The 275,769-nt window shown below is 56.9% G+C and overlaps 12 protein-coding genes and 1 long non-coding RNA gene across 21 annotated transcripts; 6 read left to right on the top strand and 7 right to left on the bottom strand.

Moving 5' to 3' along the window:
• Positions 1-13,041: 13,041 nt before the first annotated feature.
• LMF2 (lipase maturation factor 2) lies at positions 13,042-23,332 on the bottom strand. The gene is given in 15 exon segments (XM_029079372.2): positions 13,042-13,722; positions 13,930-14,026; positions 14,137-14,248; positions 14,436-14,568; positions 14,570-14,605; positions 14,887-15,069; positions 15,180-15,276; positions 16,094-16,199; positions 16,305-16,439; positions 16,646-16,787; positions 16,915-17,093; positions 17,382-17,608; positions 18,684-18,712; positions 19,387-19,640; positions 23,185-23,332. Coding segments are annotated over 15 exon segments (2,136 nt in total). The 5' UTR covers positions 23,282-23,332; the 3' UTR covers positions 13,042-13,413.
• A 211-nt stretch (positions 23,333-23,543) lies between these two features.
• On the top strand, positions 23,544-32,819 carry NCAPH2 (non-SMC condensin II complex subunit H2). 2 transcript variants are annotated; one of them, XM_029078886.1, is made up of 20 exons: positions 23,544-23,691; positions 25,729-25,830; positions 27,088-27,143; positions 27,295-27,385; positions 27,510-27,578; positions 27,662-27,741; positions 27,944-28,089; positions 28,327-28,425; positions 28,935-29,071; positions 29,543-29,614; positions 30,192-30,258; positions 30,576-30,683; positions 30,966-31,016; positions 31,207-31,298; positions 31,525-31,618; positions 31,787-31,852; positions 32,030-32,085; positions 32,178-32,279; positions 32,361-32,510; positions 32,604-32,819. In XM_029078886.1, exons 1-20 carry the CDS (start codon positions 23,584-23,586, stop codon positions 32,742-32,744), a joined length of 1,887 nt encoding a protein of 628 aa, XP_028934719.1. In that variant the 5' UTR covers positions 23,544-23,583; the 3' UTR covers positions 32,745-32,819. The 2 variants fall into 2 exon arrangements, with proteins under 2 accessions (XP_028934719.1, XP_028934720.1); XM_029078887.1 differs by having other exon boundaries at positions 31,528-31,618.
• Positions 32,820-33,171: 352 nt separating this feature from the next.
• LOC100091288 (protein SCO2 homolog, mitochondrial) lies at positions 33,172-34,090 on the bottom strand. The gene has a single exon (XM_001520149.5). It carries the CDS (start codon positions 34,066-34,068, stop codon positions 33,274-33,276), a length of 795 nt encoding a protein of 264 aa, XP_001520199.3. The 5' UTR covers positions 34,069-34,090; the 3' UTR covers positions 33,172-33,273.
• Positions 34,091-36,110: 2,020 nt separating this feature from the next.
• LOC103164808 (thymidine phosphorylase) lies at positions 36,111-47,505 on the bottom strand. Of its 3 annotated transcripts, XM_039914054.1 has the most exons (12): positions 47,393-47,504; positions 46,774-46,987; positions 45,590-45,724; positions 45,163-45,365; positions 44,966-45,064; positions 43,470-43,599; positions 42,970-43,088; positions 38,385-38,547; positions 37,977-38,207; positions 37,695-37,835; positions 37,163-37,370; positions 36,111-36,126 (listed from the first exon to the last, which is right to left on the bottom strand). In XM_039914054.1, exons 2-11 carry the CDS (start codon positions 46,802-46,804, stop codon positions 37,207-37,209), a joined length of 1,416 nt encoding a protein of 471 aa, XP_039769988.1. In that variant the 5' UTR covers positions 46,805-46,987; positions 47,393-47,504; the 3' UTR covers positions 36,111-36,126; positions 37,163-37,206. The 3 variants fall into 3 exon arrangements, with proteins under 3 accessions (XP_039769988.1, XP_028934724.1, XP_028934721.1); XM_029078891.2 differs by lacking the exon at positions 36,111-36,126 and having other exon boundaries at positions 37,118-37,370; positions 46,777-46,987; positions 47,393-47,505; XM_029078888.2 differs by lacking the exon at positions 36,111-36,126 and having other exon boundaries at positions 37,118-37,370.
• A 3,009-nt stretch (positions 47,506-50,514) lies between these two features.
• Positions 50,515-53,979, top strand: ODF3B (outer dense fiber of sperm tails 3B). Of its 2 annotated transcripts, XR_003764321.2 has the most exons (7): positions 50,515-51,376; positions 51,894-52,097; positions 52,254-52,355; positions 52,728-52,849; positions 52,959-53,099; positions 53,219-53,373; positions 53,941-53,979. XR_003764321.2 is itself a non-coding variant. In XM_029078892.2 (6 exons), the coding sequence occupies exons 1-6, from the start codon at positions 51,268-51,270 to the stop codon at positions 53,297-53,299; spliced, it is 759 nt and encodes a 252-aa protein (XP_028934725.1). In that variant the 5' UTR covers positions 50,515-51,267; the 3' UTR covers positions 53,300-53,570. The 2 variants fall into 2 exon arrangements, 1 of the variants encoding a protein (XP_028934725.1); XM_029078892.2 differs by lacking the exon at positions 53,941-53,979 and having other exon boundaries at positions 53,219-53,570.
• A 1,565-nt stretch (positions 53,980-55,544) lies between these two features.
• KLHDC7B (kelch domain containing 7B) lies at positions 55,545-59,208 on the top strand. Its single transcript, XM_029078692.2, has 2 exons — positions 55,545-56,338; positions 57,938-59,208. Exons 1-2 carry the CDS (start codon positions 55,545-55,547, stop codon positions 59,166-59,168), a joined length of 2,025 nt encoding a protein of 674 aa, XP_028934525.1. The 3' UTR covers positions 59,169-59,208.
• A 209-nt stretch (positions 59,209-59,417) lies between these two features.
• SYCE3 (synaptonemal complex central element protein 3) lies at positions 59,418-63,344 on the bottom strand. Its single transcript, XM_029079567.1, has 3 exons — positions 63,271-63,344; positions 62,820-62,925; positions 59,418-59,728 (listed from the first exon to the last, which is right to left on the bottom strand). The coding sequence occupies exons 2-3, from the start codon at positions 62,923-62,925 to the stop codon at positions 59,565-59,567; spliced, it is 270 nt and encodes an 89-aa protein (XP_028935400.1). The 5' UTR covers positions 63,271-63,344; the 3' UTR covers positions 59,418-59,564.
• Positions 63,345-67,077: 3,733 nt separating this feature from the next.
• On the bottom strand, positions 67,078-88,208 carry CPT1B (carnitine palmitoyltransferase 1B). The gene is made up of 19 exons (XM_029079369.2): positions 88,128-88,208; positions 86,147-86,449; positions 82,804-82,943; positions 82,348-82,525; positions 81,752-81,853; positions 81,325-81,462; positions 81,055-81,132; positions 80,470-80,577; positions 80,310-80,394; positions 79,470-79,665; positions 78,290-78,475; positions 76,777-76,882; positions 76,492-76,608; positions 75,915-76,079; positions 74,997-75,131; positions 73,404-73,556; positions 72,518-72,631; positions 72,051-72,143; positions 67,078-67,675 (listed from the first exon to the last, which is right to left on the bottom strand). Exons 2-19 carry the CDS (start codon positions 86,285-86,287, stop codon positions 67,565-67,567), a joined length of 2,346 nt encoding a protein of 781 aa, XP_028935202.1. The 5' UTR covers positions 86,288-86,449; positions 88,128-88,208; the 3' UTR covers positions 67,078-67,564.
• A 751-nt stretch (positions 88,209-88,959) lies between these two features.
• On the bottom strand, positions 88,960-94,784 carry CHKB (choline kinase beta). The gene is made up of 13 exons (XM_029079563.2): positions 94,440-94,784; positions 94,013-94,242; positions 92,409-92,600; positions 92,136-92,244; positions 91,890-92,003; positions 91,591-91,724; positions 91,162-91,266; positions 90,801-90,859; positions 90,568-90,655; positions 90,368-90,476; positions 90,111-90,214; positions 89,769-89,850; positions 88,960-89,385 (listed from the first exon to the last, which is right to left on the bottom strand). Exons 1-13 carry the CDS (start codon positions 94,782-94,784, stop codon positions 89,329-89,331), a joined length of 1,728 nt encoding a protein of 575 aa, XP_028935396.2. The 3' UTR covers positions 88,960-89,328.
• Positions 94,785-102,092: 7,308 nt separating this feature from the next.
• On the top strand, positions 102,093-114,925 carry MAPK8IP2 (mitogen-activated protein kinase 8 interacting protein 2). The gene is made up of 15 exons (XM_029078693.2): positions 102,093-102,327; positions 105,185-105,290; positions 108,126-108,398; positions 108,739-108,856; positions 108,958-109,130; positions 109,173-110,198; positions 110,277-110,625; positions 110,761-111,087; positions 111,498-111,573; positions 111,822-111,994; positions 112,254-112,363; positions 112,511-112,624; positions 112,776-112,846; positions 113,242-113,340; positions 113,576-114,925. Exons 1-15 carry the CDS (start codon positions 102,263-102,265, stop codon positions 113,646-113,648), a joined length of 3,153 nt encoding a protein of 1,050 aa, XP_028934526.1. The 5' UTR covers positions 102,093-102,262; the 3' UTR covers positions 113,649-114,925.
• A 5,236-nt stretch (positions 114,926-120,161) lies between these two features.
• On the bottom strand, positions 120,162-224,784 carry SHANK3 (SH3 and multiple ankyrin repeat domains 3). Of its 4 annotated transcripts, none has more exons than XM_029078620.2 (23): positions 224,127-224,784; positions 222,304-222,507; positions 221,413-221,484; positions 218,634-218,742; positions 217,327-217,478; positions 215,605-215,772; positions 215,382-215,498; positions 215,070-215,147; positions 212,811-212,877; positions 207,725-208,064; positions 185,532-185,779; positions 175,258-175,371; positions 162,188-162,263; positions 159,118-159,200; positions 156,792-156,916; positions 151,205-151,340; positions 149,204-149,284; positions 142,894-142,917; positions 140,858-140,985; positions 140,388-140,496; positions 137,408-139,718; positions 126,495-126,529; positions 120,624-120,740 (listed from the first exon to the last, which is right to left on the bottom strand). In XM_029078620.2, the coding sequence occupies exons 1-23, from the start codon at positions 224,424-224,426 to the stop codon at positions 120,724-120,726; spliced, it is 5,094 nt and encodes a 1,697-aa protein (XP_028934453.1). In that variant the 5' UTR covers positions 224,427-224,784; the 3' UTR covers positions 120,624-120,723. The 4 variants fall into 4 exon arrangements, with proteins under 4 accessions (XP_028934451.1, XP_028934453.1, XP_028934455.1 ...); XM_029078622.2 differs by lacking the exon at positions 126,495-126,529 and adding an exon at positions 136,296-136,349 and having other exon boundaries at positions 120,682-120,740; XM_029078618.2 differs by lacking the exon at positions 126,495-126,529 and having other exon boundaries at positions 120,162-120,740.
• Positions 224,785-251,052: 26,268 nt separating this feature from the next.
• LOC114816542 lies at positions 251,053-252,753 on the top strand. The gene is made up of 3 exons (XR_003764330.1): positions 251,053-251,095; positions 252,458-252,504; positions 252,719-252,753. It is a non-coding gene; the product is annotated as an uncharacterized LOC114816542 (long non-coding RNA).
• A 10,655-nt stretch (positions 252,754-263,408) lies between these two features.
• Positions 263,409-272,812, top strand: LOC114816379 (ubiquitin-like-conjugating enzyme ATG3). Of its 2 annotated transcripts, none has more exons than XM_029078493.2 (8): positions 263,409-263,479; positions 264,669-264,776; positions 265,865-265,914; positions 268,349-268,445; positions 270,074-270,108; positions 270,589-270,744; positions 271,516-271,643; positions 272,550-272,812. In XM_029078493.2, the coding sequence occupies exons 2-8, from the start codon at positions 264,695-264,697 to the stop codon at positions 272,638-272,640; spliced, it is 639 nt and encodes a 212-aa protein (XP_028934326.1). In that variant the 5' UTR covers positions 263,409-263,479; positions 264,669-264,694; the 3' UTR covers positions 272,641-272,812. The 2 variants fall into 2 exon arrangements, with proteins under 2 accessions (XP_028934326.1, XP_028934327.1); XM_029078494.2 differs by lacking the exon at positions 272,550-272,812 and adding an exon at positions 272,084-272,267.
• Positions 272,813-275,769: the final 2,957 nt, after the last annotated feature.

Below are 275,769 nucleotides of genomic sequence, written 5' to 3' on the forward strand. Positions count from 1 at the left end.
GAAGTTAAATGACTTGCCCAAAGTCACAGAGCTGACAAGTGGTAGAGCTGGGATTAGAAGCCATGACCTTTCACTCCCAAGTCCGTGCTCTTTCCACTAAGCCACGCTGCTTCTTCTATGATGATGATGTTGTGACCTGGGACTATTATTAATTTATTAATTAATTAGGGGCCTGGACAGGGTCCCTAGAAGCTGAGGGACCAAAGCAGCATCACAAGCGGCCAGTTCGTGGCGGGAAACCTGGGGATTGGCTCAGTCCGGGAAGACATGGCCGTGGCAGTGGCGGCCACACTGGAGCCAGAGGGACAGAGGTCGGTGGGGACAGATGCCTGCAGGTCCCCGAGCCCCCCTGTCCGCAGGGACAGGAGCCCAAGGCTGATGGAGAGCGAGAGCTCCGTGCGGACCTGGGGAGAGCCGGGGTGATGGAGCCGCCCACGAACCGTGCGGCCAATCTGTCAGGCCCACCCAGCCCAAGATGAGTCGGGCCGGGCCTCGCCCCTGGATAATAATAATAATAATGGTATTTTTTAAGCCCTTACCATGTGCCAAGCACTGCTCTAAGCGCTGGATTAGGATAAAACTACGGCCCCGCCCCTGGCCCGTCCCTGCCCCGGTCCACCCACCTCTACCCTCGCTCCACCCAGGTGACCAGGTGACCTTTCCTAGACCCGAACAGGGCTCCGGGGTCCGGGACCGAGCGGACAACTCCCTTCTACCAGCAGATTGCAGGAAAGGGACTGGAGAGGGGGAGAGGTGTAAGATCTTCTTGATCTTCTAGACTAAATGCAAGTCTTCTAGACTCCCAACCCGGTGTGGGAAGGGATTGTCTCTCTATTGCTGAATTGCACTTTCCAAGCGGTTAATACAGTGTTCTGCACACAGTAAACTCTCAGTAGATACGATTGGATGAATAAGATTCCATCCTAATCCTCCTCGACCTCTCAGCTACCTTTGACCCTGTAGATCATCCCCTTCTCCTGGCAACGTTATTCAACCTTGGCTTCACTGACTCTGTCCTCTCCTGGTTCTCCTCTTGTCTCTCTGGCCATTCATTCTCAGTCTCTTTTGCGGACTCCTCCTCTCCCTCCCATCCCCTAACTGTGGGGGTTCCTCAAGGTTCAGTTCTCGGCCCCCTTCTATTAGCCATCTACACTCATTTCCTTGGAGAACTCATTTGTTCTCATGGCTTCAACTACCATCTCTACGCAGATGTTACCCAAATCTACATCTCCTCTCCTGATCTCTCTCCCTCTCTCCAGGCTCGCATCTCCTCCTGTCTTCAAGACATCTCTACTTGGATGTTCTCCTGCCACCTCAAACTCAACAGGTCCAAGACTGAGCTCCTTATCTTCCTTCCTAAACCCTGTCCTCTCCCGGACTTTCCCATCACTGTAGATGGCACGACCATCATTCCTTTCTCACAAGCCCATAACTTTGGCATCTTCCTTGACGCCACTCTCTCATTCAACCCACGTATCCAATCTGTCACCAATTCTTGCCGGTCACACCTTCTTGACATCGCTAAAATCCTCCCTTTCCTCTCCATCCAAATCGCCACCACGTTAGTACAGTCACTCATCCTCTCCCGCCTAGATTCTGACCTCCCAACCTCCTGCTTCACCCCACTCCAGTCTATACTTCACTCCACTGACCAGATTATCTTTCTACGGAAACTTTCAGGGCATATCACCCCCGTCCTCAAAAATCTCCAGCTCTGCCTATCCACCTCCGTATCAAACAAAAACTCTTCACCACTGGCTTTATAGCTGTCCATCACCTTGCCCCTTCCTTACACACCTCCCTTCTCTCCTCTACAACCCGTCCTGCATACTTGGCTCCTCCGGTGCTAACCTTCTCACTGAGTCTCCATCTCACCTGTCTCACCGCCCACCCCTAGCCCACGTCTGGCCTCTGGCCTGGAACACACTGCCTCTCCTCAAATACACCAGATAATTACTCTTCCCACCTTCAAAGCCTTACTGAAGGCACATCTCCTCCAAGAGGCCTTCCCAGACTATGCCCACTTTTCCTCATCTTCCACTCCCTTCCGCATCATCTGATTCGCTCCCTTTGCTCTTCCCCCCTCCCCGCCCTACAACACTTTGTATGAATCTGTAATTTTATTTATAATGATGTCTGTTTACTTGTATTGATCTCTGTCTCTACCCCCCCCGCCACCCCCGCCAGACTGTGAGCTGTTTGTGGGCAGGGATTGTCTCTCTTTATTGCTGTACTGTACTTTTCCAAGTGCTTAGTACAGCGCTCTGCACACAGTAAGAGCTCAATAAATACGATTGAATGAATGAACGAATGAATGAATGAATGAGATTCGCAAGGATTGTAAACACCTTGAAGACTGGGGTCTTGTCTTTTACTTTTATTGTATGTTTCTTAGTTCCTTAGATTGGGAGCTCCCCGAGGGCTAATTCCCAACTGTGTATTCTTTCCCGGACCTCACTACAGTGTTCCGCACGCAGGAAGCTCTTAGTAAACTATTCCCAGGGGAACCGGAGGCCCAGTTCTGGAAACAACCCTGGGGTCAGGAGCTTCCCGGTGTCCGGCTGTCCCCGGCTCCGAGTACCTTCAGTGTTTGCAGGGAGGTCAGTGCTGCCCACTAGTCCAACAGTGCACCTGTCACCTGCTCCCCTTCCCCCCCACCTCCTCCCCCGCCTTCGTCACCAGGCTCTGGACACAGCTGCTCCGTGGAGGAAAGTTTATTTATAAACCATGAAGGGGTGGGGGGATGTTGTGCCCAAAATCGGCAACGTCTTTGTTATCCCCTGGGCCCTGGCAGGGTGATGGGGTGGGGGAAGAAAAAGAGAGTGGAAACACAGACAAGACCCTCCACCCCCACCCTGCCATTAACCCAGGGTGGCCTTGTGGAAAGAGTTCTGTCCTGAGAGTCAGAGGACCTGTGTTTTAATCCCAGATTTGCCAGTTGATTGCTGTGTGACCTTGGGTACGTCATTTAACTTCTCTGTGTTTCAGTTTCTTCAACAGCAAAATGGGGTTTATTTCCTACTCCCTCCTACTTAAACTGTGAGCTCCATATGGAATAGGCACTGATAAACTTGTATCACCCCAGCTCTTAGAGAAAGTGCTCAACAAACCCCATGGTTCATGCGGGGGGGGGGGGAGACAACTTCTCCGCACCCCACCAGGAGCAGCTGCAGATGTCCTCCTAACCATCAATCAACGGTATTTATTGAGTGCTTACTGTGCTTGGAAGAGGACAACACAATTCAGCAGGTAGGTACGATCCCTGCCCACGAGGATCTTGGAAGAGCAGATGAGGAGATGGACATTCAAATAAATTACAAATGGATATGTACAGAAGTGCCGTGGGGCGGAGGAAGAGGAAAATGTCAAATTGTATAGTCACAAGGGAAGGAAGTGGGCTTAGGCAGGGAAGTGAGGATTTAGTCGACGGCTTCTTGGAGGAAATATAATCGTAGTAGGGCTTTGAAGGTGGAGATATTCACCTACAAGAGAAGTAGCATGGCCTAATGTATAGAGCACGGGTCTGGGAGTCAGAACATCATGGGTTCGAATCCTGCTCTGCTACTTGTCTGTTGTGTGACCTTAGGCAAGTCACTTAACTTCTCTGTGCCTCAGTTCCCTCAACTGTAAAATGGGGATTAAGACTGTGCATCCTATTGGGGACAGGGACTGTGTCTAGCCCCATTACCTTGTATCTTCCCCAGCCCTTAGAACAGTGCCTGGCACTTAGTAAGCATCTAACAAGTACCATAATAATAATAATAATAATAATAATTCACCCCAGCCCCATAACACTTAGGTCAATATTCATATACTCTAGTGTTTTCCCTAGCTGTAATAATAATAAACTTGTGATATTAGTTCAGCACTTGGTTGCAGGCACTATACTAAGTGGTGGGATGGATATAAGCAAATCGGGTTGGACACTGTCCCTATCCCCACATGGGGTTCACAGTCTAAATCCCCACTTTACAGATGAGGTAATTGAGGCACAGAGAAGTGAAGTGACTCGTCCAAGGTCACACAGCAGACAAGTGGCAGAGCCAGGATGAGAACCCCTTCGAAATCCCAGGCCCATGGCCTAGCCATTACACCACGCTGCTTCTCTATTAATCTATTTCAATGTCTAGCTCTATTAATCTATTTCAATATCTGTCTTCCCCCGTAGGCTGTAAGCTTCAAGTGGGCAGGAATCCTGTCTACCAAGTCTGTTTTATTATACTTTCCACAGCACTCAGCATGGTATTCTGCACACAGTAAACACTCAACGAGGACCACTGATGGGTTGATTGATTGGGAAGAGTGGTGATCTGTCGATTATGAAAAGGGTGGGAGTACCGGAGGGAGGACATGGACAAGGGGGTCGGCGGCGAGATAGGTTATATGGAGGTGCGGCGAATAGGTACGGCGAGAGGTTCTTGAGGAGAGGAGGAGAAGTCGACTGAACCGGGGGACCGAGGGAGTCAAGGGGGGCAGGAGGAGGGGGTGTCTTTCTTGTCCGGCACCCTGGAGCCCCGGCCGGGTCTAGGGAGGTTCACCTAGTAATAACAATAATAATAATTGTGATATTTGTTAAACGCTTACTATGTTAATTCAGTCGTTTTTATTGAGCGCTTACCGTGTGCAGAGCACTGTCCTAAGCACTTGGAGAGTACAATTCAGCAATAGAGACAATCCCCGCCCACAGAGGGCTTACAGTCTAGAAGATAATTAGGGTATTTGTTAAACGTTTACTATGTGCCAAGCACTGTTCTAAGCGCTGGGGTAGATACGAAGTAATCGGCTTGTCCCACGTGGGGCTCCCAGTCTTCATCCCCATTTGACCGATGAGGTGACCGAGTCACCGAGAAGTGAAGGGGCCCGCCCACGGTCACAAAGCAGACAAGTGGCGAGGCCGGGGTTAGAGCCCCTGACTTCTGACTCCCAAGCCCGGCCTCTTCCCACTAAGCCACGTTGCCTAGAGTGCAGAGGGGCGGGCCGGGGGCAGGGGCAGGGGCAGGGGCAGGGGCAGGGGCAGGGGCAGGGGCAGTGACCCAACGGCCCCGTTCCCTTGCTCCTGACCCCTGACCCCCACCCCTCGGGGCGGGGCCGCCCTCTTTATTCATGGGCCGGCTGGGCCTGGCAGTCAGACTGGTCGCAGGGTTCGCCGGACGGCTCCTTCGCCCCGGCTCTTCTCAGCTCCCCGCCAGCCTTGGGGTCCTCCTGTCCCCGCGGGCAGGGGAGGCTCGGGGGCCTGCGGGCGTCTGTCCCCACCGACCTCCGGCCCTCCGGCCCCGAAGCGGCCGCCGCCCCCTCCACGTCTTCCCGGAGCCAGCCCACCCCGGGGCTTCCCGCCAGGGACTGGCCCGTGGCGATGCTGCTCTGCTCCCTCGGCTTCCAGGGGCTGCCCTCGTTCGGGTGGAGCCCCTCTCCCCGCCTTGGAGCCCCTCTCCCCGCCCCAGACACCGGGGAGTGGGTCGGAGGGGACCCGGCCGGCCGGGGACACGGGAAAGGGAAACCGGGCAGGGCAAACGCGACGGGAGGCGGTGTCGGGGGGGGGGGGGGTGGGGGGCAGGCGGGGCCGGGCAGGCCCGGGGAGGGAGGGAGTGGGTGAGTTGGTGGATGGGTGGTGCCTGCAGCTGAAGGGACCGTGTCTCCTGCAAGCCTCGGGGCTCCCCAGCTAGCTGCCCCTACTGCCCCGGCCGGTCCTGCTGCCCCTACTGCCCTGGCTGCCCCGGACGCGGAGGGCCGTTCCCGGTTAGCGGGCCCAGCGGGACACCAACAATTCTCCGGTAACGTGGGACAGCGAAGTCGCCCAAATTCTGACCCATCCCTTTCATGACCCCGACCACCCCGACCGCGACCCCTCCCCACCCAAGGACGCTAACGCCTCCTAGGTCCTCGGCTGAGCTGCCGGGCCCTGGCCGAGAAGCCCCGGCCGAGAAGCCCCGACCGTAGGAGGCCCCCTTCCCTGCCCGCTCACAGTCCCCGCGGCCGTCGCGGTCACGGTCGGGGATGCTAATAAATCCCGTGAAATCGGCGGCCGTGTGTGCGTCCGGACGGCTCCCCCGCCTTCCCCGGGGCCCCAGCGGGGGGGTCCCGGGGTCCAGGACCCGAGCCTGGGGCGCCCTTTCGCGGATCGACGCATTTTGGGAGAGCGGGGCGGGGCGAGGAAGCCTGGAGGGCGGCCGGGAGGAGGCGGCGACGGCGGGGTCGTCGCGCTGAGAACGGCGCCGCCGTGCGGCCGGGGCAGGGACGGCGCCGGCTCCTTCGCTCCGAGGGCGGGCCCGGCGTGGTGACGTCATCGGACCCGGGGCGGGGGGCGGGGAGGGGGCAGCCGCCGCTCAAAGTCGGCGCTCTCCGCCCCCTCCCCTTCCGCCCCTCCCTGCCCCCTCCTGCCCCTCCCTCCCTGCCCCCTCCTGCCCCTCCCTCCCTGCCCCTTCCCCTCCCACCCGCCGGGCCGTAGGGCGGCCGGCGGGCTCCGCCCTGACGGCGCAGCCGCCCCGGGGCCGGGGCCGGGGCCGGGGGGCGTCCAGGGCGGGCTGGCAGACCCCACGAGGGCTGCGACCTCGGCTCTGCACGGGGAGTCCGGGCTCCGGCCCCGACCCGGGGAAGGCAACAGAGGCCTTGTCTTACCGGCTATGGCCCAAGGCTTTCGTGAAAAACGGCTCAGCAGCGCAGAGTGCCTTTAGAGGCTCTTGGAAATCAACCTTGCCCCTTCCTCTCCGCCCTCCGGCCCTCCCCTCGCAGCCCAGCTTGCCCTGGGCCTCCCCCGGGAGCCGCTCCTGGCCTGGCCGTCGGACCCCCTGCGAGGAGGGAACAGGGATTTGAGGGCTCCCGGCTTGACGTTCCTTTCCCTCCCTCCGACCCTCAATGCCCCCACTTTCTCTCTCTCTCTCTTCCTCTTTCCCTCTCTCCCTCCCGCTGTCTCCCTCCATCTCTCCGTCTCTGTGATTCTCTCCATCTTCCTCTTCCTCTCTAGTTGACGGAGGGGGACAGGTCGCAGGAGCTTCACCGCCTCCATCCGCCTCCATCCCCCTCCCTCACCCCTGTGCTAACCCCGCTGGGGCCGGTGGAGAGCCAGAGAACACTGGGGGGGGGGGCCCGCAGGGTACCTCTGGCTGAGACCCTCCCCCAGCTGCTCTGTCTCCAAGGCCGGCCGCACGATTGGCCCAGCCAGAAATTTTCTGCTGGGTGAGGTCCGGGGGAAAGGAAGCGAGGCACGGGGAAGGAGGCTCCGGAGCTGGGGGGAGAGGAGGAGGAGAGGAGAGGCAAGAGGACTTTTCCAGAACACCAGTCATCCCAGCTGCCAGGCCGGCCTAGAGAACAGAAACCCGTGCATTATCCTCCCTCTGTGCGCTGTGTCCCAGAATTTTACATCGTTGTCGGGGTTGGTGCAGGGAGCAGGGAGCGAGAGGAGCCTGAAAACAGAAAGGCCTTAAGCTGCCACCAGGCTAGCCGTGTCCCCTAGTTCCCCCCACCCAGGACTTGTGCCGTCCACGAACTCGTGTGTGTAAACTCGGCCCATGCATGTGGCAGAGAACTTGCCCAGTTTGGAGGCATTCATTCATTCGATAGTATTTATTGAGCGCTCACTATGTGCAGAGCACTGTACTAAGCGCTTGGAATGTACGATTTGGCAACAGATAGAGACAATCCCTGCCCAGTGACGGGCTCACAGTCTAAACCCTCTTCTCCACAGCTAAACCCTCTTTTCTCCCCATTTCCCTCTGCTCCTCCCCTCTCCCTTCCCATCCCCTCAGCACTGTACTCGTCTGCTCAACTGTATATGTTTTCATTACCCTATTTATTTTGTTAATGAAATGTACATCGCCTTGGTTCTATTTATTTGCTATTGTTTAAATGAGATGTTCATCCCCTTGATTCTATTTACTGCTATTGTTCTTGTCTGTCCGTCTCCCCCGATTAGACTAAAAGCCCGTCAAAGGGCAGGGACCGTCTCTATCTGTTGCCGATTTGTACATTCCAGGCGCTTAGTACAGTGCTCTGCACATAGTAAGCGCTCAATAAATACTATTGAATGAATGAATGAATAAATGGGGGATACAGCAAAGCAAAACAGAACAAGACAAAAACAAGGCAACATCATCAAGATAAATAGAATCAAGGAGATCTACACCTCATTAACAAAATAAATAGGGTAATAAATATATACAAATGAGCACAGTGCTGAGAAGGGAAGGGGGAGAAGCAGAGGGAAAGGGGGGCTCAGTCTGGGAAGGCCTCTGGAGGAGGTGAGCTCTCAGTAGGGCTTTGAGGAGGGGAAGGGAGTTAGTTTGGCGGATGTATAGGTGAGGAGGAAGGGCATTCCAGAACAGCGGTGGGTCGTGGGCCAGGGGTCGACCGTGGGTTAGGCGTGAACGGGGAACCGTGAGGAGGTGAGCGGCAAAGGAGCGGAGTGTACGGGGTGTGCAGTAGAAAGAAGGGAGGTGAGATAGGAGGAGGCAAGGTGATGGAGAGCTTTGAAGCCAAGAGTGAGGAGTTTTTGTTTCGTGCGAAGGTTGATAGGCAATCGCTGGAGGTTTTTGAATAGGGGAGTGACATGCCCAGAGCGTTTCTGTACGAAGATGATCCTGGCAGTGGAATGAAGAATAGACTGGAGTGGGAAGAGACGGGAGGAAGGAAGATCCCAGAGGAGGCTGACCCAATAATCCAGTCGGGATATTTTGAGAGCTTGTACCAGCACGATAGCAGTTTGGAGGAGAGGAAAGGGCGGATCTTGGCGATATTGTGCAGGTGAGACCGGCAGGTGTTGGTGATGGATTGGATGTGTGGGGTGAATGAGGTGGGGAGGGTAGAACTCAGGGCACGTTGGCTTGGGGGACCCTCGGGACTTGGAAGACGGGGCTGCGGCCGGGGCCACAAGATAGATTTCCATCCTGCCTCCCGGAGTTCTCTTTCAACCCTGGGAACGGGAGCTCCAAGGGCTAAGGATGGCCGCCACCCCTAGATCAGCAGTCAGGCCCGGGACTCGTCTCTGAAGGGGCAGGGTTGAGGGGCCTGGATCGGCTCCCTCCAGAGGGATCGGGGGAGTGTCTGCCATGTCCCAGGGGTTCCCATCTCCCCTTCCTCCCTCAGTGCCCTGCCCATTGACAGCGAAGCCAGAGTGAGTCTGGGGTTGCTGCCGTTCCTCCCTTCACACCCTGGCCCAGCTGGGGATAGGCCCCAGCAGTTTCTTAGGGGCCTGTGGGAACTGGGGTTGAATGAACGGGGGAGATGGCCAACTCCTGGCCCTCTCCCTGTGTCCCCAGCTTTGCCCTAACCCCTGAGCTGAGAGGACCCGCTCTGGGACCGCAATGCATTTCCGAGGTAGACCTGAGGGGGCTGGCGGGAGGCACAAGGGGGCTGGGGCACAGAGAATTGTGAATGCAGATGTGAGAGGATGCAGACACTTCCATTGCAGTGCTTACCACAGTAAGTGGTTGAACCAACCCAGCCCCATCTCTCCCTTCGCTTCCCCACCCGAGCGCCCTCTCCCGTTGTCCTAATTGAAGCCTGGGGCCTGGGCTGGTCCCGCTCCGGAGGCCGCAGGGAGGTGGGTGGGGATGGGATGGAGGTAGCCTGGCTGAATGACCGGGGGCGGGGGGAGGGGGAAGGTGAAGATCCAGGAGCTGAGAGAGGGAGGTGAATGCAGACTCTGCCCACCTCACTCCTCCCGAGGGATCCGACCTCAGGGAATCACCTAGGCTGGACCTGACCAGCAGGGCTTCTTCAGGAGGGGTACAGATGGAGTCGCGGAAGGCCCAGGAGCAAGAAACAGGCCCCCTGCTCCTGTGCCACGGCCTCCCTCCCCTGCCTGGCCACGCCGAGACCCTCGGAGTTGCCCTGGGGCAGAGCAGGTTGGGCAGGGAAGGGGCAGATCTCCAGTGCTGTCGCCCTTCGGGGAACCAGGAGCAAGGAGGGGGCCTGCAGGAGGTAAGGAGAGCAGAGGGCACCCCCTTGCTTGGTACGAGGGGGAGGAGGGCTGGGAAGCAGCAGGGCCTCGAGGATAGAACACAAGCCTGGGAGTCAGAAGGACCCGGGTTCTCATCCTGGTCCCGCCACATGTCTGCTGTGTGGCGTCGGGCAAGTCGCTTCACTTCTCTAGGCCTCGGTTACCTCATCTGTAAAATGTGGATTAAGACTGGGAGCCCCTCATGGTACAGGGACTGTGTCTGACCTGATTACCTTGTATCTACCCTAGTGCTTAGAACAGTGCTTGGTGCATAGTAAGTGCTTAAAAAATACCACAATTATCATTATTATTATTGTTAGGAAATGTCCATTTTATTGGTGAGCCTTGGGCTTCCAGGTGCCTTTCCCGGCATAGTACCGTGAACGGCAGTTCCTGCCTCTTCACTGTTTGTCCGGTGCCTCCACCTTCATGGTGACCCTGACTCCTAGGTGGTCTTTGCCGGCCATGACACATCTTTCTGTTTCCTAGCAATCAGCCAGTTGACTAATTAGGGGATTTATTAGGCGGTTACTATGTGCCAAGCGGAAAAAGAGTCAGATCAGACACAGTCCCTGGTTCACTAACCCCAACCTACTCACTGTATCTCGATCTCATCCATCCTGCTGCTGCCCCCTTGCTCACGCCCTCCCTCTAGTCTGGAACTCCCACCCCCTTCATATCTGGCAGTCGTTCACTCGCCCCCACCTTTGAAGTCTTATTAAAATCACACCTCCTCCAAGAAGCCTTCCCCGACCAAGCCCTCATTTCCCCTACTCCCTCTCCCTTCTGTCTCACCCATGCACCTGGATTTGCACCCTTCATTCAGCAGCCCCACAGCATTTAGGTACATATCTGCAATTTATTTTAATGCCCATCTCCCCCTCTAGACTGTAACTTCTTTGTGGGCAGGGAATGGGTCAACTGACTCTGTTATATTGTACTCTCCCAAGCGCTTAGTAGAGTTCTCTGCACCCAGTGAGTGCTCAATAAATACCGTTGATTGATCGAAGCAACAACCGTTAAGCAGACTTTTAAAACAAAATTCTAGTTTAGCCGCAGAGAAAACATGGTCTGATACTGGTCCTTAATTTGCTCCGACAACATAAAGATGGCAATACCCCCTTGTGTTTTCTCCTCGGTGGAAGGCCCACAGCTTGGGAGTTTTTTCTGCGGTCAAATCCACACTCCACTTCTCCAGTTTTGGAACCGGAGGCTCGCTCTAGCCCTCTTTCTATTCCTGCCTTCCAAATTCCCCTATATCGTCTTATTCCCCTCCACCTGAGCCTATTCCCGCAGGTAATATCTTGTCCCCTGTACAAGAAGCTTTCCTATTTTTTGACAGGTTCTTCCGATCTCTGTCCTGTTCACCAATGCTCCCGAGGGCGGGGGAGGTTGGGCCACCAGCTCCAGCCTCGTTACCTGCTAAGCCATGAACTCCATAAGTGCTGGGCTGTGTTTACTAATTCTATGATTCTCTCCCAAGCGCTTAGTACAGTGCTCTGCATAGCATAGGTGCTCAGAAAATGATTGAGTCAACATTGCTGTTTATTTTTGCTTCTGAAGCCCTCATATTCTCCTCCTGCTCCCGGAAGCAAGGCTTTGCCTAACTTTGGAATTCCATTCCCCACCTAATCCACCATCGAAGCAGCGTGGCCTAGGGGAAAGGGCCCTGGCCTAGGAGTAGAGGACCTGGGTTCTAATCCCAGCTCAGCTACTTGTCTGCTGAGTGACCTGGGACAAGTCACTCTGTGCCTCAGTTTCCTTATCTGCCAAATGGGGCTTAAATGCTTGTTCGCCCTCCTACTTAGACTGTAAATCCCATGTGCCTCCTGATTATCTTGCCTCTACCCCAGTGCTTAGAACAGGTACTTGGCACACAATAATACCACAATTATAATTATTACTTATCGCATGCAGAGCACTGTACTAACTACCCAGGGAGCCAGCGTGGCCTAGTGGATAGAGCACAGGGCTGGGAGTCAGAAGGACCAGGGCTGTAATTCTGGCTTGGTGCTTGTCTGCAGTGTGAACTTGGGTAAGTCACTTCACTTCCTCTGTCCTTCCGTTACCTCATCTGTAAAACAGGGATTAAGGCTGTGATCCCCACATGGGACAGACTGTGTCCAACCTGATTAGCTTGTATCTACCTCAGCGCTTAGAATGGTGCTTGACACATAGTAAGTGCTTAAATACCTTCATTATTATTACTTAGCTCAGCCCTCACCTTCGGAGCCCCCCCCCCGTAAAATTCTACCTTCTCCTGCTAATTATCGAGACCCCCAAATCTTACCAACCCTTTTGCTACCTATAGCACTCGTATTCATTCATTTATGTCCACTGCCTGTATGTTATACATCTGATGCCTCTCTTGTTAGATCAGGGAATATGTCCTGTACTTCTGTCATATCTCCCAGGCCCTTAGTAGTGCCTAGCACCCATTAGGTGTTCAATAAATAGCATTAGTTGATATACCACCAAGGTGCGCAAAAGGGAGCTGCAGAAGAGTTCCCCCGTCACCAATGCTCCTATTCACTTTTGGGGTTTGCTGTGGGTGTCTCTGGCCACTGAGGACCCGGTGAGGAGAAATGGGCTTGTGGCAGCAGGAGAAAGTGTGGTTGGACATGAAGGAGTTCCTGCCTGTCAAGTGGCGGTAAGTGGAGAGGACTCTTCCTGCTCTTTGTACCAGACACTGCAGAGAAATCTGACACTCTCTTGGGCCCGGCTCTGATTTGCTTCATTCACTCAGGGGTCTCGGGGTTGAGCTGGGTCAGGGACCGGAAATTCACCAACCCTATCAAGAACCTCCTGCCCCCAGGTACGTATGTTTACCTGCGTGTATGCACCCGTCTATGTGTTCCCCAAAGCTCCCGTGGAGCACCTGTATGTGCCCGTGGGTACAGCAGGGTTGCAGAAGGGGACAGCTGGGAACTGGGGGGGTTTCTGCTCTGTGCCGGCGCCGCCCCTCTCCTGTGGATGCGGATCCCCCCAGATGGTCAGTTCTGGACGCGGCCTTGGGGCCAGGAGCTTTCGGCTTTCAGCTCCGAGTGCCGCCCGCCGCCCCAAGTCGCCTACTCCCCGTGCCCCCAGCCCCGTGCTCCGGACACAGCTGCTCCGTGGAAAGTTTATTTAGAAAACGTGAAGGGGGGCAGGCGTTGTGCCGAGGCCTAGTGTGGCGCTGCTGTCCTTGGGCCTGTGCGCAATCATGGGGCAGAAGGAAGAGGGCACACAGACATTAAGGCATTCGGGGGAGTGAGGGGGAAGGCCACGACCCCCTCCTGCCGTTAAACCCCATGGCTGGGGGCCGTCCTGGACGGAGCAATTCTCCCCACCACCGCCCCCACAGGAACAACTGGAGTTGTCCCCCGTCCCTCCACTGAAGGTGCCAGGCCACTTTCTGCCCCGGGCGGCCTAGGGTGGGGAGTGGGGGTGGGGAGAGTCAAGGGAGGCAGGGGGAGGCCACGCTCCCCCAGCGAGAGAGGCTACTGTTTCCGGCGGGCGTGGCGGGAGCCTGTGGGGGCCTGAGGAGGCTGGGCCCGGGGCCGTTCGACCCCATCTCTCCTGGGGGCTGCCCCGTTCTTCTCTCCCGTGGACCCCTCTGGCCGCCGCGGGGGCCGGGAGGGGCGGGGGTTGCGGGAGAGCAGGACGTGCAGCAGCCGGACGGCCGCGGCCGTGCAGACCAGCGTCCAGAGCACGGCCAGGGGCCCCAGCGCCGACAGCTGCTCCCGCACTAGCCGCAGGGCCTGGGGCAGGGGGGCGGCTGAGGCGCGGAGCCGAGGGGGGGTCTTGTCCTGGGGGACGGAAGGGAGAGGCAAAGTCAGACAATGGCACGGGGCTGGTGGGGGTGGGGAGATAGGAGGGAACGGAAAGGGGGGGATGCAAAAGAAGGGGAAAAGCCTCCCCTCTTCTGCCCAGCAGCCCGGCCCCACCCCCACTTCTCCGTCCCCTCCCGCCCCCACCCTGCCTTCTCGTCCCACCGTGGTTGCCCACGCTCCCACCTTCAGTCCAAACTGGTTGAGTAGCGAGTCCAACACGGGGTCCCCGAGACTCACTGTGGGGTAAAACTCCTCCACCCACTGTCGCCGCCACCAGCGCCTAGACCGGGGGAGTAGGGCATGAGGCAGGGCTCCCGCCGCTGTCCCCCTTCGTGGTCTCCTGTCCCCAGACTGCCCACTTCCCTCCCCCCAGTGCCCAGCGCCACTCACCCCTGCTCTCCGGGCTGGGAGAACCAGTACTTGTAAAGCTGAGCCCGGATGTAGATGGGCGGTTGTTCCCGGAATGGGTATCTGGACTCATCGCTCTGGATCAGGCGGATCACTGCCCGGGACAGGAGCCTGAGGGTCCCGCAGAGGGTCCCGGAGAGGGTCCCGGCGAGACCCCCCCCTTTCCCCACTCCAGCCAGTGCTCTCCCTCCCTTCCCGCAGCTCTCCCTCTCTCTCTTCCCCACCCCCATTTCTCCCCGCTGGCCCACCCGCCCCAACATTGTTCCTTCCTTCGGACTCACCCTCCCTCTGGCCCTGCAGCAGGCGGTAGACGAAGCTGGTGAACCACGGGCTGTGGCTGTGAGGCCCAAGTGCGGCAAACCACATCTGCCAGTCCAGACGGGGCTGGTGGGGGGCCACCACGGGGGGGTGCCGCGCTCAAGTTCCCAGGCTTGAACATGAACTCGATCTCCTGAAGGCCGGACGAAGGCGGTGAGCCTCCGGTCCGATGGCGGCCCCGGACACCTCCACACCTCCACGTGACGGGAGACCGACCCTCTCCCTGCCGCCGGCCCCAGTCCCTCTCGGTGAGCCTCAGCTGACCCGCGAGACTTCCCCCGGAGGGCCAGCCCCCAGAGGGAAGGGCGTGGAGGGCAGCCAGCGGGACTGATGGCATGTACGCCGGGGCTAGACTGACCTGAAATCCCGGGCTATGGCCTAACCCTTGAGGGACGGGCCCCGGCTCCCCCTTACCGTCCAGTGCTCCCGGTCATAGCTGCCTTCCAGCACCACCTCCGGCCGCCCCCCGAGGCCAGTCATGCGACGGAAGAGCCCGTAGGAGTTGGCCAGCTGCAGGTGCTCCACAGCCCGGAACATCTGGTGGGCCCCGGGCCACAACCGCCCGTTAGCCCCGGGCTCCAAGTAGGTGTACGGTACCTGTGCGGGATAGAGTTGGGGCAGGGATGGGACTCTTGTCCCTCCCTGCCGGCACCCTTCTCTCTCGCGCCTCCCCCGTCCCGCCCACCTGCCCCACCCCAGATACTCACCAGGCTGATGATGAACATGGCCACGGTGGCTGCGCCGAAGATGGACAACTGGGCCATGGCCCAGAGCTTCCCTAGGCAGCCCCGGACCTGGCCACACCTGAGGAGGGAAAGGGGGACACAGAACTGTCCCTGATCCAACCCACCTCCACCCGTTCCTCTTTGGGGGTCCACCCTAAAGCCTCCCCCAGGAGGCCTAATCCCCCTCTCCCCGGCCATGACCCCCTTCCCTGCCTCTTCTCCTGAGACTCCTTACAGGTGGGGACTGGGGACCTGCAGACGCCTGCCTCCCATGACTGGCTCCGCACCCCCCACCCACGGCCACAGGGGTAGAACTGCTGCAAACTGCTGGAAAGGTGGGAACACGGGAAGGCCAGTTTGGGAAACTGGCAGTTAGTTCTGGTTCCGAGCAGGGTTCTCCACCTGCCGTCCCGTAAGGGCCCGTGGGCAGGTAGGAGCGTAGGCCACTGTAGGCCGGGATGATTCCCAGGCATCCAGCCCAGCCCAGTCCCGGTGCCCACAAGGTGCTCAGCCCACGGTAGTCCCAAAGATGGAAAAATCAATATCCTGGGTCACTTGCTTTTGTTTTTCCCAGCTGTCCTCTATTTTTGTATCTACTGTCTGCCTGGAAACTGGGTCCATTTGTCTCTTCTGACAGAACGGACAGGGGTCGGATCTTCTATTTCTATTATTCTTTCCTGGGTCCAACAGCCCAGCACCCTGCTCGTGGCCTGGTGCCCGGCCCCAGGGCTCTGGTCCCCGTGGGCGCCCGTCACTCAGCGTCAGTCATAAATACTAACGGATGAAGGCGGGAGCAGCCAGCATGGGAACCCCAAGCCCAAGCAGAGCCTTCTTGACTCCTACCTGCCGAGGGGCACCTCCCCCCGTTGCGGGGGCTCCCCGAGGCTCCCCCCTACCTGTACAGGGCTGTCAGCAGTTCCCAGGCCAGAGCCACCACTCCCAGGCCCACGGTCGGCAGTATCACAGCCCGCAGCCACTGCGAGAACTCGTGGAAGGTGAAAGCTGGGGAGGGGTTGGGGAGGGAGGGCAGAAAGGTCAGGGGCACTGCTCACCCCACCCAAGCCCAGCCCAACCCACAGGCGCCAACTGGCCCCGGGCCACACTTACCCGTCTTGGAATGGACGAGACGCTGCTCCTTATCCAACTCCAGCCCAAAGCAGGACACGGTGCCATAGCCCAGGAGCCCAAAGACGGCCACTTCCACCAGCAGGGTCAGCAGGGCCAGCAGGGAGCGGAGCCAGGCTGCACGGGGGGACGAGGGGGACGAGGAGGAGGAGCAAGAGGGAATCAGTGCCGCCCTGGGCCGAGCCTGGGAGAGGGGTCGAGGAGGAGAGGGGCCTGGGGCAGGGGAGGGGGTGGCCCCCGCAGGGAGACGGAGGCTCTCGGGGGGTGGCGGGCGGAGGAAGGATCCCCAGAAGCTCCCGGCTCAGGGGCGGCCCCCGACTCACAGCGGGGAGGGGCCTTCCGGCGGGTCCGGCCGAGCCACGGGGCCAGGTGCTGCTCGTCCAGCAGGGAGGTGGTCAGCACGAGGGTCAGCAGGTTGAAGAAACTGTAGTTGCCCGTGATGATGATCAGCACTTGGAGCAGCACCTGGTGGCCGAGCAGGCAGAGAGACGAGGGAGACCCGGGCGCTGAGGGATGGGGAAGGGGGCTCCCCCCATTGCCGCCCCACCTCCCCACTCCCCCCCCACCCCTGACTACCCCCGCAAGCCCTCACCTGGGCGTAGAAGGCAGCCAGGCGCAGGCGGCGGGTAGGGGCGAAGAAGAGGGGAGGCAGCGCGATCTCGATGACGAAGGTGGCCACCACGCTGAGCTTGTGCAGCCAGACCGGGAGCTGGTGGGCCAGCCAGGCCGCCGGCGTGGGCAGGCACTGCGTCTCATAGTGGTAGGTCAGCGCTGCGAAGGGGAGGCGGGGGGCAGGGGTTAGGACGGGGGGCGGGGCGGAGGGGGCACGTCGACACTGCACTGGGGAGGTGGGGGTCGGGTTAGGAACGGGGACGTGGGGGTGTCAATGCCGGGTTGGGGAGGCGGGGGCAAAGGGTTAGGATAGGGAGGGGAGGCAGTGGTAGGCCAGAGAGGCAGAGGTCAGGGGTTAGGATGGACGGGGGGAGGGCCAGGAGCCCGCTGAGTGTGGCAGTGCGGTGGACGGGTGAGGGGCAGGGGAGGTCAGCGCTCTCCTCCTACCTGTGAGCCCCCACCACGTGGGGCAGCGGCTGCTCAGCTTGACCACGCCGGAGGCGAACATGAGGCGGAAGAGCAGCCAGCGCACCAACCAGAAGGGCAGCGGCTCATGGGGCCAGCCGCCCGGCGCCTTGCCCCCGGTCCGCCCCCCGGCCCGGCCCCCCGGTCCGCTCAGCCCCAGGGGAGCCACCAGCACAGCCAGGAAGCCCGTCTCCAGCAGCAGGGAGTCCCTGTGGGGCGGAAGCGTCAGGAGCCCGTCCTCATCCGTGGGGACGGCCCAGCGTGCCGGGGCCGGCTGTAGGGGCGGCAGGGGCTCCCCGAGGCCTCCACCGGTCCCCTCGCTCTGGGGACCCGGCCCGGCCCCCAGCCCACCCCGGCCCCCTTGCCGTGGAGATACGGCCCGGCCCTCAGTCCCCTTCCAGGCTCGGTCTCCACTGGTTCCCTCGGGTCCTGAGCCAGTTGGACAAAACAGGACTCCTCCGGCCCAGCACAGAGTCCTCCCATCCTAACCCCCTGGCCCCGCTTCTCTAGCCCAGCACAAACCCACTGCGCGGACACACACACATACCCCTAGGCTTCAAGGATCTCCATCACCTTGCCTCTTCCTACCTCTCCTCCCTTCTCTTTCCACTGCCTACCCCGCACGCTCCGCTCCTCTGCCGCCCACCTCCTCACCGTCCCCCGTTCTCACCCATCCCGCCGTCGACCCCCGGGCCACGTCCTCCCGCGGTCCCGGAACGCCCTCCCTCCTCACCTCAGCCAAACTCATTCTCTTCCCCTCTTTGAAACCCTACTTAAAGCTCACTTCCTCCAAGAGGCCTTCCCAGACTGAGCTCCCCTTTTCCCTCTGCTCCCTCTACCCCCCCTTCATCTCTCCGCAGCTAAACCCTCTTCTCCCCCCTTTCCCTCTCCTCCTCCCCCTCTCCCATCCCATCCCCTCGGCACTGTACGCGTCCCCTCAACTGTATATATCTTCATCACCCTATTTATTTTGTTAATGAGATGTACATCACCTTGATTCTATTTATTTGCTATTGTTTTAATGAGACGTTCTTCCCCTCGATTCTATTTATCGCCATCGTTCTTGTCTGTCGTCTCCCCCGATTAGACTGTACGCCCGTCAAAGGGCAGGGACCGTCTCTATCTGTTACCGATTTGTACATTCCAAGCGCTTAGTACAGTGCTCTGCACATAGTAAGTGCTCAATAAATACTATTGAATGAATGAACTCCAAGAAAGGCCCTTTCAGCTTTTCTCCCCCATGTCAGAGAGAAGGCTCAGCCTTGGGTTCTCCTGACCACTCACCACTGGAAGTACAGGAACACCTGGCCCACCTGCAAGATCAGGAGAGGAGAGTCAGGACTGTGAGGGGAAAGAGAGGGGGAGATGACGGGTGAAGCAGGAAGCAGCATGGCCTAATGGACAGAGCCCAGGACTGGGAGTCGGAAGGATCTGGGCTCTAATCCCAGCTCAACCACTTTTTGCTCTGTGACCTTGGGCAGGTCACTTAACTTCTCTGGGGCCTCAGATGGCTCATGTGTAAAATGAGGTTGAAGACTGTGAGCCCCTTATAGGACATAGACTGAGACCAACCTGATTAGCGTGTATTGACCCCAGTGCTTAATACAGGCCCACACACATAGTAAGTGTTTAATAAAAACAATTTTTTTAAAAGCAGGGAGCTATCCCGGTTCAAAGCCTGCCACTCTCAGTCCCACCCATTGTTGCAAGGGGCGGGGAGGTGTGGAGGTCAATGGGTCAGCAGCCCTCATCCCAGGGGGTGGGGTGTGTATGTGTTGGGGGGGGATGACGAGGGGGAGGGAAGCAGCTGGGTTTCCTGTGCTTCCTGGCCAGCTGGGGGAGGGGGAAAAAGGAGGCTGGCATGCACCTCTGCCTCCACAGCAGCCGGGCCGAGGGGGGCTGTCCTCGAGGATGGGGACCGTGTGTGTGTGTTGTGCGGTCAGGGGGAGGCCCTGAGCCAGGCTGGAGTCCCCGGGGCCCGACGCACCTGGTAGAGGGAGAGGTAGAGACCCCACAGGAGGAGGTAGAGGAGGCCGTGGCGCAGCGGCTTCAGCAGTAGAGCTCCCAGGCTGCCCAGAGTCCCCAGGAGGCACAGCAGCTCCATGGCCTGCTCCGTGTCCAGCCCCAGGCGCGGGCCCAGCCATAGCAGCGTCGGCGACTCCCACAGCAGCTCCCAGGGCCCCTTCCCCAGGGGCCTCAGCATCCGGCGTGCGGGCAGGATCCCCTCTCTCCCATACAGGCCTGCGGGCAGACCAGGCTGGTGGAGGTCCGGGAACGCACAGCGCCCTCCGCCCGGCCTCCATCCCTTAACCCATCCCTCTGCCCGGCCCCCATCCCTCCGCCCGGCCTTCATCTCTTCGCTCACCCCACCTCCCAGCCCTCATCTCTCTGCCCAGCCCCCATCCCCCCCCCCTCGGTCTGACCCCAATATCTCTACCCACCCCTCCATCCAGCCCCCATTTCTATACCCACTTCATCCGACACCGACCTCTCTACCCGCAGGTCCTTCCGGCCCCCATCTCTCTACCCGCCCCTCCATCTGGCCCGCATCTCCCTACCCACGCTGCTGCTCGAGAAGCAGCGTGGCTTAGTGGAAAGAGCACGGGCTTGGGAGTCGGGGGTCGGGGGGGTTCTAATCCCGGCTCTGCCACTTATCAGCCGTGTGACTTCGGGCAAGTCACTGAACCTCTCGGTGCCTGTTACCTCATCTGTAAAATGGGGATTAAGACTGTGATCCCCACGAGAGACAACTTAATTACTCTGTATCTGCCCCAGCGCTTAGAACAGTGCTTGGCACAGACTAAGCACTTAAATACCATCATCACCATCATTATTATTATTATTACCCACCCCTCCGTCCAGTCCCCAGCAATCCAAGCAGGAAGGGAGCAGCCCCCATCCCTTCAGCCCAAATGAGGTGGTGAGTCAGGGGAACGCGCAGCTCCCTCCCTCAATCCAACAATCAATGGTATTTATTGAGTGCTTACTGTACGCAGAACACTTTTTGAATCACTTGGGAGAGTACAATATCATCATCAATGGTGCTTACTGTGGGCAAAACACTGCGCTAGGTGCCTGGGAGAGTAACAATAGGGCAGAGTTGGTACACATATTCCCTGACTACATGGAGTTTGCAGTCTGGAGGCGGGCAAGAGACAGTAAAATAAATCACAAATACGTATATAAGTATTGTTGGGCTGAGGGTGGGGTGAATAAGGGGTACAAATCCAAGTAAAAGGATGACAGTAGGGAGAGGGCACAGGGAAAATGAGGGCTTAGTGGGGGAAGGCCTCCTGGATACCACTGATTGACAGAGGTGTTGTGAAGGAGGAACCCACAGGGTTTGGTAATTGAATCTGTGGGTTGAATGAGAGAGAGGATAGATCTGTAATTTATTTGTTTACATTACTGGGTCCCTCCTGCCCCCCCAGCCAGACCGTAAACTACCATAAGCTCCTTGTGGGCAGGGACTGGATCTTCCAAATCTATTATATTGTACTGTCCCAAGCACTCTAGATGGTGAGCTCGTTGTGGGGGAGGGAATGTGTCTGTTGTACCCTCCCAAGCGCCTAGTGCAGTGCTTTGCACACAGTAAGCATTCAATAAATACTACTCTATGAACTTAGTACAGTGCCCTGCACCCACTAAGTGCTCAGTAAGAACCACTGATTGATGATGCCAAGACTATTGCCTTGTGAGACACGGAGAATGGTGGTGTAGCCTACGGTGATCGGAAAGTCAGGTGGAGGGCAGGGTTTGGGTGGAGAGAGAGGGAGTCCTGTTTTGGAAATGCTAAGCAGCATGGCTCAGTGGAAAGAGCCCGGGCTTGGGAGTCAGAGGTCATGGGTTCTAATCCCAGCTCTGCCACTTGTCAGCTGTGTGACTGTGGGCAAGTCACTTAACTTCTCTGTGCCTCAGTTACCTCATCTGTAAAATGGGGATTAACTGTGAGCCTCATGTGGGACGACCTGATTACCGTGTATCTCCCCCAGCGCTTAGAACAGTGCTCTGCACATAGTAAGCGCTTAACAAATACCAACATTAACAACATTATTATCCCGGCTCCGCCGCTTGCCAGCTGTGTGACTTTGGGCAAGTCACTTTACTTCTCTGTGCCTCAGTTACCTCATCTGTAAAATGGGGATTAAAACTGTGAGCCCCACAAGGGACAACCTGATCACCTTATATCCCCCCAGTGCTTGGAACAGTGCTTTGCACATAGTAAGTGCTCAACAAATACCAACATTATTATTAAGTTTGAGATGTCGGTGCGACATTTAGGTTTGAGATGGGGGAACGACAGCTGGGACGTCTGTAGAGATGCCCCCAAGGCAGGGCGAGGAGGAGGAGCGAGGTCAGAGCTGTAAGTGGAGCTGTGGGAGTGGGCCAATGAGGTCCCTGAGAGAGTGGGTGCAGACGGAGACTAGAAGGGGACCCAGAACTGAGCCCTGAGGGACTTCCAGAAATGGGGGGTTGGGGGCAGAAGCAGCGTGGCTCAGTGGAAAGAGCACGGGCTTGGGAGTCAGAGGTCATGAGTTCTAATCCCAGCTCCGCCACTTGCCAGCTGTGTGACTTTGGGCAAGTCACAACTTCTCTGTGCCTCAGTCACCTCATCTGTAAAATGGGGATTAAAACCATGAGCTCCAGGTGGGACAAACTGACTACTTCCCCAGCGCTCAGAACAGTGTTTGGCACATAGCACTTAACAGATGCCGTCATTATTTTTCTCCCGATTAGACTGTGAGCCCGTCACTGGGCAGGGATCGTCTCTGTTGCCGAACTGTACATTCCAAGCGCTTAGTACAGTGCTCTGCACAGAGTAAGCGCTCAATACATACCATTGAATGAATGAGGAGCCCACGAAAGAGACCGAGAAGGCACAGCCAAGAGATGGGAGAACGAGGAGAGGACAGTGAGAGGGAAGCTGAGGTCGGGCAACGTTTCCGGGAGAAGGGGGTGGTCCGTGCTGCCCAAGGCAGCTGAGATGAGTAATAATTAATAATGATTATGCTATTTGTTAAGCGTTTAACTATGTGCCAGGCACCGTACTAAGGGCTGGGGGAGATACAAGCGGATCGGGTTGGACACAGTCCCTGTCCCACGTGGGGCTCAATCCCCCTTTGCCAGATGAGGGAACTGAGGCCCAGAGAAGTGAAGTGACTTGCCCACAGGGCCACAGCTGACAAGTGGCAGAGTGGGATTCGAACCCACGCCCTCTGACTCCCAAGCCCGGGCTCCTTCCCCGGAGCCACGCTGCTTCTCTATCATTGAGTGTACTCTATTGAGCACTCGATGGGCAGAGCGCTTAGTAGGTGCAGAGCGCTGTCCTGCGCGCTTGGAGTGTACACCCGGGCAACAGAGAGAGACCATCCCCGCCCCCAAACGGGCCGGGCAGAGTGGAGTAGAGGCCGTCGGATTTGGCGAGGAGGAGACGGACGGTGGAGCGGCGTGGACGGCGTGGACCGCTGCGTGGCCTCGCGGGCCCCGGGTTCTAATCCCGCTCTTCCTCTCGACCGCTGCGCGCCCCAGGGCAAACGGCTTCACCTGTCCGGGCCTCCGGCGGGGAGGCACACCGTGCGCCCCGCCGCGCCCCCCCCCCCCGCCCGCCCCCCCCCCAGCGGAGCGCCCGACACGTTCCGTCCTTGGGCGGAGAGGAAGGAGCAGGGATGGCGCGGGGGTGGAGGGGGCAACCGAAGGGGAAGCGCGGACCCGTCGTTCGACTCCCGGCCCCTGGGGGGGAAAGCGAGCGGCTCCCCCGGGCCGCCCCCCGCCCGGCCGCACGCACCTGGGATCTGCGTGTAGAGGGAGGCGAAGGCGAACAGGAAGGCCACGGCCACACCCTGCAGGAAGAGCTGGCGGGGCAGCCGCGTGGCGTCCCCCATGGCCCCAGCCGAGCCGAGCCGAGCCGAGCCCAGCCGAGCCGAGCCGAGCGGGCCGAGGCTGGGCAGCCGAAGGGACACGTCCGCGCGCCGCCGCCCGGGGCCCCGCCCCCCCCCCCTTTCCTTCCCTCCCTCCTCGGGAGCGGCCGGCGAGTCGGGCCGGGCCGCGGCCAGCGGGGGGCGCTGCGTCATCGGCGCGCGCCGCCCCGCCCCGCCCCGCCCCGCCCCACCCGGCGCCTCACGTGACCGCCGCGCGGGAAAAGCCCCCTCCCGCCCGCTCCCCGCCCGTTCCCCCGCCGGGAGCCATGGAGGACGCGGAGTCGCGCTTCGCCCACCTCCTGCAGCCCATCCGCGATCTCACCAAGAACTGGGAGGTGGACGTGGCGGCGCAGCTCGGGGAGTATCTCGAAGAGGTAGAAGCCGGGCCAGGCCGGGCCGGGCCCATCCCATGCGATCGAGAGGGTTTTACCCCCACCGCCCCGCCCACGGACCCCGCTGCTCGGCTGCGCCACTTGGGCCCAGTCACTTCCCCGGGCCTCGGTGACCTCGTCTGGAAGATGGGGATGAAGACCGGGAGCCCCCCGGGGGGGGGGCAGCCTCATCGCCTTGTCACCCCCCCCCCCCCCCGGCGCTTAGAACGGCGTTTGGCACCTAGTGAGCGCTTCACCGATGCCATCGTCGTTGTCGTTATTATTACTAATAATGATAACCGCGGTTAAGTTATCTGTGAAGCGCTTCCTAGGTGCCGGCCTCTGTGCTAAGCGTTGGGCACTGTCCCAAGAGAGTCGGTCGACACCGGTCGTCTCCCGAGGATGCTTCCGGTCCAGCTGGGGACAGGGCATCGTACTGAGTGCCTCGGAGAGGACGGCGGAGTTAGTAGTTACTGTGCTCAGAGCACTGTACAAGAACGTTCGGGAGGGTACGGTGAAGTTACGAGGCACGATGACGGTTGCAGTATTTGTTAAGCGCTTATTATACTCCAAGGGCTATACTAAACGCCGGGGTAGATACAAGGTGGTCAGGGCTCACGGGTATTAAATCCCCGCTTTCCCTTTGAGAAGACTGAGGCACCGAGAGGTCAAGTGACTTATCCGAGTTCACGCAGCAGGCAAGTGGCGGAGCTGGGATTAGAACCCGGATCCTCTCCCTCCCAAGTTTACAGTCTACTGTGAGCGGAGCGCTGTACTAAGTACCTGGGCGAGCACCATAGAGCGGATAGACGTTATCTCTGCCCCCGAGGAGTTTACGGTCTAGCGGGAAGACGGACGCGAAAATAAGTTGCAGTCAAGGAGGAGGAGGAGGACAGGGTTGTCCGTGCACACGAGTTACTGGGAAGTAAATGGTGTGTGTTAGGGGTGTTCAGGACAGCTCCGGGAGGGTGTGAGTTCACAGGCGCTCAGATGTTGGAGTGGCAGTAATGGAGCCTGATCAGCTGGATCGGCAGCTGCCCAAAAAGGCCCACCTGCCTGGAGGCCCCCCCCCCCGGCGGGTGCCCCGGGTATCCCAGACCGGAAAGCGGGCCAGCCCCGGACCGCCGCTTTGAAGCCTGGCTGCGGGACCTGGACGCAAGGGATGGTTTCCGGCTCCCCCTGTAGCCTGTGAGCTCTTTGGGAGCCGGGGTCGCCCCGACCGACTCTATCATGTTGAATTCTCCCAAGCGCTCAGTATGGTGCTCTGCAAACAGTGAGTGCTCAATAAACACGATTGATTGATTGATGGGAGCGGTGGGAGGCAAGCTGTTCGGCCTGCAGTCTGGCTCTGGGTTGTATCATCCACAACGGGTTGTCCGTGCAGCTCCTCCTGGATCTGTAGGGCTGGGGACAACCGGGCCGCGCCTGTCCCACCCTGCCGTGGTTTGCCTCGGGGCCTGCCCCGCTCCCTCGGCAGATGTCCCTTGCCCGGTGCCCTCGGACTGGTACCCGACACTGTGATTGAGGAGCTGAACCAGCTTAGGCCTAGCTGAGTTTCTAGGGGAAATCCTCCTGGAAGCGAGAAGCCTAGACGTGAGCTCTGGCTCGTTCTGGCCTGCCCATTTCTGCGGAACTTCCGAGTCGCTGACCTCTGCCGCCGCCTGCTGCTGTTGGTCCTTTGGGGGCAGAGGCCTGAGCCGGGGCTGGCAACCCAAGGGGATGGAGACGGAGGGGCTGCCGTCCTGGGGCCACAGGGACGTGACCTGGGTGGCCCGCTTGGTGCCTGCGCTTCTGGTCCTGGTTCAGGAGATTGGGCGGGGGGCGACTGGAGGGTCTCGGGGCCGTGCCTGGCACAAAGGCTGTGCTCTGTCTGGCAGCATCTCCGTCCTTTAAGGGGAGACTCCACAGCCCCCCGTCCGCTGCCCCAGCAGGAAGAAGTCCCAAGAGCCTGTGGTGGGGGTGGTCCACAGTGCTGGGGGGAGATGCCCAGACAGACAGAGGCTGATCCTGTTACCTCTGTCCTCTCCACCGTGCCCGCAGCTGGACCAGATCTGCATCTCCTTCGACAATGGCAAAACCACGATGAACTTCATCGAGGCCGCACTGCTCATCCAGGGCTCCGCCTGCGTCTACAGCAAGAAGGTGGGGCTGCGTGCCGGGCCCGCCCCGCCTCGCCGACAGACAGAGGGGGAGGAAGGAGGGCGGGAGGGAGGTTAGGCCCCCACGGCCCACATCCAGGTTTGGCTGAAGGAGCTGGTGGGGCGGGCTTGGGGGGAGGGCAACAGAAGGGAGGGCCCCGAGGTGCGGCTCCCGCCCCCTGCCCTCCACCCCCCACCCTCGCCTCGCATTAGTTATCGCCATCTAATGGGACAGACCGGAGGGAGGCCCCCTGAGTGCACACAGGAGGTGCGAGAGGAGAAGACGTCTGTTCCGTGAACCCACAAATGAAAATTCCAATCAGAATAGCTAGAGGCCTTTAGGAGTGACCAAAGTGCTGAACGAGGCTTTGGGGTGGTTGTGGTGAAGGTGTCTCGGGAATCACTTGGGGAAGTCTTCCTAAAGGAGGTGGGATTTAGGGAGGGCTCGGGTTGATTCGTCTGAGAGAGGGAGTTGCGGACCAGGGAAATGCCACGAATGAGAGGGAACAGAGAAGGGAGGGTCAAGTGGGAAGTTACATGAGCTTGAATGGAGGAGAAAGGGTGAAGACTTGAGATTTGTGAAGGTGGAACTGATGGGATTTAAGTGCTTAGTACTGTGCTCTGCACACAGTAAGTGCTCAGTAAATTCGATCGAATAAATGATTTGGAGGAATAAGCAGGCCTTCCCCAACTAAGCCCTGATTTCCCCTATTCTCTCTCCCTCCTGTGTCACCCCTGCATTTGGCTCTGTCCCCTTTGTTCACCCCACCCTCGGCCCCATAGCACTTGTGTACACATCCGCAATTTGTTCTACTGTCTGTCTCCTCAAGGCTGTAAGCCCCTGGTGGGCAAGGAATGTGTCTAGCAACTCTGGTATATTATCCTCTCCCAGATACTAAGTACGGGGCTCTCTCTGCACACAGTAGGCACTCAAGTACCAGCGATCGATTGGTTGGTAGAGTGAGAGAGATGAGTCGACGATGATGCCAAGGGTACAACGATGGTTGTGTTGTCTTCGATAACGAGGACGTATGATGGGGAGATGAGGGTATGGATGGGGAGATGAGACGTTGAGTTTTGGACATGTTTGGTTTAAAGCGTCAGCGGGAGCAGCTCGAGTAGTCCCCTGGGAGGGAGGCAGGGAGAGAGGGAAGGAGAGGGAAGGACGGAGGGAGAGAGAAGAGGGAGGGATGGAAGGGCTTAGTGACAGCACTGCTTTGCTCTGTCCCCTGCCCTTCACACACTGGTTTCCCGTGGACAGGTGGAATATCTCTACTCCCTGGTCTTCCAGGCTCTGGACTTCATCTCCGGAAAGAAGTAAGGCTAGCCGGGGAAACGGGAGGGTCGGGGGGAGCTGGCGCCAGGGGTCTCTGTGCCGGTAACAGCTTGTCTGGGGCTCGCAGCTGGTGGGGTGGTCTCTGGGCTCCACCCTCCGTCCACCCTCCACAGTCTGGACTGTCTCCCCCAGGCGAGACCGGAACAAGCAGCTCCCATCCCTGCAGGAGGACGGCACTGACCCGGATGGCCACAGCGCGTCCTGCCCGGAGGACGAGGAGGAGGTGGGGTGGTCGTGGGAGCGGCGGGAGGAGGTGGCGGAGGGGCCGGGTTGGACCCGGGTGTCCGTCCGGCTCTTCCCTTCCCCAGCCCGGCCCCCTGCCACACACGCCCTCTGTCTTTGTGCAGTTCCTGTCACTGGATGACTTACCGGAGTCCAGGGCCAACGTGAACTTGAGGAATGACCACTCCTCCAATGTGAGAGACGCCACCACCTGGGTGGGTGGGTGGGAACAACGGGGGCCTCAGCCCCCGCACAGAGCACACTCCCTCTCCGGCAGGTCGTGCCCGTTGTCCCGTTGGTCCCGATGTCCCTGGTGCCCCCGAACGAAGAGGAGAAAAAGAACAGTCCTCTCTACAGGTGCGAGCCTGGGAGCCCTCTCGGCACCCACCCCCCAAACCCTCCCCGGCCCCCCACGACTCACATCTGCCCCTCTCTGGGGTCCTTCCCCTCCCCTGTCCCACGGAGCCTCCGGGCAGGGCATCAGTGCAGTTTTCTTAGAGTGTCGCGTGTCTGCATGTGTGTGTGTCCGTGTGTCGGTGGGTGCGTGCCCGTGTCTCAGCCGACAGGGCGAGGTCCTGGCCAGCCGGAAGGATTTCTGGATGAACACCAGCCTGCCCCACGCCAGCGGCGCCTTCATGCTGGAGCCGGCCACGGGGCCGGCCCCCGAGGAGTATCTGCCCCCGGCCAGCCAGGCGGGGCATACCGGTGCGGGGACTTGGGGGCCCGGGGCCTTTGGGGGTCGCCAGTCCGGCCCGAGCAGCAGAGCTGCAACCGAGGAATCCCTGGATTGTGGGGGCGGTGGGGAGGTCGGTCGGGGTCCCCGCACTGGCCCCTTTCCTCTCCTGCCGGACCATGGAGGTGCGCCTGGTGGGATCCCCTGCCGGCCCGGGGGGTGGGTGAGGTTCGTGGGCCGCAGTCCCCTTTTCCCCTCTGCTCCCCCAGATCTCCCCGCTACGAAGGGGCAGGAGGCCGAGAAGGAGATGCCAGATATCAGCGGGTGCGGGACTCCCGTTCCCGTGCTGAACTTCTCCAGGGAGGAAAGTGAGTCAGGAGGCCACGGCCGGGCCAAGAGGGCAGGGCGGGTGAGCTGGGTGGGGGCCGGGAGAATCCAGTGGGGTAGGGAGGTGGGTGGGTCCTGGCCGCCAGAGCCCGATGGGATGGGACTTTGGGGTTGTCCCCGCCTCACTTTTTTCGTTGCCCAGAGCCAGATTGCTTTTTAGCACCCTGGTGGTAGCCGCTGCCCAGGGCACCGCCCAGGGCCCCGCGGGAACAGAGGGGGCCTGGGCCCCGGTTTGCCCATGTCTGGAGCCGCCCGCGGTGGGGGGGTCTCCGTGATGGCAGGACACTGGGGTGGGGGCGGGTCCCACCGGCCTCACAGGCACCACGCGGGCCACACCTCTCGTTGGCTCCCCGGCCCTTAGAGCCCACCGCCCCGGCTCTCCCGCTGCGGCCCCTGCTCCCGCCTGCCCCCCCGCCCGGGCCCGGCACCGGAAGTGGTGTGGGCTCAGTGGGGGTCCCTCTGGAACCATGTGGTCTCCTGGCTTTGGCAGGAGCTGTGGAGGCCGTGGGGGGCAGCGAGGACGAGGACGGGGAGGTGGGTGGCCTGCCCGACGAGGACCTCTCTGTGGGGGACCCCGGGCCGGGAGGGCCCCTGAAGAGCCCCCGTGAGCACCGGAACTGGCAGAAGGTAATCAGTCCGTCAATCGATGGTATTTATTGAACGTGTATTGGATGCGGTCCCCCGTATTAAGCGCCTGGAAGATTCCAATGCAACAGAGTTGGGAGGGATGGACTCTTATTTGCAGCGCTCTGCACGTAGTAAGCGCTCAATAAATACGATTGATTGAATGAAGGGAAGGTAGGAGTTGGGCCCTGGGCCATGCAAGAGGGTAGCGCAGCAGTCACCGGCCGCTGGAATGAGTCCTCTGTTCCCGCCCGGCCCCGAACTCTCTGGCCGAAGGGGAGGAACGGTGACCCCCGCTGCTGTCTGGTCTCTGCGGCGCTGACACTGAGCTCTGACGGGGGTCAGGAGTGGCGACTCGCGGCGGAGATCGGACCCCGAGCTCTGTAGCCGGCGGGGGCGGGAGGGGGGCAGCAGCGGTGACCCCTGGCACTGCCCGGTCTCTGCGGTAGTGACACCGCTGCACTCTTCCCCCAGGGCGCTTCAGAACAGCAGCAGGGCAGGTTGCGAAATCGAGTCGCCATCTCTGACCCCGAAGTCCAGAGAAAGGTGAAGAGATGGGGGCTTTGCGGCGTTGGCGCAGAAGGTGCCCCTAGTTTCCTGTGCCCGAGTCCATCGCCGCCCTGGTCAGGCTCGTAGAAGAGGCTTCTGCTCTCTTCCTCCGCTTGGGTCTTCCTCTCTCTGGCCCCAGCCCTGGGACCCGCCCTTTCCCTGCTCTGCTTGGCCACCTCCCTTCCCTCCTTCCAGCACTGCTTCAAAGCCCATCTGGTCCAGAAAGGCTTCCCGGACCTCTGCCCCTTCCTGGTGCTATGAGTCCCCCGACCAGGCACCTCCCCGTCTCTGCCGCCCAGCTGCCGGGACCGGGCCTGGGCCCAGAGCGGAGCCAACGGCAACTCTCCGGAGCAGGCTCTGGGGGCCCACTGGGCCCGGAAGTTGTAGGCTGAAGCTGACGACTGCCCATAACTGCCGTCCCTCTCCCCCGCCACCAACCCTCATCTCAATATTGGCATCCTGCACACCCAAGGGTGGGCGCGCGCACACATGCACAGACACCCACATACACCCCCCCCCAACCCCAGTATTGTTCTGTTTCTTTTTCTCTCCCCATCTGTCCTCTCCACTCCAGGAGGCCATGGATCCCTGGCAGAGCCTGGACCCCTTTGACTCCCCTGAGGACAAACCCTTCAAGAAAGGTACCCAGACCGTAAGCTTGTTGTGGGAAGGGAATGTGTCTGTTGATTGTTGCACTGGACTTTCCCAAACACTTATACAGTGCTCTGCACACAGTAAGCCCTCAAGCAATACGATTGTTTTTTTCCTGCCCAGCTGCTTCCCTCCGGCCATCCTCAAGTCACAAAGCTTGTGGCCCGGAGCCATCCCAGGCTGGCGTGGTCAGCGAGGCCCCTACTGCTCGGCCTGCCCGACGCACCCCCCCCCCCCCCCAGGTCCCGCTGGCTGGGGACGCGGGGGCTTTTTGCTACTCTGGGCCCTGAGACCCTCTCCTTCCCAGGGAAACCCTACTCTGTCCCACATCACGTGGCAGAGTCACCAGGGAACAAGCGCAAGAGGAGAGGCCCCTCCAAGCTGCAGGACTTCCACCAGTGGTACATGACCACCTGTGAGTCAGGGGCCCTGCCCACATCCCCACCCTCACCCCCACCTCCTCCCAGGTCGGACCCTCCCTGAGGGCAGCGGCCAGACCAGAGCCCAGGGCTGGGGAGGAGGGGGAAATGACTCAGGTGCCCTTCTCATTGATCTCCATCGTGGTCCGGGGCCACCTCCTCCCCCTTGCTCAGTCTCCTTCCCGGTCCGCCCCTGGGCTAAGATGGGCCGCAACACCCTGGGTCGGGACCCCGGTTGCTGCTGCCCTCCTGACCCCGGGGTCCTTCCTCTCCCTCAGACGCCGACCACAGCCATGGGAAGGCCAGGCGCAAAGGTCCCACGTTTGCAGGTGTGATTGGGTGTGTGTAATGCTGAGGAGGAGGTGAGGGTGCAGCACAAGCTGGAGGTGGGCACGCTGAGGGAGCTGGACAGAAGTGGGCACAGCTGCCCCCCCACCGGCTGTCACTGCTACCTGGGCAGGGAACCCCTCCTGCCCCTGTGACCCAGTCCCGGCCCCTGACCCTCGGCTCTGCCCGCAGACATGGAGGTCCTGTACTGGCAGCACGTGAAGGAGCGGCTGGAGGTCCTGCGCAAGCTGCAGCGGAGAGGAGGAGAGGGGTCGGGGAAGAAGGTAACCTTTCCTAGACCCGGCAGCGGGGGCCGAGCTTCCCCAAGTAGTTTGGAGAAGGGCTTGGTCTTTCTTCTTCCTGCTGGCGGGGGAGGGTGGGTGTGAGGGTGTGGCGTGCATGTGCGCGATGCTGATTCCTGGGCCAAAGCTGCCCCGCCAGGCTTTTGGCCAGTAGGCCTTCTGCCCCGGCCTTGCGGGGGCGGTGACCCCCAGCCCCCTCTGCCCCCAGCAGCTGGCAGAGCAGTGGCTGCAGCAGACCCAGGCAGAAATGTGCCCCCCGGAAGAGGATCGGGCTGAAGACTTCTTGGAGCAGCCCGAAGCAGGTAGCCGCCCCTGCCCTCTATGGCTCCCATCACCATTCTCGGGGTGGGGGGATGGCCCGGGGGTTTCGTGACTGGACACGGCAGGTTTGGGGCACGGGTGAGGGGGGAGGAGGAAGCATTCCACATACGCCCAGAGCTCCCCTCACCCCCCAACTTCCTGCCCTATAGATGACGGGTTGGAACCCGAGGACATCCTCACAGAAGAGCCAGAGCTGCTGGCTGATCAAGCGTTAGGTAAGGGCCAGGTTCAGGCCAGCGATGGGAGGGCGTGCCTGGACTCCAAAATGCGAGCGGGTGCACCGGGATGTGTGCGGACGGGCATGTGTGTATCCTGCGGGAGGGGAGGAGAGGGGAAGTGTCCCCATCTGGGGCCCAAACCCTCCCACCCCCACACATCTTTCTCCTCTGCAGAACCCGGAATGGTCGTGGAGTCACTGACCTACGAGGACTTGGTTCGCAGGAACGTGGTGGGTGCCGGGGCCCTGGGGAGGAGAGGAAAGGAGAGGAGGGGTGGTGCGTGCCCGGCTCGCTCAGTCCCCTGTGCCCCTTCCCGTGGCAGGATCTGTTCATCGCCAACTCTCATAAGTACGTGCAGGAGACAGAGCTGTCCCAGCGCATCCAGGCCTGGGACGATAAGATCCGGCCCCTGTTACAGGAGCAGGTGTGAAGCCGGAGAAGGGCGGAGGGGAAGAGAGGGGCTGGGGCAGGGGGCTCGGGGCCAGGCTAACCCAGTCTCTCCCAGGAGCGGCACGGCCCGTTCGATATCCACGACTACGGGGACCGGGTGGTGTCTGGCTTCGGCCAGCTGAACACATGGTATCCCTTCGCCCGCCTGGCCGCAGGGAAACCGCCCTTCGAAGTCTGCCGCCTCTTGCTGGCCTCGCTGCAACTGGTGAGGGGGCGGGTCCCCGGGGCTAGGGCGGGGGCTGGCTGCCTGGACCGGGGCAGGGGGCCGGGCGATCTGACCAGCTGTCCGCGTCCCCAGGCGAACGACCACACAGTGGAGATCACGCAGCAGGCCGGGCTCCAGGAAGGCGTGGACACGATGGCCCTGCGCCTGCTGAGCCGGCAGCGTGCCCACGAGCGGTTCCAGACCTACGTGGCCCCCTCCATGGCACTGCGCTGACCCCTTCCCCCGCCTCCACCCCCCTCGTACAGGTGTCCCCGAGCGGGGTGGCAATAAATCGAATCTCCCACTCCCCGCAAGCGTCGACTGGAGCCGGCAGGCCTCAACGCGGTAGCTCGGGAACCCCGTCGGGGGCGGGGAGCGCCGGCGGGAGCCGAGATGAAGACCGCCGTCCCTTCCTCGGCCGAGCCTTCGGTCGGGGCCGGTCCTTCCCGGCGCCAGTTGCCCCGCCCCGGCCCGCCCCGCCCCACCGGGCTACGGCAGCTGCCGCCGGGCTGGCCTTCCACCCCCCAGCCCTACCCTCCACGGACACCCCCGGACCCGTCGGACGCCAGCCGTGGGGAGCCCGGCTTCGGGGAGGCGGGTCGGGCCCGGCCCGGGGTTCCGCCTCCGCGGCCGGCAGGCGAACGAGCAGAGCGGGACGGCGTCACCGGCGGTCCGGCGGCGCGGCCCGACCCCGGGCCGCGTCGCCCGTTTAATTAGCGAGAAGGAGCGGTCCCGGGGGTCCGGCCCCGCGGCCCCGTTGGGCTCAGGCGAGGACGCTGCGGAAGCCGGCCATGTGGCGCCGGACGCTGTCGGCGATCTGCTCGTCCGTTTTGCCGCGGCCGTAGTAGTCGACGAAGAGCCCGTCCGGGTCGAGCAGGTAGATGACCACCGTGTGGTCGACGATGTAGTCCCGGTCCTCGTCCTTGGGGCCGGCGCTGTAGTAGACGCGGTAGCTCCGGGCCACCCGGCGCACCTGTTCGGGGGTCCCCGTCAGGCCGAGCAGGCGCGGGTGGAAGTCCCGCACGTAGCGGCCCAGGGCGGCGGGGTCGTCGCGCTCGGGGTCCACGGTGACGAAGACGGGCTGCACGGGGGGCAGGCTCGGGTCGGCCTCCAGCCGGCGCACGGCGGCCGCCAGCTTGGCCAGCTCCTCGGGGCACACGTCCGGGCAGTGCGTGAAGCCGAAGTAGAGCAGCACCCAGCCGCCGCGCAGGTCCCGCTTGCCGCGCGGCCGCCCGCTCTGGTCCACCAGGCTGAAGTCGTCCCGGCCCACGGCCACCCGGCGCAGCGCCCGCCGCCGCTCCTCCTCCCGCCGCCGCCGCTTCTCGGCCCGCGCCGCCAGCCAGCCCGCCCCCAGCCCCAAGCCCAGCAGCGCCACCGCCAGCAGCCGCGTCCGCAGCCCCGGGGCCCGCCGCGGAGCCGGCGGCGGAGGAGGAGCCGGCGGCGGAGGAGGAGGCGCGGCGGCGCCCCCCAGGAGCCGGGCTCCTCCGCGGGGCCGCGGACCGCTCAGGGCCGCCGCCACACGGGCCAAGCAGCCCCGGGCCGGCCCTGCCGCCAGCATGGCGCCCGCACCGCCTCCGCCGGCCCGCCGAGCAGGGCGCATGCGCGGGGGCCCGGCGCCGGGCGGAGGGAGAGGGAGGGCTGGGCGCGGCACGGCGCAGGCGCAGGCGCCCTCCGCCCGCCGCCTTCGGGGAAAGCGCCTGACCTGGGGGGGGGGGCGGGCGGAGGGCGGGCACTTCCGGTCCCCCCGCCCGCTTCGGGCTGCGGTGACCGGCCCCTTCTCTGATTGGTTGACCGAACGATCGCTCCGGCGTTTGCTGCGACGATTGGCCTTCGGCCGCTCGCGGGGGCCAGTGCCCTTCCTTTTTTTTTTTAAATAGTATCTCTCAGGCGCTTACTTGGTGACAGCGATAGGCTGGATCCCCGCTCTGCCACTTGTCAGCCGGGTGACTGTGGGCAAGTCACTTCGCTTCTCTGGGCCTCAGTTACCTCATCTGGAAAAGGGGGTGAAGACGTGAACGCCCTCCAACGTCATATCCGACAAACAATTACTCTCCCTGCCTTCAAAGCCCTACTGAGGAACATCTCCCCCGAGAGGCCTATCCTGACCAAGCCCTCATTTCCTCTTCTTCTACTGAAGCGGCGTGGCTCAGTGGAAAAGAGCCCGGGCTGGGGAGTCAGAGGTCATGGGTTCAAAACCCGGCCCTGCCCCTTGTCAGCTGTGTGACTGTGGGCGAGTCGCTTCACTTCTCTGGGCCTCAGTTACCTCATCTGGAAAATGGGGATGAAGACTGTGACCCTCACGTGGGACAACCCGATGACCCCGTATGTACCCCAGCGCTTAGAAGCAGCGTGGCTCAGGGGAAAGAGCCTGGGCTTCGGAGTCAGAGGTCATGGGTTCGACTCCCGGCTCTGCCACTTGTCAGCTGGGTGACTGTGGGCAAGTCGCTTAGCTTCTCTGGGCCTCGGTTTCCTCATCTGGAAAATGGGGATTAAAAATGTGAGCCCCGCGTGGGACAATCTGATCACCCTGTATCCCCCCAGCGCTTAGAACAGTGCTTTGCACCTAGTAAGCGCTTAACAAATACCAACATTATTATTATTATACAAGGTAAAGATGTTGGACCCAGTCCACGGCCCGCGTGGGGCTCCCAACCGTAATCCCCAATTTACAGGTGAGGTAACTGAGAGGCGGAGAAGTGAAGCGACTCACCCAAGGTCCCACAGCAGGCAAGCAGCCGACGCGGGATTAGAATACAGGTCCTTCCGGGCTCCCAGCTCTGTGCACTACCCACTAACCCGTGCTGCTTCCTAATGTCCCTCACCGATTTCTTACCGCACCCCAGCGAGCTTCGCTACTTCAACCCCAATTTACACGCCGTATCTCCATCTCGTCTACCTTGCCACCGACCCCCTACCCGTGTCCTCCCCCCGCCCCCTTCCTGTGCGACAGCCGGTCTGTCCGGATTCTGATCTAGACTCCGCCACTTGTCTGCTGCGTGACCTTGGGCAAGTCACTTCACTTCTCTCTGCCTCACTTACCTCATCTGTAAAATGGGGATTAAGATTGTGAGCCCTCTGTGGGAGAGGGACTGTGTCCAACCTGAGTAGCTTTAATCTCTCCCAGCGCTTAGTACAGTGCCTGGCACATAGTAAGCACCTACTAAATTCCATTAGAAAAAGTCCTTCCCTGTCTAAGCAATTTATTTTAACGTCCGCCTCCCCCGCTAGACGGTCAGCACTCGATGGCAGGGAGCATATCCACCAACTCTGTTGACTGTTCCCAAGCGCTCAGTACGGTGCTGTGCCACAGTGCTCGGCGGATACCGTTGATCGATTGACGGGATAAGGCGGCAGGGGCTGGCCGATGGGCTAGGGGAAAGGCGTTGTGACACGAGAGGGGAACAGCGGCCGGATCCGAAGAGGAGAGTCTGCAATACCAGGGTGAACACAGAGAGTCCGAGAAAGCAGAGTCCTTTTGGCCGACCACCTCTGACCTCCGGCTCACATCTTTCCTCCGGCTGGAACTCACTCCCCCTTCAAGTCACCTCACCCCAGCCTTCCTTGCTGTGTGACTGTGGGCAAGTCACTTAACTTCTCTGTGCTTCAGTTACCTCATCTGTAAAATGGGGATTAAGAGTGTGAGCCCCGCGTGGGACATCCTGATTCCCCTGTGTCTACCCCAGCGCTTAGAACAGTGCTCGGCACATAGTAAGCGCTTAACAAATACCAACATTATTATTATTATTGCCTTCACAACCCCTCCGAAATCACGCCTCCAGGAGGTCTTTCCTGATGAATCGCCACCTAAGTGGGTCCATCCGGCAGCCTCCCTCAGCACTCACGCGCATTCTCTACCTTTGTTAACGGACATCCGTCTCTTTGTCATTCTGTATATTTCCTATCAAGAGATGCTGTGTTTTGCGATGACTTATGTTTGCAACTATGACATGCGGGGACCATGTCTCCTAATTCTGTTCTCCACAGAAGGTAGTCTAGGTTAGAGAAGCAGCGTGGCTCAGTGGAAAGAGCACGGGCTTTAGAGTCAGAGGTCATGAGTTCGAATCCCACTCTGCCACTTGTCAGCTGTGTGACTGTGGGCAAGTCACTTAACTTCTCTGGGCCTCAGTTACCTCATCTGTAAAATGGGGATTAAGACTGTGAGCCCCACGTGGGACATCCTGATTCCCCTGTGTCTACCCCAGCGCTTAGAACAGTGCTCGGCACATAGTAAGCGCTTAACAAATACCAACATTATTATTATTATTATTATTAGGTTTCAATAAACACTACTGATTGACTGACTGATTGATTGACCTCTTCCCGCCCCAGAACCAGAGGGGGGATAGAGGAGCTGAAAACAGGATGAGTGACTGCCCCAGGCCCCACGCCCCAGCCCCCAGGTGATGAGGGTGGCTCCACGGATCTCTTCCGTAGACCAGGAGGCCGGAGAGATACCGAGGGGGACGGAAAACCACTGTGGTGCCCGCTGTCTATGCCACTGTAGTGGTGATATCCCCTTGGCCAGCCCAGTGCCTCCCCAGCTCGGGAGACAGGTTCTGCTGGCTGCCCCTCAGGTTGTTGGGTCATTTGCATTGCTGAATCTGCCAGCCAGTTAGAGTATTTATTTATTAAGATCTTATTCTATACCAAACCTTTACTGAACACTTGTGATGCCCAAGGTTAAGTCACCAGTGGGTCAGTCCTGTGGGCAGGCGGTGATCGGTGGCAGAACCAGCTCGAACACGGGGCGGGGGGTGGGGAAGGGCGGCCCGGCGGACAACCTCAATGCCGACTGCAGAGTGTGGCGGTGGCGATCGCTCAGGACAGGGGCCGCGTGGTGGAGCCTCAGCCAGGGAGTCCCTGAGGGGAGAGAGGTGGAGCACCGGGAGTCACAGAGAGGAGGGGGAGGGGATGGGAGAGTCACAGAGAGGAGTGGACAGGGGAAGGATCGGGGGTGTCTCCGAGGGAAGCTGGGGGGAAGGGGATAGAGGAGTCACGGAGAAGAGTGAGAAGGATGGCGAGAGACACAAAGGAATGAGGAGGGGATGGGGAGAATCACAGAGAGAAGCAGGAGGGGATAGGGGAGTCAGAGAAGAGGGGAGAGCGGACAGGGGAAGTCACAGAGAGGGCTGCCCTCAATCCCAGGGCCCAGTCTGTCTCTCCTCGCATCCTCCGGTCACTCACCTGCATCCAGCCGCTGTCCCACACTGACCAGCACCTCGGCCCCAACGCTGAGGTCCAGGGCCTGCCCAGCCCTGCTCCGTCCCGCTCCCAACTCCTGCAGGACCTGGGCCAGGGGCAGTGCCCTGATCTGCTCCACTGTGCCTGGGGAAGGAAGGGAAGGGCAGGGGAGGAGAGGAGAGGGGGTGGATGGGCCTTTGAGAGGAGGAACCTCTTGGGCTCCTTCCAAGCCCGCCCCTCTCACCAGCCTTGGCTTCGGGCCCCGTCAGCAGCTGCCAGTCTCACCGTCAGAAGGGGCGCACAGCTCCTCCTGGGTCGGGGCGCTAGGCAGCAGCCGTCTCCGAGCCGCCCCGGGCCCGGAGCACAGAGCCCGGGCCACCGAGGCCGTGACTCCCTGGGCCTGCAGCATGGCTTGGAACCGGTCCAGGGCCGAGCCATCGTCCAGAGTCGTGGCCACCCGGGCTGCTCCCAGAGCCGCGGTTGGTTCCGCTCCACACAGCCATAGCAAGGTGCCACCTGAGGGAGAGACGGCGGGGGGGAGGGGGATGGCTGGGGGCCCTGTCCACTGGAAACGACTCCCCCTTAAAAGAGGCGTGCCAAGAGGGCAGGAGGGTGCTTAGGGGACCCCCTTCCTGTTAGGGGCCTGGAAGGGCCTTCTTCCCTCTTCTCCCAGAGAAGTTACCCTCTTCATACCGATCTGGGTGACGAGGTCCCGCAAGTCGGGGGGGCCTGCCCCTTCCAGACACTCCAGCGCCTCCTCCACTTCCAGAGCGTGGCCCACCCGGCGCCCCACGGGCCCGTCCATGGCAGTCAGCACGGCGGCCACACGCAGGCCCAGCTGGGACCCCACGCCCACCTGGAGAGAGAGGTAAGGGAGTTCATCCTTCTGCTCTATCCGTTGAGACGCTCCCCCCCAAACCCCAAACACATTTGGAGAGAGAAGAGGGGGTCCACCCTGCTGCCCCACCTGCTGAGACCACCCTCCCAACTTGTGCCCCCCCCCCAACTCCCACCCAGAGTGTAAGCTCACTGTGGGCAGGGAATGTGACTGTTTATTGTCAGAGTGTACTCGCCCAAGCATTTAGTACAGTTCTCTGCCACAGTAAGCGCTCAGTAAATATGATTGACTAATGAATGAATGAACCTGGTGAGAGAAGGGGGAGGGGGTTCACTCTGCTGTCCCACCTGCTAAGAACCCCCTCAACACACCCAAAGAGAGAGGGGATCATCATGACATTCAACCTTCTGGGACCGCCCCCCTACACCTAGATCGAGGAGGTCACCCTTCTGCCCTTCTCTGTCTGCTAGTGGTCTTGACCCATGTCCTCTCCCACATGTACAGGTTGGGCTGTTCTTCCTATTGCACGGTGGTGCCGAGAATGGGGACCAAACAATCAATCAATCAATCAATCGTCCGTCCCCCGTCTGAAAAGACTGACATGAATTTGACTCTGCTCCACACTGGGCTGGACCAGCAGCTTTTCTCCCACCGCCGTAGACCGGGCTAGTCTGTCCGTCTGCTTCTACTGCCGCTGCTGCCGCCTCCTTACCTGATCAGTCTTTTTTTTTTTTTTTTAACATAGCATTTGTTAAGTGCTTACTATATGCCAGTCACTGTTCTAAGCACTGGGGTAATTACAAAGTAGTCAGTTTGGACACAGTCCACGTCCCAGATGGGGCTCGGTCTTAAAGTCCACTTTAAAGATGAGATAACAGAGGCGTGGAGAAGTGAGGTGACTTGCCCAAGGTCACACGGCAGACAAGTGGTGGAGATGGGACTAGAATCCAGGTCCTTCTGGCTCCCTGTCCGCTGTTGCTGCTCTCCTCGGAGCAGGTCGATTGGTCTGCCTGTCCATCTGCAGCTGTTACTCTCCCCCTACCTGGTCCATCTTATCCGTCTGCTGCCGTTTCTCTGCCCCTAGTTAGTCTGTCTATCTGCTGTTGCTGTTGCCCTAGCTGGTCCTTCTGTTGGCTGTTGCTGTCTCCCTAGCTGTTAGGTCCTTCTGACTGCTGTTTCTGCTGTGTCCCTAGCCCGTCAGTCAGTCTGTCTGCTGCTGCTGTGACTGTCTCCCTAGCTGGTCTGCCTATCTGTCTGCTGCTGTTTCCATTGCCCTAGCAGGTCAGTCTTTCTGCTGCTGTCTCTCTACCTCCCTGCCCCTTCCCCTCCTGACGGGCGGTCACTCTTTCCACCTCCAAAACTTCATTAAAATTACAGCTCCTCCAAGAGGCCTTCCTTGACTAAACCCTCATGTCCTCTTCTTCCTCTCCCTCCTGCGTCACTGTTGCACTTAGATTTGCACCCTTTATTCACCCTACCTTCAGTCCCACAGCACTTATCTACCCATCTGTAATTATTTATACTAACAGTAGTATTTATACTACTGTCTGTCTCCCCCTCCAGACTGTAAGCTCCTTGTGGGCAGGGAACATGTCCACCAGCTCTCTTGTACTGTACTCTCCCGAGGGTTCGGTAAGTACCACCGATCGATTGATCGGTCGGTCTGCCTGTCCGCTGCCCCTGCCCCCATCTCTCAAACTGCCCCAGCTGGCTCCAGGGGTCCAGACTGGGCTTCTCTGGCTTCCAGTCTGCCGGCGCCCTCCCAGCTCACCACCCAGCAGCTGCTTGGGTGTCCTGCTGCTCCCTACTCCCCGCACCCATCCCACCCAACAGGACCTTTTAGCCATGAGCAGGGCATGGCGTCGGCGCTGGTGAGGTGATGGCATTCTGGGCCCAGGGGGTGGGGTGGGGGGGCAGGGGTGGCATCGGGGAGGGGATCCCGCTCCAGGAGCTGGTTGTGTCTTCTGTAGCAGGTCCTGGCCTCCCAGCCCTAGGGGAGGCCCCGTTGCCACCACCTTCTGCCCGTCGGTCTGCCAGACCCCTTCCTGGCCTTTCGGATGCTGTTTTCCCCTTCTCTGCTTCTCAGTGCACGGCTGGAGAGGCAGCAGAATCCACTAGCAGGATCAGACTGTGCGTTGTCAATGAAAGTCTCCCTTGAGCAGAAAGTTCCCTGAGCGCACCCTGGCTCACCACATGCTTCCTTCGGTCTAACCACCCATCTCTGGTATGGAGGTTGAGGCAATGTGCCCACCTGCGCGCCTGCTGGTATTTCTGTCACCAAAATACAGTCCTGGGCACTTTGGAAGTGAGCGATAAAAGGAAGCACAGTTTGTGTGTGTGTGTCCAGAGCACAGACTGCAGCCCCAGCAGCAGCAGCAGTAGCTGCCTCTCCAGACTAATGGTCTCTAAGACTTGCCATGTTGCTCACGGCCTGTGGAGGTGGAAGTTTCCCCAGGAAACTGGGAGCTCTGTTGTATAAGATCTTTGAGGGCGGGAATCTTGCCTACCAGCTGCACCACCTGCAGGGGCTCAATAAAGACTATTTATTGGCCAACCGATTAATCTAAAAGCAGCACGGCCTGTGGAAAGAGCACAGGGCTGTGTCTCCCCCTCTAGACTGTAAACTCGTTGTGGACAAGGAACATATCTACCAACTCTGTTATACTGTACTCTCTCAAGTGCTTAGTACAGTGCTCTGCACACTGTAAGCACTTAGTAAATACCATTGATTGACTGATTGATTGAGTCAGGGGATCTAGATTCTCATCCTAGCTCTGCCACTTGCCTTCTGTATGACCTTGGGCAAGAGACTTAACTTCTCTGGGCCTCAAGTTTCCGCATCTGTAAAATGAGGATTCAATACCTGTTCTCCCTCCCTTTCCGTCTGTGAGCCCTATCTGGGATAGGATTTGTGTTCAATCAATCAATCATGCTTAGTGAGCACTTACTGTGGCAAGAACACTGGACCAAGTGCTTGGGAGTATACAATAGAACAGAGTTGATAGACATGTTTCCTGCCCAAAGAAGTTTACAGTCTAGAGGAGCAGATAGACATTAATATAAATAAATTATGGATATGTATATAATAATCCCAGCTCTGCCACTTATCAGCTGTGTGACTGTGGGCAAGTCACTTAACTTCTCTGGGCCTCAGTTACCTCATCTGTAAAATGGGGATGAAGACTGTGAGCCTCATGTGGGGCAAGCTGATTATCCTGTATCTACCCCAGCACTTAGAACAGTGCTCTGCACATAGTAAGCGCTTAACAAATACCAATATTTATTTATTTTTATTTAATGGTATTTGTTTAGCGCTTACTATGTGCCAAGCACTGTTCTAAGTGCTGGGGGGAATACAGGGTCATCAGGCCGTCCCACGTGGGGCTCACAGTCTTAATCCCCAATTTACAGATGAGGTAACTGAGGCACACAGAAGTTGTGTGGCTTGCCCAGGGTCACACAGCAGACAAGTGGCAGAGCCGGGATTAGAACCCACACCCTCTGAGTCCCAAGCCCGGGATCTTTCCACTGAGCCTGTGCTTAGGGGCTGAGAGAGTAGTGAATAAAGGGTGGGTGCAAGTTCAAGTGCAAGGGTGACTGAGAAGGGAGTGGGAGAAGAGGAAATGTGGGCTTAGTCTGGCCTGAGTCAGTGTCTCATCTGATGATCCTGTATCTACCCCAGCTTTTAGTTCAGAGCTTGGTAAAGAGTAAGTGCTTCACAACCACTATAATTATCAATTACTATTATTCCACTCTACCTCCAGGCCCTGTGGTAACAAATCAGCTCCAATTTCCTGATTCGTTCCGACTTCCAGCAATTATGTCCCACAGTGACCAGCTGCACCAGGGAGCCGATGCCTGGCAGAACGGCCTGTACACACACACACACGCACACACACGCACTCATGTCAGTCATTCAATCAATCAATCACTATTATTTATTGAGTACTTACTGAGTGCACTACTGTACTAAGAGCTTGGGAAAGTGCCCTCTTTTTTGAAGACATGATCCCTGCCCTCAAGGGCACTTCAGTCTAGCAGGGAGGGAATGGGGAGGGGATACAAATACTTAAATTAACTATAAATAGGGGAAGACATAGAGTCAAAATCTGGACGTTGTTATTGCTACACAAGTGCTATGAGGCGGGTGGTGGAGGACACCCAGGATCGGGACTAGGGAGATAGACACGTGCACACCTCTTCCCTCGTCTCCACATCCATCCACACATCCACCCCGAGATAAGGTCACCTTTATCCACTGGGGCTTGCGTGCCTGCCCAAAGTGGCAGTCGTCCTTCCGACAATCCATCCAGCCAGCTGACCAGCCATCCATCTATCCAACCAGCCAGCCAGCCAGCCATCATCCAGCCCATCCGTCTCAACCCATCTATTCATCCATCCATTTATCTAGCCAGCCAGCCAGCCAGCCAACCCACTCACCAGGGTCTCTGCAAGTTCTCGGGCCTGTTCCAGGCTGGGGAACAGAGCGGCCTCTCCGAACTTCACGTCCAGGATGAGGGCGGACAGGCCTTCCACCACCTTCTTGCTGAGGATAGATGCTGACGGGGGGGAAGGGGGGGGGGTGAGGCCCTATAGGAGGTGCCCACACTGGGGAGCAGGGGAGGGGTAATAATGTTAATAATGTTTGTATTTGTTAAGCGCTTACTATGTGCCGAGCACTGTTCTAAGCGCTGGGGTAGACATAGGGGAATCAGGTTGTCCCACGTGGGGCTCACAGTCTTAATCCTCATTTTACAGATGAGGGAACTGAGGCACGGAGAAGTTAAGTGACTTGCCCACAGTCACACAGCCAACAAGTGGCAGAGCTGGGATTCGAACTCATGAGCCCTGACTCCAAAGCCCATGCTCTTTCCACTGAGCCACGCTGCTTCCCCATTGGGGGTCTGGGGCCAGGGGAGGCCGGAGGTGGCGGGGCTTACCAGTGATGAGAGAGCGGCTGTCCACAGTGGCGGTCACGTCACGTGCTGCGTATAGGATTCTGTCCGCGGGGACCAACTCTTGGCTCTGGCCCACGATGCAGCAGCCCACGTGCTCCAACAGCTCCCGCATCTGGGACCGCCACGGTACCGTGACCCTCCTGGTCCCGGGGTCCCAGCCCAGCCCAGCCCAGCCTGCCCCACCCCTCCCTCCAGGTCGCCCAGGGCCGGGGCCAGGGCCGGATGCTCCAGTTCTCGGCCCCCAACCGGGCACCACGTGTTTCTGCAGGGGGAGGGGAGGGCCGGGGGGGAGGCAGAGAGATCTGCAACCTTTGAGCATTTGGTATTCACCCCACCCTCAGCCCCACTATGCACTATGAACTCCTCTATGAATTATATGTTATAAATTACTTATTTATATTACTGTCTTCTCCCTCTCTAGACTGTAAGTTCATTGTGGGTTGGGAATGTGTTCACCAACTCTGTCTTACTGTACTCTCCTAAGTACTTAGTACACTGCTCTGCACACAGAGAGCACTCAATAAATACCATTGATTGATTGATTGATTGACTGAGGGGTCAGCCCATCATCCAGAGCAATGGCCCTCCACACTGGCTTGTGTCCAACCTCTGTGACCCAGGCTGGGATCCTCACATGGGAGCAGGGCCCCCAAGGATTAAATCAATCAGTCATATTTATTGAGCACCTACTCTGTGCAGAGCACTGTACTAAGCACTTGGGAGATTATTCTCTACAAATACCATAACTATGATTAATTATTATTACAGTCTAGAAGGGGAGACAGACATTAATAGAAATCAATGATTTATTTAAAGGGTAAAAAGTTGGAGACCTCCCTGGAGGGGGCCAAGGAAAAGAGAGATCTCATGGGGTGAGTGAAAGGGAGGGAAGGAGAGAGGGATTGGGCCTTTCTCGGGGGCTTTAAGCCCAGGGACAGGGAGAGCTGCAAACAGGGTGAGTTTGGTCTGGACCCTGCTCGTCCCCAAATGGCCTGGCACCGGGCCCAAGACAACAGGAAACTGGGCCCAGCTGATTCAGGCCTGATCGGCTGCCGCCTTGTTATTTGGTGAAATTGCTTCCTACTTGGACAGGCGCCCGCCCCACCCTCGGCCCCCACTCAGCATGTTCACCCCCAGAGAGAACCAGGCCCTGGGGCAGTGAGGGGGGCGGGGGAGAAGGGGAGATGAGCCCAGCAGGGGGCCTCTGAGTGTGCTCCTGAGGAAACAGGTTTCTAGGGCTCTGTGTGTGTATGTGTTGCGGGGGAGGCAAGGGGCTGGCAGGAGCTTGATGTGGTGGAAGCTTGGAAGCTCCTGGACCCCCACCCCAGCCGCCTCGCCCCTTTGTGCCCCCAAGGACCCTTCCTGATCTCTCCCCAGAGGTCCAGACAGCCCACGCTGCCCCAGGTCAGGCCCAAGATCCCCCTCGGTGCACCGCCTCTCCACCTGCCCCCATCAGTGTCCCCCTACCCTCCACTCACCTGCTCCGGGCTCTGGGAGACACAGAAGCCTGGCACCGCCTCCATCTTGTCCAGGGTACCTCCTGTGTGGCCCAGGCCTCGCCCACTGATCATCGGCACCTGGGGGGGAAGAGGAAGTGTGAAAGCCCACCCCCACTCCACCCCCCAACCTCCCACGGCCGGGAAAGCTAGCCCCATACCCCAGACCCAGTTCTGACCTTGCAGCCGCAGGCAGCCAGCGCAGGGGCCAGTGGCAGGCTGACCTTGTCCCCTACACCACCAGTCGAGTGCTTGTCCACCAGACGCCCTGCCCACTCCCTTGGCCATGCAAGCTGCTTCCCGGACCCCGCCATTGCCCTTGTCAGAGCCTCCGTCTCTGCCCGGTCCATGCCCTGCAGCCGGATGGCCATCAGCATAGCACCTGCAGACAAAGGGACCCAAGGCAGCTTCAGGCCCCAGTCTAGGGGTCTGGTACCACCGACCAGTGCTGAGGCTCAGGACCAGTCCCCAGTGCCACTGCTCAGTGCTGGGGCTCAGTGCCGAGGAATAGCTGGACCCCACTCCCACGCCCACCCCCCGCGTTGCCTCCTGGAGGGATTATCTGGAGGGCTACTGTAGGGGGGTGGGAGGAGGTCTCGGGGATACCGATCTGCGTATCCTGGATGGTCCCATCAGTCACGGCCTGCACGAAGCTGAAGATCTCGTCCTCTGCAAGATGCTCCCCATCTCGCTTCCTCCGGATCAGCTCGGGCACCGGGGGTCCGGGTCTGTGGGCTGGGCCTGGGGGTGAGGTGAACAGTGTGGGGAGCGGACTCCTGCCCAGGATGCCAGCCAGGGACAGGCTGAAGCCACGGCCTCTGGTCTCTTTGGAGTCAGGGTCTCTTGGGGAGGGGGCTCTCTGGGTGGAGTGCCATCAAGCCCCGTTCCTCAGACTAACCTTAGCCCTCCCCCGACATCATCATTATCATCAGTGGTATTTACTGAGCGCATAGTATATGCAGAACACTGTACCAAGAGCGCGGGAGAGTGCAATACAACCGAGTCGGTAGACATGTTCCCTGCCCACAATGAGCTTACAATCTAGAGGCCAAGGAGCTCTATATCCAGTGCCCCGGTCTCCCAAGGCCGGGCAAGCCGGGCACTGGAAGCGAGGGAATCCATATCCCACTCCAGTTCACCTTCATCGGGATAGTCCGGGAAACTACCTGTCTCTCTCCATGTCAAACCAAGTCCGTTACTCAGGGGCTGGTATAGGCCATAGGAAATTTGGATAATCTGCTTTGCCCCAGGAAGGGAAGTAGGGGTGGACGACTCACTGGGAAGAAAAGAGTCACTTCCAAAGCCCTACTTTTCCTCATCTCCCACTCCCTTCTGTGTTGCCCCTGACCTGCTCCCTTTGCCCTCCCCCTCCCAGCCCCACAGCACTTATGTACATATCCGTAATTCTAATATTTTTATTGGTCTGGCCTCCGCCCCCCCGCCCCCCCAGACTGTACTCTCGTTGTGGACAGGAAAGTCACTGTTTATTGTTGTATTGTACTTTCTCAAGCGCTTAGTACACAGTGCTCTGCGCACAGTAAGTGCTCAATAAATTCGATTGAATGAATGAAATACGATCGATTGAATGAATGAAAGAGTTCAGGAGAAGTAGGAATCCTCAAGCTGGGAAAAGGCAACTCCGTGGCAGAAAAGAAAGGTAAGCAGAGGAGTAGATAAGAGGTGAGCCAGGAGAGGAGGGGGCATGAGAACAGTCAATGGTCAGTCAGGTTCAACCCCAGAACAGAAAGAGTCCTTGACGTCGGACCCGAGAGGACCCGGACTCTTCTTACCACCTGCACTCTGCAGACCGGGGGCTGACATCCTCTAGGTGCTTCTGCCTGACCCGAAGAGGTGACTGCGGTGGAGACGACAGTGGAGGCGGCGGAGGAGACGATGGAGGAGACGGTGGTAGAGAAAGCGGTGGAGACGGCCGGGGCTCGGACTCCGGCCTGACCGCCGTTCAGAGTCCGAGACTCAGAGGCGGCCCACTCCGGACCAGGGTGGCTGATGGTGGAGAGGATTCAGACAGGCGAACTGCCCGCTTCTACTTTCCGCATCTCTGCTCGTCGTCCCCTCCCCACTACTTTCTGAATCTCTGCTTGTCTTCTCCTCCCGACTACTTTCTGACTCTCTGCTCGTCTTCCTCTCCCCACTCCCCTCCCACCCCCACCCCCACCTCACCAGCCTTCCGGGGCTTCTTTCCTCCCTTTCCCTGGATCTTTGATTTCTTTGCTCCAGTCACCTCGGTCGACCCGTCAGTCAGTCACTATATTAGGCTAACAGCCAGTCCCCCAGCCCCAGCCCCGAGCTCCCCACCCCATTCCCAGCTCCCAGCTCCTAGGTCCCACGGCTGCTCAGTCCAGCCGCCTGCCCCGAGCCCCGAGCTCGGAGCCGTGAGGTCCGGCTCACCTCCTAGAGCCGGGACGGAGCTGGCTGGAGAGACCGTCGGGGTCGGGGTCGGGGTCGGGGTCGGGCGGGGCCGGAGAAGCGCGTTGAGCCGGAGCGGCGTTCACACTGGGCGGCGGCGGGGCGGAGGTCCGGGGATGTGGCGGGGCGGAGGTCCGGGGATGTGGGGGGGCGGGGGGGGGGGGAGGTCCTGAGAGGGGGGTGTAGGGGGAGGGGGGTCACCGGGAAGGGGTGTAGGGGGGGAGAGCTCCAACGGGCCAATGGCTGAGGCCGAGCAGGGCGGGGGTGGGCATGGCAAGGAGTGGGGCGGGACGATTCCTCCCGCCCGGCCCCTGGCCAGCCCGGTCCCAGCTCCGGCCCAGCCCGGTCCCGGCCCCAGCCCCGGCCCGGCCCCGTTAAATCCCGCCAGGGGCTTCCCGCGAGGTGGGGACTCGGCTCGGCCCCGCCTCCGGCCGGGCATCGCTCCAGTAGCTCAGAGTCCGACTCGCCGCGGACCAAGACCTCGGCAGTTAATAATAATAATAATAATGTTGGTATTTGTTAAGCGCTTACTATGTGCCGAGCACTGTTCTAAGCGCTGGGGTAGACATAGGGGAATCAGGTTGTCCCACGTGGGGCTCACAGTCTTAATCCCCATTTTACAGATGAGGGAACTGAGGCACAGAGAAGTTAAGTGACTTGCCCACAGTCACACAGCCGACAAGTGGCAGAGCTGGGATTCGAACTCATGAGCCCTGACTCCAAAGCCCGTGCTCTTTCCACTGAGCCACGCTGCTTCTGCGTGCTGGACGGGGGCAGGGGCCGGGGCCGGGGCCGGGGCCGGGGCCGGGGCCGGGGCCGGGGCCCGGGTGGGGCCGGTCACAAGCTCCGTGGTTGCCGAGCATAGAGCACTCCGTGGGTGCTCAATAAATCGTAATAGTAATTATGGTACTCGTTCGGCGCTTACTATGTGCCAAGCACTATTCTAAGCCCTGGGGTAGATACGAGTTAATCAGGTTGGACACGGTCCCCGGCCCATAAGGGACACCCACTCTTAATCCCCATTTTACAGTTGAGTTAACTGAGGCACAGAGAAATGTAGTGACTTGCCCAAGGTCACACAGCAGACATGTGGAGGAGCCGGGATTCGAACCCAGGTCCTTCTGACTCTCAGGCCGGCGCTCTAACCCCTAACCCATGCTGCGATCGACTGACTGTGGCTTGGGACAGGGGCGGTTCCCTTAATGGTATTTATTGTGCGTTTACAACACTTAGAGAGGCAGCGTGGTTCAGTGGAAAGAGCCCGGGCTTGGAAGTCAGAGGTCGTAGCTTCTAATCCTAGCTCCCCCACTTGGCAGCTCTGTGACTTTGGGCAAGTCACTTCACTTCTCTGGGCCCCAGTTACCTCATCTGTAAAATGGGGATGAAGCCTGTGAGCCCTACGTGGGACAACCTGATTCCCTTGTGTCTACCCCAGTGCTTAGAACAGTGCTCAGCACATAGTAAGCGCTTAACAAATACCGGCATTAGGTACATTTCCATAATTTACTTATTCCTCTTTATGTCTGTCCCCCCCTCTAGACTGTAAGCTCCTTGTAGTCGGGTAACATATCTACCAGCTCTGTTGTGTACTCTCCCAAGTGCTTAGCGCAGTGCTTTGCACACAATCGAGTGCTCAATAAATACTAATCAATCATCAATCGATCATATTTATTGAGCATTTACTATGTGCAGTAATTGGTTGGTTTCCTAAGGGCAGGCAATTCTGGCAGGGCCTCCTGACTTCTAAATCTATCCCCCTTCTTCCTAAACACACTTTTGGCCGGTTTTTCTTCCCCCTCTGATGGCCATCTTTATCCCTCGCTCTCCAATTGCTCTTTCCCCTTTGCCTTCATGCCACTCCCATCCCCCTCATCCTCCTCATCCCCAGAAAACCTTCTCTTAGCCCACAGGGACCTCCAGCTATTACGCCATCTCCTCCTTCCCGGCCCTGTCCCAACTTCTCTAATGAGTTGTCTTCACTTCCCCTTCTCCAACTCCCTACTTGACTCTCCACCATCTGGTTTCAACCCTCCAACGGCCTCCTTCCTGCACAACCCAACGGCCCATCCTCCATCCTAATCCTCCTCGACCTCTCGGCTGCCTTTGGCCCTGTGGACCACCTCTTCCCCCCGGCCGAGCTGGGGATGCCTGAAATTAAGGATGCATTTCTTGCCCTGCAGACCCTAGGGTCTTAGGACAGGACGCCCAGAGTAAGAAGTGGAGTTGAGGGCGGGGTTGGCACACATGTCCTGTCCCCATTCTCTCATCTCGCAGGCTCCCCTTCATGGGCCAGCAAGCTGGCAGGGCCTGGGGTCTCTTCAGACCAGTTCCCGGTGGGGAGGAGCCCCTGGTCTGGCTACACCCCCCTCCCGAGGTGAGCCCACTGCAGCATGGCCTAGTGATAGAGTACCGGCCTGGGGCTCAGAAGAACCTGGGTTCTAATCCCAGCTCCCGTGTGACCTTGGGCAAGTCATTTCACTTCCTCTGTGCCACAGTTACCTCATCTGTAAAATGGAGATTAAGACTGTGACCATCATGGACTGCGTCCAACATGATTTGCTTGTATCTACCCCAGCGCTTAGAATAACGCCACAGTACAAATGCCACAATTATTATCATTATTAAGAAGAAGAATCAGATTTAGCCTCCCTCGCCCCAGTTTGGGGAGAGTGGTCTGCCCTGAGGGGCCGGGGAGCTGGTCCCCCCCAATCCCACCCCCCGAGGCCCAAGGTTAACTTGTGGAGGATGATCAGGAAGTCCTATTATCAATCCGCCACAGGTATTCATTGAGTGCTTGCTATGTGCAGGGCACTGTACTGAGTGCTTGGGACCCCAGAGAAGCCCCAGTGGTGAGACAGGGACCCCCGGCCCAGGGGTCGGGGCTGGGACCCCCTGGGCCCCTGCTGGGCCGGGCTGTCTCTCTCCGAAACTCTGGGCCTGGCCTCTGCGGCCCGTCCTCTGTGGCCCGCAGACGGGGCCGGCCGGGGGCGGAGTTGGGGTGGACACACCCGCCCCGTTGCCGGGCGGCGGGACGCGGAGGGGGGCCGGGGGGGCGGGTCAGGGAATCGGGCTCAGCCGCCGCCGCCCCCGGCCGGCTCTTCCGCTCCACTCTGCTGGTGGCCACAGCAGGTTAGTGTCCAGCCCAGCCCGCTCCCTGGGGGAATATACCCTCTGTGCCCAGCTCTGACCCTCTCCACCTAGTCATCTCTCTCAGTCTCTCTCGTTGGCTTTGACCATCTCGCTCCCTGGATGGGTCTCCGATTATCTCTGTCTACCTTTCACAGTCCCTGACCGTCTCCCTCGCTGTATCCGAACATCTCTCTCCGCCTCTCCTGCTGTCTCTGACCGTCTCCAGTCATCTCTAGCCATCTCTCACTTGTTCGGGCTGGTTCTCTCATCGTCTCTAGCTCTCACTGTCTCTCTCGCAATCTCTGACCGGCTATCTCTATCTCTAGACGTGTCTCTGGCTACATTCCACTATTTTGATCCGCTCCTCACTGTCTCTGGGCTTCTCTCTCCCTGACTTCCACCATCTCTGTCCACCTCTCACTGTCTCTGGCTGTCTCTGTCGCTGCCCCTGAAGCTCCGCTCGCTCACCGATGGTCCCTTTCAGGGCGGGTGGGTGAGTAGGAGCGGGGCAGTTTTGTCCCTTCTCTGCCCCCAAACGAGCTGTTTGTTGTCCCGACGCCAGGGAAACCGGGTGGGGGCGGGTCTGGGCCCGCCGCCTCTCCCCCTCCCCTTCCTCGGCCGGCGCTGCCCGCTGGAGGGAAGCGGGGCGGGGGAAGGAGCCAGGGGAGAGTGAGGCCCGCGGGGGGGAGGGTCCTTGCCATCCCTTCCCCAGGTGCCCCCGCCTCGCCATGGGCACGGATATCTGGATCGGGACGTGGCGGCCCCACCGACCCCGGGGCCCCATCGCCGCCCTGTACGGCAGCCCCGGACCCAAGTACCTGCTGCCGCCCAGTACAGGTACCGGGGACAAGTCCGGAGGGGGGACGGGCGGGAGGACGGACCGAGGAGGGACTCCTGTCTCGCCGTCGACCCCTGGCCCACATCTGGCCCACCTCTGGCCTGGAACGCCCTCCCCGCTCAAATCCCACAATCACCGTCCCCTCCTTCAAAGCCTTACTGAAGGCCCACCTCCTCCAGGAGGCCTTCCCAGACCGTGCCGCTTCGCCTCATCTCCCACTCCCTTCTGCGACGTCCTGACTAGCTCCCTTTGCTCTCCTCCCCCCTCCCCGCCCTAAAACACTTACGTACCTATCTGCCATTTTCTTTATTTATATTGACATCTGTTCATTTGCACTGACGCCTGTCTCCCCCGCTCCACCCCCGCCGGACTGTGAGCTGGTTGTGGGCCGGGGGAGGGGAGCGGTAGGGAGGACGGAGAAGAGGGAGGAGGGGACCGGGAGAGAGGCCGGGGGTGAGGGAGGGGAGGAAAGAGGGGTGGCGAGGGCGATCCGGCCCTCCTCGCCTTTCCCCACAGGACACCCCCTGCACGACCCCACCCGCGCCCGCGCTCCCGCCTTCAGCTTCGGCTGGCGGCTGCCGCCTCGGGAGCAGCCCCGCAGCCCGGGCCCCGCCTACCTGATCCCCGCGCGCCTCACCGTGCGGGGCCGCGACGGCGCCGCCGCCTTCTCCATCCACGGGCGGCCCCGTGCCCCGCCGACCTTCCGGACCCCGGGCCCGGGTCAGCCCCGGATCTCCGCCTCCCCCTCACCGCGCCCCCCTCCCTCCCTCCCTCCCTCCTTCCCTCCCTCCCGCCCGCCCCCCCTCTCCCCCACCATTGTCTGCCCCGGCCGGACCCTGACCGCCTCCCCCGCCCCCCGCCCCTGCCGCCCCTCAGGCTCCTACTCCCCAGAGCGGGCCGCCCCCCTCGCCTACCCTCGCCCCCCAGGACACTCCATGGCCGCGAGGACCCGCGACTTTCAGACCGACCAGACCCCCGGTGAGATTCCAGCTGGCGCCACCGGCTCCGAACAGTCCTTCGGACCCGTCCCCTCGGCAGACCCCGGCCCACGACACACCCGTCCCTCCCCTCGGCAGACCCCGGCCCACAGTAGAGCCCTCCCCTCGGCAGATCCCGGCTCACGGCAGACTGCTCCGCTAGCGGACTTCTCCCCAGACCCCGGCCCGCGGCAGACCCCTCCCCTCGGCAGATCCCGGCCCGGGCCAGACCCCACCCCTCGACAGACTTCTTCCCAGACCCCGGCCCACGGCAGACCCCCTCCCCTCGGCGGCAGCCCCGCGTCCCGCGTCCCCTCTCCCCCCTTCGGGCCCCCGTCCCCGCCTTCCGGGACCGGTTCCCTGGCGCCCGCAGGCCCCGCGGCCTACACGCCCCCTGCCATGCTGGGTCCCCGCTTGGTCAGCAAGTTGTCGGCTCCCAACTACTCCCTCTACGGCCGCAGTCCGGTGGGCAGCTTTTGCGAAGACTTCAGCAAGGTGAGGCAAAGGAACTTACTCGGAGGAGCGCCTGGGGAGGGTCGGGGTGGGGAACGAGGGTGGGGCCCCCGGGGCCCCGCGCCTACCGCGTGTCCATCCGGCCCCGCAGACCCCGGGCCCCTGCGCCTACCGCCCGGTGGACTCCGGCGTGTACAAGCCGCGCGCCCCGCGCTTCACCATGCTCGCTCGGACCGCGCTGCCCGCGGACACCACCCAGAATCCGGGACCCGCCGCCTACGACCCCGATAAGGTGGGCCTCCCCCTCCCCCCGCCCCCTGGGGTCAGTCGGGGGCCGGGCGAGGTCACCGGCCGGCCGGGCTCGAGAGGCGGCGGCCGGCGGGCACCCAGCCGGGGCTGTCTCCCCCACAGCGCCGCCGGTCCCGGGGCCAGACCTTCGGGATCCGCCACTCGGAGTACGTGACGCCGCTCTTCGTGGACGCGAAGGGCTAACCTGCCCCGGCCCGGTTCGGCCCGGTCCGGCTCGGCCTCCTGCAGAGGGGCCGGGAAGGCCTGCCCGCCGCCAGGTAGGCAGGCGCTGGGCCTAGGGACAGCGGAGGAGGGGGCCGGGGAGGAGGGCGCTCCGCACGGCGGCCAGATCCCCGGCCCCCCCAAGTGCCCGGCTCTGCGGGTCCTCGCCCCCCGGCCCCCGGCCCTCTGACCCCGTTGCCCCCCAACCCCGCCTCGGTGGCCTCCTGGAAATAAAGCCTCCGATGGCGCTCTGTCCGGGGCCTTCTTCTTCTCCTCCTCGGCTAGAGGCCGGTCTCAGGCTCAGGGCCCGGGGGGAAACAGCGTGGCTTTGTGGATGGCTCATGGGCCTGGGAGTCAGGAGCTCTTGGCTTCTAATCCCGACTCCGCCACGTGTCTGCTATGTGACCTTGAGCAAGTCACTTTTAACTTCTCTGGGCCTCAGCTGCCTCATCTGTAAAATGGGGGTCATTTAACAATAATAATGATGATGATGATGATGGTACCTGTTAAGCGTTTACTAGGTGCCGAGCACTGTTCAAAGCGCCGGGATGGATATAAGGTGATCAGGTTGGACACGGTCCCTGCCCCACGTGGGGCTCACCCTCTTCATCTCCATTTTACAGATGAGGTAACTGAGGCCCAGAAAAGAGAAGTGTCTTGCCCAAGGTCACACCCCAGACAAGTGGAAAAGCTGGAATTAGATCCCACGACCTTCTGACTCCCGGGCCCTCGCTCTATCCACTAAGCCAAGCTGCTTCTCAAAGAGCGTGAGCCCCACGTGGGACAGAGGCTGTGTCCGTCTACCCCAGCGCTTAGAACAGTGCTTGGAGCATCGTAAGCGCTTGACAAGTACTATAATGATCACTTTAATTAAGTCAGGGGACTCTAGAACTAGACACCAGTCGCCGAGTCCGGGCTGCTCCACCTTAAGAAGCGGGGTTGGACGCCCCGGTACCCAAAGCCAGGGCTCTGTCAGCCGGGTGCCACTCCATCGGCCCCTGGGGAAGAGGGAGACGTGCCAAACGGGATTCAGTGACCCTTGCCCGCCAGCATGGGTCTGGGCGCTAGAATTCCTGGGTCCTGTCCCGGTCCGCCAGTTAGGGACCCCGGGGATTGGGGTCTCCAGCTGCTCCCTCTGACCCCGCCCAGAGGAAGAGATCAGGGAGGGGGGCGGAGGAGGGCGGAGGAGGTGGAGGGGAAGGTAAGGGGGCAGGGGGCCATCGAGGAGCGCAAAACTTCTCCATCCTGGTCCGGCACATTTCCCTCGGGGCCGGACCTCCCCAAAGCTGGGCCTGCCCACGGCTCCCCGCTGCCCGGCGCTCCCATCACCCCAAGACCGTTCCCCAACTCCCGATAGCGGCTGCCACTTTCTCTGGTTTCTGGAAACTGCATCGCATTTCAACACGGCGCGATCCGTCGCCCGCTCCAGGTGCCTTTAACCATTTCCTTGCTGGGGCCTAGGAACAGACTTCCTGCTCCGCCCTGCTCCGGGATCCCCTCTGTGCCCTGCCCTGCCCTGCCCTGCCCTCCCCTCCCTACTTTCCCTTTCCTGTCCTGCCCTCTTCTCTCCTCAGTGCCCTGCCCTCTTCTCTCCTCTCCTTCCATGCCCTTCCATCTGCCCCCGTCCAGCTTTCTCCTCCCCTCCGTGCCCTCCCTCTCTGTCCAGCTTTCTCCTCCCGTCCGTGCCCTGCCCACTCCTCCCTGACCCGCCCTCTCCTTCCCCGCCGGGGGCCAGACCAGGCCTGGCTGGCTTGGCCCTGCGAGGCTCTTGAGGTTCCCGCTCCCGCCTAGGGATGGTTCAGACGGAGGAGCGAAAGCAGGAGGACGGGAGACTGAGGCTTAGTTCCGCATCCCGGAACCCCTCCGAGTGCGGCCTCCAGCTCCTTCCGTCCACCCTCGCCCCCTGCCCGGCACCACTGCCTCGGGGTGGCCGGGGCGGGCAGGGTTAGCGGGTAACCCTCAACCCGGCCCCGACGCCACCTTAACAAGCTGGAAGCGGGTGGGCACTGAGCCACTGCCCCTCCACCCAGAGCGGCCGCACAGCGCAGCGCAGAGCGGTCCGACGGGCATCTGGGGCAGATCTCCTGTCGCGTCTGCAGCCTCGGGGAGCGGGTGGGTTAGACTTCCCGGGAGCCCGGTCGGTTTAGGGGTGGGAACCACCTCGTGTGGCCCGCTCTCCCCCTAGCCCTCCGCCAGGACCCCTCGGCCATCGCCCCCCTCGCCCACCATGACGTCCAACGTGTCGGACGCCGACGGCCCCGGGGACGGCGGGAGCGCGGTGGTGACCGCGGCGCAGACCCTGCTGGCACTGGCCATCCTAGCGGCCACCGCCCTGGCCTTCCGCTGGCTGGGCCTCGGCCAGGCCCCGGGGGCGGCGGCGGCGGCGGCGGCGGCGAGGACGGCGGGAGAACGAGGTCCGGAGGCCGGTCGGGCTAAGGCGGCTCAGGAAAGGCGTCCGGCGGGTGAGGTCGCGGGCCGGGGCCGAGGGCGGCCGGCCGAGGTCACAGCGGGCACCAGGACCGACCGCGCAGGGCGGGGACGGAGCCCCGAACGCCCCGGGAGCGGCGTCGGGGATTCGCCGCCCAAGGCGTCGGCCAAGGTGGCCAGGCGGGAGGGGGCTAACGAGCAGGCCTTTCCGAGGCGAGGGGACGGGGGAGTCCAGGGGAGCCCGCCGGCGGATCCTTGCCTCCAGACCGTGGGGGACGGGAAAGGCCCGCCCCCGCTGCCTCTTTCCCCTCCTCCCTCCAGCCTGGACGACAGTGGCCCCGGGAACCGGATTTGGGACGCCAGGCGGGAGGCGGAGAGTGAGGATGGGGGCCGGGGCCGGGACCGGGACCGGGGCCGGGTCGTCTGTGCCAAGACGCAAGCCGATCCGGGAAGAGAAGGCGCCGGGGAACCCGATCCGGGCTCGGGCACTGGCCGCCCCGGGGAGGAGGGGGCTGGGGTCCGCCGGCCCCCGAGCGGCCCGGGCCCGCTGCCCCCGCTGAGCTCCGAGCCGCTGTCGATCCCCGCTGGGGGAAGGTCTCTCCTCCGGCTCCCCCGGAACCGCCCGCCGGGGACCGGAGGCCTAGGGCTCAGCCCCGGGGCTGTGGGGTCCGACACCTCCAAGGGAGACCCGCCCCCTCCCCTCCCAAGGCCTCCGCCCCCCGCCAGGGGTTCGGACGGGGCGGCTGGAAGCGGCGCTGGGGAGCGGCGGGGAGCCCAGGCCGGGGGAGGCGGGATCCCGGAGAGGGCCCCCCCAGGCCGAGCGGCCCGGCTCGCAGAGGGCAGGGAATCGGGCCCGCAGAGCCACGATGGAGTCCAGGCTTGGCCCTGGGGGGGTTGGAGCCTCCCCTCCAGCAGCAGCTTCAGCCACGCGTCCGCCGCCCCCCGCCCCGCCCCGGAGCAGCCGCCCGGGGGCCTCGGAGGCGCCCTCGGGGGGCCGAGGGCCCTGGAGTCGGCCCCTCCCTCCCCGCGCGGCCCCCCCGGAGCCCCCTCGGCCCCCCTGCGGGCCGGAGGGGGCGAGGACGGGGTCGGGCTGGACCTCCGGGCGAGGAAGCCGGGGCCGCCCGCGCCTTGCCCACACGGTGCCGGCCACCGCCCCCAGCTGGCCCAGGGGCCCCCGACGGGAGGCTCTGGGCAGAGCCCCGGCCCAGGCGCAAGGCGGGACCCCTGCCCCGTGCCCCCGCCCGGCGGGGAGGGCCCCGGCGGAGCGCGCAGGGGAGAGGAAGGAGACGGAGCCGGCGTGGGGACCGGGAAGGGCCGGGGCCGGGGTCACGGCCAGGGCCGGGGTCACGGCCAGGACCAGGGTCACGGCCAGGACCAGGGTCACGGCCAGGACCAGGGTCACGGCCAGGACCAGGGTCACGGCCAGGGCCAGGGCCAGGGCCAGGGACGGGGAGGTGGAGAGAGAAAGAGGGACGGGGAGATGGAGAGGCGGGGGGCGGGCGAGGATGGGGCCGGGCCCCCGGCCGGCCCCGTGGGAAGGGACGCCGCCAACCGGGAACAAGGGGCTCCTCCCGGCGCCCCCGGCGCCGCCGCCCGGAGCCTCCCCCGGAGCGAGGCCCCCCCGGCGGGCGGCGGGGCGGGGCGGCCCCCGGCAGCCTGGGCTGGTCTGATGGCGATGGTGCTGCGCTGTCACCCCTTCCCGGCTCCCTCGGTTCCGCCCTCCCCGGCGGGCCCGGCCGCCCCCAGCCGCTCGGAGGGCCGCCGTCCGGGCCGCCCCCACGAGGGGACCCCAGCGCCGGCCCCGGCCGCACCGCCTCGCTCCCAGCTCGGCCCCGCCGGCCCGGGACCCGCGGACCGAGCGGCGCCCCAGCTGGGGCCCGGGGGGCCGCCCACCGCCGGGCCGGGCGGGAGCCGAGAAGCGGGGCCGGCTCCGCCTCAGCCGGTCACCTCGCCCCCGGCGACGCCCAGCTGGCCGAGGCCCCCGCTGGAGGGCCGGCCCCGGCCGTCCTCGCAGCCCCCGGCCCGGGGCCCCCGGGGCAGCCCGGGCCCGGCTCCCCGATCCAGCCCCGGCGCCCAGCTGGCCCCGGGCCGGGCCGGGGCCGGGCGGGGGGCGGAACGAGGGGGCGGCGGCGGCGGGGCCGGGCAGGGGAGCGGGGCCCCGGACGGGGCGGGCGCCGCGGCGGGTCGGCCCAGGAAGCTGAGCATGTGCGCGATCGCGGAGAACCCGGAGCTCAGGGTCCGCCAGGCCGCGGCGGGGCCCGCGCCTCCGGCCGCCCCTGCCCCCGCCCCCGCCCCGGCCCGCCTGGACCTCGGGGGCTGCCTGGAGGCGCTGGCCCGGGCCCGGAAGCAGCGGCGGCCCGAGCTGGCCGCCGAGGCCTACGCGGTGATGAGCGACAACCTCCTCCGCGTGCTGAGCGACGCCCCGCTGTACCGCCGGCTGGGCGGCGCCGAGCGAGAGCGCATCCTGGCCCTGCGGACGGCCCGAGGCAGGCCGGTCCTGGGCGTCCTGCCGCTGCCCGGGGGGCCCGGGCCCGGGCCCCGGCCGGAGCCGCCCGCCCAGCTCCACGTCCTGGACCCGGACGCGGCCGCCTGGCGCCCGCTGACCCCGGTGCCGGCCGAGGCGCCCCTGCGCGGCTGCGGCCTGTGCACGCTGCACAATTACCTGTTCCTGGCCGGGGGCGTCCGGGGCTCCGGCCCCGGCGCCGTCTGCTCCGACCGGGTCTTCTGCTACAACCCGCTCACCGGCATCTGGAGCCAGCTGCGGCCCATGCGGCAGGCCCGGGCCCAGCTGAAGCTGGTGGGGCTGGACGGGCTGCTCTACGCCATCGGCGGCGAGTGCCTCTACACCGTGGAGCGCTACGACCCGCGCACCGACAGCTGGGCCTTCCGCGCCCCTCTGCCCGCCGGCACCTTCCCCGTGGCCCACGAGGCCGTGGCCTGCCGCGGGGACATCTACGTCACCGGGGGCCACCTCTTCTACCGCCTGCTCCGGTACCGGCCGGGCCCGGACGCCTGGGAGGAGTGCCCCTACAGCGCCAGCCACCGGCGCTCCAGCGCCATCGTGGCCCTGGGCGGCTTCCTCTACCGCTTCGACCCGCTGCGCGGCGTCGGGGCCGCCGTGCTGCGCTTCAACACGGTCACGCGCAGCTGGAGCCAGGCGACGCCGCTGCCCCTGCCCCCGGCCCCGGCCCCGCGGGACCCGCCCCCGCCCCCGCGGGACCCGGCCCCGCTGCGCTGCGCCGTGCTCGGCGGGGCCATCTACTGCCTCAACGCGCAGCTCACCGCCCGCCTCTCCCTGGCCGACGGCGCGGCCCGCTTCCAGGAGGACGAGCGGCTGCCGGCCTTCTCGCCGGCCGCCAGGGCCTCGCTCAACCCCTTCGTCTTGACCTTGCCCTCCCCGACCCCGCTGCAGACCCCGCTGTGAGCGGCGGCGGGACGGAGCCGGGGGGCGTGGGGGGCCCGGCGCGGACCCCCGGGGCTACGCTCCCCCCACCTCCCTCTCCTCCTCCTGCGCCCCCGTCCCTCCCCCACTAACGAGGCTGCAGCCGGGGGGGGGGCTGAAACCAGCCGGGCCCCTGCTCCGGCTCCCACTGCCGCCGGTCTACCCGCGTCTTCTAGTTCCTCTAAAGGGACGGGTGATCCGGTTGACACGGGAGAAAGCGAGAAGCCACCATTTTAAGCTTGAAAAGATATTTTTATAGGCGACAGCTCTTGTTTTCAGCTGCCTTCCGTCTAGGTGCGGGGCCCCGCTTTCCAGGCCGGCGCTCTCCCGGTGACTCTCTCCCGGGGACCTCCGTGGCCGTGACGAGGCGTGGCGGGCTCAGCGGGAGGGCGCCGACTGGGTCTCCTGCAGCAGCGCCTGCCAGTTCTTCTCCATCTCCTCCTTGCAGTCCAGGAAGGAGCCCTCCAGGCGTCGCAGGGTGTCAGCCAGGGTCGGGTTGGTGCGGATCACCACCATGTCGTAGGCCATCCAGGTTGCCTGAACTGCAACAACCAAAGGCTGGTTAGGGAACGGGAGCTGCTGCGGTGATGGTGGCGGCCTTGCCTCTGGTGGGGGCTGCCTGGCGTGGGGTGGAGAAGACAGGGGGCCCTTCACCTCAGTCACTGAGTCAGCCGGTCGCTCAAACTGGGATGTTGCTTGTTCTTCCCAAATGCCACCGGCAAAGGCCAGGTGCTGCCGAACGGGGAAAACGACCACCCACCCTGGGAGGCCTGGAGAGCTCTGGTAGACTCTCACCAATCACCAGAGGCCTCTGGCCGACTCCTCAGGCACCGTTAGGGGTGCTCGCCGGGGCCGTATGAGGTTGGAGGCCACAAGCATAGAACCACCAACAGAAACACGGAATGATCGCATCTATGAAGAGCCCTACTCTGTTGAGGGCACCGTATTAAGCACTGGTAAAGGGTCCACGAGTAAGAGCTAGGGAGGTCCTCAGCCCTCAAGGAGTTCGCAGACTATGAACATTGAAGTGGATAGACTGGCACAATCAGATGCCACCCGGTTGTTCATCAGCTGACATTTACTGATCGCTATGAGGAACATGAGGTGTGAGAATCATCGAGAGCCACGAGCCACAAGCCGGCCACTCTGGAACTGGACTGCCTGCCCAGGCAGCTCCACTCCCCAGGGACTGGACCTGCAGAGGCTGACGAGTCGCTCCGCAGGGTCAGCATGTCGCCAGGGGCTGCCAAGTCAGCCCGAGGATCCCTGAGATTCTGGCCAATCTGCAGCACAGAAACCCTTCCCACTCAGCCCAGTGGCCAGCGGGGCCCCTGGGAACCCAGTCGCTCCCGACATCGTGGTGTCCTCGTCGGAGGCCGTGTCCGGGGCGGGGAGGGCCTCAGGCCTTCGCCAGCGTTTCCACCGATGTCAGCTGCAAGCCTCACTTGGCATCCAATGGCTGGGCAGGGTCACCAGCCATGAGTTCTGGAAGGCAGAGAGCTCAGCGACATCGCAGCATACTTGCTCAGAGCAATTCAGCTTGGCCAGGTGGGGCATGTGAGGCAACACCAGCAGGACATACAAGGAGTTGCTGTGTGGTGAGCCAAAGTCAGGGGACGTAGGCAGAGAGGACAGAAGATTCACGTTAAGAACTCAGTGAGGCAAAAGTCCACACAGAGCAGCTGGGTCACGGCCTGCCAGGAGTCACTGTGGCAGACAGACCTGCCTTGCTGCCTACAATCAGGGTTGGGAGCCTCAGGTAGAGTGGAAGTTTCGGGAAGAATGAAGGCGGGAGGTAGAAAAGAAAGCAGTGCCAGGCAATGAAGATAGCAGATGCAACCTTCACAGGGCCCGGGAGGAACAGACACTCAATAAATACTCTTGATTGGCTGATTGATTGAAGGGGGTATCCCATCTGTAGGCACGAATAAACTCTCACCCACAGCAATGTCGCTTCAAACCCAAAGAAAAGTGCTTTAGATACCCGGCCCTAGCTGCTAGGGGAAATTTATAACTCAGGCCTTCAGGGAACTTGCAGTTTAAAGAGAGCCTCAAGCAAATTTGAGGAGGCTCTCCTGAGTAGGTAGAAGGGAGGCAACATGGCCTAGCAGAAAGAATTTGGGGCTAAGAGTCAAGAGGAACTGATTCTAATCCTGCTCACGGCTGGCTTACTTTGAGCTCACTGTGGGAAGAGAATGTGTCTGTTTATTGTTATATTGTACTCTCCCAGGCACTTAGTAGAGTGCTTTGCACACAGTAAGTGGTCAATAAATACAGTTGAATGAATGACCTTGGGCAAGTCATTTAATTTCTCTATGCAAATTTCCTCACCATCAAATAGGGAAAATAGGGATTAAAACAGAATTTTCTCTTTTCCTCAGACTATGAGCTCCAGCAGGAATGGGAACTGACCTACCTGATTGTCTTGCATTTATCCCAGCGCCCGTCAGTCACAGTGCTTGGCACGCAAAAAACCCCAAATAAATATATTAGGGAAGGGAAGAAGAACAATGGGGGAAGGGGTCCTTTTAGGCGCAACCCAATTGGAGGGACAGAAAATAAGAGGCTCCACGCCAATCTGTAAAACGGAGGAAGAGCAGCAGGAAGAGGCTGCGAGCAGGCAAAGCCATGGCCAAAACAAAGTCCATTTCAGAGGCTACAACCCCCCAAAGATGGAGGAGAGAGAGGAGCCCCAGTGTTCACAGGCAGCTGGAAGCCCCGGCCAATAGACCACAGAACTGAACCTGGAAGCCCAGGGGGATGGGATCTTGCCTTCTTCAGTTGGTCCATCAGATGAAGGTTAAAAGTGGCCCCGTTCCAGCTGCAGGACTCGGGGACAATTGAGGGACAACACTGACAGAAATGGATGTCCCTCAAGACGGCCTCCAGGCCGGGGCCGGGGGGAGATGGGGGAGGACGCCACGGATCAAAATCTTGGTTGTAGCCCCACCGATGGAGCCAATATTCACAAGGCAAGGCCTGGCACATCAGCGAACTGCCCCGGGGTAGCCCCCTACACCAGCCTCGGTGGAAAACACAGCACCAAAGAATATTTGACACACAGCAAGGGCTTAACAAATACGGTGATAATCGTAGCAGTGATGATGATAAAAGAGCCCCACCTCAGAGGATCCACAGCTGGGATCCGGGGGACCCTGGCTCCATCACCCCCACAGCTGGGCCCCAAGGGACCCCTGCCCTCCACCCACATCTGGGGCCAGGAGGCGGTGGCCCCCCCGCCCTCACATCGAGACCTGGGGGGCCCCCACCCCTCACATTCAGCGTGGCTCAGTGGAAAGAGCCCGGGCTTGGGAGTCAGGGGTCGTGGGTTCGATTCCCGGCTCTGCCGCTTGTCAGCTGTCTGAGTGTGGGCGAGTCACTTCCCTTCTCTGTGCCTCAGTTCCCTCATCTGTAAAATGGGGATTAACTGTGAGCCCCACGTGGGACAACCTGCTGACCCTGTCTCTCCCCCAGCGCTTAGAACAGTGCTCTGCACCTAGTAAACGCTTCACCAATACCAACATTATCATGACATCCATTTGGGATCCAGGAGGCAACGACCCTCACGGTCTGCACAGCCGGGACCCCCCCCCTCCCGCCCGCCCCGACGGCCGGCCGACAGCTCTGCCCCACCTGAAATCTTTTCCATCTCTTCCAGCAGGTTTTCCAGGTCTCGGTTCAGGTCGGACAGGGATTTCGGCATGTCGTAGCTCCGTTCCCCGGGGTCGGTCTCGGCCATCTGCACGGGGACAGGCGGGGGGCGGGGGGTAAGGGGGCCTGGCTCTGCGGACCCAGACCCATCACCCCGCGGCCACCGCACGGTCGGTGAGGGGGATCGCCCGCGTGGGCTCCCGGGCGGGCTGTGGGGGCCGGGCGGCCTCGCTGATGGCGGGGGGAAGGACGGGGTCGGATGACAGGAGGGGGGCGGGGAGGGAGGCGGCGGGGGGCCGAGACTCAGCCCCGCTTCTGGTCGGGCAGAAGGGGGGCGGAGGCGGCGACCAGGCGGCGGCGACCAGGCGGCCTCGCCCTCGGCCTCCCCCACGGCTCCTCCTCATCAACCAACCGCCGCCCCGCCCCCCTGTACCTTCTTCTTCCCGCCCCCTGCGGGCCGCGCGCCGGGACCGTTAGGCTCGCGCCTCTGGGCCGGCGGGGCGGGGGGGGGGGAGGGAGGGGGCGGGGCCCAAGGAGTTGGCGGGCGCGGGGGGTCACGTGACCTCGCCTCGCGCCCGCCCGTCGCCCCCTCCCCCCCCCCGCTCTCCCTGAAGGCCTGCGCGCGCGCGCCAGCGACTGAGCTGCTCTAAGATTGCGGCTGCGCCGCATCCATTCGTTCCGTGGTATTTACTGAGCGCTTACTATGTGTGGGGCACTGGACTGAGCGCTTGCAATGGACCAGTCCATTCTTGATTCTATTCGATTCTATTGATTCTGTTTAGTTGCCATCGTTTTTACGAGATGTTCTTCCCCTCGACTCTATTTATCGCCATCGTTCTCGTCTGTCCGTCTCCCCCGATTAGACCGTAAGCCCGTCAAACGGCAGGGACCGTCTCTATCTGTTGCCGACTTGTTCATTCCAAGCGCTTAGTGCAGTGCTCTGCACATAGTAAGCGCTCAATAAATACTATTGAATGAATGAATGAATGAATGAATGAATGAACAAGTCGGCAACAGATAGAGGCGGTCCCTGCCCTTTGACGGGCTTACGGGCTAATCGGGGGAGACGGGCAGGCGAGAACGATGGCGATAAATAGAGTCGAGGGGAAGAACATCGCATTAAAACGATGGCGACTAAATAGAATCAGGGTGATGTACATCTCATTAAACAAAATGAACAGGGTGATAAAGATATGTACAGTCGAGCGGACGAGTTCAGCGCTGTACAGTACAGTACTGGACGGTACGGGATCGTCTGCTTCGATTGAATTGGACCCGTCGGAGAATAATAATGTGGGTATTTGTTAAGCGCTTACTATGTGCGGAGCACTGTTCTCAGCGCTGGGGGAGATACGGGGTCATCGGGTTGTCCCACGTGAGGCTCACGGTCTTCATCCCCATTTGACAGAGGAGGTCACTGAGGCACCGAGAAGTGAAGTGACTTGCCCACGGTCACACAGCTGACAAGGGGCAGAGCCGGGATTCGAACCCGTGACCTCTGACTCCCAAGCCCGGGCTCTTTCCACTGAGCCACGCCGCATCCCTACGTGGACGTCCCTCGGGCACCTCAAACTCAACATGCTCCAATCTGAACTCTTCGTTTTCCCGGACATCCTCTCCTCCTTCTCACCTTCCCAACAGAATTGTCCATACCACCAGTTTGGGTTTTTTTTTTTTATTCGATGGTACTAAGTGCCAAACACTGTATTAAGCACCGGGGAAGATACAAACTAATCGGTCCATGTCCCCCATGGGGCTCACCGTCTTAATCCACATTTTACTGATGAGGTAACCTGAGGCTCAGAGAAGCTAAGTGACTCGCCCGAGGCCACACAGCAGGCATGTGGCAGAGAGGGATTAGAACCCAGGTCCCTCTGTTTCCCAGGCCTCTTGCTCTTTCTTCTAAGCCACGATGCTTCTCTGGTCTCAAAGAAAACTGTCGCCGTTCCAGATAAAGACAGCAGACAAGAAGTCAGTTCCTGACCTCTACACTGTATTGGCTGACATTTTTGAAGTGAGGGACACCATCAGCAGGCCTGGACTCTGGCAGCTGTTAAATGAATTTGGCTGCCCAAAGAGGTTCACCAAGATGCGTAGACAGCTTCACCCCGTGGATGTGGTTCTGGGTACCTGGCAAGACAGTGTGCGACCTATCTTTAGAAATGGCCAATAGAGGAGACGGCTGACATCGATAAGGACCTACATGGAGCTCCAAGTCCTTCTCGGTGGTGAAATGCCGTACAGGGAAAGATAAAATGCAGGAAAACCTCTGGCCTAGCGGAAAGAACATGGGAATGGAAATTAGGCGATTCATGTTCTGGTCCCAGTTTTGCCACTGGATGAAGTCACCTAAATCTCTGTGGGCCTGGAAAACTTCCCATTTAAAGCGGGGATAAAAGGAACTGCTTTCTCTAAACGGTTAGATTGTAATCCTGTTTGGGGCAGGGCCTGTATTAGACCTGATCTGATATCTTCTACCTATCTCAGCATTTAGCTCCTAGTAAACACTAAATAAATACCATCATTAATAAAAGCGTGATTATTCTAAAGGCCTTCCCAGAGCAGGCATCCTTAGAGAGAGAAGGGCAGGGGCAAAGCAGGAGGGAAAGGAATAAGAGCTTAATAAATACCACTAAGGGATAACAAGCCTGGAGGCAGCCCCACACCATACCCCATTTCTTTTACAGTATTTGTTAAGTGCTTACTATGGGCCAGGCATCGTACTAAACATGGGATAGAAACGAGCAAATCATGTTAGACCCTGCCCCTGACCCACATGGGGCTCACAGCCTTAATTCCCATTTTACAGAGGAGGTAACTGAGCCATAGAGAAGTGAAGTGACTGGCTCAAGGTCACATGGCAAACAAGTGTCAGAGCAAGAATTAGAACCCAGATCCTTCTGTCTCTCAGGCCTGTGCTCTATCTGCTAGGCCATGCTGCTTCACAGTGTGTAGGAGAAGCAGCGTGGCTCAGTGGAAAGAGCACGGGCTTTGGAGTCAGGGCTCATGAGTTCGAATCCCAGCTCTGCCACTTGTCGGCTGTGTGACTGTGGGCAAGTCACTTAACTTCTCCGTGCCTCAGTTCCCTCATCTGTAAAATGGGGATTAAGACTGTGAGCCCCACGTGGGACAACCTGATCCCCCTATGTCTACCCCAGCGCTTAGAACAGTGCTCGGCACATAGTAAGCGCTTAACAAATACCAACATTATTATTAGTGTGTTAGCCCATTCCACTACCAGCCCTGGATCCAATTGGCCTTCCACCCCAAGCTGCTTCCTGCCCGCCCCCAAGCTGAGCCCTGTTGCCACGGAGGTTACTAGGGCCAGCTAGTGTCCTTGAGAGAAGCAGCATGGCCTAGTGGATAGAACATGGGCCTGTGTTACCTATCCAGTCAGCCAGTCAGCCAGTCCAAGGAGTAAATTGTTCATTGGCCAGGAAGCCTACTCCGGGCCCCTGCCTTCAGGCTGCAGTCCTGATGGCTCCAGCAGGCTGTCCATGACTCTGGGCTATAGGCAGCTCATATGAACTCTGGTTGCTTCTGGGGGCTGGGGAAGTAGGGGAATGGCCAAATGGGAGGGGCTGGGGTGAAGCAAGATGGGTGGGTTGGGAACCCTTCTGGAAAACCATCCCCCAGAGGCAGCCCTTGGAGCTCCCTGAAGCCCCAGAAAAAGCAAATTCCTCAGGAGTTGCCTGGACTCCCATTTCCTGAACTCCTGGGAGGGGCCGTACTCACTGGCCCTTCCGGAGCAAGAATGAGCCAGCTTGGGGGTGGCTGTGGCCCAGGGAGAGGCATAAAGCACACCCACACCTACTGTTGCTGCTGTTGGCACCACATTCTTCAAGGCTGCAAGTAGCCAGGACGGGGGCCAGTGATACTGTAGCCCACCAGCCCCTTCTTTCTGCCCCCCGGGCTCGCCTGGTTGGCTCCTCAACCGCAGGGTCCCATCCTCTTCTTTGGCTGTTTGCTCCCTCCAATGTTCTGCCCTCAGTAAAGCTCCATCAATAGTGATGATGGTTGCTTGTGGAATGGGGCAGGGGGAGGAAGCAAAGACAGAGGGACTGTGAGAGAGAGAACGGAAGAAAGTGTGTGGGTCAGAGAGAGAGAGCCCACCTCTCCTGTTTCACAGTCACTGGGACCGCGCAGGAGGACATCATAACCCCAGCCCAGAGATGGGCAGCCCCTGGCATGTGAGCACCGTGGCACATGGTTGGACAGTTGGTACACAGAAAATTCAATGTCTGTTTTGAAACACAAATTTATTTAGTGAACTGTGAAGAAGGTCTGTCACACCTCAGACAAACTATACTTATACCCTGCCCTGAGCTCCTGGCTTTGCCCTGTGAGCCCCCCGCCCAGTCCCTCAACCCTCAAAGACTCCCTGATTCAGAGAAAGACTCTCGTGTGGGGCTTTTCTCCCTCTCAGTCAGCACCCGGGCTCCCATTAACTACACAAACCAAGCCTGCTACCTAGTGGGTGGGGCAGAGCTGCCCAAGGATCCATATTGTTTTAATCGACATCTACTGAAAAAGATATAAATGTGTCCTGCCCTTCTCTCTGTGCTCCGGGACAAGCCCAGTGGGGCAAGGGCAGGGGTGGGGGTGGGGGCGGCCCCCAGGCCTCCTTCCCTAATGCTGGCTCCCCTGGGGGCAGAGGTGTGCTCACGGACGGATGGCCTCCCGGGGGACGATTCCCCTCCCTGACTCCATGCAGGGGTGGTTGGAGGTCAGCTGGCCTCCTCTGGCCGTGAACTGGCTCCTTTGGAGATGGGAATTTCAAAGAGGGCAGCGATGTCCAGTAGGGCTTGGCGGATATTCTTCCCAAACCGCTGTGCATTCTGTGGGGAGGGAAGTCAAAGACGAGGAAGTAGGAAGAGGAAGGCAAAGGGAGCAGGGAGAGAGGGGAGGATGGAGAAGAAGGGATAAGGAGGAGGGAGAAGACAGGTCAAGGGAGGAGTTGGGCAGAAAGCCACACTATCAGGAGACCAGCGTCCATCCGGCTCCACTCCTCGGGTGGCCGAAAGGACACGGGAAGGAACTGGTCCCTTGCCCAGGGGCCTCCCCACCAGGGGCCAGCTCTGTGCTTAGGTTACCAACCGTCCCCTGGGCCGCGGTACTGGACAGGACCCAGGTGCAGGGCACCTCTGCCCCTCATGTGGGGCTAGGAGGAACCCCTCTTCACCCTCAACCCCAGTGCTCAAGTCCTAAACTCTGGGAGCTTCAGGCCTCAGGGAGATTGAGGCAGTGGCCCTGTTGCTCAGTTGCTTTGCTCTGCCTCTTTCTTGAAGCATCCGTGCCCCCTGGCCTGAGGTTCCCTGGGGTCCAAGCAGCAGTGGGGCAGGGTCCAGCTGTAGGTCAATCTGACACCCCGTGGTCCGAGTCCAGATCCTCCCGAGTAGCACAGGGCCAACGGGCAGGGGGATGCGGCCCCATCACCGGTCAGCCTCCAGGAGGTCAGTGGGGGCCACGACTCTGACCTGATCTCTAACTACATTCTTCCAAGTGCCAAGTACACTGTAAGCCCGTCAAACGGCAGGGACTGTCTCTATCTGTTGCCGACTTGTTCATTCCAAGCGCTTAGTACAGTGCTCTACACATAGTAAGCGCTCAATAAATACTATTGAATGAATGAATGAATTGTTCTGCACACAGTAGGCATCAAGGGCAGCCTCCTGCACACCATAAGCTCCCACTACAGTGTTCTGGATACAGTAGGTGCCCAGCACAGCACCCTAAACACAGGAGGCATCCAGTACAAAGTTCTGCACATAGTAATAATAATAATTATTGGCATTTGTTAAGCGCTTACTGCGTGCCAAGCACCGTTCTAAGCAGTGGGGTAGATACAGGGTAATCAGGTTGTCCCATGTGGGACTCACACTCTAAATTCCCATTTTACAGATGAGGTAACTGAGGCACAGAGAAGTTAAGTGACTTGCCCAAGGTCATGCAGCAGACAGGTCACGGAGCCGGGATTAGAAACCAAAACATCCTCTGACTCTTAAACCCGTGCTCCTTCCACTAAGGATGGTCACTGAATGCCTACCGAAAGCAAAGCACTGAACTAACAAGCACTTGGAAAATATAACACAAGGTTATATTGTGTTAACACAGAGTTAACACAAGGTTATATAACAAGAAGCACAATTATTATTATTATTAATCCCTGCCCACAAAGAGTTTACCTTCTAACAGAAGAAGCACACATAGAAATATTCACAAACAGTGGAATCAGAATAAATAAATTTGAATGCTTAAGCAAATATATAGACAAGGGCTGAGGATGGGGATAGATAAATAAATAAGTGCTAGAGGTGGCTGAAGACTTGATAAGATTTGGGGTCCTGACAATCAAGGAAGGCTTGTTGGAAGCAGTGGAATTTTAGGAGGGTTTGGAAGATGGGGAAGGCTGCCTTGGAGAATATGGACGGGAAGAGAGTTTCCGTGGTAGCCTCCTAGACATATATTATATATGTGTGTGTATACATATATATATTCATTTATTTATTCAATTAAATGTTCAATTATTTATTTATTTGGACTACTGCAGTTGTAAATATTTTGACATCTGTCTCCACCGTTAGAGTTAAGCTCCTTGTGGGCAGGAAATGTGTTACTTCTTCATTCTGTACTTCCCAAATGCCTAGTGCAGGAACCTGGACCCAAGTAAGTGCTCAATAAATACAAATATTACCAGTACTTCACCTGAGGCTAACAGCAAGTTGTCTTCACTTTATGTGGAGAGAGATGGGCAACTATTGGAGGGTGTTGGGGAGAGGGGAGATGTGTGCCGAACGACTTTTCAGGAAGACGATTTGGGCAGCAGCACGGAGGAGGAACCGAAGGGGAAGAAGCTGTTAGCAGGCTGACCAGTGAGGAGGCCGATACAATCGTGCAATCATGACATGATGAGAGCTCAAGCCAGGGATATTTGGGATTGGAACAGGGGGGAGAGGTCAGGGCTAGAGAGGTTGACTTTGCAGTTATCTGCTGAGAGCTGGTAGCTGAAGCCATGTGGATGAATGAGATCCCCAAAAGAGAGAGTGTAGTAGGAAAAGAGCAAGGGACCCAGTAGAGAACGTCGAGGGGCACCCACAGTGACGGGAATGAGAGGGAAGAGCAGCCAGAGAAGGAAACAGAGAAAGAGTGGCCAGAGAGGAAGGAAAAAAAACAGAACACCAGGTAGGTGAAGTCACGATCTGGGAAGATTCTATGGAGAAAAGGTGGTTGGCGGTGTTAAAGGTGGCCGAGAAGTTGAGGAGGGTTAGCAAAGTGTAGAGCCCATTGTACTTGGCTACAGGGAGATCAACAACGACTTTAGAGAGTGTGGTCTCTGTGGAACAAAGTGCTTAGTACAGAGCTCTGCACACAGGAAGCGCTAAATGCGGGGAAGCAGCATGGTGAAATGGCAGAGAGCCAGACTAGGAGGCAGAGGACCCGGGTTCAAGTCCAAACTGTACTGCTAACCTGCCATGTGCCTTTGAGTGAGTCACTTGACTTCTCTGTACCTCAGTTTCCTCAACTTTAAAATGGGGATAATAATACCTGCTTTTTCTTCCTACCTCACAGGACTATTGTGAGAGCTGAAATGAACTAATTAATGTAAGAGCGATTTGGCAATAAAAGTGCTTTAGAAAACCAAGGCATTAGTACAATTGATTGATTGATTGAATAAAGGGGACAAACAAAAACCTGACTGATGAATCAATCATTAAGAAGAGAGTCAGTGGAGAGGAAGTGAAGGCAGAGGATGTGTGTACAACCCTTGGAGCGATAGGTGGAGGGGGCTGAGGGATCCAGTTTTTTTTCAGACTAGGGGATACTTGAGCCTTTTTGAAGAGAAGGGAAGGAGCCATCTGAGAGAGAGGTTGATGATGGAAGTGAGGGAGGGGACTGGGGAAAGGGAGGGAGGAATTGTTTTAAAGAGATGAGAGGGACAGGTAGAGTGAGTGGAGTTAGACAAAAAGCAGGAAATCTCCTTTGGAGAGACAATACAGGAGAGGGGAATGGGAGAGAGGAGGTGTGGGTAATAATGATAATAATAGTAGTAATAACTGTGGTATTTGTTAAATGCTTACTACGTGCCAAGCATTGTACTAAGCGCTGGGGTGGAAATATGCAAATCGGGTTGGACACAGTCCCTATCTTACATGGGGCTCAGATAAAGTAACTGAGGCGTAGAGAAGTGAAGTGACTTGTCCAAGGTCACTCAGCAGACATGTAGCAGAGTTGGGAAGAGAACGCATGACCTTCTGACTCCCGGGGCCCGAGTTCTATTCACTACGCCATGCTACTAGGTGCAGGAGTGATCTTGGGAAGCTAAGTCTCTTATGTGAAAAGGATAATGCCCACTAACTCCTCTGTGCTCTCCCAAGCATTTAGTGCAGTGCTCTGCACACAGCAGATGCCCAGCAAATAATATTGGTCGGCAGATGGTTTTCATTTTTACTGACAAAGTGATTGGCCAGGTCTTTGGGGGCTAGGGAAAGCACTGATGGGTGCAGTGGGGACTTCAGAAAGCCGTGGGCGTTCTAGGTGTGGGTCACCAGGGGAGAATTGGAAGAATCGGCAAACAGAAAAGAGAGCAGGATTATAAAAGAGAACGAATCTGAAGTGGCCAAGGTCAGCCCAGATGCCTGTATTTCTGCCAGCTGCTTTCGGTTGGGAACGAGGGCGGAAGTGGAGGAAGCAGATCACATGGGTGATCCACGGTGGGGGAGGTGATGGTGCAGGAGTGACGCAGAGTCAGGGAGGGAGAGAGTGCGAGAGAGAGAAGGAAGAGACAGAGAGAGCAGAGTTTGGTGGCAAGGGCAGAGTTGAAGGTCCGGACCTTAGCATCAAGGAAAGGGAGGGTTGGAAGGGAAGGGTGTGGATAGCTTAGGATAGCGTGACTGGGTGCAAAGTTTGGAGGCCATGGAGGGGCAATGAGGGCAAAGTTTGAAGGTTAGGCAGTTTGACGAGGTGGCAGGTAAGACAGTTAAGAGCCAGAGAGCGGCAGCTCAGAGCTGGAGAGGCCTGAGATACAAGGCCCTGGGCACACAGTCAGCCACAGGAGCAACTCCCTATCCACATTAGGCATCTAGCATAGTGCCCCACATACAGTAGGCTTTTGGTAAACCCTGGTGATGAGAGAAACCACACCCTGCTGCTCAAGGGGCTTGGGCCCAAGGCCCGAGTCTCTCCCCGGGCTATGGTCTGGGCACACACTCTCACCGTTTCGGGACTGGAGAACTTGCTGGACACGTGGAAGAAAATGGTTTTCTCCCCAGCAATCATGTACGAAACCCCATAGCCATCATCAGCCACCTGAGGGATAGAGAAGGGAAAGGGTTGGTGCGTGCAAATTGGCCCAGACTAAACTCCTGCCCCAGACTGAACACCATGCCTTGGTCCCAAATGATATCACTCATTAGACCCCTTGATGGGGGGCAGGGGAGGCGAGTGGAGGGGAGCGGCAGGGCGGGGGCCTCTCCAGCCAGCAGGGACAGGAGACCCTGAAAAGAGTCCAAGGCTCTGTGCACTGACCCTCAAGACCCATTGAGGCTCCCCAGTGTCAGGGATTTGGAAGCAGGCAGGGCACATCCAGCCAGATCTGGACACGCCCTTCCCCCAAGCCTCCATTCGTTTTCTCCCCGCCTGGGCTGGACTGGGCTCTTGTGCTGCGATCGAGGCTCACTCACTGGGCCAAAGCCCCCTCCGGCAGCCAGGTGGTTGGGGTACTTCTCCTGGTCGAACATGCGGATTTGTGACTGGGCGATTTGGCTGGTGGAGAGGCGCCAGGGTTCTGACAGCACCTGGAAAACAGAGACCTCAGCGGTGACACCGTCCCCGGGTCCAAACCCCTGGGAGAGACCTCAGTGGTCACACTGTCCCCCAGTCCAAACCCTTAGTAGAGGGAGGCCTCAACAGTCACTCTATCCCCTTGTCTGAACCCCTGGAAAGAGTGAAGCCTCAACAGGTTCACCATCCCCAGGACCGATCCGCTGGGAGATATCTCAGCAGTCACACTGTTCCCCACTGGTCACATTGTTCTCCAGTCTAAAATCTTTTGCAGAGACTTCAGCGGTCATACTGTCCCTCAGTCCACACCAGTGGGAGAGATGGCAGCGGTCATACTGTCCCCCAGTCTTAATCCTTTAGAGAGGCCTCAGAGGTCACACAGTCCCCCCCGGTCTGAACCCTTTGGAGAGAGAGGTCTCGGCAGTCACAGCGTCCCCGGGCCCAAATCCCTGGAAAAGACCACAGGGGTCACGCTGCCTCCCAGTCTGACCCCTAGAACTCTCTCTGCTGGGTGGGGCAGGGCTTCTAAGCCCCAAATAAGTAGGGGAAAGGCAAGGAGATGGGATTGCTGTTGACCTGTGCCCCTGGGAGCCATAAGCTCACCTCAGCTTTTCCATCCAGAGGACAGCACCTCTGACTTTAAATTGGAAGTGCTCTTCACATCCTCAGAGGAGAGATGTTAAGGAACACTTCAAGGGAGGAGGCTCAGGACTAGGGAAGAGGAGAGGGGAGCAGAAAGATCTAGTGCACTGGTTTCCACTGCAGTTTCTCAACCATCTTGCTCACCTGGGCTAAGAATGGAGAATCCACGCCCAGGTATCTGGAGACCACATAGAGACAGAAGAGGTGGCGGTCAATCCCAGATCCAGTCATTGCCAAACGGTACATGTTCTGGTGTTTCTCCGCAGCTTTCCGGAAGAGTTCCTGTCGTTTTGGTTTCTGCAGAGGCCAGGAAGTAGGGGCAGAGAAGAGGTTAGACTGTAAACCTGTCAAAGGGAAGGGCCTGTCTCTATCTGTTGCCGATTTGCACATTCCAAGCGCTTAGTACAGTCCTCTGCACATAGTAAGTGCTCAATAAATACTATTGAATGAATGAAAGGTTGCATTAGTTGCCCATTCATCACCTCATCAATCAGAAATTTCTCACCTTCAGCTTTAAGGCACTTGATTAGATTTTCCCTACCACCAAACCTTGCTCATCTCCTTCTTCAACCCAGCCCAGTTCTCTGACACCAATCTACTCACTGGGCCGCACTGTCATCTGTCTCACCACCGGCCTTTACTCAAGTTCTCCATCCTGTCTGGAACATCCTTCCACTTCACATTTGACAGAACACCACCTCTCCCGGTCTTCAAAGCCCTACTAAAATCAAATCTCCTCCAGGAAGTCTTCTCTGACTAGTCTCTCATCTCCTCACCCTAAACTGCCTCCTTTCTGTGTTATGTATTAATTCCTAATATTAATAATAACAACAACAATAATAATAGTATTTGTTAAGAATTCACTCCATGCCATGCCCTATTTAAGCACTGGAGAAGATAAAGGATAATCAGGTGAGAGACAATCCCTGACTCATATGGGGCTCATGTCCTAAGAAACAGGTATTTAATCCCCATTTTACAGATGAGGAAACTGGGGCACAGAGAAGCTAAGTGGTTTGCCCAAGATCACACAGCAGAAAAGTGGCAGAGTCAGGATTAGAACCCAGGCCCTCTGACTCCCACGTTGTGCTCTTTACCCTAGGCCACATTGATTATTAGGAGTACCAACCCTCCAAACTCTTAGGCCCTCATTTCCTCTCACATCAGACCCCAACAGTACATATCCTGATACTCTGTTGCTTCCCTTACCTATAATTTATTTTAGCATCTGTCTCCCCCTCTAGACTGTAAGCTCCTTGAAGGCCAGAGATCATGTCTACAAATTCTCTTGTACCCTCTCAAGCGCTTAGTACTGTTCTCTGCACACTGTAAGTGCTCAATAAATACTATTGATTGGTTGATAGAAAGCGACAGGAATGGCCTGTGCCTCTTTTCCCTCTTGAAAGTCAGGGCCTGGCCTGCTGGGGCAAGTGTGTGCCCTGCTGTGAGAGCCCCTGGAGGTGGTCCTGGGGGATCCAAGAGGCTCGGGAGGATTTCTGTAGGGTGTCCATTCCACTGGGCCGCCCTCCTGGTTGGCCACACCATGGCTGTCAGCAAGGGAGCCCAGTCAGAGTGGAGATGGGGGCTTGGGTAAGGGTTGGGGGTGTCAAAAGGGTCAAGAGACACAGTACCACTGTTTTTGTTGGGGACTGGTATGGGAAGGGGTGGTGCCCAGTCTGATGCCCACTGAGGAGTGGGTAAGAAGAAAGGAAGGAGGCAGGATCTGGGGTGACTCACGTCAGATGTTGGGTCCATCATGGCCCGCACAAATGCAGTTGACTCACTGGTGCAAGATCGCACAGTCTCGGTCCTGCCATCTCGAAACATGCGAGTCATGGAGGCTTCATATGTCAGGCAGAGCTTACCCTTGTCCTGAAGGGAGAATAATAATAATAATAATAATGACAATGGTATTTGTTAAGCGCTTACTATGTGCCGAGCATTGTTCTAAGTGCTGGGGTAGATACAAGGTAATCAGGTTGTCTCAGGTAAGGCTCACAGTCTTAATCCCCATTTTGCAGATGAGGTGACTGAGGCATAGAGAAGTTACGTGGCTTGCCCAAGGTCACACAGCAGACTAGTGGCAGAGCCGGGGTTAGAACACATGTCCTCTGACTCCCAAGCCCGTCCTCTTTCCACTGAGCCACGCCAGTCAAAGGGGGAAAGAGTTGGGGAAGGGGCAGAACTGGGGAAGGAGAGAAGAGGCAGAGTTGGGAAAGAGAGGAGGGGCAGAGTTGGGGAGGAGAGGAAGGGCAGAGTTGGGAATGAGTGGAGGAGGAAGAATAGAGTGAGGGTGTTGAGGAGATGGGCAGACCCTGGCTTTGCCCTCTGCTGAGTACCAAAGACCCAAGCTTTAGGATGCTGGGTGTATTAGATCTTTCCCCCAGAGTCTCGGGGGATAGATGGGAGGAGAGTAGAGGTCAGTGGAGGAAAGGGGACGGGAGGAGGGAAAGGAGAAGGAGGAAGTGGAAGGAAAGAGGGCTCTAACCCTGTGTGTAGACTGGAGGAGGGGAGAGGATGGCCAGGGAAAAACGGGAAGAGGAGGGGAGGGAAGGGATAGAAAGAGCAGGGGAGGGAAAGGTTGGCATGGAATGGGGGCGGGGAGGAGACGGAAGGAGAGGGGAAGAAAGGAAGGGAAGAAAGGAGGGCTCTAACGCGGAAGTGGGCCAGTTGCAGCGCAATCTGCACGAAGGCGTCAGGACTGGTCCGGCATTTCTTGATGAGGCCTTTCCCGAAGGCCATGAACTGGAAGCAGTACAACTCCACGTCGTCCGCCAGGGCCTTAGCCACCTGATAGGAGCTGTCGATGACCTTTTGGCACTGTGGGGGGTGGGTGGGAGAAGGTGGGGGTGAGGAAGAGCAGTGTCAGTAGAGAGGGGGTAGGATGGTACCCTTTGCCACCTGCCCGGAAGGTCGTGCTGGTGGAGGGAGGAGAGGGGGCGGTGGTGTCTTTCCCACCCAGGCCCATCTTCCTTCAGCTCCCTGATGGGAATGACCCTTGCTCTGCCCCCCAGGGTCCCAAATCCACCGTGGTCGCCGGCCTGGCCCTCCATGCGCTCCCCCCTCAGTTTGTGTTCCTCCCCCTCTCTCTTCTCCAGCCTGCCCTGAACCACCCCTCCCTCTCCCACTCTGGCTGGCTCCTTTGGGAGACAATTAAAATTGCCCTAAGCTGGGGTTACTCTGACTCGGCTCCCCATCTCTACCCCTTTCCTGCCCTTGGGCTCCCTCTTACCTCCTCAGGGATGTCCCACTGCAACCTCTGGGGTGGTGCCAGGCCGTAGTTGGGCTTGCCCTGGCAGTGCCCGGTCTCGGTGTAGCCCAGATGGAAAGCATCCGTTGCCAGTGTGAACTGAGTTGGGGAAAATAGGGGCTGGTCTGCAAGTGACTGCAGAAACTGCTCAGGGGCACAGAACCCCAACTGGGGCAGGCTTCCCCTGCCTCCTTGCACCCCTTGCTATGGGCACTCCAAACCCTCCCTCCCCCTCCACAGATCCCAGAGGGCCTGGACCCCAGGTACCTCCCAGAGGTGCCCCATGATGGGGGCATCAGCCCACGCGTGCTCAGTGTTGAGACCCAGCTTGCCATTTTGGAAGGCGATCAAAGTGAAGGATTTATCAAACCACCTGCGAGAGTGGGAGACAGAGAGGGGCCGAGTGAGTGGTGGGAGGGGCAGGGGGCCAGGCTATGGGACACAGGCACCCCCAGCTGAAGTCTGGGAAGGGAGGGAGGGAGGGAGGAAGGAAGAGAGGGCCCTGGTAGGGTCAGGGCTGGGCAATTCGGGGACGGGAGAGAAAAGGTAGGAGAGGGGCTGGGCAGGTTGAAGAGAGTGGGCAAAGGCCTGTAGGTGGAGCCATGTTGGGACTGGGATCCAGTTACAATAATAATAATACTAATAATGATGATGGTATTTCTTAAGTGCTTACTATGTGCTAAGCACCGTTCTAAGCACTGGGGTAGAAACAGGGTAATCAGATTGTCCCACGTGGGGCTCACAGTTTTAACCCCCATTTTACAGATGAGGTAACTGAGGCACAGAGAATTTAAGTGACTTGACTCCAAGTGACCCAGCTGATAAGGGGCGGAGTCGGGATTAGAACCCACGACCTCTGACTCCCAAGCCGGTGCTCTTTCCACTAAGCCACGCTGCTTCTCTATGTCAGGGTCAGGTGGAATGTGAGGCAGACTGGGTCGATGAGGGTCAGGTTAAGGGTCGGGTTGGGTCAGGGCCAGGCTGCGTTCTGATGCGGGTCGGGCCGGGGAGGGATGCGAGTCAGGATCGGGGTGTGTTGGGGTCGGGTCGGATGTGAGTCAGGGTTCGGTCGTGTCGGGCTCAGGTCTGAGTCAGATGTAAGTCGAGTGGGGGTTGAGTGTGGTTCAAAGATGGGCCAGCATCAGTTCGGGTTCAGATATGGTTGGGGGGTTGGGTCTGATTCAGAAGTGTCACTGGGTTAGAATCCAATATGGGCCGGAGGTGGGGTGAGGCTGAATGTGGACGGGGGGGGGGGGTCTCATATATGTACATATCCTTATACTCTGCCATTTCCTTTATATGTAATTTATGTTAATGTCTGTCATCCTCCACTAGATTGTGCATTCCTGAAGGGCAGGGATTGTGTCTACCCTCCCAAGCGCTTAGTACAGTCTTTACACACAGTAAGCGGTCAGTAAGTACCACTGATTGACTGAGATTGATTGAGATGGTTTGGGGCCAGGTGAGGGTCTGGGTCGGGTTGTGTCAGGGTCAGGTCCGAGTCAGATATGAGACGGAGGGTGGTAGGTATGGGTCGGGGATGGGTCAAGGTCGGGTCGGGGTCAGATATGAATTGGGGTCAGGCCAGGGTCGCGTGTGGGTCGGCAATAGGTTGGGGTCAGACGTGGGCCTGTTCGGAGTCAAATACGGGTTGGATTGGGGTTGGGTGTGGGACAGGGTCAGGTCATGGCAGGGTAAGACGGGGGGCTGATGTGGGTTATGTTGAGGTTGGACGAGTCAGTCAGGATCGGGTTGGGGTTGGGAGGGAGAGAGGAGGCACCTGTTGTAGCAGTTGCCGTGCAGCAGGGCTTTGCCATAAAGGCTAAGGCTGGCCTCGTCGTCAGGATCGTAGTGGTGTGTCTCCTCGTCCAGAGCCACGAAGAAGGCGGCGCGCTCGATAGCCTCCAAGGAGGCCTTGTTCCTTCCCGAGCCGAAGAAGGTCTGGCGAGCCTCGGCCCACTGCACCCTGGGGACACGGGGTCACTGGCTAGAGGGGAGAGGGGCTCTCTGGGGTCGGCCACTGGGCGGGGAGCCTAGGTGGGGTAGGGGGTTCCCCGGGGTCATTGGATCCACAGAAGGGGGCAGTCTCCCCACCCCCAGTCTGAGCTGAGGACCCAGTGGGTGCAGGGGGACGGCAGGTGGGGGAAATGGCAGCCAGCCACCTGCCACTTCCAAGCAGCCAGACTTAGACCCTGGGACACTTAACTCTCCACGGCAGGTTGGGCATCTCCAGGGTTTCTGAAAGGATGGGTTCCGGGCTACCCCACTCCTTCCCCAACTGGGGTCCCTCAGGCCGGGCTCAGGGAGAGCCTCGCCTGGGGCTGGGGACTTGGAGGGGAAGGGGCACTGGCATCAGGTTGGGCCAGTTCCTGGAATGGGACAGACACTCTCGTCGATTCAGGACTTTCAAACAGCAGCTGCCGAGCGGAGTGTGGCTGTTGTGGGCGGACGGTTCAGCCTACCACGGGCAGGGGTTGGGGTGGGAGGTGTCCACAGTTGGGATGGGATAGGCTTTCCCCAACTGTGCTGGGGAATGAATGTCACCGACTGACTGCTTGATTGATTGAGTGTGGGGGCCCAGGCTGGGGGAGGCACAGGTTGAGCGGAGGTTGATTTGGGGGTCTGGATTTTGATGCTGTGTAGGGCTGTAGACTGGGATCCCATAAGAGGCACGATGGGGAGCGAGAGGAGCCATGCTCTCTGGACTCTCGTAGGCCCATCTGTCCCCCAGAAGGCCCCAGAACGGAGGGAGCAGAGCCTCCCTTGGCTGGGCCTGAGATAAGCACCCGTCACGTAGCCTCCCCCAGACCCTTCCGGCAAGGCCAGGGAGCCCAGATCATCGAGGCATCGGACGTTCCTTTGCATGCATATGTGCTCTCTCTCTCTCCTCCCCGCTACCCAGCAGGCCGATGCAGGGGTCCCTCTCAGTGGCCTGGGGCAGCTCTCGCCCAGCACTGTACCTGCCCCCAGCCGTCAGGGCGGCTAGCTTCTCCTCGCCCGGCTGGGGTGAGGAGGAGTCATCCAGAATCCTCTGGAACTGCAGCTCCAGGTCCCGTGGCTTGAGCAGCTGGGAGCCCTGGTACAGCCAGACCTTGTAGAAGCGACCCTTGTGGTAGGCTGCCACGTGCCTGCTCTCCAGGAGGTGCTGTAGCACATCTGAGGGGGAAGGGGGATGGGGCCGGGGGGCAGGAGGGGCGGTCACCACCAGAGGAGTGGGGGTCAGGACCCGGAAGTTGGGACCAGCGGAGGAGGGGGTCGCTGCCCGGGAGGAAGGAGGGCCCACTATGCGGGGACTGGAGGAGAGCCGGCTATTGGCGGCCGTTGCTGCCTTGGGAGAAGACGGTGCGTGTGGGTGACAGTGGGGTAGACTGGAATGGGAGGGGCGATGATGGCGCCAGAGAGTGGAGCCCAGCCAGGAGCTCAGGACAATGAAGCCTCCTGGAGGCTTCTCTCCATCCACTCAACCTCTATGTCTCTTTCTTCCTCTACGCACCTCGTTGCTCCCTAACTCTCCCATCCTTCCACATCCCTCCTCGCTCCCTCCACTCCCCACACTTCAACCCCTCCCTGGACCCATGTCCTCCCATTCTGTCCTTCCCCGCTCTGCTCTGCTTTGCTCCATGCCACCTCAGCAGCTTTCTTTAGTCATCTCCAGCTAGACTCATTCATTCATTCATTCATTCCCGGATGAGGGCGTCAGGGCAGAGCAGGGGTCTCAGAGATCTACGGAGAGAAGGCTTGTGAAGGCTGGCCCTCGCCCCCGAAGGTCTGGGGGCCAGTGCCTCGGACCCAGGTGGTACCTGTCTCCTTGCCCGGGATGCGGGTGGTGTTGAACATCCTCTCCATCTGATAGGAGCACATGGGCACGATGCCGAGGGCCATTATCTGTGGAGGCGGCCCCGATCAGAGAGAGCGTGGGCTGCCCCCCGCCGCCCTGCCCCTGGGTCGGCCCACACTCACGGGTCTGATCTCCTCACGATCGAGTTTGCGGCGATACATGATCATGGCATGCACGATGTTTCCCAGCCGGGCTGCCTGCACGTTGCTGTGGTTGGTCAGAACCAAGTCCTACAGCACAGACGGATAGGCACAAGAAAGGAGGCCGGCATGATGGCGGAGAGAGTTAGGGGCACAGGAAACGAGGTTGGTGGGGCGGGGGCGTGGGAAAGGGGCCGGCATGGCAGAGGGGAGGGACAGAGGCATAAGGAATAGGGTCAGTATGGGGCGGGGGGGAGGGGCTCATGGAAAGGGGCTGGTGTGGTGTGGGGAGGGTTAAGAGCCCAGGGAACAGGGTTGACGTGGCAGAAATCTGCCCATGATCCTGATAAAGGGGATCCCACCTCTGACTTCCCCTGTTGGGGTCCCGTCCCTCCACCCCCATTTTCCACTACTTCAGGTTTTCGAGGAACTCCAAGCCTCCTGTAGATTCTAGGACTCCTCTGCCCTCCCCTCCCCCATCCCCTTCCGTGGCAGGCCTACCTCTCCCCATGGCCTCTGGCCCCCCAAGGCCTCCCCTCTCCCCCCTCCCATGCCGTTGCCTCTCACCATGGCGTAATAGTTGCTGTTGACCATGATGGGGTTCCGACTGCGCAGGTAGATGTACTCCTCCCACCAGTCGCTCACCTGGGGACCGGGAGACTTTCAGTGGGCGGGCGGAGGACGGGGTGCGCGGGAGATGGGGTTCCCCGGATAGGAACGCAGCGAGAGGCATCGGGGGAGCGGGAGGGCGGCGGGAGTCCCCCCTGCAGGGACGGGGCTGGGGGGAGTGGGCTCGGGGAGGGATGGGGAGGAGAAAGTAGGGGATCTGTCGCTCACATAGTTGGTGGCCCACCAGGACTTGAGCACGAGGTACTTCTGCAGCCGCGGGGCCGTCTTCTCCTGGAAGTCCTTGGCCAGCTTTTCCATGCGCTTGTACTGCTCGTTGTCCAGCAGGGGCCGCACCGACTCCAAGTACTGCCCGGCAGGTCAGTGGTCAAGGCCGGACAGGGGAGAGGTCACCCCCCCCCCCACACACACCCCCCCGACCTCCTGCCCCCTGCTCACACCCAGCTCTGGACAGAGCTCTCTGTCTCCCCCGCTAGTCTGGAAGCTCCTCGTGAGCGGGGAATGTCCCCGCCAACTCTCCTGTATCGTACTCTCCCAAGCGCTTAGAACAGCGCTCTGCACCCAGTAAGCGCTCAGTAAATGCCACTGATCGAGAGGGAAAACGGTCCCCTCAGTCAGTCCTGCTTGCACCCCTCACCCGCTGGATGGTAGCCCCCACTCTGGGCACGGGCAGCTTGGGCAGAGATGTCTGGAAGCTGTAGAGCATGGGCCGGCGGCTGGACAGGAGCTTGACGCAGATCTGTGGGCGGGGGCGGAAGGAGAGTGAGGATGAGGAGCTCCGGCGGCGTGGGGGTCAGAGGGGAGGGGTCGGAGGAGGCCCAGGACAGGAGAGGGCACCCCGCAGTGGGCTGAAGTCAACTGGGCGGGCAGCCTCCTTCGGGTCTCTCTTCTCCCACCCCGGGCCAGTTCTGGGACGAGAAGGGGCAAGGAGGGAGAGAAGGGCAAAGAGGGAGAGAAGGGCAAAGAGGGGGAGGGGGAGGAGGGAAATCCAGCTGGAGGGGAGGGGAGGGGAGAACCCGAGTGCTCAAATCTCCTCCCAGTTCATCTCCCCCCAGGATTCGCGGAGTCCCCGGAGGGTGGGGTGGGGGAAGGGGACGCCCTTCCACTCTCCTGTTCCCCCGGAGGTGGAGGTCGTAGGGAAGGCCAGCCTCGGGGGGCCGGACGCCTGGAGCGCGTCTGTCGCCCTCGCCCCCTCCTTCCTTCCCTCCCTCCATCTCCCTGACCCCCACTCACGGCCCAAATCTTGGTGACCCGGCTCGTGCAGCCGTGCATTTCAAATATCCAGCCGTGGTAGGACAGCAGCAGCTTGAGCGTCTGGCGGAAGAAGAAGATGCCTGCCATCCAGACGCCCGTGGAGAAGATGCCCACGCTGATCAGCGTCCGGGTCTGCGGGGTCAGGTAGCGGCTGCACCTGCCTCCAGGAGAGAGGGGAGGAGGTGGCCATCAGCCGTTTGGAAAATGATCTGCCCGCCCTCAGCCTCCTGAGCTCTCAGTCTCCATCTGCCTTGGGACTTCTAGCCCACACCTTCCCATGCCCTGATCACCCAAGCCCCTGCCCTCCCATGCCCACATCCTCTCGTGGTCCGGGTTTCCTGTGCCCCTGCCCTCCCACGCCCACATCCCCCCACGCCCCGGGCTTCTCGAGCCCCTGACCTCCCAAGCCTGTGGATGGGGTCCATTCCCACTCACCCCTCCGGGATGTAGTTACGGATGCAGCAGACCATCCCCATGGAGATGTCCACGTTGCAGTAGGAAGATCCCATTGTTGTCATGACTACAACAAGCCAGCTGGTGGGGCTGCCGGGGTACACACCCCTCAGGATGCCATTCTGAGGGGACAGGAGTAGGTCAGACTCTAGTACCAGAAAGAAATAACCAGGTCCAGACTAGGGGGGTTTGTTAAGTGCTTACTATGTGCCACATGGGCTCGCAGTCTTAATCCCCATTTTACAGATCCCCATTTTACAGAGAAGTTAAGCGACTTGCCCAAGGTCACGCAGCAGACGCGAGTCAAAGCCAGGATTAGCACTCAGGACGGTTCTTACTCCCAGGTCTGTATTCTATCTATTAGGCCATGCTGCTTCTCCTTTTTCTTACAGGGTAAAGGCGTCCATCTGCCCTCTGACAGCTCCCTCTTTTCAAACCCCACATTCTGCCTGTTGCCAACTCTGCTGATTTTTCCTTCACAGTTCCTAGATCCACCCCTTCCACTTTTCCCAAGCAGCCAGTGTGCTGGCCCAGGCTCCGATCATATCCCTCTCCAATCCATTCTTCACTCTCCGGTCCAGATCACGTCTCTAAAACACCATTCTGCGTACGTCTCTCCATTCACCAGAAACTCATCTTTCTCTTCCACTCCATCCCGGTTCGCACTTTCCGCTCCTACTCGCTCTATCTCATTCTTGCCTCTCTCACCACGGACCTATTGTTCAAGTCCTCACTCTTGCCTGGAACTTCCTCCCCAAATCCATCAAACCAGAGCCTTTGCAGCGCGGCTCAGTGGAAAGAGCACGGGCTTTGGAGTCAGAGGTCATGAGTTCGAATGTCAGCTCTACCACTTGTCAGCTGTGTGACTGTGGGCAAGTCACTTAACTTCTCTGTGCCTCAGTTACCTCATCTGTAAAATGGGGATTAAGATTGTGAGCCTCACATGGGACAACCTGATGACCCTCCATTCAATATATCTACCCCAGCGCTTAGAACAGTGCTCGGCACATAGTAAGCGCTTAACAAATACCAACATTATTATCTTCCAAGCCTCTTAAAAAGCTAACTCCTCCAGAAAGCTTTCCCTGAGGCATTTCCACCTTTTTTTTAAAAAGCCGATCACTGTACTCAAAGGTTGGGAGAGTCCGATACAATACAGTTAGTAGACATGATCCCAGCCCGAAGGAGCTTGTCTAGGCAGGGAGACAGACATTAAAATCCATTTCAGAGAGGGGAAATGGTAGGGTAAAAGATGCACATGAGTGCTATGGGGCTGAGGGTGGGGTGAACATCAAGTGCTTAAGAGAGACAGGTACAGGTGAATAGGTGAAACAGAAAGGAGAGGGGTTAGGGGAGATGAGGGCTAAGGGGAAGGCCTTATGGAGGAGATGTGACTTTAGGAGAGCTTTGAAGGTGGAGAGAGAAGAGGTCTGTCATATAGCAAGGGGAGGGAGTTCCAGGCCAGAGGGAGGATGGTGCAAGGGGTCAGCTGTGAGATAGAGGAGATCGAGGTATGGTGAGCAGGTTGGCTTTAGAGGAGTGAAGTGTGGGGCCTTGGTTGTAATAAAAGATAAGCGAGGTAAGGTAGCTAACAGTGTATCGACTCACAGCAACCTTTAGCATTTATGTAAAAATTAGATCACATTAAATTTCAGTTATTCATCCATTTATCTCCCTCTACCCCAGCTATAACACACTAGTATCTTTGTTCCTTCTCATGCTCCCGCTATTTGTAAATACCGGGGTCAGCTCTCCCCTTCTCTGATCTCCTACTCCAATCTGGCCCACATACTTTGCTCCTCTAGTGCCAACCTACTCACTGTACCTTGATCTCATTCTATCTCACCGCAGAGCCCTTGCCTAAATCCTTCTTTTGGCCTGGAACGCCCTCCCCTTTCATATATGAAAAGCCACTACTTTCCACCTCCAAAGCCCTTTTTAACATCACAACTCCCGCAAGAGGCCTTCCCCAACTAAGCCCTCATTGCCCCTACTCCCTCTCTCTTCTGTATCACTTATGCACTTGGATCTGTACTCTTTAACCACTTGATATTCACCCTACCCTCAGCTCCACAGCACTCACGTCCTTATCCGTAAGTTATTTTAATGTCTATCTCCCTCTCTACGCGGTAAGCTTCTTTTTTCTGGTATCTCTCAAGCACTTACTATGTCCCAGGGACTGTATTAAGCACTGGGGTAAATACAAGTTGGACTGGAGACAGTCCCTGTTCCATATGGGGCTCACAGTCATAATCCACATTTTACAGATAAGGTAACTGAAGCACAGAATAGCCAAGTGATCTTCCCAAGGTCACACAGCAGACAAGTGGTGCTGGCATTAGAAACCAGGTCCTCTGATTCCCAGGCCTGTGCTCTTGCCCCAAGGCCACACTGCTTCTCTGACAGCAACTTGCGGACAAGGAATGTGTCTACCTACTCTGTTGTAGTGTACTTTCCCAAGTGCTTAGTACAGTGCTCTGCACACCATAAACACTCAGTACCACTGAATGCCTCTTCCCCACAGGTGGGGGCTGGCATCAATGGACCGACCAACTGGGCGAGAGGAAGTGGCCCCTTTCCCCAGTTGACTCTAAGACCACCCATCATGGTCTTGGAGCCACCACGATGGACAGTCAGACAGAGAGGCAGGTGTGGATTTTGAGGAAGAAGTTAGGGAGTGAGAAGCAGTGTGGTCTAGTGGATAGGGCAGAGGTCTGAAGGAGTCAGAAGGACCTGGGTTCTAATCCTGGCTCCGCTACTTGCCCGCTGTGTGACCTTGGGCAAGTCATTTAGCTTCTCTGTGCCTCAGTTACCTCATCTTTAAATGGGGATTGAGATCGTAAGATTGTGACCTTGGGCAAGTCACTTCCTTCTCTGTGCCTCAGTTACCTCATCTGTAAAACGGGGATTGAGACTGTGAGCCCCACAAGGAACGGGGAGTTCGTCTAACTCGATTTGCTTGTACCCACCCCAGCACTTAGTACAGTCCCTGGCACCGTAACAAGCGCTTAACAAATACCACCATTACTATTATTATTGTGACCGATGGGGGACACGGTCCGTGTCCAGCATAATTACCTTGCATTAATGCTTAGTTCGGTGTCTGGCACGTTACAAGTACCATTTATTTTTAAAAGGGGTATGAGACGGTTACCGGGGGAGTTCCTATCTTCAGCTTCTCCGGCAGGGATCGGCAGTGCCACTGGGGTTGAGAGAGCAGAGGGTAGAGGAGGGGAGAACGAGAGACCAGAGAGGTCTGCATCCCCAGTGAAGGCTCGTTGGGGCGACAGCCGGCCGAGTCTGGACTCCCCAACCGGACCCCTACCTTCAGGCGGATGAGGCGCTTCTTCCAGGAGTTGAGGCCTGACTGGTAGATGTGCTTCAAGGCCTCGCGGCTGAGGTGAAAGTCCACTCCATCCGGGGTCACCGTGAACTGGAAGGCCACGGCCTGGTGTGCTTCCGCCATCTTGAGCGGCAGCGCCGGCCTCGGAGAAGGCGGGACTAGGAGTCACTTTCTGTTCGGCGCCCACTCCCGCACGTCCCCGGTCAGGCCGCAGGTCCCGGCGGGGTTCAGAAGGGTTCCTGACGGGGCCGGCGACGGGCCGGCGACGGGCCGGGGCCGGGGGCCCTGCACCAAGAACCAGGCGTCAGGCTGGGGGCTGCTTAAAGGGGAGGGGCGGAATGCTGCACTGCCCCCCCCCCCCCCCCCCCGCCCCACCCCCGGCCCCAGTCTTCCCTCCAGCTCACTGTCCCCGGGCAGCGGGTGATGAGGGGTGAGAAAGGAGGGGATCCCGTCCAGCGGCGCCCATGCCCATCGGGTCGAAGGTGGACGAGCCGGGGGAGGGGCGGCTCATTCCGCCCAGAGGGGCAGGCGCTGGCCCAAGTGAAAGGAGACGGGGCAGATCGTCGCCGGCTCCTCCCCGGCCGGACCGGGGGTTCCCTCCTCCGGACCCGGTTCGGCCCTTGGCCAGCCCCTGGGACCTACAGGGGACAGTTTATCCCCCCTGAGGTCCAGCGCCCGGCTCTGGCCAACCCCCGCGCCGCCCGGGAGGTTCCCCTTGTCTCCACACTCTGCCCCCCCTCGCCCCCGGCCGGTCTCCCCACGTCCTGGGCAGCCCCCCGGAGCCCCCCCCCCCCGCACCCCTCCCCCCGTCGCGGTCACCGGCGGGCGAGGACGGAGCGGTGGCCGTTATGGGCGGGGGGCGCCTCGTGGGTCCCGCTGGGAGCCCGGGGGGGGGGGGGGGGGACGGCCGGGGGTCGCCCCGCCTGGGTTGGGCTCTCCGGGCCCTCAACCCCCCCGCCCCATGGCCGCGGGACTGTCCGCCGGCCCCGCTCTCCGACAACCGCCGCCCAACCCTCGCGACCCCCGACCTCAACCGCCAAATTCCGGGGGCCCCGGGGCTGCTAGGGGGCTGGGGGGGGGTGGGGCTGGGGGAGCACCCTGTTCGGCTGGAGGGGGCCGAATCCGGGGTCCGGGGTCCGGGGCCGGCTGACCCCGGGGGCGGAGCCGGCCCGGCCACCTGTTCTCACAGCGCCGGATCGCCGGGCTCCAGGGGGTTGATTTGCATCTGCTTTGCATACCAACTGTCACCCCCCGCCACCCCCGACCCCGAAGCTCAAGCGGTGAAGCGGCGGGGCGGGGGGCGGGGCCGGGCGGGGGTCTCTTCCCCGCCTCACCCGACGCGTCAGGCCGAAGGGCTCCAGCGGCTGAGGGAGGGGCCGGGCGCCCCGCGGGTCGGGGGCGGGGACGAGGACGGGGCACGGCGGGGGAGGGGGGCGGGTGGACAAGACAGGGGTGCTGGGGTGCTCGGGGAGGGGACGGTCCTGGGGGTGCTCGGCGCGGGGGCGCGGGGCGGGAGCACGGGAGGAGAATGGGGGGGGGGGGAGGGAGCGAGCACGGGAGGGGAGTTGGGGGTGGGAGGCGGTGGGGCCGGGAGCCCGCGGCGGTGGATGGACGTGGGGGGTAGGAGGCGGCGGCGGACGGCGGGAAGCTGGGGAGGAAAGTCGCCCCGATCCCAAGTGGGGTGGGAGCGAGGGAGGAGGGCTGGGGGCCCGCGGGCTGGGAGGCCCCGGGGGGGACGGGGAAAGCTGAAGTGGAGGCGCATGGACGGGCGCGGAGAGCAGAGTTGGGGGGTGCGGGACCGGCGACCCGGCTGGGGAGACAGGTGGGGGGGGGGGCGGAGCTGGGGAGGAGAGTTTGGGGGGCGCGGGGAGCGTGAGCGGGGGGGGGGGAGTGATCTGGGGGAGCTCACGAGCCCGGGGGTGGTAAGGGGCGGGCCGATCGGGGGCGCGGACCCCTCACTCACGGCTGGAGGCGGCTTCGGGTCCAGGGAGGAGGGGGCGGCTGTGGCCGGTGCCCCGCGTCCTTCAGGCCCAGCGGCCCGGCCCGGGATGTCTCGGCGGATTCCCAAATTGGGAGTGAGAAACCAGAGGCGGGGGCGGGGCCCGAGCCCCCTCCCCCTGCCCTCCTCATCGCCCCCGCCCCGTCCCGCCGGCTCTCCGGCCTGCCCCGCCGAGGGCTGGGGCCTGAAGGTTGCCCGAAGGTCCCGGTGGTCTCACGTGGGGCGGGGGGCGGTGTTGCGGGAGGAAGAGCTAAAAATACCAGATCTGGGGGAAAGGGCAGTAGAAGGAGGAGGGGCGGTAAAGTGAGGCAGTGCCAACGGCAGATCCCCCCCCCCCCCACAAAAAAGAGGGCGAGACCTTCGGGGACTCGGCTGGGGACCAAGCTTTGCCTAAGAGTAAGTGGGTCTGGGGGGCAGGCCCCGCCCGGCCGGCCGGTTCAGAGGCGCGGCTGCCCTTTTTCCCTCCTCTCACTCCTAACCCCTAGCTCGCTGGCATCGGGGACCCGGGAAAGAATGACGGTCCAAGAGCGGGCAGGGCTCGGGGCAGCGTGGGATTCGAGCGGACGACGGAGAGGAGGGAGGGGATGTGGGAGGAGCGGGAGACGGGGCGCGGAGGGACGCACACAGCTCAGGAAACATTCAGATTTATTGGTCGAAAGGTTCGGCTCCAGAGCAGGGCGGGAGGGTGGCGGGGGCGGGGGGAGAAAGATCACACAGAGGAGGGGTCCACAGGGTGAACAGCTGCACCCTGCTTATCCCCCTCCGCCCTTCCCTCCTGTTCACGTTCTGGCCACTGGCTGAAGAGGTCACAGAAGCCCCGGTAAAGATTCAGGAATTTCCAGCAGTTGGTCTGGTCCTACTGGACCTTGGTCCGGCCCTACTGGACCTTGGTCCCCTGTCGGAGGCCCCGCCCCACCAGGCTCGTACCCATCCCAGCCCTCTCTTTGCCCTCTCTGCCCCTCTTCCCACCTCCCATTCTCAGACCTTCCCCAGTCCCGGCCTGAAGGGATACGGAGCTCCGGCCTCGGCCCGCTCCGGGAGGGGGAGGGGGGAAGGTAAAGAGGGGGGGAGGCCGGTGCCGGGGGGCCATCCCCCGTCCCTTGCCTGGGAGGGGGCGCGGGCGCTGTGGCTGGCAGGGACGCAACGACCCTCCGGTTGGGCAGGCTCAGGTCAACTGCGCCTTCTGCTGGAAGTAAGCCTGGAAACGGGATTGGGCATACTCCTGGGGAGAGAGACAGAAGGTCACCACCATGCCATAGACGGGAGGAGATGCCAGCTCCTCCGGACCCCTCTGGAAGGGCAGACCCTTGCCCAGACTGGCCCTTGCTCCAGATTCCCAGTCTATTCCCAGTCTACCGTACCATACTGGGGTTGGTTTCTGAGGCAGGGGCAGGCTGGCTCAGCTATGAGGAAGTGGGAAGATGTGGGCTCTGGGCCCCACCGAGGCAGCAATAGCTGAAAGAAATGTCCAGCCCTCCACCTCCTCTCTCTCTCTCTGCCCCTCCAAATGCAGCCCAGTCCCCACCCCCTTACCTTCCCCCAAAGCGGCCCAACCCTCCACGTCTTCGCCCTCACAAACTGCCGTCCAAGCCCCGCCCCACTCACCAGGTACCCAAACTCGATGGTAGACATGGTGGCCTGCAGGATGGACCAGAGTCCCCAGAAGAAGTGTGAGGCTAAAGCAAATCTGAAAAGGAGGAGGATGAGAGGTTGGAAAGCAGAGAATGGGTACTGTGGATGGCACTGAGCAAGACTCGCCGAACAGCCTGGGTCCCCGCTGCATCTCTTCAGGGACCGGGAATTCTGAGGATGGGGAGCAAGTGGGTTCACAACCCAACCTGCTCTGTTCACCGAAAGCAGCTCCTAGCCCCATCCCCCCGGCTCCCAAACCGGTGCGCCCAAGGCGCCCCCCACCCCCCAACAACATCCTTAATCTGCCCCTCTCACCGGTTGATCTCCAAGATCATCTCCTCCTCCAAGCGCTCTTGTTCCTCAGGGGAGGGGGTCGCGCCACCCAACGCCTCTGACAGATAATGACGGATAAAGTGCAACTGCGGGATGGACAGGGACCTCGGATGGGGGGAATCCCGGGGCATCTTCCCTCGGCCCTAATCGTCACCATGGACCCGGAGGCCCTTCTAACCCCAGGGTCAGGGTCAGAGACACAGTCCCACGAGGGTTCCCGACGCGGCCCGGCCCTATACCTGCTGGCTCCGGGTCGGGTAGTCAGAGAGCCGGGCGCGGTAGAACGGCCACTGGTCGTGACTGTAGTCGTAAACCCACTCGCAGAAATGGTTCCCAATGTCGAAGCCCCTGGAGCGAGGAGTCGGGAGAAGAGATCAGCTCCTCCCCCCAGCTCCACCCCCATCCCCCAGTCCCTGTCCCCACGACCCCCCTGCCTCACCTGTAATTGTAGCTGCTGTACTCGAAGTCGATGAGCATGAGCCGGTCGGAGGAGTTAGCGTCGCGCCCCGAGAGCAGCAAGATGTTTCCTGGGGACGGGGGCTTCCTAATCAGCCCCAGGGAGCCCACCCCCTCCCCCAGTCACCCAGCCTCTTTTGGCCCCAGGCCTTTCCTGCCCCCCTCCCCTGGACCCCTCCTGCCCCCCAACCCCCCTTTCCCTCTGCCCCTTCCCACCTTCTTGCACGTCATTGTGACAGAAGACCACAGGCGATGGGGTTGACTCCAACAGCTGCCTGGACAGGAGTGACCAGGGGCGGACCGGGACCGTCGGCTCGTCATCCCTGACTCACCAGCTCTGAACCCGATCCGAGCCCTAGGCGGCCCCTCCGGCAGCCAGGCAGGGGGCTGGGGGGAGGGCGGGGGGGGGGGGTCTACTCTACCCTCTGGGCTCCCGAGGTTGATGCTCCCCTCCAGCCTCTGGGGCCCGTCCTCCAGTTACCGGCCCAGAGCCTTCTCCTCCCTAACCCGAGACGGTCACTATTCCCGCGGCAGGGAGCCGGGTCCCCTCGCACCCCTCCGGCCAGCACACCCCCACCTGAGGCTGAGCATCTCATCTGCCAGATGGTAGGCTTCCAGCAGGTCGAGGCTGGGCCGCCGGGCGGGGGGTCCTCGGGTCAGATCCTGGATCCGCTTCAGGTACCTGGACCCGGGGGGGGGAAAACGAGGGGTCCGGGTGGGATCGACCGAGACGGCCGTCCCCGCCCCGGGAGGTCCTCCCCGGAGCCGGCTCCCCCCACTTCCTCCCTTTCTCACGGGGCGGCAACGGCGGCACAACCCTAACCTAACCTAACGGTTAGGTTAACCCAACGGCGGCACGGTCGGGTCCGGGGATGGGAATGGGCATTCTCCAGAGGTCCTCCCCTCGGTCTCCCTCGCGAGAGAGGGGACGGGACGGGACGGGGGGAAGGGGGGGGGGCGGGCGAAGACATCACGGAGCGTCACCTCCCCCGCGGCCCCCACTGACCGTTCCATGGTCCCAAACAGCCACAGGGGCTCCTTGTTGAACGGCATCTCCATTCCGTGGAAACGAGCCATCTTCTCCGCAATCTCCCTGGACACCCCCGGCTCCCGCAGCTCCCGGGTCTGCAGTCTCCGGCTCTACTCGGGTCAGTCGGCGGTCAGAGACGTCGGCCCGCGCCCCATCGCCGAGGAGGCGGGGCTCGGGGGGGGGGGGGGGGGAGAAGGGCAGAAGGGGTGTCCGGAAGGAGGGGTTGAGGCCGGGAGCCGGGGCGAGGGGGCAGGGGAGGCTCTGGGGGTCCGTACCGGGATGTACTGCTCCAGCCGACCCTCGGGGAACACGCCGTACAACCGCGGGCCCAGCTCCCGTTCTGCCAGGATGGCGAACATCACGCTTTCCAGGACCAGGGAATCCACACCCTGCGGGAGGAGCTCGGCCCGGTCGGGGGAAAGAAGAGCCCCCCCTCCGGCAGGCCTCGCCTCCAGACCCCCCACCTCCCGCCCGGCCGCGGGCCCTTCTCCAGCCCCCGCCCCCCCCCCCTCCCCCCTCACCTGCAGAATGGCCCCGTAGACCCTGAGCAGCACCTGGCGCGGTTCATCCCCGACGCTGGGGATGTGCTCGGGGAGGGAGCAGCGGAACAGCAGGTTACTGAGGCCACCGCTGCGAACAAGGACAAGCTCGTCCTCGCTCCCGACGGGCCCCGGCCCCCCTAGAGCCCGCGGCCCTCCACGGGGCGCCCCCCGCCCCAAGCGTCGGCGTCCCTCTTCCTTCTCCGGCTCCCCGAATCCCGGGCCCGGGGCTCTACTCCCCTCGCCCCCGCCCACCTGACGGGGCTGACGCCCAGCTCCTCGGGCCGCACTCGCCGCCAGGCCCCCCCCAGGAACTCCCGGCACCAGCGGAAGGCCCGGAGCTCGGCCTCTCGGCTCAGGGACGAAGCTCGGCGCCGCCCCTCTTGGCCGCCGTCGGGACCGGCCGCCGCCGCCGCCGCCGCCGCCCCTGGCTCCTCCGCCGCCCCTGGCTCCTCCGCCGCCCCTGGCTCCGCCGCCGCCGCCGCCTCCATGACCCGGCTCTGGTCCGTTCGGGTCGGCCGCGGTGGTTTTCTCTGGGCTCCCCCGTCCCCCGCAGCCAATCCCCGGGACAGACCCAGCCAGCTTGGCCAATGGCGGCGGCCGAGGGCGGAGCCCAGGCCGGGGCTCGTCACGGTCCCGCCGCGGCGGGCGGGAGGGAGGGAGGGAGGACGAGCGAGCTCCGCGGGCCCGGCCTCGGGCCCCCGTTCCTGCCGCTGGGCCGGACTCGCCTCCACGTGGGCCGCTCCCGGGCCTCGGAGCCGCCCGCCGCCCTCTCCCAGGAGCCCGCACGGAGCCGGGGGCGGCCGCGGGGCCTCCCCCCAACAGCCCGGTCCCCGTCCCTCGGGACCCGACCCCGCTTTCGTCCCAAACCATCCCCCCGGCGGAGCCGAAGGGGCGGCCGGGAGGTCCCGGAGCGGGCAGCCCAGCGGCTCCTCGGGGACCGACCGACCCAACCCGCCCCGACGGCTGCTCCTCCGCAGCCGGGGGTCGCCTTACACGGCGGCACTCGGGCGTGAGAGGAGGCCGGCGGCGGGCTTTATGAGGCTCCTCGACCCGGCGCGGCCCCGTCGAGCCCCGGCCCGGACCAAACCGTCTTGCCAGACCGGCCGCGGGGAGATGATTTCCAACTCCCGGGCTGACGGCGCCGGGGTTTCCGCATCTCCCCCCCCCCCCCCAACCCAACCCCGCCGACCCTTTGGGGCTGGAGCTGAGGCCGGTCCCCGGCGCCCCTCGACCTCTCCCCCTCGCTTTTCCTCAGCTCCTCCCCCCTCCCGCGTCACACCCACTCGCTCCCCTTGCCCTTTCCCTTTCCCTCCTCTCCCCGCCCCACACCACCTGCGCATATCTAGAAATCCATCTATTTATATCGATGTCCGTCTTCCCCCTTCTAGACTGTCGATCCGGTGGGGGGGCCGGACCGTCTCGCCTTATGGCCGAATTGTCCTTTCCGAGCGCTTAGTTCAGCGCTCCGCACACAGTAAGCGCTTCATGAAAACGATGGGACGAATCGGTTCGTGTGCTCACCCGGGCGGTGTTGACCTAACGATAATAATAAGGATGATGGTATCTAAGCGGCGCGTGCCACGGGCCAAGCGCTGTGCTAAGCGCCGGGGTGGAGACCCGGCGATCAGGTTGTCCCGCGTGGGGCTGGCGATCTTCTAATCCCCATTTTACAGACGAGGGAACCGAGGTACCGAGAAGTGAAGCGGGTCGCCCAAGCGGAGCCGGCATTATTAGAAGCCACATCCTCCGACTCCCGAGCCCGGGCTCTCGCCGCTAGGCCACGTGGCGACGCCTCTCCCCGGCGGGAGAGACTCGCGTCCACGTGGCCCGAGTGCAGGGGCCGGGCCGGGCCGGGCCGCTCCGTGGAGCTGGAGGTGGGCCAGGTGGCGGGGTAGAAGGGGATGGGGGACCGGCCGTGGACGTTACTTCCAACACCCCCTCCTTGGCGTCTTTTCCGCCGGCGCCGGCTTTCCTCCTCCCACTTCCCCTTCCGGGTGTTGCCGCCCGAAGGCCGGGACCTAGAGGAGGGCGTAGCCACCGCCCGGGACCCGTCGGCCGCCGGCTCGGCGGAGCCGCTCAGCGGGGCCTACGTGGAACCGGCGGCGTCCGCGCTGCCGCCTCCTCCCCCCGGCGGGCCCCAGTGGCGGGGTCCGCCACCCTCCGCCAGCCAATGAGCGACGCCGCCGCACGCCGAGACCGACTATTCCGAGGCGGGCGCGGGGGGGAGGAGGGGGGGAGGATACTCGGGGAGCGGGGAATCCAGGGAGAACTAGTTGGCATTACGAACAAATGTCCTAAAGACTCTGGGGACGCCCGGATTTGATTCTTCTCGTGCGGCGCCTCGGAGGGTGGAGCTGAAGCGCGGCTTGAGATCCCGGCCCTCCGCAGTCCCGCCCCTCCCGGCGTGCTTCGCGCGGTCGGGGGTGGGGGGCGGGGGCGGGCGGGGGCGGCCCTGAGCCGCGCAGCATGTTGGGAGTTGTAGTCGGTGGGCAGCGCGTCACCCCGCCGGGGAACCAAGGTGGCGCGGCGCGACGGGGCCCGTAGCCCCGAGTTACGGGGCAAGCCGTCGAGCCGCGGCCGCTGCGGGGCCCGGACCTTCCCGAGAAGCGGCCCTGGGCTGCCCGGCATCGCGCTTCTAGCGCGACATTTTTTTTTTTTCCTTTTTACTGGTGTTTGTTAAGCATTTCCCATCGTCACTCGTATTTACCGCGCACTTACTGCGGGCAGAGCCCCGTGCTAAGCGCTTGGGAGAGTTACGGTATAGCAGTAAAGCAGACCTATGTCCTAATCGCGACGGCCTTACGGTCTAAAGGGGACTGGGCCGGGCCCTGCCTTAAGCGGTGGGGTAATTCAATAGTATTTATTTATTGAGCGCTTACTATGTGCAGAGCACTGTACTAGGCGCTTGGGATGAACAAGTCGGCAACAGATAGAGACGGTCCCTGCCGTCTGACGGGCTTATAGTCTAATCGGGGGAGACGGACAGACGAGAACAATGGCAATAGATAGAGTCGAGGGGAAGAACGTCTCGTAAAAACAATGGCAACTAAATAGAATCGAGGCGATGTACAATTCATTAACAAGCTCATTAACAAGTATATCCAAGCTCATCGGCCTGGACAATGTCCGTGAACCACGTGGCTCTTAATCCCCATTTTACGGAGGAGGAAAACCGAGACGCAGAGAATTTAAGGGACTCGCCAAAGGTCACACCGCAGACGAGTGGCGGAGCCGGTATCAGAAGCCAGGTTCGCTGAGTCCCAGGCGTGCGCTGGGGTCACTGGACCGCACCGCTTCACCTGCGTACGGATGCTCGCGCTGTGCCGTTTCCCCCATCCGTACTTCTGTGACGCTATTTATTAAGTCCTTGCAGTGTGCCGAGCTTGGTACCAAGCACTGGGGTAGCTACGATAAAATCAGAATGGACGCAGAATGACAAGTCTCAGTCACGAGCGGCGGCGTGGCCTGGTAGAGGAAGCACCGGCCTGGGAGTCGGAGGACCTGGGTTCTACCCCGACCTCTGCCACTTGCCTGTTGTGTGACTTTGGGCAAGTCGCTTCACTTCATTTGTGTCTCGGTTCTCTCATCTGCAGAGTGGGGATTTAATACCTCTTCCCCCTCCTACTTACAGCTCTCTAGACTGTAAACTCGTCCTCTAGACTGAAAACTCGTTATGGGCAGGGAACGTATCTGCTAACGCTCTTGTACTCTCTCAAGTGTTTAGTACGGCGCTCTGCACATAGTAAGCACTCAATAAATACCGTTGATTGACTGGTTGATACTTAGACTGTGAACCCCATATGGGGCATGATTATCTTGCCTCTACCCCAGCACTTACTACAGTGCTTTACACATAGTATGCACTTAACAGATACCACAAGTCATTATTATCTCCATTTTACAGAGGAGTTAATTTAGACGGAGAAATTAAGTGACTTGCCCAAGGTCTCCCGGCAGACGATTGGCAGAGCCAGGATTAGAACCCGGGTCCTCTGACTCCCAGGCCCATGCTCTTTCCACTGAGGCCAGCCTGCTTCTCGGGACCTTAGTATAGTGTTCTGCGCGTGGCGAAGTACTCAGTAAATTCCATGGATAGATTATTCGATTGCTCTCCCCCTCACCTCAGGACTGGGCTGTACCTCGGCTTCCCCCTGCCCAGGCCTGCGGTCCCTACCCCTTCTCCAAGCTCTCCCTCTCTGGGATTTATTCCCCCCAGACCCTCCTCCTGTCCCCGTCTGTCTGTCCCATCCTTGCGGTGTCCCCTTAGTCCCCAGATCTGTCTCAATTTTCTACCAGCTCTCTCTGCTGGTATCTTTTCTCCCTCCAGTTCAGTGTCTGGCGTATGAGAAAAAGGTCCTGACTCAATCCCAATCTCGAAAGGGCGAGGAAGGGTGAGGAACAGTGACCTGCTGAACACAGACCCAGGCTGGGCTTGGGCGGGGGGACGGATCGACTCGGAGACCCCCTGTAAGTGAATTGGGACTTAGCCTCCGGCAGGGCCCATCCAGAGAACTTTCCTGAGGTGGGGCTAAGATGTCCATTTGTTTTATTATTATTACTTTTACTAATACTATTATTTCTAATAATTATGATAATTGTGGTGCTTGTTAAGCGATTACTGTGTGCCAGACACTGTATTGAGCTCTGAGGTAGATACATGGTAATCGGGTCGGATACGTTCCCTGTCCCACGTAGGGCTCACGGTCTCAATTCCCATTTTACAAATGAGGTAACTGAGGCGCAGGGAAGTGAAGTGACTTGCCTAAGATCACACGGCAGACGAGTGGCAGAGCCGGGTTGAGAACCCTATGTCCTTCTGACTCCCCGGCCTGTGCTCTTTTCGCTAGGCCCTGCTGCTTCTTTAGCTTTTGAGTAATCTGTCCTTTGTTCAGTCCTGGCATGGAACCAGATGCTTTTAAGTCTGGTATTTTTTATTTTAAATGTCCTTACACCTTGGATCCTACCGTCCATCCTCCCCCCTGCCACTTATTCATGGGGACTTGGGAGGGATGTCAACGTGTCTGAGACTGAGCTCCTTATCTTCCCTCCCGAACCCTGTCCTCTCCCTGACTTTCCCCTCATTGTGGATGGCACTACCATACTTCCTGTCTCACAAGCCCGCAAGCTTTGTGTCATCCTTGCCTCCTCTCTCTCATTCACCCCACACATCCAATCTGTCACCCAAACCTGCCGGTCTCACCCTCACAACGTCGCCAAGATCCGCCCTTTCCTCTCCATCCAAACCGTTACTTTGTTGGTACAATCCCTCATCCTATCCCGACTGGATTACTGCATCAGCCTCCTTCCTCACCTCCCAACCTCCTGTCTCTCCCTGCTTCGGTCTATGCTTCACTCTGCTGTCCGGATTATCTTTCTAAAGAAACTCTCTGGGCGTGTCACCCCCCTCCTCAAAAATCTCCAGCGGTGGCCTGTCAATCTCTGTATGAAGCAAAAACTCCTCACTATTGGCTTCAAAGCTCTCCATCACATGGCCCCCTTCTACCTCACCTCCCTTCTCTCCTTCTCGACTCCCGGCTCTGCCACTTGTCAGCTCTGTGACGGTGGGCGAGTCACTTAACTTCTCTGTGCCTCAGTTCCCTCATCTGTAAAATGGGGATTAACTGTGAGCCTCACGTGGGACGACCTGATTACCCTGTATCCACCCCAGCGCTTAGAACAGTGCTCTGCACATAGTAAGCGCTTAACAAATACCAACATTATTATTACTGTTCTCCAGCACAGCCCACGCACTCTGCTCCTCTGCTGCTAACCTCCTCACTGTTGTCGACTGTACTGCCGTCGACCCCTGGCCCACCTCCTACCTCTGGCCCGGAAAGCCCTCCCTCCTTACCTCCGCCAAACTAGCTCATCTCCCCCCTTCAAAGCTCTATTGAAAGCTCACCTCCTCCAGGAGGCCTTCCCAGACTAAGGTCCCTTTTCCTCCGCTGCTCCTCCCCTCCCCATCGCCACCACTCCCTCTGCTCTACCCCCCCCCCCCACTCGTATATATATAGGCACATATTCATTAGGCTATTTGTTTTACGAATGATGTGTATATAGCTATACCTCTTTATTTTGATGCTATTGATGCCTGTCTGTTTGTTTTGTTTTGTTGTCCGCCTCCCCGCTTCTAGACTGGGAACCCGTTTTGGGTAGGGACCGTCTCTATCTGTTGCCGAACTGTACCTGCCAACCGCTATGTACAGTGCTCAGCACGCAGTAAGCGCTCAATAAATACGATTGAATGAAGTGAAGTGTAATGATTCTGGAGTCCGGGAGAGGGTCAGAGGTTGCCTCACGTGCCACTTTCACCAATTCTAAAGGTTCTACAAACCTGTATAAAGTATGTTTCTGGGTGTGTCCTTATGACGTTTAAAGTTAATAATGATAACTGTGGTATCGGTTCTCACTATGTGCCAAGCACTACACTAACCGCTGGGGTAGGTACAAGGTAAATCAGGTTCCACATGGAGCCCAAGTAGGAGAACAGTGTTGAATCCCCATTTTGCAGATGAGGAAACTGAGGCACAGAGAAGTTAAGTGAGTTGCCCACGGTCACAGAGCTGGTATGTGGCAAAGCCGGGATTAGAATCCAGGTCCTCTGACTCCTAGGCCCATTCTCTCTCCACTAGGCCAGGCTGCTGCCAAGTAATGTAACGTTAAATTGATGGTGTCTACAAAGGGCCGACCGGAATTCTTCAGTGCCAGCCGGGGCCACCCTCTGAGGGAGCTAGAGGGGCTCAGGACTGTGGTACTGCGTGAAGCCCAAGAGATTAGGCCCCAGGCTCTTCCTTCCCCTGGGCTCCATGGCCCACGAGAACAGTGGCTAGAGGCAGGATGGACGCAGGCAGGACACACCAGGAAAATGTCTATTCATTCATTCGATTCATTCGATCGTATTTATTGAGCACTCACTGTGTTCAGAGCACTACGCTGAGCGCTTGGGAGCATCCGATACCACAATAAACGGACACATTCCCTGTCCACAATGAGCTTACAGTCTTGAGGTGGGGAAACGGACATCAATATAGATAAATAAATAAATAAATAAATAAATAAATAAATAAATAAATGACGGATATGTACATAAGTGCTGAGCGGCTGGGGTGGGGAGGGGGAGAACAAAGGGAGCAAGTCAGGGCGATGCAGAAGGGAGTAGGAGAAGAGGAAAAGGAGGGTTTAGGGAAGGCCTCTGGGAGGAGATGTGCCTTCAGGAAGGCTTGGAAGGCGGGGATAATAAGTGTCTGGTGGACTTGAGGAGGGAGGGTGTTCCAGGCCAGAGGCAGGACGTGGGCGAGGGGTCGGCGGCGAGACAGATGAGATCGAGGCACAGTGAGGAGGTTAGCGTTAGAAGAGCCAAGTGTGGGGGCTGGGTTATAGTAGGAGAGGAGCGACGTGAGGTAGGAGGGGGCAAGGTGACGGAGCGTTTTAAAGCCAATGGTGAGGAGTTAATGTTTGATGCAGAGGTGGATGGGCAACCCCTGGAGTTTTTCGAGGAGAGGGTTGACATGTCCTGAGCGTTTTTGTAGAAAAATAATCCGGACAGGAGAATGAGGTATAGACTGGAGTGGGGAGAGGCAGGAGGCTGGGAGATCAGCAAGGAGGCCGATGCAGTCAACCAGGCGGGTTAGGATGAGTGTGTGATTGTATTAACGTGGTAGCAGTCTGGATGGAGAGGAAAGGGCGGATTTTAGCGATGTTGTGAAGGTGGGACAGACAGGATTTAGTGTATTTGCCTTCAATCTGATTTCACTTTGATTTCATTCATTCTGGGGCTTCTCTGCAGTTCTGGGTTTTCAGAAATTGGTCAGAACTTCAGAGGGAGGCTCCACAAGGTCGGAACAGGGCGGGGCAGAATGAGCTTTCCGCCCCTCCACATGTGCGAAGGGTGGGTTTCTTGACAAGACAGGGAGTCAGTCTGGTCTCTGCCTGAACAAAGGTCAGGGTGGGTCTCAAGGCGGGCAGGAGAGGGGATAAGAATGGGGAAGGAGCCCTCCCCGAGTCGTGAGGAGGCTGGGTTTCCCCAGAGACAGACCTCCTCGAGTGTAAGCTCCTTGAGGGCGGAGAATACGTCTTTCCCGGTGCTGCAAACTCACTAGGCACTCAATAAACATCACGGACGGATCGTTTGACTGAGCCAGTGTTTCTCCAGCTCACATGTTTCTCTCCTCTCGAGCCCATCTACTCACTGGAACTCGTTCACTTCTCTCTCGTCTCCAACCTCTTGCTCACATCCTCCTTCCTGTCCAAACCCCCTCCCCTTCTGCGTCCGATAGAACCCTCCTCTCGCCATTTTCGAAGCTCTTCCCAAATTACACCTCCTCCAGAGCGCTTCCTCGAATCATCTCTCGTATCCCCACTCCACTTCCCTTCTCGCTGCCGCCTCAGCACTTCTACATCACCTAAGCACTAGGATACTCAATCCCACTTCCACCGTAGCCCATCTGTACCTATCTTATACTCCGTTGCTTCCTCCTAGTTGTAATATATTTTAGACTCTGCTTCCCGAGCTAGATCTGAATTTCTTGAGGGCAGGGATCAAGTCCCCCGACTCCATCGTATTCTCCCAAGCGCTTAGTACGGTTCTCTGCCCCAGAGAAGCGCTCAATGAATACTACCGCTCGATCGATGGATTGATGGATTTCCCGATGATGGAGGGGGATAAGGGGTGGCGGAGGAGTCGGGCTTTCTGTCTGCCAGGGTTTCCTCCACTTCTTCGCCGGCCTGTGCCGCTGAACTTGGCTACCGCGAGTCCCGAAGAGCAGAAGCTCTGCCGGGCTGGCCGAGGCCCGCCTGGCGGAGCCGGGCCCTCGGGGGGCCTTTCCTTTCAGGGAGCGAGCGAGCGCGGCCTTCTGCTCCCCAGCTCCGGTCCCATGGCAACGGCTCCCGGGGGCCCGATGATGCCACCATCAAGCCAGCAGCTGGGGCCTTCCCTGGCCCATTGACGCCTCCTGCCCCGAGCCGAGCCCAGCCGAGCCGAGCCCAGCCGAGACCGGCCCGGTCCCGTATGCGGCCGGGCCGCGGCCGGTAGGGCCCCAGGCCCCCTAGGGTCTGGTCGGGCGGGCGAGGGGAAGGCGCAGCGGCGTTTGGGAGCCGGGTAAGTGTCCTCCGGGGCGAAGGCGGCGGGGGCGATGGGTGGCTCTCCGGGCCCTGGGGGAGTTGCCCCCGGCCCCCGGCCCCCGGCCCCCGGCCCCCGGCGGCCGGTTCAGCACCGCGGCCGGACAGCGCCCGGCGGCCCCGCCTCCCCGGAGCCGTTTCAGCACCCCGGGGGCAGGACAGCGCCCGGCCGGCCTCGCCGCTGGACCCCCGGCGGAGGGTGATTCCCGCCCCTCCCCCCTGCCCCCCCGCCCCCCCACCCCCACCCCGACCGGCGAAGTTGCTCCACCAGATCCCCTCGCGCAGATCCTTCCTCCAGATCCCTCCCTGCCCGGATTCCTTCCTCCCCCTCTCTACGAGATCCCTCCCTGCCCGGATTCCTTCCTCCTCCTCTCCACGAGATCCCTCCCTGCCCGGATTCCTTCCTCCCCCTCTCCACGAGATCCCTCCCTGCCCGGATTCCTTCCTCCTCCTCTCCACGAGATCCCTCCCTGCCCGGATTCCTTCCTCCCTCTCTCCACGAGATCCCTCCCTGCCCGGATTCCTTCCTCCCTCTCTCCACGAGATCCCTCTCCGCCTAGATCCCTACACGACATCCCTCCTTGCCCAGATTCCTTCCTCCTTCTCTCCACGAGATCCCTCCCCGCCCGGATTCTTTCCTCCCTCTCTCCCCGAGATCCCTCCCTGCCCGGATCCCTCCACGAGATCCCTCCCCGCCCAGATCGCGTCCTCGTCGCCACATCCCGTCCACCAACCAGCTTCTCCCGCCCGGATCCCATCCCTCCCCCCGTCCCCGGGCCTCCCCCCCTCCCCTGTCCTCCTCCCCCCCCCCCCCCCCGCCTCCCGCGGCGCCGCCGCCGCCTGTGCTGCCGCGGTGTCGGTGTGTCGCGGGGCTCTGTCGGCCTGTCGCCGAGTCCGTCGGCGGTCGGTCGGAGCGAGCCGGTTGCCGAGTGACCGCGAGCGGGTCTCCCCCCTCCCCCCGCAGTTCGGCGGCCTCTCCGCGGGAGAAGATGGCGGATCGGGCGGAGATGTTTTCTCTGTCCACCTTCCACTCCCTGTCCCCGCCGGGATGCAGGTAGGACCCCAGGCCCTCGCCCGTCGCCCGTCGCCCGTCTGCCCCCTGGCCCCAGGCTCCCGCCCTCCCCCGACCCCTCCGGCCCCCCTCCCCCCCCCCCCGCACCCTCCCCAGCCCCGGCCTCCCTTTCCTGTCGGAGGGAGCCCCTGCTCCGCTCCCCCGACCCCTCTGAGGCCGCCGGACCCTCTGCACCCCTCGGGCTCCCCTCGGGCCTCTGCAGCCCGCGCCCGCCCCGCGCTGCCCTCCTCGTCCCGGGCCCAACCCCTGGGCCTCTGGGCCTTCCGCCCCGCCCGCCCCGCCGACCCGGGCCTCCGACCCGGGCCTCCGATCCGGGCCTCCCGTGTGTCCCCGCTGTCCCCCGCCCCCCGTGCCCTTGGCCCGCGCCCTGGCCTGCCCCCGCCGCCCCCCGCTCCTGGCCCTGGACAGCTGGCGGCCGCGGACTCCGCCGGCCCCATCTTGCAGGCCCCGGGCCCCGGACCCCCGATCCATCTCCGGTCCTGCCCTTGCCCCGGGCCCTGCCCCGGGCGCGGCCCCCCGGTGTGTCGGGCGCAGAGGCTGGGGCGGGCTGGCCGCGGGCCCAGGCCGGGCGGGCTGCGGGCCCGGGCCGGGCGGGCCCCGCCCCGATCCTGCGCCGCGGGGCCTCGGCATTGCGGGGGGCGGGGGGTGGGGAGGCGCGGAGCTGCGCCGCGCGGGGAGGGGGCCGCCCGCGGGGACTCAGCCCGGCTCTGCTGCTTCCCCGCAGCCGCCACATTTAGCTCGGTTCTCCAGGGGGCCGACTGACCGCGGACTGACTGACCGCGGGCTGGGCTGATAGGGGTTGCCCGGCGGGTGGGAGCATCTCCCCATTCACCCGGCATCTCCGTACCTCGGCCCGGCCCGGCCCGGCCCGACGACCCCTGGGGCCTGGGGCTCGGGGACAACATTGAAAGTGTGCGGGGTGGAGGCAGTGGTGGCGGGCGGCGAGGGCAGGAAGGACAGGTTGGGGCGGGGGGGGGGGGAGGGAGGGGCAAGAGAGACCGTTCAGGGAGGGGAACAGGGGAAGGGGGACCGGCCAGGTGGAGAGGACTGGATCAAGGAAGGGCGGTGGAGGGGGGTGTAAATGACGGCCTAGGGAGCGGGATGCGGACACAAAGAGTCCAGAGGAAGAGGGGAGGGGTCATGTCAGGAGACAGAGAGCTGAGGGTTGAGCCAGCCGGGGGATGGGGGGCGGGCGGGAGGGAGGCCGAAACGAGGAGGAAGGGAAGAATCAAGTCCCCGGACACAAAGGGGTCGGCTCAGGGTCTTAGTCCCGGGGTCTGAGATTCCCAAAGACACAGTCCCGGGGGCAGAGACTCACAGAGACACAGTCACAGGATCAGAGACTTACAGAGACCTAGTCCCGGGGTCAGAGACACACGGAGACACAGTCCCGGGAACAGAGACTCACAGAAGCACAGTACTGGGATTAGAAACCCACAGAGTCGAAGTGCCGGGGTCAGAGACACACAATCCCAGGGTCCGAGACACGGAGAGACACAGAGAGAGTCCCAGGGTCAGATACTCACGAAGGCAAAGTTCCGGGGCCGGAGACTCAAAGAGGCACAGTGTCCACGGTCAGAGACTTTCAGAGACAGCGTTCCAGAGTCAGAGACTCACAGAGGCACAGTCCCGGGGTCAGAAACTCACAGAGACACAGTCCCGGGGTCAGAGACGCACGGAGGCACCGTCCCGCGGTCCGAGACTCACAGAGACATAGTCTCGTGGTTAGAGACTCACAGAGGCACAGTCATGGGGTCAGAGACACTGTCTTGGTGTCAGGGACTCACAGAGGCACAGTGTCAGGGTCAGAGATAGAGAGAGACACAGTCCCAGAGTCAGAACCTCACAGACACAAAGTCCCAGGGGTAGAGACGCACAGAAACACAGTCCCAGAGTGTCACAGACACACAGAGACATAATCCCGGGGTCAGAGCCACACAGAGCCACAGTGCCGGGGTCAGAGACTCACAGGAACTCCGTCCCGGGGTCAGAGACACACAGAGAGACAATCCTGGGGTCAAAGAGTCAAAGAGACACACAGTCCTGGGGTCAGAGACACACCGAGACACTGTGCTGGAGTCAAACGCACAGTCACGGGGTCAGAGACACTCAGAGATACAGTCCTGGGGTCAGAGATACATACAGACACAGAGCCAAGGTCAGAAACAAACAGGGGCTCGGTCCCGGGGTCAGAGACACCGCCTTAGAATCAGAGACACCCTCCCAGGATCTGAGACACACAGAGACATAATCCCGGGTCAGAGATTCACAGAGACACAGTCCCAGGGTCAGAGACTCGCAGAATCATCTTCCCAGGGTCAAAGACTCACAGATACAGTCCCAAGGTCAAAGACTCACAGAAACGCAGTCCCGGGGTCAAAGACTCACAGAGACACAGACCCAGGGTCAGAGACACAGCGAGGCGCAGTCCCGAGGTCAGAGACACACAGAGGCACAGTCCCGGGGTGAGAGACTCACAGAGACACAGTACTGGGGTGAGAGACTCACAGAGACACAGTCCCAAGGACAGAGCCAGAGTCTCGGGGGCAGAGACACATAGAAACACAGTCACTGATGAAAAATAAAATAAGCAGAAAATATCAGAGTTCCCCCCTCCTCCCCCCACCAGTCTTTTACTTCCCCTGCACCCACTGCAGCTCCCCAGTCACTGGGACCAGCTCCCAGCCCCTAGCTCCCCACTCCACTCCCTGGCTCCAGTCTCCAGTCTCCAGACCGGTCCATACAGAGCGGAGGACGTGAAGCCCTGGCTGGAGGAAAGTCTGGAGGCGGCTGGAGAAGTGAGTGAGGGCCGGCCCTGATGCCCCGTCCTTTTGCCTAGGCCGCCCCAGGACATCAGCCTGGAGGAGTTTGATGATGAGGATCTGTCCGAGATCACCGACGACTGCGGCATTGGCCTAAACTACGACTCTGACCACTACGAGAAGGTGTGTAGGGGGAGGCCAGGGGGCAGCGGGTGGTCCCAAGGGAAGGCCTCCAGTCCATTTGGCCCCCAGTTTGTTGACTGAGAAGGAGCACAGCGACGGTGTCTGGTGAAGGAGTGTGGCCTGGCGGAAAGAGCTCTGGCCTGAGAGTTCAGAGGACCTGGGTTCTAATCTCAGTTTGGCCACTTGCCTGCTGTGTGACCGTGGGCAAGTCACCGAACATCTCCGTGCCTCAATTTCCTCATCTGTAAAATGGGGATTTAAATAGCTACTCTCCCTCCTACCTAGACTAGGAGCCCCACGTGGGACAGGGACAGAGTCCAAACTGGCTATCACATGTCCGCTCTAGTTCTTAGTACAGTGGTTGGCTCAGTGTAAGTGTATAATAAATATGCTAATAAATCATTATTATTACTGCCTGAGCAAACTCCGAGGATCGAGGCCCCAGGGTTTGCTTGGGCAATAACAGCAACAACAATAATATAGTAATAATCGTCCTATTTGTTATGCACTTACTAGGTGCCAAACTGTTCAAAACGCTGGAGCAGACGCAAGATAACTGGGGTAGGGAGAGCAACTCTGGGTCACACTCTTGGGTCCCTAGGTTGAAAACTCCGGGAAAATTTAGGGTTACGGTTCATCTGTGGACTCCGAGCCCCTCTCCCCACACACAAGTCTGTGTCGGGTCTGGGAGCTCTTTGGGGCTTTTCTGAGTTCAGGACAGTTGGCTGAGCTCATCTGTAGGGGGCCATACTACTCCATGAGTAGGGGGCCATACTCCTGGCTCTCCACGGTGCAGGGACCTGAAATGGCCTCAGGTCAATTAATCAGTAGAACTGATCGAACATCTCCTTGGTGCAGAGTACTGTTCCGGGCATTTGGGAGAGTACAAAGGAGCCTGACCTCAAGAAGTTTACAGTCTAATGGGGGAGATGGGCAGTTAGGAAGGAACAGATTAAAAATGGATAATTCAAAAAATAGGGTAATATGGACAGAGAAACGGATAGATGCATAGTAGTGTGCGAATTAAAATGCTAAGGGAAGTTGTATATTCATACGTGCTGAAGTGGCTGTTGGGTTTCTACAAACTGGGGAGGTTGGCATTAATCCCCCTCTAAGACTGTAAGCTCGTTTTGGGCAGGGATACATGTCTACCGACCCTCTGGTATTGTACTCTTCCAAGAGCTTAGTACAGAGCTCTTCACAGAGTAAGCTCTCGATAAATAGGGTTGATCGATCGATCGATCGATCGATTGATAGAAGGGTTCCTGGAGGAGGAGGAGGGCTGTCAGAAGACCTTTGAAGCTGGACTGCGGTGTTGCACGTTTGAAGGTGGAGAGAGTGCCAGGCAAGAGTAGGAGCAATGGGCCAGAAGCGGGATAAGTGAGAGCAAGGAACTGTGAGAAGGTTCACTGGGAAGAAGCGAAGAATGTGAGGTGGGAGTGCGGGGAGAAGATTGCTGAGATGTAAAAAGGAGAGAACGGATGGAGAACCTTCAAGCCCACAGGCAAGAGTTTTTGCTTAATGCAGAGGTCATTTGGAAATCATAGGATTTTTGAGGAGTGGAGAGATGTGTGCTGAATGACGTTTTAGGAAGATGTTCTGGCAGCAGGTTGCAATACCGAAGGAGGAGGTGGCAGAGCCGTGAGATCAACGCGCTAGTCTAATCGTGAGGTGATGGGAGCTTAGAGCCTGTAAAAGAGGGTTCAGATCTGCCCTGCCCGCAGGCATGAGCCCGCAGGAGAGTCTTGGGGAGAGGGTCCATCCCAGACCCGAGCCTGGGGAGTGCCCCAGGACCAGGCAGCTGAAGGAAATGACGGTGGCACCGGCAACATCGGACACGAAGGGGTCTGGCACTAAATCCGCGTTGAATAGGGAACTGGTGGGCTGAAACTATACAAATAACCGCCCTGCCGCTGACAACGGTGACTTCCGCAAATACCAAGGACAGGACAGATACGAAGGCTCACTGATTTGTTTTGGCCAAATTTTGGAGCTGCACAATATCTCCTCCCCCTCATCCCACCCCGGCCCTGGGTGCCGGGCCTGAACCTGGGGATCCAAAACCCTTGAGGTTCGGCCTCCTCCTTTGCTCTGTCTCTCACTCTTTCTGACCCACCAGCTCTGTCTCTCACTGTCTCTGATCACCAGCTCTGACCGTTTCCTCTCTCCTGTAGTCTCTTTCTCACCAGGTGTTTGCCTCCGTCTCTTGCTGACTCCGACTCTAGCTCTGCCTGTCTCTCACTGTCTCTGACTCTTCAGCTCTGTCTCTCACCGATACTGATTCACCAGCTCATTCTGTCTGTTGCTGCCATCTTCCTCTGGCTGTTGGCCTATGTCTCTGTCTCTTACCTTCTGGTCTGACTCCATCATCGATTCTGGCAGATCCCAAGAGACTCGGTGCCCTGAATTAGGAGCCTTGAATCTGTGCAGGAGGACAGGCACCGGCCTACCCTCAGGGAGATCCCCGGTTCCGTTCGAAGGGGGACCTGACCGACACAGTCCTGCCGACACTCAACAAGTCACTTAACTTCTCTGTGCCTCAGTCACCTCATCTGGACAATGGGGATTGAAAAGTGTGAGCCCCACATGGGACAGCCTGATTACCCTGTATCTTCCCCAGCGCTTAGAACAGCGTTTGGCATATAGTAAGCACTTAACACTTACCATGATGATGATGATGATGATGATTATGACTCAGATCTATCTCACTATCTTATCTCTGCCTCCATCAGTCTCTCTCTGTCTCTGTGTCTCATTCAGCCCGCCTCTCACTGCCTCTGTCTCACCAGCTCTGTCGGTCTCTGTCTCTTGCTGTCTCCGTCTCTCCCTCACCAGGACAGCCTGAGTTTGGGGCGCTCGGAGCAGTTGCACCCCATCTGCACATTCCAGGATGATTTCCAGGAATTCGAGATGATCGATGAAAACGAGGAAGAAGAGGAAGAGGAGGAGGAGGAGGAGGAGGAAGAGGAAGAGCAGCAGAGGGGGGAGGAGGGAAAAGGGGACGATGGGGAAGGCACTGGCCGGGGGGCCCCAATCCCATCTCCTTCCCCCGAGGACACGCACACACACAGGCCGACCACCCTGTCCCTCTCTGCCCCGGGCACCCAGGTGAGTCACACTCCCCCTGATCCTCCCCTGGTCACCCCTCTCTCCCGGCCTGCCTTCCCTCCCCCCATCCCCCACAGACCTGCCCCCCGACTCTCCTCCCAGCCCACCCCCAGCCCAGCTGCGGCTCAACCTCCCCCTTCCTCGGCCCCCAGGTCCCGTCCCCCCCCCCCGCCCCCGCCCCCGATCCCTCGTCCGGCTCCGATCTACTCCCCACCCCCACATCGTCCAGCTCTGGTCCGGGCTCCCCCCGGCCCCCAGCCCAGCTCCGGTCTACCCTTCTCCCCGCGCCCGGCCCACCGGCCCCGGCTCCGCTCTACCTTCCCCTCCTCTCCGACCCCAGGACTCTCTGAACAACAACAACAACAACAAGAAGCCCAGCCGGAGAAGCCCCCCGCACTCCCCGCGGGCCACGTGGCAGGAGACGGTCCTGCGCTCCCCTCCGGCCGCCCCTCACGACGGTGAGAGCCGGGGCCGGGGGGGGGGGGGGGGGGCGCCGGGGGGGTCGCGGGCCCCGGGGGGAGGCGCTGACCCCGCTGACCCCGCTCTCCCCCGCCCGCAGCCCGCCGGTCCCCACCGCCGCACTCGTGCGTGCAGGACGGTCCCCGCGGCCCCGGCGGCCCTCGGGGCCCCGCCGCCTTCGACTGCCAAGGCAACAGGGCCGGGGCGCAGCCCGCGGGACCCGACCCCAACCGCAACCTGCAGGCCGCCGCCGCCGCCGCCGCCCAGGCCCAGGCCCAGGCCCAGGCCCAGGCCCAGGGCCAGGCCCAGGCCCAGGCTCAGGCCCAGGCCCAGGGCCACGTAGAGGGCGAGGGCGAGGGCGAGGGCGAGGAGGAGGAGCCGCCCTGCTGGGCCCGGCCGGGGCCCCGCTCGCTGCCCGAGCCCGACAGCACCTCGTCCCCGTCCTCCGATCCCGGGATCGAGGCGGACCTGACCTCCCGGTCCGGGGGCCGGGGCCGGGGCCGGGGCCGCGGCCGGCGGGGCAGCGAGGACCTGTCGTCTCCCGGCTCGGGCTCGGGCTCCGAGTCGGAGGAGGACGAGGGCGAGCTGGCGGCGGCGCTGGGCGGGGGCCGGCTGCGCGGCCACATGATCTCGTCCATCTCGGAGACCGAGCTGGATCTGAGCAGCGACGGCGGCGGCGGCGGCGGCAGCAGCAGCAGCAGCATCGGCGGCGGCGGCGGCGGCGGCGGGGGCAGCAGCAGCGGCGGCGGCCGCTCCTCGCATCTGACCAACTCCATCGAAGAGGCGTCGTCTCCGGGCTCCGACCCCGACGACCCCCCGCTCCTTCCGCGGGCCCCGGCCCTCGCCCCCGCGCCCCGCCCCGAGCCCCCCCAAGGCCAGCCCGCCCCGCGCCCCTTCTTCCTGCCGGTGGGGCCGGGGGGGCCGGGGGGGCCGGCGGGGCCGGCGGGGGCGGCGGGGCCGGCGGGCGACAGCGAGTACGAGTCGGGCTCGGAGTCGGAGCCGGACCTCAGCGAGGACTCGGACTCGCCCTGGCTCCTCAGTAACGTGGTGAGCCGCATGATGTCCGAGGGCTCCTACCCCATCCGCTGCCCCGCGCAGTGCCTGTCCCCGGCCGGCGGCTCCGCGGCCCGCTCGCCCGCCGACACCATCTCCCCGGCCTCGGAGCTGGGCGCGGCCACCGACCTGCTGGCCGACGAGGAGGCCCGGGCCGAGCGGGAGGACGACGAGGACGACGACGAGGACGACGAGGACGGCGACGAGGAGCGGCCGGCGCCCAAGCCCCGCCGGGACCGGCAGAAGAAGAAGAGGGAGGAGGACGAGGAAGAGGAGGAGGAGGAGGAGGAGGAGGAGGAGGAGCAGGAGGAGGAGGAGGAGCGGGAGCGGGAGCGGGAGCGGGAGGTGGAGGAGCAGCAGCCGCGGCGGCGGCGGCGGCGGAGGCGGCGGGGGGCGGCTCCCGGCCCGGCCACCATCGAGCTGGTGGACATGGAGACGCTGCGCTGCTCCCTGCAGGCGGGGGAGGCCGAGGTGCCCCCTCCCCGCGGGCCCCCGGGCCCCGCCGCCCCCGCCGCCCCGCGGCCCGGGCCCTTCCTCTTCCTCAGCAACCCCACGCGCGACACCATCACGCCCGTGTGGGCCCCCGCGGGCCCGGCACGGCCCCAGGACAGTGGCCGCGCCAAGCCCTGCTGCGTGGCCGCCGACTCGGAGGACGAGGAAGAGGAGCAGGAGGAGCAGGAGGAGGAGGAGGGCCGCGAGCGGGGGGAGGAGGAGGGCCGAGAGGAAGAGGAGGAGGAGGAGGAGGAGGAGGAGGAGGGGGAGAGGGGAGACGAGGGCGGCGACGACGACGACGACGACGACGACGAAGAAGAGGAGGAAAGGCAGGGGGGCAGGTGGGGGCCGCAGGTAGGGCCGGGGCGGGCAGGGGCGGCCCCCGCCCTCGACGCGTCCCTCGTGTACGACGCCGTCAAGTACACGCTGGTGGTGGACGAGAACACGCAGCTGGAGCTGGTGAGCCTGAAGCGCTGCTGCTCCACCCTCAGCGACAGCAGCGGCGATTGCGGCGGCGGCGACAGCGACAACGACAGCGACGACAGCGACTTGCTTCTGGGCCGCCGAGCCCAGGACTCGGGCCCCTCCTCCCCCAGGGCAGGGGACTCGTCCCCGGACGCCCCCGACCTGCACTTTTCCAAGAAATTCCTCAACGTGTTTGTCAACAGCACTTCTCGCTCCTCCAGTGAGTGCCCTCCGGGACCCCAGCCCGAGTGCGGACTCCTCCTCTCCCTAGACCCAGACCCTCCTCTCCCCCGCCCGCCCCCTCCGCCCAGACCGGTCCACTCCTCCGGCCAGACCCTCTCCCCGCCCTAACAGGGCCCTGACCCCCCCCCCCCACCCCCCGACCCCAAACTTCGCCTCCCGGGCCCCCAGGCCCAGACCCCCTTCCCTCCCTCCTTCCGCCCCCCCCCCCGCCCCCCCCCCGCGCAACTCCCCAACTCCCCAGAGCCCAGTCATCAGGCTCCTCGGGCTCCCAGGCCCGGACCCCCCGCCCACTCCCCAGAGCCTAGACATCGCCCCCCAGGTCCCCGGGCCCAGACCACCCCCCCCCCCACTCCTCAGAGCTACCCCCCGGACTCTCCTCCCCCTCAGGCACGGAGTCCTTTGGCCTCTTCTCCTGCATGATCAGCGGGGAGGAGAGGGAGCAGACGCACCGCGCCGTCTTCAGGTAACAATTACCACGCCCCCTCCCCCCTCCCCACCCTCCGATCAGGCCCCTGTCACCCCTCGAGGATCAGCAGCGGGCAAGGCGGGTGGGGGGGGGGGGTCCAGCCAGCTGGACGGAGCCGGGGGGCTGGACCCGCCTGGGCCTTTCCCCAGACTGCTGAAAACCGGGCGGAGTAGCCCGCGAGCCGGGCCCGGCCGGCTCCCCCGCTCCGGGCCCCGGGGCATCGGCGTGCCCCTGCCCCTCCCTAGGTTCATCCCCCGGCACGCCGACGAGCTGGAACTGGACGTGGACGACCCGGTGCTGGTGGAGGCCGAGGAAGCCGATTTCTGGTTTCGGGGGTACAACATGCGCACCGGGGAGCAGGGCATATTCCCAGCCTTCTACGCCCACGAGGTGTTCGGCCCTGCCAAAGACTTGCTGGGTATGTCTCCCCTCCCCCCCCCCCCCCAACTCCCTCCCCGCCCCCGGCCCGTTCCCCGCCCTGCTCGCTGCCCAGTCCTCAGCCCCTGCCCTCGCCCCGCCCCGCCGACGGCTTCTGCCCGCCCCCACCCCCACCCCCATCAGGGCCCCCTCCCGGGCCCCCGCCCCAGGGCCACCGTCCCCACCCCTGTCCCCCGCCCCAGCCTCCTCCCACCCGGCCTCGTTCGCTCACTCCTCTGTGCCCGACCGTGCCGGGGCAGGGGTGAAGCGCGGCCCGTGCTGGGTGGAGCGTTTCAACGTCCAGTTCCTGGGCTCCGTGGAAGTTCCACACCACCAGGGGAACGGCATCCTGTGTGCCGCCATGCAGAAGGTGAGGGGCCGCGGGCTCCGGGCAGGCTGGGAGGGGGCCGGGGAGGGTCTGAGGACCCCGCCCCCCCCCCGGCCCCTCTCCCGAAGCCCGCCCATCCCTGTCCCTCTGCTTGGTTCCCTGGCTCTGACCCCCTCCTGGTCGGCACAGATCGCCACCGCTCGGAAGCTGACCGTCCACCTGCGTCCCCCCGCGTCCTGTGACCTGGAGATCTCCCTGCAGGGGGTCAAGCTGAGCCTCAGCGCCCTGGGGCCAGATGAGGAGGTGGCGGCGGGTCGGCCGGGTGGCGGAGGGGAAGGGGAGTGTGGGCGGGGGGCGCCGGCTGAGCTCTCGGGGGTGGGGGGTTCGGCCGGGCAGGACAGCCAGGAGGGAGTGGGCGAGGCGGGGCCAAGCTCTGCTCCGCCTCTCTTCGCAGGCGGAACGCTGCAGCCATTTCTTCCAGATGAAGAACATTTCCTTCTGTGGCTGCCACCCCCGGAACAGCTGGTGAGACCCCCCCCCCCGCCCCACCAGCCCCCTCCTCCGCCGTGCCTCCTCCCCTCCCCGCCCCACTAGTCCCCTCCCCCCCCGCCAGCCCCCATCCCTCCCCCCGCCCCACCAGCCCCCTCCGCCGCCGTGCCTCCTCCCCTCCCCGCCCCACTAGTCCCCTCCCCCCCGCCAGCCCCCATCCCTCCCCCCGCCCCACCAGCCCCCTCCGCCGCCGTGCCTCCTCCCCTCCCCGCCCCACTAGTCCCCTCCCCTGCCCGCCCCCATCCCTCCCCCCGCCCCGCCAGCCCCCTCCTCCGCCGTGCCTCCTCCCCTCCCCTCCCCGGCCCACTAGTCCCCTCCCCTGCCCTCCCTCCCCTGCCCTCACCCTGCCGCCCTCCCTCTCCCCCTCCCAGCTACTTCGGCTTCATCACCAAACACCCCGTGCTGAGCCGCTTCGCCTGCCACGTCTTCGTCTCGCAGGAGTCCATGCGGCCGGTGGCCCAGAGCGTCGGGTGAGCCAGGACGTGCACCGTCCATTCATTCATTCATTCATTCATTCGTTTTTATTGAGCATTTACTGTGTGCAAAACACGGTACTAAGCGCTTGGGAGAGAACGCTGTAACAATAAGCGGGCGTATCCCCCCCCCCCGCCCCCCACCTCTGCCCCAACCGTCCGTCCGCGTCTGGAGCGTGGAGCGGCCTCTGGGTGGTGACCCCAAGGTGAACCCGCTGCTCTCCGCTTCCAGCCGCGCCTTTCTGGAGTATTACCAGGAACACCTGGAGTTCGCCTGCCCCACAGAGGACATTTACCTGGAGTAGGGCCCCCCGCCGGCCCGCGCACCCGCCCACCGGCCCGCCACCCTCCACGAGCGGAGAGACGCACCGCCCGTCTGTCCGTCCATCCGTCCGCCCGCCCTCCCGAGCCTCACTCCCAAGTCGGCTTTGCCCCGCCCGGCCGCCCGCTCCCGGCCTGCGCCAGCCCTGGGGCCGTGGGTCCGTTTCCGTGAGGCCACAGTCGCCCCCTCCGAGACCAAAGCTGAACCCTGGCTGGGGGTGGGGTCGGGGGAAGGGGTCGGACGGGCGCCGGCGGCCCTCGCGGCGGAGGGGGAGGGCCCCGCGGGTCCCGACGGACACGGTCCCGTCTGTCCTCCCCCGGCCCCGTCTGTCCAGTCAGCTTCAGGCGTCTTCCCGGGTCCCCGAGACTCCTTGTCATCCCCTCGCCTGGAGCCCCTGGGGTCGGAGCTCCCGCTGACCACCCCCAGAGCCTCGTTCCGGCCCGCGCTCTCCGGGTCGAGCCCCAGACGGGGTGGACGGCGGCCGCCGCCTCCTCCTCCTCCTCCCCACGGGGTCCTCTGCCTGGCTCCCCGCCTCCCTCCCCTCCTCCAGATCACCCTCCCTCTCCCTCTGCCCTGGCAGCCCCGGGGGGCAGGTGGGGGCCCTAGGCAGAGCTGGGCCCGGCAGCTTCTGAAGAGTGTTGGGATCGGGGAGAAGGGGCAAGATGTGCATCTGACCCAATCTGGCTGGCCCAGGGCCCTTGGCCCCCTCCCCACCCACCAACCTCCCTGACCCCTTCGCCCCTCAGACAAGTTCATTTCTAAAGGAGTTTTAATTTTTATAGAGAAATCGAACAGATTGTGTGTGCCGCACCTACCGCCCCCCCCCCACCCCCCGGGCTCTGCCCGAGATGGAGGGGGGCCGGTTGGGGGGACGAGGAGGGCAGGCCCGCCGGAGGGATGCGGGGGCGGAGCTGGTTGGCCGGGGCTCCTTCCCGCTGCCCCTCACCCCCGCCAGGGCTGCCTTTTTGGGGCCGGGGCCAGGCCCCTCCCTTGGGGGAGAGACCCTCCCCTCCGCCTCCGCCTCCGCCTCCGCCCCCGCTGTGCCTGGCCACGCCTTTCGCTTGCCGGCCGCTCTCCATGCTAGTGTAGTGCCCATGCGGGTCCGTGTATGCCGCGTGCGGGTCCGTGTGTCCGTGTAGTCGTGACCACCCCCCCCTCCCCTCTCCCCCGCCCCCCATTCCGCCGGGACCCCCTGTGGCCGGGTGCTGCCTCCCGGGCCCACGGGGACCAACAATAAAATATATGCTTGGTGTGAGCTGACCTCCTTGGCCTCTGTGCCCCTCAAACCCTCTGTGGAGTCCCCCTCATCCTCCCGGATCTTCTTCACCCTCCGGAGCCCGGGTCTTTATCTCCTTTTTATTTATCCTCCCTGGAGCCCCTCGACCGCGTCTCAGGCCCCTTATCCTAAGCCCGCTGCCCTCTCCTGGTGGAGCCCTGAGGGGGCCGGCTCCTCCCCCGCCCCCCCCTCCCCCCATCCCGACTTCCCCATCGGTAGGGCCAAAGCCCCTTGGGCCAGCACAGTGGCTGTGGGGAGGTCAAGCCCCCTCCTCTTCCCAGAGCTTCAGCTGTACTAGGACGGAGATGCCGGTCTCCCAGCATGCGGGGAAGCCTCTCCTCACCCCCCACAGACCCTATGGTCAACACTCGCCTTCTCCCGCTTCTCCTCCCGGGCCCCAACCCTCCACCGTCAATGCCCCATCCCGGATGGGGCTGCTAGGATGGCGACTGTTGGACCTGGAGAATTCTGAATGCCCCTTTGCCGACGCTCTGACTCCCATCACACGATTTGCAGCACAAGGGCACCCCTGCCCCCCGCTTCTGGAGAGGTCCTTTGTGGAAGTTTGCGGAAGTTAGAGTTCCTGAGAGCATCAGTGGGAGCCTGACGTTCGGGCCCCTCCCCCAGCTCCAGAGCTGCTGCTGCTGCTGCTGCTGCTGCTGCTGCTGCTGCTGCTGCTGCTGCTGTCTCGGGGAGGGGTCCCAGAGAATCCAGCTGGGCACCGCGTCCGAGCTGCGGGACTCGGCCGCAGAAGCCGAGGCAGAGGGAGGTTGTGTGCTGAAAATAAGAACACCAGATACGGAGGCGTCCAGTGCAGCATCCAGGCAGGGAAAAAGGTCGACTAATAATGTTGGTATTCGTTAAGCGCTTACTAAGTGCCCAGCACTGTTCTAAGCGCTAGGGTAGACACGGGGGAAGCAGGTTGTCCCACGTGGGGCTCACAGTCTTCATCCCCATTTTACAGATGAGGGAACTGAGGCACAGAGAAGTGAAGTGACTTGCCCACAGTCACGCAGCTGACAAGTGGCAGAGCTGGGATTCGAACTCACGACCTCTGACTCCAAAGCCCGTGCTCTTTCCACTGTGCCATGCTACTGACGACCGACCCACTGGTGTGATGTCAAGGGGCCCTTCGCTGCCCTAGAAGCTGGCAAGTTTCTTACTCAGTGTGTCTGCCCGGTCCACGGTAGTGCCACCCAGCTCCCTGAGGTGAACCTCTGGGGTCTGCCTCTCCCCACGCTCTGTTTTCGTCAGCTCCAGGCCAAGTGTGCCAGGCTAGGGGTGGGTCCAGACTCAGGACTTACCAGGGCCTGCAGTGCAGGTGTGCCATTGTTCCAGGGGCTAATGGAACAGCGGAAAGAGTACGGGCTTGGGATTCAGAGGTCATGGGTTCTGATCCCGGCTCTGCCACTTATCGGCTGTGTGACTTTCGGCAAGTCACTTATCCTCTCTGTGCCTCAGTGACCTCATCTGTAAAATGGGGATTAAGACTGTGAGCCCCACGTGGGACAACCTGATCACCTTGTCGTATCCTCCCCAGCGCTTAGAACAGTGCTTCACACCTAGTAAGCGCTTAACAAATGCCATCATTATTGTTATTAGAGAAGCAGCGTGGCTCAGTGAAAAGAGCGCGGGCTTGGGAGTCAGAGATCATGTGTTCTAACCCCGGCTCCGGCACTCGTCAGCTGTGGGACTTTGGGCAAGTCATGTAACTTCTCTGTGCCTCAGTGACCTCATCTGTGAAATAGGGATTAAGAAGGTGAGCCCCACGTGGGACAACCTGATTACCTTGTATCTCCCCCAGCGCTTAGAACAAGTGCCTGGCACAATAGTAAGCGCTCAACAAATGCTATCATCTTTATTATTATTATTACTGGAAGCTGCGGCCTCAGAAGGCTAAGGGACAATGTACTGTGGACACACTCGGGGGGTTGGGTTGAAGCGGGCAGATCCTGAGTGGGTACAGGAAGAATCTGGCCTGACCAGCTTCCTAGCCTTGGGTACCTGTAGTCTAGGTCCAGCCTGAAAGGCTCAGATTCAAAGAAAGAGGCGACAGGGGAAACACTGGGCTCATCCATCGAAGGTGTCTACCAACTCTATACTCTTCCCCGTGCTTAGTCCGGTGATCTCCACACAGCAAGTGCTCAGATAGAATTGATTGATTCGTCGACACCCCCAGCTCCAAGGGTCCTTCCTCCCTTCCTCTGAAAGTGAAAGAAGCAACTGGAAGCTAACCATGTTTCTTATAAATTTATTACATAATAATAATAATATAATAATAATAATAATATAAGAAACATAGATCTCTGTGGGGTGAGTATCACAACGTCAGGGCCAGGGTGGCTCCAGGCCTCCGGAGGGAGGAGGAGGAAGAGGAGGAGGAGAAAGAGGAGGAGGAGGAGGAGGAGGAAAAGGAGGAGGAGAAGCCTCCTCAGGATCGAAGTCCGTACAAAAGAAGGGTGAAGCTCGACTGACCCTGGAAAGTTAAAAACCCAAAAACCAAACAGAACCAAAAACCCACAGGTGTGTGTGTGTGTGTGTGTTGTGTGTGTGTTGCGTGTGCACGTGTATGTGTCCAAAGGAGCGGTGGGGCAAGGAGCAGGAGAAGTGTGTGACCGCGTGCGTGTGTGTCCTCTGCAGACAGGCATATCCTTGCCTGGACCCCAAAGGGCCAGACTCTGCCCCACCCGCCCCCGACCCTCCCTGCCACAGCCATGGGCCAAGGCCAGGAGCCGGTGGGGCGGCCCCTTCCCTTTAAAAAAAAATTAGAAATACAAACAGAAAGTGTGAGTGACGCAGACAGAGTTGAGTCCAGATCTCAACCTCCAGCTTTAAAGTCAAGACCCCACTGGCTGCCCCAGCCAGTCTGTAGAGACAAGAGTCATCGTGTGAGAAGTCACAGTAGCAAGGCCCGGGGGGCTGGGGGCTGGGGAGGCAGGTGCCTGGACGGTCAGTGACTGGGTGTGATTCCAATAGCCCAGAGACACTTCCTCGGCCTGGCTGGACGGCCGGGGCTAGGCCAAGGCGGCTCGACCGCTGGCCCCCGTCCGGCAGATCTGGGAAGACCTTGCGGTGCCCGGTATTCTCCCCGAGGGAGCCACGAAGAAGGCAGGCTCCAGGCCCATTTCTGGGGGTGGGAGGGAGGGAGGGAGGGAGGGAGGGCCTCGGGCTCCCCCAGGGGAGACAGGACCCAGAAGGGACAGCCTTGGGCCCTAGGCCATGGGGTGGTCGCTTGGCAAGTAGACAGCCCCTTCCCTCCCTTGCAGGTGGGGCCCTGAACCAGGCTGCTCACAGAGGTGGACCTGCCCTGACCCGAGGAAGGGGCAGTGACCGCCTCCATCTCCCTGAGGGAGGGGAGAGACATTCTGGCCTCAGGTTGAGGGGGCTAGCCCCTCCCCGGAGGCAGTTGGGTGCTCTGCGGGGTGGAGGGGGGGGAGGAGAGGCGGGGCCACGGGGGCCGGGGTTGGGCGGGGGGGGAGGGTTCCGCCGTCAGCAGACCTCAGAGCCTGAGAGTGCGAGCTTCAGGGCTGGATCACAACGCGCCACCCGGGGCCGGGCACGACTGGGGACAGCCTCAAGCTACAACTAGCGAGGCTTAGCCGCCTGCAGTCTGCCGCCCTGCTCCCCGCGCCTCAGGGCGCGGGTGGAGCCTCCCCGACTTCGTCGCAGGGTAGCCTGCGGTGGGGAGGGGGTGGGCTGACCTACGGAAGGGGGATCCGGGGACACGGACTCACTCGGGGTTTAGGAGAGGGAGGGAGCGGAGTCCGGGAGCCGAGGGGAAGCGGACGGAGGACCCAAGGAGGTGGAGAGCTCACAGTCACCGGCCAGGTCTACACGCGCAAAGTGAAGCGGAAAAGTGGCAATGATCTGGTTAATTTGCTCCTTGTAGACCTCCCCTCCGGATAACCCAAGTCCCAGAATCCCCTTTTGGCTCTTGGGTTATCTGGGCGGACTCTCCTCGGGGAGCAGGAGGGGGGCAGGTTGGTGGCCGATCTTGCCCGATCCTTGTGCTGTGCTGGCATGGGGAGCCCCTGGGAGGGGCGGGGGGAGCAGGGATGGGCGGGGCCCGAGGAGTCAGGGGGTGGCGGTGTGTGTATGTGTGTGTGTGGGGGTCGCTCGGGGACCTCCGTTGGCTGGGCCGGAGCTCCCCAAACCCGTGCTGCCGCTCCGGCCGTCGGCTGTTCCCGTCCAAATCCCCAGGCGCGGGGGGAGGACGAGGGGAGCGGGCTGGGGTCGGCCTCCCCCCCTCCCCACCCGGCAGCACCGGAAGATCTGACCCCGCCCACGCAGGGAGCTCAGTGTCTGCAGCAGCCGGGAGCCAGCTCGGGGCCCTACGGCCTAGCGCTTAATACAGCGCCTCGCCCCCGCGGGCGCTCGGTAGAACCCCGCCGCCCGCTCCCCCGCCCGCCGCGAAGCCGGGCCAAGGCCGGTCCCGCGCCGGGCGGAGAGGGAACGCCTCCAAACGTCTCCCCCCGCCCCGGCGGCCCGGGCCCTCCTGGGCCACCCCCCAAGCCCCTCCTGGGCCAGCCCAGCTGGGGATGGAAGACGTGGGGGGGCCCAGCGAGCGGCCAAGCGGCCGGCCCGCCGCGGCCCAAGGGCTTCTTTTCATCCCGGGCCGCGGGGGCGAGCGGGGCCGCAGCCGAGGGCAACAGCACGGGAGGCCGATCCGCACTGTCTCTCGCCTTTCCTCTCCCCTCGTGGAGCAGATTAAAAAGATGCAAAATCAGGTGTGGGGGCGGGGCCGGGGCCGACGGCCTGGCTCCAGGCTCTCTGCCCTCCTCCCCCCCACCCCCCCCGAGAAAAAAGACCTTTTCCCTTTCCCAAGTGGAAAATTCTTTTCCTTCAACCCTCCCTCCCCTAGCATGCTGCCATGCGGCCCTCCCCCCTTCCCCCCCGCCCCCCGCCCCCCCCCCCAACCCCCGGCCCCCGGCCAGAGACCCAGCCGTCCAGCTCGGCTCGGGCCTCGGCCCCCCGAGGGCGGTGCCGCCCACCGGTGGCCCCTGGGGGTCGTCCCCCCCCCTCCCCCACCCCCGCTTCCACCCAGCGCCAGCCCGGGGCCCCGCACGGCACGTCAAGCGATATACAGGCCAAACGCCCGCAGCAACAGCAAGAGGACGGTTCATGCAACATTCACGTGCCCGGGCCGCGGCGGCGCTGGGCGGCGGGGGGCGGGCCGGGCCGGGGGAGGGGCGCGGCGGGGGGGGGGGGGGGGGAGGCGGCCCTGCCGGCAGGGCGGGCGGGCGCTCGGGAGGGCCCGGGCCGGCGGGTCAGCTGTCGGCCAGCTGCTTGAGGGCCCGTTCGATGTTCATGCGGTGGCCCACGCGGGTGACCCCCAGCTCCACGAAGTCGTCCTTGGTGAGGGCGGGCAGGTGCGGGCCCTCGATCTCGTGGTCCTCGAAGCGGTCGCGGTGCTCACCCAGGTGGATACTGTCCAGCCAGTCGCCCACGTCGAACTTGCTCCAGAGCTGCAGCGGCTTCTGCTGGAACGGCCGCGGGCCGTGCAGGGCCGGGCCGGGCGAGGGCGAGGGCGAGCGGCTGCGGGCGCTCACGCTGCGCACCACGAACCGCACCTCCTTGGGCTCGTGGGGGATGGACAGGCTGGACGACTTGAGGATGGTGGGGGGCGTGAGGCCGAACGGCCGCCCGGCGCCCAGCGGCTCCGCTCGCTCCAGGGGCGGCTTCACGGGGCTGGGCGTCCGGCGGGCCACGGGGTAGCGGCTGCCCGGCCGCACGGTGAAGGAGGCGCTGGCCGCGCTGCGCTGCGAGATGGTGCTCAGCTCGCCTAGGCTACTGAAGAGTCTGCAGCGGGGAGAGAGGACACAGCAGGGGGCAGACGGTCAGGGAAGATGGGGGCGGGGGCACCAGAGGTTGGAGTGGCGGGGAGAGGAGGGGTGGGCGGCGGGGAGGGGGAAAGGTGAGGCACACGCGGGATCGGGGGGACACACACAGGCCGGGGGATGGGGCTGCCGGGAGGGGCCCAGACTCGAGTCTGCGGTGGCGGCAGGCGGCGGGACGGGGACGGGTCCTCGGATCGGCCCCCCAGTCGTAGCCAGGACGGAGCAGAGTCCCTGCCGGAGCCGGGGAGGACCCGCCCCAGCCAACGGGCCTCGGGGAGAGGAGGCCGAGATGAACCGGGGAAGGCCGGCGCTGGCTCTGGGGCCCGAGATGCCACGGAGACCGCAGGTCGGGGCAAGCAGCGGGGCACTAGAAGGGGCTGGAGTCAGCGGGCGCTGGGTGAGGGAGGCCAGAGGGAGGGGATGGTGCGAGGGGGAAGAGAGTGAGGGGGAACGGTGAGGCGGATGGGGGCGGGAACAGTGAAGTGGTGTGAGGGGAAATGGTGAGGAGGGCGGAAGGGGAACGGTTGAGGTGATGCGAAAGGGCATGGTGTGAGTAGCAGCACGGCCCAGTGGATAGACCACGGGCCTGGGAGTGAGAGGTCCCGGCTTCGAAATCCGGCTCTGCCACTCGCGTGGCCTGTGATCTCCGGGAAGTCACTTAACCTCATCTGTAAAATGGGGATTAAGACTGCCAGCCCCGTGTGGGACACGGACCGGCGTCCAATCCGATTAGCTTGTACCTTCCCCGGTGCTCAGTAAAGTGCCCGGCACCTTTTAAGTGCATAACCAACACCATTAAGAAAATAGAGTAGAAACTGTCAGAGATGTGAAGGGGAACAGTAAGGGAATGGTGCAAATGGAAATGGGGGGGTGAGGGAGAACGGTGCGAGTGGAAAATGACGGGGGTGTGGGGGGGAAGAGTGAGGGGGGTGTGAGGGGAAATGTTATGGAATCTGGGGGGGAAACGGCGACGGGGTACGGGTGGAATGGTGTGAGCGAAGAGTCTGGGGGTGTGAAGGGGAATAGTGAGGAGGGTGAGAGGGGGAACAGTGAGAGGAAGTGTTGGGGGATCGTGAGGGGGAATGGAGAGGGGGAACACTGTGTGTGGTGGTGAAGGGGAAAGATGAGGAGGGTGTGAGGGGGAATGGTGTAGGGAGGAGAAGGGGAGCGATGTGGAAAGCGTGAGGGGGAACAGAAACCATGATGTGGGGTTTGAGGGCAAAGCGTGGGAGGTGTGAGGGGTAACGCCATGGGAGGTGTGATGGGGACAGTGTGGGTTGTGACGGTGAATGGGTCAGGGGGCATCAGCCCTATTGCTCCAGGAAGGACCAGCTCCTCTCTTTCCCCTCCCCGTCCTGCTGCACTCCTCTCCGCTTCCTGCTGGCATGGCTGGGGGAGGTGAGGCAGGGTGGACCGTCCAGTTACACTGTAGAAGAGCATCCGGCCATCTAGGCTCGCAGTCCTTTGTTCTCCCTCACACGTTTCGGGTTTTCCCCGGACCCTGCCGTTCCCAGAGCACCCGGTTCTCAAAGGGCCACCAATGATTGGCCAGGCTCGTCCGCTGCCAGCGTCTCCCCGGCATCCCAGCTCCAGGCATCCTTCCCTGGCACTTGAAAACACGGGACTCTTCTGGCTTGCAGGCGCCCCACTTCGGAGGCCGACCCGGCAGCGTTAGAGTTTCCTGCGGTTTCCACCCCTGTGCCAGGGAGCCGGTCGGGCTCTGGGACCTCGCGGCGAAGAGTGACCCCGTCCCATCTGTGACGTTCACCGGTGATGGTAAAGATGCTCGAGGCACCGGCGAACCTCCCGGGTTACCCGTCGTTGCCAAAATCTGCTGTTCGCCTTCCAAATCCCACACCGCTTTCTTGTTCGGTCCTCTAGTTCCTCAAGTGGGTTGCGCATCGCCGACTATAGGCGGCATAGTCGGCTGACTCTGGTGACAGCACTGGGCACTGGGCAGCCAGTAGAAATCTTGGGCTGTGCGTCCGCCCGCCCGCCGGGACAATCTTCTACTGCGGGGGTCTACGTTAATCATTAACACGTGAGCTCCCTGTCGGCAGGGAAAGCGTCTCGCTTCTCCCAAGCGTGTTGTGCTGGGCTTGGCACGTGAGTCAGGCGAGAACTGCTGCTGATGGGTTGATGGGCCTTAGTCAAGCTACTCGTCAGTCTGTCGGGCCGTGATGATTCACAATCGTTGTTCTTCCCGGTACTTGTCGAGGGCCTAGGGTGTGCAGAGCACTGTCCTAGGCCCTCTGGAGAGAGCGACGAACAAAACATATTCCTCCAGACCCTGCTTGACTTCTCATCCTTCTCGTCTCCAGAGCAAAGGCCGCAGGAAGCAGAGATTCCTGGCTGACTGCCCAAGGTGCTTCATGATGCCTGCACTGTTGAGGGGAAAGAGTTTCCAAGTGGCCTGGGAATGGACCTGGGCCCAGCCAGGTTCTAGCCAGGGCCACAGCCACATCCTTGGAGAAGCAGCGTGACTCAGTGGAAAGAGCATGGGCTTGGGAGTCAGAGGTCATGGGTTCAAATTCTGGCTCTGCCACTTGTCAGCTGTGTGACTGTGGGCAAGTCACTTCACTTCTCTGTGCCTCAGTTACCTCATCTGTAAAATGGGGATTAACACTGTGACCCTCACGTGGGACGACCTGATTACCCTGTATAACCCCCAGCGCTTAGAACAGTGCCCTGCACATAGTAAGCGCTCAACAAATAGCAACATATATATATATATATATATATATACTCGAGCCTAGGGGTGCAGAATCTGTTGTACAGGCTGTGCCCAGCCCAGCCGTGTGTAGGAGGCTCTCCTGAATAGCCAGCCTCATGGTGAGCTTTGGACCATCCAATACCCCCGACTCTTCCAGCTAAGCCAATCTCCCACCTCTAGGGACCAGCACGGACCCTCCAACACCCTTAAAATTCCCCTCCCCATCTCTGACTTTTCTTCCAGTGACGCAGCACGGTCCATATAACACGCCTAGTTCTCCCCCGTCCTACCTTGACTCTCCCACCAGTGGCCCAGCATGGACCCTCCAACATTCCTAACTCTCTCTCCAGGGACCAGCATGGACTGATCCAACCCTCCTCTGGACCCTACCGGTGTTGGTCCCTGCACAGCTTCCCGCCCTCACCCCTGCCCATTGTCTGTCAGAAGCTGCCGTCCTCAAGCTCTGGTGGATGCCCCTCGCTCTGGTAGTGTGGGGTTTAGTGAGCATCAATTCCAAGGTATCCTCTAGACTGTAAGCTTCTTGTGGGCAGGGAACGTGTCTCTCTTATATTGTACTCTCCCAGGCTCTTCGTACTGTGCTGTGCATGCACGAAGTTCTCAATAAATACGATTGACTGATCTTTTCCCTAGCCTCTTCCTCATGAGGCCCAGAACTCTATCTTCCAAATCCTGTCGATTCCTCCTAAGGAACCTCCTCTGACCCTCCTCTTCCTGCAGCTTCAGGAGCATCTCCACTCCCTCCCCCTCCCCAGTGGGGACGACATTAGCAGGCTGCTCCTTACTGGCCTCCCTGCTTCCACCCTGGGTCCTGGCCCATAAAGAAGGGCGACTACCGGCATCCTTCAGGGCTGCTCTGCTCACTTCCTTCCCACTCAGGTTACCACTCACACCAAAACCAGACCCCTGGCCAGCCCTCTGCCCCTGAGCTCTTGTCAAGCAAACCTACGCCCTTCCCTGCCGGCACCGGCTCTGCCCCGCTTGTCACCACCCACACTCTGTTGCGCCTGAAGGCAGTCCTGCTTCACTTCGTCAGACGCCATCTCTCCCTTCCTTCAGAGCTGCGACAGACCCGCCTTCCTCAGGAAAGCATCCCTTGCAAAGCCCAGCTGGGTCAAGCCTCTCTCATTCCCGGTCTCCCCAGGCGCCGATCCCACCTCTGAAAAGAGGGCCTGCTCATCTGTTTCCATGCATGTTCAGAGGTAGTGTTTCCACGGGCTGTGTTTCCATCTCCTGGTCCCGTGGCCCTGCCGCCGTCAGGGAGTAGGATTTCCTTCCTCGGCCTTTGGGGGCACTGGGCCGTCTTCCAGAACTCGGCTGCCTGGGCCCAGAGGGGCCAGGGCGTGACAGTCTGGGGCTGAGAGGGGCAGGCGTAGGCTCTGGAGCTGGGCTGGCTGACTGTGGGGCCAAGGTCTGGGATGACGGTGCTCAGTCACCATGGCCGAGGTTGAAGAATGGGGGGGAGTCACTCTTGATCTGGCCCTCTTGGCTCTCCCAGCACTTCTGACAGCAGATGAGGGGCGTAGGAGGTGGGGTGGACACGGGGCACAAGGGACAGCCTGGGGCATGGGGGAAACCCCAAGCTGGAGAGACCCAGAGCCCAGAGGCTGCTGGGGAAGGCGCCCAGGGCCTCGCTGGATTGCTGGAATCAACCTGAATCTGGTCTCCCCTCCTCCTCTCCCCTGCCCCCCGGGGAATTAGCTGGGCCTCAAGGTGGCATGGGGAGTTGGGGTTCCTGGTCTGGGGCCTCCCTGGGCACCTGGGCCACCTGCCCATCCAGCTTTGACAACTGCCAACCCAATCCTAAGTCCCGCCTTCTCCTCCTCACTGGGGACTTTCTCCTTCCTGGTCCCTGACCTCTCTCTTTCTCATTCTGGCCCCAGCTCAGTCAGGCCCTGCCTGAAGAGGAAATAGGCCAGAGTGGGGCATGGGGGGGATGATGGTGTTGGTGGGGAGAGGGAGCCGCCCCCTTACCTTCTGTCCCTTCAGGGCAGCCTGAGCCACGCAACCCGGGAGGGAGGGAGGGAAGGAAGGGGTGGCCTGAGATCAACCAAGGTCTCTACCCACTTCCTACTCCCTCCCTTTGCCCTGCTGCCCTGGGACTTATTCAGCTTCATCTGCTCCCGGGGCAGCCCCCTTCCTTCCCCCCCTGCAGAGCCGGGGGAGGCCGTGAACCTCAGAGGGAATAGGGTCATGGAATGCTTCTGGGCAACCACAGCGGGACAGGGTTTGCCCTGAGCCCCCACCGGGGGACCGCCCTTTCTGCTGGGACTCAGGCCTGCCTGGACCTCCAGCCTTGTCTAGGACACGTCTGCACCGCACCCCCCCCCCCGCCCCCCCGACCACTTCCACCCCGACCTTCGACACCCACAGCTCTCTGTACCCCAGGGTGGGTCAGCAACAGGCTGCCTGGCCTGGGATGGGAGGACGGACGGACAGACGGACAGACACGTAGCAGCGGCGGCACGAAGTGACAGGGAGCCATGCACTTCAGAGCCTCTGCCCGGGTAACCCCTAAGCCCTGAGTCCCCAGTTTGCCTGGCCCAGGCCGAGCTGGGGCTCCTGGTCTCCAAGGGAGGCAGTTCAGAGCTGGGGCTGGGCTGAACCAGCAGCCCCTCGCCCCACACTGCACAGCAGGAAAAGGAGGGGAGAGGGCTTCCCCTGTGGCAGGGGGGCTCGGGCAGCAGAAGCAGCAGTTCAGTCATACGGGCAGGGGGTGGCAGGGGCGGCAGAGGTTCAGAGGGGGGCACGGGGGATGTGGGACACACTGGGGGCCCAGCAAGCTTTGCTCTTTCTCCTGCCCCCCCCCCCCACCTCCCCCGGTTGGCGGGGGAGGGGGGGTCGGCAGGGGGTGGAGCGCACGGCCACACGCGCACGCACACATAGCATCAGACAGACAGACGCACGGACAGCAGAGGCAGGTCCCGAACATGCAACAGGGCGCAGCCCGTGGTGAGAGCCATGGGATGGTACGTGCTCACTTACACAACTCGCCCACCCTCCTGAGGTCTGACGCGGGTCTAGACAGAGCAGCATGCAAATGGAGCAGGAAGAGAGGCAATGAGAGAGAATGTTAGCATCGTCCGGCGGCCGGACCTACGGACAGATGGGCAGACGTCGTCACAGACGGACGGACGGACACTCCTGAGCCGGGCAGTTCCCGGCACCCTTCTGGCTGGCCAGCCCAGGTCATTCCCCCGTCCCATCCCCCGCCGTGACAACCCCTCGCTGGGATGGGCTGCAGGTTGGTGGTGTGGGTCTACTGGGGGGCCTAGCCTGGAGGCGGGGGTTTCCTGGGGAATACCGCTTAGGGGGGTTGGGGGTAGGTGGGGAATCACGGGCTGGGTGGATCCCAGTCTGGAGGTGCAGTAATTGATGAAGAATCAGAAGCCGAGAACTGAAGCTATATGGGGGCAGGCAATGGACCCCTTGGGCAGTGAAGAGACTCTCGGTTCTCAGCTAGTTCCAGACCCTCCTTGTTCCGTGGATCCCAGGCATCCAGGTGCCAGGGCACCCTCTTCCTCTGAACCCTCCGGGCGCACCCAGGCCCCCTTGGGGCTGGTAACAACTTGGGCTCTCCAGGCTCCTCAGGATAAGGCTGGACTAGGGCTATTGCCAAGCTATTGCCCCATGGGCAGGGCCCCACGGGAGCCCAGCCACAAGCCAAGGGGAGCATCAAGAAGCGGCTTGCTTTTGGAGAAGACCAGAAATGTCTGACTGTGGCCCAGGCTGGTAGGTGGGGCTTGGGGAGAAAAAAGGTCAGGGGCTGGGGATTGGGAGAGAGTCAGGGCCAGGGGAGAAGGGGGACAAGGGTAAAGGAGACCGGGGGAGAGGTGGGGCTGGAGGAAAAGGAGGCAGGGGGAGAAGCAGGGCGGGGAAGGCCCGGGGAGATATTCTTGGGATCCCCAATCTAATGTGGGGGGTTCAACCATATTCAGGAGCTGAGCTGCCCAAGTCACCTGTGGTCCAAAGGGTGGAGGTCAGAGCTGCTCCAGACCCTGGCCTGGGGCAGCAGCCTGAGGTCTTCCATAGGGGTTGACTAGATTGGACTGAGCCCCCTGGGACCAGCTGTGGTGGGGAGGGAGCCACTGGACTGAATCTTGGGACCAGCTGCAGGAGGAGCAGTGAACTGAGCCCTGGGACTAGTTGGGAGCAAACTCTGGGACCAGCTGGTGGGGACAGTGGACTGAATCCTGGGGCTAGCAGCGGGGGGAAGGGAGGGTACCAGACTGAACCCTGGAACCAACAGGAGGTGGAGGGGCACCTGACTGAACCCTGGGACTAGCTGGAGGTCCCTAGCGTGACAATGCCAAGGAGATTGACCCTGAAGTCATGTGTCCCCTCCCCGTTTCTTCGCACCCACCCCCTGAGGAACCTTGGGGGAGGCTCCGGTGGGAAGGAGCTAGAGGTCCAGGAAGAGGGAAGAGACAGAAGCAGGGAGAAACAGAAAGACCCCAGGACAGACAGGGGCTATTGCACAAACACACACACACACAACACATATACACACACAACACATACACACACACACACACAGACACAAACAGCTGGGATGGCATACACACTCACTTGTGCTTTTGCGTAGGTTTTTGCGGTCTGTAGCAGACTTAGCGTTGCCTATGAGCCGCGCACATGTGACGACCACCCTTTGAGGCTCTGACGCATTTGCTATTTCCATCATCTGGCACTGTTTTCAGTGGTGCCTCTTGGTATCGTGTTCTTCCTGTAGCCTTCCCTCTATGGAGTCCCCCTCGTCCTGCCCTTCCCCACCTCCTCGACTCACAGCACCAGGCAGATTGGCCTGCGCCTGGAGGTCTCACCTGCCTGCAGTTCGGCCGCATTGTCTGAGGTTGATGCTGCTTCACTGTGTATTTCAATCACTTCTGCTGCTTTCTTCCATTACAGTTTAGCTTGCCACATCACAGCTGTTTGTGAACCCTGCTGATGTCCAAAGTCACGGGTTTCCTCTAGGCTGGTAGACTGGCTATGTTCCAAGGCCTCTTTGTTGATAATTTTGCCTGGCCATTTGATGTTACAAATGTTTGCAGGTGACACTGATGAAACTACTCAGGTAGGTTCTGAGGTAGGTTCTGTGGTTGGATCTGGGCTTGTGGCCATATAGAAGGCTGATCTCATCATGGCTTTGAAGTTCTTCGGTTTGGTATGAAGCTTGATAGCCTGTTGTTGCTAATCTACCAAAGGACACTGGTCTTTCTGATTTGCTTTCAACTTTGCTATCCTTGCATCACTGGGGAGTTTACCGCCTATGTAGCAGAATTTGGTGGCAGCAAAGAGCTCTGTGTGGCTGGAGAGTCTCTGGTCGGGGTATGGGACTTTGAAGGACTCCTCACCCAGTGTTCTTAGTTGGTTTTTTTTTTAATGGTATCTTTTAAGTGCTTACTATGTGCCAGGCACTGTACTAAGCACTTTGATAGATACACGCTAATCAAGTTGAACACAGTCCATGTCCCACATGGGGCTCACAGTCTTAATTCCCATTTTACAGATGAGGGAACTGAGGCACAGAGAAGCAAAGTGACTTGCCCAAGGTCAGACTGCAGACAAGTGGAGGAGCTGGGATTAGAACTCAGGCTCTTCTGACACCCAGGCTTGTGCTCTAACCACTAGGCAACACTGTTGTTGGGGTGGTAATACCCAACACAAACTCAGCAGGAACCTGAGGTTCAATAAGGGTCATTTTGGGTCTAGAAAGTAGCTGCATCCATACAGACCCAAGTCACATGAATGCCCCAAATGAGGATGAGCCCACTTCACTCACACACACCCCAGTATTTACTCCCCAGGCTGCTCTGGGTCGTGTTTAGCACCCCGGGTAGGAACGGGGGCACCTTTTAAAGCTCGGCGGAGAGAGGATTAGATCAAACAGAAGGAAACCCTTCTTCATCCTGAGGGTATCAGCACGTGGGATCTGTTCTCCCTGGAAGCTAAGGCAGTCCAACATTATCAGCAGGTTGCAGAGGGTTTGGAGAAACTCATGAGTGGTCCATGCTGGGTTATCGTGGGGAGAGTCACTGGGGTTGGATGGTCCGTGCTGGGTCACTGGGGGAGAGTCAAGGATGGAGAGGGGAGAGTCAGAAGTGTTGGATGGTTCATGCTGGCTTACTGTGGGGAAAGTCAGGGATGAGGGGAGAGCAAATGGGGCATTTGGTGGTTTGTTCTACATGGTCACTGGTGGAGGGGAAAGGGATTTTCCACTCACTTCTCAACAATTTCATCTCCTCTTCCACCCTCTCATCCTCCTGGTCATCTCTCAAAAAGAGATCTCCCACTGACTTAAAAAAAAATTCTTCCTCCACCTGCACCTCCAAACCCTTCTCACTTCTTAAAAGTATTTGTGGCCATTTCTCACCCCTTCCTGACCACCACCTTCACTCATTCTCTCTGATGGTTCCTTTCCCTCTGCCTTCAAATATGCCCATGTCTCCACTATATATATATATATATATATATATATATACACCTTCTCTAGACTCCCCAGTGCATTATCCAACTAAAGTCCCACCTTTCTCCTCCCATTCCTATCCAAATTCCTCCAACAGGTTTTATATATATATGTCTGTCTCCACTTCCTCTCCTCCAATTCTCTCCATATCCCTCTACAATCTGGCTTTTATCCCCTTCACTATACTGACCGCTCTTTGCACAGTAAACCAAAGATCTACTCCTTGCCAAATCCTCCTCGATCTCTTGGCTATCTTTGACACCATGGACCTCACTCCTTTTGCTTAGAAACATGATTTAACCTCTTTCATGATACTGTCATCTCTTGGTTCTCCTCTTCCCTCTCTGACTGAATTTTCATGGTCTCTTCTTGTGGGCTCTTCCTCTGGCTTCCACTCCCTAACTGGGTGTCTCTAGGGGCTCTGTCCTAGGGTCCCGTTTCTCTTCTTATCCCCACCCTTACTAACTTGGGGAAACTCATCCACAGCTCTCTTCCATGTCCACAGACTTGGGATGACTCCTAAATTGACCCTTTGAACCCTGACCTCTCTCCCTCTCAGTAATCTCATGTTGCCTCCTGCCTTCAGACATCTCTATATGGATGTCCCACTGGCATCTCAAGCTCAACATGTCAGAAACTGGGTTCTTCTTCTTCTTCTCCTGGCCCCAAATCCTCGCCTTCACCTTCCCTTCCCATCACAGTTGACAACGGTTACCATCCTCCCTGCCTCTCACTGCTATTAACTGAACACTTACGATGTACAGAACACTGCATTTAGGGCCTGGGAAGAGTACAATTCAACAGAGCTGGCAGACCTGCTCTCTGCCCACAATGAGCTTAGGAGGGGGAGCCAGACATAATATAAATGATTTAGAATACATAAAGATATGTACATAAATGCTGTGGGGTTGAGGGTGGGACAAATATCAAATGCCACAAGGTCATGTAACCATGGCATTATCCTTGATTATACCTTTTCAACCCCCATATTCAGTCTGTCACCAAATACTGCCGATTTTTTCTCCTCACATTTCCAGATCCGCTCCTTCCTCTCCATCCAAACTCCTCTTGAGACCAGCCACAATGCTGGCCCAAGCCCTTGACATATCTCATCTCTCCCATTGCAAGAGTTTCCTTGCAGACTTCCCTGCTTCTAGTTTCTCCTCTCTGCAGTTCATACTTCACTCTGCTGCCCAGATCATTTCTCTAACACATCATTCTGCACACATCTCCCCACTCCTCCAGAACTTCCAGCGATTGCCCGTCCATCTCTACAAGAAGCCTGACCATTAGCTTTATGGCCCTCAACCAGCTCTCTCCTTCCTCTTCACCCTTGCTCTCTTCTGTTACATCCCAGCTCACACACTTTGTTTCTCTCAAGCCAACCTATTTCTTGGGCTTGGTTCTCATGTCTCACTACTAACCTCTTGCTTATACCTTCCCCACTGCCTGGAACTCCCTCCCTCTTCACATCTAGGCCACCACTGCTCTCCCCATCTTCAAGGCCTTTCTGAAACTACACCTCCTCCATTTCTCATCTCTCGATCCTCTATTCCCCCCGCAGTGCCACGGCAACGTCCCTCCTCCACCCAAGCAGTTAGGTACATACCTGCATTCTTTATGCCTCCCTAAGTCTAACTGATTTTACTGCTTGCCTCTCCCATTAAACCGTAAGCTCTTTAAGGGCAACAACAAGCCAGAGGCAAACCTGCACCTAGAACCAGAGTGTTTTGCCTCCCAGTTCATGCTTTCTCCACCAGGCCTCAGCAAATCCAGAAAAAAGGAGTGTCAAGCAAGGCTGAGTGGCTCCTTGGCTGCACTGCCCTGATGACCGAGGCGTTCCAAGGAATGGAACTCAGGGCTGCAGGCAGAGTCGCCTAGTGACTGGGCCAAGATCGAGAGGGCAGAAACTCACCCACAAGCTCTCTGTGGATGACTGGGTCCTAGGGAGAGGCATTCTTAGGTCCAGAAAATTTCTGCCTCTGGATCTGTAGCCCTAAAGCACTTGATATTCACCCTGCTGCCACAGCACTTATGTCCATATCCTTATACTCTGCCATTTCCTCTGTTATTTATTTGAATGTCTGTCTCCCCTTCCAGACTATAAGCTCCTTGTGGGCAGGGACTGTATCTGCCAAGTCGGTTGTAGTGTACTCTCGCCAGCACTAAGCACAGCGTTCTGCACACAGTAAGAGTTCAATCAGTACCTGTGATTCTTGCTGAATATTTGCATGAGCTGCTATTTGCTTTGTCTGACAACAGGTCCGAAAAAGACCAAAGTCCTGCTCCGGTTGAAGCCCGTGACCGAGGCACCTGTTCCCGTGGTGTCCGCCGATGGTGTGCAGCTTAAAAGCCATAGGAAAACTCTGCTCCTTGGGCCACGTGCCCTAGTGACTGCTGTTCTAATGGGACGACATGACATGACACATTTGCAAGGCAAGCGTGGGTAGAAGTGGGACATGGGCTCTGCAAAGAAAGAGAAGCCGGCCTGGAGACGTTGAGGCACCATCTACCATTTGCCACTGAGACCTGTGAGCACAGGCATTGCTCTAATGTATACCAGTCAGACTGACCTGCACCTCGTCTGGGGAGAAGCACTTAGAGGCTTTGGGACAGCAGCCTCAACAAGGTCCATGGTCACTGATTCAGGTGGGCACCCTGGCACTTTTCCTACCCGACCTGGTGAGCAACCGAGATCCCAGGTGCTGGGCTGGGCTGGGTTGGAATAGGCCGTACTGCACGGACAGTACTGCCCTTCTGGGCCCAGTCCAGAAAGACTCCGGCTAGGATCCTGCCAGTAATGGAGGGCAGGAAGATAGGGCACAACTCCCTGGCCCAGCTGGTATCCGCCCAGAGTGTTGTATGCTACTGCAGCAGTAAGGCCAATTTCATCAGCAGCTTTTCTGGATTCATGGTGCTTTGCCATGCTTCATGGCTGACTAGGGTGGTGTCCTAGGGGTGCACGTACTGGACCGAGTGCCTGACATTTTCTGATGAGAGAGAGAGAGGGCACGGGCCAGGCCCACGTGCCCCTCTTGTTGGCAGCATCTTAGTGTTCAAAGGGCTCCACTGTCCAGGGTGGAAGGGTGCTCAGAGGCTACAGAGTTGTTTCTGCCACTTCGGCACCCCCGGCGGGATCCCCTGCAGGAAGGCGGCTTTGTGTGTGTTTGTGTGTGTGTGTGTGTACCTGCACTCTTCAGCTGGGCTGAGGGAGGGAAGACTGGACAATCCAGATCCTCCAGGACTGTTAGAAACTAAGGCTGATCCAGCCCACCACTGGTCCTACCCCTGCCTGACTTGCTTCAGTGCGGATACCGGTTCCCGGAAGCTCCCTTTGTCCAGGATGCTGTTGCAGGGGACTGACTGTGGTCTTTCTTCATTGAGAAGAATTCTTTCACCTATGGCCTGTTTTGTCCAATCAGCTTTGGTGCTGTTGGCCAACTATGCCTGCAGCCTTAATGGACCAGTGTTTCAGAGGGCACCCATTTGCAGCTCTTCACTCCTGGGTCTCTAGACCGCTGGGTCTCTGATGTGGCAACAGATCTCGTCACGGGCTGATTGGTACCTGTCTTCTTGCAGCCTGTCTGGGGACTGTGTTTTGCTCCCTTGGGGGAGCTGCCAGCACCAGGGGCGAGCATGTCAGAGTGTATCAGAGTGTGTCGGCGCAGGTCAGAACGTGGGCAGGTCAGCCATCGGAGGCAGCACTGATGCCGGCCTACAAAATGCAGATCTGTGAGATGCTGTCGTGTAAACTGTGGGTCCCATACCTCCCTCCTCTTGTTCGTTTATGGGGGAGGACAAGGCTGGCAAACACGAGATGATGTCCAGCACAGGCTGGTCAGGATGTAGCTGTCTGGATGGATGCAGGACATACTTCCTGATTCAGCACCACTATCGACTGGCATCGAAACCCTCTGAGGACCAGCTGGACAGAGGCAGCTCCTGAGTGTCAGTCCAGCCCGGGCTCGGAGAACCCGTTTCTTCCCTTGGGATTCGTTGCTGCGACCCATGGGCCGGTGGTGTTGGCGGTGGTGACCAAGTGGCAGCTGAGTCTGACTGCACGCCCAGAGCAGGAATGACCGCTTAAATGGCGGGGAGTCACTGATGGAGTCACTCAAGGCCAGACCAGGCACGATGGATACTGAGCTTTCTCCGGATGCCCGTTGCCCTCGCTGCTGTCACCGCGACAGTCACCATCTCCCTCCACTACGGCCTCCCTCATCGTCACAGTCACTGACTTCCTCCTGCCATTGCCACCGCAGTCACTGACTCCCTCCCACCATTACCATTACAGTAACTGACTCCACCCTGCTGTCACCACCTCCCTCCCACCATGACCGCCTACCTTGCTGCCGCCTTCATTGACTCCCTCGCTGCTGCAGTAACTGCCACAGGCACTGTCTCCCTCCCTCTGTCACTACCTACCTCACAGTCTCCGGCTCTACCACCGTCACCGTCTCCCTCCGTACCTCCCTCCTGCCATCACCGTCACAGTCACTGCTGTCAGCACTCTCCCTCTCTGTTGCCATAACTGCTTCCGGCACTGCTGCCATCACCGTCTCCCTCACTGCCGTCATCACTGCCACAAAGCGCCGGAACTCTGGGAGGGCACGGCTACCTTCTGTCCGGCTCCACACCGGAGCGCTCGGGTAGTCAGTCCGGTGCCCCTGGTGCCCCTGCTGTGGGTGAGGCCTGCGGTTTCTAGGGCACCTTTTAAATCAGCTCCTCCCCAAGCTGGCGTGCGCAGCGCATCCTAACTAGGGATAGAAGCCGCTAACTCGTCGGGGAAGACGGGGCTGCAGTCCGGGGTCCCTCTTTGCCCCCGGCACTTAGCTGAGGGTAGGTGAAGTGAGGAAGAGGGCTATTCATCGGCAGTAGCCCAGACCCGAAGTACCGAGCTAGCACCGCTCTCTCGGCTGGTGCCCCAGCTTCCAACAGCCTGGGCTGCTGGACGTTGGCCGGTGAGGACGGGCCCTGGCCTCCTTCAACACCGTCATGGAGCGAGGCACTTGCTTCTGTGCTACAAGTCACTGAACTCTTCAAGACTGGCCCAGCAATGGACTCCCAACACAGATGTGAGGGTCGCTTCACTTCTCTGGGTTGAGCTCTCCCAAGGGTTTTGGCCAGGGCAGAGGGCCCAGGGGGCACTCAGTTCATACGACTGCTCTGGCTGCCTAGGAGATAGGGAGGGACCAACTAATCGGGGGGAGCAGGTCAGGGGGCTGGGGTTAAAACACGTCCGATTACAACCGGACCTCCAGCCCAGTTTCCGACCCAGCAACCACACACAGAGACAAAGTCCGAGGCAGAGACACACAGAGAATGTGGCAGAGACACAGAGGAGGAGAGGTTCGTAGAGAAATGAGGGAGGAGGTGGGGGAGCGATGAAATAGGGCAGAGTTAGAGGGAGCCCCTGGCTGTGACTTCACCAACTGTCACTGTCTCACCTATCTGATTGCCTGTGTGGACCTGAGGCCTCAGCCCAGCCTGTCCCAGGCTGCCTGCCAGGAGACTGGTTCAGATTAGGTCTCCACAGGCTGCCCCTCTCTTCTTCAGCTGCTAACTCAGCCACCTTTGCTGCCTGCAGGGGTCCAGCCCCTTTGCCCAGGCTCTCCTCCCTCTTGCTGGAGGCCAGGGGCTGCCCGGTCCACTCCTTCTCAGTGCTGGTTGAGGGTGCAAGAGCCTTGGTGGGCAGGGGCAGGCAGCACTGTGGAACAGAACATGTTCAGACAAGCTCCCGTGACTGCCTCCCTGTACATAGGGGTCTGGTTCCTGCTCCTGAGTGTGTGACGCCCTCACTCTGGCCTCCTGACCCATTCCCCTTGTCCTGCTGCTCCCTTGGCTTTTCCCACCCAGATCCTTTAGGGTCAGGGCCTGGGGCTTTGGCTTCTGTCCCGGGGGTGAGGGACTGTTTGGCACAGAGGGGCCTGGGGTTTGCGCATCTGTCCTGGGAGCGAGGGCCTGGGTCTTTGACATCTGTCCTGGGGGTGGGGAACTGGAGGGTCTGGAGAGGCCTGGGGCTTTGGCGTCTGCCCCGGGGGGAGGGCCCGGAGGGCACAGAGGGGCCTGAAGCTTCGGCATATGTTTTGGGGCTGAGGGTCTGGCAGGCACACAGGGGCCTGGAGCTTTGGCGTCTGTCCCGGGGGCAGAGGCCTGGTGGGCCCAGAGGGGCCCAGGGCTGCAGTGCCCATCCCAGGGGTCCGGCCTACTGAGCGGGCTGTCAGGGAGGGGCCGGGACCAGGGCAGACACCACAAATGGACACCAAGGGAAGGGACAGAGACAGAACTAAGCTAAGGAGGGTGATAGAAATAGGCAGCTTTACCCCAAAAGAGATAAATGTCTAAGGGACTATTTGTCTTCTCTCTCTGGGTCAGATCTGTGGGAAAAAGAGCAAGTGTGCTTCTCCAGAACAGACAGAACAGCATAGCTGAAAATGGCAGCTGGAAACTCCATTTGCCACTTAAGCCCAGTTGACTGCCATGACCTGTCACTGGGACCCCTCTCCCCCTCATCCCCCCCCGCCGGCCCCCACCCCCCGACCCCAGGGCCAGGGGCACGGCTTCGACCTCATTCCCAGGGGCCATGGCTGTCCATGATGGAAGCCGGCTAGGCTAGGCGAGAGAAAGCCATTTCCCTCTCGGACCTGGGCTCCGAGCAGTGCTCTCCTGGGGCCGGTGAACAAGGCTGCCTTCTTCCCTGGAGTCTGGGAGCCCTGACCCCCCTATCCCAAGCCACACCATCCTGACTCTGACCCACAGATCCAACTTGGTCCCTACAGGGCCCCGGGTGCTGGCAGAGCCAGGCTCGGGGGAGTTCTGAGAAGTTTTGGCAGCAGGGTGGTTCTGGTACTGAGACATTCTGTCTTGGGCCCAAGAACTGAGAGGGCTGGGGGACTGTGTGGGCTGGAGGGGGGAGGGGGATTGAAGGAGGGTTTTAAGTGGTGGGGGTTTATGGGTTGGGGGGACTGTGAGGGGTGGAGGTTAAGGGGATGGGGGACTGTGTGGGGGTGCAGGTTTAGAGGGTGAGGAGCTGTGTGAGGTGGAGGAACCGTGCGAGCTGGGGGTGGGGGACTGTGTGGGGTTGAGGTTTAGAGGTTGGGGAGATGTGTGAGGTGGAGGTTTAGGGGCTGGGGGACTGTGTGGGGTGGAGGGACTGTGTGAGTTAGGGTTGGGAGAGTTGAGGGCAGGGCAGTATTCCCTTCCCAGCAGAGGCCTCCACCTGAGTGGGCCAGAGAGAAGCAGCGTTGCCCGGAGGCAGGATGGAAGGGCAGAGCCTGGACCTTGGGTGGGTCCAGCCAGTTTCCCCCACGCCCCCTGGCCCCTCACCCCGTCCCTGCCTTGGGTGGGCCCACCCAGATCCACTCCCCGCATTCCCGGGTGTCCCCGGCTCCCACCCCCATCCCCTGCAGGAAGCGTTCCAGTTGTGGGCCCTTACCGTGCGGCCACCACAGGTGACTTCTTGGCTGGGTCCAGCACCCCGCCCGCCGGCTCCTCCCCCAGGGAGCGGGTGTCCTTGTTGAGCTGCTGCAGGCGGGAGCCGAGCTCGATCACCGTCGGCTTGTCGTCGGCAGCTCCGGGGAGCGGCCGGCTCTCCACAGGGTCCCCCCAAAGCTTGGACCTTCTCTGGAAGAGGTAGCGTGGCCGGCCGGCGCTGGCCGAGGCCAGGGCGGCTGCGTGCTGCTGAGCGATGAGCTCGCTGTCCGAAGACTGCTTCAGCAGCGGGTCCCTGAAAATCCCCGGCCCCTTGCCGAGCTGGGACTTGAGTTTGGGCTTAGGAGGCACTGGAGGCTTCTCGAGTAGAAAAGTGTGGCCGTCAGCGAAGGAGGTGTAGGTGTCTGTGGGCTCCCCACTCTCGGAGGACAAGGTGGACATGCTGGACACGGTGGAGATGGTGCTCGTGGTCTCCAGGTGGTGGTCGCTGGAGCTGCGTGTGTCCACCTCCTCCACGCCCGAGTCGGCAGCCGACTCGGGGGCCGGCGGGGCTTCGCTGGTCTTCCCTGAGGCGGGGCTGCCTGGGGCCGGCGGGGCCGCGGCGGGCACACTGGACGGGACCAGCTGGCCCAAGGGCGTGCCCGGGCTGGTGACCAGGAGCCCATTGGCAAACTCCTCTGGGGGGGGCACCAGCCCGATCTTGGCCAGCTCCTCACGCGTCTCTTCGTCGCTGGATGACAGCTGGGCTGGAGGGAGGGCTACGGCATAGGCCTCCGCCTCCTCCTCGGAGCTGCCCTGGCCCAGGGTCCGGTCAGAGGCCGGGCCGGGTGGGGCCTCCTTGGCGGCCGGTGGGGCCGCTTCGGGCCGGGCCTCGGGGAGCTCCGCTTTCTCCTCCTTCACCTCGAGGGCGACATCTTGGCCGTTGCTCGTGGCATGGACCACGATGAGCCCGGCTGTCTTCTGCTGGGACATATCCATGATGCTGAGGATGACCGCTGCCTTCTTCTCCTCGGGCTTCCTCTCTTCCCGCCCGGCCCGCTCGGCTCGCTCGGCCCGGGGCTCCGGCTCCTTCCGCAGGGAGGATGGGCTGGTCCGGGGCCCCCAGGGTCCCCGGGCTGGGGCCAGGGCCCCCGGAGGTGGCTCAAACGCGCCCTGGGCGGAGAAGGTGGGTGGGCTGAGGGGGCTCCGGTCCACCCGCTCGGCGTCTTTGGTCTGGAGGTCTGCAAATGGGGGGACCGTGCGGTCCGTGGCATCTGGGCTGTGGACGGGGGTGGGGGACCGCGACGGGGCCTGAGAGGCCAGCGCCCGCTCCCGCGCTGCCAGCGCCAGCGCCAGGGGGGAGTTGGGGTCCAGGGGCTTTCCGGTCAGCGGGTGGATGAAGGTGGAGCCCGGGCTGCTGCCCGTCAGAGGCTTCGCGGCCGAAACGGGGGAGGGCAGGAGGGCGTCGCGGCTGCCGAGCAGACGCTCGTCGATGGAGCGGGACTGCTGCAGGGAGGGCAGGTCGGGGCTGGGGGCGCTGCCCTCGATGGCCCCCACCGACAGGAAGACGGTGGATTTGCGCCTCTCCTCCAGGCGACGGTCGCGGTCCTTCGTCATGCCAGCGTAGGGCAGGCCGGGCGGGGACTCAGGCCGGCGGGCCGGGCCGGCGGGATAGTCCAGGCCGCTGAGGCGGTGGGCTCGGCGGGTGGGTGAGGGCTCCCGGGCGAAGCTGCCGCCGGTGCTGCCAGAGATGGCCAGAGCCGCCCGCTCCTGGGCATCCTCCACCTGCAGCTGCTTCACCAGGGGGCTCTTCTTGCGCTGCGGCTTGGTGGGTGCCAGCAGGCTCACGCTGAAGGGGCCCATGTTGGCGTAGGGGTTGTCCACGCCCCCGCGGCCCCTGCGCTTCAGCCGCTCGGGTGGCGTGGCCGTGGGCCCCGGCCGGGGGATGTCCGTGGGCTCCACGGGCAAGTGGGCTGAGTCCTGCAGGATGATCATGGAGCGGGCCCGTCGCTGCCGCTCGGGGTGGGGGAGGGGCCCCCGCAGGGGTTCCAGCAGGTCGGCGGGGCCTAGCCCGGCAGGCAGCGCGTGGCTGTGCAGCTTGGCCTCCAGGCCGGGCTTGAAGCTGGAGTGGACGGTGTCGTAGGGGCGCCCGGGCGGTGGCGGCGGAGAGAAGGCCGGGGGTGGGCCCGTGTCAAAGTAGTAGGGGGAGGGCGGAGGGGGCGGGGCCGTCTGCGGAGGAGGTGGGATGCCGTGGCCCTCGCGGATCGCATCCTGCATGGAGGTGCTGCGTGGAAATTTGCCGTCCAGCAGAGACGCCACCAGCTTCTCATCCTCCCCTGCAACGGCAGGGTCCGAGCCAGTCAGGGGGTGGTCGGGAGGGGTGGGGGATTGGAGCCCCGGGTGGGGATGGATGAGGGGGTGAAAAGGGTGATGATAACAATAATTACAATTATAATAACGGTATTTGATAAGCGCTTACTATGTGCACTAAGCGCCGGGGGGCAAGACTCTGGATGGCGGAGGTCTGGGGTGTGAGCTACCAAGAAACGGGGCACTCGGCTGGGGAATAGGTCTGGGAGAGAACGAGAGGCTTGGAAGAGGGAATGTGGGGTCCGGGAAAGAGAGCAGGGACCCTGGGAGAGAGAAGGAGGTCGGGAGGGAACAGAGGCAGGAAAGAAGCGGGGTGGGGGGAGAAAAAGGGGAGCACAAGAGTCGGGTGGGAGGCCTAGAAGGTTCAGAGCACAAAGGAGAAGGGCAGGGGTGCTTGGGGATGAAGGGTGGGGCCAGAAGAGACAGACAAGAACCCGTGCGCATCTGCGTGCAGGGGCGTGGGGAGAGACGAGAGGGACTCGAACGGAGAGGAACAGGTCCAGCCATGGGTGACAGACAGCAGAAGCAGCTCTGCGATCCCCCAGTTACAGGAGGAGGGGGGTACCCCCGACCCCGTCCTCCCTGCCGTTGGCCACCCAGCCAGAGACTCTGGTGTCGGGTGCCCTCGGTCTTACCCACGGACTTGGTGCGTGGAATCCCCTTGCGCAGGGACCCAGGGGGCTTCTCCACAGGGCCTGGTGGGGTGCCCGCATGGGCTGGCATGCCTTGGCGCTCAAACAGAGACTGCAGGAGAGAAGGGGGAGGGTGCGTTGAAGGGCACAGGAGGCAGGAATGGCATGAAACCGGCAGCTAGGATAAGGGCCAGCCCAGGGGAACACCTGTTGGATGGAGGTGGGTGGCAGAGCTGGGGGAGGGGCATCAGCCTTGGATCTCTGTGGGGGAGGCCTCTCTTACTCCCACCTCATTATCTGACAAGACACCCCCTTACCACCGCCCTGCCCCTGCTCTCTGCCAGAACACCCCCTCACCATCTCCCCGCCCACCCCCTGCTCTCTGCTAGGACACCCCCACATCTCCCCACCCACCTCCTGCTCTCTTCCAGGACCCTCCTACACAACACCACCCGCTCCCCACACCCGCTCACACTGATCTCAGCCGGGGTGATGCGACGGCTGGTGGGTCTCTGTTTCACCGTTGCGGCTCTAGAATCTGCTTCCACAAGGTCGGGTCTCAGGGCGGGCTCTGCAGCAGCCAGAATCTCATCCAGTTTCTCTGCACATGGCACTCAAGTCAGGGCCTCTGGTGCACCCCCTGGGCCTGAGATCCCCCCGCCACCCCCCTAGGTCAGAGCTCTGGGAGCTTTGAGCGAGGGCCTGCGGGGAACCGAGCCATCCTGGCCATCCTGGGGCCCCACGTTTCCCTGGGGACCAAGCCAAGCGGGACACGGGGCCAGGATCATAGCCCTTCACCACTGGATTCCCATCTTCTGCCAGGCCCACCACTGCCCACCCTGCCCACGCCCAGAGTGCAGAACTCCTAACTGCTGAGGTGAGGCTAGGCGGGCAAGGAATGAATCCTTGTCTTCCTCCCACTCCCATTCCTTGGACACAATATTTGGACATCTCTCCCCCGACTAGGACTGGAAGCTCCTGGGGGCCAGGGACCTGGGGACCTGGGGGTCTGGCTGCTCTACTTGACACTCTGGAGTTGCTCAGTAAATACCACCGATTGATCGATAGATCGGGACATACATGGCCACAGCCCCCCAACCACGCTTGCGGGCCAGCAGGCACAACACAGACGCACACTTCCACAAGCGTAACCAGATGCGCCCATGGTCACACACCTGCCCGGGGTCAATCTGAGACCAGGCACCGACCTCACACAGGGCAAGCTGGTCCTAGGGGCTGGGAGGGGACGGGAGCTCAGCTTCTGCTGAGGTTGGGGAAGGATATGGATTGAGGTTTGGGGGCTCACTGGGGCACAGGGCGCCCAGACCTCTGGGCCTTCATCCAGAAAGACCCCCTGCGCCAGACAGATAATTCTCATTCCCCGAGTCCCCGCCAATTCCATTTTGGGACAGAACTGCTGACCCTCCAACAGGGCAGGGATTGTGTCCACCAACTCTATTGTATCGTACTCTCCCAAGTGTTTAGTTCAGTGCTCTGAACACAGTAAACACTCCATAAATACCATGGATGGTGGATTGAACAGGGGCTCATTATTTCTGCAGGCGGAATGGGTTGGGCGGGTCTCCATTGGGTCAGGCCTAGGAGCTCACAGATTCAGAAGCTGGGCTGGTTGGGACTCTCAGGGCCTGGGAGCTGGAGGTGGAGGGGCAGGAAAGGAAATTACGGTCCCGGCTGGGCAGGGTTCCTGCTAGGCCAAGAGTTTCCCCTGATGGGGTTGGGAAAGGCTGGGAGATGGGCTTAGAGAAATAGGCATGGAGGGGGAAGCAGGAAAGGAATTTGGGACTGGGGGTGGAGGTGGGAGGAATGATGAGAAAAAGTGACTGGGGCTGGGGGAACCAGGATGGGGTGTGGGAGGGAGAAAAGAGTGATGAACCCAGATACACTGACCCCAAGCACAGCTCCCCAGCACAGGACTCTGTCTCTGATGGGCACTAGGATGACTGGAGGAACTGTGTACCATTGGCCCTCCTGGACACGACCCTCACGGTTAGGGGTGGACAATCCAACACCCCGACTCTCCCTCCAGTGACCGAGCATGGACCACCCAAAACCCCTGACTCTCCCCACAGTGACCCAGCATGGACCACCCAAAATCCTTGATTCTCCCCAGTGACCCACGATGGACCACCCAAAATCCTCGATTCTCCCCGCATGGACCACCCAACACCCCTGAGACTCCCGCTCCATCCCTGACTTTCTTCCAGTGACCCAGCACAGACCATCCAACAGCCCGACCTACCTACCCTCTCTGACTCTCCCCTCACCACCACCCATACGAGTAAGACAGCAGGGAGGGAGTTTGGGAAGGAGCTGGAACTTGGGGGATCTTGGGTCCCCCATTTTCCAGAGCTTCTGGCAAGAAGTTTAGGGTTCCCTGCAGTCTGTACTCCAGTTGGTTCTTGGAGGTGGGGAAGAGCTGGGGAAAGGTCCCGAGGGCGATGGGTTGCTGGGGGAGGGGAAGCATAGGGACCGCGGGCGGGAGACTCACCCCCTTTTCTCCTCCGCATTGACGCTTGGAATCAAGAAACAAGAGAAGGCATGAACAGTGCGACCCCATGCATCCTGACAATGCCAGTCCCCTGCCCCTTGCCCTCAGCCCACCCTTGGCTGCCCCTGCTGGGTTGAGGAATGTCCCCTCCATCCTCTCCCCCTGCCAGCTTAGGGGGGGTCTCTCCTGTGTCCCCTGGGGCTGAGGCAGTCACCTAAGGAAGTGGTGGGTGGCCTGCAGGACGAGGGGCAGGGGGCTGCAGTGTCCCCTCCACAGGGCAGTGGCCGCAGGACGAGAGGATCTTGGAAGGAGGTTGCCTACCTCCTTCTCCACCTTCTACCTGTTCCCTGCCCTTGGGCAGGAGGGGAAATGGGCAAGATGGATTGGCAGGGCTGGGTAGGCTGCAGAGGAATTGGAAGTGACCGGGCACTGGGGGATAGGAGGTGAGAACAGGGTGAAGCGCCAGGGGGAGAGGTGTGGAGGGAGGGAAGGGAGGACTGCTCTCTGGTTCTTGCCCTCTTTGCTCTCCTGACCCTGTACTCATGCCGGTCTCCAAAGACTTGTTCTGATCCTTGTTCTAATCTGACTGGGTCTTTCAGCTGCCTTAGACACTGCTGACCATTCCTGCTATCCAGAGCTCCCTTTGGCCTCGATTTTACTGGTACGATACACTCCCGCTCTCGGCTCCCCTCTTCGACTGCTCCTTCTCAGCCCCTCCGCTGCCTCTCTATCCTTCCCTCACCCCATAGCTGTCCATTCTGGACCCTCGGCTTTCTCTACACTCAACGCCCCCAGTCACACACATGAGATGATGATGATAATAATAATAATATTAATATTGATAGTGGTGTTTGTTCAGGTCTTACAATGTGCCAAACACTGTGCTAAGTGCTGGGGTAGATATGATACAATCAGATCAGACATAGTCCCTACCCTTCATGGGGCTTACTGTCTTCAGGAGAGGGAAAACACGTATTTAACTTCCATTTTACAGATGAGGAAACCGAACCACAGAGATGTGATCTGTACAGTGCACTGCATTCAGCAGGCACACACTAAATATAATTTCCACTACTACTACTACTGGCTGGGACACTGTCCCCTTAAACTAAATATTAGGTCCTAATCTCTCACCTGACTTCCTCCTCTTCCTCCTGGCTTTCCCATCACTATACACCTACCATCACACTCGCAGTGTCAGAAGTTTGCAAACACGGAGTCACCTCTGACCTCGACCCCCCAAAAGCTGAGAACTATGTATGGTCATTTCTGGGATCTGCCCCTCCCTCTCTCCTGATCAGTCACCTTGATCCTAATTCTCACGCTACAGCCACTCTCTCAGGGAACTCACTCGCTCCCAAGGCTTCAGCTTCCACCTTTCTGTGGCTGGGAATTGGGGCTGGGGTCTTGCTCGGGGAAAAGGACAGATCATTTTGCTTGGAGCAACAGGAAGCAGAGAAAACTTGAGTGCCCAGTGGGGTGGAGCTGGGAAGAGGCATTAGATGAGGGCCCCAGGGCAGAAGAGAGAGGCTGTGTCAGTGGCAGCATTAGCAGCGACATTAGCAGCCACAGCCTGCATAGCCTCTGAACTCTCTAGGCCTGTGGGATCTGGGGCAGGAGGAGCCTGAGGGGAGAGGTACACTTGGGGATGGATTTGATTTCACATTCTCTGGACTGAGTACTGATGCCGCTCTGTTTTCCCCTGATGCATGCTTGTCCAATACCGGCCGCCGCTGGGGTGGTGTAACCTAACACTTGCACTTGTTCTCTTTTCATGTAGAATGTGAACCCCCATGAATCTTAAATTTGTCGACACTGGGGCCCCCCAAAGGCGGGTGGGAGGAGCAGACCCAGGCCGGGGTAGGCAGTGAGCCCCAACAGTTCGCATCCAGAGTGCCTGCGATTCCCATATCCTCACACGCCCAGGCTGCTCCCGGCCAGGCAGTGGCTGGTTCAAGGTTCGGCCCCCCAGGGCACCGGAGGGTGGCAGTGGCTGATGGGCAACGGGGCTCCCACTGAAGAACACCCTCCTGAGGGGGGGGGCAGCTGAGCCAAACAGCGGACCCTCTAGCAAAGGGCTCCCTGAGACCTCTCGGAGCCTCGTCTACAGCCCTAGGAGTCTGGGGCCGAGCATCATGCCTCTTCCAGTTGGGCCCAGCTTTCCATGCTGCTGCTCCTGTCCCAGCCCTGATGACTCCTCCGGCCTTCCCGTCCCTCTTCTTCTGATGCCCTCGGCCCAACAGCGACAGGCCAGGAGCGGGAACGTGGGGCCTCCCAGGGAGAGGGGGGAACTGGGGGAAGGGGACAAAGAGGGGCTCTCACACACCAAGGGGAACCCAGGGAGGGTCAGGGTTCAGTGGAGACTGACAGGCAGACAGACAGACAGGTCAAATGATGTGTGCAACAGAGACCCCGAGCAATGCCAAGCTGGCCACGGATCCATTCAGCCCAGTGGCACCTGACCTTCGGAGGAGCTCGTGAGAAGCATACACCCCCACCCCCGCCGGACAAGTCCCCACCCCAACCCATCCCTCTTGATACCATGTGGAGCTTTCCTTCGGGAACCAGCCTACTCCTTTGTGAGTCCACCACCCTGAGCTATCCCCTTAAAACTGATGATGTCATTGATGAAAGGGCTTTTTCAGGCTGTATACTCCACAACAGTCTCTATTTCAGCAGCCAACCAATCGATCTTCCTCACTGATCACCTCCTGGGTGCAGAACACTGCACCTGAAGGCTTGGGAGAGTCTAGTAGAAGCCAGACCGCCAACCTTCCCTACTCTTATTACCACATTTTTCTGTTTAGGCCAATTCATGTCTTCCTGTGACCCTCAACAGATTGTAAGCTCCTGGAGGGTAGAGTCCATGCCTCACAGGACAGGGCTGTGCACACAGTCGGTGCTCTTCAACAGGATCGGCTAGGTCCAGGTGCTTGGGACACATGTTGGAAAGACTCCACCTCTCTTGTTTGGGGAGGTCTGTAAGGTGGGTGGGTGGCTGACCTGGCTGGAGCTGACCCCAAACACTGCCCCAAGAACCAAACACGAGGGATCCCTCCCTGGAAGAGGGCTCAGCTGGATGGTCAACAGCAGAAACACCTGGAGGGGGCCTGTGTTGGGGTAAGGACTGTCCACCCTCTCCCTCCCAACAACCCTTCCGCCACTCAAAATACAGATTGTCCCATCTGGACCGCCCCTGACCATCTGGACCTAGAGTCCACCAGATGCCCTTGGGCCCTGGAAAAGAGTCAGCAGAGGGACAGGGTGGAGGTCTGGAGCTCATGGCCCATGGAAGCAGAGAGGATGCAGGGTCTCAGGCAAGGGCCATGGGAGTGGGCGGTCAGCCAGAGAGGTCCGCAGTTCAGACTGCACTGGGTGGGGGGGAGGTGGTTGAGTTTCTGAATTTGTTTCCTGTTGCCTGTCTGCTGAGGTTCTATCTTACTGCACCCTCAGTTCTTTCTAGATTCTTTCCCAGATGTTGGCAGCATTTTAGAATGCAAAATTTGTTAAATGAGTGGAGGGGCAGTGAGGATGAGTGGAAAGAACTCTGAGCTGGTGGGAAGAATACCTGGAGCCAAGCCCCAGCTCGGCCACTTGACTGCTTTGTGGCCTTGGGTAAGTCATGCCACCTTTCTGGGCCTCAGTTTCCTCATCTATAAAATAATAAGATCCCGGCTCTTCCCCTGTAGTCTGTAAGCTCACTATGGGTAGGGAATGACTCTACCAATTCTGTTGCACTGTACTCTCCCAAGCACTTAGTACAGTGCTCTGCACACAGTAAGCACTCAATAATTACCTCTGATGATGATGATGATCTTAGCCTAATGAGCCCCAATGGGACAGGGACAGTGTTTGACCTGCTTATCCTCTAACCCTACAGTACTTGTGTACATATCCTTTGTAGTCTGTCACGTCCTGTAATTTATTTCAATGTCAGTGGAAGATAATATTAGACTGCAGGGTCCTTGAGGACAGAGATTGTATCTTCAAGTTTTTACTGTATTCTCTCAACGACCTGGAATGATGCTCTACCCCAGTACATGCTCAAGAAATGAGGAAAAAAGGGAGGACTTTTAATAAGTCTTTTAATAAGACTTTTAATAAACAAGTCTTTATTCTCTTATTTGTCTTAACTGTAATTTACTTCAGCATCTGACTCTCTCACTAGACTGCAAGGTCCTTGAAGGCAGGATCATGCCTACTAAGCCACCTCCTCCTCCTGGTAGTTAGGGGACCTGGGTTCTAATCCCAGAACTGCTGCTTGTCTGCTAGGTGACCTTGAGCAAGTCACTTAACTTCTCTGTGCCTCGGTTACCTCATCTATAAAATGGGGATTAAGACTGTGAGTCCCTTATGGGACAAGCACTATGTCCAACCTGATTGGCTTGCATACTAATGATAATAGTAATGGTTCTTGTTAAGAACTTACTATGTGCCAAGCCCTGTTCTAAGTGCTGGGGTAGCTACAAGTTAATCAGGTTGGACACAGTCCCTATCCCACATGGGACTTCCACTCTTAATCTCCACTTTACAGCTGAGGGAACTGAAGCCCAGAGAAATGAAATTGCTTGCCCAAGGTCACACAGCAGACAAGTGGCGGAGCCAGTATTAGAACCCAGGTCCTTTTGACTCCCAGGCCTGAGCTCTATCCACTAAGACATGCTGCTTCCCTATCTACCTCATCGCTAATTACAGTCCTGGCAGATAGTAAGCATTTAACAAAAACCATAAAAAATGTGACTGGCTGATGGACTGACAGAGAAGAAGAAAGAAGATGCGGATGATGATGATTAGGGGCTCAGAGGAGCACAAAGACATAAGCAAACCCCACACTGGTCCAGTGTGGGATTTTATCTCCCTCCGAGGCACTTGAGGGCACCGGGAGGATTAGGGTGAAGGTGGCCTTCATCCAGGGAAGAAAGATGGGGAATCCCATCCAGAGTGAAAAGGCCAGGGGCTCAAAACAATTCAGGGAGGCTGGAGGATGGTGGGAAGGGGGGGGGGGGAGGGACAGTGAGCCTGGATTAGACCTCCCAGAGAAAGGAGAGGCAAAGCCACCCACAGGGCATAAGGAACAGCATGTGGAGGGGCTCCTCCCCGCCCCCTCAACAAGCCCAGGAAGCAGGATGGGCATGTCGCAGTGGGTCTGGGGCCACAGCTCACCAAACCTGGGGACCTCTAACACTCCCTCCTGCTTTCCAAGAAGAACAACTGACAGGCAGGCATTCCAAGGTATGAAGCCAGAGAGACGCACAAAGACCCAGACAGGCACACACGTACACACACCAACAGATCGCACCTGCACACATTCGGAACCCCCTCCGAGGTTCCCCATTACCTCCAGGGCTCCTACACGTCCCCAGAATCATACCCATTAACCGTCACCTCCGGCCACCGTTAGAAGCACAGAGGCCACCTCACCCCAACCCCCGAGCCTCCCTCGCCCCATCCGGAACTTCAGGCCGCTTCCTCAGAGCAGCCTTTCTCACCGCCTCCCCTGCACGGCCCCCTCAGTCAGTCAGTCAGTCAGTCATCGATTCGCCCCACCTCCTCCCCTCATCCTGGGTTCTCGGGGACGGAGCCAACACTGCTCCTGCAGAGCGCGGCCCCCATCTCCACCCACCGGGGAAGACTTGAGGATGTTCCGGCTAAAAATCCTGCTCTCAGCCCAGAGCCCCCACGGGACCAAGGCAGCCAAGAGTGGCCCGGGGCCTCCCACTGGCATTCCCAGGGCATTTCTGCACCAGGTACTGCCTACATGGGCTGCTGGGACTTGTAGTCTCGGCAGTCACATGGGATTCCCCGCCTGCAGGAACACACTGTGCTGTGACGCCCACTGAGCAAAGCAAGGAAGGAACCAGGCACCCCCTCAGATTCCAACCTTCCTTCTGGCCCCAGGTTTCTCTTGACCGCCGGTCTTCGACCCTTCCTGTCCTTTTCTCCCTTGCCATCATTTTTCCTGTCCCGTGGCCTGGCCCCCGAATAATCCTCATAGTCTGACCACCTGGTCCTCTCTGACCTCACCCCTCTCCAACTCCGCCTTCTTTTCGAGGCCGACCCCTCCTGTCTCCATCCACAGTGCTCAGCCAGTCACTGCTCCTACTCCCATCCTGCCCTGCGGTTCCCTCTGCCCCATTCTCGACTGTGCCCCATCCCATCTGCTTCCCTCCCGTCGCTCCGGCCTCGGCCCAGCCCGTCCCTCTCCCCCCGACCGGGGTCCCCTCACCGACCCCGGCCCCCCCGGCCCCCAGAGTCCCCCTCCCTGGCCTCCGCCTGCCCAGCACCCATCTCCCCACCCGCAGGGCCTTACCCAGCTCCTCCAGCTCAGCTGTCATGGACTTGGAGCGCAGGGTCAGGGTGGTGCTGGGGGCCCTCTTGGGGGGCGGCGGGGCTGAAAAGAAGAGAGACGACGCTTTGCCCTTCCTGTCCAGTAGGAGCAGCCGTGGGGTGGCCAGGTGCAGGTGCCACTTGCGCTCCACGGCCTGGATCTCCTCGTACTCGCGGGAGGACGAGTCGCACTGCTGCAGGATCTTGTTCAGATTGCGGCTCGACGCAAACTTCTTCATGGTGCCGGGGGACGGGTCGGGGAAGTTCAGGGCCGGGCCAGGGGCGAAAGGGCACCGGCCTGGCCTGAGGAGCCTGGCGGCGGGAGGGCGAGGTCACGTGACGGTGGTGCCCGACTCAGCAGGGGGGCACGGTGCCTCTGGGAGCCTTGGGTGGTGGGGGGCGGTTGCCCCCAGGCCTATGGGGAGCCTGATCGGGGAGGGGGATGCCTCCGGGCGAGCTGGCCTGTGGGAGCGTGGGCGCCATGAGGTGTGGGGGGCAGGTGGCGGCCCGGGCCTGGCCTGCTCCCTCTCTTGATGGGCTCTCTGCCCCCCGTCCCTCCCTCCCCCCGGTCTGGGCCCAACCCCCGTCCCCTCGCAGCGCGGGGGCGCTGCAGAGGGGAGGGGCCGGGGGCTGCAGGGGAAAGGGGCAGGGTTGGGGGAGGGTGGGGCACGGCAGGCACCGGGCCTGCGGGGGGCCGGGGCCGGGGCCAGGGGCGGGAGGGGGGCGACGCCGCCGAGGACGGGGGCCGGGGGAATGCGAGCTTGGAACCGCTGCCCCTCCCCAGGCTGAGAGCAGGAGCGGCAGCGGCGGCGGCGGCGGCGGCGGCGGCGGCAGCAGCAGCCGTGGCGGCGACAGCAAGCTTTTCCTCTTCCCTTCAGGTGCCGCCTCCTCCTCCCGCCTGTTCCCCACAACAATACGGCTTCAACGCTCAAGCGTTGCCACGGCAACCGGAGCCTCCGGCGGCAGCTGCCGCCGCCGCCGCCGCCGCCCGGCAGATTCCCTCCAGCCCAGGCCTGCGGAGCCCGGGGGGTGCGGGGCTGGAGAGGGGAGCGGGGGGCGGGCGCCCAGGACCGGGACGGGGGGACACGGGGAACACACACGGGCAAGGGACAGTGCTGGCCGGCCACCGGGGCGGGGGCGGGGGAGAGGCTCCGAGGAAAGAGGGCGGGGGAGGGGGCAGAGGGACACCAAGGAGAGGGCAGGTGGAGAGGATGGAGGGGACAGAAGAGGGGATACTGGGCGGGGGCCGGGAGGGGAAAGGAGGAGGAAGAGACATGAGCAGGGAGGCGAGACGGGGGAGACGAGACGGGGGATAAGATGGGCGAGGGGATGGGACAAAGGCAGAGAAAAGGAGGAAGGGAAGGATGGGGAAAGGTGGGGGCGGGGAAGAGAAGGAAGGGCGCGGGCGGACGGGGGGGGGGGGGAGGATGGGGAGGGAAGGGAAAGGGAAACCGGGGAAAGGCGGGAGGGGGAGGGGAAGGGAGGATGGGGAAGGAGGAAGGGGATGGGTGGGGGTGACAGCAACAATGAGGCCACAACGGGGGGGCAGATGGGCTTCGGTGAGGGAAGGGGAGAGGCCAGGGGCTTTGGGGAGCCCTTTTATTCCAGTGATGTTTGTTTGGCCACCCAAGTCAGCAACATCTGGAGAGTGACCATTCCTCTAGGCCTCTTCCACCTGGGGCCCAAAGGATCTTCCTGGAAAGGGGAGGGGCAGTCAATGAGAGGGAGTTTGTGGGCATTCTTTGAGGGGAAGGGTCTCTCAAGAGATAGGAAATGTGTAGGGGGAGGGGCCCTGGGTGGGGGAATTGGTTGGGGGTCCCAGCTGTGGTTGTGCCACTGGGGAGTAGCAGAAATGGCCCTGGGGGAAGGGGGAAGGAAAGGGGATGAGTGTGCACGTGTGTGTGTGTGTGTGTGTGTGTGTGTGTGTGTGAGCACCAGTGGGAGATGGAGAAAGGAGCAGAGGGTCCAAACACCCCAACCTCACCTTTCTTCCGGGCACTCTCCTCGGACTCTGGCTTACGGCTGACAGACACCACCTTCATAAGCAGGTGGTTCCCACCCTGACGGATGAGTGACACCACCTGCTTGTGCCCGACCTTCACCACATTCACCCCGTTCACCTGGGGACACAGAAAGGCCGTGGCTAGGGGCCACACAGGCACTGACCAACCGTGGCTAGGGGCCACATAGACAAAGACCAACCACTGTTGGGGGGCATGAGGAGCAGCTAGAACTGGCTCAGGCAGCAAAGCCAGGTGCTCCTCCTACCACAGTCCACCCAACACCCCGACCCTTTCCCCCAGTGACCCAAGGCAGACCACCCAACACCCCTGACTCTCCCGAGTGACCTAACGTGGATCATCCAATACCCTTGACTCTCCCCGCACCCAACACACACCATCCAACACCCCGGATTCTCCTCCCAGTGACTTAACATGGACCATCCAACTCTCTCCCCAGTGACCTAACATGGGCCAACCAACATCCCTGACTCTCCCACAGTGACCCAGCATGAACCATCCGAAAGTACTGACTCTTCTTCCAATGAACCATGCAGGGACTTTTAGCCAATCCCTTTAATACCTGCTAGCATTTTTTGTGTGGATTTAGTTTTAAGGTAACGAATTCTGTATGCTTAGCGTATGCTGAATGAAGACATTTTCCCTTTAGTTCACAGTTGACAATCTGCTAGACTGTAAGCTCATTTTGGGCAGGGAACATGTCTACCAACTCAGTTATACTGTACTCTCCCAAGCACATAGTACAGTGCTCAGCATACAGTAAGCACCCAAGAAATGCGATCGATAGATTGATTGGTTTGTATCTACTTCCATGAAGTAAATGCCCCAAGTCCGGGTGGTGTCAGATTTGAGGAACAATGCCATGTTAGCACTTGTCATGACTTTGAAAATTTTATAATCTTGTCCTCTTACAGCACTGTCTTTCGTGAGTAAAAAATCATAGTCTTTTCGGTCTCTCCCCACAGAAAAACTGCTCCAACTCTCTTGACTCTCCCGATCACCTTTCTCTGTCTCCTCGCCAGCTCTCGTTTGTCCTCCCTAAGGAGGGAGAGACCAGAGCTGCGCATGATGATCCAGATCAGGGTGGCAAAGCTATCTATGGCTTTTGTTTTGTTTTCTGCACTTATATACTACCTGGTCTACCGTGTCACCCTCCTCACTGAGCTCCCGGCTTCCTGTCTCTCCCCATTCCGGTCAGTACTTCACTTTGCTGCCCGGATCACTTTTCTAAAAAAGTGCAGTTCATGTCTCCCGACTCCTCAAGTACCTCCAGTGGTTGCCCAACCACCTCTGCTTCAAACAAACTCTTTACCATTGGCTTTAAAGCAGTCAACCACTCACCCCCTCCTATCTTACCTCACTGATTTCTTACTACAATCCAGCCCACACACTTCACTCTTCTAATACTAACCTACTCACTGTACCTCAATCTCACCTATCTTGCCACTGACCCCTTGCCCATGTCCACCGTTACAGACCCCTACTCTCATCTTCACAGCCTCACTAAAATCCCATATCCTCCAAGACGTTTTCCTCGACTAAGCCCTCATTTCCTCTGCTCCCTCTCCCTTCTGTGTTTCCCTTGCTCTTGGATTTTGTACCCTTTAAGTGCTTAGTACAATGGTCTGCACACAGTAAACACTCAATAAATACTATTGATTGGTTTCCCAGGGCCGTTCAGTGCCCAGGTGGCTCTTCAGACTGCTGCCGCACACTGGACCACTAATAGAAAAGAACGGGAAACAGGGACTCCAAGCTCTGAGTTACAACTGAGAACTCATAGTCCCTCAAACAACCAGCCAGCCCATCATATTTGCTGAGTGCTCACTCTGTGCAAAGCATTGTATAGCTGTTTGGCATGGAGTTGTGTTTTGGTTCATTTTCCCTATACTTGTGACCTCACATGGCCTCATAACTGAATAATTGAATGCCAGTTTTAATCCCTCCCTCTCTCTAAGGGGCCTTCCTGCAGTTTACTCTTCTTTGCAACCCAGAGTGCATGCGTGAATCCATCTCTCACTCTCTCCCCTTCCCACCCGATTCTGCACATTTTTCTGCATCCCTGCCCTGTTTCCCATCTTTTTGCCCGTGTTCTATCCATGGCAAAACATTCTCTCCAATTTCATAAATGCTCAGTTTGTTTTAAAGTCTTTGGTGCACAACATTGGCCAAGATCTTTGGCAAATCTGAATTTGTTCAGTCCATTGGTCCCCCATAGTCACACGCTTGCTGACTTCTTGAAAAAGCTCCGGCAGATCTGTGAGGCCGATCCTCTACACTGTAAGCTCATTTTGGGCAGGAAATGTGTCTATCAACTCTGTTCCACTGTACTCTTCCAAGCACTTAGTACACTGCCGCCGACCCCTCCCCTGCACCTTGCCTCTGGCCTGGAATGCACTCCCTCCTCCGATCCGACAATTACTCTCCCTGCCTTCAAGCCTTTTGGAGGGCACTTCTCCAAGAGGCCTTGTCTGACTTGCTCCCTTTGTTCATCCCCCCTCCCAGCCCCACAGCATTTATGTACATATCTGTAATTTACTTATTTATATTAATATCTGCCTCTCCTGGTCTAGACTGCAAGCTTATCATGGGCAGGGAATGTATCTGTTTATTCCTATATTGTACTCTCCCAAGTGCTTCGTACAGTGCTTTGCATACAAAGCACTCAATAAATACTATTGAATGAATGAATGACTTCTCTGCATATAGTAAGTGCTCAATAAAAAACAATGATTGATTGATTCCCTGACTCAAACCATGTGGTCTATTCCACCACTGAGTTGTGCTTTTTTTCTAGGTGTTCTCTGATATCAGACTGCATTCTGCTACCTGCCAATTTAGCTGTAGAAGCGAGATTCCTTGGCTTATAATTCCCAGGATCACTTTTGGCAATCCACTCAAGGTCTGTTGGCGATCTATCAAGGCCCCTGGAACAGCAGCCTTCAGAGCGACAGGTTGCACTCACTGGAACTGTGCAACTCGAATTCCTTCAGCACTCCCAGTTCAGTGATCTATTTCCACCTTCTTGATCGGTCACCAAAGGCTGGTCCAGGTCCACTAACCTGTCTGCTCTGAAAAACTTTAGGTGAGGGAATACCTCTGACTTCAACTCCAGTAGGAAGCAGTGTGAGAAGCAACAGGGCCTAGTGGATAGAGCAGGGGCCAGACAGTCAGAAGGACCTGGGTTCTAGTGCCAGCTCCACCACTTGTGAGCTGTGTGGCCTTGGGCAAGTCACTTAACTTCTCTGTGCCTCAGTTCCCTCATCTGTAAAACAGAGAGTAAGACTGGGAGCCCCATGTGGGACAGGGACTGTGTCCAAACTGATTAGTTTATATCTACCCCTGTGCTTATTACAATGCCCAGCACATAGTAAGCGCTTAATACCATTAAAAAAAAATAAGATGAAGTCACCATGCCTTTAGGCCAACTTCATCTCACCTGTGTGGGCCACTTTCCATTCATGTGCCAAGCAGCCCCACTGATCCCTTGGCCAGTCTCTACTTTGACTATAAGTGAAGGATCTTTGATTGCTAGCTCAGGTGGCCCTTACAAGATGCACTTCAATCTCTTTTTGGTTTCTCCAGTTTCCTTCCCTGGCTCCATTACTGGGGTAAAGGGCAGGATAATTGCCCCAGAACATCAATCATGGGGTAAGTTCTTTTTGCTCCACATAGATCATTGACTTTGTGGCGCTTCCAGTGTAGATGAGGTCCTGGATGGACAATTTGAAGTCACCGAGAACCTCTTTCCTCCCCAGTCAGAAAGTCAAAGTGCTCTACTAATTCTAGTAATTTGGAACTAATTCTATTAGTTTCCAATTTTTTGAGGATTTTACCCTTGGTGATCTCTTTTACCTGACCTGTTAGCCACGCAGGGTTTCTTTTTTGGCTCCCTGATTTTTTTAAATTCTGTGGGCCCACTTTAACAGCGCTTCTAGTTCGCTAAGAGTTTTACAGGTTACTTAATTTCTTACGCCCTTCTGCTTTTTCCTCACTCAGGTCCACATTTTTATCACGTTTTTATTTCCTATTGTTTAATTACCTTGCGTGGTCACTTTTGGCCTTCCCTTCTCAGAAAGAATGTTAAATGGAATTGAGTGGTGATTGCTACTGAACAATGACTCACCGAGTACCTAAGGCACTAGGTCCTTCCCACATTTCAGAATCACAGTAAATCTAGGATATGATCTACCCTTGATTGCTTTAGGACTAGCTGTGGCAGAAAACAATGGCTTCTTTAACCCCAAAACCTTGTCATAATGCCCCATCCATCACTGGCTGCTCTTATTCAACCAGGGTAGGAAGAACACGGAGGTTTCTCCCAGCATTATTGGCCTTGGCATCACAGGTTCCTTAATCTAGCTGCTTTTCCCCATCCTAGCCAGGTGGTCCACAGAACAGTCCAATCAGTAGTACGTACTGAGTCCCCACTGTATATAGAACAGGGTACTAACCTCTTGAGAGAGTACAGTAGAATTAATAGAATAAAGCCTTCCTAGAGCTTATATTTTGTTTAAATTTGAAATTTTTATACAAAGGGATTCCTCAGTTCTCTTCCCATTTGGGATGATTTTTATTCATTCACTCATTCATTCAATCGTTATTTATTAAGCACTTACTGTGTGCACAGCATTGTACTAAGTGCTTGGGAAAGTACAATACAACAATAATCAGTGACATTCACTGTCCACAGTGAGCTCACAGTTTACAGAGACTTTGACTATCCTTTGACTGCCATGCTGCCTCTCCCTACAGCATCAAACCCCTGCTCATGTGTCCATCCTGCTTTCCAGGAGAGCCTGTACCCAAGCAGCATTGAATCTCAGCGACCAGGTTCCCTCTGCCATGCCTCAGAAACGCCAGCTGTGCGCAGGTCCTTGCTAGGCAAGCATTCTACTTCGCCCACTTTAGGGTTCGGCTTGTAGCCCAGTGGAAAGGCACTTGTTTATTGTAGTCTTGCTATGTGCCAAACTCCACTCTCAGCATCTTCCCCATTTGCTGTGCGGACCCGCTGCATTTCTCCCCCGCCCACCATGCCTGCCCTCGAGCTTCCTCTCTTCAGGGACTGTGTCAATGTGGGGCTCATTTTTTTCTGCACTCACTGTGTGTCAAAGCCATTCGATTCTTTTTCAATTTTTAGGGCAGCAGTCTGGTGCCTCTCCTTACCCTCCTGGACCCACTCGGCCCAGAAAATTCCCAGTTCCTGACGTGGTGAACCCCCTCCTCTCTGCATTCCACCCTAACTGTGCATTCGGATTTTGGAATTCTGACAGTTTCTCAGGTCCTGTGGAGTCCTTGACTGCGGAGATCCTGCCTTCTCCCCCATGGACCCCGTGTTGTGCGGATATATCCTGTTTCTCCCAGGCAGCTCCTCAAGGGTAGGGCCCTTGACTTCTCCTTATACTGTCCGTCTCCCAGAGCTCGGGACTGAGCAGGCTATATCCTACATTGTGCAATGTCAGTAGGGCATGGGAGGGAGAGGGCCATGCCTGGCACCCAGGGGGCAGGGGGTAGGGGTTTTCTTCTCCTTGGAATGGGAGGGAGACCCACCTCGATGAGGAAGTCTCCTGTTCTCAGTCCGGCCCGCCAGGCCACGCCCTCCACGTCCACCGATTCCAGGTACTGGAGCGCCGGGAAGGCTGGCGTGGGGGTGAATTCTTCGATGGGTGTCTCCGCTGCAGGGAGAGATTTATGGTCAGGGGGCACAGGCTCCAGGTTATGAAGAGGCAGAAAGAGGTAGAAGTGTAAGGAGTCAGGTTCTGGGTGGAGGCCCAAGTTGGGTCCTTTTTCCCAACCCCTCTCCCTGAACTTAAACCCCTCCAGCCTCCATTGTTCCCAGAGCCCACCCACCTTCCAGCCTCAGGTCCCTCTCGAAGTCTCACAAAATCATCCCAGGTTTTCTGGGCAGGAACCCTTGAGTGAAGCTCCCAGAGCCCCAAACAGGGCTCTCACCCCTGCTGCATCCCCACAAGGAGGACAGGTTCCCTGCCCTGCAAGACAGACTGGCACCTCGCTGTGCCCACAGGCAGCTTGCCTTGCCAGTCTAGAGGGGGCAGGGGAACATGAGCTGGGGGAGGGCTAAAAGCAGCACTGGGGAGCACCCTGATGGAATAGGGCAGGAAGTATTCTGAGTGGGCCTACCCCAACTCCTGTTTCCTGCAGTAGCCCATGCCCTGCCCCACTGCCCCTCCTCGCCTCAGCGAATCTCTGCTTTGGTAACAGACAGGGCGGGGGCACAATGTTGGGAGAAAGGTGTGTGCGTGTGTGGGGCTCTTCCATTTTTTCTAACTGTGCCCTCCTGGTTCCTAATTCTCTTTTCTCGAGTAAAGAAAACACACACCAACAGAAGTTAATGGGCTAAAGAAGCAGCCTCACTGTAGCCCGTACCCTTCGATCAACCTATGGGAGCAGTGCTGGTCAACGGTAAGACTTGGGATGGTGGTCACAGGCTGAGGCGGGAGAGGAGGGCAGAGAAAGGGAGCCGGGGGGAGGGGGCAGGGGCATCACACGTGGAAACACATGCAGTCTGCCTAGCTCTAGAGGAGGACCAGTGGCTGACTGAAGGTGCTTGCTCCCAGGACTCAGGTCCCCAAGGCTGCCCCCAAAAGTCTCAGTCCCCAGGGAGGCTCATTTGGTGATAGGGACTCCCTGGGCACTCACAATGTGGCTTGAGGGCTGAGAGGCCTCCAAAATCCTGCTCTCTCTATCAGACAGCCCTCTCTCTTCTAGGGAGCAATATCCTCTCCCAGACCCCTCCCTGCCACAGTTCCCTGGGGCTTCCACGCTTCCCACAGGCTTCCCAGTCCTTCATTCTGACCGTTTCAGGTTCCCGCTGAGGGGTGCGCTCCCCAAGCGTCACTCAGAGACATCCGACGTTCTCCTTCCGGATCACATCCGGACACCCCCAAATTCACCTGCGGCCAGATTCCTCAGGGATCTCCCCTTCACCAGCTCAGCTCAGGGGAGCCCCCCGATCTCGCCGGAGTTTGGGTCGGGCTCGGGGCCATTATGGGGTTGGCTTAGCCATCCTTCAGGGCCTCATTAAGACCCGCGGGTACCCCCGGAGCCCCGCGTGTCTCCGGGTGGAGGTCCCCGCCTGGACCCGGGGACCTGGTCCACGGACCAGCCGCACACGTGCGAACCCACAGCCCACGTGCAGTGGCCCACGTGCAGCGGCACACGCGCAGTGGCCCACGGCAGTCCTCGCACACAAAGCGCGCCTAGCCGTCGGGCCTCGGCCCGGAGACCCAAGCGGTGGCGCGGTCCACGCGGCCGGGCTCGGGAGGGAGGCAAGCCCCGGCTCCGGTCCGGACCTGGGTATGTGGGGGTGTGTGTGTGCGGGGGAGACTTGGCTACTGGGGCCCCGAGCCCGGGAAGGCTTGAGTAAGGCCAGGGCTCTGGGGCTGCCGCAGCGATCCGAGCAAGACTCCTTCCTTGATCCCCTGCCCCCTCTCCTCCTTGCCCCCACCCCCGCCCCGCCCCATTTCCCTAACACCCACCGTATCTCAACTCCCTCACGGATTCCCATTGGTTGCCCCCAATCTCCACTCCCAAACCTGAATTCCGCGCTAGCCCTCTCCCCTCTGCGCCCGATTCTTCACCTTCCCCCACCCCCGCCCCGATGAGCCGGCGGCTATCGGCGGGGCCCTCGGGGCGGCCCCCGGCCCGTCCCTCGCCCAGGGTCCCGGGTGGGCCGGCCCCCGGCCCGTCCCTCGCCCAGGGTCCCGGGTGGGCCGGCCCGGGGGCAGCCAATCGCAGTGCCGGCCCGGTGGGACCCCCACCCCCGGGGCCGGGCGGCCGAGCGGCCGGACCTCGGGAGGCACGTGGCGCCGGGTCCCCGGCCCCGGCCCCGCCCCCGCCCCCGCCCCCGCCCTACCTTTGGCCCCGCGGAGCACGAAGCCGAAGCCCTCATGCTCCCGCTTCTGCAGCACGGCCGTCTTGTCCTCGATGACGTAGTCACTGGTCGGGAGAGAAGGGGGGGCGGGGTCAGCGCGGGCGGGGGCCGCCGTCCGGCTCCAGCCAGAGGCCGCAAGCCGGGGGCCCTGCCCCGCGCCCCGGGGGCCCTGCCCCGCGCCCCGGCGGCCCTGCCCCGCGCGCCCGGCACCAACCGCCCGGCACCGACGGCGGCCCGGCGCCGACGGTGGCCCGGCTCCCGCCGCGGCCCAGCCGCCCGGCTCCCTCCGCCCCTGCCGTGGCTGAGCGGCCCCAGGCCCGGGCAAAGCGGCGGGGTGGCTGGGCTGCGGGGGCTACGTTACCTCCCGGCGCTCCGGATCCCCTCAGAAGCGCTCCCCGCCCGCACCTCCCGGTTGCTAAGGAACCGCCAGTGACTGAGCGGGGGGGGCGGAGGGGGAGGAGGGGGAGAGAGGGGGGAGGAGGAGGAGGAGGAGGAGGAGGAGGAGGAGGAGGGAGACAGGGCGGGAGAGCAGGGACTGGACGGAAGGAGAGGAGGGGGCGGGGACGAGGGGGACGAGGGCGAGGACCGGGCCGGACCGGGCCGGGCCGGGCCGGGCCGGGCCAGGCCGGGCCGCAGCCGAGGCACCTGGACCCCGGAGAAGGCGAAGGGCGGGGAAGAGCGGAGGGAGGGGGGAGGAGAGAGGGAAGGGGAGAGGGAAGGGGAGAGGGAAGGGGAGAGGGAAGGGGAGGAGGAGGAGGAGGAGAAAAAGCGGGGCGAGAGGGCGAGGAGGCCGCGGAGATGGAGGCCAAGCGGGCCCCGGGAGACACGAGCGGCGCTCGCCCAGGGTCCGTCTAGGTTTGCGGGGCCTCCACGCTGGTGGCCCGGCCGGAGCGGCGACCGGGGAACTGGAGGCGGGAGGGGGAGGACAGGAGAGGATAGGAGAGGAAGGCGGGGAGGAGTGAAGGAAAGGAGAGGGGGGAAGAGGGGAGAAGGAAGGGGGAGGGAGAGACACTTGGAGATGCTCTGCGTGGGTGGGAGCGGCGTCAGCTCCTTCCCTGCAGGGTCGCTGCCGACATCAGGGAGAATCGCCCCGCGGCGCCGGACAGCCAGCGGCCCCCGGCCCCCGCTCCCCGGCCCCCGCTCCCGCCGCTGTCGACGGCGGCCCTCGGGCTCCCCCGGAACGGGGAGGACCGCGTTCCCGCCCCGGCCTCCTTTAGGGTGGGGAGGGCCGCGCTCCAGCTCCTAGCTCCACTGGCCCCGGCCTCCTTTAGGGTGGGGAGGGCCGAGCTCCAGCTCCTGTCTACCCTGGCAGTGGGCAGGGAATGTGTCTTGTTTATTGTCATGTCGTACGCCACCGAGCGTTTAGTGGAGTGCTCTGCACACAGTAAGCGCTCAGTAAATACGACTGACGGACCGCCCAGGCTCCCCTGGGGTGGGAAGGGCCACGCTCCCGCTCCAGTCCACCCTGGACCCCGGGATCTCCTGGATCCGGGGGACTCCCTGCTCCAGCCAGACGGCTTTCCTCTCTGCCGGGGGGGGGGGGGGGGGGGAGGAGGGCGGGGACGCGGGCAGGAGGGCGAGGCTTCGACCTTGATGGAAGGCGTGGGAATTGGAGGTGGGAGACTGACGAAGGGGCCGAGGGGAAGGGGAGAAGGGAAATCTTGAGAACCGGAAAAGCGTTCAGCTTGGCGAGGCTCCAACGCGGAGCTTCCCCGGGCCCGGACGGTCACGGGCGCCCGCCGCACACCCCTGACCGTCTGAACCCCCGTGATCTGCTTCAGAACCCCTGTCTCTGGTGGCTTCCACCGGGCCCAAGAACCAGGGTCCTGGGTTTGGCTCCCTGACTCTTGTTCCCAGGCTCCGGGCCCTTTCCCCATTAGATTCCTGAGACCCTCCTTACCTTGAGGGCCTGGGGGAACATCCAGAGAAGGAACTCACACGACTTAAGGGGGATTCGGGGGTGGGGGGAGCTTGGGGGGGCTAGGACTCAGGTTAAAGCGTCATGGGGAAAATGGAGAGATGGGCGGATTCAGGGCGCACTGGAGAAAAGATTAAGGTACAGGAAGGGGCAGGAGCAACAGTGGTCTAACAGTACCCTGGCAGAGTGGGAATGAAAGATGGGGGACCCAGGGCCTGGGTCCATGCTGGGAGTGCTCAGACCAAAGCAGGAGACCAGACGATCAGAGTTGTAAGGGGATTGGGGGCGGGGCGGTGTTGAGGGGAGCTCCTGGGTCAGTGGGAAGCAGTCAGGGTGGGCAGGGAAGACATCTGGTTTATTGTTATAATTTACTCTCCCTAGTGCTTAGTATAGTGCTCTGCACACTGTAAGCACGCAATAAATACCATTGAGTGATTGACTGATCCAGCCAACTCTACAGAAATGTTGCCAAGATCTAGAAAGAACACTCCCCTCAGCTCAGTTCAGCTGGGGCCCCATCACTCCTCTATGACCCTGGCCTCCAGCTCCAGGCTCCCCAACCCCCCCAGCCCCCTCCCCCCTCTGGCTCTTGGGTGCTTGCCACCTGCCACCCATGTCCCAGATAGTCACCCCGACCCCTCTTGCTGGGCCTCCCACTATCTCCCAGATTCCTTCACATCCCTCCCCCGCCCCTCCCCCTCTCCCCCCCCCCCCCCCGCCATCCTGCTGGTGGGAATGATATGCTGGTCTGCAGGCTGAGGGTGACCCCAGCCCCTCAGCTTCTTAGTGAAAACAGGTTGCTGACTCGCAGGATTCCAGCCCCCGGGTCTCACTTGCAGCTTCTCAGCCTTGTGCTATAAGCCTCTCCACTAGCACCCCACTAGCCCCTAGTGACCCACCACGCGGCCCCAAATACGAGCCAGATGTTAACCCACCCTCCATCATGGGTCCCAGCACCTGTCTCCCCCACCCCCCCAGCCGGATGGTAACCAGGCCTCCAGCACCTGACCCCCACAGGCAAATGTTAACCCAGCTCCCATCGTGGACTCCGGCACCTGACCCCCGGCCATTACATTAGTCCAATCTTTGGACCCTCTGAGTGGCCTCTGCTGCCCTCTCGTGCTCCTGTCCTACCTGTGTGACGAAAAGCTGTCGTAGGAACCCACAGTGTAGTGGCGGAACAACCGCTTGGTCCGATCCTCTCGGGTTTCTGGAGGGAGGGAGAATCAACGGTTCAAGCCCAGCCATGCCTCCACCAAGACCCTAAGATATTTCCCCCACCTTCTCCTCTCCCTGCTCCTGCAGATCCCCCACCTCCCGAAGACTCTAAGACCTCTCCCCCACCCTCTCCTCTCTCTGCTCCTGCAGATCCCCCACCTCCTCAAGACACGGTCCCCATGGCTTCCACCCTCTCCCATGACCTTTGCTTTTGGCCTCACTCCAGCGGGGGCACTACTTAGCCGGACCTGGCATTCAGTCCTTCCCAGTCAGAGCCACCTCTTGTAGGGAATGGGAAAGTAATTCCTCTGGGGAAGCTGCCACCCCTGGGGTTTTGGGGTTGTTGGAGAGGGGAGTAGTCACTGGACCAAGGGACCCCCTGCTCCCCATACTCTCCCCGCCACCCCCAAATATCCCTGTATAGCAGCCAATGCCCAGAGTCCCACAGCTACTGGGAGGGACAGCGGCTCCTAGGGCCTCGGGCTATCTGGAGGTGGTGGTGGCAAAGCATTGATGGGGGAGCATGCTCTGGCCAGTCAAACTTCATCCTTTTTAACTCCCCAGCCCCTCACCTCTCCATCCCTAGCACACCCTCTCAGCCCCCCTCTGGCCCCCAGGATCAGCAGCAGCTCCTCCCGGACTGATTGCTGTCTCCCATGCACAGGACCCTGACTTGGTGTTTGGGGGACAGACAGAAGTAGTAAAAAAAATGTCATCCCTGCCCTGGAGGTGCTTAAATCTTAAAGGAGGTAGTATTCCCAAATTTTCAATACAACACGGTTACAAGTCGGAAAATAGGTAGAGCTACTAGACACAAGGGAACATGTGGATAAATACATAAGTCCTGAGGTAGCTGAGGGGATGGCATGACCAGAAAGGTGGATATTAATCAGGGAAGACCTCTTGGAGGATGCACTTTTTAAGAGGCTATGAAGGAAGGGATGCAGTTTGGCAAATCTGAATGGGGGGTGGGAGTGTTCTGTTTTGATTTGCTGTCTGTCTCCCTCGTTTAGACTGTTAGCCCATCATTGGACAGGGATTCTCTCTATCTGTTGCCGAATTGTACATTCCAAGCGCTTAGCACAGTGCTCTGCACATAGTAAGCACTCAATAAGTACTATTGAATGAATGAGTGGGAAGAGGAATTTCCAGGCAAGGTCAGAGGTAGGAGAATTATAAGCAAGGCACAAGGAGAAGCAGCATGGCCTAGTGGAAAGAGCATGGGCCCTGGAGTCAGGGGACCTGGGTTCCAATTCCAGCTCTGCCACTTGCCTGATGTGTGATCTTGGGCAAGTCACTTAATTTCTCTGGGCCTCAGTTTCCTCATGTGTAAAATGAGGATTACATACCGTTGCCAACTGTGTATGCTGTCCCAGCACTTAGTACAGGTTTCTGTCCCCCGTAAGCACTTAATAAATATCATTACTACTACCACCATTCCTCCTCCCCCTTAGACTGTGAGCCCCATGGGATGGGGACGATGTCGGATTTGATTGCACTTTATCTCTCCCAGCACTTAGTATGGTGCTTGGCACAGAGTAGATGTTTAACAAATATTACGATTGTTATTAGTGAGAACTTATTATTAGGAGGAACAAAGAACGTGGTTTTGGAATAGTGGAACGGCAGTGGTTCGATCAAAGAGACATGGCCGATGGGGAGGTTTTGCTTTCTACGAGGACCATGGGGGGTCAGTAACGAATCAACCAATCCATCAATCAGAAAATTATATTGACTAAGCACCCACGATGTGCAGAGCACTCTTCAAATCCTTGGGAGAGTACAATCACTCAATCGATCAATGGCATTTATTGAGGACTTACTGTGTGCAGAGAACTGTACTAAGTACTTGGGAGAGCCCAGTACAACAGAATTATAATGATAATAATATTTATGGTATTTAAGTGCTCGCTATGTGCCAAGTGCTGTTCTAAGAGCTGGACACCTTTCCCCATCCATAATGACCTTAAAGTCTAGAGGATTGGGAAGCTACAATACAATTAGTAGAAATGATCCATGCCCCATCAAGGAGCTTACAATCCTAGCAGGAGACACTCACTAGAATAAACTACAGGTAAGAGGAAGCAAAAGGTAAAAAGTTAAGGCTATAAGGGCTATGGGGGAATATAAGTACCCAAGCGCTTGGGTGACAGGAAAGGGCTGAAATGGCAGTTGCAGGGGGATCTAGGGTAGGGCGATGAGAGATTACTCAGGGAAGGCTTCCTGAAGGAGTTGTGATTTCAGAAAGGTCTTTAAGATGAGGAACGCCATGGTCTGCTGGAAGGGGATGGGGGAGGAATTCCAGGCCAGAAGATGGGTGTAAATAAGAGAAACAGCGGGGTCTAAGAGAAACAGCATGTTATAGTGGAAAGAGCATGGGCCTGGGAATCAGAGGACCTGGGTTCTAACCTCGGCTCCATCACTTGTCTGCTGGGTGACCTTGGGCAAATCACTTGACTTCTCTGAGTTCTAGTTACCTCATCTCTAAAATGGGGATAAAACACCTGTTCTCCCTCCTACTTAAACCATGAGCCCCGTGTGGGTAAGGATTGGCTCTGATCTGATTATGTTGTCTCTACGCCAGAGCTTAGTACAATGTTTGGCACATAGTAGGCATTTAACACATACCATAATTCTTATTATTACCATGCTTCTCCCCCTCGCCGGCTACCTAAGAAACCCCCTTTCCATGATTAACCCCCACCTCCCTGGTCATGTCACCCATCATTCACCCTTAGCATTTATGTGTACAGCGATTTATTTACTTAATCATTGTTTGCTTACATATGTGATTCAATAAATAATATTGGAATTAGGGCTAGGGTTAGGGTCAATAATATTGACTGAATGCCTACTGTGTGCTGACTACTAATATTAAGCATTTGGGAGAGTACAATAGAAGTAGGAGACATGATCTCTGCCCTCAGGGACCTTAAAATTTGGAGGAGGTAGATTATGAATTTCATATACGTTTTACCTCTTGTATATTTACAATTTGTGTCCGCCTACCTTCCCATCAGATTATAAATTTCTCAAGGGCCAGGGTATTCCAAGAGTGGAATATAGTGCTCTGCCCACAGTAGGCATCCTGTAGGACATTCTGCTTGCTGTAGGCACCCAGTACTGTGCTCTGTCCACAGTAGGTGCCTAGTTTAGTGCCCTACCCACAGTGGCTCTCAAGACAGTGCTCTGCACACAGTAGCTGCCCAGTATGCATTGATGGCAATGATGGATCTATCACCAAATCTTGTCAGTTCTACTTTCACATCTCTAGAATTCATCTTTTCCTCTCTATCCAAACTGCTGCCAGCTGATCCAAGCACCTGATATATCCCACCTTGACTACTGCATCAGCCTCCTCACTGACCTCCCTGTCTTCAGTCTCTCCTCTCTCCAGTCCACACTTCACTCTGATGCCTGGATGATGTTCTAAAAAAAAAGTTCAGGCCCTATCTCCCTACTCCTCAAAAACCTCCAATGATTGCCCATCCAAAGAGACCCAACAGAAACTCCTTACCATCGGCTTTAAGGCAGTATATCAGCTCTCTTCCTCCTATCTTCCCTTGCTGATTTCCTGCTACAACCCTGCCCACACACTTTGCTTCTCTAATGCTAACTTACACTCTTATATCTCAATCTCATCTATCCTCACACTGACCCGTTGCCCACGTCCTTCCTCCTGCCTAGAACTCCCTTCCCTTTCATATCTGACAGAGTAATCGATCAATCAATGGTATTTATTCAGAGCTTACTTTGTGCAGAGCACTGTACTGAGGGCTTGGGAGAGTACTATCATTCAACTGTATTTATTGAGTACCTACTGTGTGCAGAGCACTGTACTAAATGCTTGGGAGAGAACTATAGCACAATAAACAGACATATTCCCTGCCCACAATGAGCTTACAGCCTAGTGAAGCAGCGAGACTCAGTGGAAAGAGCACGGGCTTGGGAGTCAGAGGTAGTGGGTTCTAATCCTGGCTCTGCCGCTTGTCAACTGTGTGACCTTGGGTAAGTCACTTAGCTTCTCTGTGCCTCAGTTACCTCATCTGTAAAATGGGGACGAAGACTGTGAGTCTTATGTGGGACAACCTGATTACCTTGTGTCTACCCCAGCGCTTAGAACAGTGCTTGGCACATAGTAAGCGCTTACCAAATTCCAACATTATTAGTGGGGGAAGCAGGTATTAATATAAATAAATTACAGATATGGACACGAGTGCTGTGGGGCTGAGAAGGGGGGATGAATAAAGGGAGCAAGCCGGGACAACTCAGAAGGGAGTGGGAAAAGAGGAAATGATAGCTGAGTCAGAAAGGACTCGTGAAGGAGATGTGCCTTCAATAAGACTTTGAAGGTGGGGAGAGTAATTGTCTGTAGGATATGAAAAGGGAAGGGTTTCCAGGCCAGAGGTATGACATGGGTGAGAGGTCAGCTGAGAGATCGATGAGCTCAAGGTACAATAAGTAGGTTGGCATTAGAGTGAAGTGTGTGGGTTGGGTTGTAGTAGGAGAGTAGCAAGGTGAGGTAGGAGGGGGCAAGATGTTTGATGTGGAGGTGGAGGGGCAACCACTCAAGTTTCTAGAAGAGTGGGGAAACATGGATAGAGTGTTTTTGTAGAAAAATGATGCAGGCAGCAGAGTGAAGTAAGCACTGGAGTAGGGGGAGACAGGAGGCAGGGAGGAGCCCCCACACTCCCCGCCTTCAAAACCCTCCTAAAATCAATCAGTGGTATTTATTGAGCACTTACTGTGCAGAATTCTGTACTACATCCTTGGGAGAGAACAATACAAGAGTTAGTAGACATGTTGACAATTCCTCCAAGAGGCCTTCCCTATGTCCTCATTTCCCTATCCACCCTTTCACCTGCGTCACCTGTGCGCTCGGATCCATAATATTATATATTCACATAATATTATTCATCTTAATATTCATCTCACCCTCTGCCCTACTGACTTTAGATACCATATCGTTACCTTCTGCCATTTCTCCTATTTGTACTTTTCTCTCCCTCTAGACTGTATGCTCCTTGTGATGAGGCTCGTGTCTACCAGCTCTACTCTACTCTACTATTCCAAGCGCTTATTACAGTGCTGTGGCACAGAGTGGGCGCTAAAAAAAATAAAAAATCACGGATTAATTGATTGGTCATTTACAGTATGTACTACAATAGCTGGCCACCAGAGAGCGCCAAAGAGCCGCGCCAAAGCCCCTCTCCGGCCCTGTACACTGGAGAGGAGAGCAGAGGAGATGGGAAGGGAGGAGAGGAGAGGAGAGGGGAAGGAAGGAGAGGGGATCAGAGGAGAAGACAGGAGAGGAGAGGAGAAGAAAGGGGGAAGGGAGGAGAGGAGAGAGGAGAAGAGGAGAAGGAAGCAGAGGAGGAGGGAGGAGAAGGGAGAGGAGAGGGAAAGAGAGGGGAAGGAGGGAGTCCACAGCCCCCGCTTTGGGTCAGCTTGTTTCCGGGGGGAGAGGCGGGGAGCTGAGCTGCGGACAACGCTGTCAGGCTGACCTCGCCAGTAAGATTAGTGGGGATGGTGGAGAGCACGCAGGGGGCCGAGAGAACAGCCTGGGAGGCGCAGCAGCAAGTTGTTCTTTGGAGAGGGGATTCTGCCCTGGCCCACGGCCAGCTTCTTTTGCACGGAAAATGCTGTTTCACTAGGTTCTCTAGGAGCTCAGCCTTGCCGGCCCAAGGAGCCCAACTGCTGCTGCTGCTGCTGCTGCTGCTGCTGCTGCTGCTGCTTGGGCCTAAGGGAACATCAGGTGGGCCGAGGTCAGTGGATACTGCCCCATCAGGTCTGGATGGCACCCCTGGTGCCCGAGCCTGGAGAGAGCAGAGACCCAGGAGGAGGAGGAGAGAGAGACTGGAACCTGGTGGCCTCTGGCAAGGAAGTCATCAGGGATCATGGCCTTGGGGTGGAGGTTGGGGGTGGGGGGAGGGGGTGGCTTAGGGGAAAGTCGCCCCAGCTCACAGGACCCCCAGGCAAATTGGCGAGTGGGGCAGCAGGGCAAGCGGCCATGGGGTGGGTGGGCGTCTACAGACTGGGGGAGTTGGGAGAACTGTGCCTGGGTGGGTGGTGGCAGCAGGTCCAGCATCAAACAGAGCTACACGCATTGTTCCTGCCCGCCAACGGCGCGGCCACGAGGAAAACAACCGCCCAGGGCAGACGGCGGCCCGGTGGGAGGGGGAACCAGCAGAGCTTTCTGGCCAGGAGTTTGCGCCAGCAAGGGCTGAAATCACGTCCGGCCTGACCCAGGACACGGAACCCCCTGATGTGGAGCGAGGCCTTCCCTAAACCACCCTGCACACAGCAGTCGGATGCTGTCCTCAGAGTCCAGGCCTCGGCCACTCCCCTGGCATGGACACCGCCCCCCCCCGACATGGGGCTACCCCTTGCCTCCCTCCCCCAAGCATGACCTCCAGCACCCCAGTCACTACACCTGAGGCCACAATTTCCCTGCTCCCCAAAACACAACCTTTGAGCCAATCAAGACAAAGATCTAGTTCCATTCCCGACGAGAGGCTGATCCCACTTCCAGATCAGCACTTTGATCTTCAACCCCAGCCCTACAGCCCTTATATATGTATCTTTATACTTGATTATTTCCCCTATTTGTAATGTATTTTAATGTCTGTTTCCCCCTGCAGGCTGTAAGCTCCTCTTGGGCAGGGATCACATCTACCAACTCTATTATATTGTACTTTCCCAAGCACTTAGAACAGTGCTTTGCACACAGTAAGTGCTCAATAAATACCATTGATTGCTTGATTGATACATTTGCCACCCCTAGGCACGCTCCTCGGCAGCCACCTCCTGGTATTGCCCGCCCCTCCCCACCGCCCAACAGCCCTGCCCCTAGAGGCTAGAACGTTCCCAGCCCCTAAAGAGAACTTGGAATTCAGAGTTCTTGAACTGAGGGCTCAGGTTGGAGTTTCTGGGCAGTATTTCTGGTTCACCCGTGTGTTGGGGCCCACTGGGGTCGGGGCGGCCAGTCATCCAGGGACAGGGACTGACATAAGCCCAAGGAAGTGAGGAGGGGGCAAATGCACTTTGAGCAAATGATCTTTTGGTGAGCTTTCTGGAGGCTAGCTAAATCAACCAATCCATTGTCTTGACTGAAGGCTTACTGTGTGCACAGCACTGTACTAAGCCCTTGGGAGAGTACAACAGAGTAAGTAGACAGGATCCCTCCCCTCAAGAAGTTTATGATCTAGTTAGGGAGGCAGGCACTAAAATAAGTTACAGGTAGGGAAGGCAAGCAAGAGCAAGGAGATGCATTTAAGTGCTCTGTGGTCGGTAGAGGTTGAGTTCCTAAGTGTTTGGGGGGTATGTGCTGAAATGTCCCAACTGAACAACTTGGAGCGCTGATTTTCACTCAGGAACTGACCTCCCCAAACCAGAACAAAATTGGGAGTGGAATGGCCAGGAGGAGAGAGGAGGAAGGGAGGAGGAAAGCAGGGGAAGAGAGGAAGTGGGACAAAAGAAGAGTAGGGGAGAGGGTAATCAATCCATCAGTTGTATTTATTTAGTGCTTACTGTGTGCAGAGCACTGTACTGAGCACTTGGAAGAGTACAATATAACAGTATAACAGACACATTCTTTGCCCACATTGAGTTTACTGTCTAAAGTGGGAGACAGACATCAATATAAATAAATTATGGATATGTATATAAGTGCTGTGGGGCTGCTCCAATAAATAGGGAGCAAGTCAGGTTGATGCAGAAGGGAAGGAAAAGGAAAAGAAGGCTTAGTTAGGGAAGGCCTCTTGGAGGGGATGTGGCTTTGAAGAAGGGGGAGAGTAACTGTCTGTCTGATTTGAAGAGGGAGGGCATTTCAGGCCAGAGGCAGGACGTGGACGAAAGGTCGGTGGTGAGATAGATGAGATCGAGGTAGAGTGAGTAGGTTGGCATTAGCGGAGTGAAGTGTGTGGGCTGGGTTGTAGTAGGAGGGTATTGAGGTGAGGTAGGAGGGGGGCAAGGTGATTTGATGCAGAGGTAGATGGGTAACCATGGGAAGTTCTTGAGGAGTAGGGAAACATGAACTGAACGTTTTTGTAGAAAAACGATCTGGGCAGGAGAGTGAAGGATGGACTGGAGTGGGGAGAGATAGAAGGCAGGGAGGTTGGCAAGGAGGCTGATACAGTAATCAAGGTGGAATAGGATAAGTGATTGGATAAATATGGTGGCAGTTTGACTAGAGAGGAAAGGGGGGATTTTAGTGATGCTGTGAAGGTTGAATCCACAGGATTTAGTGATAGATTGAATATGTGGGTTGAATGAGAGAGAGGAATCATAGTTAATGCCAAGGTTAAGGGTTTGTAAAACAGAAAGGATGGTAGTGCTGTCTACAGTAATGGAAAAGTAAGGGGAAGGACAGGGTTTGGGTGGGAAGATAAGGAATTCTGTTTTGGACATATTAAGTTTGAGGTGGTGGCAGGACATCCAAGTAGCAATGTCTTGAAGTCAGGAGGAAATGCGAGACTGCTGAGAGGGAGAGAAAGCAGGACTGGAGATGTAGATTTGGGAACCATCCGCATAGAAGGGGTAGCTGAAACCATGGGAGTGAATTAATTCTCCAAGGGAATGGATATATAGAGAGGCTAGAAGGGGACCCAGAACTGAACCTTGAGGGACACCCATAGTTAGGGGGGTATGGGAGGCAGAGGAGGAGCCCGCGAAAGAGACCAAGAATGAGTGATGAGAGATAGGAGGAGAACCAGGAGAGGACACTGTCAGTGAAACCAAAGCTGGACAATGTTTCCAGGAGCAGGGGGTGGTCAACAGTATTGAAGGCAGCTGAGCAGTCGAGGAGGATTATGATGGAGTAGAGGCCGTTGGATTTGGCAAGGAGATCATTTGTGACCTTTGAGAGGGCATTTTCTGTGGAGTGAAGGGGTCAGAAGCCAGATTGGAGGGGGTAAAGGAGAGAATTGGAGGAGAGGAACTTGAGACAATAGGTATAGTGAACTCACTTAAGGAATTTGGAGAGGAATGTTAGGAGGGAGATGGGGCGATAATTGGAGGAAGCTGTGGGGTCAAGGGAGGCTTTTTTAGGATAGGGGAAACATGGGCATGTTTGAAATCACTGGGGAAGAAGCTAGCAGAGAGTGAACAATTGCAGATGGCAGTTAGGGACTGAGGGGGCAAGTGTTTTGATAAGGTACGAAGGGATGGGGTCAGATGCGCAGGAGAAGGGAATGGACTTTGAGAAAAGAAAGGAGAAGAAAAGTCAGAGGATGGGGAGAAGAGGAGAGGGGAATGGGGAAGAGATCTCTGCTGGATCCCAAGGAGACAGGGGACATAACTCTGCAGAGGGCCCTTATACTAGGGGATCAGTCTAAGTTCAGGTCTGCTCAAGTGGATATTGGGGTGCAAAAGGTTGAGGTGCTTGGCACTGGACTGGATGACTTGCTTTTTCCCACCAACAAGCCATGAAATAACCAACAAACAGAGAATCTGAACCTTGGGGACATAGTCTGACTTAGCAGACTGTTCCCTCCCTAGGGGAACTTCCAATCTGAGAAGTTGAAGGGGTATGACAGGCAGACAGACGGGGGAAAGGTGGGCAGGCAGTCAGTCAAGTCAATTGGTCAATCTGCCCAGATCCAGAGGACCACAGGGCTCGGACATACCCTGTATGTATCAGCATACATACAGAAGCAGAAGAGAAGCAGCGTGGCTCAGTGGAAAGAGCACGGGCTTTGGAGTCAGGGTTCATGAGTTCGAATCCCAGCTCTGCCACTTGTTGGCTGTGTGACTGTGGGCAAGTCACTTAACTTCTCTGTGCCTCAGTTCCCTCATCTGTAAAATGGGGATTAAGACTGTGAGCCCCACGTGGGACAACCTGATTCCCCTATGTCTACCCCAGCGCTTAGAACAGTGCTCGGCACATAGTAAGCGCTTAACAAATACCAACATTATTATTATTATTATTTGTAACAGACAAGTGTATCAGCAGCCTTCCTCACTAGTCTCTTTGCCTCCAGACTCTCCCCACAACAATCCGTACTATACATTTCTACAAGGATCATCTTCTTGAAGCAACATTTGGCACACCTCTCTCCACTCCTCAAAACCCTCCAATGGTTTCCCACCTTCCTCCTCAAGAACTCCCTGCAGATGACTTCAAGGCCTTCCATCAGCTCCTTCCATCTTCCATATTCAAAATATACCATTACTAGGTTGAGTGATGGTTTCTGCTCTCTTTACCTGCTTCCCTAGCTCACAGTCTTTGCTCCTTCCAAGCTCACTCTGGAAGTGGGCCTCACTCTCAACTCTGCCTCCATCCCCTTGCTGTTCTCCTCGTTTAGAATCTCCTCCTGCCCCTAATCTGACAGCCGTCAACTCTTCTCATAGTCACAAACCCTCCTAAAAAATCCCACCTCCCCCAGGAAATTCTTCAGCAATTAATTTTCAACTCCCGAGTCACATCAACCAAACACCCTAAGCGTTTGTGTAGTTTATTCCTAGCTTCAGTTCTTTAACGCAAATGCATATTTTAATTTACTTACTCATTTATTCAGCTACCAGAACCTCTTCCTGTTACACCCTTATTCTTGCTCCTATCTCTACAGTTGGTCCTACCTAGGGATGGGTTAGTACCACCCGTTCTCCCTAACGTTTCTCTTGATTGCGCCCAGGAGCCGGTGACTAGTCTAAACAAGGGACCTGGGGGGTGAGGCAGATAACCGTAGGCAGAAAGAAATGATGTTGCAGGACTTGGCAACTAACTGTTTGGGGATTGGAGGAAGAAAGAGAGGTGACAAAGATCAGGCTAGGAGGATAAGACTGTGGGGTTGGCCAAGGTGATCCACGTTGGGCAGAAAAAAGAGGTTTTGCTCTGCTACTCCAAGTTCGAGGGACAAACTCCAGATGGAGTCCAAACAGAGTCTTGAACCCAAACAGACAAGTCCCCACACCCACACACCACAGACAGAGGCCCTGAACCCAAACCTGGATAAAGAACCCCAAACTCCATCAATATTTCTCAAACTAGAGGCCAGGGATGCCAGGTTAGATCTGATTTCCAGGGAAGAGATCCGGGATGAGATCCCTCCATCAGACTCTACTTCCTGAAACAGACACCCTGTTCCCAAATTCCTCTCTCTGCATAGACCAGACACTCTGAACCCAAAAACAAAACCAAAGCCCAGAAATAGCATGGCCTAGTGGAGAGAGCATTGACCTTGGGTTCTAATCCAACTTCTGTCACTTGTCTGCTGTGTGACCCTCGGTAACTCCCTTAACTTCTCTGGGCCTCAGTTACCTCAACTATAAAATGGGGATGAAAACTCAAAGCCCCATGTGGAACTTGGACCGTGTCCAATTTGATTAGCTTGTATCTACCCCAGCACCTAGTACAGTGCCTGGACCCAGAGTAAGCATTTAAATACCAAAAATAAAACAAGCAAACAAACCCATCTCTCTCTTTATAGGCCATAAACCCTGATCCCAAGCCCTTCATTTTCTGTACAAACCTGAACCCAACCTTTTCTCTCTGAAGAGACCAGAGATCCTGATTCCTAGACTTTTCCTGAAGTCTCTAGACAAGGCTACGCCAAGCGCTGCTCCCAAGGCAGCCTATGACCTTAGGTTTGGCTTTATCTGGCAGAAATTCGCACCCCAGACAGTGGTCCCCAAGAGACACTTGGACCTCAGCCCTACTTCCCAGTTTGATTCAGTAAACAACAGAGACCCCAAGGCCACATCTGGATCAGATTCCTCCTGGATGTCATCTTTCCCTGAAATTGAGGCTGGCCTGGATTCTGATCCCCAGGACCAACCCAGAGACAAGCAGCTACTGCAGACAACTCTTCCAGCTCCCACTTAGATCTCGATCCCGCCCCCCCTCCCCAGCCCCCAGCCCCGACACACCTCATCTCCCACGTCCCCAGTTGCTTTTCACATAACCACTCCCACCTCCCCAGTTGCTTTTCACACAACCACTCTCTGGACTAGCCCTCATGGAACAGATAGACTGTTTAGACTGTGAGCCCGTCATTGGGCAGGGATTGTCTCTCTCTGTTGCTGTACATTCCAAGAGCTTAGTACAGTGCTCTGCACATAGTAAGCGCTCAATAAATATCACTGAATGAATGAAGATAGAGTAAGTTTACTGGGTATGCCTCCCTTTGAGGAACTGGCAGGCCAGAGGAGAAGAAAAGCAGGAATAAATCAATAATCTACCATGGTTACACATGTGGGAGAAGAGACAGAACTGAACCACGTGAGTGGAACACTGAAATCAACGACAGTGAAATAAACAGAGATGGGTATGGCGGAGTGTACTAAGGGGTGAGTGAGGGCGAGCAGATCTGAGAAGGTTATGGATTGATCAGGCCTCCCTTCATGGGAGAAGTGGCTTTTTGGAGGGCTTTGAAGAAGGAGCAGGGGCGGTTTGGGGGAGCTGAGGGGAGAGAGAGTTCTAGGTCAAGGGAGACATAGGCTGTGGGTTGGAGGCAGAAGAGGTGCAAGCTGGGGTGGGTCAGGATGTAGAAGCGATGGCTCCGGGTGAGATGTAGAGGGAAAAGAGAGAGGATAGGAAAGAGAGGAGCCAGCTGGTGGCAAACTTGAACCTGATGATTGGTAGAGGCAGTGGAGAATCACTGGAGGTTTGGAGGAGGACAGCTGAGGAAGTGGAGTTCCTGGGTGGGTTCGGTCTGATTGAGCCATTCACACAGGAAAGGGCTGAGGGCTCTCTGGGGTGTGTGTGGGGAGTCCTGGGTCCAATGGCAGAAAGTAGTTCTGTTAGAAGACAGGCCTGGAGGAGGGGTCAGAGGAAGCTGGCAGTAAGAGAGGGGGCCAAATGACAGGGTGTGAGGGGCTGGGGTCAGAGGCCCAGGGGAGAATTTGGGTAGGTGTTCCCTCTGCAGGGACCAGAGGGGACTTGAGACAGTGTGCAATGAGTACAGTAGTCCCTTTGGTGGTGGGGTCTCCCTAGAATTGAGGTCAATGGAGCTGTGGAGGGTCGAGGGTGGGGTTGTGTCACTCACCATGCCGGGTGTCATACTGGCGCATCTGCACCTCCTCCACGCAGTCTGCCGGGAACCAGCCTGTCCGGCCTTTCACTGAGCCTTCCCAGAAGCCGCCCTCGCCGATGCTGAGCACTGAGAAGGGGTAGAGAGCAGAGTCCCCATCAGAGTAGGCCCGAGGCAGAGTGGGGTTGGGGGTCAGAAAAAGGATGAGGACCCTCTTGGCCTGAGAGGGCAGAACTGATGCTGGGGCCAGCTGTGGGAGAGGCCTCCCCTCCCTTCACTCCCCCTGGATCCTTCCTCAACCAACCAATCCTGCTCCTCCCTTCCCCCCTCCTCTTCTCCCCATATTCGTGAACTCTACGATTCCTCCCCCCCCCCCCCCATCTTGCCTCAATCCTGGTCTCTTCCCATCTCCTTTTGTTCCAAAGACTCCTCTTCTCCCAGGAGTCCCACAGCGGAGCCCTCAGCAGTGCCCATAACAGCTTCCCAGGGAACCTGGCAGTCCCCCAATGGCCCCCAAGCAGCCCCCTCTCAGCAGTCTCACAGTAGCTCCCCACAGCAGCCTCTCATTGTTCCCACAGCACTCTCCCCAGCAACTCCCACAGCACCCCTCCCAGCAACCTCCACAGCAGCCCTCCAGCAGCCCCCATAGTGGCTTCCCAGTGGCCTCCTAGTGGCCCTCCGGGCCAGGCTGTGCTGAGGGCGTGGCTGGTGGGACAAATGGTCTGTTGGTCAGTCCTGCATGCCCATCCCTGCTCACCAATCATGCTGCTCACACTTGAGGGACAGACCAAGGGTGTGGGGGAGAGAAAAAGAGAACAAGAGACAGTGGAGAGGCCGAAGGGAACACTTAACCTAGGCCACACCAGCCCTCTAGGGAACCATCTCCCCATTACATCCACCACCCCCTTACCATCCCATCTTTACAACTTAGCTCAAGGCCACCTCCTCCAGAAGGTTTTTCAAGTCAACCCCCACCACCCACAAATCAACCGAGACCAGCTCCTCTTCAGCACTTGCTTAAGGACCTTGGCTAAGGTCCATGGGGCCAGGGTTCATCTTCCCTGCCAGATTGAGAGCTCTCTGAGGCCAGGGTCTGGGTCTGGACCCCAGCAGAGGTGCCAGGAACATACCACAGAGCTAATAAAGATATCCTATGGGCTTAGTACCTGCCACTCAGTGGCATTTATGGAAGGCTTACATTGTGCGCAGCACTATACTGAGTTCATTCATTCAATAGTATTTATTGAGCGCTTACTATGTGCAGAGCACTGTACTAAGCGCTTGGGATGAACAAGTCGGCAACAGATAGAGACAGTCCCTGCCGTTTGACGGGCTTACAGTCTAATCGGGGGAGATGAGATGTTTGGGAGTTTGGGTGTTTGGGAGAGTACGATGCATTTGGTAGACACGCTCCCTCCTCTCCAGGAGCAGTCTAGCAACTGACTACTTGCTTACTGACTGACGCTCCCCCGTATAAGCCTTTTCCGGATCAGACCCTCATCCTTGACCCTTGAGAAGCAGCGCGGTTTAGTGGAAAGAGCACAGGCTTGGGAGTCAGAGTATGTGGGTTCTAATCCCAGCTCTGCCACTTGTCTTCTGTGTGACCTTGGGCAAGCTACTTACCTTCTCTGTGCCTCAGTTACCTCATCTGAAAAATAGGGATGAAGACTGTGAGCCCCACGTGGGACAACCTGATTACCTTGTATCTACCCCAGAGCTTAGAACAGTGATTGCCACATAATAAGTGCTTAACAAATACCATTATTATTATTATTGTTACTATTATTCTATCTGGTCCAGGTCATTGAGCGGAACCAGGTCCTGGCTGCCCTACTGGACACCCACTCTCATGGTAAGGGTGAGACAATTCCATACTCCTGACTCCCTCTCCAGCTTGACTGCCCCTCCAGTGATCCAACAAAGGTCATCCAACACCCCTCACGCTCCTCTCTCCATCTTTGACTCTTCCTCGGTGACCCAGCATGGACCTTGACCTCAACTCCCTCCTGCTTCATACCCGACAGAATACCACTCTCCCCATCTTTAAGATCCTACTAAAATTATAACCCTATCTTCACCTTTCAGTCAATCAATAGTATTTATTGAGCACTTACTATGTGCAGAACCCTGTACTAAGAGCTTGGGAGAATACAACAGAATTAGCAGACATGTTCCCTGCCCACTTTCCCAGGAGTATTTAAAAAGGAGATCTCCCACCTGGTCTCAAAATCTATCCCTTCCACCTGCGTCCCCGATCCTATTCCTTTGCACCATATCAAAGCAATTGTCCCTGCCCTTCTTCTCTTTCTGACCTTCATCTTCAACTGTTCACTCCCCAGTGGTTTCTTCCCCACTATTTTCAAACATGATCATGTCTCCCCTAACTTAAAAAAACCCCTTTCCTTGACTCCAAAGGTCTCTCCAGTTATTGCCCCATCTCCCTCCTACCAATCCTTTTCAAACTCCTTGAGCGAGTTGTCTATACTTGCTTCCAATTCTCTCCCTGACCACCTCCAATCTTGCTTCTGCTCCTTCTCTACACTAAAACTGCCCACTCAAAGGTCAGCAATGATCTCCTCCTTGCTGAATCCAATGGCCTCCATTTCACCCTAATCCTCCTCAACCTCTAAGATGTGGACCACCCTCTTCTCCTGAAAACATTTTCTAACCTTGACTTCACTGATATTGTCCCCTCCTGGTTCTTCTACAATCTTTCTGGTGGCTCATTATTTCTTTTGTGGGCTTCTCCTTAGTCTGCTACCCCCTACTTGTGGGAGTCCTTCAAAGCTCTGTTCTAGGTCCCCTTCTATTCTCCATCTGTACCTACTCCCTTGGAGAACTTATTTGCTCCCATGGCTTCAACTACCATCTCTATGCAGATGACTCCCAAATTTCCATCTCCATCCCTGACCTCTCTCCTTCCCTGTAATCTCACATTTCCTCCTGCCTTCTGGACATCTCTCCCTGCATGTCCCGCTGACACCTCAACCTTAACATGTCCAAACAGAACCTCTCATCTTCTCACCCAAACCCTGTTCTTCCCATGCTGTAGACAGCACTACCATCCTCCCTTTCTTCCAAGCCTGTAACCTTGGTGTTATCCTCGACTCAGCTCTCTCATTCAACCCACGTATTCAATCTGTCACCAAATCCTGTCAGTTTGGCCTTCACAATATCGCTAAAATCCACCCTTCCCTCTCCACCCAAACTGCTACTATGCTGATCCAAGCACTTATCCTATCCCTTCTCGACTACTGCATCAGCCTCCTCGCTGACTTCCTTGCTGCCTGTCTCTCTCAACTCCAGTCCAAACTTCACTCTGTTGCTTGGATCATTTTTCTAAAAAGCATTCAGTACATGATTCCCCACTCCTTGAGAACCTCCAGTGGTTGCTCATCTACCTCCATATCAAACAGAAAAAAAGAAACTCCTTATCATTGGCATTAAAGCACTCAACCACCTTACCCCCTCCTACCTTACCTTGCTGATTTCCTACTACAACCCAGCACATTCACTTTGTTCTCCTAGTCTTAGCTTGCTCACTGTGCCTCGGCCTCATCTATTACACCACTGACTCCTCTCCTACACCCTGCCTCTGGCCTGGAACTCCCTTCCCCTTAATATCCTACAGACCATCACTCTCCCCCCCTTCAAAGCCTTATTAAAATCACATCTCTTCCAAGAGGCCTTCCAGAGTAAGCCCTGATTTTCCCTACTCCCTCTCTCTTCTGCATCACCCTTGCACTTGGATTTGTACCCTTTATTCTCCCCACCCTCAGCCCCTCAGCACTTAAGTACATCTTAATTGTCTGTCTCCCCATCTAGGCTGTAAGCTCTTTGTGGGCAGGAGCTTACATCTCCCTCCTACCATTCCTTGTCAAACTCCTTGAGTGAGTTGTCTACACCTGCTGCTTCCAATTCTCTCCCTGACCCCCTCCAATCTTGCTTCTGCTCCTTCTCTACAGTACAATACTCTGTTATACTGTAGTCTCCCAAGCGCTTAATACAGTGCTCGGCACACAGTTTTCGATAAATATCATTGATTGGTACTCTGGGAAGACTTCCTTGACTAACTTTTCATCTTCTTCCCCTCTGCATCACATATGCAATTAAGTCAGTACTCCTAAGCACTTCTATACTCACCCCATCCCCGCCACACAAAGCAGCATGGCATAGTGGATAGAGCATGGGCCTGGGAGTCAGAAGGACCTGGGTTCTAATCCCGGCCCCACGACTTGCCTGCTCTGTGGCCTTGGGCAAGTCTATTCACTTCTCTGTGTCTCGGTTACTTCATCTGTAAAATGGGGATTAGGACTGTGCACCCTACATGGGACAGGGACTGTGTCCAACCCGATTTGCTTGTATCCACCCCAGCCCTTAGTACAGTGCCTGGCACATAGGAAGCACTTAATAAGTACCACAATTATTATTATACTCTGTTTCATTCTCTTCCTGTAATTTATTATAATGCTTTCCCCACTAGCTTGTAGGGTCTTCGAGGGTAGGGTTCATTTCTTCCAACTCTATCATACTGTACTCTTCCGAGTCCTAAGTACAGTGCTCTACAAACAGTAAGGGCTCAATAAATACCACTGATTGATAGAGGTCATAAATTGATCTATACAGGAGCTTTGTCAAAGGAAACAAGGGGGAATGGTGACCCCTCCAAACCCTCCCAGCTCCAGAGATCTAAGTGCCTCGAGGCAGACCGAAGACACAGTTTGGCCTTGGGTCTCCAGGGTGGAGTTGAGCCCCAGGGTGGCTCCCGGGGACCAACCCACCTCTCCTCACTCTGCTCCTGCAGACTTATCCCACCATGTTCCCAACACCTGGTGTTTCTGTGGGTTGGGGGTGGCTGGCTGGGGTCACTTGAACTTTCCTACGGCATCGCCCTTGCCTTCCCCAAGGACCTACCCCATCTCACCCGCCCCAGGTCTCCATCTAGAAGGCAGTGAAGCCTAGTGGATTCAGCACAGGGCTGGGAGTCAGGAGACCCGAGTTCTAGTCCCAGGTCAGTCACAGAGCTGCTCTGTGACCTTGGGCATATCAATTTTCCTCTCTGGGACTCAGTTTCCCCACCTGTAAAACAGGGATAGCATCTCCCTACCTCACCAGAAGCCCAGGCCTGGAAGTCAGAAGAACCTGGCTTCTAATCCCGACGCCACCCCTTGTCTGCTCTGTGACCTTGGGCATGTCATTTCACTTCTCTGTGCCTTAGTTACCTTATCTGTAAAATGGGAATTAAGACTGTGAGCCCCATGTGGGACACGGAGTGTGTCCAATCTGATTAGCTTGTATCTACCCCAGCACTTTTTACAGTGCTTGGCAAAGAGTACGTGCTTAACAAATACCATTAAAAAAAATCAAGAATTCTGATGATAAAATGAGAAATAATGGGAAATTTCTTTGGAAAAAATTACCCAAAAAGCACTGCAACAAAACCAAAGTATTATTTATCATCATCATCATCAACATCCCGCCTTCTCTCCTTTCATCCCTCTTCTACCCACATCTGCCCTCTGCCCTGTCCCCATCAGTCTCTTTTGCTGGCCACAGGAGACATCCAACCTGAAGAAGCAAAGCAGTATGGCCTAGTGAAAAGAGCATGGGCCTGGAAGTCAGAGGCCATGGGTTCTAATCCCAGCTCTTCCACTTGTCTGCTGGGTGACTTTGGGCAAACCTCTTTACTTCTCTGTGTCTCAGTTCCCTCATCTGTAAAATGGGGATTAAGACTGTGAGCTCTACGTTGAACAGGAACTGTGTCCAACCCAATTATCTTGGCTCTACTCTGTCTGGCCTGTAGTAAGTCCTTTATGAATGCTATTGAAAAAGAAAACAAAACCTGAACAGAACCCTAGTTTCCTATCTCTTAGAACAGCCTGGCCCTACAGAGATCACCCTGGCCAACCTCCTGCCTCTGGTCACAATGAGGATGAGGATGAGGAACTTTCCTTGGAGGGGCAGGTGGAGCGGAGAGCTGTCTAGCAATTGTATATACTGAGCGTCCCCTGGGGGAAAGCACTCTACTAGGTGCTGGGGGGAAAATAAAGCAGAAATAATAATAATAATAATAATAATTACAGTATTTCTTAAGTGCTTACTATGTGTCTGGCACTGAAGTAAGCGCTGGGGTGGATATACGCAAATCGGGTTGGACGTAGTCCCTGTCCCATGCAGGGCTCACAGTCTCAAAACACTACAGCCCCGGCCCCTACCCTCATGGAGCTTATTTTCTAAAAGGGCTAGCTCTCTATGGGAGCAGATGGCCAACCTTCTCAGGCTAGAGCACTCCAGGGTCTGGTGGCCAAGTCTCTCCCCTCCCCCTCGACCCTGCTCCACCACCCCAACCCACCTGCCCCATCTGTCAGAACTTCTTTCCACTGCCTGAGTGGGAGGAGGCTTTGGGAGGGAAGGGCTGGGGCCCTTCTCCAAGCCTCTCTGTGGGACTCTTCCCCCTCGGCCCAGCTTTGTGCCTGGGAAGAGTTTGGGAACAGAATTACGGTGACAGATGCCTCCAGGGAGGGAGGGAGCTGGGGCCAGATGGGCAGAGCCTGCAGGAGGCATTTCCGAAAAGCCACCAGAGATGGATGGCCCCATGCAGGATCAGGATGAGGCAGGCAGGCAATCAGACACAGGGAGACAGTCGGACAGAGACCGTGGGATATGCTCACACAGAGGCAGACTGAGAGACACAGAGGTGCAGGAGGCAGGCTGAGAGACACAGAGACGGGGGGAGGCAGGTCGAGCAGTGTGGTTTAGTGGAAAGAGCACAGGCTTGGGAGTCAGATGACGTGGCTTCTAATCCCACCTCAGCCACTTCTGTGCTGTGTGACCTGGGGCAAGTCACTTAAATTCTCTGTGCCTCAGTTAACCTCATCTGTAAAATGGGGATTAAAAGTGTGAGCCTCACGTGGGACAACCTGATTACCTTGTATCTACCCCAGTGCTTAGAACAGTGCTTGGCACATAGCAAGCGCTTAACAAATGCCATAATTATTATTATTATTATTATTAAAGGGAGGCAGATCAAGAGATGCAGAGATAGGGGGAGGCAAGTCAAGAAATGCAGAGATGGGGGAGGCAGGCCACCAGATGCAGAGCCTGGGGAAGAAAGGCCGAGAGGTGCAGGGACATGCAAAAAGATGCAGAAACAGGTTGAGAGATGTCGAGGCAGGGGAGGCATATCCCGCCTTCACTACTGTATCACCCACCTCGTTGACCTCCCTGCTGCCTGTCTCTTCCAGCTCAAGTCCATACTGCACTCTGCTGCCCAGATCATTTTTCTGAAAAACCACTCAGTCCATATCTCCCCACTCCTCAAAAACCTCCAGTGGTTGCCTATCAACTTCCACATAAAAACAGAAACTCCTTACCATCGGCTTTAAGGCACTCAATCAGCTCTCTCCCACTACCTCACTTCTCTGATCTCCTACTACAACTCAGCTTGCACGCTTCACTCCTCTAACATCAACCTTCTCACTGCACCTTGATCTCATCTATCCTTCCATCAGCTTCTTGCCCATTTTCTCCCTCAGGCCTAGAACACCCGTCCTCTTCATATGCAACAGTTCATCATTCTCCCCACCTTCAAAACTCTCTAAAAATTACATCTACTCCAAGAGACCTTCCCAGACTAACCTCTCAATTCCCTTATCCGCTTTCTGTTCTGGGTCATTTATGCTATGAACCCTTTGAGCAGTTCGATACTCCCTGCAGCCCCAGAAGCACTTATATACACATCCTTATACTCTACCGTTTCCACTATGAGTAAATTATTTAAATGTCTGTCTCCCCCTGAGCTCCTTATGTAAGACTGTAAGCTCCTTGTGGATAAGGATCTTGTCTCAACTCTGTTGCATTCTACTTTTCCAAGGGCTTAGTACAGTGCTCTGCAAACAGTAAACCCTCAACAAATACCCCTGATTGATTGAGAGATGTAGAGATGTGCTTGTCGAGCCGTTCTGCGCCCGGAGGAGTAAGGAGATGGTGCTCCTGTGGGTTCTGGGTTCCTGGGCAGCCGGGGCCCTGAAGACTTTCCTTGTCTGGGAAAGACAGGGCCTAGTTTTTTCCAGTACTTAATACAGCGCTTTGCACATAGTAAACACTTAGTAAATATTATCACTAGTGGGATGGGGAGCCAGGAGACGGGGGCTCCAGGCCAGGCTTTGCCTTTGACTCACAATGGGACCTTGGGCAAGGTCCTGAAGCTCGCGGGAATTCTGTGTTCCCCATCTGCAAAATGGGTAGATCCTTGCTGTGCCCCAGCGACTGTGGAGTCAAGGCAAAAGAAGTGGAATTGCCGATGGGGAACAGATAGCTCTGGAAGTTAAGAAGCAACACGTGAGAAACAGGCCGGTCTAGGAGAAAGAGCACAGGCCTAGAAGTCAGATCTAAGTTCTAGTGCCAGCTCCGCCACTTATATGCTGTGTGACATTGGACAAGTCACTTCACTTTTCTTAGGGCAGCAGCACGGCCTAATGGCAAGAGCACAGGCTTGGGAATCAGAGGTCATGGGTTCTAATCCCCGCTCTGCCACTTGTGTAACCTCGGGCAAGTTGCTTAATTTCTCTGCCTCAGTTTCCTTAGCTGTAAAATGGGGATTAAGAGTGTGAGTCTCATGTGGGACAGGGACTGTGTTCAACCTGATTACCTTGTATCTGCCCCAGTGCTTAGAAGAGTGCTTGGCACTTAGTAAGTGCTTAATAAATACCATAATTATAATTATTATTTTCTGTGCCTCAGTTCCCTCATCTGTAAAATGGGGTTTCAATACCTATTTTCTCTTCTCCTCCTCCTCCTTCTATTATTATTGTTCCTACTTAGACTGTGAGCCCCATGTGGGACCTGGTTATCCTGTATCTACACCAGCGCTTAGTACAGTGCTTGGCACATGGTAAGGACTCCACAAATACCACAGTTATTAAGGGCGGGACTGACCGAGTAACGTGGAGGAGCAGTCCCCTGCCCCACGCCAACAGTGCTGCTCTGCCTCTCCGGAATAAACTTCTCACTAGGCTCCAACTCTAGCCCAATCCCCTCACCACTCACTCCCACCTACCCATTCTTCCTTTACCTTGGATACCTCTCCCATATTCCCCACCCATTTCCCTAATCTCCCTGCCCTTCCGCTTTCAGTCCCCTCCGCTCCCATCTCCTCACCTCAGCCTTTGTCCCTGCTGCTACCCTGAGGAGCCCTGTCCCGGTCCTGTCCCCATCCTCCCAGGGAAGGGAGGGAGGGGGAAGGTGGGGAGATGGCCAGGCTGAGAGTGGTGTGGGTGAAAGGCCTGGGCCCCCTGTGGGATGGTGTAGTCTTCCCTGCCTGATCTCAGGCTCCCTGATGAGGAGGCACTGGAACCTGTCTCACTTTCTTGCGAGGGTGCCAAGGGGCAGGGGGAAGACAAGGGTGGGAGTGGGGCGGGGGCGGGGGAGGGGGGGGCGGAAATCAGAAATTCCCCATCCCTTCAAAGTCTCAATTCTGACTTGAGGCTGCCTCTCCCTTTCCCATCTCCGGCCCGGCCCTCCCAGCTTGGCGTCTTGTGCACCTGGCCGCAACAGGCTCTCTCCCAGCCCCGGCCCCTCGCACTCGGCCTCGATGGACGCTCTGCCAGGCCGGCACCCCTTCCCTTTGGTCCCAACGGGGGCTCTCCCAGCCTAGCGCCCCCGAACCCAGCACCGACAGACACTTTTGCAGCCTGGCCCTCCTGCACCCGGCCCCGACGGGCGCTCTCCCAGACGGGCGCCTCCGCATCCAGTCCCGACGGGCGCTCTCCCCGCTGGGCACCAGTACACCGGGCCTGATGGGCCCTCTCCCGGCCCGGCACCCCCGCACCCGGCTCCAACCGGTTCTCTCGCAGAGGGGCGCCGAACCCCCGAGGCCCGACCGGTTGTCTTCCAGAGCAGCCCCACTGGCCCGGGCCCCGATGAGCCAGCCCCCTGCCAGAGCGGCACCGCTCCACCCGGCCCCGGCCCCGGCGGCCGCTGCCCAGCCCAGCCCAGCCCAGCCCAGCCCAGGCCAGACCAGGCCAGCCCAGCCCAGCCCAGCCCAGCCCAGCCCAGCCCAGCCCAGCCCGAAGAGATGCTTCCCGAGCCGGGGCCTCTGTCCCTGGCCCCAACCCCGGCGCGGGGCCCCGAGCCCCGAGGGGCGCTCCCCAGCCTGGCACCCTTGCCCCCGGACGCGGCGGATGCCCCCCAAGCTAGGGCGCAGCCCCGACGGGCGCTCCGCCGGCCCGGGCCTCCCCCGGGACCCCCGGCGGCCCCCGCCCCTTGGCCCTCCCCGTCGCCCGGCTCACCCTTGACGGCTTCCCCGCGGTGCAGCTGGATCTCGCCGTCGCCCTGCGGGCTGTGCGCCTTCACCACGATGAACTTGCGTCCGGGGACGGCGCTGTAAAGTTTCCGCTTCGGGCCCCGGGGCGGCGCGGGGGCCGGGGCCGGGCTCAGCGGCCCAAGGCCGGGGCCGGAGCCGAGGCCGGGGCCGGGGCCGGACCCGGGGCCGGACTCGCCCCCTCCGCCGCCGCCGCCGCCGCCGCCGCCGCTGGGGCTGTAGACGAAGACGTAGGTGACGGTGGCGATGCCCGGGGGCAGCTCGCAGGCGAAGCCGGCGCCCGCGGGCAGGGCCATGGCGGCCGGGCCCCCGCCGGCTCCTCGGCCCCGCCGGCCTCACCGCAGCCGCAGCCGCAACCGCAGCCGCAGCGCTCGCCGCGCTGGCCGCGCTGGCCGCCCCGGGCCGCCGGGGGCCGACGCCCGCTGCTCGCCCGCCGGGGCCCGGCCCCACCCCGCGCCCGCTCCATGGGCTCCGCTCCGCTGGGCTCCGCTGCGCTCGGCTCCGCCCGGCCGGCCGGCCCTCCGGCCCGCCCGCCGGCCCTCTTTCCCTCCCTCCCGCCCGCCGGCCCTCTTTCCCTCCCTCCCGCCCGCCCGCCCTCCGGCCCGCCCGCTCAGCTGCGGCCGCCCCCCTGCCGCCCGCTCATCGCCCCGCCCGCCCGCCCGTCGGCCGGCCGGGCCTCAGGGGGCCGCGGGGCCGCTCCCCCCGGTGCCCCCGGCTCGCTCCATGCCGCTGCCCCCGGCCCGGTCCGGTCCTGCCCTCCGTCCGTCCGTCCGTCCGCCCGTCCCTCCCTCCTCCCCTAGGGCCGGCGGCGGCTCCTCCCCTCTGCGGGCGGCGCGGGGCGGGGCGGGGGTCCCGGGGGTCCGATCGCTGGGTCCCAGGCTCCAGGGCTCCCGGACTCCCGGACCCCTGGACCCCGTTCCGAACCCTGCCCGGGGTCCCTCGCCCCCTCCTCCTTCAGCGCCGCAGCCTCTCTGCCTACCGCCACCCTTCCTCACCACGGAGGAGACCCCCGGCCCTCGCCTAGGGGAAGGTACCCCACCCCTCCCCATGGTAGTGGGGACGGGACCGGACGGGAGACATCCTGCCCCTCGCTATGGGGGGGGAGGGGGACACCACGCCCCTCACCATGGGAGAGATCCCTCCCCTCACCATGGCGAGGGGGCGGGGAACGGGGGGGGGGGGAAGATGACACACTCTGCCCCTCATCATGGGGGAGACTCTCCACTCCTCACTACCGGAGAGACAACCCCACCCTTCACCATCCGAGAGACATCCCATCCTTCACCATCGGAGACACACCCCTCAGTGTGGGAGCCAACTCCACCCCACAGTATGGGGGGACACCCCGCCCTTCGCTATGGGGGGGCACCATACCCCTCACTATGGGAGGGATGCCCTACCCCTCACTATGGGAGAGAAGTCCAGTCCAGGCTTTGGCAAAGCTGGGGTGACTTCCCTGATCTGGCTTCAGGGCTTCAGACCTGAGCCTGCTGAGAACTCCCCAGGGTCTCTGGCCGAAGGGGTCAGCCCGGGCCTCTCCTCTTCAGCTACCCATACCGCTAATCATAATAATTAATAATTACGGTATTTGTTAAGTGTTTACTACGTGCCAAGCACTGTTCTAAACGCTAGGGTAGATACAAGGTGATAGGGTTGGACCCAGTTCCTGTCCCATGTGGGGCTCAAAGTCTCAAGCCTCATTTTACAGATGAGGTAACTGAGGCATGGAGAAGTGAAGTGACTTGCCCAAGGTCACACAGCAGACAAGTGGCGGTCGGGGTTAGAACCCGTGACCTCCTGACTCCCAGGTCCTTGCTCCATCCTCTATACCATGCTGCTTGTCTAGCTACCCAGGGGGCCGAGACCTAACACGCGAAACCTTAGCACCCCCTCCTCGACACTCCCAAATATATGTGGACTCAATTATTTGCTTTGACTACTCTCCCCCTTTAGCGTATAAGCTCCTTGTGGACAAAGAATGTGTGACTTCTTCATTCGGCCCTCCCCAAACAACTAAAACAGGGCATCGCACCAAGTGAGTCCTTAGTACGTGCTATTGCTGCTACGGTTAAAGAGGGCCGTGGGAAAGAGAGTGTATGCATTCCCTCTCCTGGCAGAAGCCGGGACTCCCGCTCCCCAGCGCAGCTGCACACCCCCGCCCTTCCCGCCTTTGGGACCCAAGCCAGGACCCTGGGCCAGGGCTGGGCAGTCTTCCTGGGGCCTCCCCGAGGGGGTGGGGGGCAGGGGAGAGGACCAGGTTTTTCTGCTAAGGGGTCCAGCTCTGGCACTGCTTGCTACATGACATGATTGCTTGTGCCCATGGCTTTATCAAGAGTATGGCAAGGCTGGTATTACTACACGTGCCACCCCCTCAGATGTATATATATGTAATGACTCCCCCCTGCCCCTTCCTGGGAGGAGAGTCATGTCCCCCCCATTGGGCTGTGACCTGGGGCAACAGCCCAGAGGGCAGGAGAGAACCGGGGGTGTTGAGGAGACCTAGTTTCCAGCGCTGTCCAACTGTCAGAGATGGTGGAGGAGGGTCAGGATGAGAGGACAGGGCGTGAGCCCGTGCAAGGGGGGCAGAAAAGTCCATGCGCAACTCCATCTTTGCCTTTCTCTGAGGCTCAGCACGGACCCGCTCTGGCCCTATTGCTCACTCCTCCTGTCCTGTCTGGTCTGGTCTGGTCCTGGGTCAGACACCCCAAGGACCCGCCCTCACCCCCAGTCTTTGCTCCTGCGCTGTGCCAGCCGATGCTCCGGGAGCCCAGGCTGCCCAGCTGAACGTGGCCACCAGCCCCGGAAGCTCTGCGTCCCAGGCTGTACCTCCCTGGCATTTGACCTTGTAAAGATGTTTGGGGTCCAGGGCAACCAAAGCCAGAAAGATCCCCGCCCCAGTCCCAGCCCCAACCCCAGAAAATGGAGGAGATGCTCACTAGATCTGGATACCCTGCACAGAGTAAGCACTCAAAAAAAAAATGCCACTGATCGACTGATGTGGAAAAATACCCAACTCCCCTTCATCCACACGCCCGTCTAGTCAATCCCACTCAGTTTGGGTGTCTGGATAGTGGCAGCAATGACGTTTACTGAGCGCCCCCTGGGTGTCATGCACTCAACTTCACGCTCGGGTTTGGGAGTGAACAGCAGAGGCTCGAGATGCGGAGCTTATACTTGAACGAGGTCATTCCCCGGGCTGGGCGGACGGATTGCAAGTCAGTAACCCCTGGGCATTTGGGTCGGCCCTGCTTGGAGTGCTGGGATGAAAAAGGCCTGACCCAAGCAGTCCATCAATCACTCAGCGGCCTTTATTAAGTGCCTACTGAGTGCTAGGCATTGTACTGGGTGCTTGGGGAAGTACAGGAGGAGCAAGATCCAAGTTCCCTGCCCTCAAGGAGTTACAATCTATTGGGAGAGACAGACAGACAGACAAAATTAAATGGTAATAAATACCATTGGGGAAAAATAATTACAGACAAAGGATGATAATAAAAGCAGGCAGAAGAACAAGGATAAAACAGGAAGAGGAACAAACACATCAGGATGAAACAGCTGAACAAACAAATGTACAGGTAATTACTATACAAATGATCTCTCTATATGGATATATATGTATGTATATATATATATATATATATATATATATATATATATATATATAAAACATATGTACAGGAGTGCTGAGGATAGGATAAAGGTCACGAATACCATGGCTTGGTGTTGGCCTGATGAACTGAGGAGCTGTGAATTAACCAGGGAAGGCCAGTTGCAAGAGGGATCTTAGGGAACTTTGAAGATGGGGGAACTGGGAAGGAACAAAGAGTGAGCTGGGGAGGAATGGGTGAGGAGAAGAAGAGATACGTGAGAGGGGGAGACCTGGAGCAGAGCCTTGAAGCTAATGGTAAAGAATTTCTGCTTGATGCAGGAGAAGGTGGGAATCACACCTTCAAGAAACACAGTAGCGCCCTGGATTGTCAGCAGGGGAGTTGGATAGGTGAGCAGATCAAAGGTGGGGGGGACAGGGCCAGGGGGATTGTAGAATAATAATAATGATAATAATGGTATTTGTTAAGTGCTTACTATGTGCCAAGCACTGTTCTAAGCTCTAGGGTAGATTCGAGGTAATCAGGTTGTCCCATGTGGGGCTCACCCTCTTAATCTCCATTTTACAGATGAGGTAACTGAGGCACAGAGAAGTTAAATGGCTTGGCCATGGTCACACAGCAGACGAGTGACAGAGCCAAGATTAGAATGGGTTCTAAGTAAATCTAATCTGACTCCCAAACCGGTGCTCTCGCCACTAATCCACGCTGCTTCTCTTAAGAACCTGAGGGATAGACGCAGACGGAGGATCAGGCAGGGCAGAGGCAAGTGGAATGGGGAGCCTCCTGTGGGTGGGGATGGCAGTTATTCCAGTTGGAAGGGTTGGGGGAGGGTTGGGGGAATACATTCACTCCTGAAAAGGAGGCACATCCTACTACACCTTAAGACCCATGAGGGCAAATCTCGGTCAATATTTGGGCCTGGGGTGGTGCCAGTCACATCAATGCCTGTTGTGGTGGTGGTGGTTGTAGTAGTAGTACTACTACTAGTAGTAGTAGTATTGATCAATCAATCAATCAGTGGTATTTATTGACTGTTTACTGTGTGCAGAGCACTGTACTAAGTGCTTGGGAGAGTACAGTATAACAGAGTCGGTAGGTATGTTCCCTGCCCACAGTCTAGCAGGGGAGACAGATATCAATATGAACGAACAAATTATGGATATGTACATAAGTGCTGTGAGGCTTACTGACCCATTGTTCTACTATGTAGTAGCAGTAGTAACAGCTTATTGAGCAATGCATTGTAGTAAGAGCTGGGGAAGTAGGAAACAAGCAAATGACACAATCCCTAACCACAAGGAGCTTCCATTTTAATGAGTGTGTGGGGACCAGGGCGTTAGTCTAAAGGGGATCTTGGCCTGACCCCTTGAGCTCCCCAGGGGGTCATCTCCACACTGACTGGAGAAGGACTGGAATCTGGCGTAGGCAGTGCTCAATAGAGCACGGGTCCGGGAGTCAGAAGATGGGTTCTAATCCCAGCTCTGCCACTTGTCGGTTGTGTGACCATGGGCAAATCGCTTCACTTCTCTGGGCCTCAGTTATCCCTTCTCTAAAATGGGGATTGAGACTGTGAGCTGCACGTGGGACAGGGACTGTGTTCTACCCAATTTGTTCGTATCCACCCCGGCGCTTAGTGCAGGGCCTGGCACACAGTAAGCGCCTAACGAATACCACAACTATTATTATTATTACTGATAAATGAGATTGGCATGGCCTAATGGGAAGAGTCCTGGCCTGGGAGTCAGGGGCATTGTGTTGTAATCCTGGCTCCTCTGCTTACCTGCCGTGTGACCTTGGGCAAGCCACTTACCTTCTTTATGCCTCAGATCCCTCATATGTAAATGGAGATTCAATACCTGTTCTTCCCCCAACTCGGACATGAGCCCCTTGGGTACAGGGAATGAGCCTGCCCAGATTATCTTGTTTCTATCTCAGAGTTTAGTACAGTGTTTGGCACATAATAAACGTTGAACATCTATAATAATAATACGGGTATTTGAGTGCTTATTATATATTGAGCACTGTACCAAGTGCTTGAGAGAGTACAAGACAATAGATTTTGTGGATACAGCCCCTGCCCACAAGAAGCTTACAGTCTAGTGGGGGAAACAGACATTAAAATAAATCACAGAGGAATCAGCGGTGTCTAAGGAAGTGGATATAAGTGCTGTGGGAGTGGGGGTGGGTAAGTATCAAAGTCCTTTGGGAATACAAACCCAAGTGCAAAGGTGATTCCGAAGAGAGCGAGAACAGCAAGGGGAGAAGAGTGGTTAGTCAGGGAAGGCTTCTTGGAGGAGATGTGGTTTTAATAGGGCTTTGAAGATTGGGACAGTAGTCATCTCTCAGGTACAAAGTTGGAGGGAGTTACAGGCAGGAAGAAGAACCTGGGCAAGGGTTCAGCAGCGAGATAGGTGAGATCGAGGTACAGTGGGCAGGTTGGTGTTAGAAGAGCGAAGTGTGCGGGCTGCACTCTAGTGGCAGATGTGCCAAGTTTGGTAGGGAGTAGAGGACTGATTGAGTGCCTTCAAGCAGATGCTGAGAAGTTCCTGTTTGCTATGGAGATGGATGGACATGGACTGCAGATTCTTGAAGAGTGGGTAGACGAAGACTGAATTTTTTTTAGAAGAATGATTCAGGCAGCAGAGCGAAGTATGGACCAGGGCCGGAGGCAGGGGGTGAGCAAGGAGGCCGATGCAGTATTTCAAGGTGGGATATGACAAGTGCTTGGATCTGCAAGGTAGCAGTTTGGATGGAGAGGAAGCGGCAGATTCTAGAGATGTTGTGAAGGTAGACTTCCAGGATTTTGTGATAGACTATGTGGGTTGAATGAAAGAGACGAGTTGAGGATAATGCTATGGTCGCAGGATTGTGAGACAGGGAGGATGGTGGTATTATCTACAGTGATGGGAAAGTGGGGGTGAGGAGAAAGTTTGGGTGGGAAGATGAGGAGTTCTGTTTTGGGCATATTAAATTAGAGGTTAGTTTGACATCCAAGTAGAGATGTTCTGATGGCAGGAGGAACTACAAGACTGTATAGAAGGAGAAAGGGCAGTACTGGGTCCCCTTCTTTCCTCCAGCTACACCCATTCCCTTGGAGAACTCACTCTCCCTTGGAGAGTCAGTGTTACGGAAGTAGACTGGGGAGTCACCCTATTAGAGATGGAAGAAGAAGCCGTGGAAGCGAATGAGTTCTCCAAGGGAGTGAGCATAGCTGGAGAATAGAAGCGGGCACAGAATTGAGTCTCGAAGGTCCTCCACAGTTAGGGGATGGGAGGCAGAGGTGGAGCTGGTAAAAAGAGGAGTGGCCAGAGAGGTAGGAGGAGAACCCAGAGAGGACTGTGGCAGGGGAGACCAATGTTAGATAGGGTTTCCAGGAGAAGCATGCGGTCCATAGCGTCAAAGGCAGCCGAGAATTCTAGAAGGATTAAGATGGAGTAGTATGTGTCGAATTTGGTAAGAAGGAGGTCATTGTTGACCTTAGAAGAGGGGACAGTAGCCAGATTTCAGGGGGTCAAAGAAAAAATAGGAGGAGAGGAAATGGAGGCAGTGGTGTAAATAACTCATTTGAGGAGAATGGAAAGGAATGGTAGGAGGGAGGTGGCATGATAACAAGAGGGTGCCATGGAGTCAAGGTTGTTGGTTTGTTTTTTTTTTTTGGAAGAATAGGGAATGTGTGGGTATGTTTCAAAGCAGTGGGGAAGGAACTATTGTTGTGAGTGGTTAAAGATGGTGGTCAAGGAGGGAAGAATCAATCAATCATTCATTAGAGAAGCAGCGTGGCTTAGAGGCAAGAGCAGGGGCTTGGGAGCCAGAGGACAGGGGTTCTAATCCCAGCTCCTCCACTTATCTGCCATGTGACCTCGGGCAAGTCACTTAACTTCTCTGTGCCTCAGTTCCCTCATCTGTAAAATGGGGATTAAGATTGTGCGCCCCATGTGGGACAACCTGATTACCTTGTATCTACCCCAGTGCTTAGAACAGTGATTGGCACATAGTAAGCGCTTAACAAATACTATCATTATTATTATTATTATTATTATTATTATTACTGGTATTTATTGTGCCCTTCTGTGGGAGAAGCAGCACAGTCTAGCAGGGAGTGCCTAGGTCTGGGAGTCAGAGGACCTGGGTTTGAATCCCGGCTCTGCCCTTTGTCTGCTTTGTGACCTTGGACAAGTCACTTCACTCCTCTGGCCCTCAGTTCCCTCATCTGTAAAATGGGGATTAAGACTGTGAGCTTCAAGTGGGACAGGTACCGTGTCCAATCTGATGACTGTATCTGCCTGAATGTTTAATACAGTGCCTGGCAATAGTTAGCGCTCAACAAATAAAATAATTAAATTAATTAATACTTTGTGCAGAGCACTGTATTAAGCACTTGGGAGAATAACTGTATTAAGCGCTTGGGAGAATACAGAACAGTTGAGCTGGTATACCTGATCCCTGCCCACAGGAGTCTAGAGTGGGAGACAGACATTCAAATAAAATACACCTAGGGGAGATGTCGGTGTATAAGCATATGTACGTAAGTGCTGTGGGGCTGAGGGTAAGGTGACTATCAAGTGTTTTAAGGGGAACAGATCCGGCTCCTCACCTTCCCTCCTAAGCCCTGTCCTCTCCCTGACTTCCCTATCACTGTGGACGGTACGACCATCCTTCCCATCTCTCAGGCCCGCAACCTCGGTGTCATCTTTGACTCGGCTCTCTCGTTCACCCCACACATCCAATCTGTCACCAAAACCTGCGGGTCTCACCTTTATAATATTGCCGAGATCCGCCCTTTCCTCTCCACCCAAACGGCTATCTTACTGTTACGGGCTCTTGTAATATCCCGGCTAGATTACTGTGTCAGCCTGCTCTCTGATCACCCTTCCTCCTCTCTCTCCCCACTCCAGTCTATTTCTTCACTCCGCTGCCCGGCTCATCTTTCTGCAGAAACGCTCTGGGCATGTCACTCCCCTTCTTAAAAACCTCCAGTGATTCCCTATCAACCTCCGCTCAAAACAAAATCTTCTCACTCTAGGCTTCAAGGCTCTCCATCACTTTGCCCCCTGCGACCTCTCCTCCCTTCTCTCTTTCCACTGCCCACCCTGCACCTTCCGCTCCTCTGCCGCCCACCTCCTCACTGTCCCCCATTCTCACCTATCCCGCCGTCGACCCCTGGGCCACGTCCTCCCGCGGTCCTGGAATGCCCTCCCTCCTCACCTCCGCCAAACTCATTCTCTTCCCCTCTTCAAAACCCTACTTACAGCTCACCTCCTCCAAGAGCCCTTCCCAGACTGAACTCCCCTTCTCCCTCTACTCCCTCTACCGCCCCCCTTCACCTCTCTGCAGCTAAACCCTCTTTTCCCCCCATTTCCCTCTGCTCTTTCCCCTCTCCCATCCCCTCAGCACTGTACTCATCTGCTCAACTGTATATATTTTTATATATTTTCATTACCCTATTTATTTTGTTAATGAAATGTACATCGCCTTAATTCTATTTATTTGCTATTGTTTTAATGAGATGTTCATCCCCTAGATTCTATTTATTGCTATTGTTCTTGTCTGTCCGTCTCCCCCGATTAGACTGTAAGCCCATCAAAGGGCAGGGACTGTCTCTATCTGTTACCGATTTGTACATTCCAAGCATTTAGTACAGTGCTCTGCACATAGTAAGCGCTCAATAAATACTATTGAATGAATGAATGAATCCAGTGCATAGGCAGGGTCGAAGGGAGAGTGAATAGGGGAAATCAGGGCTTAGTCAGGGAAGACCTCTTGGGAGAAGATGTGATTTTAGGAGGGTTTTGAAGTTGAGTAGAGTGGGGGTCTGTTGGATATAAAGGGGAATTAAGTTCCAAGTCAGAGGGACTTTGATGGCACACATGTCTGCTGTGTGACTTTGAACAAGTCACTTAACTTCTCTGTGCCTCAGTTACCTCACCTGTAAAATGGGAATTAGTGCTTGATTAATTAATAATTAATGGGAATTAAAAATGGGAGCAGTATGGCCTAGTGGGCCTGGGAGTCAGAAGGCCCTGGGTTCTAATCTCGTTTCCACCACTTGTCCACTATATGACTTTGGGCAAGTTACGTCACTTCTCTAGATCTCAGTTACCTCTTCTGTAAAATGGGGATGAAGACTTGGAGCCCCATGTGGGATAGGGACTGTGTTCAACCTGATTAGCTTGTATCTATCCCAGTGCTTAGTACAGTGCCTGGCACATAGTAAGCACTCAAAAATACCACAAACAAACAAACAAACCCTCCCTCCTACTTGGAATTCCCTTCCTCTTCACATCCAACAACCCATTACTCTCCTCATTTTCAAAGCCCTCCTGAATTCACATCTCCCTCCAGGTAACCTTCCCTGATTAATCCACACCCTACTCCCCACCCTACTCCCCCTTCCTTCTGCATCCACAAGGCACTTAGGTCCATATCCCCTAAGCACTTTGCTACACAGCAGCCCCCAGCCCCTGCCATCTTCACAGCACTTTTATTGTTATTATCATCATCATTATTATTATTTTAATGGTATTCATTAAGTACTTACTATGTCCTAAGCACTGTACTAAGTGCTGGTATAGATACCAGCTAATCAGGTTGGACACAGTCCATGTCTCACATGGCTCTTGCAGTCTTAATCCCCATTTTACAGATGAGATAACTGAGGCAGAGAGAAGTTTAAATGATTTGCCCGAGGTCACATGGCAGGTACATGGTGGAGCTGGGATTAGAACCCAGGTTCTTTGACTCCCAGGTCCAAGCTCTTTCTACTAGAAAGAGGCAGTGTGGCTTAGCGGAAAGAGCACGGGCTTGGGAATCAGAGGTCTTGGGTTCTAATCCTTGCTCCGCCACTTGGCGGCTGTGTGACTTTGGGCAAGTCGCTTACCTTCTCTGCGCCTCAGTTACCTCATCTGTAAAATGGGGATTAAGACTGTGCGCCCCACGTGGGACAACCTGATTACCTTGTATTTATCCCGGTGCTTAGAACAATACTTGGCATATAGTAAGTGCTTAACAAATACCATCATCATCACTCGGCTACACTGGTTTTCATATATGCTTATGCACATATCCTTATGCTCTCCTCCTTCCACTCCCTGAAATTTATTTTACCAGTAATTTATCTGTGTCTCTAGATTGTAAGCCCCTTGCGGGCAGGAATCATGTCTACCCACTGTATTGTATCTGTTTGTTGTTGTCTTGTTTTCTCCGAAGCACTTAGTACAGTGTTCTGTACACAGTAAACATTCAAGAAATACCACTGATGGGTTAATTGATTGTTGTGGTTGTGGGCAGAAAACTGAGGAAGTTGGAGGTCATGGCCGTGGGCAGGAAACTGAGGAAGCCGGAGGACTTGGTTCATTCAGAACCACAGGTAATTAGAAGAACAGAGATGAGTAGGAGGGTACTCGTTAGATGCATGCTGGGCTGGAAGGTCCTCAGCTATTCAGAAAAGAGTGATGGAGGGAAACAGGGATGGGACCTGCCTTGTCTTTCGAGTTTTCAGAGAGAACGGGATTGATTAGTGTGTGAGGGTAAAGTGAGATGTGGAGAGATAAAGGGCATTGTCCCCAGAGGGCCTAACGATTCATTCATTCAATCCTGTTTATTGAGCGCTTACTTTAACAATTATAATAATGTTGGTATTTGTTAAGCACTTACCGTGTCCCAAACACTGTTCTAAGTGCTGATATAGATACAAGGTAATCAGGTTGTCCCATGTGGGGCTCACAGTCTTCATCCCCATTTTACCGATGAGGCAACTGAGGCACAGAGAAGTTAAGTGACTTGCCCGAGGTCACATAGCTGACAAGTAGCAGAGCCGGGATTAGAACCCACAACCTCTGACTCCCAAGCCCGTCCTCTTTCCACTAAGCCACGCTGCTTCTCACAAAGCACTGTACTAAGTGCTTGGAAGAGGACAATACAACAACAGACACAGTCCCTTCCTATAATGACCTCACGGTTTAGATGGGGAGACAGACATCAATATAAATAAATAAATAATGCATAAATTACAGATATATACGTATGTGCTATAGGGCTGGGAGGGAAGGTGAATGAATGGACCAAGTCAGGGTGATGCAGAAGGGAGTGGGAGAAGAGGCGAGGAGAGCTTAGTTAGGGAAGGCTTTTGGAGGAGATGTGCCTTCAGTAAGGTTTTGAAGTGGGGGAGGGTAATTATTTGTCTGACAAGCGGAGGGAGGGCATTCCAGATCAGAGGCAGGATGTGGGCGAGAGATCGGCAGAGAGTCTCATGACCAGGTGGGGAAGGTGAAGGAGGGATCAGGGTTTCGGCAGTCAACTTGCCAAAGCCACTTTGATTAAAATGTGCTGGATGTTAGGATGTTACCCAGAAATATGGTGGGTAAAAGCTCAGGAACTCAGGCGTTATTGCTAACTGCTGACATTTCCTGAGGAGTATGAAACTGAGAATTCCCCTCCCTCTACCCCACTTTCCACTCTGTTCTCTTACTTCCCCATGCACCCCTTTTTCCCTCTTCCTAGTTCCTCTTCTTCATATTCCCCCATCCTTTTTCTCTTCCTTTCCCCTTGTTTCCCCTTTTCTTCCACCTTCTCTCATGTCAGTTTCTCCCTCTTTCTTCTCTTCCTGTTCCCTGTCAATTAATCAATCAATCATCTTTACTGAGCCCGTATTATACTAAGCTCAGAGAAGCAGTGTGGCTTAGTGGAAAGAGCATGGGCTTGGGAGTCAGAGGTCATGGGTTCGAATCCTGACTCTGCCACTTGTCAGCTGTGTGACCTTGGGCAAGTCACTTAACTTCTCTGTGCCTCAGGGACCTCATCTGTAAAAAGGGGATGAAGACTGTGAGCCCCACGTGGGACAACGTGATCACCTTGTATCTACCCCAGCGCTTAGAACAGTGCTTGGCATATAGTAAGCGCCTAACAAATACCAGTGTTATTATTATTATTATTACAATGCACTGGAGTTTGTAGATATGATTTCTGCCCACAAGGAGCTGACAGACTAGAGGGGGAGATGTCACCCTTGTTCCCTCTTTTCCTCTTTGTAAAATCTTTCTCCTCTACCAATTGTGCATGGGGAGTCCCAGACTCCCTAGAACCTTTATCCTGCCCAGCTTCCTGGGATTTTCCACACGGCAGCAGCTTTATGGGGAAAGTCCTCAAAGACCAACCTTAATTTAGTACCCAAGAGGGAATCTTTCCTTCTCTTTTCCCTCCTATCTGTAATTTCTTTTGTGTCTGTGTCCTCTACTATATTGTAAACTCCCTGTGGGCAGGGATTGTGTCTTCCACCTACTGTTCTCCCCCAAAGTGCTCGATACAGTGCTCTGCACCCAGCAGGGGTTCATTAAGAATTATTGATTGAAACAGCCTCTTCCTGACTCCTTCTCTGTCCCTGCCAAGGACATCCCATGAGCACTAGATCTCATAGGAAGGCAGGAGAGTTGTCAGCAAGACAAAGAAATGAACTTTAGGAGAGTGAGTATGAACAGAGTCATGGCCCTTGGGTGAAGAGGAAGTTCAAGTAGCTAAGGAGTCCAAGAAGGTGTCCTGCAGACCCAGAGGTAGGCTCCACCAGCACGGAGGAAAGCCAGCCGAGGGGGACGAGGCAGAGAAGGACAAGGTGGCAGCATATCGGCCAGACCCAGAAATCGACAGAGGCCTGAAGGTTGAGTGGAAAAGCTGCAAAAGTGGAAATTAGGGCAGATACTAAAGAGGAGAATAAAAAAAGAGCACAGTTGTGTAGGAGCAAGATTAGAAAAGGAAAAGTTGGAAAGGAAATGCAACTAGCACAGGGCATAAAAGGAAACAAAAAAACATTCCTGAATTATGTTAGGTAAAAGAGGAGGCCCTCCCGGCCCCCTGCCTGGCAGGCAAAAAGGCAAAGCTGATAACAGAGAGCTCGGAAGGCAGGGTGAAAGGCTTTTCACATCTTTTTTGTTTCCATTTTTCCAAAAAAGATCCAATGCGCACAGCTGACCGGGGCCGGCCTCTCTTGTGAAGGAGGGTTGAAAGGTCTAAGCAGAGCAGGGACGCAGGGAAAGGGTGGGGGGCCTGAAAAGACAGGGTGTCTTCACTGAGCGGGGCTCAGTCTTCACTGAGTGGCTTGCAGGGGAAGGGGCTTGAGGGTCTGGTGAGTGGCTTGCAGAAACCGTAGCTGTCAGCTGGGGGAAATCTCTGAGGTCTGCAGAAAGGCAAATGTTCCCATTGCTGAAGAAGGCTGGCCCCGGGAAGGGCTACCAGAACTGATGGCAGCCACCTGCTTCCCATCTCACATCTGGGAATGAGGCCCCTTTTCAGGTCTCAGTGACCCCACAGATCCCAAGTGTGGCTTCCTGAGCAGTTTCCTGGGCACCATCTGCAAGCCCCAACGGCCAAGCGGGTCCACCAGCAAAGTCCTAGAATGCCGCCAGTCCACTGTGCAAATGGAAATCCAGGAAAATAGAGGCGGTGGGGCTCACATGCACGTTGGTATGAAGGCCTCGAAGTAGGGTGTTCACAGGAAGGGAGGAGGGGCCCAGTAGGTCCCAGGCAGGAAGGGTTAAAGACCAGGGAAGAAGCCAAAACTCTGATCCTGAATCAGAGCTCAGTCCTTTTGGAAAGCACCAGCAGCAGACACACAGACAGAGCTGCAAGGGAGGAAGGAGTTAGAAGAGAGCCTGCCCTCACTGAGTAGAGATTTTAGGATGATCACGAGACAGACTCAAAGGTAGCGATGTCCCCGCAAGCCCACTGGAGCGGTTATTAAGCAGTGTGGTCTAGTGGATAGAGCACAGGCCTGGGAGTCAGAAGGACCTGGGTTCTAATCCCAGCTCATCACGTGTCTGCGGTGTGACCTTGAACAAGTCATTTAACTTCTCTGAGTCTCAGTTATGTCATCTGTAAAATGGAAATTGAGACTGTGAGCCCCATGTGGGACAGCGACTGTGTCCAATGTGATTTGCTTGTATCCACCCCAGTGCTTAGTACAGTGCCTGGCATATAGTAAGTGCTTAGCAAATGCCACAGTTATTTTTATTACCAGTATTATTATATGATGTGGAGTGGAGTATTGGACTTCTTACCCTCACCCCCAACGGGGATAGAGCCTGCCAATGGCTTGGGAGGCTCGGGGCCTCTCCATTAGAAAATAATGAAAATAAATTACCAATTCACTTGACCTCAAAAAACAGGCAATCCCAGGAAGCAACCATTTTGACTCTGTGAAGAGCAATTAATGGGGTCAGAGGGTTTAGTCCATCAGCTGCCTAGAGGCAGAGCCAGGGACCAGGTGGTTTCCTGGGTTCCTTCCTGGAGCTGGGGTTAAGGAAAGGGGCTAGGCTAGGGCTGGGGCCTGGGATGGAGCTGGGTCTGGGGCTGGGGCCTGGGATGGAGCTGGGTCTGGGGCTGAGAGGGAAGGGCTAAAGATTATCTAGTAGATTCCTCCACCCTTCTTCTTTATTTGACTGTGCTGTTCTAAACTCCTTCACACCTATGACTTCGCAGAGGGGACTCCCTCTCCCTTCAAATCTGCCAGACAACATCCCTTCTCATCCCTAAAGGCCACTGAAATCCTTCCTGAGTCTACACGCCCCTCACCCTTGATTTTCCCACCTCCACTCCCTCACTTTTGCAGCTTCCCTGACTTGGAATTCCCTTCCCTCATCAGTTGGACCTCAGCTCTCCTCACATTTAAAACCCTCCTAAAATCCTACCTCCTTCAACAAGCTTTCCACCAATTAATTTCCCAGCATCTTCTGAGCCACATCATTCCTTCCGCCAACTCCAACTCTTTTGAACTTATTTTTTACCCCTTTTAGCATTCATGTAAATATATATGCTCAATTATTTATTTTGACTGCACTAGTTGTAAATGTGTTTGTTTGTCCCATTGTAATCACATTGTGGTAGCGAAAATCTCACTTCATTAATCTGTATCAATCAATTAATGGTTTTTACTGAGTACTTACTATGTGCAAAGCCCTGCCCTAAGTGCTTGGGAAAGTATAATAGAGTTGGTAGACAGCATCCCTGCTCAAAAAGAGTTTATAGTCTACAGGAGGAGACAGACAAAATAAATTATATGAACATCAAAAAGGCTCTCAGTAAAAGCTATGATAGTTACTACGCTACTCCTCCTCCTCCTCTACCAGCTGCTGCTAACTCCCATGTCTGGGGCCCAGACAACTCCACCTCCAGGATTGGTTCAAGGTACACACACCTCAGAAAGGACGTCTACTCAAGCCAAACACATCAAAACTTGTACGAGTGTAGCAAAAAAGAGACCAAAGAAGTCTGGGCTATGCCCTGCAGACCATGCCAAAGGACACGTATGACCTACGGAGGATGTCAAGGATAACAGGAGCAGAGCGCTGCTGTCCCCATCCCAGCCAAGTGCTTGTGCCCGGCCCTACTGGTGCCAGGCTTCCTTCTGCAGAGCCCCACCCTTGGCCCCACCGAACAGTCTTTTCTTCTCCTCCCTCTGCGGCTGCAGGAACCCCCCACTGAATGTCCCAAACTTCTAGAGGAATGACTCCTCTTCCAGAGGCTTACAGAAGCAGGCAGAATTCAACCCCCAACCTTCACCTCCACCTCCAGAGGGCCGGGCAAGGGAAATTCAGGAGGAGCAGCTTCCAGAGGGTCGGAGAAATTTCAGGAGATTCCCCCGGGGTGGGTTATCAGAGGAAAGGTAGGGTCTTCAGAAAGGAAAGTCAGGGGTGGTAGAAGATATGAGAAAAGTTCCGCAGATCCCCTGGTGCTGGATCCTTGATGGATTACTAGTGGGTGAAGTTAGGGGTGTAGGGATGGGACATTGCGAATCCCTAGGCCAGAGGTTTAGGGGGGCAAGCAGAGTCCCATTAGTCCAGGCGCAATCTGCTCACTGAGGACAGTCCTGGGCTTGGCTCAGACATGGCTGGGCACCAGCTTTCATCTCTTTGGATCAAGGACTTGCCTTCATTCTTTTCTTTCAAGAAACAGAAGTTGCCATTTTGGTGGTAGGGGCCCTCTCTGCAATCAATATTCCCCAGATCCATTCCTTCCTCTCTATCGTGTTAACTATTGCTTTGATTCAAGCCCTAACCACTTCCTATCTGGGTACCACAACTTCCTCTTTATGGATCTCCCTCCCTCCAGCCTCTCCCCTCTTCTGTCTACCCTACACACAGCTGTATGGATCAGCTGAAAATGCTGTTTGGAACCCCTCCCTCCCTCCTCGAAATCCTCTGACAGCTGCTCATATCGTTTCCTGTCCAACAGAAGCTTCTGACCATCAGCTTCATATCGGCACCCTTTTCCCACCCCCCTCGTGCTCATACTCTTCATTCCTCCCAATCCAGCCTACTGACTGTATGTCTTTCTTCACTCTCCTGACTCTGGCCCGTGGCTTCTACTGGGGACTCCTCTTCCCCATCAGTTACACTAAACCACATCCCTCCCCGGCTTCTAAGCCTTCTCGAAAGCCAGCTCCTTCTCCAGGGGACCTTTCCACATTCATCCTGTCACCCCTCCAACCACCATTGCACTCGTGCCAAGGTTTGTTCATCTATTTATTGATTTCCTTATTTTCTTTTATTATTATGGTATTTGTTAAGTGTTTCCTATGTGTCTAGCACTCTTTTAAGCACTAGCTCTTTTAAGTTAATCAGATTGGACACAGGCCCTGTCCCACATGAGACTCAAAGTCAGGGAGAGCAGAACTTGACCCCCCCCCCCCCCCCATTTTACAGTTGAGGAAACAGGAGCACGGAGAAGTTAAGTGAGCTGCCCAAAGTCACATAGAAAGCAATTGGCAGAGTAGGGATTAGAACCCAGGTTCTCCGACTTGCAGGCTTGTGTTCTTTCCTCTAGGCCACACTGCTTTTGTTCTAATCTATTGTTTTGTTCTCTTATTCTCTTGCAGATTGTATGTTTGGCAGTTTGTGTCTGCTTGCCTCCCCCACTAGATTGTAAAGCTCCTTGACGGCAGAGACTATGGCTCTTTTAAGCGAATTGAAAGGTCTTGAGCACAGTGATGGGTTTTTGGCACTGCCAGAAGCTGACACTGCTGGGCAAGAATCCTGGGGGGATTGAGGAGAATTTACCCATTGTGGGTGGAGGAAAAGTTGCTGTCTCCTGTTAATAAATGAACTGTGGTTAGAAGGCTAGTCCAAGATGGAGGTCATGGGGCCAGAGGGCCTGGACACTGAGCCTCCGAGAAAGAGGAAGCCGCAGCAGCGACTGGGCTCCGTCTGACAGTACTCCCAGCACTTCCACACGGGGACGTGCATCCCCTCCACCTGGAGTCCGAAGGGTTTACCCAGGTGCCAGCAGGGAGCAGAAGGAAGCACGTCCAGGTGGATGGGAAAAATAAGTCGGGAAAAGGACGAGACCCAAATCTAATGTGGTTGTGTGTCCAGCAAGGGTAGAGAAGAGGATGGAGAGTTACATTCTTTGAGGAATCGGGGGGAAAGGGCTGGGATTCAACACTTACCAGCAATTTATGGCATGGAACTGTGGGAGTTCCTCCAGGCTGAGTTCTGGGTCCCCTTCTATTTTCTCATTCTCTTGGAGAACTCATTTGTTCCCATGGCCTCAACTATCATCTCTCTGCAGATGATTCCCGAAACGACAACTCCAAGCTTGATCTTTCTCCTTCTCTGCAGACTATTTACTCCTGCCCTTAGGACATCTCTATTTGAATGTCCTGCCAACACCGCAAACTTGACAAGTTCAAGAAACTCCCCCCCAAACCCTCATCTTCCACCCAGACCCTGTCTTCCCCCCTATTTTCCCATCACTGTAGACAGCACATATTCAAACTGTCACCAAATCCTGCCGGTTTGACCTCCACAGCATTGCTTTAATCTGTCCTTTCTTCTCCATCCAAACTGCCACCACAATGATCCAAGCACTTATCCTATTCCACCATGACTACTGCATCAGCCTCCTCCCTGATGTCCTTGCCTCCTGTTTCTCCTCACTCCAGTCCATACTTCACTCTGCTGCCTGGATTATTTTTCTACAAAAACATTCAGTCCATGTTTCCCCCGCCTCAAGAACCTCCAGTGGTTTCTCATCCACCTCCACATCCAACAGAATCTCCTTACCATCAGCTTTGAAGCACTCAATCACCTTGCCTCTTCTTATGTTACCTCACTGATTTCCTACTACAACCTAGCATGCTCACTTTGCTCTTCTAAGTCCAAACTACTCACTGTACTTCAATCTTGTCTATTTTTCTGCCAACCCCTGCCCACATCCTGCCTCTGGTCTGGAACTCCCTCCCCTTTAGTATCCATGACCATCACACTTCAAAGCCTTATTAAAATTACTTCTCTTCCAAGAGGCCTTCCCAAAATTCTCATTTCCCCTACTTCCTCTCCCTTCTGCATCACCCTTGCAATTAGATTTATACCCTTTATTCACTCCACCCTCAGCCCCGCAACACTTATGTACATATTCCTAATTTAGTTTAATATTTGTCTCCTGCTCTAAACTGTAAACTACTTGTGGGCAGGGAACGAGGCTAACAGCTTTGTTGTATTGTACTTTCCCAAGGGCTTAGTACATTGTTCTGCACAAAGTAAGTGCTCAATAAATATCCTTGATCGATTGATTGATACCAGGGAAAAACTAGGAGTGTCCAGGGGGAAGTTAGGAATGTTAGAAGGTCCATCCTCAAAACAGTAGAAGGATGTCTCAGAGGATGACCAGCCCATGGTTCCTCCAAGTATCCTGATGCTCCCTTCCAGAGACAGAGTCCTGGACCGGGTGATCTAAGGAGCTGACTAGGGGAGGCATGACACAAAGAGTTTTAATGCGGTGATCTGGTTTGGAGGGGAAATTGCCCTATCTGACTGTTTCCTCCTTTGTCATTGGAGAAGACTATGTGAAAGGTCCAGTCGTATTCAACCTAACCTCTCCTTCCAGGCTTGAGGCTGGAACAAGGGGCCTGGAAGCCAGTATCAGATGCTATCCCATCCACCAAGAAACTCTTCCCCCTACTCTGCTTGGGGATTGGGGAGGCAGTAGACTGGGAGCTGCTGCTGTTCCTGGCTGGGATCCGCAGGCCAAAAGGCCAGAGGAGCCAACCAGATGCTGGGGTGCTGCCAGGGGCAACAGGGGAAAATGGGGGGGGAAGGCTTAAATTCAGGCAGATAGAGAAGCAGTGTGGCCTAGTGGAAAGAGTCCAGGCCATGGAGTCAGAAGGACCTGGGTTCTAATCCCAGCTTTGCCACTTGACTGCTGTGTGACTTTTGGCTAGTCACTTGGCTTCTCTATGGATTGTTACTTCATCTGTAAAATGGGGATTCAATCCTGCTCTCCTCTGCTACAAAGACTGTGAGCCCCGTGTGGGACAGGGCGTGTTGTGCAACCCGATTATCTTGTATTTACCCCAGTGCATAGTAAGTTCTTAATGAGGGATGGAACTGGCATGTAGCTGGAATGGGACTGGAAAGCAATTGGGCTGTGATTGGACTTGGACTCAACTGGGACTGGGACTGGGCCTGAGTTTGGGCTTGGATGGGATCAGGGGTGGGGCTGGAGCTGGGCTGGGGTGGAACAGGAGAGCCAAGGTGCTGTCGCTTCTTGGGCTTCCAAGACTCTGAGACCCCCTTCAGCCCCCCTGGACTGCAGGACTTGGAGTCCTTTGGGCTTCGGAAGATGGGCTTGAGACTGAATGGTGCCATTCCACTTAATTTCAAGTACTCCTTGCTCCACCCCCTGCAAATGCAGAGAGCCTTCCTTCTCCTTGCCACGAACCCCTCCTCTCTCCCAGGGCTCAATTGGCCTTCTTCTCAGAGGGCTCCCCATTGGCCCCAAGTCTACTCTCACGGCTCTCACGGCTTTGACTACCATCTCTACGCAGATGACACGCAGATCTACATCTCCGCCCCTGTCCTCTCCCCCTCCCTTCAGGCTCGCATCTCCTCCTGCCTCCAGGACGTCTCCACCTGGATGTCGGCCCGCCACCTAAAACTCAACATGAGCAAGACTGAGCTCCTCATCTTCCTTCCCAAACCCGGTCCTCTCCCAGACTTCTCTATCACCGTTGATGGCACGACCATCCTTCCCGTCTCTCGGGCCCGCAATCTCAGTGTCATCCTTGACTCGTCTCTCTCGTTCACCCCACACATCCTATCCGTTACCAAGACCTGCCGGTTTCACCTCTACAATATCGCCAAGATCCGCCCTTTCCTCTCCACCCAAACGGCTACCTTATTGTTACGGGCTCTCGTTATATCCCGGCTAGACTACTGTGTCAGCCTTCTCTCTGACCTCCCTTCCTCCTCTCTCGCCCCGCTCCAGTCTATTCTTCACTCTGCTGCCCGGCTCATCTTCCCGCAGAAACGATCTGGGCATGTCACTCTCCTTCTTAAACAACTCCAGTGGTTGCCTATCGACCTCCGCTCCAAACAAAAACTCCTCACTCTAGGCTTCAAGGCTCTCCATCACCTTGCCCCTTCCTACCTCTCCTCCCTTCTCTCTTTCTACCACCCACCCCGCACGCTCCGCTCCTCTGCCGCCCACCTCCTCACCGTCCCTCGGTCTCGCCTATCCCGCCGTCGACCCCTGGGTCACGTCCTCCCGCGGTCCCGGAACGCCCTCCCTCCTCACCTCCGCCAAACTGATTCTCTTTCCCTCTTCAAAACCCTACTTAAAACTCACCTCCTCCAAGAGGCGTTCCCAGACTGAGCTCCTCTTCTCCCTCTACTCCCTCTGCCATCCCCCCTTTACCTCTCCGCAGCTAAACCCTCATTTTCCCCTTTTCCCTCTGCTCCTCCACCTCTCCCTTCCCATCCCCACAGCACTGTACTCATCCGCTCAACTGTATATATTTTCGTTACCCTATTTATTTTGTTAATGAATTGTACATCACCTTGATTCTATTTAGTTGCCATTGTTTTTACGAGATGTTCTTCCCCTTGACGCTGTTTATTGCCATTGTTCTTGTCTGTCCGTCTCCCCCGATTAGACTGTAAGCCCGTCAAACGGCAGGGACTGTCTCTATCTGTTGCCGACTTGTTCATCCCAAGCGCTTAGTACAGTGCTCTGCACATAGTAAGCGCTCAATAAATACTATTGAATGAATGAATGAATGAATACTCCACACCCCCTCTTACTCCCGTGTCTCTGCAAATGGCGGCGGCCGCGACCCACTGATCTTACAGGAACCAATTCCATCTCTGACCCGGGACCTCTGACCACAGGACCCATACCCGAGGCTCCCTGTGTACATGAACACTTCCTTGATGTCATCTATTCCCAAGTGGGTCTCCTGAGTCTCCTGGTTATTCGGGGCCAAGGCCAGCATGAGCTGGCCTCTCAGTCCAGTCACAAAGGGTCAGGAAATGGGGATCTTGGCAAGGGTCCTGCTCTTGGCTCCTGCAGGCCCACCTTTATCCCAGGACTTTGGGGGCAACTGAGAAACATTGTGGCTACTTCTCCCCAACTTTCCACTTGTCTCCCTCTCTTCATCCTTCCCTTCCATACCCAGCCAGCAGCCTGGGGTGAGGCCCTGCGGTCTCCTCCCTCCTCCACCTCTGCCCCCAGGCCCTCCCCATTCCACCCCCAGCCCCTTCCCGTTCTGCCCCCAGCGCCTCCCCGCTCCTACCTGCTCTGGCCCCAGCTGTCTCTGTGGAACGTGCGCCCATCGGCCTCTTTCTCCTCCTGCAAGCGCTGCAGAGACGGTGAGCGGCTGTGGGGGGCTCGGGCAACCCCCGTGCTCGCCAGGCCACCAGCCCCTCCCCCGGCCCTCACAGCAGCTTCCTGCATCTGGGCCAGCAGCTGGGGGGGCAGGCTGCGGAGCGAGGGCACTGGCGAGTGCGGTGGGTGGCTCTCGCCCTTGAGATTGTTGTCGCTGGCCGAGCGCTGCAGCACGCGGGGGGAGGCGAGGCCGCTGGAGCCCACGAGCCGGCGCCTCCGGGTGTAGCTTGGCACCTCGCGGAAAGGCACTGCAAGGCAAGCAGATATGCCCGTCACTCCCAGCTCCTCCGCTCCTGGCCCTGCCTCCAACCCCACCCTCAGCCCCAATCTGTGCCCCAAACACTCCCTGGGCCCCCAGGTTCCCGGCCATACAGGTCCCGATCCCCAGTGCACTCCAGCCCCAACACTCCCAAGATCCCTCAGCTCCCATGCCCTCAAAGGTCCCACAACTTCAAAGCCCCATGGATCTCAGCTTCCCCTTCCCCCAGCTCATGTCCTCCAGCCCCTCACTGCCAGGCAGTCTCTGAGAAGTGATCTCTAGATCTGGGCAGCTCTGTGGCCTAAGAACCCTTCAGCCCCCATGACCCCTGGTGTCCCCCTCGATCCCTGGGCTGTGGGGCCATGTGTCATCGTGTCTGGTGCCCTCCCCATGACCTGGGTAGCAGATCCAGAAGCTAATAGAAACATCATGGGAGGAGTAGGCAGCTGTGGAAAGGAAGCTCCCATTCCACCCCACCCCACCCCCATGAGGTAGGTAGGCTAGCCTCAGGGAAACACTGGATGTGTTCTGGGAGGGAGGAGGTGGGAAATGGAGCAGTTTGGCCAGATCTGCTAAAGTTGCTGCTTGGGAAACACCCCAGACCCACTGGCCCAGACCCCCCTCCTCCTGCACAAACTCCCCCAACCAGTATCCTTACCCGCCTCTGCCCACCCCCATCTCTATCCCTAAATTCAACTCCTGTCCTGCCTGCCCTTCTGCTCCTGTGTTCCTCGCCGTCCCTTCACGACTTGGGTCACGGTTTCATTCTCCATAACACCACTGATCACTTCTCTTACAATGGGTTCTAATTTCTAAAAGTGAATGGAGGCCCTTTACCCATGAGGGTACATGCACAGGGGCTTCATGCTTTAAGGAACCATTGTCTCAGGATCCTCAGAAAAGAAGAAACCTGGGGCTTTGTTCCTTACCCCAACCCAACAATCTGTCTTCACCCCAACAGGTAACCTTGTCTGCCTGGCACCAGCAACAGCAGCCAGTGAACTTTTATTTTTATGATATTTGTTAAGCTCTTACTATGTGCCAGGCACTAAGTGCTGGGATAGGTATAAGATAATCAGGTTGGAAACCGTCCACATTCCACATGGGGCTCAAAGATTTAATCCCCGTTTTAGAGATGAGGTAACTGAGGTGCAGAGAAATTGAGTGCTTTGCCCAAGGTCACACAGCAGAAAAGGGGAGGAGCTGGGATTAGAAACCGGGTCCTCTGACTCCATGGTCCATGCTCTTTCCATTAGGCCATGTTGCTTTTCATCTGGCTTCCCAACTCTGGCCTTTCCTATCTTGTCCACTAAAATCCCAACCACGTGGCCCCAACACGTTTTAACCTCATCATCCCCAAACCCTTCTAACCCCCAAATTCCTCTTGTCACCTCCAGCCCTCAACCTTAAGCTTCTCAAAGAATTTCCCTATCAATCTCATGAATCCTTTTAATGTCTCACATCTCCCCTAACCCTCACCGACCCAACATCTAAACTCATCCCCATATAATCACTTGTCCCCAGGCCCACCCGGACCCCTTAGAAGTCTCAGCCTTTTAGATTTTGGTAGGGGGAGGACCTCTAGGATCCCGGGGTTCCATCAAATTGTACATTCCAAGTGCTTAGTACAGTGCTCTGCACATAGTAAGCACTCAAGAAATACTATTGAATGAATGAATATATCCTGTGGGAAGAAGCTACTGGAAGAAGCACCCTGAAAAGTGACAAGATGGCAGCCAGGGTCTCTCCCTGCCCTCCGTCCCTTCCCCTCACTGCCAGGCCTTGCAGCTGATCCTCACTTAGGTTACCATGGCGATGATGGGACACTTGGTAGTTTAGTTCTGGTAATGCTGCTTCACCCCATCATCCCCCTGACCTTCCTTCTCGCAGCTAGGAGGATGGACTGTTGGGGAGTGATAGGAGAGGGCGACGGAAAAAGGAGAAGGGAGGAGTTGGGAAAGAGGTAGGAGCCAGCTCCCGGGGCCTAGCTGTGTTCTACTATGTCTCTTCCTTCTCCTCCTCCATCCTCAGATGAGCACTGCTCTGGGTCTGGATTCCCTCTTCTCTTCTGTTACCAAGGATCCAGCGGGCCACTGGGCATGCAGCGTGCCAGTTGCAGAATGACAGCAGCAAGATCCCCGCACTGAGCCTGCATCAGCCCAGGGTAGAAAATCCAAGCATCTCAGCAAACGCGTCTAGCAACTCTGTTGTAGTGCTTAGAACCGTACTTTGCACATAGTAAGTGCTCAATAAAAACCACTAATGATCTCTGGAATGGCTCAAGGAGAAGGTTCAATTACACTAGCATCAAAACAGAGATCTCTCTAGGAAAGTGTTCCTGCATATTATCATCCAAAAAGGAGGACTCAGTCCTGTTTACATCATCAGGAGAGGAGTTTCCTTTGAAAAGAGATTCCAAGCACTTAAATTCCACGTTGACTCCTGCATCCGCCTCCTCTCTGGCCTACCTGACTCCTGCCTCTCCCCAATCCAGTCCTTATTTCACTCTGCTGCCCAGATCATTGTCCTAAAGAAGTTCAGTCCATATTTCCCCATTACTCAAGAACCTCCAGTGGTTGCCCATCCACCTCGGCATCACACAGAAACTCCTTATAATCAGTTTTAAAGCACTCAATCAGCTTGACCCCTCCTATCTTACTTTGCTTCTCTCCTACTACAACCCAGCCCACACACTTCACTCTTCTAAGGCCAACCAACTCACTGTATCTTGCCTACCTCACCTCTGACCTCCTTGCTTATACCCTCCCTCTGTCCTGGAGCTCCCTCCCCCTTCATATCCAACAGACCACCACTCTCCCCATCATGAAGGCCTTATTAAAATCACATTTCCTTCAAAAGGCCTTCCCCAATTAAGCCCTCATCTCTCCCATCACCTCTCCCTTCTGCATCACCCTTGCCTTTAGGTACTTGATATTTTTATCACCATCATCATTAATAATAATAATAACAACAATAATAATAGTGTTATTATTAAGTGCTTACTATGTGCCCAGCAGGGTCCTAAGTGCTGGGGTAGATACAAGGTAATTGGTTTGGACACAGTCCCTGTCCGACATAGGGGTCACAGTCTTAATTCCCATTTTATAGATTTGGTAACTGAGGCACAGAGAAGTGAAGCAACTTGCCCAAGGTCACCAGCAGGCAAGTGGTGGAGCCAGGATTAGAACCCAGTCCTTCTGTCTCCCAGACCTGTGCTCTATCCACTAGGCCATTGTGATATCCACCCTACTTTCAGTCCCACAGTACTTATACATATATATATCCACCTTTTATTTTAATGTCTCTCTCCCCTTCTAGACTGAAAGCTCATTATGGATAGGAAGCATGTTTGCGAATCCTGTTGTAGTGTACTCTCTCAAGTGCTTAGTACAGTGCTCTGCATATAGTATATGCTCAATAAATATGATTGATTGATGCCTAGAAACTCTGTTGAACTTTACCAAGGACTTAGGAGAAGCAGCATGGCAGTGTGGGGAGCAGCAGGGTGTAGCGGATAGAGCAGGGGCCTGGGAGTCAGAAGGTCTTGAGTTCTAATTCTGGATCTGCCACTTGCCTGCTGTGTGACTATGGGCAAGGTACTTAACTTCTCTGGACCTCGGTTTCCTGATCCATAAAACGGGGATTGAGATTGTGAGCCCCTCATGGGACAGAGACTGTCCAACCTGATTTGCTTGTATCCACCCCAGCACTTAACACAGTGCCTGGCGCATTGTAAACTCTTAACAAATCCCACAGTTGTTATTACTATCATTTTTCTCTGCACACAACAAGCTCTCCATAAGTACCACTGATTGATTGATTCCTGAAGGAATTTTCTTTGAGAAGAGATTACCTATTGTTCTTGCATACTATCTGCAAAGGAAGGAGAAACCTCTTTTGGTGGACATGGAAATTAAGGGGAGGAGTCTGGAAAGCATTTGGGAGTGGGGATTTTTTTGGCATAAAAGGCATAAACCTTGGCTGTAAAGGTGTGCGTCTACCAGATATGCTGGGATGGTCTCTCTTGGCATGTCAGTAGGCCAGTGGGGCGCTTACTGTGTGCACAGCATTGAAATAAGCACTTGGGAGAGTACAGTATAAATGTAAACAGATGCATTCCCCGCTCGCCTTGAGCTTTTAATCTTTGCGTATGGTCCCTTTGGTAATGGTTACCTAATGGGAAGTTCTGTTAGTCAAGGGTAGCATTACTGCTGCAGCACGCAGAGTAATGAAGAATATTACCACTGACCACCTCGGGTAACTAATCATACTGACCTGCTAACCACTGGTGGCCTAGATACTGTCCTCTCTCCCCAGCCCCTGGTGAACAGCGTATCCTGCTCCCACCCTAACCACTGGTAGACAGAATATTTCTCTCCCTCTCCAGCCCTGCCCTTTCAGGAATGAAAGGATCAAGTATGCTCCTCTCCCTAGGCTAGGAGCCGAGAGGCAGACAGACAAAGATTAGCAATCGACACGGGCTCACTCTGGAGACCTCGGCCACCTCCGGAGGAGGTGAAGCTGGGGGAGGGGAAGGGAAGGCTGCAGACTCAAGAGACACCTGGAACTATAACCGCCTCGGGCTCCACCTCCTTGTCCACTGGCTCCCCCCACCCCCACTCTCTGGTGGTCTGGGAGCCAGCGTACAGTAGGCGTTCAATAGATACCATCGATCGATTGATCAAGAGAGTGAGTCAGGGTGGAGGAGCTAGGAGGGAAAGGGCAGGCCACTCACCAACATCGGCTTCTTTATGTGTTTTGATGATTTCAGCCAGTTCAAAATTGCCAGCAATGATGGCCACCTGAAAAGAGAAGGGATGAACAGACCAAGGCAGGGGACAGGGACAGGGGAGGCAGAAGGGCCAGAGAGACGGGAAGGCCGTTGGGAAAGGAAAATCAGAAGGTCATTAGTGGTAAGCAAACCTTAGACCAACAGCAGAGCCCACTTAATCAGAACCACAGAGGGCCATGACGAGTTGCGCTCGGCTGTGCCTCAGGACCTCCGACAAGAGAGGGAGCGGAGAGGAGGGACAAGGTGCAGTGAGACCAATTTCATTCCTAAACCTGTGGTACTTTGGGGCCCTACTCTTTCTGAAACTACAGCCAGGAGACCTTGGAGAAAGGCCCCTAGAAAACAGATGGAAGAAAATTGGGCTGCAGACTGAGTATGACTCAAAGGTGGCACCAGTTAAATTGGGGCAGTAAAGGTGGTGGTGGTGGTGGTGGTGGATATGGTTCTGCTGATGGTTATGGAGTTGTTTATGGTTATAGTGATGATGGGGGAGGTGGTGATGGAGATGGCGATGGTTATGGTGGTGTTGGTGGAGGTGGTAATGATTATGATATGGATGTGATAGAGATAATGACAGTTAAGGTGGTAATGGAGGTGGGTTTTGATTATGGTGGTGGAGGTGGTGACGGTAAGGGTGAGGAATGGGAACGATGGTAGTTACATTTATGGTGGAGGAGGCGTTGTTTATGGTTATGGTGGTGGTCGAAGTGGTTATGGTGATGGTAAAGATGATGATGGTTATGATCGCGGAGGGGATCGAAGTAGTTATGTTTATGGTGGTGGTGGAGGTGATGACGTGGGTATTGTTAATTATGGGGGTCATGGAGGAGGGTTTGGTTTTGGTGGTGGTGGGGTGGTGGAGGTAGTTAAGACGGTGGCATAGATGGTGATGGAGATGGTCATGGTCATATTTATGGTGGAAGGGATTGAGGTAGCTATATTTATGGTGGTGGTAGAAGTTGCTATGGTTATGGTGGTGATTGTAGTGGAGGTGGTGATGGTTATGGTAGTGGCAGTGGGAGGTGGGGATGGTTATGAAGATGGTGGGTTTTTTTTAATGGTACTGGTTAAGTGCTCACTATGTGCCAGGCACTGGGGTAGATACAAGATAATCAAGTTGGGCACAGTCCCTGTCCCACATGGAGCTCCCAGTCTAAATTGGAGGGAAGGGAATTTGGCCCCCATTTTCCAAATGAGATAACTGAGGCATAGAGAAGTAAAGTGACTTGCCCAAGGTCACCCAGCAGAAGGTGTCAGATGTGGGTTTAGAATCCTGGCTCTGCCACTTGTCTGCTGTGACCTTGGGCAAGGCACTAAACTTCTCTGTACCTCGGTCATCTCATCTGTAAAATGGGGATTAAGACTGTGAGTCCCACATGGGACAACCTGATTACCTTGTATCTACCCCAGCACTTACAACAGTGCTTGGCACAAAGTAAGTGCTTAACAAATATGATATTTAATTAACCCAGTTCCTCTGACTCCCAGACCCATGCTCTTTCCACTGGGCCGTGCTGCTTCTTGATTATGATGATGATGATGATGATGGAGGGAGCGATGGTTATAGTGGTTGTGGAGGGAATGGAAGTACTTATGCTTACAGTGGAGGTGGAAGTGATCACTGTTACTGTGATGATTGTAAGTGGAGGTAGTGATGGAGGTGGTGATGGTTATGGTTGTGGCGGTGAAAGGTGGAGGTTATGGTGGTGGTGGAGGAGGTGGTGGTGGAGATAGAGACCCTTATGGTGGTGGAAGTGGAGGTTCAGGTAGTAGTAAGGTAGTGGTGAGGTGGTGATTTTGGTGGTGGAGATGGTGATGATTATGGTGATGGTGGAGGGGGTGGAGGTAGTTATTTTTATGGGCTGGTGATGGTGGAGGTGGTGGTGATTATGATGGAGGTAGTGGTTGTGATGGAGGTGATGATTTGTGATGGAGTGGTAACGGTTAAGGTGATGGAGGCAGAGGTGGGGGAGGAACCGGTAATAATGAGATGGTATGGTGTTGGAGGAGCTCATGGTTGTGGTGGTTGTGGCGGTTGAGGTGGTGACGGTTATGGTGTTGGAGATGAGGGTGTTGGCGGTGGTGTTGGTTATGGTAGTGGTGGCCTGGCCCATAACCTCTGTGACCCCTTGCCTCCCCAACCCAACTCTACCACCTCCCTACAGGCCCTTCTGGCCCATCGCAGCCCTCCCAGGGCCGTACCTGGAAGGCAGTTTGGCTGTTGGAGTTGCGAACGTCTTTGTTGGCTCCACGGAAGAGGAGCACCCGGGCACAGCTCTCCTGGGGAGGGGGTGGTCAACATGAGGTTTAAGGATGAGGGAAGGACCCAGGATAAGTAGGGTAGAGGGCAGGGCAGTAGGGCGGGGAAAGGAGAGAACAGGGGAAGAGGGAAAGGAGAGAAGAAGGGAAGAGGGGAAGGGGAAAAGGAATGGAGGGGTGGGGGAAAAGGAATGGAGGGGAGGGGAGAGAGGAGACCCCGCTCCACCCACAATATGCCTTTCCCCCCGCTCTGACCTGATTGTAGAGGGCACAGATGTGCAGTGCGGTGTTCCCTGAGGCATTCTGGGCCTGCATGTCGGCCCCATAGAACAGGAGGTGCTCCAGGTGCTGGACGTGGCCATAGCGGCAGGCCTGGGGGAGCGGAGAGATGGGCTTCATTGATGAAGCCTGGGGAGGGGACCCCCTGGGGAGCCCAGACTCCCTACCCACCTCTGCCACCCTTTCCCACGCTCCTTGCCTGGTGGATCTCCTGCCAGCCATTCTCATCCACACAGCCCAGCTGTGCGTAGTCATGCAGGAGCAGCTCACAGCAGTAGGGGTCACCCCCAACCATGGCACTGTGGTACAGGGGGCTCAGCCCCCGGCTGTCCTTGTAGTCTGGGGAGGCACCCAAGTCTAGGAGAGTCTGTGGAGAGGGTCAGTGTTATGAGGGTCAGTGTTATGTTCACCTTATAGTCCTACCACACCCAAGCCCTCTGGGTCTCTATCTCATCCTTTTCTGCCCTCACCCCTCATCTTCCTACTCCTGCCCTCCTCTTGCTTGCCCCCCCGCCCTTTCCTCCTCTGCCCTTTCCTCCTCTTACCTCTCTTCTGCCCTTCCTTTGTCTTCCGCCTTCCCTACTCTCCCTTCCCCTTCCTTTCCCTTCTCTCCCCATGCCCCTCTGCTCTTCCAACTCTTCTCTTTCCTCCCCCTCCCTTCCTCTCCCATCTCTTCTTCCCTCACTTCTCGCTCCTCCTCTTCCCTCTCCCCGTACCTCTTCTTCCTCTTCAATCAATCAATCAATTGTATTATCGATCGCTTATTGTTTGCAGAGCCCTGTACTAAGCAACTGGGAGAGTACACGAGAGTTGGTATACTTGTTCCCTGTCGGCAATAAGTTTACAGTCTACTTAGAGACAGATAGTAATATAATTAAATAAATTATGGATATGGGCAAAAGTGTCATGTGGCTGAGGAATGGGTGAATAAAGAATGAAAATCAGAGCACCTGCAATTAAGAAGGAAGTGGAAGAGGAAATGAGGGCTTAGTCAGGGAAGGCTTCTTGGAGGAGATGCATTTTTAATAAGGTTTTAATAAGGTGGGGACATTGATTATCTGTCAGATATGAAGAGGGAGGGCATTCCAGCCCAGAGGCAGGATGTGGGCGAGAGGTCGGTGGCAAGATAGATGAGATCAAGGTACATTGAGTAGGTTGGCATTAGAGGAGCAAAGTCTGTGGTTTGGGTTGTAGTGGGAAATCAGGGAGGTAGGGTAGGAGGGGGCTAGGTGATTGAGAGCTTTAAAGCCGGAGGTAAAGAGTTTCTGTTTGATGCAGAGGTGGACGGGCAACCAACGGAGGTTCTTGAGGAGGGGGCAAACATGGACCGCACATTTCTGTAGAAAAATGATCCCGGCAGTAGAGCAAAGTATCAACTGGAGTGGGGAGACAGGAGGCAGGGAGATCAGCAAGGAGGCTGATGCAGTAATCAAGGAGGGATTGGATATCAGTCAATCGTATTTATTGAACTCTTACTGTGTGCAGAGCACTGTACTAAGCGCTTGGGAGAATACAAAACAACAATAATTCCCTGCCCACAGTGAGCTTACAGTCTAGAAGGGGCACCGGACATGAATATAAATAAAAATGCTTGGCTTACCATGATAACAGTTTGGATGGAGAGAAAAGGGCGGATTACAGCAACGGAAAGGTTCAACCAGACAGCATTTTGTAACATTGAATATGTGGGTTGAAAGAGAGAGATGAGTCAAGGATCATGGCAAGAAAATGGGTTTGTGAAACAGGGAGGATGGTGGTGCTGTCTACAGTGATGGGAGAGTTAGGTGGAGGACAGGGTTCAGGTGGGAATCTGAGGAGTTTTCTTTCGGCTCTCCCCTCCACTTCCTTCTCTCCACTGCTGCCCTTAGCTCCTTGTCCTCTTCAGCCTCTCCTCACTGGCTCCTAGACACCTGGGACTCACCTGCAACGTTACATGATTGCGGCAGCGGATGGCCTCGTGCAGGGCAGTGAGACCCTCCCGGGTGCGGAAGTCGAGGTGAGCCCCCCCATTTTTCAACAGCTTCAGCAGCTCTGCGCCATCCTGCAGCTGAGCGGCCACCGTCAGAGGACACTCTGCAATTAATCAGTGATCCAATCAATCAGTGTTATGTATTGAGTCCTTGCTGAGGGCAGAGCACTGTACTAAGAGCTTGGAAGAGGAATAATAATAGTAATAAAAATTGTAGTATTTGTTAAACGCTTTCCGTGTTCCAGGCACTGTTCTAAGTGTTGGGATAGGTACAAGATAATTGGGTTGGGCACAGTCCCTGTCCCACAGTCGGGTTCACAGTCTTAATCCCCATTTTAGATGAGGGAACATTTCACAGAGAAGTGAAATGACTTGCCCAAGGTCACACAGCAGACAAGCCGGGGAACCAGGATTACAACCCAGGTCCTTCTGACTCACAGGCCTGTGCTTTTTCCATTAGGTTAGGGAAATACAATACTACAGAGTTGGAAGCCATGATTCCTGCCCAAAAGGAGCACACAGACTAGAGAAAATGGTAGCATATAAGGATATGGGCATAAGTGCTATGGGGCTGGAGTGAGTATCAAAGGGCTTAAGAGGTATACAGCCAAGTGCACAGATGATGCAGAGGGGAGGATGGGTAGAGGAAACCAAGACAAAGTACACGGGATTGGCTGGGGATCAGTGGACCTCTGGGAGTTGAGGGCAGGGTCGGGGGGGAGTGAGATAGAGGTGTCCAGTGTAAGCTCAAGAGGCTGGAGGCCAGGGCCCAGAGCAGAGGTAGGGACTAGAACCTGGCAGTGGATAGAGCAGTTCCTAGGAGTCAGAAGGATCTAGGTTCTAATCCCAGCTCTGTCATATTTCTGTTGTGTGATCTTGAGCAAGTCACTTGACTGCTCTGTTCCTTAGTTATCTCAGCTGTAAAACGGCGATTAAGATTGTGAGGCACTTTGGGACGCTGACTGTATCTAAACTGAATAGCCTGTATCTACCCCAGAACTTAGTACAGAGCCTGGCACATAGTAAGCACTTTAACAAATGCCATAAATAATCCAAAAAGAAAAAAGGAAATGATCCCTTGGGCTGGACGAGGCAAGAGGAAGTCCGGTCTGGAGGGAAGAGTGGGCTCTGGAGCCTGCTCACTCCCACATGACGGACAACCCAGTCCCCCACTCACCCCCCGCGCCCAACCCTTGCCCTCCCTGACTCCGGCCCCTACAGCAGCCCCCACAGCCCTGCCAGCCACGAGGCCTACTCACCTCCTGTGTCAGGGTCTTGGAAATTGGGGTCCAGCCCCTTGTCCAGCAACCGGCTGACTTTGTCCACGCTGCGCAGCTGCACATACTCCATAAACTTCTTCAGATTCGCCTGCCAAAGTTGGACCAACCCCATGGCCCACTCTTTCTGCCTCCCAAGCCCAGCCCTGGGGTGGGAGGGGAACCTCTGGTGCCCTCCTAGGGCTGGATTCACCCTCGCTGATGGGGATAGTAGTTCCCCACTTGTTTAGGAGCAGGAAAAGAGCTTTGACGGGGGATGGAATGATTTGCTGTAGCTATAACTTTACTCCTTCCTCTCAACCCCACCTCACTCTGAGCTTGACAGGTGTTGGTGCTCTGTGAGCAGCAGGGTTCCAAAGTAGGGGAGCTGAGAGTGATCCCCAATTCACCTTCCAGAAGAATGGCTTTGCCCCTGCCTTCAAGTCCTCTATCCCTCAGGATGATAGTGTCCACCAGCTAATCTCCTCCCCGCCTCTCACACACTCAAGGAGAATCCCTTGTCTTGGGCCCTAACAAGAAGGTCAAGCCTCCTTGTATCCCCCTCTCCCCCTGGCCTCCCTGCCTCCAGCCTCTCCCCTCTGTGATCCATAACCTCACTCTGGTACTCAGTCATTTTTTAAAAATGTCATTCTGGGGACATTTTACCACTCCTCAAAATCCTCCAAAAGTTGCCCGTTCCTCTCCACATCACACAGAAGCTCCTCTCTCAGCTAGTCATCCTTCCTTCTCTCCCACTACACATCAGCTTGCACTCTTCATTCCTGTCAAGCCAACCTTCTTCTCACTCTGCCTCGTTCTCATCTCTCTTGGAGCCGACTTCTTGTTCACACCCTCTCCCCTGGCTGGAGCATTCTCCTCTTCTACAGGGACAGATCACTGCTCTCCCCCTCTTCAAAGCCCTTCTGAAATCATGCCTCCTTCAGAGGATCTTCCCCGAATCATTTCTAATCTCCCCAGTTTACATCTTCCCAACTGCCCCTGGAGCACTTTTGTGCCATCTAAAGTTCTGAAACACTTACCCGTAGCACTTAAACACATAGCTCACATACCCTATTATTCAAGCACTAACGTACATGCATATCCCCTACTCTTTTTTCCTACCACCTCTGCTGTCAGCCCTCCTAAATTATGAACTCTTCGAGAGCAGGGAACATGTCTACTTATAAGTCAGTATCATCTATTGAGCACTTACTCTGTGCAGAGCATTTCACTAAGTGGTTGGGAGAATAACAGTTGTTAATACATCTGATCACTGCTCCCAGTGGACCCCAGCCCCTCTTGAGGCTGAGGGAAGTTCTCTGTAAATCTGAGGTCCAGAACCCAGGGGCAGGCAGGTGACTGCTTCTCAGAGGTAGGTGAGGAGGAGGGACCCTTCTTTCTCCCCACAACATCCCTCCTTCCCTCCCCTCCCAACCCTGCTTTTCTTTTGCCAAACCAACCAAAATGGGTCACATTCCCTTAGGCAGGGGCCCTGAGCCCTTCTGGAAGGAGATCAGAGAGGAGAGGAGCTTGGACCCAAGTCTCTGGAAATGGAAACCGGGACAGCTGAAGGAGAGAGAAGGGCTGAAGGGATAGTCAAAGAGTGGAGGAGGGAAGGGTTGGAATGGGGAGGGGAGGGGTGGAGAGGGTTGAGCCTGGGGAAGAGAAGGCTGTCAGAGGCTGATTGGCTCCTGATTGGACCCAGGGAGGAAGGGGTTCTTGTTCCCCTTCTTCACCAAGGGGGTGGTCACCAAGGGAACAGCAGCAGGAGGGAATGGATGTTAGGCTTGACCTATGCTCTGCTGTGACAGATTGGATACAGCGGGGCAGTAGAGAAGGGGTGGAGCCAGGGGACTGTGCTTCCTTCTTCCAGGAGGTGCAGCCCAGGACAGATCCCGACTGTGTGGACTGGGGGAAGGGCTCGCCTGCCGGGTGACCGAGAGGCCTGGCCAGGACCACCTGGGAAAAGTTCCACCCTTGGCCCACCGTATCTTTTGATCACTTCCTGCCCTGGTCTGCTGGGCTAAAGCCAATCTAAAGGAACCATCTAGTACACATCCTGCCCAGATCTGCAAGTTTCAGGGGACTCTGAGGAGTCCCCTCTCCTCCCTTCCCACCCCTCCACACTTTCCCTCTTCTGCCTCTCCAAGGGTTCAGGGTGGGGCATTGTCCAGCTCAGTGCTACCCTGTTGGCAGACCCTGGAAGGCCTCCCAGTCGCTCCATCAGGGGTATTACTAAATGCCTACTGAGTGCAAAGCACTCTACTAAGATTTCTTTTTATAGATTATGAGCCCTCTGAGGGCCAGGAATAGTGTCAAACTCCCACCTGTGTACTCTTTTCCAGCACTTGAGTACAGTGCTCCACACTCAGTAAGTTCTCAATATATCCTATTACTACTGCAGTAAAGACACATGACCACTGCTCTCATGGAGCTCATGCTCCAGTACATCTCATTTTGCCAAACAGAACCCTGGGAAGACTGGGTCAGGATTTGGCTTTCCTGGATGGAGGTCATCCTGGGGCCCCACCATCCAAAAGAGAGTAAGGGGAGAGAGGGAAGTGAACAGCTGCACACACTTCCCTTGCTACTTTGGGATGGCAGGAAGGGCCCCTTCTGGGCCTCCGTGAAGAGGTAGAGCGGTCTGAGCAAAGGGCTGTGGGCCATGTGTCGGCCACACTGCCCCAGGCATCGCTGGTTCCTGACCCTCGGGAAGGGGCATTCATTCCTGAGACCCTCCCCCAGGCCTGCCCCTCAACCCCACGCCCGGCCCTGGTCTCACCTTCGTGTGCAGCTTGGCAAATTGCTTGTCATCAAGCAGGCTCTGAGTGTAGACGCGCCTTTTGTAACGAAACTGTCCAGAGGAAGCAAATGGGTGGGTATGTCACCAAGGGAGCAAGCTCCAAATATCCCAAACTCCTCCACTCCCTCAACTTCCATGTTACACACCCCTCCTACCATCCAGTCCTGCTCACTCGCTCCTCTGTCACGGTCCAGTCCCCGACCACTCACTGCACAACTCCATCCCTCATTTCATTTTAATTCCCTGTGCACCCTGAGCTTCTCATACCTTGAATACACAACCCATGTCCATGCCTTGTCCTGGGCACCCCCTTGCCCCTGCCCTGGGCCCTCACTGCTCGTGCCTTGTCCCCGTCCCTCATGGCCCACGCTCTGCCCCAACTTCTCCTAGTTCATCCCCTACCCCGGGCCTTCTCTGCCCAAACCCCTCTCTGTCCACGCCCTGCCCCTGGGCCTTCACTGTCCATGCCCTGCCCAGGCCTCTCCTATGTGGGGCCTTCTCTTCCCTCTCCGCTCATTCATTCAATCAATCGTATTTACTGAGTGCTTACTGTGTGCAGAGCACAGTACTAAGCCCTCCCTGCCTACACCCTAATCGGGTCCCTCCCTGACTACATCCTAAAATGGCCCCTCCCTGAAACCCCTTTGGTCCACATTCCTAAATCAGCAGCAAATTGTAAATGATTCTGTCACTGACGTGATTTCATGTATTTTCACTTAGAACTCAGGCTAGTGTCTCTTCCCGGAGGCTCAGTTCTTCTGGAGCCCTGGCTTCTGGGCCCGGTCCTTCCCCAAGCCCTGTCCACAGAGCTGCCCTGTCCCCGGGCCCCCTCATGGCCCCAGCGGGATCTTCCCATGCCCCCTTCCCTACCTCCAGGTACGGCAGAGGCGTGTCCAGGTTGGGCGGGTATTCCCGGAGCAGCCTCTCCTCATCCAGGAACTTGCCGGCTCGGCCATTGAATGCCGGCTGGAAGAGGCCATAGTTGAGCACGTCCTGGAGCCGGTGGTTGAGAGTGCAGAGCACCCGCTGCTTGGACACCCAGACCGGGGCATCGGGGTTCAGGCGCAGGCATTTCTGAAAGTGGAGGAGCATCTGAGCCCACCTGCCCTGGACCGCCCCCTCCCCGCCTTGCCCCTCCCCACCCTTGGTCTCTGGCTGTCTGGTGTCAGTTCGGCTAGTCTGAGGGGGAACTTGTCTGTGATGGGAGCAGGACTCAGTACAGTGTAGTGTCCAGATGGGCAGGGGGAGTTCTGGCTTGGGGCAGGGTGAGATGAGGGGCAATGCAGGGGAGGAAGAAGAGGACAGAAAGAGGTCATTCTCCCTCTTCAGTCATTGGTTGATTGATTTTATTTTCATCATTATTATTAATACTAATATTATCATTATTATGGTACTCGTTAAGTGCTTATTATGTGATCAACACTGTTCTAAGTGCTGGAATAGATACAAGTTAATATGGTTGGACACAGTCCCTGTACCACATGGGGCTCACAGTCTAAATAGGAGGGAATAGGATTTAATCCCCATTTTACAGATGAGGTAACTGAGGCCCAGAGAAGTTAAGTGACTTGCCCAAGGTCACACAGAGTCAAGTGGCAGAACCGGAATTAGAACCCGACTTCCAGGCCCAGGATCTTTCCGCTAGGCCAAGCTGCTTCTTACTGACTGACTGTTGGTCCCTTTTGTTGAGGAATCGGGGGTTTTGGTGAGTCAGAGGACCTGGATTCAAATTCCGGCTCCACCAATTGCCTGCTGTGTCCTTGGGCAAGTCACTTCACTTCTCCATGACTCAGTTCCCTGATCCGCAAAATGGGGATTTAATACCTGTTCTCCCCCCTTCTTGGATTGTGAGCCCTATGTAGGACCTGTGTAGGCTCTGTCTGGGGTAGGGGCTGGGGATCAGGGCAGGGTAGGAGCTGGGGCAGGGGATTTGGGCCAGAACAGGGCTGGGGAAGGGGCCAGGGCTAGGACAGGGGTTTAGGTAGACAGGGCTGGGACAGGGGCTGGGTCGAATGATGGAGCTGGGGGCTGGGTCTGGGGTCCGGGACTGGAGCCGGAACAGGACAGGGGCCCGGTGCCGGGACAGTGGTGCCGGGGGAGGTCAGGACAGGGGCCGGGGTGGGGAGAGAGTTCCGGGGTCGAGACAGGGACAGGGGCAGGGGCTCGGGCTGAGCCACCTCACCGAACACGAACCCGACTCTGCCGGGCTCCAGCCAAGGGCATCGCCAAACCCGGCTCCCCGACTCGCTCTGCTTCGTGTCCCGGTTTTGAGTCCTCGGTTCCCCCTCCCACAGCCCGGGATCCCGAACCCTCGCCCCGAGGAAACCCTTGCCCTGTCCCTCGCCCTGGGAGCCCCCACCCCCGGCCCCAAATGCGAGCCCAGTGACCACGCCCCCGCCCCCAATAAAGTCTGCCAATCCCTCGCCCAGCCCGGGGTGCGAAGAGAGGCGGGGGGGGGGGGTCTGTGACCATGCCCCCTTCCCCCGGGGACCCGGCTTCCCGCCGCGCCCCCCGCCCGCCCCCGGAGGCCCTGCAGCCCCTCCCCCCTCAGCCCTGGGATACGGGGAAGGGGCTGTGACCACGCCCCCGCCCCCCGCCCCTCCGGGGGGCTGGCTCCTCCCCCTCGCCCCCCGCCCCCCTCAGGTGGCCGGGCCGAGCCCAGCCGAGCCCAGCCGAGCCGGGCCGGGACTCACCGTCTGCTGCAGGTCCGGGATGCCGATGCGGATGACCACGGGGCTGCTGGCCAGCTCGTCCATCCTGGGCGGGGCCGGGGAGGGCGTCCGCGGGCCGGGGCGGGGGCGGGGGCCGGGGCCGGGGCCGGGGGCCCGGATGGTGTCATACGGGGGCTCCCCGCGCAGCCCCGCCCCCCCCGCCGGGACTCCGTTGGTCGCGCAGCGCGGGAGGGGGGCGGGGGCCGGGCCCGGGGCGGGGGCGGGGGATGGCGGCTGTGGGGGTTCATGTTGGGCAGCGGCAGCGGATGGACTGGCGGGCATGCTCGGATCGCCCCCCCGCCCCCCGCCTCCCGCCCCCCTGCGGGCTCGGATCCCTCCGCCCTCGGCTCAGCTCCTCGGTGCCCGCTGCTCCGCCTCCGCCTCCGGCTCCTGTCCCGGCTCCTGTCCCGGCCTCCGGCTCCTGCCCCGGCTCCTGTCCCGGCCTCCGGCTCCTGCCCCGGCTCCTGTCCTAGGCTCCGGCTCCTGCCCCGGCTCTGCTCCTACCCGGACTTCGGCTCCTGCCCCGGGCTCCGATCTCCTGCCCCGGGCTCCGATCTCCTGCCCCGGGCTCCGATCTCCTGCCCCGGGCTCCGGGCTCCTGCCCCTGGCTCCGGCTCCTGCCCCGGGCCCCGGGCCCCGGGCTCCGGGCTCCGGGCTCCGGTTCCCGCCCGGGGCCCTGGCTCCTGCCCCCGGCTCCTGCCCCGGGCCTTGGCTTCAGCTCCTCCCGGGGGCGAGGGGTTGGGAGCGAGTGTGCAGTTGGAGGTGGGGACGAGGGGGTGGTTGGGCTCAGCGCTTCAGCAGCCAGCGACCATCAGCCCCCTGCGGGGAGAGGAGAGGGGGCGGGAGGGCCAGGGGCGGGGTGGGGGGGTTAGGGGACGGGGGAGGTAGGGGGCGGGGGAGGCAGGGGGGTAGGAAAGGGGGTGGGGGAAGCGGGGAAGGGGGGGGAGAGGCAGCGGGAGGGAAGGGGTGGGGGGGAGGAAAGGAAAAGAAACGAGAATGAATCTCCCTTGGAGAGGAAGGGAGGGGAGGGGAGTTCGGTGCGGGCACCTCCCCCTCCCCTGACCCTCTCCCACTCAAGGCCAGGCAGAGCCGGCTTTGGAGTCGAGGTAGGGTGGGGGTAGGGGGGAATCAGCCCCACTGTTGCAGAGCCGGACCCTGGGGTTCCCCCAGGTAGGAAACGGTTAAAGGTACGGAGCTCCATCGGCACACAGAGAGACGTGGGGGTGGAAGACGCTTCCCGCTGACGGGGGATTCTGACTCCCAAATTCCGCCTCTGGAAGAGTTCACCCCTCCCTAGCTAGGCTCCAGGACCCTTCCTCTCTTGGACACTCCCTCCCCGCCGAGCTGGACCAGGCCCCACCGAGGTGGGCCAGGGCCTGGGGCTCTCAGACACGGGAACCTGTCAAATTCACAGCTTGCCCAGCCTTTTCCCAGCCAGACCCTGGGGTCGAGGTCTGGGCTCGGGGCCAAGGCTGGTCATCACCTCCTCCTTCCCAGCCGGCCCCCAGATCTACTCAGGAAGTCTCCCTCCCCACCTACTTTTCAGACTAATCCCCCATCCCTGCCTCTCCTCTTGGCTGGGCAGGAGGCGGGGGGGAGGGGGAGGGCGCGGAGAGGGGAAAAGGGGAAGGGAACTAAGGTTGATGGACGGGGAGGGGGAACTGTGTTCCTTCTTCCACCCAACTTCTCGTGCAGCCCCACCCCCTCCATCCTCAGGGTTGGTGCCAGAGGGCAGGGATCCTGCTCCCAGCAGCCCTGTCCTGCCCTGAGAACTGTAACTCACTTTGGTGGAGGACACAGTTTGGCCTGCTCTGGATCCCACCAGAGTGAATTTACACCCCCAGACCTGGGCCCAGTCCCGACTGGCCCAAGGGAGGGGAGCCAGGGAAAAAGAGTCTGGATCCCCCTTGAGCAACACTGGCTCATCACTTGAAGAAACACCACCAGCGCCTGCAGAAACACCCCCGGCAGGAGCTGGCAGAAAAGAGCAGCTCAGCCCAGAGAGTGGTGTAGGTGTGGCTGGCAGGGGCAGTGCAACAGAAGAGGGGGAGAGCCAGGCCTGCTCAACCCTGGAACCTGTTTTTTCGGGGTTTTTTTAGTGATTTGTAAAGCACTTACTACGCAACGAGCACTGTACTAAACACTGGGGTAGATAAGAGTATACGCAGATTGGACTCAGTCCCTGTCCCACCAGGGACTCCCAACCTGTCCCAGGCTGGCCGTCCGGGCAACCCTGTGCCCTAGCGTGGGGCCCTGGCTCACGTTGGGGGTCATCTCAGTTCCCCAGTGAGTTTCAGCGGGGAGGGGATGCAGCCACGGGGCCTTGCAGACTGCGTGGCCCCAGTGCAGGAGGCAGTGCGCCTGCAGGGGAGCCCTGCTGCAGTGCCCCTGTCCCCAGGGGACCACGTCTCATCCTCCCCCCAGCCCCCGCCCCCGCACACTGTCCAGACTCAACTGGACCCAATTGAGAGGAGGTCTGCGGCTGCCCAACTGGGCCGGGCCCCTGCTCTCCGGGGCCCGACTGTCTATCGGCCCAAGCTCCACTCTGGCCCTCACCCACCAGGGCCCCAGAACTCATACGCGTGGGTATCCTCTGAATGCACTCACACACCCCAGAGGTCCCCACGGCCTCACACCTGTGAGGGTGAAGGGTGCGTGGGGGGGGGGGAGTGGCGGTGAAGAGGGACAACGACTCTACCTTAGCCCCTTCCCTCTCTCCTGCCACTCCCTCCCACTCCCCACCTGCGGCCCATGCTAGCATGGGCCCAGCACAACCCACAGCCGTCCCCCCCCCCCCTTGCCCGCCTCCTCACCTGGGCAGGGCATGTGCGGCAGAGCCGGGCAGCGGTGCTGGCCCCGGTTACCATAGCAACAGGGGTTCAGGAGATTGGGGGGCCGGGAAGGAGGGGGGAGGCTCCTCCGCACTCCTGCCTCCAGCAGAGTCAGTGTTAGTTTTAGGCGTTGCCGTGGCAACGTGGTGTGTGGGGGCAGGAGAGGGAGCAGGAGAAGGGGTGAGACCAGAGAGACACCAAGAATCGGCTCTGGGCTTGGGCGGCCCCCCACCCCCACCCCCACCCCTGCTCCCAGGCTTCCGCTCGATCCCCTGTCCCGTGGATCCCCTGTCCCGTGGCCCCGGGCTCCAGGGACCCTCCCCCCGCCCCCCCGGACAGCCTCCCCGCCTCACCCTCCTGCATCAGAAGCCTCTCCCCGACCAGCTCCCCGACCTCCGCTCTCCCAGGAAAATCGGGCACGTGGGGGAGAGGCAGGGGATTGCTTTGAGGGACTTGGGAGCAAGAGCAGCTAGGAGGATGGAGAGGGACGGGTCATGATAGGCCAAGACAGGAGCCGAGGAGTCAAAGAGGTCAAAGGCAACCTCCATAGCCCCCGAATCTAGTCTCCCCAGCCCCCGGAGCCGAGCCTCCCTCATCTTCTCTCCCCCCTCCCACCCCGCCGTAATCTGCTCTCTCTTGGCTCGAAGAGCGGATCCGAGCTCCAACCCACCATGTCCCCTCCCTTTCCTTGCTTTGCAGGAACAGGGCAGGGCCTGGAAGAGGAGTGAGGCAGAGTCTTGGAGACCCAGAAACATTCCAGGGCTCCTTCTGCACGTATTCCTAGGGACTACTTCTGATCCCAGCCCCCCATCTCACCTCACTTTCACTCTCATCTCCCGCACTCCCCTACCCCAGACAGGAAGCCCCCAGACCTAGCAGTGGGCAGGGGGAGCAGGGGAGGCAGAAATGGGGCAGTCGAGCTGGGGAAGGACACGGCCCACCTAGGGAATCAGCACCTCCTTCCCCCCACCCCCACCCCCACCCCCCAGCCCCAAAGCCTCTGAGCTGCCCATCTGGAGAATCAGCATTTCGGCTCCCCTCACACCCCACTCCACCTCAAAGCCCCTGCCCCCTCTGAGCAATTATTGCCTCTGACCCCGCCCCAACCCAGGGGCTCCACTGACCCTTCAGCTGTCCGATTCCTGCCTCCTGCGTCTACGCCTGTCCTGGTGTCCAAAGGAAGCGGCATCTGTCTGTCTGGAGTTCAGCTTCTCTCCCTCCCTGATCCCCAGCCCCTCCCAGCCCAGAGGGACTGCTGCTGCTCCCCCCCACCCCCCAACTCCCTCAGGACCCTGTGACCAATGGACTGTGAGTTCTTCCTGTGGTAGGGGCAGGATGGAGGGGGGAGGGGAAGGCTCCCTCCCTAAGGGGGACAGGGGGCAGGATGGGGGACCATATCTACAGGAAGCATCTTGATCAGGCTGGGATTGAATTTCCTGCAGCTCTAGTTCTGGAGAGAGAGAGAGGAAACACCACCTTCCCCTTCCCTCTCCTCCCCACTCCCCCGGGGCCCTGCTACAACAACACCCTGGACACTCTGCCGCTCCCTTCCCCAAATCTCCCCCTCCCCCCCTTCCCCTCCACCCCACCCCAGGCCAGGCCAGGGCAGGAAGGAATTGAGGCCTGGTGTCCCCCACCAGGGCTGACCTGGTGGTGGGCTGGTCCACAGGTAGAAGGGCAGATCGTAGCATCACCCTGGACTCCCTAGCCTCAGCCCACTCCGGCCCTCCCCATTCACTCCTACTGTTCTGTCCCCAGATGACCCGATGACCCCCCCCCCCCCACTGTGGGGTCAAGGCCAAAGGTACAGCCCTGGGATATCTTGAGCACTGGTTGGGTGCAATGTAGTGGAATTACTTTATCTGTCAAGGAATCTCTGACTTTTCCAAGGCGGACACAGTGTGGGAGTTCTGCTCTTGCCCTGCTCCCTCTCACTCATTGTCCCCCCTTCCCCTCTCTGAGCCCCCACCCTCCATGACTCACCAGGGAACAATGGCTCTGGTCTGGTCATCACTAGTCAGTGCTTCCTCCCTGGCCCCCACCTATCCCATCTCCTCCCTATCCCTGCCGGTCTCCTCTCCCTCCCCACTCCCAGGGTCAGCTGATGGGAGAGGACAGACCACCCCTCAAACAATCAGTCTATCATTGATTAAACATTTGGGATGTGAAGAGGCCCTGGCCTGGCTCTAAGGAGAATCCCCAACCTTGTGACCCATGCTGATCCTGTCCCCTCTCCCCCAGTCTGCCCCCACCCTACCTCCGACCTGGGCCCAGAGGCTTTCCATCTAGTGATGGGCAGGGAAGAGAAGACGAGGCAGGCACATGGGACTAATCCCATGAAAACCCTGATGGGAAAAATAAGGGTTCACCATTGCTGGGAAGGGCAAGTCCCCAGGCACACTGGACCAGTCTGTCCTGAGGAGAGGAGACTGTGTCCATCTATCTGTCTCCCCCAGTCAGACCCTGTGGTCCTTGTGTTTCCTCCCCACAAGTTTGGGGAGGGAAGAAGAAGGCTTAGAAAAGGACCCTGGGCAAGGAGACCCTCTCTGGCTGCCTGGCAGGGGGCGGGGGTGGGTGGGCTGGGGTTCTGGTTGCATCAGTACAATGCTCTGCACAGAGGAAGCATTCAATAAATACTAATGTTTGATCAATGCTGCCTCATTTTCTCCCCACTAGGCAGCATGGCCAAATGGAACGAGCACAGGCCTGGAAGTCGGAGAAACTGGGTTCTAATTCCGTCTCTGCCACTTGTCTGTTGTGTGACCTTGGGCAAATCACTTATCACTTAATTTCTCTGTGCTTCAATTACCACATCTGTAAAATGGAGACTAAGATGGTGAGCTCCATGAGGGACAGAGACCATGTCCAATCTGACTATCTTGTACCTACCACAGCATTTAGTACCGTGCCTGGCACATAGTAAATGCTTAACAAATGCCATTAAAATTAAAATGGGTTTCGGCGACATGGTCCAGCCCATGATGGGCTTCTATACTGCCTCCAGAATGCCAGGGAAGTGGGAGGCCAGGAGCAAGGGAATGAATCAATCAGTCGTATTTATTGAGTGCTTACAACTGAGCATTGTACTAAACACTTGGGAGGGTACAGTATAACAATTTAACAGAATCGTTAGATGTGTTCCCTGCCCACAACAAGCTTACAGTCTAGAGGGGGACGCTGTCATTCATATAAATAAATAAATTATGGATATGTACATAAGTGCTGTTGGGCTGAGCCAAGGGTGAACAAAGGGAGTGAATCCAAGTGGAAGAGAGATGCAGAACAGAGTAGAAGAAGAGGAAATGAGGGCTTAGTCAGGATAGGCCTCTTGGAGGAGATGTTCCTCAGTAAGGCTTTGAAGGCAGGGAGAGTAATTGTTTCTCGGATATGAAGTTGGAGGGCGTTCCAGGCCGGAGGCAAGGCGTGGGTGAAAGGTCAGCGGTGAGATAGGCGAGATTGAGGTACGGTAAGTAGGTTGGCACCAGAGGAGCGGGGTGTGCGGCTGAGTTGTAATAGAGCAGGGAGGTGAGGTAGACAGAGTGGATGGAGGGGGCCAAGGAGAAGCAGGGTAGCTGGAGAAGCAGCATGGCTTGGTGGAAAGAGCATGGGCTTGGTAGTCAGAGGACGTGGATTCTAATCCTGGCTCTGCCACCTGTTCTTAGGCAAGCCACTTAACTGCTCTGTGTCTCAGTTACCTCATCTGTAAAAGGGGGATTAAGACTGTGAGCCCCACGTGGGACAGCCTGATTACCTTGTATCCACCCCAGTGCTTAGAACAGTGCTTGGCACATAGTAAGTGATTAACAAATACTATTATTATTATTATTATTATTATGTGCTTTAAAACTGATTGTGAGGAGTTTCTTTTTGATGCAGAGGTGGACGGACAACCACTGGAGGTTCCTGAGGAGTGGGGAAACGTGGACTGAAAGTTTTTGTAGAAAATGATCAGGGCAGCAGAGTGAAGTATGGACTGGAGTGGGGAGAGACAGGAGGCACGGAGGTCAGCAAGGAGGCTGATATGGTAATCAGGTGGGATAGGCTAAGTGGTTGGATTAACATCATAGCAGTTTGGATGGAGAGGAAAGGTCATATTTTAGGGTGAAGCCCATCCGCTATCATTGCCGCACCTACTGGTTGCTTGATGGGGCCACTGCCGTCCCAGCTTGGCCACTGATGGTGCAGGATCCCGTTGAAGCTGTGACTTCACAGGGGCTGGGGTCACCAGAGCTTATGGCCATGTTCCTCCAGGTGCTGCTGGTGTTGCTTTCCCTGGTGGGTTATGCCAGAAGGGCTGGGAGGGTGGGGGGAGGGGGGCAACTGCAATGAGTACGGACTGGGGAGGGGAGGGGGGGCCTGGGGCAGGCAGAGAGAGAGATGGACAGACAGGGTAACCACCCCTTTCCCCACAGTGGCCCTTGCGGCCTGCAGTCCCTGGCCCCAGTCCTATGGGAGACGTGCATCATGGTGGCTGGGAGGTGCGGTCTGGCATCTGGCCTGGACTCGTCCGCCTCCAGGTCCCCTGGCACCAGGGCCCGCATTGCCACATCTGTGGGGGTTCCCTCCTGGGGTCCCGCTGGGTGCTCACAGCCACCCACCGCATCCAGTCGGGGAGGGGCCTGGTCGTGGGCTGGGAGGCCATGTCTTGGGGGAGGCTGGATCCCTGAGGACGCTGTGTCTCTGGGAGAGACTGTGTCTCTGGGGACTCTGTGTCTCTGGGAAGTCTGGCTCTCTTGAGAGGCTGGGTCTCTGTGGGGGCTGTGTCTCTGGGGAGGCTATGTCCCTGGGAAGGCCATGTCGCTGTGGAGGCTGCATCGCTGGGGAGGCTTTCAGGTGTCTGTGCAATGAGGAAGCTCAGTCCCAGGCTGGAGCTCTGATTGGCTGATTCCTCAGGGATTTGATTCACTGGTGGTTGTTGATTGACACTTGGGAGCTGCGGGGGGGCCCTGGGGCCGGAGGTGCAGGTGCGAGAGGTGCAGCGGGCGGAGCTGCACGAGGTCTGTGATCACCGGAGGGAGGCTTCTGGGCGTGTCACTCCTTCCTCAAAAATCTCTAGTGGTAGCCTATCAATCTCTTTATCAAGTAAAAACGCCTCACTATTGGCTTCAAAGTTCTCCATCTCCTTGCCCCCTGCTACCTCACTTCCCTTTTTGCCTTTTACAGCCCAGCCCGCACACTCCGCTCCTGTGGTGCCACTAACCGCACTGTGCCTTGTTCTCACCTGTCCCGCGGCTGAGCCATGGCCCACGTCCTACCTCTGTCCTGGAATGCCCTCCCTCCTCAAATCCACCAAACTAACACAATTCCCCCTTCAAGGCCCTCCCCCAGGAGGCCTTCCCTGACTAAGCCCCCCTTTTCCTCTGCTCCCCCCCATCACCCCCACTCTCTCTCTCTGCTCTACCCTCCTCTCCGCCTCACAGCAGTTGTGTGTATATATGTACTTATAATTCTCTTTATTTTAATAATGATTTGTTTATATCTGTAATTATATTTATTTATATTGATGCTATTGATGTCTATTTACTTGTTTTGATGTCTGTCTTCTCCCCTTCTAGACTGTGAGCCTGTTATGGGCAGGGATTGTCATTATTTGCTGCTGAATTGTAGTTTCCAAATGCTTAGTACAGTGCTCTGCACACAGAAAATGCTCAATAAATACAACTGAATGAATGAATCAGGCCAATGACACTGCCCTGCTGGAGATGGATCGTCTGGCCCGCTGTGGGGACCACGCCCAGACCGCTTGCCTGCCTCATCCTGGCACGAACCCACCCATGGACTCTGCCCAGTGCTTTATCGGCAGTTGGGGCATCCCCCATGAGGGCTGTGAATCATGAGCCCCGCAGGGCGGGGGACCTGGGGATGCCCCCGTCTGGCCAACCTCCAGTCCTACCTTACCCTCAGCCCCACTAGCACCACATCGTGCCAACATCCAACAAGGCCATCACCCTCAGTCCTGATCCCCACCCAACCCCAAACCCCACCATCGCCCAGTCTTGCCCCAAGTTGACAGCTATCCCTTCCCAGCTGGATGTTCTCCTACTGCCCCAGCCAGCGGCCAGGTGGACTGTCATTGTCCCAGGGGTGAGAAATCTTGGACGTGAGCGTCTCATCTGTGAGCACTTGGGAACCCAGGTGCCCGAGATGAGTGGACGCTGGGCTATGGGGGGACTTGTGTGCTGCAACTACGGAGACAGCGGCAGTGCTGTGGGAGGCACTGGTGACCATGATCGACTCCAGGAGATGCAATGGGACAGACTGGTACAACGGCACCATCACCGCCACTAACCTGTGTGCCGGCCACGAGCAGGACGGGACCGAGAGCTGCCAGGTACCTGCCTCCAGAGGAGTTGGGTTCAGCTGGACTTACAGGGCAGAGCCGTGGGCTCCAGGGTGCAGGGAGCGTAGTGGGTCTCAATTTGATCAGGTCTTCCCTCCCTCTCTCAAAATCACTTCCCAGGATCAGCCTCCCAGGAATCTGCTTCCAGGATCCCTCTCCCAGAATCCCCTCCTGGAATCTTCTTAGAAGAATTGACTTCTAATGAACAGCCCCAGATTGGAGAAATAACTGCAAGGGTGGGACCCAGCCTGGGACAGAGAGGAAATGGGAAATAAAGTCCCGTAAATAGCTGTATAGCACTGCCCCAGCCTTTATCCAGGACTAGACCTGAGCTTCCTCCCTTACTCTCAGCCTGATTGTTCCATAGGCGAGCATTCATTCATTCATTCATTCAATAGTATTTATTGAGCGCTCACTATGTGCAGAGCACAGTACTAAGCGCTTGGAATGTACAATTCTGCAACAGATAGAGACAATCCCTGTCCAATGACGGGCTCACAGTCTAAACGGGGGAGACAGACAGCAAAGCAAAACAGAACAAAACAAAACAACATCATCAAGATAAATAGAATCATGGAGATATACACCTCATTAACAAAATAAATAGGGTAATAAATAATATATACAAATAAGCACAGTGCTGAGGGAAGGGGAAGGGGGAAGAGCAGAGGGCAGGAGAGAGGGGAAGGTGAGGGGAGGAGGAGCAGAGGGAAAGGGGGGGCTCAGTCTGGGAAGGACTCCTGGAGGAGGTGAGCTCTCAGTAGGGTTTTGAAGAGGGGAAGAGAGTTAGTTTGGCGGATGTGAGGAGGGAGGGCACTTCAGGACAGCGGTAGGATGTGGGCCAGGGGTCGACAGCGGGACAGGCGCAAATGGGGGACCGTGAGGAGGTGAGCAGCAGAGGAGCGGAGTGCACGGGGTGGGTAGTAGAAAGAGAGAAGGGAGGATAGGTAGGAGGGGCAAGGTGATGGAGAGCTTTGAAGCCAAATTCCAACCCCCTCACTCCCAGCCTGACCATCCCACAGGCTAGCAGAGTTCTGCCCGCTACCCCCAGCCTGACTGTCCCACAAGCTAGGAAAGCTCTGCCCCACTGACCCGGACCTGACCGCTCCTCAGCTTGGCCTCAGGTCAGGTCTGCCCAGAGGAAGGAAGGGGAGTTCAGGCCCAATTAATCAATCAATTGTATTTCTGAGGGTTTAATTTGTGCAGAATACTGTACTAAGCTCTTGGGAAAGTACAATATAATAGAATTGGTAGACGGGTTTCCAGCCCACAACAAACTTACAGTCTAGGGAAGGACGGGACGTCACCTTGGAGAGGTCACCAGTTGTAGATCTTGGGGAAGAACACTTCAGGGTCTGTGGCTTCCCTGGAGGGTCTTCCTGGCTCCGAGACAGTGATGTAGACTTCTAAGGGTCTCATCCTGGAACCCCTGATCCCAACCCTGTGGCTCTTGTCAGGACAGAGGGTGCACTGGCCTCCCTGAAATGAGGACGTGGAGGGCTTGGCAGGGGTGGGGGTTGTTATTGGCACAGAATTGAATTTCCAGTCCCCGACCAGGCTGTAAACATTAGGGAGGGGTGGGGTGGACCCTGGTACAAGAACTGATCTCCCCCACAACCCCAAGACCCATCCATGGTGGGCTCAAGGCATAGGGTGGGTGTAATGAGAACTCCTTGGCTGTATAACTTCCCCCAGTCTGAGGGAATTCTCATCTGAGGGAATTCTCCTGCCCCAGGCAAATCTGAAAGGGCAGGCCCTGGGCACTAGGGGTAGTCAAAAGAATATGGCATTGGACAGCAGGTCTAGGTGGGCATCCATGAACAGGTGCCATATGGCACAAGGAGGTGGGCACGAGGTAGAGCTGGAGGCTGGGGTTATTGTTCCCTTTTCTTTCCCATCACTGTTAGACAACACCTTGTCCCCCCTCACAAGCCTATAACATTGGCATTATTCACAACTCATCTCTCCCTTTCAACCCACACAGTCATTCTGTCATCAAATCTCATCAGTTCTACCTTCCCTACATCTCTAAGATCCATCCTTTCCATCCAACCTGCTACTATACCGATCCAAGCACTTAGTCTATCCCGCCTCCACTACTGCGTCAGCCTCCTCGCTGACCTCCCTGCCTCCTGCCTCTCCCCACTCCAGTCGATACTTCACTCTGCTGCCCGGACAATTTTCTACAAAACCATTCAGTTCATGTTTCCCCACTCTTCAAGAATCTCCAGAGGTTGCCCATCCACCTCTGCATCAAACAGAAACTCCTTGTCATTGACTTGAAAGCACTTGTAGTTGTAATAATAAGGATATGTGTTAAGCGCTTTCTATGTGCCAACCTATTTACTGACCTTCCACCTCCTCTATCTAGTTGCCAACACCTCACCCACATCCTGCCTCTGTCCCTGAACTCCCTCCCTCTTCATGTATGACAGACTGCCACTCTCTCCATCTTCAAAGCCTTATTAAAATCACATCTCCTCCAAGAGGCCTTCCTTATCTAAGCCCTCATTTTCCCTACTCCCTCTCGTTTTTTATGTTATCTACACACTTGGATCTGCATTCTTTAAAGCCCTTGATATTCACCTGCCCCTCCAGCCCTACAGCACTTGAGTACACATCCATAGCTAATTTTAATGTCTACCTTCCCCTCTAGACCGTCAGCTCCTTGTGGGCAGGCAATATGCTTACCAACTCTGCTGCACTGTACTCCCAAGTACTTTGTACAGGGCTCTGCACACAGTTAGTGCCAGTCAGTCAGTCAGTCAGTCAGTCAGTCAGTCAGTCAATCGTATTCACTGAGCTCTTACTCTGTGCAGAATGCTGTACCAACTGCTTGGGAGAGTATGATTCAGTAGTAGAAACATTCCTTATCCACAACGAGCTTACAGTCTAGAGGGGGTGACAGAAGGGGGTGACAGACATTAATATAAGTAAATAAATTACAGATGCGGACATAAGTGTTGCGGGGCTGGAAGGGGGTGATGAATAAAGGGAGCAAATCAGGGTGACTCGAAAGTGAGTGGGAGAAGAGGAAAGGAGGGCTTAGTCAGGGAAGGCCTCTTGGAGGAGATGTGCTTTCAATAAGACTCTGAAGGCAGGGAAAGTAATCATCTGTCATACATGAGGAAGGAGAGCATTCCAGGCCAGAGGCGGGACACGGGCAAGAAGCCGGCAGCGAGATAGGCGAGACTGAGGTACAGTGAGAGGGGTAGCTTTAGAGGAGCAAAGTGTGTTGGCTGTGTTATGGCAGGAGAGCAGGAGATAGATGAGGTAGGAGGGGGCGAAGTGATTGAGTACTTTAAAGCCAATGGTGCGTTGTTTTTGTTTGATGTGGAGGAGGCAACCACTGGAGTTTCTCGAGGAGTGCGTGATGGGCACCAGGTGGCATTGGGCAGCAGGCATCATCTTGTTGGGAAGGACCAGTTAGGCACTGGGTGGTGGGCATCACTTGGGCGGTGGTCTCCGACCGAGGGCATGGTGTGGCAGGCCAGTAAAATCCCACAGACCAGGACCAGTTGAAGGGATTTCAAGTGCGGGTGTGCCGGTGTTAACTGCTGGGCTGCAGGCTGCTGCTGGGGACAGTGACCTGGCACGAGGTGGCAGTCTCCGCAGGGGTTCTCTTTAGGGGGCTCTCTGAAGAGGAGCTCACCTTTTGGGTTGATTGACTGAATGATTGATTGACCGACTGGGCTCGCCCTCGGGGCGCCGCGGGCCCTGAAAGAATTGCCAAGCGAAGCCCGCCCTCCAGTGTCAGCTAGCAGTATCACAGGTTGTAGGTGTAATCTAGTTATAAGGGCGCGGGGGGGGGGAGGGGCGAGAAGGGGGGGGAGGGGCGAGGAGGAGCGGGGGAGGGGCGAGGAGGAGGGCGGGCGGCGGGGCCCGAGGTAAGAGCCGAACGGCAGAGCTCCCCTTGGGGGCTAGAACCCCCTTACCTCCTCCCGATCCCCGCTCCTCCTTGCCCTTCCCCGCTAACCTGGCCCTCCCAGGGCCTAAGGTTCAGCTGCAGGCCACCACTCTTGGGGCAGGGCTGCACCGGGGCCTGGCCGATCTGTCAGGGGATCTGTTGGAGCCGGGGGCCGAGCCAAGGCATCAACACGGGACAAAAATCCAAATCTTTCACCTCGATGGCCGAGTAGTCCAGAGCCCGCCTCTCCACCCCTGGTGGTTCCAGCCTGGTTCCTGGTAGAGAATGAGGTAGGTCAGGCTGGACACTGCTCTAAGGCTGCCATTTGTCTGGATTTATATGGCAGTGACAGCCCGTTTCCAGCTGGCCTGTCCCCTACTCGGCACTAACTGTCCTGAGACACCTTTACTAAGGGCATTCGTACTTTCTAAGTCCCCAACCTCCCTCCACCTCCGCTCCTGTGGCTGAACTTTGCAGTTTGGAAGAGGTGCCCACATTCACAGGGCCCCCGGAGAAGCGTTCCAAGTTGGGATGGCCTTGGCAGAGCTTGGCCAAATGTTCCTTGGGCCATCAAGTCGGTAACACATCATCCTGTACACTTGGATGTCCGGTGGTCTGCAAATGCTCCCAGCCACCGATGGTCCCCTGAATGCTCAGTAGCCAGGGCTGGTTTGCGGTTTGACACCTGAGTCACTGGGGGGGTGGCAGTGGCTGACGGGGTTCTCGAGGTTCCCCGGAGGAACCTCCCCCAGAGTGTTGTCTGCATTTACCACAGGTGTCGTTGAGAACTTTCAATCAGTGGTATTTACTGAGCACTTTCTGTGTTCAGAACATTGTGCCATGCACTTGAGAGAGTACAACAGAGTAAGTAGACCTGATCCATGTCCTCAAGGAACTTACAGGCTAGCAGGGAAGACAGATACTAAACTAAAATGCAGGTAGGGGAAGTAGTGAGTATAAGGATATGTAGATGAGAGCCGAGGGGATGGGGTGGCGTGCGTATCATCCTGTCGAAGGGTACAGAGCTAAGTGCAAAGATGGTACAGAAGGGAGGGAGTATAGGGTGGGGAGATGAGAGGTTAGTCTAGAAAGGCTTCCTGGAAGAAATATGATTTCAGTAGGGCTTTGACATAGGGGAGACTGGATGTGGGTCGTATACAAGGGAGTTTCAGGCAAGGGGTCGACCACGAGAGGGACAGAATCTAAGTACAGGGAATAGGATGACGTTAGAGGAGTGAAGTGTGCCAGCTGAGTTGAAATGGGAGTGAAGCAAAGATAGCTAGGTGGGAGAGAACTGATTGATTGATTGATTCATTCATTCAGTAATATTTTTTGAACGCTTACTACGTGCAGAGCACTGAACTAAGTGCTTGGAATGTACAATTCGGCAACAGATAGAGACAATCCCTGCCCATTGACGGGCTTACAGTCTAATCGGGAGAGACAGACAGACAAAAACAATAGCAATAAATAGAATCAAGGGGATGTGCATTTCATTAACAAAATAAATAGGGTAATAAAAATATATACAGATGAGCAGATGAGCACAGTGCTGAGGGGAGAGGAAGGAAGAGGGGGAGGAGCAGAGGGAAAGGGGGGAAAGGGGGCTGAGGTGAGGTGAGTGGGGGGCAGAGAGGCAGCAGAGGGAGCAGAAGGAAAAGGGGAAACGCAGTCTGGAAAGGCCTCTTGGAGGAGGTGAGCTCTCAGGAGGAGAGTGAGTGCCTTAAAGCTGATGGTAAGGAGCTTCTGCTTGATGTGAAGACACATGGGCTACCAATGGATCAGGCACAGAATGACCTTTTAGAAAAATGATACAGACTGGACTGGAGAGGGGAGAGGCTGGAGATAGGGAGGTCAGCGAGGAGGCTGATGCAGTTGTCGAGAAGGGATATGTTTAAGTGCTTGTGGACCAATGTGGTAGCAGTTTGGATGGAGAGGAAAGGGAGGATTCTAGGGATGTTTTGAAAATAGAACTGACAGGAATCAGAGAGAAAGACCGAGAAGTGCCAAAGAGGTAGGAGGAGAACCAGGAGAGGACATTGTCAGTGAAACCAAGGTTAGATAATGTCTTTGGGAGAAGGGGACAGTTCACAGTGTAGAAGGCAGCTGAGAGATCTAGGTCTAGGATGGATGGAATAGAGTTCATGAGATTTAGCAAGAAGGAGGTCATTGGTAACCTTGGAGAGGTCAGTTACAGTGGAGTGGAGGGAGCAGAAACCAGATTTGTAGGAGGTTGAGGAGAGAGTTGGAGAAGAGAGAAGAAGTGGTGGAGGCAGTGGGTGTAAGTCACTCCTTTGAGGAGTTTGGAAAGGAATGGTAGGAGAGAGAGGGGACAATAACTGGAGGGTGCCATGGGGTGAAGAGAGAGATATTTTAGGCTAGGAGATACATAGGTGGGAAGGATCCACTAGAGAGTGAGTGGTTGAACATGGATGTCGGAGAGAGAGAGGGCAAGTGTTTTAATGAGGTGCTAAGGGATGTTGTTGGAGATGCAGGTGGAGGGGGTAGATTTCTAAAGCAGGTCGGTGATCTCTTGAGAGACAGCAGGGAAGCAAGAGAGTCATTGAGGGGGCAGGAGGGTGGGACTGGAGATGGGCAGGGGAGATTTGGGGGAGTTCACACCTAATGGTCTCAACTTTGTGGATGAAATAGATGGCAAGATCATTGGGGCAAGAGATAGGGGAGGCAGGAGAACAGAGAAGCAGCGTGGCTTAGTGGAATGAGCACGGGGTTGGGTGTCAGAGGTCGTGAGTTCTAATTCCGGCTCCAAAGCTGTGTGACTTTGGACAAGTCACTTAACTTCTCTGTGCCTCAGTTATCTCATCTGTAAAATGGGGATTAAGACTGTGAGCCCCACACGGGACAACCTGATCACCTTGTACCTATCCCAGCACTTAGAACAGTGCATATAACACAGTAAACACTTAACAAATATCATTCTTATTATTTAAGGAGGGAATTCAAAATCAAAAACAGCTGGCCTGGACAATGAGAACGAGAGTCATTGTGGAGAGTGGAGAATTACTGTTGCTGGATGGAGGAGAGGACAGAGTTAAAGCAGCTTGGCCTAGTGGATAGAGCACGAGGATGTGCGGCGGATGTGTGATGGGTGTGTTGGTGCATTTCTGGTGTGCTTTAGGTATGTTGCTGGTGTGCTGGATGCATACTTGGTTGTTGCACTGAAAGTATTTTGCAGATGCACTGAGGGTGAGTTACGGTTTTATGGCATGAGTGTTGCCCGTGTGTGCCTGGTCAAACAATCAGTGGTGGTTTTTGAGCACTACTGGGTGTGGAGCACTTTGGTGCCTTGAAGGTGTACTGCAGGTGCATCGCAGGTGTGTTGTGTTAGGCAGGTCTCTGCACTGGCTCCCCATCTGCACCCACAGGTTACCAGATCTGGGACGATGCTATGTGCCATATCCCCTGAGTGTTTGTCTGCAAGCCCAGAAGGTCTTCTTCCTTCTGAGCCTGAAGAGAACTCCCAGCCCCTGGAACCCTAGTAACTGACCTCCCAGGAGAGGGCAGGCCCACTATCCTCCCAGAGGTGACAGAGAATGGCTCGTCCCACTGCTCCCAGGCCTGGGTGAACCTGAGTTTCCTCTCTTCTGTGACCTTGTCACTCCAATCTGTTCTGCCCTGCCCAGTCCCCCTTGTTCCTGCCCCTCCTTTACCACTGATGCCTAACTTGGTGATGGTTCAATGAACTGGGTAAGACAAGCCCACTTGGCCTCCTCCCTGGCCAGGACAGAGTTCATGCCAATTCTCATCCTGGCAGTGACTCTCACAAGTGGCAGTTCAGGCCGCAAGTCTAACTCTCCATCTGTCCTTGCGTGCTGAGCTCTCTCACCAGGGACTGAGAGAAGGGCCCAAGGGAAGAAAACATATGGTCACTGTCCATATGTTGACTGGCTGATGGAGGAAACAGGATATAGACACACAGACACACACAGACACACACAGACACACACATCCCACATCCCACCATCAGACCAGGAGCAAGAGTTTTCCTGGTTCAGCCCAGGATTCTGGGGTGCTTGGAGGAATTGGGTGTTGGCTGTCCGCCTGGACACCCAAGCTGATGGTGAGAGTTATGGCCATCAAATAGCAGAACAAGCCCACCACCAACAGTGAGGTCCCGGGATACTCACCAACATCGAAGCAATGCTTCCCGCAACACAGCTCCGCTGGGGAGGATGTGTGTGGAGAACAGATGACAACAGCAGGATATCTAAGCAGCTGTTGCTGGGGCAACTTAAAGGGCCATGTACCAACCAGAAGGGTAGAACAAACAACTTAAAGACACAATAAAACAGTCTTAAACCATGTGATAAAGCAAGGGGACAGCTGGGAAATCACTACAGCAGGCAGAGCGGTCTGAAGGCCAGCCTGAGGGGCAGAAATCCAGAGTTGACTTACTGTCCTAGAGCAGAGGTTTCATAAAAATCAGGATATAAAATAAGAATAATAATAACGAAATAAAATATTGTATTAGTGGAGCAGCCTGGTCTAGAGAAGCAGCATGGCTCAGTGGAAAGAGCACGGCTTGGGAGTCAGAGGTCATGGGTTCGAATCCCAGCTCTGCCACTTGTCAGCAGTGTGACTCTGGGCAAGTCACTTAACTTCTCTGGGCCTCAGTTCCCTCATCTGTAAAATGGGGATTAAGACTGTGAGCCCCATGTGGGACAACCTGATTACCCTGTATCTACCCCAGCGCTTAGAACAGTGCTCTGCACATAGTAAGCGCTTAATACATACCAACATTATTATTATTATTATTATTGTTAACTCCTGCGATTTGACTTTGGGCAAAGCACTTAACTTCTCTGTTCCCTCGGTTACTTCATCTGTCACATGGGGATTAAATCCCACTTCCTTCGACTTAGAGTGGGAGCCCCATGTGGAACAGGGACTGAGTCCAACCTGAGAAGCAACGTGGCTTAGTGGAAAGAGCATGGTCTTAGGAGTCAGAGGTCATGGGTTCTAATCCCGGCTTTGCTATCTGTCAGCTGTGTGACTTTGGGCAAGTTACTTCACTTCTCTGTGCCTCAGTTTCCTCATCTGTAAAATGGAGATTAAGACTGTGAGCACCACGTGGAACAACTTGATTACCTTGTATCTACCAGAACACTTAGAACAGTGCATGGCACACAGTAAGTGCTGAACAAATACCTCGATAATAATAATAATAATGATGATAATAAAAAGTACTTACTCTGTGCCAAGTGCTGTATTAAGCACTGGGTTTTATGCAAGATAATTTGGTAGGACCTAGTCCCTGTTCCACACGGGGCCCCAGTCTGTAGGGAAAAAACCATGCCTACAACCTGATTACCTTGTATCTACCCCAGTGTTTAGAACAGTGCTCGGCACATAGTAAGTGCTTAACAAATACCAACATTTTTATTATTATCCCAGAGGGCCCCCACAGCCCTGAGTCTTTCCCTCACAGTTGGGCCACTCAATGACAGGCCTTGATTTGCCGCATCGAGATCATATCCCATTGAAGAGTTTTTCTCCGAAGACCCACATTGACACAGCTCAGGTTCCAATCTGACAATTACCAGCGTTTGCCCTGTTCCATCAGCTCCTGTTTCTGGGGACTTATAAACCCCTCCCTTCCTCATGGCTCCAGTTCATCCCCACCTACTCTGGCCAATCAGTGCAGGTCATTGTTTTCTTTCATTTTTTTTTTTTTTTGGTTGCCTGGCACTAGAACCCAGGTCTTTTTGATTCCCAGGCTTGTGGTCTATCCACTAAGCCATGCTGCTTCTCCCAGTATATATTGGGATATTCCCAAAATTCCCCCTACCCTCAACCCCACACCACTTGGCTAAGTGGAAAGAGCACGGGCTTTGGAGTCAGAGATCATGGGTTTGAATTCCAGCTCCGCCACTTGTCAGCTGTGTGACTGTGGGCAAGTCACTTCACTTCTCTGTGCCTCAGGTACCTCATCTGTAAAATGGGGATTAAGGCTGTGAGCCCCACGTGGGACAACCTGATTCCCCTGTGTCTACCCCAGTGCTTAGAACAGTGCTCTGCACATAGTAAGTGCTTAACAAATACCAACATTATTATTAGTATTACTCTTCCATTTCCCTTGTCTGTAACTTATTTTAAAGTTTGCCTCTGCCCTAGACTGTTAGCTCCTTATGGGCAAAGATCGTATCTTCTAATTCTATTCTACTGTACCCTCCCTGAACTTAGTACAGGGTTCCATAAATAGTAAGCACTCAAAAAAAAACTACCACTGATTGATTGATCGATCCATACGTTTCAGAACTTTGTTGTTTGTGAACTTGTCTTGCCATCTGATATTGATTCTGGCCTGTAAGTGATGCTGGTGGACTTGCTCGAGGAGTCGGTTGTGGCTCTTGTGTCGGGGGGTCTGGGTCTCCCGGCCAGAGAGAAGGTCCAGCTCTGGTGACCTTTTGTTTGTTCTGGACCTTGATACCTGGCCTTCTTGATTCTGTTTTCTATTTTCTTGTTAACTGTTGCATCATCAGTCACCCTGATTCGCTAGTCACCCAGCCCTCAGCCCCACAGCACTTAAGTACATATCCATAACATTTATTTATATAGTCTGTCTCCCCTCTAGACTGTAAGCTCCTTGTGGGCAGCATTATATTATATTGTTCTACTGTATTCTCCCAATCACTCAGTACATTTCTCTGAACACAATAAGTGCTCAATAAATATGATCGATGGATTGATTGCTGCCTAGGTAGCGGAATTTGGCCCCAGCTTTTAGTTCTGTACTACTGTTGTGAACTTTTAGTTGTGTGTATGGATTCTCTGATGCAGTTGACACATCCTCTTGGTTTTCTTTAGATTTATTATCTTCCCATTGCACCTGGCTGTTGAGGTGAAGTGGTTTACAATCAATTTTATATCTTCCTGGATGAGGGGTTCTGTGAGCTGCAGGCCACACTGCCTGCCCTGTCCAATCAATGTCATTTATCAAATCTTCCCCTCTCACCCTCCTCTCTTCCCACTCTTCCCTATTGCAGGTAGTTTTCCTTGCTCTTCCCACACCCCAAATTTGGACAACCCCTGTGGTTCCCTCATGAACTCCAGGAACTTTTATCTTTTCAGAGATTAAGAAGGGGTCTGGCACAGCTACTCAACTCACTCAAGCCACCCTCACTCCTGCACAAACTCCTGAAGCCCCGGTGCACAAATCGCTCGAGCCTTCCCCCCATTTCTGCACAAACCGCTCGAGCGACCCCCCTCCTCCACACACTGCTCGAGCCACCCTGCTCCTGCACACACTGCTCCAGTGATCCCTGGCCTGCACAAACCATTCGAGGTGCCCTCTCTCCTGCACAAACTGCTCGATCCCCCGCCGCACAAACTGCTTCAGCCACACGCCCTGCACAAACCGCTCGAGCCACCCCACTCCTCCACAAATCTTTCAAGCCACCCCCGACCTGCACAGACTGCTTGAGCCTCCCCCTTCCTGCACAAACCGCTCCAGCCACCCCCACACACAAACCGTTCCTGTCAGCCCCTCCCTGCACAAAACATACCCTATCTGCTCAAACCACTCAAGCTGCTCCCTGCCCAGCCTCTGACCTCCTCATTGCACCCCTCCCTTCCCTCCTGCTCTCAATGGAGGCTCTCATCTCCCCCTCCCTCCAGGGAAGCCCTCCATTCCCCTCCCCTCAATGGAAGTCATAGTCTCCTCCTGCCCTCCCTTCCATGGGAGCCCTTCCCTTGCCCTCCCCCATGGGGATTTCCTTCTTTTCTCCACTACAGAGGCCCTCTGCTCCCCTCCCCTCACCAAGTGCCCATCACGCTAGAGTGCATGGAGATCCAGGCGCTGGAGTCTTTAGGGGCAACGCGAAAATGTCTAGAAACTGTAGCTTTCCCGTGCCTGGCCTACCTCTCTCCTGCTGGCAGAGAACTCTCAGGCGGCCGTCCCCTAGCCCCTCTCCCCTAGAGCAACTGAAGAGACAATAAAGGCAATAAAGAAGAGACAGGAGTGGAGAAGAACAAAAGGGGGAACAGGAAGAATAAAGAGGTGAGGGGGAGAGAGGATAAAAAGGTAAGGGAGAATGAGGAGAAAGAAGGAGAGAAGAAAAGAAAACAGAGAAAGAGGAAGAAGGGGAGAAGGTAGTCAAGAGAGAGGAATCAGTCAGTGGTATTTGAATCCATATTAGATGCAGAGCACTGTGCTAAGTACTTGGGTTAGAGTTGATTAACTCAATCCCAGCCCACAAGGAGCTTTTAATCTACAAGAGAAGACAGACGTTAAAATAAATTATCGCTAGGGCAAATAATTGGAGTACAAAGATAGGTACTTAAGTACTGTGGGGCTGGGGGGAGTAGCATAGTGCCTAAGGACTATGCAGACAAGTGCATAAGTGGTGCAGAGGGGAGGGCAGGTAGGGGAAATGAGGACTTGGTTAGGGAAGACCTCTTGAAGGTGCGATTTTAGGAGGGCTCTGAAGATTGGGAGAGTGCTTCTTTTGGATATGAAGGGAAAGGAGTTCCAGCGCAGAGGGAGGCTATGGGCAAGGGGACAGGGGAGAGAGGTGAGGTCGAGGTACCGTGAATAGATTGGTGTTAGAGGAGCCAACTGTGCGGATTGGGTGGTGTAAAGGATCTCCCTCTTCCCCTCACTTTCCCTTTTCCCTTCTCTTCCCTGTTCCCCTCTCTTCACCGTTCCCCTCTTCTCTCTTCCCCTTTCTTCCCCCTTTCATTCTCTTCCCCCTTTCTCCTCCGCTCCTCCCTCCCCGCAGCTGGTCAGGTGCCCAGAGGCCCTCCCTGACCTCCCCACCATGAATCATTTGGAAAAGGGGGTGGGGACGGGGAGCCAAGTCCGTCAGGTGAGCCATTCTGCGAGAAGCCCAGAGAGGCAGAGTGGACAGAAGCTGAGCCTGCCTCCCGCTTCGGGCTCGGGTCAGAGATGCTCTCCTTTCCTCGGCGGCGTTCAGTTTGTTGTCTCTGGGCGTCCCAATGCCGTCTCCCCGGCCCGTCGGTCACCGGCCTCTCAGCACCTGGCAAGCGGGGAGGGAAGCAGCCCAAAGGGGAAGGAGGGTGGCGCACCACAATTGCCAACTCACAGCTTGCTGCTGCTAATGTGCTGCTAATGTTGCTGCTGCTGCGGCTGCTGCCGCCGCCTCCTCCGTGGTCGCCCCCGCCCCTTCCCCGTCCCCGTTTCCTATTGGCACGGCACAACCCCTTGGGGACCACCTCGAGATCTTCCATTCGAAGCGCTTTGCTTAGGGCGACTACGCCTCTCAATCCCCTCCTGGTTGACTCAAAGAGAAACTCCTCATCACCGACTTGGAAGCACTCAATCACTTCGCCCACTCCTACCTCATCTCGCTACTCTCAATCAACCGATCAATCAGGGGTATTGGTTGAGCGCTTACTACGTGCAGAGCACTGTACTAAGCGCTTGGGAGAGTACAATGCAACAGAATTAGAAGTCACGTTTCCTGTCCACAATGAGTTTACAGTCTAGAGGGGCAGATAGACATTAATATAAATCCACGAATAAGTAATAATTCTGGAAGGGGGCAGTTATGAGTGTGAAACTAAGAAAGTGGTTAAGGATAGACAGACCTATTCTCCTATTGCAACCCAGCCCGTGCACTTCACTCCTCTAATGCCAACCTATTCACTGTACTTCAATCTCATCTCTCTGGCTGCCGACCAGGTCCAGCAATGGGAGCTAAAGCCTAGGTCAAACATCCTAGAGACTGATCCGGGCTTTTGGGGCAGTGGCAGAGATGAGAACTCAATCCCTGACTTATACACTCTTCTACAAGCAAGCCTAGAATCTGTCCAGGCCCAGCATTCAGGGAGAGAGGGTTCTCCTTCCGGCCTGTCCGGCACTCAGAGCGGCTTCTCCCTGGGCGAGCGGTTGGGATCGAGCAGACTGCCTCATTTGGACAGAAACGTCAAATGGAGCCTCGTGACTTCTTTCACCTCCCACCTTTTATCTCTGCTGCTGGAAGCGGAGTCACTTCCAAGCACTTAGAACTGTCCTTGACACATAGGAAGTGGTTAAAAAGTACAGTGATAATAATAGTGATTAATAATAATAATAATAATAATAATAAAAGTGGTGGTACTTGTTAAGTGCTTACTATGTGCCAGGCACTTTACTAAACGCTGGCATTCATACAAGCAAATTGGGCTGGACACAATCCCTGTCCCACATGGGGCTAATAGTTTTAATTTCCGTTTAACAGACGAGGTAACTGAGGCACAGAGCAGTGAAGTGACTTGCCCAAGGTCGCCCAGCAGACAAGTGGCAGAGCTGGGATTAGAACCCAGGTCCTTCTGACTTCCAGGCCCGGGTTCTATCCATTAGGAAACGCTGCTTCTCTGTGATTACTATTATAACTAAATTAGAGAAATGTACATTAGTTTTGTAGGGTTGAGGGTGGGGTGAATAAAGGGTGCAGAACCAAGTGCAACAACCACACACTCGCCCTGCACGCCCCTTGTATTTCAGTGGATGCTCAGCACAGCACCTACATCCAGAAGGCACCTGGACGGACGGACTTCTCTGCTCCCTACCTTTCTGCCTCTTGCCACGTGGAAGCCAGTCCTGCGCCCCACGGGGACTTCCGATTGATGCTGATTCACTCTGTGAGGCTGGACCCCTCTATCACCCACTGGTGGTATTCATCCTTATTCTGTCAGGCTGCAACTCTTGTGACCTTGGGCAAGTCACTTAACCGTCTTTGTGCCTCACTTACTTCATCTGGAAAATGGGGATGAAGACTGTGAGCCCTACGTGGGACGTAGTAAGCGCTGAACAAATACCAACATTATTATTATTATTGTTCTTATCGTCCCCTGGTGGCACTAATCGTCATTCTGGGAGGTGATTTTTATTATTATTCTCACCTGCCGTCGAGTCGCTTCCGATTCATGGCGACTCTGTGGATATATTTACTCCAGAACATCTTCTCTTCTGCCATAATTCGTAACCTTGCTAACGGTTCAATAATCGTTATTCTGGGCGGCTGCGCCTCTCTATCGCCGCCAGGTGGTAGTAGCCTTGTCGAGGGAGCCTGTGCCTCTCTATCGCCCTCTTGTGGCACCAAACGTTATTTTGGGCGGACTGCGCCTCTCTATCGCCACCTGGTGGTAGTAGCCTTGTTCAGAGCGACTGTGCCTCTCTATCGCCCTCTGGTGGCACCAATCGTTATTCTTGGCGACTGCTCCTCTCTATCGCCCCCTGGTGGCACTAATCGCTTTTCTGGGCATCTGAGCCTCTCCATCGCCCCCTAGTGGCACAAATCGTTATTCTGGACGGCTGCGCCTCTCTATTGCCGCCTGGTGGTAGTAGCCTTCTTCAGAGCGACTGTGCCTCTCTATCGCCCTCTGGTGGCACGAATCGTTACTCTGGGAGGCTGAGCCTTTCTATCGCCCCCTGATGGCACTAATCATTATTCTGGGAAGCTGTTCCTCTCTATCGCCCCCTAGTAGAACTAATAGTCTGGGAGGCTGCGGTTATCTATCATCCCCTGGGGATTGTTATCAGTATCAAGTGCCGTCCAGTCGTTTCCGATTCATAGAGAATCTATGGATATACTTTCTCCAGAACGTCCTCTGCCATAATCCATAATCCTCTGCCATAATCCATAATCTTTCTAACGATTCTTCCGGTATGGTTGTTGGGGTCTCTATCCATCTAGCTGCTGCTCTGCCTCTTCCAGGTTTTCCCTGGACTTTTCCTGGGATTAGTGTCTTCTCCGGAGAATTTGTCCTCCTGATTATGCGTCCAAAATATGCTAATGTAAATCGAGTCATTTGCCCTTCCAAGGATCCACTTTGGTTTAATTTGCTCCAAAATCATACTAGGCTCTATAAGGCTGTGCCTTTCTACCGCCCCCTGGTGGTACTAGACCCTATCACAGCACGTACATACATATCTGTAACTTTATTTATTTGTATTGATGCCTCCGCCACCCCAAGACTGTAAACTAGTTATGAGCAGGGAATGTCACTGTTTATTGTTGCATTATACTTTCCCAAGCACTTAGTACAGTGCTTTGCACCCAGTAAGCGCTCAATAAGTACAATTGAATGAATGAATAAATAAATAAATTCCAGTATTTGATTGATTGATACAGTGATGGGAAAGGCAGGGAGAGGACAGGTTTGGGTGGGAAGATAAGGAGTTCTGCGTTAGACATGTTAAATTTGAAATGTCAGAGGGCTATCCAAGTAGACATGTCCTAAAGGCAGAAGGAAATGCAAGCCTACAGAGAAGGGGAGAGATTGAGAGACAGGGAAAATGGTGGTGCGGTCTACCGTGATGGGAAAGTTGTGGGGAGGACAGAATTTGGGTGGGAAAATGAGGAGTTCTGTTTTGGACACTTTAAGTTTGAGGGGGATGAGGGGAGGGGTGGGGGGAGATGGGCATAATAATAAAAATAATTATGATATCTGTTTAGCGCTTACTATGTGCCAAGCACTGTTCTAAGCGCTGGGGTAGATAGAAGATAATCAGATTGTCTCATGGGCAGCTCACAATTTTAATCCCCATTTTACAGATGAGGTAACTGAGGCACAGAGAAGTTAAGCAGCTTGCCCAGGGTCACACAGCAGATAAGTGGCAGTGGCAGGATTAGAACCCACGATCTCTGACTCCCGAGCCCGGGCTCGTTCCACTAAGCCATGCTGCATCCAAGTAGAGATGTCCTGTGACACTGCAGAGAAAGAGGGAGATCAGGGTTGGAGAATTGGAGCAGGTCACGGAAAGATGGCAGTTGAAGCCTCAGGAATGAATTCCCAGATGACCTCCTAATCTTCATCAGTACCATCATCATCATCATTCTCTTTAACTCAGTCATCTTGCCCCCTTCTACCTTACCTCCCTGATTTCCTACCCCAACCCAACCCACACACTTATGTCGTCTATCTCGCCGCCGACCTTTGGCCCACACCTGGGGCCTCTGGCCTGGAACTCCTTCTCTCTTCGTCTCCGACAGGTGATCACGGTCCTCACCTTCGAAGCCTTATTTAAAGTACATTAATTCATCCATTCATTCAATCTTATTTATTGAGCACTTACTGTGTACAGATCACTATACTAGGCACTTGGAAGAGCACCCTGTAACAATAAGCAGACACATTCCCTGCCCATATTGAGCATACAGACTAGGGGGGAGACAGGCATTAATATAAGTATTTAAATTTCAGATATATACATAAGGGTTGTGGGTTTGGGAGGGAGGATGAATAAAAAGGAGCAAGTCAGGGTGAGCCAGAGGGAGTGAGAGAAGAGGAAAGAAGGGCTTAGTCAGGGAAAGTCTCTTGGAAGAGATATGCCTTCAATAAAGCTTTGAAGCCCGGAGAGTAATTGACTGTTGGAATTGAGGCGGGAGGGCGTTCCAGGCCAGAGGCAGGATATGGGTGAGGGGTAGGTGATGAAAAAGATGGGATCAAGGTACAGTGAGAAGGTTAGGATTAGAGGAGCGAAGTGTAAGGGCTAGGTTGTAGTAGGAAAGTAGCAAGGTGAGTTAGCAGGGGGCAAGGTGATTTAAGTAAGTGCTCAATAAACATGCTTGCTTGCTTGATTGATTGACTAATCAACCCCACCTCCACAAAAAGCTCCCTTGAGGCACAGCTCTGTGAGTTTGAGTTAAAGAACAGACCTGGGCTAAGGTGTTTTCAGTGTTGTAGGGCAGCCCCACCTCTAGCCCTGTTTCCAGCCCCAGCCCCACCCTCAGTCCTAGGCAACTCATTTCTTCCCCAGGTGCCTCTAAATGAGGTAAGGAGGCACTGGCCCTTTATGGCCCCAGAGGCTGTTGGGTCCTTCCCTGCCCTATTTAAGGCTCCTCATTATGGCCTGCCTCAGTTTGCAAGAGGATAGGAGACAGAGTATGGCCTGCTGTGGGCTCAGGTAAGGGGGGGGGGGGGCTCTGGCTGTCCCAGTTATACCCCCCCCCCCCTTTTTTTTAAGGGTGGGTGTGGGATTGGGATTGCTGTTGCCTATTGTACTGATGATGATGAAGGTGGGAAGGGTTCTTGTCTGTCCGTCTCCCCCGATTAGACTGTAAGCCCGTCAAACGGCAGGGACTGTCTCTATCTGTTGCCGACTTGTTCATCCCAAGCGCTTAGTACAGTGCTCCGCACATAGTAAGCGCTCAATAAATACTATTGAATGAATGAATGAATGAATATTAGGGTTGGGCTGGCAGGGCAGAGAAGGGGGTGGGGGAGGGGTCGTTTCCAGGGTTTGAGAAATGACTTGGGTATACATGCTGGGGTGCAAGGGGAGGGCTGTCGGGGTAGCTGATGGGTTATGATGTGACCAATGATGTGAATATGTTTTTACACTGCTTGGGGTTGGGAAACTGGGGAGGCAGTGTGGAGGGCTGATTGTTCTGAAGGTTCTCATTGCTTTGGGGCTGAGGGAGGGGCTTACCGGTTGGGGCTGGGGGAAAGTTTTGGGTTCAGATGGTCTTGGGGAAACTCAGGCCTGATTTTGGGGGTCTGAGGGTACCGAATGGCTGGGACAGAGGACGGCTTACTGACGGACGCATGGGGCATGTGGGCTGAGTGTCGGGTGGTGCATCCTCACCGTCTGTCTGTCTGTCTCAATCCACACCTCTGTGTATTTGGATGTTGTCCGTCAGCCCCGCTTCTGCTAGTAAGAGGGCTGGGACGCTGTCTTTTCCATCCAGAAGAAGCAGAGTGGCCTATTGGAGAGAACATGGGCCTGGGAGTTAGAAGGATCTGCATTCTAAACCCAAGCCTGCCCCTTGTCTGCTGTGTGACCTTGGGCGAGTCACTTCACTGTTCTGGGCCTCAGCTCCCTCATCTATGAAATGGGGGTTAAGAAGGGGAGTCCCAGGTGGGATGTGATCTAATAATAGTATGTGTCAAGCACTGTTCTAAGCTCTGGGGTAGATACAAGATAATCAGGTTGGACACAGTACAATTAATTTGCATCTATCCTTACGTTTAGTAGAGTGCCTGAAAAAACAGGAAACTAACATGAGAAGCAGCGTGGCTCAGTGGAAAGAGTACAGGCTTGGGAGTCAGAGGTTGTGGGTTCTAATCCTGGCTCTGCCACTTGTCCGCTGTGTGACTTTGGGCAAGTGACAACTTCTCTGTGCCTCAGTTACCTCATCTGGAAAATGAGGATTAAGACTGTGAGCACCATCTGGGACAACTGGATGACCTTGTATCCCTCTGAGATCTTAGAACAGTGCTTAGCACATAGAGCTTAACAGATGCCATCTTTATTATTATTTAACAGGTACCATAAACAAAGAACCCAGAGCTCAAAGTGGTGCCCGATGCCCAGTATGTACCGGTCGAGGGGGGAGAGGGGCTGCCCCTGCTGGGGCTGTGATGCTGGGCTCTGGGGTCCCACCCCTGCAGGGTTGTGGGTGAGGAGCCCGTGTGTGTGGGCAGATGCTGTGCTGCTTCCTCGGGGTGAGGGGTGGGGGGTGGTTAGAGATGGGGGGGCCCTGCTTCCGGCTCTATCGTTATTCTTACTCTTTTCTCTTTCAACCAGTTGTAAGGAATTACAGACAACAGAGAAGCAGTGTGGTCTAGTGGAGAGAACCTGGACCTGGGTTCTAATCCCAGATCCGCCATGTGTTTACCACGTCACCTTGGGTAAGGCACTCCGCTGTGCTCCACCTCAGTTCCATCACCTCTAAAACTGGGACTAACACCGTGAACCCCGTCCGTGACAGGGATTGTGTCCAATCTGATTGTGCCAATCCCAGCGCTTAGTACAGTGCCTGGCAAATAGTAAGCACTTAACAAATGCTGCATAAATTTATAATGCTTGTGTCCCTTCAAGTCAGTGGTATTTATTGAACACTTTATATGTGCAGAGCACCGAACTAAGCATATGGGAGAGTACAATACAATGAATCCATGGTATTTATTGCACATATGCTGTGTGCAGAGTACTTGTAAACTCCTGAAGTTCAGTGCTCCTGAAGTTCAGTGATGGTGTGTGTTGTTTGTGCTGAATCCTCCCAAAAGTTTGGCCCATAAATGCACTTATTAGATGCTCTTAATGTAAAATTCTGCTCCCTCCAGTTCTCTGGGCTCTCCGTCGCACACAGCGAGCCCCCTTAAGGGTGGACCACCACAACCTGGGAACCATCGGACACGCCGAACCCCCAGAGGGCAGGGTCACTGAGGGCAGGGTGGCAGGCCATGATCTGTGGCTTTCGGCCTCCTCCCCACCCGCTGCTACCAAGGGCAAGGCTGCCACAGCTGTGGAGTGGTCTGAAGCTGTGAGCCCATGCAGGGCAGACCCGCCGTGACGTTGTCTGGGTGACACGGGGAGCCGCCCAAGGACAGGGCCACTGCAACATTGGACCTGCCAGATACTGTGAGTTCCCACCCCGCCCCAAGGGCAGGGCCACAAAAATGTTCTGCCCGTATGACACTGAGCACATCCAGACCAGAGCCGCCGTGACATTGTCGATAGTATTTACTGAGCACTTTATATGTGCAGGACACTGAACTAAGCATGTGGGAGAGTACACTACAATGAATCTATGGTAGTTACTGCACATATGCTGTGTGCAGAGTACTTGTAAACTCCTGAAGCGCAGTGATGGTGTGTGTTCTGCTGAATCCTCCCAAGAGTTCAGCACATAACTGCACTTATTAAATGCTCTTAATGTAAAATCGTGCTCACTCTAGTGTTCTGGGGTCTCCGTCTCACACAATGAGCCCCCTTAATCGTCGACCACCCCAACCTGGGACCCGTCGGACACTGTGAACCCCCTGCGGGGAGGGCCGCTGAGAACAGGGTGGCCGGCTGTGATCTGTAGCCGTCAGCCCCCTCCCCATCCGCCGTTACCGATGACAAGGCTGCCACAACTGGAGTGGTCCGAAGCCGTGAGCCCATCCAGGGCAGAGCTGCCTCTACTGTGATGTTGTGCTTGGGTGACTCTGGGAACCCCTCGAGGGCAGGGCCACTGCAATGCTGGACCTGCCAGATACTGTGAGTCCTCCCCTCAGAGGGCAGGGCCACAAAAATGTTCCGCTTGGGTGATTTTACTGGGAACCCATCCAGACCAGAGCCGTCGTGATGTTGTCAATAGTATTTACTGAGCACTTAATATGTGGAGGACACTCAACTAAGCATGTGGGAGAGTACAGTGCAATGAATCCACAGTATTTATTGCATACAAGCTGTGTGCAGAGTAGTTGTAAACTCTTGAAGCGCAGTGATGGTGTGTGGTGTTGTGTGCTAAACTTTTGGAGGATTCAGCACAAACTGCACTTAATTAATGCTCTTAATGTAAAATCGTGCTCACTCTAGTGTTCTGGGCTCTCCGTCGCACACAGTGAGCCCCCTTAAGGGTGGACCACCCCAACCTGGGACCCGTCGACACGGTGAACAGCCTGAGGGAGGATCACTGAGAGCAGAGTGGCCGGCTGTGATCTGTGGCTGTCAGCCCCCTCCCCACCCGCCGCTACTGAAGACAAGGCTGCCCCAACTCTGGAGCAGTCTGAAGCTGTAAGGCCGGCCAGGGCAGAGCTGCTGTGACATTATGCCTGGGCGACACTGGGAGCCCCGAGGGCAGGGCCGCCATAGCATTGGACCCGTTGGATACATTTAGTTTCTCCTACATACTGGGAAGAGTAATTACAAATATGGGTGCTGGTAAAAGGGGAAACTGGCTTCATGCCACAAACCCCAAATTTGAATCTTCCCATTTGGGTCTTCATGACCCCTGTGTCAGGAAAACCAGTGAAAATATGGCTGCCGACAAAGGGGGAACTGGCTTCATGCCATAAACCCCACACTTAATTCTTCCATTTTGGGTCTTCATGGCCGAGGTACTGGGAAGAGCAATGAAAAGATGGATGCTGGCAAAACTGGGGACTGGCTTCATGCCACAAACCCCAGATTTGAGTCTTCCCATTTGGGTCTTCATGGCCCAGGTGCTGGGAAGAACAATAATGACATGTCCTGGCAAAAGGGGGTATTGGCTTCAAGCCACAAACCTCAGATTTGAGTCTACCCCTTTAGGTCTTCATGACCCAGGCTCTGGGAAGAGTGATTACAAATATGGGTGCTGGTAATATTGGAAACTGGCTTCATGCCACAAACTCCAAATTTGAATCTTCCCAATTGGGTCTTCATGACCCCTGTGTCAGGAAAACCGGTGAAAATATGGCTGCCGGCAAAGGGGGAACTGGCTTCATGCCACAAACCCCAAATTCGAATCTTCCCATTTGGGTCTCCATGGCCAAGGTACCAGGAAGAACAGTGAAAAGATGGATGCTGGCAAAACTGGGGACTGGCTTTATGTCACAAACCCCAGATTTGAGTCTTCCCATTTAGGTTTTCACGGCCCGGGCACCGAGAAGAACAATAAAAATGAGTGCTGGTAAAAGAGGGTGTGGCTTCATGCCATGCAGCCCAGATTTTATTCCCTTATTGGGTCTTCATGGCCCATGTCCTGGGAAGAACAATAATGACATGTGTTCTGGCAAAAGGGGGTACTGGCTTCAAGCCACAAACCTCAGATTTGAGTCTTCCCCTTTAGGTCTTCATGGCCCAGGCTCTGGGAAGAGTGATTACAAATATGGGTGCTGGTAATATTGGAAACTGGCTTCATGCCACAAACTCCAAATTTGAATCTTCCCAATTGGGTCTTCATGACCCCTGTGTCAGGAAAACCGGTGAAAATATGGCTGCCGGCAAAGGGGGAACTGGCTTCATGCCACAAACCCCAGATTTGAGTTTTTCCATTTGGGTCTTCATTTCCCGGGCACTGGGAAGAACAATAAAAATGAGTGCTGGTAAAAGAGGGTGTGGCTTCATGCCATGCAGCCCAGATTTTATTTCCCTACTGGATCTTCATGGCCCAGGTACCAGGGGGAAAGAGAAAATGAGGATGCCGGCAAAAGGGTCTTGTCTTCATGTCATGAATCCCAGATATGAACCTTCCCACTTGGGTCTTCATGGCTTAGGCACTGGGAAGAACAACAAATATAGCAGGTACTGGCTTCAGGCTACAAACCCCAGGTTTTAGTCTTCTCGTCTAGTTTTTCGTATCCTGGGCACCAGAGAAAATTATAAAAAAATGTGAGTGCCAGCAAAAAGGGTAGCGGCCTCATGCCATGAACCCCAGATTTGAGTCTTCCCATTTCAGTCTTCATGACCTGGGCACTGGGGAGAATAATTTAAAAGTTTGGATGCCAGTAAAAAGGGGTCTGGCTTCACGCCACAAACTCCAGATTTGAGTAGTTTCATTTGGGTCTTTTAACAGCCGGGGCATTGGAACAAATGATAAAAATATGGCAGCCAAAGGGAGGTACCTGCTTCAAGCTGTGAACCCCAGATTTGACTCTCTTATTGGGTCTTGACCCACGTAGCAGGGGGAGAGAGAAATATTAATGCATGCAAAAAGGGGCGTGGCTTCATGCCCTGAACCCTTGATTTGAGTCTTCCCATTTGGGTCTTCAAGGTCCGGGTACTGAGAAGAACAGTATAAATGAATGGTGGCAAAAGAGGGTATGGCTTCATGAAGTGAAGCGCAGATTTGACTCCCTTTTGGATCTTGTCGGCTCAGGCATTTGAAAGCTTGAAAACATGGGTTTTGGCAAAACTGTGGACTGCCTTCATGCCACCAACCCCATCTTCAAGTCTTTCCAATTGGGTCTTTACGGCCCAGGCGCAAAGACAACAGATCATGTGATTGCAGGCAAAATGTGGGCTGGCTTCATACCACGAACCCCAGATTTAAGTCTTCCCGTTTGGGTCTCTGTGGCCCTGGAACCGGGAAGAGCAATAGTAACATGAGTGCTAGCGAAATGGGGGGCTGACTTTATGCCACAGATCCTGTTTTTGAGTGTTTGTATTTTGGGTCTTCATGGCCCAGGCATTGAGAAGAATAAAAATGACATGCATGCCAGTGAAAGTGGGGACTGACTTCAGGCCATGAACCCCAGACTTCAGTTTTCCCATTTGGGTCTTTGTGGCCCAGGCACTGGCAAAAACAGTGAATTAGGAGTGCCAGCGATAGGGGGCTTGGCTTCATTCTCTGAACTCCAGATTTGAGTCTTCCCATTTGGGTCTTCATGGCCCGGGTGCCGGGAAGAACAATTAAAGTATGGGTCCAAGCCAAAGGGGGGCTGGTTTCGTGCCACGAACCCTAGATGTAACTCTCCCAGTTGGGTCTTCATGGCCTGAGCATTGGACCAAGCAAGAAATATATTTTGGTGCCAGGAAAATGGGGGCCTGGCTTCAGAACCTTGGGAATTGATTCTCTCAGTTGCATTTTTGTGCCTGGGCACTAGGGAGAGTGAAGATGGCTTTAGCTTTGTCACTTTCCCCTCGGTTGGACTCTACTCTTGAGTTTGGGGCTTGGCCCTATTTGAGGCCCAACAGGTCAAAGAGCTTCCTGCTCATTCAGGGATGATCACTGGAAGAGTCTCCACCTGTATCATTCCCGCCGGTCGGCTCTACTATCTTTGCAGTGACCAGATGGACCATATACCTCAGACTCTGAGCCTACTGATCAGGTTAGAATCTGCATCACTCTGGGGCAGGGTGCTTTTAATCTTCTCTTAAAACTTGGGTTTGGGCCGTGTCGCTGAGCAGGAAAAGTTCAGGCCTGGGCACTGAGGAGGACCTGGGTTCTCATCCCAGCTCTGCCTCTTGCCAGCTCTGTGACCTTGAGCGATTCACTTAACCTTGCTGTGCCTCAGTTTCTTAACCAGTAACATGTCGATTCAATACCTGCACTTGGATTTGCTCCCTTTATTCACCGCTCCCTCAACCCCATACCACTTGAGTCATATCTATCATTTATTTATATCCATGGCTTTATCCCCTTGCAGACTGTGAGCTCAGTGGAGGAAGGAAATGGGTCTACTAGTTCCACTGTCTTGCACTCTCTAGTGCATAATACCAAAAGTAAGTGCTCAGTAAATAACACCGATTGAGTCACTCTAGATCCAACATACTTTGGGTTTCCTAGCAGAGAATTAGAGAGCATAGACCTAAACTCTCACTTCTGGCTTTTTCTAGCAGCGTGGCTCAGTGGCAAGAGCATGGGCTTGGGAGTCAGATTGTGGGTTCTAGTCTCCACTCCATCACTTAGCTGTGTGACTTGGGGCAAGTCATTTAACTTCTCTGTGCCTCAGTTACCTCATCTGAAAAATGGGGGTTAAAACTGTGAGCCCCAGGTGGGATTATCTTGTTTCTACCTCTTTCCCCTTCACCTCCCCTCAGCTAAGCCCCCTTTCCCTCTGTTCCTCCCCCTCTCCCTTCCCCTCCCCTCAGCACTGTGCTCATTTATATATATTTTGATTGCCCTATTTTGTTAATGAGGTGTACATTCCCTTGATTCTATTTATCGTGATTGTTGTCTTGTTTTTGTCAATCTGTTTCCCCTGATTAGACTGTAAGCCCGTCACTGGGCAGGGATTGTCTCTATCTGTTGCCGAATTGTATATTCCAAGTACTTAGTACAGTGCTCTGCACATAATAAGCGCTCAATAAATACTATTGAATGAATGAATGAACAGTGCTGGGCACAAAGCACTACTACTACTCACTACTCCCACCCTGGCCCCCGCCAAAATAAAGCCACTGGTAGCTAGAACAGCGACTCCACAATTGAGGCCCGCAGGTCCGTGGCCTGCCAGCCAGACCGTCCTCTTCTGGAATCCCCCGGCAGCCATCCCAGACGCACCGGATTCACCGTTCCTCAACACCCCCGGCCGAGACCGCCCAAGCCACAGTCGCGGAACGTCCGCCGGGGTCATCTCTGAACACCATCGGGTGCCCCCTGAGCTAGGCCCCAGACCCTCTGGTCTCATGCACATGGAGAAAAATGAATAAAAATGTCTTAGCCCCAGTTTCAGGCCTGTTGGCGGTCTCTTGTTTGTGGATTGGGTCTGAGCTGTCCTAAGGGGTGGGGTCCGCTGAGGGGCAGGACGAGAGCTCCTTTCACAACCAAAATTTTTCCAAGTCAACGAATGGGTCTACCACATTCTTCCTCAGAGCTGGCCAAGGGCTCTGCAGAGCAGGTAGGCTTGAACCCCTAACCCCTTAAAGAAGCAGTGGGGCCTAGGGGAAAGAATGAAGGCCTGGATGCCGGCCCCAGCTCTGCCATTCCTCTGCTGCGTTACCTTGGGCAAATCATTTCACTTCTCATCAGTTACCTCATCTGTGAAATGGGGATTAATAATGATGGTATTTGCTAAGTGCTGGTAATTGGTATTGGTAATGATGATATTTGGTGAAGCAGCATGGTTCAGTGGAAAGAGCCTGGGCTTGGGAGTCAGAGATCATGGGTTCGAATTCTGGCTCTGCCACTTGTCAGCTGTGTGACTTTGGGCAGGTCACTTCATTTCTCTGTGCCTCAGTTCCCTCATCTGGAAAATGGGGATGAAGACTGTGAGCCCCACGTGGGGCAACCTGATCACCTTGTATCCTCCAGCGCTTAGAACAGTGCTTTGCACACAGTAAGCGCTTAACAAATGCCATCATCATTATTATTATTTTACAAAGCACTGTTCTAAATGCTGGGGGATACAAGATGAGCAGGTTGTCCCCAGGGGGCTCACAGTCTTAATCCCCATTTTACAGATGAGGTAACTGAGGCACAGAGAAGTGAAGTGACTTGCCCAAAGTCACCCAGCTGATAAGTGGCAGAGCCAGGATTAGAACTCATGACCTCTGAATTACAGCCCATGTTCTTTCCACTTTGTCTGTGCCAAATTAGTTCCATCCTCAATGGCTTCAAACTTTCCCACAGTTCCCCTACTCTTCAAAAAACCCCCAAAACCCGGCCCTCCATCCTAGCTCTACATTTTCTTCATCCAAGTCCTGCAGCCTCAGTGCCTGGCAGTTGACAAGCTGGGGTTTGATGGAGAGGAGACTTTTATTACTAGGTCTTATTCTGTCTACAGCGGTCGCCCAATGCATATCCTGACTTCAACGACCATCTCTGCCATTTGGACTGTTGGGTCAAATATCAGACTTGCCCTGCCACTGAGAGCCATGGGCTGCACCACTACATTAAAGGGAAAGTTAAGGGGGGTGGGGTGGGGTGTGTGTGTGTGTGTGTGGAGAGGGTTAGGATTAGTTGGATTGGGGGAGAGAGCAGTGAGGAAGAGGAGGCCACTGTGGACACAGAAGCAGCTTCAGGAAATGGGGGTTGGGGCTCTGTGCAGGGAACTGCTTCTGTTTGACTTGACTGTGGGTCTGAGAAGACCCGGGGCCCTTAATTCTATAGATGGGTCTATTCTCTGGGTGCTCACAGACCTGTCTCCGGAGTTACTCTGTACATCCTCAGTCACTCTCAAGGAGACTATTCTGTGTCAGACAGTTGCTTTAGGGGAGGAAGGAGGTGCTTTGTGAAGACAGAGGCCGGAAAGGTTCTGGTTTCCTTTATCTTCCTCTGAGAAACAGAATTATGGAGACTTTATTGTAAGATGGCTGCCAGTGTGGCAAGAGAGTGAGGTGCATTGAGACTGGAGAGGTGAAAATGCAGGCATTTGTATTAGAAAATGAATTTGCCATAATCGGAGGTGTGGGTTATCTTTGGAGTCAGGAAGAGTAGCCATACAGACCTGACAATCTCTCTACAGCAGATGCCCAATGCATTTCCCGGCCTTGAGGACCATCCCTCTGCCATTGAGACCACTGAGATGGAGCCGTGGGCTCTACTGCTACGAAGGGAAGGTGTTGGCTTTGTGTGCGTGTAGGTTGGGGTTAGCAGGCTTCAGGGGGAGAGCAGTGAGGAAGAGAAGGCCACTGTGGACACAGAACTGCTTCTGGAAATGGGGGCTGGGATTCTGTACAGGAAACTGGTTCTGTTTGACCTGACTGGGGGTCTGAGAAGACCCAGGGCCCTTAATTCTATAGTTGGGTCTAATCTCTGGGTGCGCACAGTCTTGTTTCCAGAGTCACTCTGTACAGCATTTGTCTCCCATGAAGGGACTCTTCTGTGTCAGACAGTTGGTTTTGGGGAAGAGAGGAAGGAGATGCGTTGTGAGGAGAGAGACAGGGAAGGTCTTTGTCCACTTGATCTTCAGGAAAACTGAATTATGGGTAATTAAGTTTGAGATGAATGTCAGTGCTGAGAGACAGCATGAGGTGAAATGAATAAGTTGCATAGGGGCTGGAGAGCTGAAAATGCAGGCATTGAACTAGAAACTGACTTTCCAATGTGCAGAAGTGTTAGTTATACTTAATTCAGAAATACCAGCCTTACAGGTCTGATATTAAGGGTAGAGAAGGGTGCAGTGCAAGAATAGGGTAGAGCACAGTGAACAGTCCTCTTTGGAACTGCTCAGCAACTTCCATAGAAAGAACCTTTTGGTTATCTGTAAGGGGTTGCTTCCAGGGATGAAGGAGATGAGTGTCTAGATTAAAAGTGTATGTGTGTGTGTCTCCACCCCATTTTTCTCAGGTGTATTGTAGCTCTCTGAGGATTTTTTTTTCTTTTGGTGGGGAGCATAGAAAGCAGATTAAAGTCCTGGGCACAGCAGGGTTTCCCACACCCCGTCCAGTTAGTAGTTGCCCTGGAGATCTGTTGTTGCTTTTTGTCCAGGCCTTCTTTGACCTGGGTGTGTGGAGATGCAGGGGAAGTGAAAAGTGAAGAAGCCAGGCTGTCTGGGTGTATCATCATTTTTTCTTTTTTTAGTACAGTAAGTTAATTTGGGGGTGGTGGAAGAATGTGTCCTTGAGAGAAACTGCATTGTTTGCAATTGCTCCCCTTTGCTTCTCAGGCTCAGGACCAACATCAGATCTTCTCCATTGCTACTCTTGCACCAGTGAGCGCTGTTGGGGACAATCTGGTGACTCGGACCACCTCGACCATCTCACAGAAGGTGAGAGTGAAATCAACCTTGTTTTCTTCTGTGCTCAGCAACTGTGGTTCCCCTCTCTCACTGACACCCAGGGTTATTGCCTTCACTCTCTGTTCTAGACTGAACTCCTGTCTTAAATCCCCAGTATTCCCTATTCTCTCCTTGTCCCATAAAGCAAATGCCACTGCTCAAAACAGGCTTCTGTATAAGTATTTAATAAATGCTACTGTTAATATCTAAGATGCCAGTGCCTCTGAAGCCATTGGATTTGTCTTGTCCCCAAATGTTCCTCACCTATTCCACATCCATCCTCATTCTTCTCACCTGTCACAGCTGACTTCCAAATATTCCTTCCAACTTTGATTCCCCTTACTTGGCACATCCACTTTTCTTCACTTCCTGATGACAATCTGTGCTGAATTACTTCCTCAGCACTTTCAAACATGGCAAAACTTTTCTCTAATTAAAACAAACAAAAAAAACTGGCCCACCACCCCACCTTTACATTTTCTTCCCACAGGTCATGCAGCACCAACACCTGGCCATGGATAAATTAGGGTGGGATGCCCCAAGGGAGATATTGAGCAGGTCCTACTCCCTCTAGAGCAGATGTCCAGTGCATTTCCCACTGCATAGTCCCTCGTGGACTATGCCTCTTCCATTTGGACCATCGGGTCAAATATCAAACCTGCACTGCCATTGAGATGGAGCTGTTGGCTGTGCAAATATCTCAAATGGAAGGTATTGTGTCTTTTTTCTCCTCTGCGTGTGTGTGTGTGTGTGTATGAAGGGAGAGGGTTACGGTTAGCGGGGTTGGGGGAGAGAGAAATAAGGAAGAGGAGGCTACTGTGGATACGGAAGTTGGTTCTGGAAATGGGGGTTACAGGTAAGGGTTTAGGTTTAGGGTGGTGGCTGATAGGGGTTAAGGTGAGGGGTTAGTTAGGGTTAGGGCTGGGGGGTTAGGGATAGGGTTAGAGGAGGGTTTAGGGTTTAGGGTTTTGGGTTAGGGTTAGGGGATTAGGGTTAGAGGGTTAGAGGGTAAGAGTTAGAGGGCTAGGGTTAGAGGGTTGGAGGGTAAGGGTTAGAGGGTTAGAGGGTAAGGGTTAGAGGGTTAGGGTTAGAGGGGTTAGGGTTAGGGAGTTGGGGTTAGAGGGTTAGGGTTAGGGTTAGGGGATTAGGGTTAGGGTTAGGTCATTAGGGTTAGGGTTTAGGGCTAGGGTTAGAGGGTTAGGGTTAGAGGGTTAGGGTTAGGGTTAGCATCTTCGTCTCAGCATTCATCCCTCCCCCCGGGGATCCTAGGCGACGGGTAGAAGCGGAAGAGTCTGATCATTTGATTCCTAAACCTGCTGCCTAACCTTGTGTGCTTATGTGTCTGTGCATTTGTCGTTCCTAAGGGCTTCGGGAGAAGAACTGAAAATCAAGGCCTACCTGCCTCCGGGAAAACAGTTTTTGGTCACGAAAATTGGTAAGAATTTGAATTCCGAATCAGCAAAAGGTGATAAATCAGCCACAGGACAGCCTGCTCACGGCTCGGTGGCCTCGAGGTGCGTCAGGCAGGCGGGTCGGGGAAAGGGGCCTCTCGCCGTTGGTTCTGGGGAATCTGTCCACCCGCCCCTGGGCTTTGCACAGCAGAACTGCAAGCAGGACAGTCATTTACGTGTTCTCTGTGGCTGGGCTGTGGCAGACTGCTTTGTGATTGCCCACAGCCGCCACTTCCTCAGGACAGGCAGCAGTCCCGGTGGCCTGGCCACAGAACTACGGGTGGACTCTCCCTGCCCCCTCTGGCCTTAAAGACCAGAAAGAGTTGAAATTGCAGGGCTCCCATATGGACCATGGGCCTGGCCCGGGGGACTTGCTCTCTGTAGCTCGGGCTCAGGCCTGAGTAGCCAAGGAACACAGTTTTACAGCGCAGTCTGGAACCGGGTGCTTCGCGGTGACCGTCTCAACCAGGTGACCTTTCCGGTTACATCCGTGACCCGGCTCCCTCAATCTGGGCAGGAGTAGCAATGTGTGCGAGACAAGTCAAATTAGCCACTTTATCCAAGCAGGCTGCCGGCTCCCCCCCACTTCCATCCATCCTTCTACAGAGTGAGGGGTTGGGATGGTAAGGGCTGGCAGGGCAGTCCCTGCTTTGCTCGCACATATGTACACCCACCCCTATTCTGGGCCCGGTCCCCGGAGTCTCCTGCTTCCTGGCATTCTGGGAGGGGATCGCGTCTACTAATTCTGTTGTATTGTCCTTTCCCAAACACTTAGTACAGGGTTCTGCACACAGTAAGCGCTCGATTAATGCCACCGATCATCAATCGATAGATCAGGAGCAGAGATCTTCTAGGTCCGCTATAGCCGTGAACCTCTGTGCTCCCCTGTAGCCCTGTTCCAGGGTGGGGGAGGGTAGGGTTGCCTGGCCTCTTTGCCTCGGTTGAGGCTGCAGCGGCCTACCGACAGTTTGATTTTGTTGGGTGAACGTCACTCTCTACCCTATGGTCGCCTCTTTCTTCCCAGAGCGCCTTGAGGTTGGGATGTCAGGCGAAGCGGGGCACTCGGCCACTCAGTAGAGGTTAGTAGAGAGCCAGGGCCCCGCTGCCTCTTCTCAAGCCCCAGCGTGGAATACGCTCTTGATGGTGACTGCTCTTGCCTCCCATTTTCTCTAGTGCCGTGCTACAAACGGTGCAAACAGATGGAATACTCGGACGAACTAGAAGCCATCATAGAGGAAGATGACGGGGACGGAGGGTGGGTGGACACCTATCACAACGCGGGTAAGTAGGGCAGTGGTCACATCGGGGACAGAGGGAGAAGAAGAGCCGTGGAACGCCATCGGTTCTGAGGTCACTGACGCTGTCGGTCAGTGTTGGAATAGAGAAGGAAAGAAGACCTGCGGGCTGCCCCTGGGGAGCGTCGGGTCTAATAAATGAGGGTGGTTATTCAGCCACGTGTTACTCTGTGCTCAGCGCTGGAGTAGATGAAAGGTTATGAATTCAGACACGGTCCTTGGCCCCCACGACCTTACGATCCACCTTCTCCCCATTTTACAGATGAGAAAACAAAGACCCCGAAAGATAAAGTGAATCGCCCAAGGCCGCAGTATGGGCCAGGGGTAGAGCTGGGGCTAGAACCCGGGTTTCCTGACTCTTCATCCCAGCCTTTTAATACTGGGCTTCTCCGTTTCCCCGAGTAGGGGGACGATGATGCTGGTTAAATCCATGACCCGGCACCCTCAATCCGGGCAGTAGTTGCAGTGTGTGCGAGACAAGGCGAATTAGCCATTTTATCTGAGCAGGGCACGTGTTGAGGGGCCGGGACTATTTTCTGAGCAGACTTTGTTCTCGTGGAGTTTCCATTTTGGAACAGGAGCCATTTAGGGCCAGTAAAATCTGCCCTATGCCATCTCTTTCCGGGATAGTGCCCAGCGGATGGTAGGGTTGCTGATGGGGTGTCTGCCAGCTCTTCGCCGGCTCTGGAGCCCGGCCTGGGAATCCGGTCCAGCCCTATCCGGTTCGTGCTGTTCTTGGACCCCACCTGGGGTGCCTCAGGCCCTGAGTTTCTGCCTTTCCTGCCTCCCTCTCTTCCCTCTCTTCCCTCTCTTCCTTCTTTTCCTCTCCCCTCACCCTCCCTTCCTTCCCTCCCTCCGTCCAGCTCTGGGGCGGCGCCCCCAGCCAATGAGAACGCAAGAGCCCAGGCTGTAGCTATTGGGGCTGCGGCTGAGGCCACCAGGGGGTGGGAGGCGGTGGTGGCCCAGAGCCGGGGTCCACTCTGGACCAGGCACCGGTCCCGCCCATCCCCCTCTCCCATGGCCCCGGTTACCGTCTTCCCAGGATCATTTTGGCTTTTCTGCTGAATTGGCTAGGTGTGGCAGGAGTGGCTGAAGCAGTGAAAGAGATCACACTGGACAACAAGGTGCGTTGCATGGCCAATTGGGTGGTGAGAGGGAGCAGTGGAGACTGGGGGTCGCCTCAAAAATACACCCAGATGTGTTTGAATTGGAAAAAGGGGACAGTTTCAAGGTAGGTAAAGCTCATTTGATACCAGTTTTAACTGTCAGTTTGTCCCCCATCAGTTTCTGATGTCTGCTGAGACATGTCACCGTACTTTTGCGGTTTGCTTCCTTAATCAGCTAAGCTTGAAAAGTTACTAAAATTGTAGGTAAATGAAAGGGACCATTTCTCTGAAGGAATGCTCAAGGAAGATGTGGTCTTCCGCTTGTAATCGGGACTGTTCTGGGGGAAGCGTCTTATGGTTTAGGGGGCTGCATGTGCGGTTTCCTTGCTCTTTCAGTGTGCTTCACTGACAGGCTCCTGGGAAATGCCCAGTAATTAAGTGGCGTGTTCCCTGCCTGCAGGGAGCTTTCCACTCTAATGAAGGAGACCAACAGAAAAATAGTCACAGCCAGAGTGATCAGAATCAAACTTTGAGTTTACATATATATGTGAATGCTGGGGATGGGTATAAATCAGTTCACGAGTACTAGAGTTGGAAATCTATGGCTCAGGGTGCTGGGAGACTAATCAGGGAAGACTTGTTGGAGGAAGCGGGAGGACAGGGACTGTGTCCAAATCGATTTGCTTGTATCCACCCCAGCGCTTAATACAGTGCCAGGCACATATAAAATGCCGAACAGGTACCACAATTATTATTAATATTATTATTGATATTTTGGGAGGGTACTGAAGGTGGGAAGAGCTGTGGACTGTCTTATATGAAGAAGGACGGAGTTCCAAGCTGTGGAGGGACAGTGTGAAGAGAGGATGGAGGCGGGAGAGTGGAAAGCGAGGTCTCGGTAGAAGGCCGACTTGGAGAATTGAAGCAGAAGGAGATGCAGCATGGCCTACTGGTTAGAACATGGGCCTGGGAGCCAGAAGGACCTGGGTTTTAATTCTGGCATGCCAAGACCAGAGTTTGTACCATGGTGGTCACAGTTTGGGTAGAAAAGAAGGGACAAGTCTGGGAGACTGTGCAGGAAGCATTTGACAGTTGGGTGAAGTGAGAGTTATTTTTTAAAATGGTATTTGTTAAGGGCTTCCTCTGTGTCCGTAACTCTTCTAAGCACTGGGGTAGACTCTCTCTCACATTTGGCTCACAGTCTAGGTAGAAGGGAGAACAGGCATTGAATCCCCATTTTACAGATGAGAAGATTGAGGCACAGAGAAGTGACTTGCTCAAGATCACAGAGCAAGCAGTTGACCCAGGATTAGAATCCAGGTCCTCTGCCGCCTAGGCCCGTATTCATTCTTCTAGGCCACTCTGCTTCATGATGACAGCTCAGAGTTGAAGGTGTCCTTGAGGTTATGGGCTTCCGGGACTGGTGGTGAGATAGGAAAGTTAGGGGAAAGAGTGGGATTTGTGGGGAAAGGTGAGGATCCTATTTTAGATATGTTGAGTTTGCTGTCTTGAAGCCAAGGGATGGGGGACTGTGGGCCGGGGTGGAAGTGAGGGAGAAAGGGAAGGAGATATCTTCTGCGTAGAGAAGGGAGCTGAAGTTTTTGGAGCCAATAAGCTCCCCAATAGATGAGCTGTGAGCGAGAAGGGTAGGGGCACTTGGAAAAGCACCTTGGGGGGCACCCAAGGTAAGAGGGTGCGAGATAAAGGAAGAGTCAGCGGACAGAACCGAGAAGGATTGGTCAGAGAAGGAGGAGGAGACCCGGTTGGTATTGTGTAGCCCAAACCCAGTACTTCTGGCTGTTTGGAGGAGACAGAGGAGGGTGTAGGACACGGGGTCCACTGCAACAGGAAGGAGGATGGGGATGAAGAGATGGATGGATTGGTGGATGGCATTGAGCCCCATGAACTTGCCTCTGAGGAGTCCCCGGGGACCTTGGAAGGCACCACTTCAGTTGGGGAAAAAATTGATCGAGAGCCAGGTGGTAGAGAGTTGAGAAGAGAGATGGTGGCAGGGAAGTGAAGGCAGTCCAGTGGATGGCTTGATCTAGGAGTCGGAACAGGAATGGGAGCACCGAGATGGGGCTGGAGGCAGAGGGGCCCATGGGGTGGAGGAAGGGCTTTGGTAGCCTGGGGGAGGTGAGCACCTGGGAAAAGGCAGAGGAGAAGCTTCTTTAGGAGAGTGAGAGGCTGAAGATGCGAGGGAGGGAGGGAGGAAGAAGAAGAGCGGGAGCAAATGATTTTAGTGGTATGAGTGGGCATAGAGAGGGCCAAAGGTGCAGGGCGATGGCCTAGAATGCCCCTTTTCTCCAGTGGAAGACTCCGTCCTGGGCTGGGCGGGCCCTGGCTCTTGACCCAGCGATGGCTTCATTTGCTCATGGTCTTGGGACTTCCTTGGGCTCTGGCAGCATCCGTTTCCCCCGGCACCATTCTCTCCCTGGCTTCTGATTCACAGGACAGTGTAAGGCTGCAATGTCGCTCGGGATCACATGAGGACGAGGAAGAAGAGGAAGAGGAGGAGGAGGAGGAGGGAGAAGCGGCAGATATGGAAGGTGAGTGCCGGGGCTGTAGGCCCCAGGGTGGATCCTGCCTGGCTAGCTGTGGTTGAAGCTGACAAAGGGGACCGGGGCACGCCTATCTCACCTAGTTTCCTGCCAAATAGAGCGGGGCTGTCCCAGCCCTGAAACGTGGCATCGTTTTTGGGGGCGGGGTGCCATGGGTACTCATGCTCCTGGGCCTCCGGGTATAGGAGTTCTCGTTCCAGTTCCAAAAGTTTCCCCAGTTCCAGAGCCTCCTCGGGCTCTCTGCCAGTCCCGTTCCCGAGGCCTTCAGTTGTGGCCGTCATCTTAGGATGCTCTCTAGGTGGGTGGATGTGGGAAAACTAACCCTGGCATGGCTGGACCGTCCCCCTGGGGCTTCTGGAAATTGGGGGCGGTGGCGGGGTGGGGCGGTGCCCTAAACAGCCCAAGGATGCGCTTGCTGTTACGGCCGCCCATCTGCCTCACCTGGTGAAAGCGAGTAGGGGGCTCCGGCAGCACTGACCGTGCCCACAGACTGACGGTCTGGAAGGTGTTCTATAAATTTTGTTCTTCTTCATGGGTAGGCTGAATCTGGAGGGCAAGGAGTGCAGAGGATAACACAGGCCCAGAAAGTAGAGCTCCTTCTTCCAAAGGCAAGGATGAGCACTGGCCTTCCTAGCGCGGAGCGGAGAGCTCACCGCTGCCTCCACCGCCCACCGCCACCACCTGTCTCTCCAGGCAGAGATTGCCTGCCGGTGGGAGAGGTTGAGGGAATCCAGGCTGGGGACCAGGAAGAGACACTGCTCATTTGCCATCCTCCCTGGGCGGGTATTGGTGCTCATCACGGGTGGTGAAAGCCACGGCCTCCCAGTCGGTTGTTGTGGGGTGCAGCCTGGAAGTGTCTTTCAGGGAGCCTTAGGGGTCCCCTCCCCACCTCCCCACTTCCAGCGGGGTCCAGCCATGGGCGCTTTCCACAGCGGGTTCAGCACGGAATATGGGAGAGCCGGCAAGCGCCAAGGAGCCCGCTGCCTTCTTTCGAGGCTCTCCTGAGGGTGAGGGGTGCCCCTGGGCTGTGGGGCTCCCACTCCACACCCCCTCACTAGCCAGGTCCAGGGCTCCTGGAGGCACTGTCCCAGGGGCCGAGTCCCATCTAGGCGGGGCCGAGGACCTGGGGTGAAATAGCTGTGACTGGGGGGACGGTCAAGGGGCTTCAGACAGTTTTGGAGGAAGCGGGGGTCTAATCACTCCTCTAGGCCCCAGGCAGCTTGGGCTTATCCTGTGGGGAGCTATGGTCAGGGGCAGGGCTTCAAGACCCACTGAACTGGGCATTTCTCTCCCCGCCCCAAACACCATTCTCCACCCCTGCCATCCATCCCCTCCCGGCTGCCTCCAGCACTCCAGGAAAGGCAGGTGAGATCGTATGGGCTTTCCACCTGACCAGGTTGGGCATGTTGGTGACCAAACTGAAGTCGGTTACCTCCTCCACCCCCAACCCTCCCACCCTGAAGTGCATCCATTCTGGGTCCAGGATTGAGGTCGGGGGCCGGGGGTGGGGGGGACTGGGAGGAAGGCATGAATGCATTTTTAGGATGACGATCTGAACTAGGCGTGTCTCAAAGCTGATTCACTCATGTCACATCATGTCCCACCTTTTATAACAGAATATGAAGAGAGTGGGCTGTTGGAGACCGACGAGGTTAGTGAATTGACTTTTCATTAGGTCATTTGGATGCTGTGTGTGTGTTTATACTTAATATCTTCCACAAACATTTTCATTCTTGACTTATTCTATGAGACATAGAGATATTATACTAATGATAGCATTAAGTGCTTACTAAGGTACTCTAAGGGCTGGTTAATACAAGATAGTTAGATCTAGCACAATCCCTGTCCCATGTGAGGCTCTCAGTCTGAGGGAGGGAAAGCAGGTATTTTTGTCCCCATTTTACAGATGATGGAACTGAAGCACAGAGAGGTTCAGTGACTGGCCCAAAGTCCCACAACGGACAAGTGGTGGAGCTGGGACTAAAAACCGAGTCTTCTGTCTCCCAGTCCCACGCTCTTTCCATCCTAATGCTTGGGGGCTCGGAGGATGATGAGTCAGTGAGGATGGAAGACTGACTTCTAAACTTTGGTTTTGCTGTCTTTCACTTCTGTTTTCCGACATTCCGCTTAGGCTACTCTGGACACGAGAAAAATGGTAGATGCTAGCAAGACGAAAACTGATGTTGGGAATGAAGATGCAATTTTGCAGACCAGGACCTATGACCTATACATCACGTACGACAAATACTACCAGATGCCTCGACTCTGGCTTTTTGGCTACGATGAGGTAAAGCTCCAAGGAGCTGGAATGATTGGGAATGAATCTGAGTCGCCCACAGCAAAATCTGGCCGGAAGAAGGGCTGGGCTGGGGGGGGAGGAGGAGGAGGAGGAGGAGGAGGAGGAGGAAGCAGCCCTGATTTCAAATGCACAGCCCATAGCTTTAAGGCGATTACCAAATGACCCAACTCTCATCACTCCCTCCTTCCTTTTCCTTCCATCCTTTGTCAGTCTTTCTCGTCATACAGAGCTCTTGGAAGTTTTGGGGAGTGGGTGGGGAGGAGGGAGGGAGGGAGCAAAGAGAGGGTGACCTGTCAGCCCCCAAGGGCTGATACTCAGGTGTTCAGCAGTGGGACTCAGGGCTGTGCCCCAAGTGGAAGTGGCAGCTCTGTGGTATCTTTGCTTCTGGTGGTTAAAGTGAGGCTCACAAGACCTCATCCTAGTTTCTCAGTCAGGGGGTCATTTGAGGGCCTGGGGGCGGGGGAAGGGTGTGGTCATTGACCATGAGATGAAGTTTTTATGCTGGAGGAGGAATATATCTCTCAAAACCTAGTTTTTTCCCTTAGTGACCTGAAGGCGATGACTGACACCATCCGTTGTGCAGGTGTGCCCGTGACCATCCTTAAACTCCCCCAGTGTTTAGGGGTTAGAAGAGTCTCGAAGCTCGAGCTCCTGGGTTTAAAGCTGAGAGGGATCTTTCCGGGCCCAGGATTTGGAGAGGCAACAGGCTTGCAGTGTGTGTGGCCAAAGGTTGAGACCAAAACTTGCTTTCTGCTTCAGCAACGGCAGCCACTCACCGTAGAGCACATGTATGAAGACATCAGTCAAGACCATGTGAAGAAAACCGTGACCATTGAAAACCACACCCATCTTCCACCACCTCCTTTGTGCTCAGTGCACCCCTGCAGGTCGGTCTCATTGCTCTTGGTTTATTCTTTACGGTCTGTGGAACGACTGGGGAGGGGTTGGGGGAGGGAGGGAGGTTGAGGAAGAGGGAAGGCGGGAGAGAGGAAGAGTTTCTGTTGCTTTTTGTTTTTTTTTTAAATGAACGGTGTTTTTCTCTGACCTAGTGGCCCAGAAAGACTGACCTCCTTGCCACCTCAATGCTCTTTTCTTGGGGCACATAACTCATTCATGGACTGAGCAGCAAAGAATGTCTTTCCTTTACTGGCTGAGCCTGGTTTTTAAAAGAAATCCTAGACATGCCCAAATATAGGCGACAACTCTTCATTGTGAGGGTGGGAACCAGAACGAGGAAGGGAGGCAGAGGCAGGGTCCGGAGGGACAAATCTGTTCGGCCCCAAGAGTGTGCCTGACCATCTGGCCCCACTTCCTCCTCCCAACCCAGATCCTCCTGCTGCTACTGCTGAGTCCTGGACAGAGAATCCTCTGCATGCTGTGGGTTCAGGTCTAGCCTGTTCTGACTGTGGGGGCACAGGCGTTGGTGAGACCAAATTCATACCCGGGCCCAGGGGGGCTTCCCGATCTTCCAACAGAGCTGTTTCTCCGGTTGTCCCTGCCTCTCAGTCCCGGCCACAAGCCCGGGCAGCTTGCCTGCTCTGCCCCCCTTGGGGGAGTCACGGAATTTCTGATGGCTGAGGCTTGCTTGGGTCCAGAGAGCAGAGAGGAGTTTAGGGGAGGGAAGGGAAAGGAAAGGAACAGCAACCCCATTGATGGGGAAGATTGGAAGCCGAAGGCGCCGAGTGGGAGTGAGTTGCTGACTGCCCCCAGGGCAGCGAGGCTCTCAGGGACTCCTGCTCGGTGACGGTATTGGGAGGGGGCTGCGGTAACCTCGTTGTTCTTCCGTAACCCAGAGCCTCCAAGTACCTTCTCATTTTCTTGAAGTTCGTCCAAGCCGTCATTCCGACCATAGAATACAACTACACGAGACACTTCACCATGTGACGGAACGGGGCTCGGGCTAGTTGACGGACGAATTGAGCCCCGGTCTAGACCTTACCGACCAGATCCACCTCTATGTACGATTGATGAAATAAAGGGACTTTTATGTTTATGTTTTCAATAAAATATGTTCCATTACCAGCCTTACTTTAATAAAAAGTGTGAGAAAAAGAAACCGACTCGTGTGTCACCTGTTAAAGAGGCATTGGCTTTTACCCGCAGCAACCCCCGGACAGGCCGCAGTAGTTTGTACATCAGCCTTCTCCCATGGAACTGGGCCCCTGCAGTAGGCTGGTGTGAGTTTCATCTCCGGCCGGGGCTCCCACCCTCATCTCACTTGGGGTGGGTGGGGCCGGGCCGCTGGGAGTGAAACCTTTTGACCGAAGAACTATTAGGCTGTCTCAAGAGGAGGATGGGTCCACCCAAACCTGGAAAATAGCTGCATGGCGGAGGAGGTGGCAGGTCTGGGCTATACACCCTGGACCTCCGCTGTCTCCATATTGTTGCGACCTGTGCCAACACCCGGACTAGGAGCTCTGTTGTCCACCCGGACTGCTTCTAGGAGGAGGCAGGCATCGCCGTCACGGTCAGCAGTCATGCAGGAGGATATATTTTAAAGGAAGACACCGGTCAGTTGGGCAGGCGGCCTTTGTGTGAACGGAGCAGAGTTTATCACCTGAGCCCCTCCGCAGATCACCCCACACCTGGATTCAGAGTTTAAATTTCGGGTGGTTTGCGTGAGTGCTTCCTGGAGGGTGGAGCGATGGTGGTCAGTTCCCTTCCCTCAACACAGCCTGCAGCCCAGGCTTCTCATGGGCTTGTTTCCTCCGTGTACTTGATGTGACCATTCAAGTGAATCTCTTGGGATGAAAAAATCATCAGTAGAAATAAATGACAGATATGGACATTAGTGTAGTGGGGTTGCGAGGGGGGACGAGTAAAGGGAGTAAGGGTGATGCAGAAAGGAGTGGGAAAAGAGGAAAGAAGAGCTTAGGGAAGGCCTCTTGAAGGAGGATGTGCCTTCAATAAGGCTTTGAAGAAGGGGAGAGTAACTGTCAGAGTTGAGGAGGGAGGGCATTCCGGGCCAGAGGGAGGAAGTGGGGCAATGGGCGGCAGCAAGATAGACGAGGTCGAGATACAGTTGAGATGGTTAGTATTAGGGGAGCGAGGTGTGCGGGCTTGGTTGTAGTAGGAGAGTAGCGAGGTGAGTTGGGAGGGAGCAAGATGATCGAGTGCTTGACAGCCTTCTCCAAGAGGCCTTCCCTGACCCAAACCTCATTTCCTCTTCTCCCACCCTGTTCTGCCTCACCCTTGTTTTTGGGATTAGCATAACTTTAATTCCCTTCACCTTCAAACCCACAGTCCTTTTATACATATTATATGTATACATATACCCACAATTTATAGTAAAATCTGTTTCCCCCTCTTTACTGGGAGCTTATAATGGATAGGGGACATGCCTACCAACTCTGTTAATTATTATGGTGTTTTTGAAGCACTCACTACGTGCCAGGCACTGTACTAAGCATGGGGGTAGAAGCAAATAGGGTTGAACACTGTCCCTATCCCTTGTGGGGCTCACGGTCTCAATCCCCATTTTACAGATGAGGTAACTGAGGCACAGAGAAGTAAAGTGACTTCCCCAAGGACTAGAATCCATGATCTTCTGACTCCCGGGCCCACGCTCTATCCACTTTTCCAGGCTGCTTCTCACGCTGCTTCTCAAGTGGTTGTATTGAACTCTTTCCAACACTTAGTATAGTAGAGCTCTCTGCAACCAGTAAGCACAAAAATAAATACCACTGATGGCTTAATTAGACTGTGAGCTCATTATGGGCAAGGATTGTCTGTCTTTATCGCTGTATCACATTTTCCCAAGTACAGGGCTCTGCACTCAATAAGCACTCAATAAATAGGATTGAATGAATATTGTCTCTCTCCACCTTTAGCCTCTAAGCTTGTTGTGCGCAGGGAAGGTGTCTACCAACTCTCTTACATCCTACTTTCCCAAGCGCTTAGTCCAGCAGTCCGCACGCAGTGAGAGCTCGATAAATCGGTTCGAATGACTGATTGATTAACTGACGGATCAAACCCCCCTCCACAGAAAGCTGCCTGGAGCAGAGCCCTCTGCTCGTCTCGAGTTGAAGAAGAGAGCTGAGCGGAGCTATTCTCGGTGTTGCAGGGCGGCCCCGCCCCCAGCCCTAATCAACCCAGGTGTTTCTAATTAAGGTGAGGCGTTGGAGTCGCCTTCCCTGACCTTTAATAAGCCTCCCCAGCCAGGCCCGCCTCAGTTTGCAAGAGGATAGGAGACAGAGCGTGGCCCGCCGTGGGTCCAGGTAAGGAGGGGATTCTGGCTGTTGCAGCTATACCCTCTTTTTTTTAAGGGTGGGTGTGGGACTGGAATTGCCATTGCCTATCGTATTGATGATGATGATGATGATGATGAAGGGGGAGGGGGAGGGCTGTTAGGGTTGGGCCGGGGGGACAGAGAAGGGGGTGGGGGAGGGATCAATTCCAGGGTTTCAGAAATGCCTCGGGTATACACGCTGGGGGGCGAGGGAGGGATGTCGGGGGGACCCGAGGGGTTATGACGTGACCGATGATGTGAATATGTTGTGCGTCGCTCGGGGTGGGGGGCTGATGGGTTTGGGGCTGGGGGAGGGTCTGAGCAGGGAGGGGCCTACCGGTGGGGGTCGGGGGGAGGCTTTGGGTTCAGAGGGTCTTGGGGAAAGCCAGGCCCGATTTTGGGGTGACTGTCGAACCTGGGGTTGAGGGTAGTGAATGGCTGGGACAGAGGACGCTTTACTGACGGACGCATGGGGCTTGTGGGCTGAGTGTTGGGTGCTGCATGTTCACCGTCTGTTTGTCTACACCTGTGTATGTTTGGATGTTGTCCGTCAGCCCCTCTCCCACTAGTAAGAGGGCTGGGACGCTGTCTTCTCCATCCGGGAGAAGCGGCATGGCCTACTGGATAGAGCACGGGCCTGGGATTTGGAAGGACCTGCATTCCCATCCCAAGCCTGCCCCTCATTTGCTCTGTGACCTTAGGTGAGTCACTTTCACTGCTCTGGGCCTCAGCTACCTCATCTATAAAATGGGGATTAAGATGGGGGAGTCCCAGGTGGGATGTGA

This window comes from Ornithorhynchus anatinus, chromosome 14 (assembly GCF_004115215.2).
Source record: "Ornithorhynchus anatinus isolate Pmale09 chromosome 14, mOrnAna1.pri.v4, whole genome shotgun sequence".
Taxonomy (NCBI): domain Eukaryota; kingdom Metazoa; phylum Chordata; class Mammalia; order Monotremata; family Ornithorhynchidae; genus Ornithorhynchus; species Ornithorhynchus anatinus.

Excerpts from the sequence above, each read along its gene's own strand:
- NCAPH2 (XM_029078886.1), top strand. The coding sequence starts at position 23,584 with ATGGAGGACGCGGAGTCGCGCTTCGCCCACCTCCTGCAGCCCATCCGC. Across the intron at positions 30,684-30,965 it reads CCAGTGGTACATGACCACCT|ACGCCGACCACAGCCATGGG; the intron begins GTGAGTCAGGGG and ends CCTCTCCCTCAG. Across the intron at positions 32,086-32,177 it reads ACTTGGTTCGCAGGAACGTG|GATCTGTTCATCGCCAACTC; the intron begins GTGGGTGCCGGG and ends TTCCCGTGGCAG.
- LOC100091288 (XM_001520149.5), bottom strand. The coding sequence starts at position 34,068 with ATGCTGGCGGCAGGGCCGGCCCGGGGCTGCTTGGCCCGTGTGGCGGCG.
- LOC103164808 (XM_039914054.1), bottom strand. The coding sequence starts at position 46,804 with ATGTCAGCCCCCGGTCTGCAGAGTGCAGGTG. Across the intron at positions 43,089-43,469 it reads CAGCCGCTCTCTCATCACTG|CATCTATCCTCAGCAAGAAG; the intron begins GTAAGCCCCGCC and ends CCCCCCCGTCAG. Across the intron at positions 38,208-38,384 it reads GGACCTCGTCACCCAGATCG|GTGGCACCTTGCTATGGCTG; the intron begins GTATGAAGAGGG and ends TCTCTCCCTCAG.
- ODF3B (XM_029078892.2), top strand. The coding sequence starts at position 51,268 with ATGGGCACGGATATCTGGATCGGGACGTGGCGGCCCCACCGACCCCGG. Across the intron at positions 51,377-51,893 it reads CCTGCTGCCGCCCAGTACAG|GACACCCCCTGCACGACCCC; the intron begins GTACCGGGGACA and ends CTTTCCCCACAG. Across the intron at positions 52,850-52,958 it reads TTTGCGAAGACTTCAGCAAG|ACCCCGGGCCCCTGCGCCTA; the intron begins GTGAGGCAAAGG and ends CCGGCCCCGCAG.
- KLHDC7B (XM_029078692.2), top strand. The coding sequence starts at position 55,545 with ATGACGTCCAACGTGTCGGACGCCGACGGCCCCGGGGACGGCGGGAGC. Across the intron at positions 56,339-57,937 it reads TCGATCCCCGCTGGGGGAAG|GAAGCTGAGCATGTGCGCGA; the intron begins GTCTCTCCTCCG and ends GGGTCGGCCCAG.
- SYCE3 (XM_029079567.1), bottom strand. The coding sequence starts at position 62,925 with ATGGCCGAGACCGACCCCGGGGAACGGAGCTACGACATGCCGAAATCC. Across the intron at positions 59,729-62,819 it reads AGAGATGGAAAAGATTTCAG|TTCAGGCAACCTGGATGGCC; the intron begins GTGGGGCAGAGC and ends TGGTTGTTGCAG.
- CPT1B (XM_029079369.2), bottom strand. The coding sequence starts at position 86,287 with ATGGCGGAAGCACACCAGGCCGTGGCCTTCCAGTTCACGGTGACCCCG. Across the intron at positions 76,883-78,289 it reads CACGGCAACTGCTACAACAG|GTGGTTTGATAAATCCTTCA; the intron begins GTGCCTCCTCTC and ends CCACTCTCGCAG. Across the intron at positions 72,144-72,517 it reads CCGGAGGGGGCTTTGGCCCA|GTGGCTGATGATGGCTATGG; the intron begins GTGAGTGAGCCT and ends TCTATCCCTCAG.
- CHKB (XM_029079563.2), bottom strand. The coding sequence starts at position 94,784 with ATGCCGGGCAGCCCAGGGCCGCTTCTCGGGAAGGTCCGGGCCCCGCAG. Across the intron at positions 92,004-92,135 it reads TCTACGGGGCCATTCTGCAG|GGTGTGGATTCCCTGGTCCT; the intron begins GTGAGGGGGGAG and ends CTCCTCCCGCAG. Across the intron at positions 89,386-89,768 it reads CCATCGAGTTTGGGTACCTG|GAGTATGCCCAATCCCGTTT; the intron begins GTGAGTGGGGCG and ends CTCTCTCCCCAG.
- MAPK8IP2 (XM_029078693.2), top strand. The coding sequence starts at position 102,263 with ATGGCGGATCGGGCGGAGATGTTTTCTCTGTCCACCTTCCACTCCCTG. Across the intron at positions 111,574-111,821 it reads ACGCACCGCGCCGTCTTCAG|GTTCATCCCCCGGCACGCCG; the intron begins GTAACAATTACC and ends GCCCCTCCCTAG. Across the intron at positions 112,847-113,241 it reads TGCCACCCCCGGAACAGCTG|CTACTTCGGCTTCATCACCA; the intron begins GTGAGACCCCCC and ends TCCCCCTCCCAG.
- SHANK3 (XM_029078618.2), bottom strand. The coding sequence starts at position 224,426 with ATGCCCGCCAGTCCATCCGCTGCCGCTGCCCAACATGAACCCCCACAG. Across the intron at positions 215,499-215,604 it reads GCTGGCAGGAGATCCACCAG|GCCTGCCGCTATGGCCACGT; the intron begins GCAAGGAGCGTG and ends CCGCTCCCCCAG. Across the intron at positions 175,372-185,531 it reads CCGCGGGGAAGCCGTCAAGG|TGCTCAGCATCGGCGAGGGC; the intron begins GTGAGCCGGGCG and ends ACCCCTTCTCAG.
- LOC114816379 (XM_029078493.2), top strand. The coding sequence starts at position 264,695 with ATGGAATACTCGGACGAACTAGAAGCCATCATAGAGGAAGATGACGGG. Across the intron at positions 264,777-265,864 it reads GGACACCTATCACAACGCGG|GTGTGGCAGGAGTGGCTGAA; the intron begins GTAAGTAGGGCA and ends TGAATTGGCTAG. Across the intron at positions 270,745-271,515 it reads GGCTTTTTGGCTACGATGAG|CAACGGCAGCCACTCACCGT; the intron begins GTAAAGCTCCAA and ends TTTCTGCTTCAG.